The 288,358-nt window shown below is 39.4% G+C and overlaps 11 protein-coding genes and 1 long non-coding RNA gene across 15 annotated transcripts in view; 6 read left to right on the top strand and 6 right to left on the bottom strand.

Moving 5' to 3' along the window:
* The window catches only part of slc5a1 (solute carrier family 5 member 1), a 9,406-nt gene extending 3,707 nt beyond the window's left edge, over positions 1-5,699 (top strand). Inside the window, exons 9-15 of the mRNA XM_067574707.1 lie at positions 516-651; positions 773-880; positions 962-1,112; positions 1,899-2,067; positions 3,267-3,482; positions 3,615-3,720; positions 3,819-5,699. Of these exons, the coding sequence (XP_067430808.1) occupies positions 516-651; positions 773-880; positions 962-1,112; positions 1,899-2,067; positions 3,267-3,482; positions 3,615-3,720; positions 3,819-4,033 (1,101 nt within the window). The 3' untranslated portion in view covers positions 4,034-5,699. The remainder of the gene's footprint in view (positions 1-515; positions 652-772; positions 881-961; positions 1,113-1,898; positions 2,068-3,266; positions 3,483-3,614; positions 3,721-3,818) is intronic.
* A 5,389-nt stretch (positions 5,700-11,088) lies between these two features.
* rnf208 (ring finger protein 208) lies at positions 11,089-22,018 on the top strand. 2 transcript variants are annotated; one of them, XM_067574326.1, is made up of 2 exons: positions 11,089-12,059; positions 18,019-22,018. In XM_067574326.1, the coding sequence occupies exon 2, from the start codon at positions 19,085-19,087 to the stop codon at positions 19,859-19,861; it is 777 nt and encodes a 258-aa protein (XP_067430427.1). In that variant the 5' UTR covers positions 11,089-12,059; positions 18,019-19,084; the 3' UTR covers positions 19,862-22,018. The 2 variants fall into 2 exon arrangements, with proteins under 2 accessions (XP_067430427.1, XP_067430428.1); XM_067574327.1 differs by having other exon boundaries at positions 11,089-12,043.
* On the bottom strand, positions 21,446-25,019 carry si:dkey-106l3.7 (serine-rich adhesin for platelets). The gene is made up of 6 exons (XM_067574325.1): positions 24,350-25,019; positions 22,654-22,806; positions 22,283-22,463; positions 22,071-22,153; positions 21,864-21,961; positions 21,446-21,557 (listed from the first exon to the last, which is right to left on the bottom strand). Exons 1-6 carry the CDS (start codon positions 24,977-24,979, stop codon positions 21,470-21,472), a joined length of 1,233 nt encoding a protein of 410 aa, XP_067430426.1. The 5' UTR covers positions 24,980-25,019; the 3' UTR covers positions 21,446-21,469.
* A 2,390-nt stretch (positions 25,020-27,409) lies between these two features.
* Positions 27,410-30,742, top strand: cimip2b (ciliary microtubule inner protein 2B). Its single transcript, XM_067574738.1, has 6 exons — positions 27,410-27,556; positions 28,144-28,352; positions 29,153-29,307; positions 29,877-30,000; positions 30,301-30,513; positions 30,622-30,742. The coding sequence occupies exons 1-6, from the start codon at positions 27,492-27,494 to the stop codon at positions 30,723-30,725; spliced, it is 870 nt and encodes a 289-aa protein (XP_067430839.1). The 5' UTR covers positions 27,410-27,491; the 3' UTR covers positions 30,726-30,742.
* A 130-nt stretch (positions 30,743-30,872) lies between these two features.
* LOC137171017 (AP-4 complex accessory subunit RUSC2) lies at positions 30,873-44,204 on the bottom strand. The gene is made up of 10 exons (XM_067574737.1): positions 43,905-44,204; positions 38,668-40,066; positions 37,270-37,564; positions 36,095-37,114; positions 34,877-34,953; positions 34,557-34,731; positions 34,264-34,369; positions 34,115-34,161; positions 33,332-34,010; positions 30,873-33,159 (listed from the first exon to the last, which is right to left on the bottom strand). The coding sequence occupies exons 2-10, from the start codon at positions 40,012-40,014 to the stop codon at positions 33,042-33,044; spliced, it is 3,864 nt and encodes a 1,287-aa protein (XP_067430838.1). The 5' UTR covers positions 40,015-40,066; positions 43,905-44,204; the 3' UTR covers positions 30,873-33,041.
* Positions 44,205-46,792: 2,588 nt separating this feature from the next.
* On the bottom strand, positions 46,793-48,254 carry LOC137170690 (liver-expressed antimicrobial peptide 2-like). The gene is made up of 3 exons (XM_067574213.1): positions 47,979-48,254; positions 47,662-47,801; positions 46,793-47,299 (listed from the first exon to the last, which is right to left on the bottom strand). Exons 1-3 carry the CDS (start codon positions 48,042-48,044, stop codon positions 47,266-47,268), a joined length of 240 nt encoding a protein of 79 aa, XP_067430314.1. The 5' UTR covers positions 48,045-48,254; the 3' UTR covers positions 46,793-47,265.
* Positions 48,255-50,638: 2,384 nt separating this feature from the next.
* On the bottom strand, positions 50,639-65,741 carry scarb2c (scavenger receptor class B, member 2c). The gene is made up of 12 exons (XM_067573933.1): positions 65,513-65,741; positions 64,637-64,794; positions 62,764-62,908; positions 61,798-61,986; positions 61,487-61,578; positions 59,621-59,740; positions 58,583-58,761; positions 58,347-58,465; positions 56,474-56,547; positions 55,885-55,936; positions 53,662-53,814; positions 50,639-53,136 (listed from the first exon to the last, which is right to left on the bottom strand). Exons 1-12 carry the CDS (start codon positions 65,633-65,635, stop codon positions 53,098-53,100), a joined length of 1,443 nt encoding a protein of 480 aa, XP_067430034.1. The 5' UTR covers positions 65,636-65,741; the 3' UTR covers positions 50,639-53,097.
* A 4,781-nt stretch (positions 65,742-70,522) lies between these two features.
* Positions 70,523-113,412, top strand: rai14 (retinoic acid induced 14). Of its 2 annotated transcripts, XM_067575297.1 has the most exons (21): positions 70,524-70,846; positions 72,313-72,386; positions 93,092-93,222; positions 95,589-95,677; positions 96,026-96,090; positions 97,459-97,516; positions 98,150-98,220; positions 102,223-102,329; positions 102,442-102,626; positions 102,856-102,881; positions 103,300-103,386; positions 104,124-104,213; positions 105,387-105,509; positions 106,046-106,147; positions 106,309-106,992; positions 107,195-107,676; positions 108,780-108,948; positions 109,040-109,207; positions 109,317-109,475; positions 109,620-109,685; positions 111,414-113,412. In XM_067575297.1, exons 2-21 carry the CDS (start codon positions 72,351-72,353, stop codon positions 111,498-111,500), a joined length of 2,985 nt encoding a protein of 994 aa, XP_067431398.1. In that variant the 5' UTR covers positions 70,524-70,846; positions 72,313-72,350; the 3' UTR covers positions 111,501-113,412. The 2 variants fall into 2 exon arrangements, with proteins under 2 accessions (XP_067431399.1, XP_067431398.1); XM_067575298.1 differs by lacking the exon at positions 103,300-103,386 and having other exon boundaries at positions 70,523-70,846.
* On the bottom strand, positions 105,200-109,102 carry LOC137171339 (uncharacterized). Of its 2 annotated transcripts, XR_010924745.1 has the most exons (4): positions 109,013-109,102; positions 106,302-106,456; positions 106,114-106,213; positions 105,200-105,492 (listed from the first exon to the last, which is right to left on the bottom strand). It is a non-coding gene; the product is annotated as an uncharacterized lncRNA (long non-coding RNA). The 2 variants fall into 2 exon arrangements; XR_010924746.1 differs by lacking the exon at positions 106,114-106,213.
* A 35,332-nt stretch (positions 113,413-148,744) lies between the features above and the next one.
* On the top strand, positions 148,745-168,886 carry fgf10a (fibroblast growth factor 10a). The gene is made up of 3 exons (XM_067575300.1): positions 148,745-149,518; positions 164,689-164,792; positions 168,022-168,886. The coding sequence occupies exons 1-3, from the start codon at positions 149,080-149,082 to the stop codon at positions 168,220-168,222; spliced, it is 744 nt and encodes a 247-aa protein (XP_067431401.1). The 5' UTR covers positions 148,745-149,079; the 3' UTR covers positions 168,223-168,886.
* Positions 168,887-250,060: 81,174 nt separating this feature from the next.
* nnt (nicotinamide nucleotide transhydrogenase) lies at positions 250,061-285,717 on the bottom strand. Its single transcript, XM_067573448.1, has 22 exons — positions 285,594-285,717; positions 282,756-282,975; positions 277,551-277,780; positions 276,149-276,366; positions 275,581-275,668; positions 275,347-275,435; positions 274,686-274,873; positions 274,185-274,318; positions 273,844-274,035; positions 272,357-272,510; positions 271,100-271,261; positions 268,286-268,396; positions 265,744-265,889; positions 264,860-265,055; positions 263,942-264,175; positions 262,877-263,037; positions 261,129-261,308; positions 259,397-259,556; positions 256,108-256,189; positions 254,806-254,924; positions 253,802-253,917; positions 250,061-252,785 (listed from the first exon to the last, which is right to left on the bottom strand). The coding sequence occupies exons 2-22, from the start codon at positions 282,907-282,909 to the stop codon at positions 252,636-252,638; spliced, it is 3,264 nt and encodes a 1,087-aa protein (XP_067429549.1). The 5' UTR covers positions 282,910-282,975; positions 285,594-285,717; the 3' UTR covers positions 250,061-252,635.
* Positions 285,718-287,480: 1,763 nt separating this feature from the next.
* ccdc80l2 (coiled-coil domain containing 80 like 2) overlaps positions 287,481-288,358 on the top strand; it is a 9,095-nt gene continuing 8,217 nt past the window's right edge. The window contains exon 1 of the mRNA XM_067574959.1: positions 287,481-288,358. This exon is cut by the window's right edge and continues 1,206 nt beyond it. The gene's annotated coding sequence lies outside the window, so the exon portion shown is untranslated.

Here is a 288,358-nt window from a genome sequence, read left to right on the forward strand (position 1 = left end):
AAGCAAGATGTAGCTTATTCCACTGTGCCATAGACCTCCATTGTTGACCAAAGACTATTAAAAACACATCAGTGATTCACACCGGTGCCACACCGTACACTGATAGCCTGCAACCTTCCAAATAAATGGGTGGGGAGTTGCCTTTCATGCTCTGGAAACATGCACCGCTTCCTTGGACCAAAGCAAACACCAGCTTACTGGGAACATTGAGTCGTGCACACTTTGGTTATATTAGCTACTTTAGCTAAATTGTGCTAACCGGGCAGGTATTGTAATCAAGTAACATTAAACTTACCAAAATATTGCAACAATAGTCCGACACAGTGTAAGTCCTGGAGCCGGCTTGAGCATTGGTCTCAGCCTCAAGCTGTGATAGTTGATACTTGGTAGGAACAATTGGACCTAGGGCTGCGCAACAGAAAGACTGGGGAAGTTGTAAAGTACTAAGAGACGGACGAACGTACTTACGAATGTACTTTTTTTTCCCTCAACTGTGGCATGTTGTCTTTCTGTAGGTGATTGTCCAGCGCTGCCTCTCAGCCAAGAATTTATCTCATGTTAAGGCTGGCTGCATCTTGTGTGGCTACCTGAAGCTGTTGCCTATGTTCCTCATGGTGTTCCCCGGGATGATCAGCAGGATCCTCTACGCTGGTGAGTGTGTTCTAGTTGCTGAAGCTCATCATGTGACTTGTGTTTGCTGATGCAACTCATCTTACCACAGAGATAATGGTGGATTTAAATCATTCTTAACATCCTGCTGATCTTATTCCAGATGTGGTGGCATGTGTGGACCCTGATGAATGTGTAAAATACTGCGGGGCCAGTGTGGGCTGCACCAACATCGCTTATCCCAAACTGGTGGTGGATCTTATGCCCGATGGTGGGTGGCTGAAGACCTTTGTCTTATGAGCTGATCTGCCTTTTTCGCCCCTCTTTAAATCTGTTATTCTATCTATTTCAGGTCTACGAGGTCTCATGCTGTCTGTGATGCTGGCCTCTCTGATGAGCTCCCTCACCTCCATCTTCAACAGTGCCAGCACTCTCTTCACCATGGACATCTACACTAAGATTCGCCGCACCGCCAGTGAAAAGGAACTCATGATCGCTGGCAGGTAAAACACGTCTGGGGCCAGATGCATAAACGATGTGTACGTACAAAAACAATGCATATGCCATTTCCCGCACATAAACTGGGATTTATAAACAGAATGTGCGCACTTCACGTATTCTTCAGACCAGGCATACACATGTTTTTCTAAAGCGATCTGAGGGTGATGTGATGAGGTAGAGATGAAATATAAGAAGAGTAACAGAATGTTTTAGTAAAACATTGTTTGTTTTGGTTGATAACCAGCAGCACTGATGGTGTGATTTTTTTTTTACACAGAGATTTGTAAAATGCCAGTCACATTTATAAATGCAACATTGATTTATTACTTTATGTGATTAATTTTATCATTCTTTATCATTAACATAGGAGTCAACATTTTATTTATTTTATCTTTAGATGTGTCATACCTCAGTTTAGATAAGAGTGCTACAACCAAATCATTTATTACATTTCTGAGGTGTCACTACTGACGATGGTTTATAGTCCATGTGATAAATTAATGATATGGATGTTATGAGGAGCCGCACTGCCATGCGTAATAGCGGCACGTAATGACAGCTGTTATGCTGTTGGAGAACCTCACCAGTGCAACACAATCAGTGAAATGGCATGCAAATTCGGCATAAAAAAATGAGTATGCATATTTCTGGCTTTGTGCGTACACAAAGTTTTGGTCATGAATCTACACAGAGTGTTGAGTGGTGTTTTGTTTGATATGATTTCCGATGATTGTTAAAATTCCTTTGTGCCTGCTACTATCTCCACATGTGTGTTTGTTTGTGTATAGGGTGTTCATTTTGGTTCTGATTGGTGTGAGTATTGCATGGATCCCTGTGGTACAGTCAGCCCAGAGTGGTCAGCTCTTTGACTACATCCAGTCCATCACCAGCTACCTCACACCACCCGTTGCAGCTGTCTTCATGCTTGCCATCTTCTGCAAACGTGTTAATGAGTCTGTAAGTTCCCACGTCATCTTTTACTCTTGTGTAATGCTGGACATTGCAAATGATAATGCCTGTTACATTTAAAAACATGGAAGTTTTGAGTGAGGTCAGATGCAGTTCATTATAAGGATCTTAAGTAATTACAGGCCAAAGGTCTTTCTTTGGTAACCTTTACTTTTACTGCGTCCTCTGAGTTCTTGTGTAATAGTGTGTCTTCTGACGGTAAAGAAGTTAGAGACAGTTAAAAAGCAACATGGACATATGTTATACGATCTGGAAAAGTGCTGTTAAGGTCAAAGGGCCTTTTTTTTAAAAAAAAAAAAAAAAAGTGTGGTGTGAACATGTACCCTATGTTAATCTGCTTCTCACTCTTATGGTTGTCACATTAACTGAGGAAAAACCCAGAAGTCATGCACGCCATCAGCTGATCAGTTTCAGTTATCAGCAGATTCATACAGTGACAGCTCACATTCAAACAAGTCTGTAAGAAAGTTCTTAAGATTTGAAAAACTCACTCTTACTAATGCTGCTGTCATTATTGCCTCAACTGACCTCTCCCTCCAATGCTCCTGCTGCATCCTGAAACTCTGGTTTATTGTTGTTAATCATCCACTATTTCAGTTTCAGTTTGTCTAATACTTTAATGTATGATAAAATGCCAGTAAAACTAATGGCATTCTCAGTAGCCTCCGGTGTTCTTTGTGTACAGTGCTAATTTGCAAATGTTAGCATGCTGACAAGCTAACTAAGATAGTGAATATGGTGAACATTAAACCTGCTAAACACCAGCATGTTAGCATTTTCATTATGAGCATGTTTTCAGTATGCTAGTGTTAGCATTCAGCTCAAAGCACAGCTGTGCCTATTGCCTCAGAGTACTGCTAGCATGGCTGTAGACTCTTTCACAGTTTTTCAAGTCTGCCCTAAAACAACAGTCAGGTGGCCAAATGAACATTGACACATTTTTCTTGCTATAATCATTCCTCCTATTCATACGGACCATTGAGAGACTCAGATGGCTGAAGCCTCATAATATCTTCATGTAAACGTTTGAGTAAATTTTTGCTCAATATGAGGACTGTGGATTTTGGCCCCCATCACTTACATTGTAAGCATATTTGAAATGGGATCTTCTAATGGTCAGTGTGAACCTTCAAGTCTATGTGTTTATGTCTAAACTGACAGTGTTTCCTACTTCTCTCTTTCCTCAGGGTGCGTTTTATGGCCTCATGATTGGCCTGCTTATAGGCCTGTCCAGGATGATTGCTGAGTTTGCTTATGGGACAGGTAGCTGTGTTAACCCCAGTAACTGTCCCACCATCATATGTGGAGTTCACTATCTCTACTTTTCCATCATCCTGTTTGTCATCTCCTGTATCATCATCCTGGGAGTCTCTCTCGTCACCAAACCAATCGACGACAAGCATGTATGTGGCCTCTGTGAGATAAGGCTGGATAAATCATTCATTTCCCCAAATATGACCACTCAGTGGAAGACAATGCCATAACCATCTTTATAAATAATTTGTTTCCGCCCATGTGTCGTGTTGTTTGTGTAGTTGTATAGGCTGTGCTGGAGCCTGAGGAACCGTACGGAGGAGAGGGTGGACCTTGAAAAAGAAGACTGGGTTGATAATAATGATTCCGACTCTATGGGCATGGAGGGTAAGCACATACACAGTGGAAATATAGATGCATTCACACATGTACTGTACACATGCACAAGCAGACCTTCCTCATTCCCTTTGTCTCTTCCATCACAGAACCAGAGGAGGAGCCAGGCTTGTGCAAGAAGGCCTTGATGTGCTTCTGTGGCCTGGAGGACAAAAAGGCCCCGAAGCTGAGTGCAGAGGAGCAGGCAGAGCTGCAGAAGAAGCTCACAGACACCACAGAGAGGCCTCTATGGAGGAACATTGTCAACGCCAATGCCATCATTCTCCTGGGCGTGGCTGTCTTCTGTCATGGTTTTTATGCTTAAAGAATACTGACTGACTCCAATTGCTCTAGGATAATTTATATTTAAGTGACAGCATTTTAGACGAATGTAATTTATGACCAAAGAACTGTAGCCCACAACCCTCTATAATAAGATAATGCACATGTATATCCTCCTACTCTGTGTCATTAAGTAACGCTTTATTTTACATGTCCCTTTTATTCTAATATCCTGTAAATTAAGTAATTTGCAGGTATTTAACAGAGATTTTTACAGAGAGGGTGTTTTTTCTGGAATATTTGGAAAGAAAAAACAGATGAAAGTGTTGAGTTGGTTTAGTTGGTAAGTTCATTTTATTTGGGTTCATACATAATTATTCATTTGCTTAAAAACCTTAATAAATTAGACTGTTTAACTGACAGAAAATACTGAGTTTTCAGTGTGTAGTTTTGTGTGTCAAACTACATACTAGCAAATTGGGTTGTTTCTTAAAAAAACTCTAAAATGAGCACATTTCCTGTATACTACCAAATACACAACTCTTTCAAAAAATATCCTAAGAATTAACAGTTACACAGCAGCTACTAATATGCTAGTATAGTGTTTGACACACAAAACTACACACTGAAAACTATATATTTTCTGTCAGTTAAAGAAAGAGTCTAATTTATTAAGATTTTTTTTTTGCAAATTAACAACTACACATTAACCCAAATGCAATGAGTGGTTACTCACTTTTTTCTGTGTTTTCTTATAATTTGTAACAAATTGCATAACCCTCTCAGTAAAATGTCCTAAAAGTTAACAGTTAAATACCTGCAAGTTACTCAGAAAATTTCAGGGAAATTTGTATAAAATTTAGCAACCTGTAAAAACTATTATTGTATATATGTTGTGTGTGGCTACTGAACTCCTCCAGGTCATGCTGTAAAATTATATTTTTATAAAGTCTATCTAAAACTATTATTATATTTCATTACTTTACACAAGACTCTTACAAGAGTGTTTGTGGGATGTCATTTTCTATCATTTTCATTTCTGTTCTTTTTCCCTGAAGTAACACAGTAAGCTGTATTGTAATATATTAACACAGTACACATTCATTGCACATAAATATTCACACATCTGTACACATTGTTCTGAACTCTTCACATTTGTAGGTCTTCCAGTGTTAAGCATGAGTTTCTTCCTTGTCTGTATTGTTGCTTTTATGAGTGTAAGTGTAATGAGAAAGGACAAGGTTGGCTATGTGTTTTAGAGCCTAAAAACACGAGAAAAGAGAGATCAAGGGATAAACAAATACCAGTAAATTAACTGTAACACATAATAGATGTGTGAGAAGATAGAAGATAATTACGGTATGTGCTACCTCATTCAACCTAAACCTCATTTTTCACATTGTGTGTGCTAAAAGTCCATGACTGCTATCATATCTTAAATCTGTGCAGCTTACTGTATGTTGTTTTAGGTGTTAATGAATAAAAGCATCTCAGGAAAGAAGGGCTGTGAATTGCATAAAGCACCATCTGACTCTCTTTACTTCCCTCTAGTGGGTCACTGTTGTTCTTTGCTAAAAATATTGGATACTATTTTGATGTTTATTTAATCACACATTAAATTTCTGGTAAAATCAGCTCTTACTGTATATTGTGCTATCTTTTATTGACTTCGTAAATAAACGCTGAATAACAAACAAACATGATCACTTTTTAATATACTGTGTGAGACCTGTGAGTCATTCCCATTATGATGCATTATCTTGCTCTTCTGTGGTTAATGTACGTAAGTGAACAGCACTAATGTAAGCCTTGAATATATGCACTACTGTTGAATGATTTATGATTTCTGCCTTGGACTTCCTTCCTTTGTTCCCTGCAGTTTTATCTCTTTTATCCCTGACTCAGTTATTCTCCACCAGCTGCATATTACCTTATATCTCTTGTCTGGTGCTGATATTGTGCTGGCCTGCGTGGTGAGTAAGGTAACATTCAAAGGTCAACCGTCACGGAGGCTTGTCTCACTCTCAACAGTCAGATGAGACATTTTTGTTTTAGTGCTGCATGCCAAACACCATCTGTCAGCCACCTTACTCATTCTGAGGAATAATGAAACCAGACATGTTTTGAATTCCTTGAAAATTGGTGATTGTGATGTATTCTAGTATGACAGTGAGTCATTGTTGGAAGAAGAGGAGCTTAAATAAAATGAAAGTTTTGATGGCATTTTTAATAATGATAAAGTAATTTTATATGATGAAGAAGTTTTAGGTCCTTTTCACATGTACTTAATGTTCTTTGTAAGCTTGCAGTGTTGGGTTGGCTTTTAACTGTGGAGTCTTTTTGAGGAAGAGGTTGAGCTGTCTCACGCCACAGTGGCCACAGTGGATGTAGTAATTTTCAGCATGTAATGTCTTTCAAAATATTTCGATGAAGAGGTAAAATGCAATAAAGAACCATTAAGACAGACAAACATGTCAACAAAATGTCCTTTTAAAATTGGGGATAAGAGTAAAATGACATACATGTGATAACACTATTTGTTTGTCGTGTTTAATCTACACCTCTTTTTAGATTTTTAGGGTTGCATCTAACCAAAACTATTCAAAAAATGGTTTTGGTGAGATGCAACCCTAAATAACTGAATCTGAAAAATGATGATGATGATGCATGTGTTGACATTGTGGTTGTCCACTACAATGGCGTCTACCAGAGTATACGCATATGCATACTGTCATATATTGACTTTTATTCAGTTTTAAGCCACATTTTTTTGATAAACTTTTTAGATCTTGGTCATTTTTAACTATATCTTTGAACTGGATTAAGGATTTAAGTCATTAGATGTCTGGATCTTAAGTTATCAGAGAAACAAGCAAGTTAGCAGCAGCTCGGCTAGCAACCCTTCCTGGACGTCCTCTTTCCGCAAAACAGCATCGGAGAAACACTGATTTTTAATGTGAAACTGCTTTACTCACTGTTTACAGTTTTTTCCTGTTGTACATTTGTTTTGAAGAGGAAGAGACCTCTGCAGGTAATTCGACTCATGGTAAAAACCTGCTGAACGTCTAGATCTTAAGTTATCAGAGAAACAAGCTGAGCAAACATTAGCAGCAGCTCAGCTCACAGCCCCTACCAGACATACTGTGTCCACTGAACAGCGTCGGAGAAACACTGATTTTTAATGTGAAATTGCTTTATTCAGTGTTTTTACAGGTTTTAATCACCAAATCTGTTTGTTTCGGAGAGGAGGAGACCTCTGCGGATAATTTGGCTCCTGGTAAAAAACATCCTGAATGGTGAACACTGAGGTAATCCTATCCTAGAGAAATTGGTTGTTTAACACTGAAGACAGCAACTCCCATGATCCCACATTACTTCACACCATCATCACACTACACATTTTGTTATTGTTTTGATTGAGAGACCCCTAGTGGCAGAAATTACATATTGTGCGTTTAAATATGCAACATACTAAGTTTACAAAGGCTTGTGGCAGGACTAGATTTCATGAAACTATACATGGGTATGTAAAACTGTGAGAACCCCTATAAGCAGTGATGAAATAATACTGGAAGTGAAATTGTGCATTGTTGTCTGAATAAAACATCACTTTCAAAAAATTCAACACAAGCAACATTTAAATCCTGAAAAAAATGTCATACAATTATTTTTTTTACACAGTATATTAAGACAGATGTGGGGAGAACAGGGAGGGACTCACATCTACTAACATGCACATTCACATGCACTAACACCCACGCGTGGCTGGACTGGTTTCCAAAACAAAGATTAGAAAGGTTCAGATTACAACACACACAAGAGTGTGACTTCATTCACTGCTCAGGACGCCATTACTCCACTATATCTTTACATAGCAAATAGTTGTTTGCTGACATCTAGTGGGGCTGAATGTCGTATATTGCACCTTTACAAAAAAGATGACTTTTTAAAAATAATCTTATACACATAATTTCTATGTGATTATAGTACTTTTCAAATTACTCAGATGATATGCACTTTTTTAAAATGTAGATATCCTTGTGAAAATAACCACACTTAATGTTAGTTTAGCCCATTCATATGTTGCCCCAGGTCAGGTGTGTGGGGGTGGGGAGTATCAGCATGTAGTACTATTGCCATCAGTGATAGTGTCATTTTTGATATTCCTCATACTTTAAAATATTCCACCTGTAGATCTATGCTTTTGTTATGGTCCCCAAAATCAAATTAATACACACACGTTATTGCATGTTTTGGTCTTGGTTTTGCCTTGCAAGAGGGATTTTACACATGTTAAAAAATACCGTGCCAAAATACCAAGTATACCTAAATGTTTTCTTAAACGACAAAATATTTCCCTTCCTCCTCAGTCTGTCCATCGTCTGACAATAGGCTTATGGAAGAATGTAAAGTAGAAATTAGACCTTGTTGAATGAAGTCTGCCTTAGGGCATGTCTGGCACTCTTTTCATGTGACAAGTCTTATTGTCCTAGAAGCTACAATTACATACTGTATGTCTTCAATTTCTCATAGCTACAACTGAACTGCACTTCAACTCTAAAGACAGCAGTGGAAAAATTCTTACAAGAGAAAACAACATGCTCACTCCAAGGACCTTGACTTCGCCTTAAACCTCAGTTTATGGCCAGTTGAGTGCACTTGGTCATAAAGCTCGCCTGCACACATGTATATAATGTTTTGGTCTCTTGACATTTGCAGAAAGTTTATAATAACAGCATTCTAGTTCTTGGTCTATTTTTAAACAGACGCTCTGCCCTGCTGAAAGTGCTTTTTATGTCTCTCACACTGTGAAAAAAGTGCTTTTCCACAGGTTGTACACCAGTATTTTTATGAGTGACTTATACTTGTAGGATTTCTAGGAGCTAGAATTTCACATAGAGAAAATCCAAAGTCTAGTTCAGATCAATGATTCGCAGCAAGACTGGATGCAGCTGGATGCTGAATGCTTCTTCTGTGCTGATATATTGTATTAAGTGGATTAGCTGTTATTTGTCTTTGATAGCCTACAAGCTACATTACTATCTATGAACAGATTAAATGCTACCACCATTTGGCTGGTGACCAGTGTTTCATTTGTTAATGTTAGCTAGCTGAAAAAGAACAAGATGTAACTCACTGGACACACCCAGGACATTTGCAATCGTGCTAAGGGTGTTGTTTTTGTTTATTTTATTGGAGATACATTTTTGAGCTACAATCATCTAGTAAGTTTTATTAAAAAATCAAAACATTGCTATTGAGTACAACTCATTTTTAATTTGTAACAAAGTTGTACATTTAAGACTTGAAGCTAGAGTTAAAAAGCTAATTAAAGGGCCTCTCAGTCAGCCTCTAACTGTAAGTACGAACGAATAACTTTCCATCAAAGTTCAATCAGGTTTGGTTAACTCACATGAAAGATTTCTGTATTTGTGTTTGTGCTCTTCTCGCTGGCAGGACTCAGTTAGAAAAATATGATGTCATGCACCGGTGCACCAATAAGAATTTTTCTACATTTTGCTAACATTGCCAGACCTCTGTCCCTCAAACCATCAGCCATCAGCTCCATCAAAGGTGTCTTTTAACAACTCCAAAACCACACGCAACATCTGTATTTAAAAGATGAGAAACATTGTGGTTTAAGAAGACATTGTGGTTTAAAAGCAGCCAGTCTACAGTTGGGATGTATTTACTAACTGGCAGGTTAACCATTAGCTAATGTTAGCAAGAACACACAGCATTGAAATAAAATGACTTTACTGGCAGGCGTATTTCTCCTCTTGCAAAGACTATTGTTTTCCGCACATGTCCAGCTGCTGTGCAAAGATAACACATCAGGGACCAGTCTGTCCACTGAAGGCACAGAGATTAAACTGACATCAGCCCTCCATCAAGACAGCAAACAAGCTCAACCCATAAACAGAATCATAAATTGTAAGCCCTCACACTACTTTTTCCTGGAAAAAAGTGATCACATTACTGTAATGCCTTCTATATAATTCATTGTTACAAACATTCATGAATATTTAATTCTTTGAAGATAATTTTTAAGATTTGAAGCCACATTTTCAGGGGCTTGACATTGAATGTGACATGTACTTCCAGTTTCACACCAAAGTTGCAAAAGTGCACACGACATAGTCTGAGTTTGAGTAACTTTTATTGCAGCAATGATGTGTTGACCACAGCTCTTTCTCAAACTTCTTACTTCTCAGAAGTCTGAAGGTCTACAGAAGATCAAGTATATGGAACTAATACATGCAATATACTCAGTGCTAAAACTCCTTTTAACAAGAGCTATTTGGTGTTCAGATTTTCTGTTATACTCAGTGACTTATTGCTCTAATGCATCTCATTACATGATGCATTTGATGCTCACATTATGTAAGCGTAACCCTCTTACATTGATTGAAATACAAAATCACTGCTTTTTTTTTTTGCGTGGATCTGAGGATTATTTATATTGGTCAGCATGAAAGCTTGAGCAGATACAAAACTTATTAAAATCCTCGTTATGCAACATCACTGCATGTGCAGATCTGTGGCAGGAGCTTAGGATGCTTCCTTCAAGTTTCTGGGTGAATTTATAAAAACTCAACAGTGTAAAATTTTGCACCTCGCTGCTGTGTTATAAACATTTTCTCCTTGAGGCTTGGTTTGTGAGGAATCCATTTCTGCAAACATGAATGAGATGTGGTCAGTGTTGAATATGAGGGATCTGTTTTCCTGAAGCCTCCAGTCAGCAGCCTGATAGAAAACTAATTTGTGAATTTATGCTTTGTTTTCCCTTCCGAGCTGTGCCGCACTCTGTAGATTAGATCTATTTGCACCAGCTTCCTGTATTTCCTGTGTGCCTGGCTGGTATGTGTGTGTGTGTGTGTTAAGTATTATTCATGGCTCTGGGTGCAAATCTTTTATGTTTCGGAAGGATGTGTGCATATTTGTGTATGCATGTGCATGTGCGTGTGCGTGTGTATGCATATGTGTGTTTAGTCGGGGGTGGGGTGGGGGGTGGGGAGCATTGTTAATGTTTCTCATTGGCTGAAATATTTTCTCTGGCAACTAGAAAACGTGATCCTGCCTGCAGAGGCACTGCAGTGTGTGCTGCAGCGGGAGAGCGCAAACGAGAGAGAAAAGAGCGAGTATGTGAGATAGGGATAAAGAGAGAGAGAGAGAAAGAGGAAGGCCAGAGAGAGAGAAAGAGGAAGGCCGGAGAGAGAGAGAGCGAGAGAGAGAGAGAGAGAGAGAGAGAGAGAAAGAGAGAGGGAGGAGAGGGGGTGAGCAAGCAGGCAAAACAAGCAACATGCATAAGGAGGGAGCCAGAAGCACAGAGACAGAGAGGGAGAGAGAGTGTGTGTGTGTGTATGTGTGCATGTATGTGTGAAAACACTGCGCATGTCTGACTGTGAGGTGCACTGACTGGAGCAGACGGAGGAGGAGAAAGAAGAGTAATGAACGGCGGCTGAGACAAGAGGAGAGATAACAGCAGAGAAGAGGGAAGGAAGAAGAAGAAGAAGAAGAGAGATAAACGTCCACCTGAAGCAGAAGAAAGAGACGAGCAGAAAAAAAACAACAGAAGAAAAAGAGAACGAACAGCACAGAAGCTCAGGTCACTGCACAGAATAAGCTGAATAATTTGACAGGCTCAGCAGGAGGGTGAGACAGAGAGGGATGGAGAAAGAGATACCAAAGGGAGACGCTCAGCCACAGCTCAGAGGAGAAGGAGCAAGGGTGGGAGAGTGAAGGACAAAAGGTACCACAGAGGCGAGGAGGAGGAGGAGAGGAACAAGAGATGAAAGCTGCCCGAGACATGACGCATCCACCTTGCAACAGCTTCCTCCATCTTACATCTCCCCCATCTTTTCCTCCCTTCCCTGCCGCTTGTTGTTCATCCTGCTAGAAATCAAATGGACAGAAGAGAGCATCCTCCCATCTAGTGAGAAAAAGAGACTGAGAGGTTTGGTTTATCTTCAGCATCAACAACGTCGACGGCGACAATATCTCAATAACTGGAACAGGAGCGAGGAGGCGAGGAAGGACTGGAGCGAAACAAGTGCGTAAGCAGACAGGTGAGGATGAGAAAAGGCTTCGCATCTGTTTCGTGTGCTGTATTTTCTGCATGTGCATCTGTATGTTCCAGATCTGCGAGGTGTGGCTCCTGTGTGTGGGTTTCATAACAATATCCCACTCTTTCTAGCTCTCTTTTGTGTGAGAATCAAATAGACAGAGATGCCTGTTTGCCTTTTGCTTCTGTTACGTTAAGCTGGGATTTACATGGTTGTTGCATCATGGCCGTCCATTTTGCAGATACACAAACCCGAAGATGCATGAATGGAGACGCACATGTCTACTCACAGAGACACACCTGCGCAACTACTTATCTGCATCGATCACAAACAAGGCTTAGGAACTGTGAATAGACCCTGATGATGTGTCATTTGAGGTGTAGATGGTATCTTGTGGGTGTCATGTCTCCAGTGGTTATGACATTTGACAGACCTCTGCACAGACAGACAGTGGGGGCAGGAGGAAGGAGGGGAGAGAGTTGGGGTGGGGGTGATAGGGACAGGGAAGGAACGGCCTGTTCTGTAGCTGTCAGCAGCACTAAGGCATCTACATATTGGCCATATATTGGCGCTGCAGTGAGAGTGTTGGGTACGCCATGCTGCGATTGCATAACTGCTGCTCCTGAACACACCCCTCCCACATGCTAAAGCTGCTCCATCTCACACAGTCCAAATATTTTGGCCAGTTCACCTCTATCTCATCACCTCTTAAGCCTCAGCTTGCAGAACGTCAACAATGCCGTCCACCTTAACCCTGTGCTGAGATAGCCTCCTTAAAAAAATAAATAAATCACCTTAATCAATAATTATTGAAGAGCTGGGCATTTGCTGAACCTTTCCCTCATAAATCTTCAATGAGGTCTGTGTCAGGTGGAGCGATGATGGTTATTGCTTTTATTTTCCTGCCCGTGTGCAGCTCTGCCATGTTGCCGTGGGAGCTACACAGACGAGAACAAAGAGCACTTGGCTGTAATGAATTGCGAGGCAAAATGGCCGATGTCTGCCATGAATGACAGCGGGCTGAATTATTAAAAACAACACCTCCTTCTCATACTCAACAAGCACTTTCTGCCCATACAGAAACACAGACATCAGACTGCCATCATACAGAAACCTATGGAATACTTGCATGTGATCACAGCCTGATGGATCGACTGTAAATATAACAGTCAGCCCTTTAGAGTCAAACATCAGCTCTGTAGCTGAATCCTGGGGGAAAAATACATGCATTTAAATCTTGACATTTTAATTGTGTTAGCCTTACATCAACCCACTATACCTGTAAGTTATATATGAATGTACCATGGAATTGTAAGCAAAATCCATGGTAGAAGGCAAAATTTAATAGAAAAATAAAGGCATTTAAAGGTGTAATTTCAGCCTTAATTATCATGACATAAATCTTTATGATAAACAAATATAAAATGCGAGGAACATTGAAAACAAACATCTTCATACCAAAGTTAATACACATTTCAAATAGCAAAACATGCTACTAAAGTAAATCCTCCTGCACTGCATTTTCATACTTCATTGAATCTCTGCAAGCTGCAGCCAGAAAACATACAGTAAATCTGGGGATTTGTCCTCAGATCACGCTAAGGTCGTAACATGTTATGCAATCAAAACACAACATAATATCCCATACAGGTCCGAGAAGAGATGTGCTGATGCTTTTTTCACCAGCCGAGGCATGAATGTGGATACACATCTCAACATAGCTGGCATACCTAACACACTGCTGGTATGTGGTGTAGGGGCACAAAGACCTGCAGCCTCTGTGCTCTCCAGGCCAACAGATGGCTCATATAGATAGATAGATAGATGGATGGACAGCGAGAAGGAGAGATGGATAGAGACAGACAGATTTTCATTGAGAGAAGAAGAGAGAGACAGGCGGATACTGATGCGCATGATCACTACGGTATGACTCATTCAGAACATGGTGCCCTTCTCCTGCTCTCCTATCGGCACAGGTGGAATCTATCCAGTGTGATCATGAGGTAATCGACAGACCTATGTGTGAATGTGTGTGTGTGTGTGTGTGTGTGTGTGTATGAAAGAGACGATATGAGATGAGTTATATGAGATGACAGGAATGTTCTCGGAGTTAGAGCTGTGTGTGTTTTTCTCCCTCTTTTCAGGTGTGTGTATCAGTTTAATCAGTCAGGAATAAACCTACCATGACTGATAGTATACACATCTAAAAATGTACTATCTCATATCAGTCTGCTATGTGTTTGTTTGCGTGTCCACTGGAATGTAAAGGGTGGTGCCGTGTACGTGATGGGGAGTCGTCTGAGGGTGAGAATGTTCTTGGATTTGTGTGTGTGTGTGTGTGTGACTTGATATAGTGTGTATGCAACTCTGTGTGTGTTCAATGGTATGAGGAATTTGATGCTGAGCGAGACTCATCTGACATCTCTGTGGTCAGCTCTCCTCTTCCTCCGCTTAATCGTGATGACGAGGTCAAATGCCTGCCATGATTTCATTAGTGTAATAATTCCTCTGCAGGGAGAGGACCCAGAGCTATGCACACACACACACACACACACACACATAGAGACACACACACATGCAAAAATGTAAAGACTGTTGGAGAGCTGCAGCAGTTTACACTCTGTTAATATGTTTGCTGGGTCGGAGATGAGCTCCTTACATAACCGGAGAGGACTCCGTCGATTATGAGAAGGCTGCACCAAAGCTGGCCCATCAGCAGGCAGCCTGCATCCGTTATCAGCCCTTTTCATAGCACTGTCACCAAATTAGAAGGTAATTTTAGCTACTTCATCTCCCCCAGGCTCAAAGGCTCCTCATGCAGCCTGGATGCTTTATCAGCTCGACCCCTGCTGCTATCACACCGGTGCATTTTCACAAACTGTTATATCCAGAAAATGAGTCTGGACATCTAGTATCTGTGTGAGGCGGATCCCATTATTTGAATTTTGGCCAATATCATTAGCAATATTAGAAAAGAAATCAGATTATGATTTATTGGCTGACTGTTTTTTTAACATAAACGCATAAAATAAATAGACATTTTTTATATGTGTCCCTTAGATTTGTCTGTACCCAGCAGCTGAAAAATAAAATTTAAATCAGTTTCCTCTGGTGTACAAACAGCGACACTATTTCTGATTTTCCTCCAACATATATTTGGCATTTCTGTACTGTGACTTCCTCTTATCTGCCTCTACAGTATATATGCAATATGAATATACACATGTACATCTGCAATAACACCAGCTGATATATCTGGCAGGCTGATTTATTGGTCTAGCTCTAATTCAAAACATCACTTAATATAGTTTGAATTCAGACCTAAAGTCACACTCTTGCACATGTATATAACTGTGTACAGGGCTGTGAAACATCAGTATAATATGGTATAATCTAGGGATATTGCTGATATGATTTCTGATACCAAAATCGATACTTTACTTTGATGAATACAAACTCTTTTTATTTAACTAAATGAAGCCTAAATTCTCAAATGCTAAGTTTTGTCTAAACACAAGCAAAACTTTGCCTCCATAAAATACAGTCTAAAGGTGTCAACATTGTTATTTGAATCATTGAATATCTGATCAAAGAATAAGTAAACAAGACTAAGAACCTGGCAAGATGTTCGTTTTAGATACACAGTGCCATAGACACATTTTACAAACAAACAAACAAACAAACAAAAGAATTTGAGGTTTTTATACCCATCCATGATTATCACAACATGACCATATCATGCTATTGTTTCTTATAGTTTCCAAATTCATGATTCTTAGGAAGTTTTACTTAAAAACTTGTGACAAAATTAGTTGCTGAAGGTTTTCTTTTTCTGTTTGTGAATAGTTTTGACGCATGTTATTCATTGAACATCAATTTCATCCATTTTTTATGTGATTTTGCGAAACATTTGCCATGAGGATACATATCAATATCAAACAATTAATCTTTTTAATATCATGATAATAATTTCAGTCATATGGCTCAGCGTTTGTTTCATGACATAAAACTGGATATTGTCTCAGATTTCATAATATTATCATAATATTATCGGTTATTGTAATACTGTGATACAGTAAAAATGTATTTTCATGATCTTACAGGCAGAGTTACTGTTAACTACTTACTGTTAAGAAGATTCTTCTTCTTGTTTTATGCCCTCCTAAATATCATCACATTATCGCTATAAAGGTATAGATGAATTTTAGATGGATTTTTTTTTTTTTTTAATGTTATCTTGTGGCTAACGCTCAGCCTTATCAAATGTGTATGAATACCTACTGTGTGTGCAGGAGGATGAGAAAGAAACAGAGGCTATTTTGGGAAGTGTTGCAGCGCTGCAGCTGCTGGAGGGACACATTTGGTGAGATTGTGAGTGATTCTTGTTAACAGCTCGGTGTGTTTGAATGTGGAGTGTGCAAATATGTCGAAAGACTCATCAAGAAAGGATAAAGGGGAGAAACAAATGTCTACCTGCTTGCCCAAAATATGGCTCACATGCATCATGTGAAAGCACTTCCGCCTGTTAGGTCCATCTCTCTCATTCAGTGTGAATCTTCAGCAGAGGTTGGGGGCAGGAAACCACTGAGAGGTGCATAGATAAACAAACCATAAATAGAAACAAGGACCAGTGCTGTGCGCCCTCTCCTCTCTTTTCTCTCTCTCTCTCTCTTTTCTTCCTCACCATGTAAGTCACCTCCTCCTTGTTTTTTTCCCTCTTCTAATGAATCATTGCTGTCGACAGCCGTGTGGAGAATGAACGATGTGTCATCCTCCCTCTTCTGCCGTTTGGCAGCTATTGTTTTGGTCGAGCTAAAAATGTTCAACCATACACTTGTTCTTTTTGATAAAACCCACACACAGTATGACACAAACCCTCCATACAGTACAGTACAGATTGTAACCCGTTCCCACACGTTAGAGTCAAATTGACGCAACTCGGAAGATGACTGAGTGTTGACAGGAAGCATGAAATATGACAAACAACATCGCAATAGTATCACAATCATCTGCTCTGACCAGACAGTGTGGCAGTTCCTTGTTTGTTTGTTTGTTTGTTAGTCATGTAACATTAACTATTTCTCTGAATTTTTGGAAATAAATCATCAATTTGTATATTGTTTATTTAGAAAAGTGAAAAGCGACATTGGAGGAAAATTCTGTCAGCTTGAATTATGCATATTTCTTTGTCATTACATATCTATATAAAACTGTGTATTGCATTAGTATATGCACCATAACAAAGGACATCACTAATGTTGTTCATAACATTCAGTGTTTTGCTGTATTTTTACCAAAAAAAAAAAAAGGCAATAGGAGACAGCAGCTCCAGGAACTTGCAATCTCTGTTTGTCCTTATCTGCAATGTCATAGACTAGGTATTAAGTGTTCTGAATGGGTGTGCTCAGACTTGAGAAGAGCAGTGGGTGTGCTGTGTTCTTATGCCTAAATACACCACACATATCACCATAATCTTCAGACTTTGTAGCACGCTGATTGTGTTTAGTCAAAAGAAAGGCGTAGTGTCTGTGCTGTGCTATGCCCCGGAGCAAGTGGCAACATGATAATTATCTACCCCTCAAAGAAACACACCTGGATCGAGGCCAAGACGCAAAAGGAAATAGATTATAAACTCCCCCACCCCACCACCACCACCACTACCCCAGTGAGTCTTGCTGCTTATCAGATAAAGACAAAGACACTTTATACAGCTGGGATTAGTGAATTCTACTGTATGAGGCTGATTCATTTCCATTAAAAAAAAAACCACTGAGGAATTGAAAATACACAGAAATACAACATTAACGAGTATGTGAACAGCAAGTTTTGTCATTACAGAAAACAAAAATCTCACAGCCAATTTGCCTTTTTACTTGTATTCCATTTATTTTCCATATTAAATGTGTCAAAATCTACTTTATCTAGAATATTTATATATCCCTATTTTTTTCTGTTTTCGCAGGTAGATGGACCAAAGGAATCCTGAGGACACTTTATGAGTCTGAGAAACTGAAAAAGGGAGACAAGCACAGAGGCATACTTAAGACTTTTATCACTTCTTCTGCTCAGTTGGGAGGACTGTCTGAAAGTCAAAAAAAAAAAACAACCTTAACTCCCACCTCTGAGGAATTCAGGAGCCTTGGAGCGAAGGAGTCATTCCAACAGCCTTCTGGAGCATTACACGACACCTCCCAAAAAAAGACCTCCTCCCACCTTCTTATCAACAATCCACTGAGAGGGTCAAACAGGGTCACCTGACCAAATTGGACAAAAGAAAGAGAAAGACTGGAGGTTACTCATTCTTTCTCACGCACTCAAGTCGAGGTGTAACTCACACGCAGCCGAAAACAGGAAGTCAAGCGGGCGTTTAAGCGAGAAACACATATAAAAGGCTAGTTTAAGAAGGCAAGAGTTTCCCTTTGCAGTCTACAGGATATAGTTTAAGACAATACCTCCTGGACCTTTCTGAACTACCTGCACTCAATCCCCCCTCTCTGTGAATGCAGATATCCACCAACCTGTAGTGTATGTATATATGTGTGCATCTGTGTGCATATGAGATTATTTATTGGTGTTATCACTGAGTGAGAACATAACTTTGTGCTACAGTTCTGTCTGTCCTTTTGTGTGAATATAAGTTTATGAAAATAGCCATTAAAGACAGCACAGGAATATCAGCGTAAGTGAGTTAAAACAACAAAAAAACTACCTTTTAGTAGTCAACACTGGTCAAATACTTTAAGCTGGACTGTTGAATCATCTGTACATATCAGCTGTGACAGAATAAGGTGCTCTGGCTAAGCTGCTCTATCTGTCATCCCCTCATAAGGACTCAGGTTGACAGTAGCGCCAAACAAGGGGGGGATCTCTGAGGGAAACATGGAGGCAACCATCCGTCCTCATGTTCCCTCAAATGGCTGACTTTAGAGAAAGAGCCCAACCTTGTCCCCAAGTCCAGAACCAGGCAGGGGCGTCCAGCGCTGTTTAGAGCCACAACCCCTCTCTCTTCCGCCTCCAACAACGTGCGAATGTCCTGCCTCAGGCGTCAGCCCGTCACCATCCCCATGGACACCGTCAAGATCATCCAGTCGGAGAAGTTCCCCAGAGAGTGCCCTGTGCCCGTCACCCAGCCGCGCTATGCCCCGCCCCCCAGAGTGGCGTGGGACGGTGGAGGTGAGGGTGAGATTATCGTCAACCAGGCCTGCAGCGACCTGAACCTGGACATAACGGGCTCTCCCCGGCCTATGGTGTCTTCCCCGGCCCCCATGACGCGCAGGGAGCAGAGCTTCCTGGCGCAGCGCAAAACCAGTGCCAACGAGATCTGCTACCACCAGTTCCACTATAAGATGGAAGACGTCATAGTCAACCAGTACGTGCTGCGCTCCTCCTCCACCTCCTCCTCCACATCCTCCTCCTCCTCGTCGGGGCCCGTCATGCCCTGCGAGCCCCTGGACTGCCCTACCTGCGGTCACACCTACAACTTCGCCGGCAAGCGTCCGCGCATCCTCTCCTGCCTACACTCGGTGTGTGAGGAGTGCCTGCAGATCCTCTACGAGTCCTGTCCCAAGTACAAGTTCATCTCCTGCCCCACGTGCCGGCGCGAGACAGTGCTGTTCACTGACTATGGCCTGGCTGCTCTGGCCATCAACACCAGCATCCTGAGCCGCTTGCCCTCGGACCCCAACGGGCCCGTGCAGTGGGGCGGGGACGCAGACCGCAGCTGCTACCAGACTGTGCGCCAATACTGCCAGTCAGCCTGCACCTGCCAGATCGCCAACCCCTTGTCCTCCTGTGGCATCATGTAGACAAGGGGGGACACTGCAGGCGTGACTCGACGCTGCTCCCCCACCACTCTTCTCGTCTATAAGCTCTCCTTTCTCTGCCAGTCCCTCCTTTCTCACACATACAGTAAATAAATCCCTCCACAGATGTTATCTCTATATATTTAATAGCACAGACGGATGCTGTGTGGGACTTATGGATGCTGGTGGTTCAATAAATAGTAAATAAATGTATTTTATGTATGGACTGGAATCCTATTCACCCTCTCTCGTTTGGTTGGACGTGTTTGTCATTGACATCTCTTTACATGGGAATGCCAGGGGAGGTCTATCCCCCCAACCTAGGTGAATAAAGATTAAATAAATGATAAAAGTACCTCTGTGTGGCCTGCACTTGTTATATGTTAATTTACAGTGATTATGGCTGCAGAATCCTTTTGGACTAGTATGAGCCTGAGTTCCTTAATTATTTTACCTTAAAATATCAATTGTAAGGGGAAAGTTAATGGATTAAATATTTAATTAAAATATATTGAGGTATTGTTTAATAGTTTTTCAGCACAGTTTAAGGGTGGTTTTAAAGATTTTGGTTTTAAAAAACCTCTTAAAACCTACCAATTACCATGAGGCCAAACCTTAATATACTTTTTTCTATTCCAGTTAAGATGAAAATTCAATGGCTTCAAAGGTGCAGTTTGTAGAATTTAGTGGCATCCAGTGGAACAGACATGGCAGAAGTGGAATATAATATTTATATGTTTTAATTGTGTTTTCATTGCCTTAGAACGAGCCCCACAGAGGCCGCCATGTTGCATCGCCATGTTTTTACAGCAGCCCAGAATGAACAAACCAAACACTTGCTCTAGAGAGGGCCTTTAACATTTTTCATGAGTTTCGTGGCCACCATAGGTTCTCCTACATCCTTGGAAGGGGGAGGGAAGGGATATTCAGTTGATTGTAATCTGCAACCTCACCACTAGATGCCACTAAATCCTACACACTGTTCCTTTAATGCTTCAAACACCGAGGGTTACTTTCATTTAGGTAGGGTCAATCAACTGAAAATTTTTATAAACAATCAACAGTTTAGGTTATTTATCAAGCAACATTCATTCCAGTTTCTAAAATGTGTAACTGCTTTTGTATGATTATAAATTGAATATCTTTTGGATTTTGTATTGTTGGTTAAACAAAACAAGCAACTTGAAGACTTTCCACACTCAGCTCTGGAAACTTGCAGTGCTATATTTTGACATTTTATTTTATTTGACTTGTAATACTGTCTTCTTTACAAACTTGCAGCTTTGACCAGGAAAAAATACAGATACCAGTTTGAAGTTTTTTAATCAAGCTTTGCACTGCTATTAATTACAAATTACATAGAAACTATACGTTTATTTCATTCCCTGTCAGAGTATTTTAGAAAGTAACATACTTTATCAGTATAAATAAAAGATTGCAAATGCACAGCTGACAATAAATAAACATGGCAGATTTGATACATCACACAGGCTGAATAGGAAGTCAGCGTGAAAGCAGTGAGAGTGCTTCGCCTATTTAAAAGAGAGTTTTCTCCTCTTCAGAACTGAAACCAAAATGTCCAAACATCACAAGAAATACAGTGTGGTCCATTCATGCAGGCAGAGTTTTCCTTCGTCTCCTGAACAGCTTGCTCAACCGTCGCCGGGTGGAGTTTTTCTCAGATGACTGCATCTGTTGGCTGTATAAATAATAAAATCATCAAACAGAGTTGAGGCAAGCCATTGTAGAAAACAGGAAGCTGTATGGAGGCCGAGTTTCATGAAAAAAGGACAGAATGTTCAAGGGGAACGGATGCACAGACTAAAAATGAACTCCCACCAAAACCCCTGCATCTACTGAGAATTACTGTAACTCTAGACCACTGCATCAGTGTGACTGGCTGCCATGTCGGAGCTACACACACGTTTCCTCAGAGCATCATGCATCATATGAGATTAATAATACTGCTCCCCTAGAGGTTACATTTATAAATACAATATCTCACCTCTTTGTATCTTTCAAACCAGAATCATCTCTTCTCAAAGACCCAATTTTTAACCTCCAGTTCTTGTTCGTTTTATTCGTCTCTCCCTTTTTACACTCCTGAAAGAAACATTGAAACATTTGTGGACCAAAATGACGAATATTCTTTGGCTGGTATTTTGATTGTGTTTATTTGGTACAATATGTGTTATATTTGAATGTAGTCTACCTGCTTTTCACCGTCTTCCTCTGCCTTTTTCAGCAGGTCATCTGTACTCAGGTGCTGCCCTTTGCAGTCTGCTTTCAATTTCCCTGCACCAAGCACACACACAATAATATAGCTAAACACAAGAACATCCTGCCAATCCATGCCCATATAAAATAAAATAAATATACAAAAACATAAGCTGAGAATGGAAAGACGGGTGGAAAATGACTCACTTGAATGCAGTGTTTCAATAGACGTGTATGAAGCTGATCTCTGACGAAAATTTCTGTAAGGATAATCTTTCTGTTGATGGGGTTCACAGGAAACTTGCTCGTCACCTTCATTCTCAAGACTTTGACAGGAGGAGATGTTTTCTTCGAGGGCTTTAGAGACACCCTGACAGGTGTCAGGAGCCTTAAAGAGAGTCAAGTGATAAGAATGACATTGTTTTTATAGCTTAATTCATATGAACCCTGAGGCTGCAAGACGACACTTGTCATCACCAGCTTGACGGGGCCGTGTCATAAAAATCAGCACATTGTGGAATCTGTGTCAACCTCTAAATTGTCTTGCAAAGATGTGATGCTTGAATGTCTTGGCTCACCTGCGTGTCTTGATGTTCCTGCAGGGCATCCATCTCCATCTGTAAAGCACGGTTGTGCATCTGTTGCCTGGCAATTTCCTCCAACATTTGGCATACCTGCTCCAAGTAGTTGAGCCCAGGACTCAATGCTGTCCTCGCCTCCTCACCAAGGTCCTGGATAGATCATTAAGCAAGAAAAGTGCTACCATGAAGGGTACAAATAAAAATACAATGGTTATAAGTTTACTCAACTTGAAAGTCCATGTTTGTCTTCACTGCTGCTTTGCATTTCTCTCAAATGTTTGAGAAATGCAAATATACTGTGATATTATTAACAGCGGTGCAACATGGGTCTCCGTAGTTGACAAATTTGGTCAGTAGGTCAGTCCACCACTTTGGTCTAGACTGAATTCAGCTCGAATTTTCATTGCAAGCATGTTCGCATGCTGATGTTATCATTTAGCTCAAAGCATTGTTGTGCCCAAGTGACAGACGAATTTTTAATGAGAAATGGAAAATACCCATCACATTCTCCCAGAAGCAGCAAGGAAGCTAAGTTTCATCAAAAAAGGACAAGGTGCCGCCCTCAAATCAGCAATCAATACTCCAAAGATGTTCAATTAATAATAATGAAAAACAAAGAAAAGTAGCAAATTTGAGAAGCTGAAACCAGCAAATGTCAATTGATTTTATGTTGATTATTGGTATTTGTAATAAAAAAAAAAGATATGGACTAGAGGCTGTATTATTTTTTCTCATATTACTTTCTGAAATTATTAAGTTGTTACAATGAAATCCTCAAGCTGTTTAGTCAGAATATCCACATCAGTCTGACATCAGTGCATGCTTGCACACATCACATGAGTTTTGAACAGAATAAGGAATGTATAATAGATATAATGACATTATATACTGTAATTGGGTAATGCCTACTTGGCATTATATGCTTCTCAGAAATGCATTCCTCAAAGTCTCAGAACTCTGGCTCTTACACAAGAAAAGCTACAGTACAGTATTCTCACATACCCGAGGACTAAAACAACATTGAGAACATAATTAGATACAAGTTGAACAATTAATCTAGTTCTTTCAACACCTCTGTGGTCAGCATGACCTGACTTTCACATTAAACACAGTTAGTTATGACAAATATGAAACAGGTCACCGGTGTTGTTTGAAATCACATTTCAAATCGAGACTAATTGTTTTCCGCTATCTACTTAATGACATGTCTGTCATATTTCTCTAAAACACTGCAGACTGCTCAGCTTCCCCCACATGTCTCTGTCCATTCCTGTCATGCACGTGAGCGTAAAGTCACCTGGGCAGACTGGTTTACGATCCCTTGCACCGCAGACGGACCCATAACAGGTCGTCGCCATAAAAGAGATTTTGTGTGAGTAATGACATGCCTGTCCTACTTTCAATGTGAGAGCAACTCTGTGAGTAAGTGTTGCAACCCATTAATGGTAGTTTCCCTTGTGCGACTTTCTTTCAGGCTTCCCTTTTCCCAGTTACAAGCAAGACTATACATGTTACTGTGAAACTGATGTAACCCTGAAACTGGTTCCAAATAAGCATATCCGTTTTGTATTTTCACAGACAGAGATCAGACATTGTGTAGAAATCTTTGTGTTTCTTCAGCATTTCCCCGCAAAAAATGCTGAATTCTTTGAATTTGAACACAGTTTGGTTTGCAACATAAACAGTATCTCACCTCTGATCTTGTCTGAGCTGCCTGCTTGCCACAACTCAAAGACAGCGGCCGTCTTTGAATTTCTGACATCTGCCTGACTGGCACTGATGGGTTGACTGTCCTCCTTGGGCCTAAACTCTGTGACCTCTGACCTCTCGCCAAGTTCGATGTCTGCCGTTTCGATAGAAAAGATGTTCGAGGCCGTCGCCTGAGCACCTCATCAACTGTAACAGGCTCTGGGTTGTCCTTTAGTCGTTCACAGTCAGCCCTCTGGAGGGTTTGCTCCACTTTTAGGTGCAAGACTGTAGATCCTTCCTGGGCTCTGCTGGGACAGATGTGCGGGGAGGAAGAGGAAGAAAAGGGAGGCACAGAAGAGGAGAGCAAAGGAGACTGGGATGTTGAAGTCTGAGTAAATGTGTCTATTTCTGCGTTATCTGTGGAGATGGAGCAGGATGTAGCAGGAAAAGATGTGTCAGAGCTGGGTGTCTCCACTCCAGAGTCCACCGATTCAGAGCGCAGATTTGTCCCCATGTCAGTTGAAGATGCAGCAGAGTCTTCATCATGATTTCCAAGCCATTCTGGGTCAGAACACAGGTTTCCCTCAGTTACCCAAGCCTCCATAAGGTTCCCGAAGCTCCTGTAGAGATTCATCTCCAAAGGTTTCCCCCTCTGTCTGTCACACGTCTGCGGCTGAATGGCAACTGCAACGGGAAAATGAACAACGGTTAAGACAGCCCACATAGTCATTAGCTGAGGTGAGCTGGTGATTGCTGGAGAATTCAAAACATCCCCCTTGATCCGCCTCTATTCCTTCACCACGCCTCTCCCTGTCATCTGTCCTGTCACAGCACAGAGCTGCATGTCGATACCCGCTCCTTCTTGTCACCAGTACTGGAAAAAGAGTGACTCATCTGCTGTGTTATTTGAAATGTTTGATTTGTCCTCACACCTATAAGAAAAAATCCAAGACATAGCAAGAACAAGCCTCGACACGGTCACATAAATTTAACCCGGGTTATTCTGTGTAATTACAGATGGCACTCTAACAAACAAACTGCAGATAGTTCTTTTGTAAAACAGAGGTGTTGTAAAGGGAGTAACAACATATTAAAGATAAAACAAGTCTTAGAACTGCCCTTGAAATGTTTCCCACAAGTTGAGATGGAAACTAATTTCTGTGACCTACATGCCATAACCCATTTATTCCTGAGAGAGTGTATGAGAAGGGTAACATAATATGGTAAAAATCCTACAGTGGATATACAGTATGATGGTATGTGTGTGAATAGGGACTGTAAGAAGAAGCTGAAACTCTATACTCTGTTTCGTCACTTGAACAAACCAAGACATATCTGAGACTATAGGAATGTGTAGAATGGACATTCCTGTGGGCTGATATGATCTGCATTCTCCAGGTGAATACTGACAGTCATCAGATCAAACACACGAGTCTATTCACAATCATGGAACCACAAAACTAAAGAAATCATTTTGCAGTCTGCTGCAGTCGCAATGATTATTATCTGTGATTTAACAGTTCCTCCACTTTAATGATTTATTTACTGACTTATATTCTTGTTTTTTGTCTTTTTTCTATACACTCATACACATGGCTATACATCCATTCACAAACACACATACCCACAAACCAGCCAATTGAAAATTAAAGTGAAAACAGAAAAAAGTAAAAACTCCACTCCTCATCCCACTCAATCCATGTATATTTGAGGTTTAAAACTTGTGTTTCCAGCACACCACTTGTTATTTGTAAGAAACTACGAATAGTATTTGTTGTTTCTGTTGATCTTTTTCCGCATTTCAGGATAGAGAGCTCATGTCCTGTGTATTGTGGAGATTGATCTGATAGGAGTTATATTCTACAATAAAAAGAATAATAATTTAAAAAGTAGGTTAATATCAGTATTTATAGACTTAATATCTTCAATTTATTTCATTAAAAAAATAATACTTTCAATACAAAAAAATTAATTGAAGTAGTGAATATATCTCACCACCAGAATTGTATTTCTGGCAATGTGGAGAGGCTTTTGACACATCATGTAGGGGGAAAAAATACATTGACATGATTTTATATGATAACGTACAGTATAACTGTTGACTGAATAACAATGAAGAATAAGTCATTAAAACTTTTCAGGGGGTCGTGGTTGGGGGACTCTTCATTTATTTACTTATGGTTATTCTTTTTTTTTTTAATTTCATAAACATTTCTATTTACAAGCCCACCCATATGTACATAAGTCTGTGTTAACATTCCCCCTCTTTATATTATGCCACAAACTGCAGGGGTCGCTAGGGGTCGTCGTTGAGCATTTCTCAAGAATATCTTTCTATCTATCTATTTTTCTATCTATCTATTTATCTATCTATCTATTTAAAAACTCACCCTCTCCATTTTTAACAGTAATCACATCACAATCACAAATAAAAAAAATACATACATAAAATATTCAAAACAAAATCTTAAAAATAACATTTTTAACAGTGAGAACCGGTCAAGGAACGTAGCCCTTTTTGATACCACGTCCATGGGTTGTCATGGTAATATTCACGTTTGAATTGGTTGTTTCCTTCATTCATTTTTTTATACACCTAATTTGAAAAAAAAAAAAAAAAAACACATATATATATTATTAATTATATTTCTATGCAAATTATAATGCAATGTAAAGGTGGCTCATGCGTCTGTCACATAACAGACCCTAACACATAACAGCAAGACCCTCTGATCACTCTGGGAACCTTTCTGAGGAGGAAACGTCGCTCTTATGTTAATGTTAAATATTAGTAGGAAGCAACTGAATCAACAAAACCTTAAATCCCAGTGGTGATATACTACTGTATTCCTGCGACAATGAATTTATAAACATAAATGTGTGACTGAGTGATAGAACAGTTACTTATGTTCTAATAATCAATATATCTAGCTATTAGACTACAGCACAGACTTAATTCCCACACTGTATTATTAAGTACAGCAATAGGAAACAATAGCATTTTTTCCTTGCAGTAAAAGTTTTCTTGCTCTCGTCACTTTCATGACTCTGAGCTTCGATGCATCAGTTTGTTTGTGTTTGACTGTCTGTAGCAACCAGCAAACACCGCAGGACGGCGAGCTGCTGGAGCCTTCAGGGGGATAAATATGGAGAAATACGCCCCTAAATTTAGCAAAGTTCTGCTGACACCCGACCCACATTACATACCAGGGTAAGTCCGAGCCTCCTCACACGAGAATCATTGAGAAATTATGATATTTTAATATTTAAGATTTTACAAAGACATACTATATGTAACGTTGATTGCACAGGATTATAATGTAATTCATGTACTGTATGTGAATTGAAATTTTAATAATGTAGCTAATTGTCCTTCCTTTTTCCCTTTTTTTAAAAAAAAAGTTGTTTCAGAGTTGTGTTTAACCAATGGTTGCTACTTTTTTTTTATTTCAAGGTGTCACCATAAATGGCTGCGTTCTAAAGTGTTTCTGTTTTGTACACACAATTAAAAGACCTACAGAATAGTTCACTGCAATAGATTACAGTAGTACTATAATGCTGAGGTGTTTACCCACAAGGGTCCATTTGTCCCAATAAAACAACACTACAAACTCCATAAATCACAATTCCTTCCTCAAATCCTCTTTATTTTCTCTAAAATTGTCTGGTAAATCAAGTCGACTCATATCTACTGTATATTTAAATAATTTCTTATTGTTTCAAGCTCCAAACCTGCTGAGGCACAAGACCCATGATGACTTTGTTTTTTACACCAGACTCTCTCTCTCTTGCCTTCAGGTACGCAGGCTATTGCCCGCAGCTGAAGTACAATGTGGGGAAGTCCTACGGCCAGCTCACAGCCGAACTGCTCACCAATCCTGAGGTGAACCACTCCAACCGCCTGGTCCTCCACACAGGTCACATCCCCTCCACAGAGTGTGACCCTGGTCTGACACTGAGAAGCAACCCTGAAAGTAACATGAGGAAGGTGATACCAGGATTCACAGGTAGGTATCACACACTAACACAGGGGGTCAACAAAGTAACTGAACACCGCATGGAAAATTATTTTTATTTTCACATCTACAAAGTTTGGTAACATTTTAATTCCCAAGCTGTTGATTATCTCATGTGAAATAACTGAACGCTAAACCACAATATGTGTCAGTTATAACTGAAATCTGTCAATAAGAACTTTGATGTCAGTTTTCACAGCAACACAAGACCAAATAATCAGTGTCCAAACTGTTAAATTATTAAGTAACAGCTGCATAGAAGGACTCAGGGTGAAACTAACTAAACATATACACTATGTACAGTAAGTGGTTGATAAATCCTAATTGGTGTAAAATATACAGTAATACAACCACTTGCTGCAATGTTTCCAGTGGTGATTTACAAGGTAAAGTCCCTTTTTGTGTTTATGTACAGCAGCTTTTTCAAAGGGTCAGTTCCTGGTTTTTAGATATATCTATCGTCAAGATTTCTGATGCCTCGCCAGTACAATTCAGATGAATAGAGTTTCATCTGTGGATTAACAACATATCCCTCTAAACACAATGTCACAGCTATTCTGGATAATACACAGACCTCGCTGTGAACCTTTTTCTTTCGAAATACAATGTGTCAAAGAAAATAGGACGCTGTTTCTGGAAAGATATGTAGCTGTTAAATTTTTTAAATGTTATCTTTCAATGCTGTGTTATCTTTTCAATCGCATCTCAAAACCCTGGCATATCAAACTAAAACCCTCCTCTCTAGAAATTTGGAGAAACTGACCCTTTGATGTTGTTTGTTGCTGTTTTAGGCTTCATCCCAAAAAGGCGGAACTACTTTGCCTGCAGCTACTCTGAAACATGTCATAAAGCGTTGTCTGAGTTTCAACAGGAAAGGCATGAAAGGATCCAACGGAAATCATCAGAACTGCCAGTTATTGTCAACTACACCAACCAACAGTTTGAAGTATCTCCTCTCTCTCTCACACACACACACACACACACACATATGCTCAGCTCTACCACTCTGTCACTGTGTTGCCCACACACACACACATACGCACATGTTGACACGGTACCTCTGAATAGGTTCACTCTTGTTTAATTATCCATGGTGGAGCTCAGTGTCAGTTCACTGTAATGTAGGCTAATCCACCTTTAGAAGAAAGACTAAGAAGCAGGACTGAACAGCTTCCCAGTACAACAAAACACAGATTCACCAATTATGTCTCTGAGATTCACATGAATGACTCTTTTAGATGTTTAAGCAGCATAATCAATCAATCTCAGATTTCCATTCACCTGCACTAAGTTGCTGATATCACTATTACGTAAGTGGGTTTACATTAATTCTGGGGTTTTTCGCATTAATTATGTATTGTTACGTAGAATCTTTGTTGCTTTAATATCCTTTCTATTACGGCTTTTAAACATGTGTCATATGATCATTTTAGCAGAGATCATAGAGATCATATATCAGAGTCATGCATGTTTTAATGGCTCTCAAATGTCATCTTTTCGTCATCTTTGATCCAGAGGCCAAAACCCCCTTTGACAGCGATCTCCAATAAAGTGATCTACAAACCGTTGAAGCCCTTCATCCCCCTTGGAAAACCATATTTCATGGACGATGATAACCCACACAAGTATTTCATCTCAGGTACAACACAGAAGACTTAAACAGTTATAAACTGGTGCTGCAATCTTGTTCACCACGGGGGGTTTGTAGTGGAAATACAGTAAAATCTGTCACATAACCAAAACAATAAGCTTAAAGAGGATAAAATGCTGTGTAGAGCATCAGAGTTGGATGATATTCACCGTGGATTTGTCACCTCTTTATAATCCAAATTTATTTATTTGGGTTAGTATAAAATATTGAGTAATTCAGCTTTTAAACTTGTTTTTTCATGGATAAACATGGCAAAAAATGTGATGTCTAAGTGATGTCTTTTCACAGGATTTACAGGGCACGTGCCGAAATCTCGCTTCCTAATTGGCAAAGGTTACCCCATCACTACCAACCAGGCGCTGATCCAGTTTGGGAAGCAGCAGCAGGCTGAGCCCACCTTCAAACACATCCCAGAGTGGAAGGACAGTACAATACCTCCCATCCCCGCAATCTATCCATCAAACAGGGGTGTGGTGCCATCATTCACAGGACATATACCAGGTCTGTGTCAGTGTCATCATGTGATCAGCTAAATTATGGAAGTAACTGAACAAATTGCCACAGATAAGCTTCATGTTAAAGCATGTCTAACTCTACACCATCCCACAGGATACCAATTCATGTATGGACATACCTTTGGTCAACTTTCCAAGAATGCACTGGAAAAGAGCAGCATCAAGAGAACCCTTCAGGCAAATAAAACACCTCAATAAAATGATTACCAGCATTATGAAGTTGTGACATGAGTCGAATCTGAAGTCCTCACATTTCCATGAAAACAATTTGTGCTGAACTGCAACAATATTTGGCACATGAGTAAACCTTTGTACATGGTTGGTACATTAAAGTAAGGCAGGTAATCAATATGTTAAATCTTTATTGACAGAGGTTGATTGTCACTGGGCATTAGAGGAAGCATTCAGAGACTGAGGATAAAACAACGCTGGGTGGAATAATTTCACAGACTTCACATATTTCAGAACATTAGAAATTCTCCATTACCAAATGCAGAGAACACATTTTCTATTCTTCCCATCCCTCTTATCTTACTAGTGGTCTATCAAAATGTACCTGACACACAGTTAAATACCTGAAACAGCCACAAGGTGGCTTGTATTTGTGCAACTGAACAAAATTCACCGGAAGACGTACTACTGTATATATCAGACAATACCACACAATTCATGTGCCAGAAAATTTCCAAAACCTAACTCTACAGCTATAAAAACATTAATAGGAAGTTAGGAGATCTAGTAAAACTGTAGCACCTACCTGTATTCTTGTTAACTCATGCACCTATGGTAAATCCATGCTGTGAGTTTGCTCAAAAAAGCAAGTTTACTGGAAATAAAATCACTGACAATCCACCACAAAAGGCTGGTGTGTGGCATATTTGGCACTAATAAGAATGTATTGCTTGCGGGGGTGAAATGAAAGGTACAGCTGTGGAAAGACTGACAGCTACATATAAGAAATGGATAATGTGTCCCATAGTCTACAGCAGGTCAATATTCACATATATGATTGATATTCACCTACAGGAAATATAGAGGAGAGTTACAGGTAACAGAAGCACCTACTCAAGGTTATTCTGGTGGGTGTGCAGTTGCAAATAGGTGCACTGGCCCTCATTCATCAAGCAAGTGACAAAAAGGGCGTTTAAGTATGTTGCTCCCTCTGCTTGGAATCAATGGCAAAATTACCTGAATCTTCAGAAGTTGGTCTCACTGGATGCATTTAAAGTAATTCTAGATGACTTAGAGGCAGGCACATCTGGCTGTAGATGTTTTGACTGACTCATATTACCCCTGTTTGATCCCTGATGTTGATGACTTGCAACGAATACTGATGAATATTTTTAATATTTTCTGATTCTGTAATTTATTCTTTATTTTCATTGCAAATTATTATGTTTTTGATGTCTTCAACCCTGTTTATTGTGCTGCTGCCTGTCTTGGCCAGGATGTTCTTGTAAAAGAGATTTTTAATTTCAATGAGACTTTTCCAGGTTAAATTAAAATGAAATCAAAATGGTCCTCAGCCACCTTCCTGATCTCATTCATGAAGCTCATCTCACACCTTATATGAACACAAATGTTCACTGATAAAACAACATCAGAGAGACATTTTAAGATCAGAGGGTCTTGGCACCAGTTGTTCATAAGTTCAAGCTTTGCCTATTTATAAAGTACGTGTCATTCTAGTGCTGAAATCAGTTAAAATGTACACGGACCGTTCAATAAGTAGAGATTTGTATGCTCCACACAAAGTAGTTTCCTACATAGAGATTATTGTTACTAGTGTTCAATATACAACCCAGTAACTGCCACAGTTAACTAGCTACTGAACCAACTGACAAAACGTTAGTTTGCTAATATCTGACCAGTTTTGACTGAAGAGTCAAACACATCTGACCTGACACTTGATCAACATGCTGTTTAATAATGATAAACTGAAAAGATTTTAAATTACATTTCACAAAAATAGCAGAATATACCTCAAACTGAAAAATGTTATTGTATGCTAATAATGTAGCTAAATAGCCTCAGTTAGATTAGTGTAATCTCATATTTTCCACTAATTCTAGACTGCATGAATAGTCTGAAACAAATATTTCTCCATTTATGCATATAAGTAAAACAAAGTGATACCTACATTTACAAAAAATAGCACTTAAGTTAAAAATATAGATTGGCCCCTAAAACTGTCATTTTTGGCAGTTATGTTACAGCTTGTGCTGCTTCAGTTTCCTAGCAACCATTTACACATTTCTAAAGTCTGTACTAAGATGTTGCTCATACAAATTTAGAAATGGATTTATGAATAGCTGGTGCAGCAGTCCACCTTTAAACTCATGAAAGCTTGATGATTAAGGGCCACTGCGAAAGCTGTTAATCTTGTAAAATAAGTGCTTCCTGATCAGTGCAGCAGTGAGATCGAGCACTGTGTTTTGCAGGACTATGTACTATCATGCAGTTATCACAGTAAATAGTTTCCACTCGGTCCTCCACGCACAGAGGGTTTAGTTTTCAACAGTCCTTGTCTTTGTCAGTCTGAGCTCCTCTTAGCTTCATGGACCTGATGGATTGAGCCAAAAGTCCAAGCTGCGATCTGTCCAAATGCAGCCACTGTGATGGTCGCCTGTGCCTATAAAACCAATGACAGAGAGGTACTGGTTATTGTAGAGAGTTACGGTGTCAAGTCCTCCAATCTAGATCCCATTCTCACAAAAAAAAAGAAATCTACTCAAGATTCGGGAAGTATACAAATTAAAGTTTGAGTGTGAAAATCAAACCACAAAGTCTGTACTGTTTCTTACCTTCTGGTTTGTGCTCCACTGTGACTCTGAGAAACTTCCTCTGTCCTGGTGGAAGAATCAGCTCCTCCAAACAGTTTGGCCCAGCGCAGACCACCCTGACAAGGACTCTCAACCTGGACACAAGGTGACACATTTGGGATCCCATTGTCTTTCTCTCCCTTGCTCTCTTCTGGCCTGCTGTCCATACTTATTTGAGACCAAGTATCTGCATAATTGTGGCTACAGTCCTCCCCTTCAACCACACCATCCATGAGGTCAGCCTCTTTTGGCCACCACTCTGGAATAGGGGCTAAAAATGGACTCCTGTTCACATGCATCTCTCCACATCCCTGCTTGTAGCAACTTGAATTCTGGGAACTGGGAGACTCTTGGTGATGCAGACATGTCTGGTGTGAAATCTTAGACTGACTGCTGTGGCTGTTGTCCGCCTTTCTGTCAGCTTGCAGTTGTGGCCAGCTGGTCACTAAGAGGGCAGAGCACGGTGGAGGTGGAGAAACACCCTGCTCCTCAGAACACAGCTGCCTGTTACGTAACAGTCGGGGCTCCAGGAGCAAGTTGAGGTCAAAGGGCAACACAGACAGAGGTTGCAGCAGAAGTAGCAGCTCCTGAAACAAGGGCTGACACCGACCCAGTGACATGGACAGGAACCCCCAAGAATGGTAGTATGTCGTCACAACATCTACAGAGACGGTGAAAGACAGACAATCAATTATTTGTTTACATTCAAGGAAAATTGTAACAGCTATTTAGAAAAAAATAAAATAAAATTGAATGTGCACTAACCTTTTTGACTCTGAAGGTGACTGAGCCAGAATTCCAAAGCTCTCAAGCTAAAAGAAAGCAAGTCATTAGAAGATGATGCTTGTAAGTACAGTAATAGTATTAGCATTCTTTAGCATCATTAGCGTCATCAGAAGTAATTTCGTACATACTTAAGCAGACCCATGATGAAGGCTCTCAGTCTCATGCAGTGGCTGGTGAGCTGGGGACATTGTCTGATTTTAGAGACCAGGCTGTGCAGGACCCTGGTCGACGGACCTGTAGCGGAAATGGACAAAGACATAAAAAAAGAATTAATCAAAGAGATCACAGTGTGCACAATGCTGCTCCACCAGTACGTCAAGCCAAACAACCATCTAGTACTGCGTGGCAAACAGATCCAGAAATATATTCATGACAGCTCCTTTGAATCATGATCACTACATTATACTTTAATTGCATGTACCGATCCTAGTAGAGACTTCCACCACATTCCAGGAGTGGTTGCGGCGTTGCCCGATGATGAGATCCAGTTTATGATCCCTGAGACCGTCCTCTAAAATATTTTGGATCGTTGGACATAAGTGTTCCAGGACCAGACCAGCAATTGTGGGACTCCGAGAGCTGTTACCCAGACGCATCTGTGGCATGAGGAAACATAATATAATACAGTATCTTTCCTGCTGATACAAGTTAATCAAGTCCAATCCCAGACTGTAAGTAATTTTAATGGCACTTTTCATTTGTGATCCATAATTCAAGGTGCTTGACTCTGCCAATTCATACCTTTTCTTCAGGGTCTCTGCTGCTGCCAAAATGAGCCATAATCAAATCCACTGCCCTGCTTACAGACCTCAGCAGACCTAGAGACATTGGACAAGCAAAGGAGCAGAGGTTGGATGAGCTGAAGTTGTAATTAATGCCTTATACATTCTGTTGGCTGATGCAAAAAACAGAAATATTTATATAACAGTACATGTTACATTGCAGAAATACAGATCTTATTACATTTCTATGTATTACTCATTGCTGAAAGTCATATTTTCTAAGTGGAATATATCTGCTAATGTGTGTGTGATAACTTATAATCTGTTTTTAGGATAAATCAACTTAAATCAAGATTTTTCTAGAAATATCATTTTTCTTCATTGTTGTGCTGCTACCTCCTTCATGCTATCCGCTTTGTTTAAAGGTACAGACACTCATTTTGAGAAAAATCTTGAAACATGTTTATTTATATTAGAAACACAATTTTTTTTTAACTTTTAGAACACATTAATAAACAACAGTAACTGTAAGATTTTCACCTCACTAACTGGGTCAAACACATAAAAATATGAGAGACGGCTTTCAGGGTTCATTATCACATTAGAGGAATGCAAATGTGAAAGAGAACTGAAGATGAAAGAGTCCTCCATTTCCATTTCAGCAGTGATCCTCACTGACTTGCTTTTCTCCCTGCCTTTCTGTCTCCATCTCTGGCTAGCCTCTGCAAATGTCACGGTAAATTCTTTATGCATGTTGAAGCTGCCTGCAGTGCTGCACCACACTGACTGTTCACTGCTGCTGCAAATGTCTCTGTCTTTGATCGTCCACCTCAAAAGGTTCACATTTATATAATTAAATTCGCACCAAGAGGCCCATATGGTAGCACTAGAGCAAAATGATTAGCTGTATTATAAATCATTAGCACTGTTTCTACTGCATCATTCTCTTTCTTGTCCTCTCTTGGAGCTTGCAGTCGCACACACATAGGCTACAGAGCAGAAGGCTCAGCCAATCCTGTGCAGGGAGAGTTAAAAATAGGTCATGTTTGAGTGGAAGCCCCTTCAGGGTATTGAAGGCACTGCTGCAGCACAGTGAGTTTTTAATGCTGCTCTCCAGAACAGCTCATCACCAGATAGACAATCAAGGAGGAACTAAATCACTAGTTGGTCATTTTTTCCTCCATTCAGCTTCACATGTTTTATGCACACTGATATCATATCATTAATTGAGTCTCACCTCTCCTCTGAAGATGGCTGATAGACATAGACTCATAAGATGTATCAGGCGAGAGGCAGAACTCTGTGGGCGGCCTGTCACTCAGGATCAGAGATTCGCTGTGTTGACTCTGACTCTGCTTCCCAGCAGAGTCCTGGGTTTGCTGTGGATGCAGCCCAGAAGCAGCCAAGGAGAGCAGAGAACTCAAAGAGGAGAGAGGAGCAACTGAGGAGAGGGCAGCTGTAAAACTACCGTGAAAAAAGCCGGAGTCAGCTGCAGGTGCAGCGCGATACTGAAGGGACTTCTTTTGAGGTTGTGGAGTTTTTGGAGGAGACAGGGACACCTGCAGGTTTGGGTGATGGGCGTCAGTGGTTAGGGGTAAAGTGGGTGGTGTGTGAGAGAATACTAAATGGTAGGAGCTGTGGGTCTGATTTGGACTTTGAGTTTTGGGCTCAGTGTTGGCATGGCTCTGTTCAGGGGTGAGGTTGATAAGGTCCTGGTAGGTAGGAATTTTAACAAGTTTGGACGGATTTGGGGCTGAGGTCAGATCTATAAAAGAGTTAGTCTGAGTGTTGCATGAGTATGGGCTTGTTTTATCTTGCATCTGAACCAGTCTGGGCTTTGGGCTGGTGTGAGTTGGATCTCGGCTGCTCTTTGATGTACATGGACTTGGGCGTCCATGGCCTCTGCTGGACTGGCTCCATGTGTGTCTGCGGCTGAAGCGCTCTGGGCTTGGCGTGCAGGTGGAGCAGCTATCAGAGCTGGAAGGAGCCTCAAGGAAGATGGGGCATTGGCTGCCCATTGGTGATAGCTGAAGATTAGAAAAACACTGACTTCTTTTGCCCTTGAACTTGAAGCTTGGTTGGGAGCTACCAGACTTGCTGCTCTTTTGATTTATGTACTGCTCCAGAAGACAGCCCAAGTGCTGGGTCTGGGCCTGGGGTTTTTCACTGGGAATCAGAACAAAGGGCTGGATGGGCAGAGAGGTTGGCCTCTGGGCTTTACTGTAGCGTACCACTGGATTTTCAACTGCACATGCTCCTGAGAAGAAAGAAGAGGACAAGAAAACATTTTTCCTGTTCCTGTTTCCTGTTCTTTCATTTTTCTGGTGTTGTATCTTTGCTTATTTTACCCTCCCACTCATAAAACCAAGCAACAAAGAAAACATCACACTTCTCTCTTAGACATTGCCTTACCCTTCTCAGTAGCATCAGTGGCACAATGTTCCTGGTCCAAAGTCACAGATGGCTGTGTGGATGCAGCACTTGTACCTTGGCATTTACAGCTATGTGGGCTACAATGTCTAGGGCACAGCAAACCAGGCGTGTGGGAGTGGTTTTGGATGCTGTCAGTATGTTTCTTCCTGCAGAGGGCTTTCTCAGTGGAGGTGGTGGCAACCTGGTAATCATAGGTCTGAAACTGTGAGCTGTCAAACCCGGTGCTGCACTGTGCAGAGGAGAACTTTATTTCCTTTTGTTGATCCTCTTTCTCCTGATGGTGGTGAAAAAAACATGAAACTGTTTAAGTTTACAAAACCAAATCTCATATGCATTTTCCCACAACATGTTGATACCACTTTTTAATAAGGCACCATTTTAAAAGGGTTTACAAGTTGCACAAACAGCTTCATTAAAGGAACGGTTTGACAATTTGGGAAACTTGTTTAACTTAAATAGCTTATTGGCTTTCTTGCTGAGATGAGAAGACTGATCTCACTCTCATATTTGAATGCTAAATATGAATTTAAAGCAAGCAGACAGTTAGCTTAGCATAAAGACTGAGAGCAAAGGGGAAAAGCTAGTCTGGCTCTGTCCAAAGGGGACAAATAGGTACAGGTAGGTCTGGGTTTGTGTGCCATCCATTCAAGTGATGAATTAATTAATTAAATGTATGAATAGTGGCGAGTGGGCAACAACAAGTCTCATCAAATCAAGCTCATAGAAGAAGATTGTCAGGAATCAAGTTTACTTATGACAAGTCACCTCCACAATTGTTCACTATTTTCATTCCATAGAGAATTCACTGTGCGTTATGATGACATTATTGCATTCCCAGACCCAAGCCTTGCCATTTTGCACTGTGAGGCCATCTAATAAGATGATTTAACATTAGGACATAACTGAATTCCCAGGCTTATCTCAGGCTCAGTAACGCATACTTATTTCTGGCAATGCCACTGGTCCAAAGGTAAAAAAAAAATCTGCCTTCAAACTCTAAAACTCATTAATTTACACAAAATGATCTTGTTTGTTTAATCCTTACAAAAACAAAGTGTAAAACTGACAAGTACTGGTTTTACCAGGGGGTTATGTGCTAGAACTAATTCTAGGTCAAACGCAGTAACTTCCTGTTCTACACTTGTAAGAATGATGATCCTCATCCTTAATAAAACAGTGCATACAACGCCTTTGTTAGTGTATTTTATGCAATTGTATTGTTTTCTTTTTCTTCTATTCATAAATGCGAGCCTTATTTTTCAAATACCACTATATGAGACTCATATTATTTCTGTATTTTACATCTAAAGGTCTATGCTAGGTATACCCATCATCTAATTCAGCAGAAGGAGGAGGGCTGTTTCATTCCAAGATTACCTTCTTGACTTCTTTGTGTTGTCCTTCTTTCTTATGATTGACAAGCAGGTGCTCAGAGGGAGCGAAAGGGCTACTTCTGCCCTGACCCTCAGGGCAGCTGGTGAGGCTGGACCAAGCTGGGCTGGGTGACTGGGAGGAAAGGTCACAAGTCACAAGCTTGTAGTACTTCTGGTTGGTCCCTATGGCCAATGTTGCCTGACTTTGTAGACAGGCCGCCAGGTCTGATACCTCCAGAGAAGAGAGCCCCGGGGGTAGTGGCTCCAGGGAATAAAGATTGCAGTTAGAGTCGAGACCCTGAGGAGACCAATGGGAAGACGAGGGCGCCAGGTCAACCTCCTCTTTTGGGGGCGCATAAACTCTCGTGTCATCCTGTTGAATATCTGCAGTCGGAGTCTGGGGAACAGGTTGGAGGTTGAGGAATACAGATCCCTCAGATGACTGAGAGGGGTGAACTGCCGGGCTGCTGAGGTCATGAGGCGTGGCGGGGTTGTTGCTTTTGTTATAGATGGTGCAGAAGTTAACCAAGATGCCATCAGAACTGTTGCAAGAAGAGTCACTGACATACTCTGCTTGAGTGTTGGAGAACAACTCTGGGGAACATTTGTGTTGGCTGTGGATGCAGCAGGACATGTTATCCCCCATTCTGTCTGAGTCCTGCTCTCCACAAGCCAGCATCATGATGCCAGATCTGCTCACATGAAAGCACTGGCATTCAGTTTGCAGGGAGTCCAGCTGGTTAGGCTGGTTAGAGAGCCACTCTTGGTCGCTCTCAGTCGCCAACATAGTCCCCTCATTGCCCCATTCACTGTCCATGTCCTTGTGGGATATTGTATCATCTCTGGTATCATTGTTTAGTGGCCAGTTGGAATTTCCATGCAACACAAAAGATGAGTCCTCATGATATCTGTGTAGATTATCTCCATCACTATCTTCATCTTCCTCCTCCTCATCTAGCTCTGTATTGGGAAGGAATGAGTTATGTGACCGCAGACCACCTCTAGCACTACAGCTTTCCTTCTTCATATGGGAACTCGTCTCCTCTGGCGACGAGATGGAGTCGTACCTCCCGCTGCTGTCACTGGCCCCCTCCTCCTCTGTTCGGTCCTCATTGAGACTACTGTAGCTGCTAGAGAAAGGCCTCCGGCCACCGGTGAAGGTGTGCTCCCGGTTGAGTGAGTCTCGCTCTGGGAGGGACACAGCTCGAGTCAGGCCCACTGAGCACAGACGACTGGGCCTCTTGGCTGAGCTGCACAGGGCCTGGACGGGAAGTTGCCAAGTGGGAAGCTGAACCACAGGGAAGTGGCACGCTATCAGGGTGTCCCCTGAAAGACTGGTGGTTCCAATCATACTAGTGGAGGCTGGATGATGGCAACCGACACCATGATCCTGAAGTTAAATCCTGCAAGGACAGAATAGAATAGATTCACTTTTAAGAGCGATAAAGATGCTTTGAATGTGGTATCAGTGATGAAGAAACATGTTCACAAGTTTTCTAGGTACATGGAACATTAAGTTATTACTACTGCTGTATATTCAGCCTGAATACAGTTTGGTCATCCAGAGTGATGGAAAATGCATTGAACTTGCTCCATGACAATATATTAATGAGAAGTAAAAAGCTCAAGTTCATGAAATAATAAAGTTGAGAGAAGTATTAGACTCAATTGCATAAGGGAAGGGACAGGGGATTGCAGAAAAGGTTAGACTTGTGTACTGTAGAGTGGAGGTGCCATTATGCACCATTTGTACATTTGGATGATGCAGATATGTTTTAACAAGACATATAATATATATAAATCATGTTGATGGTGTATGCATATGAAGTGTTTATATTGATCTCCCTGTGGGCCTTCTCCTTGATTTCTCTCAGTTATTTGGCCACACTGGTCTTTCTAAATGTGGTCTCATCACATACACAGATTAAGGTGTAAACATTGCCTGTGTGGGTGTCAAAATTATACAGTGACCGTTCTAGCTGTAGAAGCTGAGACAGGCTCATTGCCTCAGGGACCCAGTTACAGATTTTTTTTGGTTAGCTGCCTTCAATTTCTGTGTATTAAGGTGCCAGACCTTTTGAATATGCAACACGATTAGTCAGAGAGGTAAGGGGAGTCTTCAGAGAAAAAATTACATGTAATAGAAACCAAAATAGAAAAACATAAAGCACGACTGCAGGCTAGCGCTGTCTGCTCCCTCACTTCACACCACTGGTCCTCCAGTCAAACTCCTACTGTGTTGTCGGCTTCTGGCCCTCAGCGCAGCCTACCCTCCATAATTCAGTCAACCATTAACAAACTCCTCCTCTCTTTGCCTGGTCCAACCACAGGCTATCACAGTTACTCAGCTGCTCTGTAACTAGGGCAGCTGCACTGCAGAGATGCTCCGCTGGCACTGCTAAGAGTAAATACATTTTCACATCAGTTTACTTAATTGAAAGTGTTCTATCACATTTAGGCATTTCTTCTGATTTTACAGACCTCCAGCTTGAAATAAAAAAGGTAAACACAAGTTGCATAATAATGATAGTCATCCTTTCATGAAATATATTAAGTTTTACAAAAGTAATTACAAAGCATCTGCAAACTCTGCACATGAAATATTTAAACATCAGCAAGTGCGGGTAGTTTAATGTTATGACATTCAACCACAGAGAAGAAGAGAGAAAAGTGCATGCAAATTAAACAATTGATTTAAATTACCAGCAATAAAAAAAACATACAGCATCCACTGATATCTCCTTCAATACTGTTACATAGTCTTGATGCTGTGTTGTGTATATAAACTAGATTGAAAAATCGTCTTCATAAAATTAAATATTTCAGATGTCTTTCACTTTTTTGCACACATCAGTCTTATGACAGTGTTGTTGTGCTACTGTCTGGGTATGATGTGTAAACAATATAAACATCTGTTGCAGATGACCATGAAGAGGTAATCCTCTTTATCACTACATTGCTACAGTAAATAACATCCCTGCCATGGGAACAAAGAGTAAACACTTCAATAACACGCTCATAGGCAGTAATACCCCAAGGCAATACAGTAGCTTCTGATCATGAATCCCTAATAAACTGGGTTAATCTATGTTTATGGTGCAATGTTAATACTAAAACAGAACCAGGAGATGATTTAGAATTTCATATTGCAGCCAAATAACACCTCTTTTTTAGATATTTAAGTATATTGTGCACAAAGTCTCTCAACAGCTGAATGTGCCATTACAGAGGACCAGAGCACTCTCCTTGTCTTGCCTTTTAAAGCTGGTAGAATAAAGAATACTGAACTATGATGCTGCTTAAAGACAGGACATCATTTATCCATAAAACTCATAATTTTTGAAAGGTAGCTGTGGTGAACCTTCTTCATAGTACTGATTCAACAACAATTTTTTTAATTTTTATTTTTTAAAAAATGTTGCCAAATGCAGACATAGAGTATAATCCCCTTCTGCAACACCTGAGCCAGGTTTTAATTTTGGCACACCCACACATTGCATACATTTCATACAGTTGGTCTATTTCTAGTCCTCCTGATATGATGCAATTACATGACATTATTTCTTATTTAGATGTGATTAGCCATCAAGCATTTTGGGGTCTGCTATTTCTGAAAAAAAGCTTAATTGCATAAAGGTGGTGTTTAACATGCTCAGGAAGATCTGGAGCTCAAAACACATGTCAGTCAATACCAAAATATGCATCTTTATCTCCAATGTGTAGCAGGTGATGCTGAATGGATCAGAGACACGGAAAACAACAAAACACACAACAAACAGGCTGCAAACATTCATTAACACCTGCCTCAGGAGAATACTAAGCATTTGGTGGAGAGACAAAGTAAGCAATGTGCACCTGTGGAAAAGAACCAGCCAGGATCCCACTGACTTAGAAATGGAATTGGAATTGGAATTGGATTGGACACACCCTCGGAAAACCTGCGACAAACATCACCTGACGAACACCCCCGAGGAACAAGGAAAAGAGGAACAGCTGGAGACGAGGTGTCTAGGCAGAAATGTCTAGGAGTGGGCTCAACTGGGGAGATCTCAAAAGAAGCGTCAACAATTTGTCAATGGCCTATGCTCCCTAGAGGAGCAAAGAGCTTAAGTCAAGTAAGTCAAGTTAATTGCATGACTCTTTCTCACAAGAGGCAGAGTCAGCAGGCTTTTAATCACAGGCCCTGAATTTGGTGCTCAGTGTCTTGCTCAAGGACACTTCCCAGCTTGTCATTGAATCATTTATCAGTTATCATTTGATTATTAAGGCTAATGTCTCTAGTATGTAGTAATGTAATATGAGGGATATGATCCTCGAGGGGGCACTTTGCGTTGAATTTTGATTCATCCTGTCCGCTTAATTTCAACCGTTCAATACCACAAGAAAGTAGGCCAGTGTGACTGACTAACTGTCTGCAGAGGACTAACAGTTTCCCTGCAAAGCGGATACGACTCTCGCGTGTTGTCTCCGAAGGAAGGCCCTGAACTTGCGGCACAAAAATCTATGCCAAACAGCTCTGTCCTCTGAGCACTGGAGCAGACTGAGATGGTTGTGATTAGCTGAACTATTTCACCGGGAAATGTCTGTCACATCAAGTCAGCCATCTCACATGAGGGATGGGACTCGTGGTTCTGTCTGGGAGAGTCTGAGGCCCACCGATGATCTGCTTGGAAACAGACTCAGATCATGATGCTGCTGCTCGTTATCAGTGAGGTCTCTCTGTAATGAGACGACATCTTTACAGCTCATATTGATTTATATTCTTGTGAGGAAAAGTTTCAGTAAGAACTCAGTACTTGTTAAACATGATCAGATCAGATGTGATGTTTGACCTAAATCTAAAAAGTAAAAGAAATATGAGCAGACGGAGAAGAAGACTGTCATCAATGATAGCTGTACCGCCTAGTCAGATTCTTGTGTGTGTGTGTGTGTGTGTTTTGGTTTGCATAACGAAAGTTAAATATTCAAACAGGCTGAAGTAGGACAACTTGCAAAAAATCAAGAGATTTTGGTGTGCACACATGTCAAAGAAGCATCTATGATAGGAGCATCTATATCTCCCTCATACACACACACACACACTCGCTCTCACACACACTAAACACATAGGCAGACTTAAACCCAGACAAAGTGAGTCAAACGATTTCAATCAATAGAATCAACATAGGAGTGAATAACTGACTCCAAAGCACATAAAATCAAGCGCTCATGCTTTTGCGCATCCGCTTTAATCACACCTACTTGAAACCAGCCGCCATGCGATATCCATCCTCTTCTTCTAGGTGACTTTGTTATGTAGGTGTCTCATAAATACGTGGCAAGGTCCAAAATTATACAACCAAACTATTTTAAAAAAAATATGCGAGTGCTCGACGCAGCTTGGACTTCAAAGATGCATTAAAAAAGCTAATTGTTTAGTTATATTACCTGATATCTGGGGTGAAAATGGACGGATTATTCCGGTGATGTATAACTATTATAAAGGGTAATATGAAACCGGTCCGACGCTGATGTCCGGACAGACACAGCAGTCTCCACACCGCCGCTTCAGCAACACTCCAGCTGGCGGAGATATTGCGTCACGGCGGCTTTAACCAATGAGGAGGGAGAAATTCCTGCCACTTAAAGTATCCAAGACATTTGGTAGGAAAAGAGTTCAACATGAACACTTTTTTTTTCTGTTTTTGTTCTGTTTGTTTTTGAGAGAATGATAAAATAAACATCATGAGTAACTTTATAACTTATAGTCTAGTTTTAGCACAGTGCCAAAAATTAGGACTTTGACTCTTGGCTATAATGATGATTCACAAATGTATATGACCTTTGTGTAAACAGGGAGGACCATTGAGCCCAAGCTCTCTTTTACAAGGACAATAAATATCAATGTCAGTCAAAAGAGATTTGAATTAAAAAGGATTAGTTTGTCTAATTTTACAAGCTTCTGCAGATTGTTCCACTTGTGTGGAGCAAAGTATTTAAAAGCCAGTTTCCCAATCTTAGTACTAATATGATGATTTTCGAGGACCAAATAGTCTTGGGACCTAGTGCAGTTTGCCAATGATCTGTAGTTAAAAAGACATGTGAGATACCCCAGAAGTTTTCTAATAAGTGTAAATAAATAAAAAGCAGTGCTTTTCTCTTGTCACTACCAATTACTGCCACTCAGCTTTCTCTAGTATAGTATACATATATATACTATAGGATAGTATACAACAATGTGTTCTAAAGCCATCCCTAGTTATGAACCTTAGGACAGAATGACTGCATCAAGAGATTTAAGAGTAGAGGCAGGACAGTGCATATAAATTACATCACCATAGTCCATAACGGATAAGAAGGTTGACTTAACAATTTTCTTTCTGCAATTCTGGGTAATGGATGCCTTATTTCCATAAAAAGAATGCCAGTTTTGCTTTAAAGGACTTTGTCAGTTCATTAATATGTTTTTGAAGCACAGCTTGTCATCAAGCCAGAAACCAATGTATTTATAAAAAGATACTCTTTCAATGGTTTTCCTATTAAGGGTAGTAATAATCACTTCAGTGGAGCTGTTGCACAAATTTTGTTTTATTAGGGTTTAAAAGTAATTAAAGTTCAATTCAAATTTGCTGTACAGCACAGAAATCAAAATGCAGGTTTTGAAATATGAAACACTAAATCATAATTTTGAAATATTGCCTACTAGGGGGAAAACATGATTGTAATTAATTATACTGAATTAACATTGTATTCATGAGAGCTTTTCTTAATTTCTTATGTTTTCCTCTTTTTATTATCTAAAAAAAGCTTCATTTGTATGTTTGCTATTCAAAAAAAAGGTAGACTGGTGCATATAAATTGTAAACAGTGGTTGAAATAATTAGTTTATACAATACTACAGTTTATTGGTCACACCACTGATATTGTGGTGCTATGTTCGTCTCACTAAACTTGGCTCAGGTCGCCCTCCAGTGGTGAAAATGAGCAGTCAGTGTTCAGCTATTGATGCATCTACTTTTATGTGAATGTCCCCATCATAGGTAAATTTCACATATTAGGCAATAATCCACATAGCGGTAATGTTGTTCTCTGATATGGGCATGAAAGGTAATCCTGACTAACCAAGGGACAGGCTTTATCTCGTTGTTCATAGCAGACGGTGCGAGCTCCTTGAAGTCTTCTTTACCACTGGATGTCTTGCAGATGGATGTCTTGACTAAATGTTAGCCTCCTGAAAGGTTTACTGTGGAAGTGAATGAAGATAACATTTGTGTTTTCTGTGTCATTTAGGAAGTATCATGCTATTTACCAGCTTCTCTACATTTGAGCTCCTCCACAGCTGGAAGCCTGAAGGCCTGTCGGTCTGAGAGCATCCCTACCCAGACCACTTGCTCAATAGCATCACTTTATGTGAACATATATCCCAGCACAGTAAAAAAGAGGAAGCCTCATCAAGTCTACTATGTTAACCTGTTTAAGTACTGGATTGAGCCACATGTAGACATCAGTACTGCAGTGGACGGATATCAGAGCTCAACCACCATTTTACCATACATGATCAGCTCTCCTCATTATCACAACACATAAAAGAGCTGAGAGAGCTCTTACATTTGTTGTCTCCAAACCGCACATTGCTTAGCATTTGACATATTAACATGTCAAAAATATCCTCACAATTCCCAACAACCTTATTGTTCATTTTAGGTTAAAAGTAACCTTTGACGCAATGATATCTGCTGCCTTTGACACAGTAACCAGTCAGTTTGGTGTCATTATTCACATGAATGGGCAACATTTATGTAAATATATTTGAATTTCAAATTTCTTTTGGCATTTTGTTATGTATAACAAGAGCTTTTTATGAAAAACAGTAAAAAAAAATAAAAAAAAAAAGTATAATAATTCAAAACATGTAAAAGCGGTCGGGCTAAGCTTCTCCCTTTCGAGTGAAGACTTATGAGAAGAGCATCACCACTTTATGGATTTGGATAAATAAATACTGAATCATCAAATTTTACCTGATAAATTATTTGCCAACCAAAATCAAAGGTTGTTTCATATTATTCGATCGCAATGAAAGAGTAGCAGGAACTGTGAGGAATATTTTAATTTCTTAAAAACTCGTTTTACAGTTAAAGACAAACAAAATTTGGGCAGCACAACCTCTTGAAAAAATGTAAAGTATATTTGAGTATTTACATTGTTTACAATATGTACAAATAAATATATAATAATAACATGAAACAATAAACTCAGAGCACCTCACAAATAACGTTGAATTAATATTTATATTTTCTTATTAAACCATTTCATATTCATACAGCCTGTCTGATGTCCTGTAAATTTTATAAAGAAATGAATTGCTAGAAATCCATATCAGTGTAGGTGGAGCCATTTGATTGTTCATGTGGGGTTTACAGCTTTGTTTTGCTGCAGTGCAGTGCCAGATCAGATTACTTTGACTGAACATACAGAGTCATAAACTGCCAGCACGTCTTCAGTTCAAGCTGGAGTATCATAGCAGTAATTTTGCAGACGGTTAATTTGGTATCTTTGGTCCATAAAGCAGATGTTTGCTTTCTATACAGCCACCCTGATGGAGTTGTGTTTGTGCATATCTTCTTCAGGGAGATTTCCAGAAGGAACAGGTATTTTTCCTGTAAAGATAAGGAGGAATTTTATTGCAGTGTCATCAATTTCTGACTTTGTCCTTGCAATGCAAAATACACGTGGACATGATTAACAGAGCTGTTAGTGTGCCAGTAAAAACTGACGCACTGTCTTATATTGTATTTTATATTGTGTAATGTCACTCAGAGGAAAATACCTGGTTTTACATTGATGACAAAACATTTAAGAGATGCAGATTTATTCAAGTTAAAAGCCCTTAAAGCAGTAAATGAAATGTGACAAAAACTCTTCTTCTAATTAGGTGATCAAGTAAACTTCTTCTAGTTTCCCAAATGCGTCAAACATGTTTTTGTTTAGGCTTTAACACCTCTGAGGGGTTCTGCTGTACCTGCAGTATTTTGTGCCGCACTCTAAGTGATCTCTGCAGCTGGCACCCACTGGCTTCATGCTGTTCCAGCGCCACAGCAGTGATCGTTTGGTCCGCTGGATCAACCCATTCCAGTCTTCAGGGGCGGGCATTGAATTGACCTATAAAGGTAAATATAAGACCTTTTTAGAGCTGTGATAACCCTCATGATGTATGGTGATAAAATCAAATACAGTAACTCCATCAAAATCAAAGGCTAAGTGTTGTCTAGCAGAACAAAAGAGATAAAGCCAACTCTCCCATGCAGGACATAAACAACATAAAGGTTATTAGTTTACCTGAATGGCACAGATCAGACACAGAAAAACTGTAAGAACGATGATTCTCTGCTGAAGAGTCCCCATGCTGTTTACAGATGAAGTTCAAGAGATAAGCTGTTCTGTGGTTGTACTGGTTTGCTGTCCCATGTCACTTATATTAAAGGCTTTAATTAGGTTGGGAGGAGTTACTCTCTGACAGATGTCAAAGATTAATTCTCCAATTACAGTAGCTGCTTTAATAAGTGACTCTAAGGTTTGGCAGAGAAGCTGGTCTCAAAGCCAACGATGTAAACCTCTTTGCACAGTGGTGCTTATCAGTTTTATCATGACAAAGCAAGGTCAAAGGTTATCTGCAGGAAACCAAAGTACACTTTAACCCGGTAATTGAGGACAATTCCACGTCGGAGGTATCCAAGTGAAACCGTACATGTGTGACCAGACACAAACTGTCGACAAGTGCCCATCCACCATTTATTTTACCCTTGAAATCTATAATTCACCAGAGCTGCCAGGCTTTGGACTACAAGAAGAAACCGTCTGAATACAGGGAAAACATGCAAACTCCATATAGAAAGAACCAGGTCCAAGATCCGACCCCTTCATGCTGAGATGTGACCATGCTTACCACTAAACCACATGCTGTAGATACATGAATGGTCTTCTTGAAACATGAAGCTAGTTTGGATTTGTATGGCTGAGAAAAAAAAGAGAATTAATTTTCCAAAATTACAGTAAAATTAGAGGTGCCAGAATGACTACTGATTTACAGTTTTGCCAGACAGGAACTTCCATCCATTTTGTTCCAATAAGTTTCACTGGCCAACAATGCAAAGCTGTGGTTATACTGCTGTGAATGTGAGGCTGTTTAGGGGTGATAGTTTGACATTTTGAAAAATACACTTATTTACTGTCTTTCTGAGAGTTAGATGAATAGATCAATACCACTTTCATATCTGTCAGTTAAATATAAAGCTAACTTATAGAGCAGACGGTCAGCCTAGCTTAGCACTGAGGGAAATAGCTAGCTTAGCTCTGTCCAAAGGCCCAACTGAAAAAAATCCTCCAACTTGCACTTCTAAACAAATTTACATCAAACCAAGATGCATTCAATTGTCTGGTACTAGTTTAGCTGAAAAGTTAGCCTCCTCTCTTGCCCATTATGTTAACTGTGAACTTGCTAGCATTGACGTTAGCAAGCTAATTGAAAATGTAGAGGGACAATGTGTCTGATGTTGTAGTTTCAGGAGAAGTTATGAGCTATTTCTCAGTCAGGCAAATTGGTTCCTGGAGTTTCAGGGGATTGCCTAGGGTCATGTCTAGATGGTGACCCCAGACCCGCGTAAGATCTCATGAGAATGATCATTTTAACCCAAACCATGATTTTAACCAAGAGTTTTTGTGCCTAAACCTAATCAGACCTTAACCACAGCGTTGTCACATCGTAAAACATAATTATTTTGTACAATGCACACAATGAAGAAACAATGTGTACAAATCTCACAAGAGACCACTGCCTAGCAAGCACACGCACCCACCATGATAGTTGCAGCTCATAATCAACATAAAACTTGTCACTTTTACAAATATGTTGATTAGGGGTCTTTAATGGGGCTGGTAGCCAGGCTAGCTGTTTCCTCCTGCTTCCAGGCTTTATGCTAAACTAAGCTGGTAGCTTTAGCTTCATATTTAGTGTAATTTACAAACGAGTAGTATAGATCTTTTCATCTAACTCAAAACCAAATACAGGAATTTCCCAAAATGCGGAACAATTCCACTGTTTATCAAAACTTTTCCCTACAGACTGCTAAACAAACTAAGACAATTTTGAGCCTTTGTAAACACGGAGCAGCTGGTGATCATAATCTGCACCAATTTCTTTTTTAAGTTACATTTCAACCTCAAAGTTTGTTCCAACCAGCAATGGAAATGGGAATTATCCAGCTGAAAATACTCTATAATGTAAGTATGACTGATCAAAACAGTGAACATTCATTATAATGATCATGTAGTTAAAGAAATGGAAAGAGAAACATTTCCAATATCAAGTCATTTGAAGTTGAGTCATTTTCCCTTCTTTCTTTCTCATTACTTGATGAAGAGACTTTAGTAGAAGGTAGTTGAGTCTCAAGTGTAACCTCTTAAAAATGTTTACAAAACTTCATTATTTATATAGCAGGTTTGTAGGTAATTTGTCAATAGTTTCTTTCAAAATTGCCTTAAGTAGTGTGCAAATATTTGTTTTACTAGATAATGATTCATCTGTTGAAATCAAGAGTGATGTGTGTATGTCTGACTTAACATACTTTCAGGGACACATTTCAGATTAAAGACCAGTTAATTGGAGATAGTCCACATGGGGACAAAAGCTGTGTAAAGGCTGATTTTTGGGTCAGTGGTTAAGATTACGGTAAGTCTTCAGGAAATGAATGTAAGTCTATGTAATGTTCCCAAACTGACCTAAGTAAACTTGTATGTGTGTGTGTGCAGCTATACTGTAATTAGGAACATTTCAACACAAATTTCCAACTTCTGCAAAAAATAAATTAGTCAGATCAACCCCTCAAGTTCGTCATAAGGTGATTCATGCTAGACTGGTGACCTCTATACAAAAAGGAAAAAGTTAGCCAATAATTTTGCAATGTGTGATGGAGGGAACACGGACAAGCCTTCAGAGAATGTGAAGCACACAAAGTTTATTGATATGTTGGCGCAAATGACAAGACAATGTGCAAACTGTTACATATGTGACCTACTGAGAGGGTGTAAACATTGATTTTTACTTTTAGTATTGATTTTACTGTTTAAAAAAAATTTCTCTGTTACATATAAAACAAACATTACAACAAAATGAATACAAGACAACTTGTCAGTGATGTGTGTAAAACAGTCGTCAAATTACAAATGTTCTAGTGACATATTCTGTGTAGTGCCGGACAGAAACTCCATTATATTTAATTTAGCAGTAGTAAATCTGTTTAGTAGTACAGACTTTAGCCATAAAAATTATGGACCGTTCCTAGTGGTTAAAAGGGAAAACACTGTTTTCTATTTGGCAAAATATTTATCAGTAGTGTCACTAGCATTCAGCTGTTTGTACACCAGTGAGAGTATGACTTGACTTCAGTTAAAATTTTTTAAAAATTAAATCACACAGTTGGTAAAGTATTGGAAATAGGAGATAGAAAATATTGCGTGTTTCACACCATCAGGAGACAAGACTTGGTACTTCACACCATGCAAAACCTTTCCCTTTATTCTGCTACTGTTGATGTAATACTATTTGGCTGTTATTCCACATGATATGATTCACACGTACTGTAGATTACTGTGTTTACACTAAAGACTACAACAGAGTATATGGTTTCAAAAGGAAGCTGATCCATTTCACTGCAGATTCAAAGCTCCACTCAACCCAAGACACTGAAGAGATACATCTGAACAAAAACTATCAAAGGTGATATTCAAAAAACATCCAACGTTTTCTGAGAACAACAAATTTCATATGGAATATTATATCATTCAAAAAGGTGTACTTGAAAACAGGGTTTTGTATCTGTAACCGTAGTTTTGTAAAATTGTACATTTATGTTTGCTGCTGATTAAGCTGATCTTACAAAGCTCAATGTACAGAACTGCAACACATGCAACATGCAGTAAACATGTCAAAAGTCTGTATGCATGTACACACACTCACATGCAAGTGTTTTTGCCTCACAGGTCATGTAAAATAAATGTAAAAGTTTACAAAACTATTGTTACAGATATAAAACCTTGTTTTCAAGTACACTTTTTGAATGGTATAATATTCCATAATATTATGGTACAGAAAAAATATTCACCACATTAAAGGTATACTATGCAGGATTTGTTGGCTGGTGTTTGTAAACACAGCATTCAAAGTTGGCCCCTCCTCCCCGGCTCAACGACACCAAAGCGAGCTGAGTGGCAGTGGTGGTTGAGCGAGCTAGAGAGTAAATGAAGAGAGCGAGTGGCGATAACAAGAACAAAGCCGTAAAATCGGATTTTCTGATTGTTTTACGGTGGTTGCGTTCTAAAGCACAAATAAACACGCCCACACCCCTGCATACCTCCGCACAACCCTGCAGGAAGGTGCAGCATTGACAGATCTTGTATTTTGTAGACCCCACACCCCATGTGCTGTTATTGGCTAGGAGCTACACACCCACTGACCAAAGGTTGACACCCAGAAGCGTCCTGAACACAGCAAAATAATAAGAAAATCATAAAATACAGGCAGAGGGCAGGGTCTCTGTAGATACATATACCACTACTCACTTCTAGTGATTCATAATTGAGAGGGATTATTTTTGTATGAGTCTATACATTGTTTGTTTGTTTTTTTTTTTAGGAAAATCCTACATATTATACCTCTAAGAGTAAAATATTTTGGCTGCAGTCTTTTTGCATAGAGGGACTTTGTAGTTTACTTTGCTTATGCATAGACAATATAAAAACACAAAAATGTTGATCTTATAAAATTATTAAAGAAGAAAAACATTTCTCTTGCACTAATGCAGCTTCAACTTTCTTATTATTAATGCCTCAACAATCTCACCAAACCACATTAAAAACTTATTACAGCTCACTTTTAAAAACACACATTCCTTCATCACTATTTTCAGTTCTGTAGCCATTTGTCTTATGGACACACACATACACTTAGTCTCACACACATACTCAGAAAAGCAGCGATTTCAAGAAAAAATATCTGTCGAATTATTCTCTTAAATTCCTGGGGGTTTGACTCCCCAGAAAATTCAACAATCAAAATTAGATTTGGTAGGAGATTTACATGATTCATTTCAAGTTATTTCAATCCAAAATCCCATATTTAGAAGTAAAAACGAATACACTCAAATTGAGAAATAGGGATTTCAAAATCATTACAACTCACTTGAAAGGAAAACATTAAACCCAAACCTATAACAAACATAGTCCTCTTGACTTTGTATCCTAAAAGCATTAGATTAAAAACTGTTTAAAAGATGGAAATGTGGTCACGAAAGGAAACTTGTACTTGAGTAGCTTAAAACTGCAGATCCATTGAACTTGTGAAATGTTGGTTTATACTAAAGCAAATATGGCAATCCTCCTTCTTTCACATCCTTTTTTGGTGCTACGATGAGAGCAGGGGCTGTCGTTCAGCAGCAGTGCTCTGAAAAATGAAATAGCACACAAAACAAATATTACCATAAAATATTATGTCTATTAATAGTACATAATAGACATTAGTCATATCTATTCACATGAATGTTTGAGCTTCAATGTACAGAATGATGTATGTGCAGTTTTCACATTCATCTGCTGAAGGGGGAAAGTTTCTTGCCTTAAGACGTATATCTACAAGCAGGATTTTGTGACATCACAAAAAAAAATAAAATTGGGAGGCCAATCATGGTCCAATCTGCAACTTATAGAAATGTGATGTGGAAACTTGAAGCCTCCAGTGCACATGCACTTTTCAGTGAAGTTGGAGACATCTTTTGTCTAACAGTTAAACTTTTGCAAAGATAAACATTTGCATATTTATTGATTTAGGGTTTTTCAATGAGGGAAAAGGAATAGACGTAATTTTAAGAATGTTTAACAAGGTTATTAAACTAACTCAGAACAAACTCAAATGAAAGTGACTTTTCTACATGACCACACAAACTCATCAGTGTTTATCTCAAACACTCACCTCTGGGATCTTTTGTCGACACATCAGGAACATGAAGATTCCTCCCAGGAGGATGCCTAGACCTATCAGCATGAAAGGAATGTTCACCACCACATTCTCCTCGAGAACAATCACCTTCAGCTTTCTGACTGAGACGTCGTCGATGATGACGCTCTACGAAGATGGTGGGAGAAAAGACTGGGGGTGAGTTACAGTTCAACTCAACACATAAAACTGTCTGAAATCACTCCCTCGTTCACTCATTCACTACTCCCTATATAATAGACACTCAATAGTTTACTCAATAGCGAGGAGTAAAGTGAGATTTCGGACATTTACTAATCTTTATCAGTTTGTGTCATCACCGTCAGCTGTAGAGTTGCACAACAGTAATTTTTATCTATAAAATGCACTGCATTGCATTTTGGGATTGTCAACAGAAGGAGTGTACATGCCAGAATACAACTTTTTTTCATGTCAGTGTGGAATTTTTGAGAGCTCTATATAGAGATCAATTCCAATTCAATTTCAATTCAATTTAATTCAATTTTATTTATATAGCGCCAAATCAAAACAGAAGTTATCTCGGGGCACTTTTCACATAGAGCAGGCCTAGACCATACTCTTTAATTTACCGAGACCCAACATTCCCCAATGAGCAAGCAAAATTTGCACACTCTAAATTCTTAAACAATAAAATGACAGAGGGCAAATATAGTGCACTATCTAGTAAACAAGGAGTGATTTCAGACACAAGAGTCTACAGCCATGCTAGCACTACTGTGTGGCTGTACTTAGGCACAGTGGTGCCTAAGTGGTGCCTAAGTACAGTGGTGCCTAAGTACAGTGCGTGTTCATCATCTTAGTTTAGCATGGTAGCATGCTGACATTTGCTAATTAGCACTAAACAAAAGTACAGCTGAGGCTGATGGGAACGTCATCAGTTTTGCAAGTATTTGGTCATAAACCAAAGTATGGGAAAAGTCTAATTTAGACCTGATTATGGTGCTGGATGAAAAGTAAAGAAGAAGTCAGGTGATCACCAAAGTCATTAGGATTCATCCTCTGTGCACCATGGATATTTGTACAAAATATTATGGCATTCCATCTAATATTTGATGAGATATAGACTGATCAGCTGACATTGTCGTCCCAAGAGTCACACTGCTAGTGAGGCAACAGTGAACAAAGAAAACACTACCTGAGGTCAATTATCTATTACAGTAAACATTTAACTTCATTATTCTGTCATTTCGTGTCTGTTATTTATTGCACCCAAGTTGAGTGCTTTCATAAAAGTAGGTGCTTTTCAAAATGTCAATCATCTAAATTTAGAACAAACAGGCCTTTTTCACAGCAGAAAATCACAGGTGTTACTAATAACATTAATGATGGCTCTGCTCTACTCAAGTAACTACAGTCCCAGTAAATCACGACTGTAAAACTGAAGCAGCTAAATTAAATTCAGCCATCATTAATTTCATTATTTACATCTGTGCTTTTCCCACTCCCACATGTCAGAATACCTTCCATGGAAAAGGCCTAGTAAGGTCCCTGCCAAAACCTGTCACCTTAAAAGTTTTATTGCCACATCTGTGTCTTCTTGTTTGTGCTCTCATTATAAGACTCAACTCATAGAGACTTAAAGTCTCTTAAAAACTTGGAACTAAGTCTTATAGACTTAGACGATGGCTCTGCTCTACTCAAGTAACTACAGTCCCAGTAAAACACAACTGTAAAACTGAAGCAGCTAAATTAAATTCAGCCATCATTAATTTTATCTCTAACTAAGTCTTATAGACTTAGTTCCAGGCAAGATTAAACAAAGGTTTTAATTTTAAAAAGACAAAAACAGGGAAGGCACATATTGATCTCAGCCTATTAATCTTAACTGTGGGTACATAGGCTAAATGACACTGGTATCCCATCTTAAAAAGAGGAATCCACTTTACAAACAAACCACTGTCTGAGCCAATCAGCAACAAATACTGAATATTACCTTGTTGATAACATAAATGCAAACATTTTAATGTGTAGTTTGAATGCTAGAGTCCAGCAATGAGATGCATCACTGAGATTCTGTGACTGACAGATGGACGTAATGGGTAAGAACAATAAACTCTTTGTGTCTCTGAGTATGGCATACATTTAATTTGGATTTGGATTGTTGATGATCTGCCTGCAAATCAGTGTTTTAGTATGACTGAGACAACTATGACAAAAAAGGTTTGTGTGTGTTTGTACCTCATTTAGGTAAACCACAGGTAAGACCACTGTCCTCACGTTTCCCGTTTGACTGAAAGAAAAATGAAATTATTTACAATGTTTTTCCCACCATCAGTATTATTTTGTGGTTCTTATTAGTATTCCGAACATTCACTCATAAATGAATACATAAGTGGCAAAGATACATTCAGAAAACTTCATTTGATGTTGTCTTACAACTAAATCTTTATGAAAATGCTATTCAGTGTGTAAATACATAGTTGCAGTGTTAAAACTGTTTCTGTTACAAGGTTAGTTTGTCTGTCTAGACATCGTTTGACAACATGTTTATCTGATAGGTCTAGACTCAACATTATCGTGCTGTTTTGTTTCTTCAGACCGTGAAGTGGATGCGTAACAAGTGAGGCAGGACTGTCCAAAAGTCCATTCATCATGATGATGGTGGCATAACTGCTTTATAGTTATCTTACTAGCAACCCTTCCTAGACTATGGTAGTCATGCGGCTATTACAGCTTAATATGAAGCCAGTATGGTTAATAAAACAAGAGGCAGTGTCACCACAGCTAGGCAGTAACTAGACACCGATGAGGTCAATGAGTTGATTACCTGAAGGTGGGAATTTTCTCTACATAGACGTTGATCTGGATACGCTTGGCTGCTTGCAGGACGAATCCTGTCAGCTGCAAAACAGAATAAACTTTGTTAGGAACACATAGTTTTAATTTGTAAATTAAAGGTGAATAACGACATTTAACAGTGCTGATGTGTATGCAGAGCTATACACATATCTGTCAGAGCTAATGTAAGAATATTTATGCCGTATTACAGCCTCTAATAATTATTTAGCATATTCAGCAGCAATACCACATGTTATCAAGCCACCACGTATTATGTTCAAGATCTTTATGCTGAAAATATTTTTCAGTCAATGCTTTTTGTATTTCGCTTTGGACAAAAGCATCTGCCAAATGAATAAATGTAAATCTGGTTCGGCAGAATTGATCTGAGAGCTAACAAACCAACCATCCCATGTACACACTAATGAATGCTGTAAACAGATTATCTGCATACATCTTTATCGTAGGTGATCAAAGTGAAATTCACAGCTCTGAAGCTGGAAATGTACATGGTTTGGTCTTCCTCTTGAGTTGCACAGGGCGCTGCCACCCACAGTATTTATGACAGGATTCAGTCTAAATGATGTCATATGGTGACACAGTGAAGATTATAGTATATTAGGGAGAGTAAATAGACGAGACAGTAGCTTGTTTACTGGGTTCAAAGACGTGTAACTTTATGATGTCACCACCTTACATGTTGATCTTCATAAAGTGTAAGTGAATTAGTATAAAATGAAGTGTTCTGTACGTGTCACAATTATTTGGGCAACTTTTTTTTCCACATTTTACTTCCTTGTTTAAGACTAGGCTTTAATTTAATAGATAACATTTAAAATTATATCAATGCAGTCTTCTAAAATGTACTGCAAAAAGAAAAAAGAAGTTAAATAATGTCTAAATTCAACTTTTTCTTTTTAAATGGGGATGGTTAAAGCATGTTTTCAGATATATATTACTGAACTTCAAATGCAAAGCAAGTACTACATGTCCTCCAATCTGTAGAGAGACTCAAACTACACTCTGTCTTAAAACTGATTAATTATTGCACAAATATTTTATGCCTTACTTATCTTTCCTTGCTTTGATCTTGAGGTGTATCAGCCAAATAACTTTGTTAACAATATCTTGGACTCCTCTAATGGATTGTAATGTTTTAAATTTTTAAATCATGTACACTTTTGCCAGCAGGCAATACAAAATGGCACCACGAAGACAAAACAAAACTTCATATAAATTTTGCTTTAAAGTAGAAGATGCACTGAAGAAAATGACTGTATCTCTGAGTCAGGAATTATCTGAGGGGGCGGCAAATAGTAACCCCAAACCCAAGTACATACAGAATTACATGAAACTACTCTTAATATCTATCTTTTTATTTTATATTTATTTATTATATCTTTTTTAAATTCTTTCTGATAAACAAACATTCAGCCACACAATGTGCATCTGAAGACATAGTACTTTTTCTGGTCTGCTTCATATAATCACTGATTTGCCACAGGCTCAGTTATCACTACATATGATAAGAGCTGTTAGAGCTTATCTCTGGTGACAGCTCTGTACCAAGTACCTCTGCTTTAATTTTTAACCACTGTTTAAAAAAAGAAACTCTGCCTTAAAGGACCAGTGTGTAGGATTTAGTGGCATCTAGTGGTGAAGTTGCAGATTGCAACCTAATGAATACACCTCCCCCAAGGTACAGAAGTTAAGAAGCTGAGATAGTTCACCATCTAGTGGTAAGCAAAATGTCTTAGTGCCAAGTTTTATGCCAGTTTTCGAATCAGTTTATTACATTTTCAACATGAACTAACAACTTGCAGACAAATGACATCTTCGAGTATTAAAGTTAGAATTCCTACCGGATTGATATCGATGGTAGTCTCGTGATGCTCCTTCTTAGGCATCATGCCAAATACATCCTGAACAAATTTCTCATCTGCCTGGTAGAAGTGTGGTGAAGACATTATGATGGGAGCTCCTAAACACACAAAATAATCAGTTACAACAACATTATGGAAGATGTTGAGCAGAGCAGATACAGAAAAACAACATTTCGGGTGAAGATAATACACCAGCTGCTTAATGCACTTCCCACCTTGTTTACATGCACTGACATTAAGCACACCAGAGCCCAGGCAGTTTCCAGCAGGGACACAGAAGCCTGCGTTGGCTGGGTTCACAGTCAGATTGGCGAACACCTCACTGGGGGGACTGAAGCGGTACCCAGGGATCCCCTTCACTATCACATCCTCCTCATATAAAGCATACAGAGACCTTTGAAATAGAGTCAGATGCTGGTTAATCTTTGCAGGCTCGAATAAATTCTGTAAAGCTGAAAGAGCAACAAAAGAGGAAAGGTTTGCGCAGATTTTGCTCTATGGTAAGCTGGTTTACAGTAAACCTACTCAGCACGATGTTTTGGTATGCCACTGCCTCATAAACCTTGACTGTTGAGTCTCTTCACAATCTCAGCCAGCAGTTAGTTAACCTGTATACGTTGTACTCTCTGTTCTGATGTATGAGCAATCACAAATAATTAATATTAGTTGTTTTTAAGCAGCACTAAATCAGTAGTAAGCTAGCAGTGACCTCATTCAAGAGGCTAACACTGACCAGCTATGCAAGCAACCAGGTTAAATAGGCATCCATAATCCAGACCTGAATAATGCTGAGGGAAAGGCTTAGGAAGACATTCTTAGCATGATTGAGGGGAGAGCTGTTTCCCTAACTGACTCAAGCCAGGCAGATAAGACCAGACAAGGAATGTCCAACAAAAAAAGCAACAGAGAGCCATAGCTAATTGAGATTGCTTTTATAGTACCTAAAGCTGTTGGTGTGTTCAGAAATGTTAAGCAAATTTTCCACTGAGTGGAATACCTACCTAGTGTGTTTTCAACATCTATTCACTATAGATTCTCAATGAAAAAATAATTGTACACAAAACCCAAATGAGTTTAGTGGTCAAATGTAAAGGCTCTGACTCCACTTTTTATTCTATCAGCCCAAGAGATGCCAGGAGCTTCATCTGAACATACACATAAAATACATAAATATGATGATTTGGTATTTGCTCAGAAACATTTGTAGATACACTTTGTCTTGCAGTATGGTCCTTGGAAAACTTGGAACTCACCTGCACAGGTCAGAGGAGAACATGTAGAGCGTCTCATTCTTGGTGATGACTGGATGGAAAGACGCTCCGTTGGTTCCATTTATCATATTGCACTCATCAGAGGTCCACCAATTCAGTGAGCTGCACGCATACACAAAAAAGTGAAGTATTAATGTGTTTGTTTGCGTCAGTTTATCATTTATGCATTTCAAAATCAAGCACTTTCATGCATTGAGAATACCCAGCATCTAACAACACCTCTCCTTTGTCAGCTGATTGACAGCTAAACAATTTGTTAGCTAAAAAATATGTTTTTTTAATGTTTTAAAGGGTGTGATCTTGCAGTAGATCAAGATTGCAAAACGTATGTAGGTCAGAATAAGGCTAAAGCTGCTGCTGCTCTAACCGAATACAAATCCTTTGTGTGATAAAGGAAAAATCCAATGCTTTAAGGCCCTATTTTAACCATGCAAGTGCAACAACAAGCACAAGGTTGTAGGTCTTGTGCATGGACAGCGTGGGCATCTCCATGCGCACCTACTATTTTGTTTCATGTACGTGCAGCAGCCCAAAGTGCAAAAGTGATCAGTGGGTGTGATGATTATTGAACACTCTCTCAGCCAGTCACATCACAGGTCTCATAGCTCTGAAACGGCTGTGCCAATCACAGTTAAGCGTAATGACAGCTCAACAAACAAATGTCTGGATGGTTCAGAGCGCCACAACATGAACACACATCACCACAAATGTGCAGCCAAAGACAGATGGACACAGATGGAGCAGATTTAACTGTCCTGCTGCCTTCAGACGCTGCAGGGATTTAATGAACTGAAGGAGGAGCTTTTCATACAGTATAAAACAGCTGTGGGCAAAAGATACTCTAAGAATCACCCACATTCATTCATAGTTCAATGCAGACTAATTTACTGACATTCCTACTTCAACCACAATTTTGGTTGTAGAGTGTTTAATTTAAATAACTTATTCATATTTCAAGAATTAATCCATTATTGCAGCACGTTTGCAGTAAGTATATAGTTTGCTCTTGTTGATAAAATCACCAAAGCAGCAGCAGATTGACGCTGCGCCAGAAAGAGACGTGGTTGTGAGACGTCTCTTTTCAGCACAATGTCTAGGACCAAATTTCAACCAAAATACAACAACTCGCTTTGTGCTGCTTCATTTGAATGATCCTCCCACCTTTGTGCCTCTCCTCCCACCTTTTGCTCTGCACGGGTCACCAAAATACCACACAGACAGGCAAAGCAAGTTTCAAGGTCAGGAAAATACCAAATAGTCGGAGTGCTGGTTGTTGCGCCTCCACAAAAAAAGGGCCTTTAGTCTGTGTGCTAGCCTAAGCTAACTGCCTGCAGGCTGCAGCTTCATATTTAACTTACAGATTTAAGAGTTGTATTGATCTTCTCATCTAAGTGCAGTGTTACCTGGCTAACAAGTCAAGTATGGAAGATCATCGTTATATCTTACTGGCAGACTCGACAGAAGAGTCAGAAATTAGTTTTTAAAAGAGAAAAAGAGATGAAAGAAAGCATTAAAAAGAGGATTAACATTGGAGTGGCTTTTTGAGATGGAAAGCTCTTTAGACAGACACAGTGAGTAGCTTTCCCTGCTTTCTGTTAGATATGACCATGATAGACTATTTGAGTTAGTTGCTTTAACTAACCAATTAACCTAAATAATCATCTCATTAATCATTACATGGACAGCCCCAGAAATAGTGTTATATCAACTGTGATATGACAATGATTTTATATATAATTATATTACTTGTTGTCCCAACCTCATCCAATGAATTTACATGTGATCAATGATTCTCACTGATTGGATTTACAGAGTGACTTTATGCTGCAGGTCAGCAGAGACAATTACCTTTCACCATTCCATGTATCCACTCGAGCAAAGTCCCTGTAGTCTTGCTGGCCAGTGAAGAACATGTATTCTCCATCATTGGAAGCATTGGACTGTAAGCAAAAACAAACAAACAAACAGCTCTCACACAACGAAGCCAAAAACAAAAAACAAAAGAAGTGTGTCTATAGAGTAGAATTAATCTAAAACTTTTTTGTGATTTCTATAGGGTTTCTGTGCAATTATCTTGATGATTTTGTACCATTACATGAATATAATCACTTCAGTCTGTAGAATGTATACAATAATGTATTAATATGCTGAAATGAGACCTTGTAGAAGAGTCCGAAAACGTCATCCAGCTCGGGTCTGATCACTTTGAGGGCTTTGAGCAGTTCATCTTCATATCCCCACAGCAGCTCTCCCACTGTACGGGTGGTGAATAGGCCCTCCCCTGTGGACTTCATGTAGGATGAGATAAAGCTGGCCACCCAAGAGTTCTTGAATTTCTCCATCACCGTCTACAAGGAGGGAGGAAGGAAAGGGGTCAAGTTAAAGACAACCTCTTATGTAAGGAGCTAAATTTAATAAGTTCTATGACAAAATTAATCATTTACTTGTGTAACATTTTTAAAAAATATATAGGGATGTTCACATTACAGTAGCACATTCCTACAGAACATATAATCACTGATTCACTGCTATATTTTTTAACAGTGAAAGGAAATCACTTCCAATAAAGAAAAATAAAACACTTGAGAGACCAGAACAAGATTATTAGATAAAAACTAGACAGCATGTACCAAACTGTAACCTGCAAGAGTAAACTATTGCATTTCTCTGTCAAGTTAGTTTAATAATTATCAATAGTAGCTGTAAAAAATTAAATCTGCATCATATGAATGCTAAATGATAAACATTATATAAGTATAAAAAATTGTGAATTTCTTTAGAAATCCTTTTCTTTTTTTGTGGCTGCTGAAAATCATCCCATAACCTTTTAGGAAGGCATAACACCTGATTTACTCTGCATTATTTCATAGCTGTAACCTTTTTGTTCCAAAGAGTGAAGCACTTAATATTTAAAATAAATAAATTAAATAAATAAAACTGGGGATCATTTTTGTAACTGAGGAAAACCATATTTTTTTGCTTTTTATTCCACAGGTATAAATGTGAAAGCTAGCATTGAAATCCAATGCTTTCACTGTGAAAAGAAAACAATACTACTGTGACTCAATAATGTATTATCAAACCACACTGGGGATCTAGTGATTTGATGGATTTCTTCAGCTCACCACGGCGGGGATGTTGACTGTCCTGATGAGGTCACTCTCTGGACCTCGGGACATGTTGGGCTGGAATATGTAGGTTTTAGTGTTGACAGCTGTTACTTTGGTGCCATTTTCATGGAAGCTCACTTCCTCCATAGGCCGGTACTCCCTGTATAAAAAAAAACAAAACACAACTGGGTTAATTGTTACAGAGCGGCAGCCAAACATGTAGAGAGAGAAACAAACCTTAAATAAGTTTGTTCAGGATGACGATATGGCTCTATCTTCCTACATTCAGTCTTAAATCCCTAAGTCCCATGTTGAGTATTAGACACAACATTAACATTAACACCATACACAAGGATGGCCAAGAATTTGGCACCTCAAACTGCAGAAAAAAATGGTACTTCTGTAACGAAAGTCATATTTGGCTCAAATACAGCATGGCACACAGAAGTAGAGGTTTTCTCTGTGGTTTTTTTTCCCTTCCTGGCTCAATTTCATGCCACCGTCAAACAAAACACATCCTTGCGGTTGTTGGGCAACACAAACAGCTGTTGTGATGCAATTATTGACGACTGAAATTCCTCTGCAACTTCTCTGTTCATAAAGGTGAATCTCAGCTGTTCTACACTACACTGATTATCTTCTTGTAACTTGAAACTTGTAATTGTGAAAGTGCAGGTCAGGAGATTGAATTAGAATCACTTTTTCTCAACAACTTCAGAGAGGAACATTTGTGACTATTTGGCTCAACTTAATGTACAACTATAAAGTTTTTGTAGTGCCAAAAAAGATGTGTATGGTGTAAAAAAATAGGGGTTTACAGGATAATATGAACTTAAAGTATGGACTGGGTGAGTTATGGGTCAAAGGGTTATTTCAAGTAACACCCCATTTATACAGATAGTGAAAGCTTTCATAATCCTTGTCACCTCAAGTATTAACCCTACTCATCACTGGGTTGGCAGTTAAACCTGTCATGCTGTTAAAGAGCTGCTATTTGGTACAATGAAATGTTTTTGGCAGTGGAAAAGAAGGAAGGGAAAACAAAATTAATTCAGAGGTGCAGTCCTAATATCAAAGCGAGACAAACTGGCAGCTGTACAAAGCTACTGTGTCAGTGTTGACGGTGGAGAGTCAAATAAGCTGCTTATTTATCAAGCCAGCCAGAGGCAGAACGAAACTAATTTTTCTCTGCGTCTAACCCTGCTAAATGTCACTGTCATTTATGTAAAGACAATAATTCCAGAAAAGCAGAACATGTGGTTTTTAAAATGAATTGAAGAGCTATTGTATTTTTTTTTCCCACTGTATTTTTTAACTGATGCAAATTCAACATGCTTGAAACATCTGAGTGACCACATAAGCATAAATATTTTCTAAATAAATACACAACCAAACATATTTTGGAGAGCTCTCCATTTTGTGTCTGGTAGCTTTTTTTGATTTTATTGTGCACTGTAGATGCCCTGTGGTCACATTTTTTATGTAAACCTAACCTACTTAAATGCTGGGAATTCTTGACAGACAAATGATTGCTCTGTGGACTTATTTTCTTTGTCAATCAAAATACTTTTATAGTAGTGGATGTTCTGCTTTCATGTGCACCTCTGCCCTAAAGTAAGTAGTAAGTAGTGAGTATCTTCTTTTTTTTCTCCTTTGTGTTTCGGTTAATCTAATCATCATCTTGGCGCCTTTCCACTTTGAGGAATGATGAGATTTCCATTGTCTTTAAGACAGCCAAATGCTTTAAACTCACTCCAAGAGTACTAGTTTTACCCCACCCCCCTTTAAATCTACATGGCTTGTCTTCTGACTGTGACATCTGCATTGTTTTGTTTAACCAGACAAATGGAGAAACAAAAGTTAAGCCTTTTTCCATTTCCTCTCTCACCTGTATGTATACGGCCCAATCTCCACCACAGCAGGCTTGTCCCCATCCAGCACTTCCAGGGGATTGGTCAGATTGAAGAAGTAAAACTGCATGTAGATAGGTGCTGGTGGATTCTCCCAGGCATCAAACGCCAATGTGCCATTCTTCAAAACGATTTCCTATGGGGGGACAGAGGGCAGTGGGTTACAAGTCCTGCACAGCTGAGAAAAATGTGTGACTTCAGACGGATCATTTCCTGCTGACTAAGCTTGTCCTCCCATCATATGACAAATAACCTTTCTGTCTGAAAGTGGTGAAATCACCATGTGATTTATGAGTTTATGTTGTGTTACTTATTTCACATTAAAGTAGGCCAATGAGGGGAGGATATCACAGAGCTGGTATATATAGAGGCAAAATAACATTGAAAGCAACTATGTCACTCAAGTGGTACTCATTTAAATTATGTATAACAAAATTTTAATATTACTTTTTATGATAGGAATGGACATTTTTAAGATAAATAACATAACAGTTATTAAAATAGTTCATAAAAATGACTAAATACAAGTTGTCTGTGACAGTATTAGCAGTAACTAGAACAACAACATGTCTAATTTTGCTAGTCGTCTGAAAATAGCGTTCCTAAATGTGAGTCATTTGTAAAACATTCAGCTCAATTAGTCAGCTGAAGAGCAACAAAGCTATCCAGCTAACATTTACATATTGAAACTTAGTGGCGAAATGGAAACACGACAGACTGTCTTTGTTGTTTGGTCAGTTCAAGCTGTAATGTATAACATTAGTCGTCACCAAAATGTTAGCTTACTAAGCGATTGTCTAACGTTAACGGTTGATTTTAAAAACGACGTTAGCCTGAATAAACTGCTTGCTTACCTTTTCAACCGCCGACTGTAGAAAATGTGGAAACACGTTAGACAAGACCATAGAAATGCCCGCAATCAGAAGTAACATAGAAAACACTCCAGTGCTGTAAATGCAACATAGTTTCAGTAGCATGATGGGCGGACAGGTTGATATCTCGCAGCGACAGCCTCAACTGACATTAGCTACAGTGTGTGTTGTGTTTGTTGTGAGAACTTGCTCGATGGAGCAAAGACTCCAACGAACAGAACAAAACAACTCCCTGTTACCACTTCCGCTTTCCTTCGACAGTCGACGGCTTCCTGAAGCACGCAGCCGTGACGTACACAAATTACAGTAATGTATTTAAAATAGCTGACGTAATGCAAGGTATAATTTATAATTCTGGGATATATCGGCCTCAAACATTCATTTAGTGGCTGATAAAATAACGTTTTTTAAGACATTAGCTAGTTGTGAAAGCCCAACTGTAAGGAGAGTATCTATCTTGCAGATGAACACTCTTTGTTTTTAATCACATGACAGTAACACCCCATCTTTCAGTCTATTGTCAGAACCTTTTCACTACCTGTTAGTGTCAAACAAAGGCCAAAACATAATATAATCAGTGGTGGAAAGTAACTAAGTATATTTACACAAGTACTCTATTTAAGTACAATTTTGAGGTACTTGTACTGTACTCGAGTATTTTCATTTTATGCTACTTAATACTTCCACTCTACTACATTTCAGAAATATTGTACTTTCTACTCCACTACATTTATTTGACAGCTTTAGTTACTTTTCAGATGAAGATTTGACACAATGGATAATATAACAAGCTTTTAAAATACAACACATTGTTAAAGATGAAACCAGCGGTTTCCAACCTTTTTGGCTTTTGACATCTTACAAAAAGTAATGTGTAGTCATATTTCAGATGTCTATGAGTTGTTAACAGCTCCACCAAATAGAGATTTTTCCCTCTAAACTTCTCACACGGTTTCATTTCAAAAAATGTTCAAATGATCCAATATTTCACCAAAAATCAAAGGTTAGAGAAAAAGCCCAAAAACTGAAAGCAGATTTGTGTATCAGAACTTTTTTTTTCTTCTTTTCTCCCTCATTAATCATCTCACAACCCCTCAGATTTATCTGGTGACCCCTTGGAGGGCCTGATCCCTAAGTTGGGAACCACTGGATTAAACTAGGTAACTGTATATATAGTAGTTCAAACTAGCTCCACCTCCGGCAGCTACAACAGTAACATGCTGCTTACACACTGATGATGTCATGATGTTATATATAATAATATATCAGTCAGAGGGACCAAACCACCACCACCAAGTACATTTTGCTGCTAATAGTTATGTACTTTTAGGATTTTTCATGCAGGACTTTTACTTGTAATGGAGTATTTTTACATTGATGTATCGGTACTTTTACTTAAGTAAAGGATTTGAATACTTCCTGCACAACTGGATATAATATTGTGTTGTTTATTTCTATGAGATAAACATTTTAACTGCATGGGCTTATTTCTTGATACACTAAAGACAAGCAAAAATAGAGCAAAAATGTGGCAAAACATGTAAAATATATCCAGGTTTTTCTATTAAGGACAATGTTTCACTGTTATCAGGACTTGTTGTGGTGTTGCTTAATGTAAGACAGAAAACAGACATAAGACTTGGGGGAAAGATTTCAATAAAATTGCAGCAACTTTGAGATGTTATACGTGATAATTTGATACAAGCCAGCAGTTTGAATATTAGTATAATTATGTCAAAACTCAGGTTACACTTTGTAAGTGTAAACCTGTCACCATGCACCATTCTGCCACTGATTCTGATGTTGCAGTAGGTCCAAGGTTGGATCACCAACCGGATCCTCCAAAGGCCCCTTATTCATTTTGTTGTTTCATCATGTTTGTTTGTGGTAATTTTATTAACTGCTTGTGAATATGCACCTCTACAGCAGTATATCAACTGAAAGTCCTGCATTATTACCTGTATTTTCTATATTTCTTGTATAGGTGTCCACAACGCTCAAAACTGACAGGGTGCATATTCCCAAATAAATAAGAGTTGTGTTTTATTTTTAATACAAATGCACCTTTAATTTCCTCTCCCCATATTTTTCATCCTCTCCACACTGACACTAAATCTGTAAATGTTAAGTGCTGAAGTACCCTTATGGAAAGCACTTAACGGCCTTGAACAATTTCTTGGTTAAATAACAATTTCCTGTTACCTATGATTCAGGTCAATTCAGTGTAAGATGCAGGAGCTAGAAGAAAAAACAGAACCACCAGTTTGCTAATGGTTCTCACTTACACAGAAACCCTGCAAAAATATGACATAGTCTCATATATTTAGATAGCTTACATGTTTTAATGATTTGTATTTTTTATTGTCTAGGTCACTTTCAATTGCTCTTTGTGCAAAGATGCCTTTTAGCTACTTTTAGATTTAAAAAAAACCCTACTATTTATTACTAAAGTACCTCTCCAATCGAATGTGTGTTTTGCTTATTTTTGCTTCACATGGATGTTTAAGTTTCACTGTGCAGAATGATATAAGTGCAGCATTTGAGACTAGAAGGCTTTTTTCACATTCACCAGCTGAAAGTGGAAAAAATCTCTGTGCCCATAGAAAATCAGAGTTTATGGCGTGTACCTATGAGCATGATTTGTGATATCACAACTAGTTTGAAAGATAACATGGTCCAGTATGTAACTTATACAAGAGTGATGTGGAAAGTTGAAGCCTCCAGTGTAGAAACACTGAGAAGGGACTTAGTAGGAGGAGTAAGTAGGAGACATTTTGTGTCCAGCAGTTACATTTTTCAAATTTACTGTATTTGCATATTTATTGATTCTGATTTTTTCAATGAGGGAGAAGGAGGAGGAGAGAAAAAAGATATCAGACACATATTATTATTCCAAGCAGTTTTTTATACAGTGTATCTGACATCATGTCTGGAGAGGCTCCTTAATTATAACACACAAAAAAAACCCCAGCTGTAGTAAATATTTTTTCCACTAGATATCACTGTTGCGATAGTTACTGAGACTTCACACCACTACCTACATTCTTTGCTGCCCCATAAACTGAAGTCATAGTTTTTGTTGAGTCAAACCGTCGTGTTAAAAGGGCCACACCTTGACAAAGCGGATGAGCAGGCATCTGTGTGTCTCTATATTTCTGTCTCTCATTTTTCTGTCCATAATAGTTGACAGAGATATTCAAGAAACATTTCATTCTAAAGACACAGATCAAACTGATTTTAAAAATCTTTTTATACCTGCCAGGACAATATTCTGAATAGAGCACCATATAGTGTATAAAAAAGATACTGAATTGAGTAAAAAGTGCTATATTTATTCAGACAGGCTGAATAAATCCAAGAAAGGCTATAAATCCATATGGAAATATTTGCTTTGAATGACTGGTTTCGGTTTATGACAGACAGTGAGAGAGTCTACGTTATAATTATCTCATCTTAACAAATTGCATCAACATTACAACCTTAGGGCTCAGACATGTTCTTACCTGCATTAATAAGTTTCATTGCAGTGCTGTTGCGACACAGACCTATAGCATCAACATGAGTTGTCTGACTGACGCATTTACACACTGATTTTTCACACGGCCAGTTAACACGTTATTGAGAGTACTGCACAGCCTGTGTGAAAACAGTTGAATAATGACATGTGTGGATCTGGGGGAGCTCTGTCAAGTCTGGGATGTATTATGGGAAATGTAAGATCCAGCTTTTCGCAGCTTGACCCATACTTTGAAGTAAAAGATATTTTGCCTCCTGCTACACCAATTTTACCCACTCTCTAAAGTCTGTGTCTTGACATATAGCCTAGCAAATATATATAGCCTAGGGCATTGACTGATTTATTAGCTTTAATTAAAAAATACATGAAATAGTGTTAAATATTAATCTACATTAAGGAAAGGTATGTCACATGAAACTGTGATAGGAAGCTACTTCTTGGGGTCATGGGAGTTCAGGGGTCTAGTAAAGAATGCTGAGAAACATTATACACTTTGATGAATTATGTAATATAATGTCTGTAAAAAAAAAAAAAAAAGCCAGAAGATAGCCTTTTTTTTCCAGATCCTTTACTCAGGTGAAAGTACAGCGATGTAAAAATACTCCATTACAAGTAAAAGTCCTGCATGAAAAATCCTAAATAAGTAAAAGTATTAAAATAAAAGTACTCATTTGGTCCCTCTGACTGATATATCATTATATATGACATGATTAGATTATTAATTACTGAGGCATCAGTGTGTAAGCAGCATGTTACTGTTGTAGCTGCTGGAGGTGGAGCTAGTTTGAGCTACTTTAGATACAGTTAGCTAGTTTAGCCCAGTGGCTGCCAACCTAGGGATTGGGCCCCTCCAAAGGGTCACCAGATAAATCTGAGGGGTCGTGAGATGATTAATGGGAGAGGAAAGAAGAAAAAGACAAAGTTTGGAATTTTTGTCTCATCTTTAATTTTTGGTGAAATATTGGATCATTTGGACGTTTATTGAAATGAAACCATGTGAAAAGTTTAGAGGGAAAAATAACTATTTGGTGGAGCTGTTAACTCTCTAAACATCTGAAATGTGACCCCAACTACACACTGCTTTTTGTAAGACATCAAAAGCCAAAAAGATTGGAAACCACTGGTTTAATCTTTAACACTGTTTTGTATTTTAAAAGCTTGTTATATTATCCATTGTTTCAAATCTTCATCTGAAAAGTAACTAAAACTGTCAAATAAATGTGGTGGAGTAGAAAGCACAATATTTCCCTCTGAAATGTAGTAGAGTGGAAGTATATTCTCAAGTAAAGTACAAGTACCTCAAAATTGTGCTTAAGTAGAGTACTTGAGTAAATGCACTTACTCTATCTGTTTGAGTGTGGTTTTGTGGGAAATATCCCTTTACCCGCAGAGCATGAATGGGGCACAATAGAAAAGAGGAGAAGAGGGCTCGCTCGCTCGCTCGCTCGCGGTCACGGGAGCACTGGGAGAGTGACGTCACTTTCCTAAACCGGGCAACAGCCGTTGAGTTGAGTCCCGAGCGAAAGAGAGAGAGGGAGAGAGACAGTCCATGAACACAGCTCAACTTTTAATGTATGCGGGCCAAGTCGGGCCAGTGTGTAGGGTTACACACACACACACACACATACACACACACAAACACACTGTTTTCTTCTCCTTTATGCATCGACTTAGCTGAAGAACGGCTCGCTGTTTTCACACCGGCTCGTTAGCTAATCTGTTTTTGGCACAAAAAGCGGTTGTGTGTCAGTTTCTTTTATGTGTCCAGCCCTGCTACGACTCCTCCAACACATTAAAAGGTAAGTTTATCCAGTCATTTCATATCATGTAAGTTGTTGTTGTTGGTCGAAATGATGGTTAATGTTGTTTTTTCCCCTACAAAAGCCTCACAACTGTTAAATGAAACAAGTACAGTTTCGGTGTAGTCTCACGGCGCAGTCACAAAGCCTTCAATCTCATATTCAAGTGTTTTGTGTACAATGATGCACGTCGCGCGCATTTGATACTTTTTGTGCTAAACGACTTGCAGCTTCACGAAGGTTTGTTCATGAAAATCGCCCATAACTTTCACTGGGTTTTTTGAGCAGTATGCGAACATGCACACTTGATAAACAGTGTACTGAAATGTTTGCTGGCATCTGCAAGTGGCTATTGTGTGCTGCTTGAGTGTGTGCTTTAATTAAAAGCTTGTCAGTGGATTTTGGAGTAAAGTTTGCTGTCCTATAGTGTCTTTTGAGACAGTATTTGTACAATGTTTTTGTTCATTTTGCAAATTCACCTCTAATACTTCCACTTTTTCATTGTGGTTTTGATCACATACAACATTTTCCCCTAATGGGCTACTGATATTTTACAGTAAATCTCATCAGCGGTGCTCAGAAAGTTAATACTTTCTTTATGAATGTGGCAGCTGCCTATAAATATTAATTTGAATGGCTTGAATGTCGTCAGAAGAGCCCAGACATGGCTGTCCTTGTCCTGCACCCACCTACAATAAACCTCTTATCACATCAGTGTCTGCCCACATAAAACTAAAGAGTCTTTGAAATATGAATAACTCCTTCTAACTTATGCTTTATGACTGCAATTGTATGATTATAAACATTTTAAAACTACCAGTAATCATTGCAATGAGGCTCAAATTGCTTAAGGGCTCCTGGTTAAAATATAAGCAGAAGCAGAGGACCTGGAAATAATAATAATGAAGTAAGTAGCCTAATTTTGCCTGGAATGCTCACAAGGATATTTTGGGGGTAAATCATTGACAAGGTCATTTCAGCCATGAAAAATTGGAATTTGCTAGAGGGGATTAAGGCGCAGAAATACAGTTACCAGACATCCCCTAGGGTTCTGTGGTGATTTAAAACATCCTTATAGGAAACAATACAACGCCGGATACCATTTTCAGCAACAGGTTTAAATTAGACTTGCATGTGTTATGCTAAGACTGTTCTAAAACTGCTCGTTATTTCGAGAGGAGTAGGTAAATGTAAAGTTGCTTCAGCTTGAGATTAAACACATGAAAACATTTATTTTTGTCACATAGGAGTAGAAGTTTTGCTTGTGATGAAGCTCCAATAAACAGCTGCACATTTACACCTCATATTGATGGTAATTGCAGCTTGTGTGTAACTGATGGAGACGGTGTACGTCATAAGTCATGTAGCTGAGTCTTATTAGAAACATCAAACTCCATTTAATGGGAGCAAACATCACTGAGGCTGAGTTTAAACATCTGTGTGTTTTTCCTTTTTTTTTCTCCCAGCCTCGACTGAGTGATAGACTGCATGGACCGGACTGAACATGAAGAGCCTCAAAGCCAAGTTTAGAAAAACTGATGTAAGTACTCTAACATGTGTTCGTGTCTATGTAAAGTGTGTGTACATGTGTACTGCATGGCTGAGTCAGTGTCTGTGTATGTATGGCATGAGCAGTTACGGATGTTTTATAGCAGAATTTCCCAACCTTGGGGTCAGCACCCTGTGGCTTGTTGATATTTTGCTACTTGTTTGTGAAGAAAATAAATAGGTTTGAAAACTAAAATAAATAGATTTGAATCATAATATCTGTGTTATCAATTTTAGAGCTGCCTCCATGCTCTTGTAAACAGAAAAAATATGCCATGCTCACTTTCACATGACAGCTTGTCAGCTCTAATTGTGGGCGTCATGAGAATTTTAGGACCTAATAAAACAGGGTCGCGGGCCACTGAAAGTTGAGAAACTATGATTTATGGTGTTAGCAATATGACACAGACTTTAATACAGACAGACAAGACAGAAACCATACACTTTTCATGTTTCTTCACTCCAGAAGGTGAATTTTCTGATTATTCCAAAAAAGGACACAAATATCTTTATAGACTCTGACACTGCAGGGCCTCTGATGTGGATTTTATCCCGCTGACTATGATTCACTCTTTAGGGAGGAATTTCTTCATCTTGGTTCAATCATTCATTCGGTCACAGTCTAAAATATTGTACACACACAGGAAGTGAGGCGTCTCCACAGCGTCTGAGTCATCTGTTGTCACGGTGACCGTAATGACACAGGGCCAAACTCCAGACAGGAAAAGTCTGGAGGGCTGCTGGATGAATGGGATAAGTTTAAGGGGATGGAGGGAGTGGCAGAAGTAGAGAAGTTGGCGAACGGAGCGAAGAATGCTGAGTAAATGAGACGCTCGGTTCATGTAGGCAGTTTCTAAGAGATTAAGAGAGTGTGGTGGGGCAGGACTGTCCCACAGAGGAAGAATTAGGTGGAGTACTTCGCTGCTTTTACTCAGTTATAGCCACAATATACTGAAAAGCATAAGTAGTGAATCAATGTGTAAAGAGCTAGACTGCTTCTAGAACTGTAGAACATCTTGAAGAATATTCAAATGTATGGTTAAAATGATAAATAAGGGATGCAGATGCAAGAGAAAATTGGAAAAACAACCGTTTATTCCAAACAGCCTGACATTTTACATGGGCCTACAGTCTAATATTAGTAAATTATTGCAAATTTAGTCAGCTATGTGGGGGGAGTACAATGGTGTCCATTGTTCTAGAAAATGTTGAGTTCAGGATCGGGCTGCAAGGTCACAATAGTTCCCCCTCAGTGCGTAACATGGATGGTGTCTGTCTCACCTGTTTTCCAGCCAAAAACTTGTTGTTGCGGTGAGAGTTGTAAATAGTTTGAGATGGAAGCTTTTGGAGTGAAATGCACAGCCTCACTTGAAATAGCCAGTCGTAGGCGGCTTGAGAGAAGAATGGGAAGAGCAGTGGATGTGAACGTTGCTTAGAAACACGACTGAAGCCATTTGCAGTCATGCAGGGCTTTGCAGACTTCACACCCACATACAATGTCGCACTTACAGTAGATCACCATGATATCTGTTAATGTTTTGGTTAATGAATCCCAGTTTGTTTCTGTGCTTTGATATGATACTGTTTGGAAAAGGATATGACTTGTGCTGTACATTCAAGGTAATGAAAAGGTAGTTTTTGGTTATGATGTATCTTCACATGTGTTTGTACTATGAATTCTAAAGTAGGGATTGCAGTTGTTTTCAAATCTAGTCATACCTCTAAAACTGCTGACAGTGCAGTTTTTGTATCAATTCTTTTGCACTGAGTCAGTTAGTATAATGACAATAATAAGGCATCATTGTTTTGTTGTACAGTATTACATAATATAATAACTGATGTGACTGCAAAAGCATGTTTGTTTCTGTGTATGTCATGTTTCATGCAAAGCTCTGCCCATCATCCAAGTCAATATTACCCCCTCAGTGTATGTATGTCATGCTGTATGTATTGATTACTTACTAAAATCAGAAAATAGTTCTGTCCTGCTGCATTGTGGAAAAGCATGTCTTTTTCTCTAAACTCCTTCTGAGATTAGAGATTTCATTATTATCTCTTGAGCAATTTTCTGAAATACAGTACAATAATATATTATTTTAATACAAAAAGATCTAACAAGTAACTTACAGAGGAGTACCGCATTCATTTTTTACACAAAGGAAACTTCTAACTAAAAAAAAAGCCTGTATTGGTGATTAAAATTAATGGTCATGATTAAGAAATGCAGAAAAGAATGTTTCACAGGCTAGCTTGTTTATCCTCTGAGCAAGTAGCCATTCCATTGCTTTTTATAGAAACCATGAACAACGGTAATAGAAAGAAAATATCTCCTTGGTTCTATTTTAGGCCGTGTGTGTCATTGATAGATTACCCTGGAATGTTCCCCCCAAAACCAGCCCTTCATTTTCTTTTTTTAACAAAATAACTGAAACTTAATGTCTTTGTAAATTGCTTTTTTATGAAGTGAAGTCATTTCAGGAAAATGTTGTAATGGAATCTGTGTTTTAGTGTCAAATCTTTACTAAATGCTTCACTCTGAGGATCCTCCTCCAGCCTAGTGAGTTTAATGCATCAGGCAGCCAAGCCTTTACTCAAAACACCTCTGCAACATGAGGCCTAAATAAGGTAGAAACTTAAAAAATTGTACTGGAAGAGAGAATAGGATGTGTTATTTCTGTAATGTGATACAGGCAGTTTAAGGGCTAAATGTAGAGATGGATGATATGGCCTGACAATAAAACCTTGATTGTACATTTTTCAAATTTATGGATGGTTCACGATTTTGTTTGATCTTTCTTTGTATCTCTACACAAGCTAGAATGTCTACAACATAATTCAAACTTCTATCAGCAGTAGACTTTGTACTCTTTATCTACTCAATCCACCATGTATTAACAGTTATACAAGAATAAGAAAACAACCAAAATCATTGCATTTGTCCACGTTGTACTCAAGCTTGTAAACTAGCTCACAGGAGGGAGGCATTGTTTGTTTTAAAATGCATAAAAAGATAATTCAATAGGGCTTTTTTTCACAGCATACATTTTGACATGTCATGGTAGAAAAAGCACAGGTGTGACTAATAACACCAACAATGACTCCCGGTATCCCAGTGAGCCATGACAGTGAGTCGTCACGCACAACAATAGAATACAGCTATTGTGAATGTTGTTAATTACGTGTTTGCTTTTCCTGCAATGACATGTCGACGTGTCTTTTGTTAACAAGACCTTTTGCTATCAGTGTAGGCTAAACTGTCAGATGTATGATTCAGTTACACACTTTACACACTACACAAACACATGATTACTCTGCTGAACAGCTGGAATTGCAGAAGATATGTTTCCATTTGACGCAATGGTGTCGCCATAAGGGATATCTTGGATTGTGAATATTAAACTCAATGTGCAGTGAGGATGTTGGTTACTAAGAGGGAGATTTTATTTATTGCTTTTTTGGTGCTTTGTCATCTTGTTTAATACTGCAAATCAGTTTCCATTATGACACAGCTTAAAGTTTATATGTGATGTCATGGTACAGTGTGTGGAAAGGGTTTTTATCAAAGTTTATTGGTACTTAAGTAATTAGGGTTAGAGAACATTTCATATGTTGTGAGGTGCTGTATTATTGATTAGGTTGCTGTACCAGATTGTGTCATCTACAGAACTAAAGGTGATTATAGCTGATAGGAGAGATGTGACAAAGGTCAAGATGTGTGAAGATTATCAGTGTGGTTCTCTGAGACTACACATAAACAAATACACACACAAACACACACACACACACAGAAAATGTATTGATTGCACCCATTTTGCCTTGTACTGTGCATGCTCTAGTAATTGTAGTACTACAAGGGATGCAGGGTGCACACATTGTCATCAATACATTGAAATAAGATAAAATCTGGCAATGCTGACACTTAACGCTGTGTTTGATTGACCTGATCATTTCCAATATTTGCCGTCCTCCACCATGATTTTACTAACTTAATGCTGAGCTTTCTTTTAAATATGACAAAAACGCAGGCCTGTCTTCCCACATTACATTTGGGGTATGTTTCTAATTATTATTTTTTGATCTACCAGTTTGTTTTATATTCGGAAAATATGTTGGCTGTAGAAATTCCACACAAACTAGCTAAAACTGCACAGCCAGGCAGACTCAGCAGAATGTGTCACCAGGTTAAGTAGATCGGCTTTCTCAAATGCTTCACTGTGAATGCACTGTAAGGCTAAGTAGTGTGAAAATAACACCTACGCTAAAGGTGCTCATGCATTCCCAACCTCAATATTAAACGGCGTTAATGCTGCACATAACATTAACTGAGAACACAACTGAATGTGTGATTTTCTCAGACACCATACAGCAGTGGTAATAACAGTATTTTTCTGCACTGGGATCATCATGACTGTGTTGACGTCTGACTTTTTCCACATTAAATTTGTCCACTAAAATTCTGTGCATGCCAGTTCCTAAAAAAGGGAGTAACACCAGTTTTGTTTTATCAGACGCTGTGAGTAGGTGTGTAGTTATGCAAGGTCAAAGTGAATCAGAGGAATTCTTTTAAGTGTTTGTGTGTTCTGAACGTTTGCATGTGTGTGCTAGACTTTGTGTCTGCATTTGAGTGTTGTTTCTGTTTGTCTGTGTCTGCCTGAATATGTCTTTGGAATACATCACTGACATTTTGGGATTCATATGTGGATCATTTAGGCTAAGCCTATTTAGCCAAACAGTCAGTATAATGAGGGAGGTTCTGTGTGTTTGTGTGTGTGTGTGTGTGAGCAGTGTTTAAGACAAGCAGACGGTGTAATCTGGTTTCTGGGAATGGGTTTGGCGAACAGCCACAGGGAGACTTACAGGCATTCTGCTTCAGCTATGGTCTGAACAGTCAGCTGTCAGAAATGGTTTAGCCATGATCTGCTCTAATATCAATAAGAATGGTTCTCTTTGTTGTGTTCGAACTAGACCTTCTTAATTTAATTTAAAAGCAAGTCTGCCAGTTCCATCATTGCACTCAATTTTGTTGCATAAGGAAATAAGGTGGATACACAACCTCTGTAAAGTAAGATGATGTAAGAATTTAAATGACATTGTATTATGTCTGTTGATCAATCACCAGTTCTGCCCCAGAAATTACTCTTACATAATTTTTATTATCTTAAGTCTGAGTTCAATTTTAGAGGACTGATTGGTATTTAAATGTATCATGTAGGCCAAACAGTATAATCTGTATTTATGTGACCATTTTTATTAGATTTAGTTGGAATATTTTATGATATTATTGCAAATATGGTAACAAAATGGTAGTTTTTTCAATACTTTTGATAAATATAAACATGTTTCCTATAAAAGTTTTCAAGTAAATATGAGCAGTTTTACCAGAGCTTTGCCCAAATAAAACAGTAGTAAGAAGAAGTGAGAAACTGTGATCAAAGAATAAGTTAACAAGACGACGAATCTGAGCAGACATCCAGTTTCAGTGCCTCCATTCTATAATGTAGAAAGCAAACAAATTGTTTTTCTTGAGGGTTTCTTCAAACAACCTTAATCTCTGAAAAAAAACTGTCATGTGTAATTAGTCTGAGGAATCTTAATTAATCTTGTAGTGTGCACCGACCCTTCGAGACCACATTAACAACTCTGTCCCTGCTGTTTAGCAGAGCCATTCTAAATTAGTTAATTTGCTTAGACTATTATCTTACTCTCAGCCCCTTACTACCATCCCCCCAAGCACATTACTTAGTGGCTGTGCTGTTCTGCACACACATACACAACATATCTTTGTTTGTTATTATCTGTGTATTCTATTGTTGACAGTGGTCCCAGTAATAAACCCTCAGCCAGCCCTTCATACTGTCACACTACTTAAATGTGTTCCCCCAGCTACTGGACTAAGCAGGATTACTCGAGGCTTTCACAAACACACATACACACACACACTTTCACATTCATGTGCACAGACCAGTATCCACAACATATGCACAGGCACACACACCCACCCTCCCTTTATCATCCAGTCTCTCTGTGTCTAATTGATGTGTGGATTATGCTGTCTCCTCTCACTCCACACAGCTGTTTCATGGCTTCAATTCATCTCTGCTACATGATACTGGAGACTGAAATCTACATTTACTGTTTGCTGTAGTTTTGGCCACTTCAGAATTTATAGAATCTAATTTTAGCTATGTAAATATTGCAGGTATTCAGTCCTCCTTATCAGGAGTTATGACATTTGTCCACTGCTGTTAACTGGAGCTACACTGCAAAGAAAATCACATGCTGATCATATGAAAACATTTCCTTTTGTACTGTGTGGTTGAAGACATTGAGCCATAATATTTCCCCGATTTCATGGTACAGTGCATCAAGGAAAAGATAGCCATTAGAAAGAAATGTTAAACATTACTTTTTGAAACATACTGCAGTCACAAAATTAAAATCATTATGTAGTAACATGATAATGCAGAAGTCCTTCATTTATAGATGGTTTCTTTTTAACTGAAGCATAGTCTGAAGTATCTCCACTTGGCTGTATTTGATTTGGCCCAGTCTGACTTGGTTTGGCATGGAATGGTTTGTTCTGGCTGGGAGCAGTGAAAGGGTATTAGTACTGGGAATGACAGTAAAACCTCAGGGACAGCCCACCATTAATCTGGGAGAGGAGGTGGAGGAAGGGTCTGTCTGTGTGTGTGTGTGTGTGTGTGTGTGTGTGTGTGTGTGTGTGTGTGTGTGTGTGTGTCTGTGTGTCTGTGTGTCTGTGTGTCTGTGTCTGTGTGTGTCTGTGTTGTCAATTGTCATCAGGAGATAACAGAGAAGTCCAAGGGATAGCTGTGGCCCTGTTCACTCTAAAGTAAGAGTGAACAGGGCCACAAATTGTATCAAGATCCAGCCAAGATAAATGGCGACTCAGTGTCAACTTTGATGTGAAAATACATGGGGGACAAGGTGATATGGGTTTGTAATACTTATCAGTTTGATTTTATCATGCAGGAGAATGAGCAACCCATCAGCCAATCACAACTAAATATAAGCCGTGGCTTGTAGGTTTCCTATGACTTAGTCACCCCACGGCATGAGCAGAAATATAACTGAAACATTTACGTAGTCAGTTAATCGATTAGTTGATCAAATGAATTGGCAACTATTTTGATAATCAGTTAATCATTTGAAAAAATGACAGACATTCTCTGTTTCCAGCTTCTCAAATGTGAAGATTTGCTGCTTATCTCAGTTTCTTAAACATTGTAAACTGAATATATTTTGGTTTTGGACTGTTTAAAGGTATACTATGCAGGATTTTCCTTAAAACTAATTTATAGACTCATACAAAAATAATGCCTCTCAATCATCACTTATGACCCACTAGAAGTGTATGGTTGTGTGTTTGTCTACAGAGACTCTGCCCTCTGCCTCTATTTTATTATTTTCTTATTACTTTGCTCTGTTCGGGACGTTTCTCAGCATCAGCCTTTGGGCAGTGGGTGTGTAGCCCCCAGCCAATAACGGCATGCAGGGTGTGAGGTCAGGACTTGTAGTGTAGCAACCAGGTTACATTGCTGTCTCCGTCTCTCTCCTCTGCTCCGCTCTGCTCTCTGTCTCTGTGTAATGGATGTATAAAGAGCTGCAGGTCTGTGTCTGTTTGACCGAGGGGCGGCTGAGCTACACACACGCAGAGCAGAGAGGGCACAGCGGACAGGATGAAGCTCTGCATTCACACAAAAACTGACATTGCTGCACCTTCCCGCAGGGTTGTGCGGAGGTATGGACGTGTGTATTTGTGCGTTAGAATGTAACTGCTGTGAAACAAACATGAAATCTCTCTCTCTCGCTCTGGTTGAGCCGGGGAGGAAGGGCCAACTTTGCATGCTGTGTTTACAAACACCAACCAACAAATCCTGCATAGTAGGCCTATACCTTTTAACTATTTCATAGACCAATTTGGTCTATGAAATAGTCAAGACCATTTGTCAATTAAAAACCTACATGGTCGAAAATAGACTAAAGAATAAACAATGCAAAATTTGTTCACTTCTAACTAATAAAAGAAATAATATAGAGAATATAATTAAATTCTCACATTTTATATTGTGGATTTCTTTTAAATGGAAAACTAGTGTTACGCAGACTGATTTCGGTGTGTGTTTACATTACAAGATTACTGATTGAAAATACTCTCTTGATTCCTTAAAACAAACTGTTCAACTGCTTCATGTGGCACATTCAAAAGTATTCGAGCACTCCTTGTAATGAGTGCAGTACTGTATGTCACTCTTGACATAAGGCATATCAGTGAAGCAGGAAGTAAATGTCATGTAGCTAAATGTTATTTTTATGTCTCATCTTTGTGGCCCTTTGGTATTGGTCTTGCTTACAGTAGCTTATTTAGTGTTCAGATGTCCAGTCCACCTCTTCTGCTACTTTAGTCGTCACGGTTAGTTAGCTATTGATTGCACTAGCCACCGTGCTCCTAATCCTAAAGTTTCACCCTTGATTTTGACCACATGGGCTTCTACAAGAATGTTAAAAACAGACTTGAACCAGTTCAAATCAATCCAAGGAAAGGCAAAGGAAAATGGCTTACGGCCTGTTTAAACATGGATCCAATTAAAGCAGGAAGTACTCATGGGATCTCTTTATTCCTTATCGGCTGTGTACATGAACCACAGACATACAGCCAGGAAACCTGCTTGTCAGCAAATACATGAGGCACTGAGCATGGCAGAAGGAAGCGGGTATGATCCTTGTGTTTGTGCATGTGTTTGCATGCTCATTTATGTGCGGGTGTGTGTTTGTTCATAGGCTTGTTTGTCATCTTGTGTGGGTGTGAGGGTATCGGTGATGATGCAAAGTGCTCGTCTGCTGGTTTGTGTGCATGTTTGTGTATTTGTGTGTATGAGAATCTATTTGTTTGTGGAGGCATCTTTATTATTGTTAGTTTAATGTTCTTTAGGAAACTGTATGGCAATCAGGTCTGTTAACATGATTCAGAACTACGTGAGTATCATCATGTAGATGAAGTAATGGTGTAAGACACAACTAATCACTGATAAAGGTGGCGGCACCAGCGAGATAGACAGAAGCAGATAAGGTGGATGAGGGGAGTTAAGTTGAAAGGTTGTGGAAAAGAGGGAGGAGTTGTAAAGAATAATGAGAGAGGCGAGACAAAGATGAAGGAATAATGAGGAACAAGACCTGAAGAAAGGAGAGAAGATGAAAAGACAAGGATAAAAGAGGAGAGAGATTGTGGATGATGAGGAAGAAAGTGAGCTGGAGAGAAGGGCAGTCAGGCTCCCCGCCCCCAGCTTGGTTCAGACGGGGTGTTTAGTTTGGCCTGCTCTGAACAACTGGAACAATATTCATGCAAGGAGATGGATGGAGGGAGGGTTAGACTCAGTTCACCTGAAAAAAAAACTATGAGAACTTTCCTTTTGGCATTGCGCTGCTTGATTTTCTGTTTACTTTCGAGAACTGTTTTTGCTCGCAAACGTTTGTGAGATGTGTTTTCAGTTCTATCTAATGGTTTAAGTGATGAAATGACAGACAGCTTTATGGATATAACTTTAAAGTAGAGCACCCAGACGAGCACTGTTTCCTGTTTCAAGTTTGTGCCCAAAATGTTGTCTTAGGAGCTCAACAGAACCATATGTGTAACTTTTTTGACTCTACTGTGACTCTTTATACACTGACTGATGTCTGTGTCTGTGCGTGTATGAAGTGCCTTTCCTATCCCATGACTGAACTGAGGGATACAGTATATTTTTGCCCTACTCCACTGACTTTATGAGCAGCCCTCAAACGTAATGAGGCCGTTTGCTTTCCAAGTCCAGCAGTGTTTATTTATAGGGCAGGAAAGGCTATTTGTGTCAGGAGGAAGTGTTGCACAAGTGCTATTTTTTACTGGAGGTCTTCTTGTACCCATAAATGTCCTATGCCGGATTTCTGCATGAATCCTTCAGTTTTAAAATGGACAATAGGTACTTCTCAGTGAAAAGCGTGACCTGTATTCAAAGTTGAAACTCCATTTGTGACTCCAGCTGCAAATCATTTAAAGACTTCCAGCAGTAAGATAATGTACATGTAGTCAGCTAATTTTGTTATGCTTTTTTTAAGGAGGTGGTAGGCCATATTGCACCAAACAAATATTATATGATCTGTCACAATGTCCAAAATCACATTTGGACTTTGCTTTGATTTTAGGCGAACAGCTGATGCTTGTATCTGAATGAGCACATGGGTACAATGGGCTTGAGTCATGGTGGCCTCATAGTATTTCCGTAACTACAAAAGCTGTTTATAAGAGGGTTACTAGCAAAGCTGTAAAATAAGAGGTAATTAGAAAGGTCAAAGGGAAATGTTTTGAGTAGGGGTCGACTTATGTGCTGAATGAGTTTTTTAAGGGCCGATAGTGAAGTGAAGAGAGGGCAGGGTGCGCTGATGGATGACGTGATGACAATTTAGTTTTTTTTAGTTTTCCTCTCCGTAAAGTCTTCTCTTCAGTGGAAATGTTGAGAAGGAGAGGTTACATGCCATCATATCTTTAATTTGTTGAAAAAGTACAATGATATAATGTAGTGATGTAGTGTTAAAAGCAAATTTAAACTCATCTTCCAGTGCTTTACATTTAAAATATATTAAATGTAAACATGACTCTCAGTGTTAATAAACACAAATGAGAGACTAAAAACAACTTAAATAAGAACTTTAAGGCACTCTGCCAAATGTTGCTTTATTTCCTTTTTTGCATATTATTGGCCAACATATTCATGCCTTACAAACTATAACATCACAATGTGGTAGACCTACGATCTAAGATGAATTTACATCGGAACTACATCTTGATTCCTTTGAAAATTATTTATCATCAGTTCATCTCAGGCTAAATGATTCTACTTGGCAGTCTCGGGTGTTGGCAAAGTTGGTGCATAGAAGCCTCCTTGGCAAACATTAGGTGTTAATATGGCTGCCTTTTTAACTTGCCTTCTAACTGGCATCTGCAACCACACCATTGGCTGATGTTCATATATGGACATACAGTGTGTGTTATATTACAGTACCACCATTCACTAGTTTAGAGAGTAAAGGAAATTTAGAGAGGAGAGGGCAGTGTAAGTAAAATTTTTTCATTATCTAAATGTGCAGTCCAGATTGTGAAATACATTGCAGCATCTTTCATTATGAGAGCAACCATCTGGTCTTTGTTTAACAGTTCTTTCTACTAACTCTCTTATTCTGGGTTTGAGTTTCAGAGTCCAGTAAACTATTGTGGTGTGTGTGTGTATGAGTGCTCATGTGTGTTTGTACCACACTAAGCTGTTTCAGCTGCGGCCCAGGAGAAAGGACGTATTGTTTGAGGACATTTGAGCATCTGCTTTGTTGTAGATAAGGGGTTTGAAGTTAACGTCCACTGCTGATCAAAGGGCACAGATATTGTAGATGTGTCAATCTCTTGTCTTTCTTTCACTGTTTCTTTCCTTTTTTATCCTGTACATTGTTCTCTCTCCTTTCCTCTCCTCTACTTCCTGCCTGTACTGCCCTCCTCTGTCTCTCAAACATCAACAAAAGAATATAGAGGTTATTCCCCTCTGGAGTTAAGTCTCTTGTTTATGTGTCTTAACTTGCATCTAACCTACTTTTCTTCCTGCATTTATTTACTCTTTTTTTTTTTTACACAAAAAAAACATGGTTGCAATCTGATTTAGTGTGTGATTTGGAACAGTGGATGTTGTGTGTTATGTTCATGTTATGTTCAATCATGTCACTTCCTCTTCTTTGTATTTTCATCTTGATAATCTCTCTTTTCTCCTTTCTTACGTGACATAACCTGACTTGGTCTGTTTTATTTCCTTGCCACCTTTTAGCCTTTTAGTGAGCCATATATTTAGAAATAATACCTCCTAACTCAGTCTGCTCTCTTTTCTAATCTATTTCCCTTCTGTACTGTCTTTATGTCTTCATGTGTTTTTGTTTTTCTTGCCCAACTACTGTAACAACAAGGCCTATTTTTTTGGCAGTTGATCTGTACTTCACCTCAGTCGAGATCAAGATGTCTTCACAATTACTGGCCAGATTACTATGAAATTTGTTGGGGGTATTTTTGATCCCCAGAGTATGACTACCAGTGATTTGATGCCACTGTCAAATTTCCCTGAAACAACACTTTAGTCCGTGACAAGACATCTGGAATGTAATTCCTGGATTTCCATGAAATTTGCTGTGGATATGCACAGTCCTGATTTGGCCTCTCTCTGATTTTTCTAATCTTTAGATTTCCTGAGAAAGGATTTGCTTAACATGCATTTTGTTTTTCGGTGTCACCCGAGTTCACGAAGCAGTTCTTTAGCTCTTTGTTTTATATTAGTTTACATTAGTTTTATCAGCTTTAATTTTGATACTACTCTGTTAACCTTGTTTCTTTATATATGGACCTAATTCAGTTGCATTGAAATATACAGTAGAGTCTCCCCCTTAAGTCCTTTTTAAAAGTGATTTTGAGCGTAACGAAGGCAAACAGGACCCAGAACATCAAAGAAGAGCAAACCCCTTTCTATCTGTAGATCAACAAAAATGTTATTTTGTCTGTTGAGGACGAGAATATCGAGGATTTTCCAAAGTAAATGTTTTTCTGTTAAGCTCTGTCTGCTGTAAGTGGCTGGACTCTATAAACATACAAAATGTGATGTAGGAATTACTGTTTCCTGATCTTTGTTTGTTTTTCCTTGATAGACAGAGGAAGTTCAGAGAAAGTGAAAAAAGCACTCTTAGCAGACATGTTTATGCAAAAACCATTAAGTTAACAAATATCAAATGCACTCGATGAACTGTTTTGATCTGTTTTCTTTGCAATTTAGTCTAAACATTAAGTAATTACTGGGTGTTAGAAGTTGCAGTTCCACATATTGTTTTCAAGACTTCATAGATTGACTTATTGACACCTGTAAAACACATAAAGGAAGGAGTGAGGTAAGAAATAATGAGTCATTAAAATATAACTTTAAAGCAACACAGAACATAAATATATAGTAAAAATTCTGATTTATCAGTTCTATACATCTCTATTTCTCTTTATCTCTCCGCATTTTTCTCCCAATTCATAGTTACTCTTTTCCATACCTTTTTACCTCTTTTGCTCTCTTGTTCTTTCCTTTGCAGCCAGCCCCTGGTCTGGACAAACAGGAAACACTTAGTGTTATCAGTGGACTCTTTGTGTGTCTTAATGAGTGTCAGGCTAAAGACAGAGAGGGAACAAACACTACCGTCCACACCCTGATCCCCGATGTAAACACACTTATCACTGCAGAATAAAGAGAGGGAGAACCTGTGAGAGAGAGGGAAACGGAGCTGGAGAGGAGGTGGGCAGTCAGGGAAACAGAACTGAAAGTAAGAAAGGAAATAAGATTCATTTCACTTCCTGGCGGTCCACACAGAAGGACAGTGGTCTTACTGCTTCACTGTATAATCTCAGGATTAGTGACCCATGATTTATTGCTGGCGCAACCAATGTGGGCTAAACCCATACTGTCCAGTGCAGGCCATTGTAGGCTAAGCCTACAGTATTCAATACAAGCACATGTTGTCCAAAGTCATTTAGAGTTCATGTGTTGTGCTGTTTTTGACATTTGTATTTATCATGTTCTTTCCTCTGTTGTGTCGAGATTTTAGATCATGAGGAGTTTAGGGTAAATCAGATGACAGGAACTAGGGCTATAATTTCGAGCTGCAACTAATGATTATTTTCATTATTGATTAACCCCTGGTTATTCTCTTAAATAATCATTCAGTCAGCAAAATGTAAAAAATGGTGAAAAGGTGGAATTCACAATTTCTCGTATGCTAGAATGATGTCTTTGATTTGCTTGTTTTGTCTGACTAACAGTCCCAAACAGAAAGATATTCAATTTAGTGTCATATGATAAAGAAAAACAGCAAATGCTCACAAGTAAGAGAAATGACTGAAATGATTAATCGATTATCAAAATAGTTGCCAGTTAATTTTCTTTCAATGGACTAATTGTTGCAGCTCTACTGTTATTGATCAATTGGCACTGATATTAGGATATTAAAAATTAATCAAATGCATCTCCTTCTCAGTTCAGAACTGGTTCTCAAAACTCAACCCTATCAGCTAGTTGTCTCCACACCGGTTTTCCCTGCACATAAAAAGACCTCTTTTCCTCAGGAAACATTTAGTTTCCTACCAGCTTTCAGTGACTGGCATAGCATACCTCCCTACTAGCCTCTAGCTACTATATACACAGCTACTTTGCAGGGACTTGGGAATGCTTTAAAAAATTACCAAGATACTAATGACAATCCATAAAACACAACAATGTACTTCTCCAGTGTGTACCTGATTGGATCTCTTATTGTTTAGTAAATAATTATTTACTTTAAAGACACAAAGATATTTTCTGGTACACTGTTTGTTATCTCTGTCTTGGAACAGGCGACACTTTTGGTTCAGAAGACTCTTAAACACAGTTTGTTCTATCACTTTTTGTTGGATCTGAGGCCTGTGCTGATTTTGCACCGTCTCTGCCAGCACATTATTTTTTCATCAGCCTCCCTGCGATGACACTAGTTGTGTATGAGGCTGGAACTGGAGCAGTGCATTCCGCTCCACTTAAACCTGTCCATTGCAATGCAGTCTAATGCTATCGGTGTCATGCTGCTCTATCGTGACGGCCCTTCATTTTTGTTCAGCCTATTAACATCACAGAGGCCATTAGGCAGGATCATACTATACAGTGCATCAGTGTTTCCCCTGTAATTCTTTGCCGGTAGGTGGTATTTGTGTTGGTAGAGGTTCAAAGTCCATTCCAGCTTTTCTCTCACATGCAGTTCCTGTTAATGAGATCACAATATGAGCATTCACAACTGTCAGCTGTATACTCTATCAGGTTTTTGAACAGAGCTGTTTCTTTACACTAATAGTACACAAGAATCACACCAAGCACATTTTTCTACCAGTGTGATGCTTCAGCGTACAAAGGGGAGGTCCTGCATGACACGAGACGAGTGAAATCAATCATGAACATTTGAGAACATGCACTTCTGAGACACAGATGTGTGAAAAGTTTAATGTACACAAAGCTGTTCTGGTCTTGTAAGGCTGGTTTCTCCTGTCATACAAACCCCTTTGAGTAATAATAAATGTCATGGTAATAAACAGTAACAGTGCATATTTCTATTTGATAGAGAAGGGGAGTGTAGACCCTGTAGACACAGTGGAGGTCAAACTTTGGGCAAGAGCTTTTGAAGAGACGTGCACATTCAGAGTGAAACTGTTGTTAACTTCTCACCATTTTCTTTGCCCTAAATGTTCTGTGGTTTTTTGATGCAAAGTAACTGACAGCTGAAGACAGCATGAACAAATCTTTACTGAAGTGAGTATATAGAGAACTGGATGTCTGGTGTTTCTGGTAGTACTTTTAATGACAGTGCAAAGCTCTGAACCAAGAAAATATTCCTAGATCCTTGAGCCTGAGTTTTAAGACGCTGCACAATTTCATACCTTGTTTGTGGTTTCCCTACTCTGTAAAACTACTCTAACACTTCTAACTGACTACTCCTCTTACTGCCCTCTTAGGCTGAACAGGTTTGTGTGGTTGACCACCTTTCATGTAAACTCTGCTGTTCTCTTGGTTTCTCTGTAAATGTTAGGTAGGTACATCTTAAGAATGAACTTGAGCCTTTATCTTCTCTCTGTGAGGCATTTTCCTAACTAACTACTACTACTACTACTACTACTTCTGCATACTGTAGCTGAAAAGAATACACATCCTTCTCTGCATTGTGCCAGTTTGTTTCCTTTTCCTTATCTGTCTTTGTCATTTGTAACATGCTCAGCCAATCAAGCATCTCTGAAATTCATATCATACCAGCAGCTAAATATTTGCTGCTTGAGTGGAAATCAGGAATCAAGATAGCCAATACCATGCAGTGTGCTAGCCTGTGGGGAAACTTCTCTGAGAAAACCATATTCAATCCTTGCAACAGGCATTAAAAATATATATAAATTAATAATATTTTTTCAACCTGGAATAGGCAAGGAGACAGGATTCAGTTTTTGTAAATGGTGCCAAGTCTGGATTGATTGTATTGGTCACATTGGACACAAGAAAACCACAAATTTGCAGAAATTAATCAGATGCATCACCAAGAGAGTTTTACTTCTTTTAGAGATCTCATATATTGCTGAATTATACAGGCACACACTATACAAGTTAGGCTTAAATTCAACCGTAGTAGCCTGAACTAATTGCAAGATGTGACTGCTTGTATTAGTCAATCTGTCATGTTTAGGGGTGTGTTTATTTTGCTGCTGTTTCCGGATCACAAAACACTCAATTAGAGCAGTAAGATCCACCCTTCCTGGTGTCCTCCAAACAGGATAAGGAGAGTACTGGGTACAGCTGAACAAGTACTGCCTCTGTTTCAATGAAATGTATTGAATAATGTAAAAAATACTGAAAAGTAGCAGCGTGCACAGCTCCAATACTTAAGCAAAGTATCGGGTGCACGGTTGTGGTGAGGATCAAAACAAAGGCGTGACGCTGATGATAACAATAAATACAGACAATAAATACAGACAATAAATAAGAAAACTATAGTTATGTGAGTGTTGGAGTTTTGTTTAGTTAGTAGTTTAATTTACGTTTGTTTACATTATGTAGTTCTGTTTACGTTTTCTTTGATAATTTTTGTAAAACTCTAGCAACAGAGGCACTGCGGACGTTCATATACGTACATATTTCTTTCCATTTCCTACAGTTACACTACATGTCTGCTCATCTTTGCCTTTTTAGTTCTACCATCTCTTTAAGTGTAACTATTTTTAGTACTTCAATGCCTCAGTGCCCTGTGAGCTGATTGAAAAACACATGACCGTCTGTATGAATATCATGAGACTTTTCATACAAACATACTGGGAGGCAAATCCAGCCCACCTCTGTGAAAACAAGGACTCTTAGCCACTACACCATATGGGATATGTCCTGTATAACTTCATCTACCTCCTACTGTGTCATGTTTCACTGCACACCAATCATACTGACAAACAGTTGCACGTTCGCTGACTTCACTGTTCCACTTTCACTTACACCCCCCCCCCCAATCCCTCAGCACCTTTGTGAATGTGTTGCTCGAGACCACACGGTTTGAGGAAACTGTTTAACAGAGGTGGTCGGCCACCCAGGTCCTGATGCATCCCGACTAATAATAAATTCAGTTAATTGATGACAGCCTAATAGTCACACTCATTAAAGTATGCTGTGAAATAGCACCTCTTTTGTTATCTTACAGTTAATATTATATTTCATAAACATGTTTTAATGTTTTGTGAATGGTCAACATTTCAGGCGAGGTGGCCCACCTCAGCTATGAAATGTAAAACGTTCCTCTCTGATTGATGGAAAATCTCTGCAAAGTTACCCATATATGTGTGTTTCCAGAAATTCCTGCATATGCAGGAAAGAAGCACTGCAACTAGAGCTACAATGATTAATGGATTAGTCTGTAAATGTAAATATTTTCTGTTTTATTTAGTCTGTTGTGATAGTTAACTAAATATCTTTGGGTTATGGACTGTTGGTGTGGACAAAACAAGACATTTGAGTACTTCATCTTGGGCTTTAGGAAACAGTGATCATCACTTTTCAACATTTTGTGACGTTTTATAGACCACATGACTAATTGATTAATGGAGAAAATAATCAACACATTAAACAATAATGAAAATAATTGTTAGTTGCAGCCCTAAGCCACAAGGCCAAAGGTTGTACAGGGACACAGCACAGCGGCAGTTTCCGGGAGATGCTAATGAACACACTAGTAATTAGGCTAATGCTAGGTGTGCTATATAGCCAATATCTCCTATAATATTGGAATTGTTTAATCAGAATTTTAAAACTCAAATAAACTCATATTAGCTGATTTTTTTAGCCTCACTGACAAGTGGTTGACTTCAGAAAAGCTCACATTTGTGTGTGTTCTTCAATTTTTTATTTGTACATGATGAATATGCTGAAATTCCTACTACTGCACATGTGCTATACAGCAGGGGTTGTCAACTGTTTGTAATTTAATGCCCACTTCTGATTGTTAAAAAATTTCCGAGGACCACCTTCCCAAATAAATGAGAAAAAACATAACATGACAAAAAAGGAGAAAAAATGAACTGGTCTGTAAAAATGTGCTATGCCACTGTCATCTGCAATGACCAAAATAAATATTCTGCTTACCAGCAGTGAGACACTTGGGACTGCTTCTGGGAAATAATGAAATCAAGTCATGGTGGAGGGGGGGGGGGGATGCTGACACGCGGAGTAGCATTAAATGTTGCTTTCAGTTTGTTCCTTCCCTTTGATTTTGTGAGTCTCAGTGGAAAACCCCTGACTCACATAAATAGGTGGTGGTGCAAGGCAACAGAAATTTGATTACCCGTTTTGACAGAGAGGGATATTGACTGACAGCCAGTATCCAGAACGAAGCAAGGTCAACTTGTGTGAGCTGAAGCTTCAGGTTGCTGTCTGCTGATAGTTCCATCAGTTCATTTTCCAACACAAAAATACCTGGTCATTGAAATCATTCATTTTTGTTTAACGTTTTTTATTCATGTGAATTCTTGAGCACATTTAGATATAAAAATAGCTAGCTTTGGCAGTACTGCTGCCTCCACGGTGCTCATAATGGTGCTCTGAGGCCTACCTGTGGACTCTGACCCACTCGTTGAGAATGGCTGCTATGGAGCAATACATTCCATGATCCAGTCATTACCTTATTTATTAACACTGTACTGGTCTTTGATATTTTGAGATATACTTGGTCGGACACCTGGTAGATTCATCTATCTTTTCCACATGACATTTGTCTGTGCTCAGACAAGTGCCTTAATATCCAATCTGTTATTTCCAGTCTGTCAGAGAACATTCTCGTCACCACCTCTTAAATTGTATCTCACTTCTTGCTTTAGTTCTTTGAAGCCTGATCAAGGAGACATGGATATGGTGTGTGCATTTGTTTACGTTTGGATAAGGATCAATTTGCCAGAGCTCCACAGAAGAAAAGCAACAATCTCTCAGTCATTTTGGCATTACTTATGTTTAATTTTCAAGACACCAACAATTTAAGAGTTTTTCACTTCCTTAGTGGTCCACATTAATGATCCTGTGGCTTGGGCTGCAGAGCTCAGTGGTCATCCAAGCTGTTTAAGTGACAGAAGGGATTTTTATAGCCCTGCGTTTTTCCACCAGCTGTGCAAAACGTATTGCAGTGATTGCATTTGGGTGTTTGCCGCAGAGGCTATTTACACCATGTATTGCTATGCTGGCTTATTGCTCTCCAAAAATAGGGTACAGTTTGCTACCACCAGTATTTATGGAGTCAGAGAGTTCAAACCCCTTATCACGTGTAGGTCAGTAGGCTATCAGGTCAAGTCTAATGCTGTACTGCATCCTAATATGCAGGTGGAACGTAGGGGGAGTATGATTCAGCTGACTAATGAACTCGAGCTGCCAACGTGGTTGGGCTGCATGGATTCAGTCCTCTCCTCTTACTCTTGTATCAGATTAAGGAAAGAATTTTATTTACAACCTGCTCCTCTAACAACCATTTCTTTAATCTTATTTTCTAATCTGTTTTTAATGTGATGTTTGATATACAAATACAACCGTTGAGAGGTTGAGTAGCTCCTCCAAATGACTTGATTATATGATTCGGATACGGCTAGGCTGCTTCTCTCCTGATTTGATATTCCAGATTTTTATTTGTTACAGTTTGTGTGTCCAAGATAATTCTCTCTGTATGTTTATAACATTCTTCTTCTTTTTTTTTTTTTTTGGAGTTAACATTTGTTTATGGCCAGAGGTAAAATGCTGTGGTGGGCAGCTCTTAAAGCTTGCTCTGCTGTATTCTGTGCCATGAGACTGCAGTGTAGCAAGATTGTCTCTGTATGAGATCATGCTTGAAGCTTTCCAATAGCTGATTTCTCTCTATCTGAACAGCCTGTCAGCAATACAAATGTGGGGCCATTTGGTTTGTGTTTGTGTGTCAGTGTGCGTGTGTACATTGGATGTTGCACATGAGTGTGTGTGTGTGTGTGTGTGTGTGTGTGTGCGTGTGTGTGCATGCATATTCACATATGGACACAAATGTTTTGTGTGGGCTTTAGCAGAGCCAAAGAAACATTCTCTCTCTATGAAAAACATTACTCACATTAAGTACATCTCAGCCATTTTGGCTGCAGTGGAAGATTTTCTTATGTGTCTGTAAATGTCTGACGACAGCATGTCATTGTTGGGAGTGTATACATTTTTGTTAGAGAAAAGGTTGATGCAACATACTTTCCTAGAATTAAATATTTTTGTTTGGATACATAAATCACAATGATAATGAAATAAATATGTTAAACTCTGTAAGAGTTTACAGACTGAGGAATTGCTTTGTTGTGATGGTTTTGTTAAGTGATCCTTATTTTGAAATACCTAAACGGCACATTATTTGCAGAGTATTATTGTTCATCTCCTGCTTCCCCATTTGCCTCTGCTTACTTTTGATGTAATTTTTTTTTGTCTCACCCAATCTCTTCTACTCTCTTCTCTCTGTCCTTCATTTTCCCTGTCTCTCTCTCTCTCTCTCTCTCTCTCTCTCTCTCTCTCTCTCTCTGTCCTATTCTCCTCTTTTCCAAATCATATCCTGTAGGTCAATGAGTGGAACAAAAATGACGAGCGCCTGCTTGCTGCGGTGGAGCATGGCGAGGTGGAGAAGGTGGCATCGCTTCTTGCCAAGAAAGGTGCCAGCGCTGTAAAGCTGGACAGCGAAGGCAAATCAGCGTAAGCATCCTTACTTTTAATCTAAAAAAGAACAAAGACTTTAATACAGATTTAGCAGGCAAAGAAATGTACTTTCTTGCACACCTTTGTGCTGTATATTGATTTATAAGTCTTTTTGTAATTAGGGTTGATCTACAGTAAAGCCCATAAAGCCTAGGATAAGTTTCCACATGGGGACAATAAAGGACACAATAATCAGAACATGCCTTCTGCCAAAAAATATTCCTGCAGAGTGATTAACTGAAAGAGACAATAGTCTGCCGTGGCTTCTTTAGGATGAGTGTGGGATGTGAGAAGCAGCTTCAATCAAACCAAAAAGACACATGGTTTTAGATCTGGTACACTGACAAGGCTGCAAATGACAAATCAAAAACCAGAATAGAGCAAAATGTGCAGATCTCCAGTTTGCTGCCTAGTTTAATAACATCCGACAAGTACTATTGCAGTTATTTAGGTGTTATCTGGGGCTTAACTCACATTTTTAACAATAAAGGTCTGATGAGAAATGGATTCTGGTAAAATAAAAGTAGATGTATTTGATTTCATGGAAACATCATCTTATCGCGTTTTCCTTTCGATTTAAGGATTATATGTGCTTCTACAGTATATGTTCAAATTCTCAAGTCTTGTGCTTATGAAACGACTTTCATGCTCCACAGCGAAATGTTAAAAATGTATGGCCGATCTAAAAATACAACCACTTTTCTTAAGTTCTGGGAGGTTGACATTTTGCAATCCAATGAAGCCATTCATGCAGCCTCCCTGAGAACCAGTGTTTTAAAAGCTGGCTCATTTCTGCAGAGGCGGTGGAACTCGTTGCCTCACCAGTTGAGATTGTTGATAAGACAGAGGCTCAGTGTTAATATTTGACCTCTTTCTTTTTCTGAAATACAACACTCACTGACCTCAATGTGTTCAGCAGCTCATGCAGAGCCAGGAACATCAAAACACAGGAACAAATGTACGGGGGAAAAAAACGAAAGCGGGTATTCTCACATGCTGAAACAAACACACACAGTCTTATTATTCCACCGGTAGTTCACATCCTTGACCTTTTCTCTGTTTGTGACTAGAACACAAAAACACACATACAGATGCATACTCAGCCTTTGTAAATCATGAATGTGGTAGTTTGGGATCTCAAAGCTCCAATCTTTTCAGGACGCACAAAGGAGGAGTCCACAGTATCTCTATGGTGATAAAACCTGATTGAAAGGCATGTGGGCATAGTTGTGTGCGTGTGTGTGTGTCTGTGTTTGTATCCCACACACACACCAAGAGGCAGGACATGTGTAGTTTTTTTCATTCTGCTCGTTGAGCTGGAAAGAGGTTGTATTGATTTCCTTCTGAACACATATGCACAATGCAGGCAAAGGGTGTTTTTTGCATACAGAGTGATATTGACTTATTACATTTTTTCCTACAAGGCAGTGCTTTACCTTATATACACTCAAAATAACACTGATTACTGGACAAGTTTAAATTCTGAAAACTGTAAGTATTCTATAAGATCGGCCGGTTATAACCTTAAAAGTAAAATGAAATTGTATCCTTGAATTCCTTCCATATAGAAATTGTCAGGAGACATTTAGGTTAGCTTAGCATAAAGACTGGAAACAGGGGGAAACAGCTAGCCTGGTTCTGTCCAAGTATTTAAAAAATCTAATATCAACTCTATTAATATGTTATATTTTGTTTGTCTGTATGAAACGAAAGTAAAAATTACAATTTGTGGTTCTACAGGGAGTTATATGCTCGGTGCAGTGACTTCCTGAGGTCTCAGCTGATGGCCTGGACAGGAAGTCACGGCTCCTGGCCAAGAAATAGTGTAACACATAACATCCTGTAAAACCACAAATTGCTGATTATTACATTTTTTTACATCAAAAAAACAAATATGTGTTAATTAAATGGGTTGGTAGTCGGAGTTTGTTACCCTTGAACAGAGCCTAGCTATTTCCTCTGTTTCCAGTATTTATGTTAAGTTAAGCTAACATGCTGTTGGCTGTAGCTTCATATTATAGGGAGGTAGGTCAGTGTAAACCAAAGTGCAATTAGAGATGGACAGAAAGGCAGCTTCCCTTGATAGGACAGGCAGAGAGGTGGACTTGCTGACTTTATTGGTTGTACTTTTTAATTACATCCATTGATGCAGCATGAGGTCACCACTGGAGATTCACTATTTTTTAATGTAGTAGTTTTTCAGGAAGTTCACCACTAAAACTGAGATCTAGCAAAGATAGTAGTTGTAAAATAGGACTCTTACAAACATCTCTATCACCATGAGTGTATATCTACTAACAATTACTGCAAGTCTAATTTGTTCTTGCTTTGTTTTTTGTTCTTTGCTTTGGGTTTGTGTACAGTCTTCATGTAGCAGCTACACGTGGTCAGACTGACTGCCTGTCTGTCCTCTTGTCCCATGGAGCTGACTTGTCAGTCACTGATGCTGCAGGTATGTAATGTGGGTATAAACTGTACAGTGGTGCTAAAATGTGTGTACGTTCTTTAGGATCCTATATATTTCTACATAAATGTGATCATTTAAAATGAATAGATAAAGTATATATATATTTTTTTGTGTTATGTTATTGTTATCCAGTTTTGAGACTTAGTGATCGTGTTGTAACATTTTAGGTCAAATTTGAACAGAAAATTCAAAATGATTCAGATTCTTCCTAGTGTCATTTCACTTTTTAAATTGCTTTCTTCTGGTCATCCTTTTTCCATCTCATTCATATTGTCACTAAAATCTTTTGCGTTATGAAGATCCTAACAAATATCTATCTTTATTTGTGTTCAGGGTTTAATCCGTTACATCTGGCTGCCAAAAACAATCATGTTGAGTGCTGTAAAAAGCTCATTCAGGTAAGGTGGATAAAGTGAAGGAGGCTTTCAAAAGTAACAAACTGTGACTTGTGTCTATAAAAGAAGCTGCCAGTAAAACGCAGTATGTTCCTACAGTGTTGTAATGGTGATTAGATACTACATGATGTTTGTTTTTATGCAATGGCTGTGCAGTATTTCAGGTTCAGTGAAATGTTTTCAAGATGTGTAACACAACAAGAATCACAAGAAATATGGAATAAAGAATGTTTTAATGGCAGAAGTTGTAGTCGCCCAGCAGGACATCTTCTTGGATGCATTAGTTGGTGTAGCAGAAGAGGAATGTGTGAAAGCAGGAGCATGAACTGTATGAAACCCACAGTCTGAATAGTCTCACTATTCTGTGAAGATGCCTGAAAATAGACAGTTTCACTGCTTCATTTCCTCACTCTGCCAATTGTGTGTATGCACGCAGATCAGCAGATCTCAATACACACACACACACACACACACACACACACACAAACACACACACACAGCCTTCTCCGATCTGCTGACCAAACTATCCCATGACAGTCTGCAGCATCTCAGCAACACACACCTGCCTGGTCAAACATACATGCAAGTCTACTGGTGGACATAGAAAAATATGCTTTAAATACCTTTTTGCCTCAGTCCCCCAAACTGCTGTGTGAAGTTCTGACAAACCTACTGTATGTAATAACTCTTTACAAGACATCAAGTTGTACCAAAGTATTCCACTTTGTTGCCTGAATTTTGTTAGTGACTAACTATTAGCTTATTGTTTTCCATTAGCAACAATTGTTGCAAAAATTGTAGCAGTTCACCAATACTTGCAAACTATGGGGAGCAAAGTATAAAAAACATGTAAATGCAAAAATATATTATTTGCTGCAAATCATGTGTACACTTCCGGTGTTATCTAATATCAGATAAACATGTTATCTATGTAAAGCACCAGTGATTAACAGATTTTGGTGTCAGTTCCTCAGAAAATAATCTACTTTCTGTATATTTTTCAGTGGAAATAGAAATGGCGTAAGCAGCAGACAAACTAGATAATTAGATACTCTGCACCAGAATTTTATCTTATTTTTATATTTTACGAGACAGTTAGAGTTTTATATAGAATTATTTGCCATTTTGGGACACCGTTAGACACCTTCTCTGGGAAGTTTTAAAAGTCATGCAGGGAAACTGCAGGTTGATGCAGAGTGGGGACTAAATGCAATGTCTGCAGATCATCACAAAACAATCATTGAAAAGTACTGCATGTCACAGAATGCTGAAACGAAAGTGCAGGAGTATTTAGAAGCTTCACTTTCATAATCATTTATAATTTGTGTAACATTGATTTGCACATCTGATATTTTTCTGTTTCCCCTCCAGGGTAAATGTCCTGTCGATGCTGTAGACAGCTCAGGAAAGACTGCTCTGCATCACGCTGGTGAGTGTTTTCAGTATCCTGAGAGCTAATTTTACAAAAGTGCTTTTATTGAAGATTAGCCTGCTTAGACGAGACATGGGAAAATATGTTGTGAGATCGAGTTTAAGCTGTAATATTATTTGGATGAAATCATCTACCATATTTGGAATTAAGTGATTAAATGTGATTTCAGTGCAGTTCATTTCAACTAAAAGTTCCCATAGTTCTCTTGCAGGTTTTCATTTAAATCAAATACTACAGTACACAGTGCTGTACATCTAACTTCCTCTCAGTGTCGAGAAGATCGCTGCTACTTTGTTGAAAAGTTTTATTTTTAGAGACAGTATCTGCCTACATTAGGCAAGACAGATCTCTTCTTAGCGTTTCAGTTTGTTCTACTACGCTGATATTATTTGACAGGGCTGTTTAGGTAAAAAAAAAAAAAAAAAAAAGAAGGAAAGTATTTTAAATCTTGCACAAGTGGTGACGATGGTTTTCCAATGTCTTGTTTGCCTGCCTGTGTTATAGTTTTGTCAATGAAAAGGAGAAGAAAGTCCAACACAAAGCCTCATTTCAAATAATTGTGCTTCAATCTCTGGACACCTGACTGCTTTGTTTTTATTCATTCTGACTTTTGTTTTATTTTCTCCTCAGCTGCCAGTGGGAAGATCCAGACCATCCAACTGCTATGTGAACTCAAAAGTCCTGTCAACCTGAAAGATGCAGTATGTACTTTCTCATAACTTCCACTGTTTCTTCCCCAGACGTATTTTTCCTGGCAGGATAGAAGGGTTTCTGAAACAGAATATACACCACAAAAATGCACTTTCATTCATTCAATTTAGTCTCAATCATATCACTGTTCCACTGTGAGGAATTTGTTCAGGGAACATTAATCATTACTCATACGCTTTGGATTTTCTTTAGGATTTACCTGTCTATTGACCCAATGTTTACAACCCGTATGCTGTCAAATATTATTTACCTAATTTTAGATTTGTCTGCATCCCTTTATGTGATATTTAATTTTGTGAAGACAGCAGAAAACTAATTAACTGCTGATGCAGATGTCTCTCACAGCTGTAGAGCAACTATATGAAGGATCCCATTAACTGACATTTCCTCTCATTTGTCCTACTCCGTTTTAAGATTGATTAATATTGTTCAGTGTGTGTGTGTGTATGTATGTGTGTGTGGGTCAGCGTACTGTGGGAACTCCGCTCTGAAGCCGCAGACATGTGGTCTCCATTGCAGTGATGCTCCATGCCTGTGGTTTTTTTACCCAACTGGGGTGTGTTAGCATGATATTTCGTGTGTGTGTAATAGAGAAGAGAATGTGGTGCCTGTTTATTTCCCTTTTTATTATCACACCGTGGTCTCTCAGCCCTACATGTAAAGACATTTTGTTATTTCTAATTAAAATTTACTGCAGCCTCATACTTATTTAAGCTTGGGACAAGTTGTATGTTGTGGCTTTTGAAACTGGTGCGTGCTACCACTTTGCACCACTAGCTGTAAGGATTGTAAAGCTAAAGTATAGGGTTTCACATTTCACACTCACTTATACATCTCAAGTTTGACACGTGAGACGACAAACTCATCCCATACCGGAGTCTGTCATCTCGTCACAGATGAAAGACAACAGTGTAGTACTGTAGTCTGTTGACTTGAAGACGGTATGTGTGACGTCACTTCCATTGAACAGCATTCATGTTTCCAGCTGCAATCATCTGCAAATGTGTATGAGTGAGACGTTAGCAGCTCTGTCTGCTGTTAGTGAATGCATAGACAGCGAACCACAAAATCATCTGGAACATATTGCTGTTTTTGCCGTGTTTTCTACGCTGAGCAGAACATGCCAGCTTGTTAGCTTCAGGCATATATCATGGCTATGACATATATCTGTACCTGATCTATATTTGACTTAAGTAAACACACAGCAAGATACTGAAGGAAAGAGAGGAACACCTGCCAGCTTACATATGTCGGACAAAGAATGTTTATAGAAAATCAAGTAAATGTAAACTTAAGTTCTTCTCAGAGACAGGGGTTATATAGAGTATAAAAGCTTCCTTTGTTTTCAGTTGGAAATAAACATTTCTCAACAAGCTCAGTCTTGACACAACTCACAGACGGGGCATGGTAATTCTTTGGCGTCCATGCGTTTGGTTTGAGTGGGTCGAAAAGTCTTTGAATACATCAAAAGGCTAAATCTGGAATAAAGATGATCCTACTTTCTTCAACCTAGAACAGGGAGTCATGCATACTATAGTCACAGTATTTCAGTATATTTCAACAGAATGAAAAAAGCCTAAAAAATACAATCTAAATGGCTGAAACGAAGATATTATGTGAACCTGTAGGATACAGTGAAAAAGTCCTCCGAGCTCAGAAGTTCACATCATATAGCACTTAATGAACATCTCAATAAATGTTCGGCTCTTTAATTGTTGGTTTCATTGGTTTATTTATATTAAATGTAGTTTGCTATAAGTAATGCAATGTGCTGTGCTTTGAGGAATAGATGTAGTTTAATTAAGCAGTATGGTAATAGTTTAACAAGCATGAGTCAGGTTGAGGGTTGTCAGTGGACGTTAACATAGCAGGAAGTAGCTTGGTGAATTCTAGCTTCCCAACCTAAATGAATGGGGTTGCGAGAGAGAATAAAAGACAAGAAAAAAAATATACACAAAATTGAATGTTTTACAGACTATGCTTTTTCCAGTCTTTTTACCTCTTCAGGCCTCTAAATGAAACAATCTGATCACTCTTTGTTTCAATAGTTCATGTACATATCCAACATGAGATGACGAGTTCACAAGTAGACATTGCCTATTTTTAGGGGGTTGCTTGGTAAAAATGTTGGGTTTAAAGTATCCCTCACCCTCCTCCTCCATCACCATCACATACTGTACTGTGATGAAGAACCACTACACTTGTTTGAGCACAATGTTAAATCATTTCTCCTGTAAGAGGTGGGATGAAAAAATGCCCTTTCTAAAGTGGTCTGTCACATGTCCTGTTATCCACGTGCACAGACCTGCATGTGTATCTAACATCAAGTAGCAACCACCACAGCTGACAGTTACCGAGAAATGTTTGTCAGATCACTCTTCTTGACATAGAGCTTCAAAGATTAGTCGATTAATTGATCAGTCGATTGACTTTCTATGTCAGAAAGCTGACTATCTTTGGGTTTTGGACTATTGGTCAGGACAAAACACTATTTCCCAAAACCCAAGATGCAACCTAAGATGTGTTTATTGAATTTTTTCACCATTTTCTAACACTTTATAGATCAAACAACTAATAAAATAATGGTTAGTTGCAGCCCTAACCTGACAGTTTCATTGTCATCCAACTTCAACATGTAAAAACAACAGTAGGTTATATATTCACTTTCAGTATATGTGGTAGTTTGACAACGAAGACATACAGAATTTAGTTTTAAGATTCAGTGTATCTAATAGATACTGGATCCAAAAGACAACCTTAAAATACAAATTATAAATACAAAGTTTCTCTTAAATGTTAGGGTTTGAAGACAGTTTCAGCTCAGTGTGTTCAGGATGCAGTTTTGATCATTATTGCTCCATAAAGAGTGTATTAAGCTTTAAACAGGAGCATGTTTGTAAGTGTGTTTGTCTCGATTGGGAGTTGCTGCTTGCTTGCCCCACTTCACTTTAGCTCTGCCCAGACTTTACCCTGTTGCCCAAATTTGGGAAATCTAGCTTTAGACTATCGACAGGATAGTAAACTTCAAGGAACATGTGTAAACAGCCAAGTATTAATACACACCTGTGTACATCTACACACACACACTGAATCTATTACTCTGAGAAGAACAAAATGATTTCTGCTTTTTAGATTCCAGAGAAGAAAGTGTTCAGTAGAAACAGACGGAGCAGAGCAGACGCAGGGCTGTTAAAGTCTTTAGCAGAGCTCAGAGGAACCCACAAACATAGTTTTGTACTCTGCGGTGTGTGGAAGCAGCAGCCTTGTAATATAAAACACAAAGCTGTGCTGACACACTTTACTGTTTCTTGACATTCTTTTGCTTTTTCCATTTGGATGTGACTTCTGATTTCCTCTTGTTTCACTTTTAACAATACACATGACCCACTGTGTGGAAATGTTTAGTTTAATACTGATTTCTGTATCTATTGTTTCTGTTTCATGCTTAATCACAAGTTACTTAGAAACATATTTCCTAATATTGTCTTGGTGAATATGACGTTTTTGTCCTGAACTCCAGCTCCTCCCAGACTCTACACCGCCCTCAACAATCTCGACCAATCAAATGTTTAGGTTGGATTTAGGTCATAGATGGTTAAGGTTAAGTTAAGGGTCATGCTTGGGGGTTAGGATCTGCCAATCCTGGTGAAAAATATGTATACACTGTGTTGCAGTTGACCAACGCAGGGCAGTAAACTCCAGAGAGCCCATTCATTTAGAACTGGAATATATCATTTCAGGGATTTTCCCTTCTCATCCTGAAACACATGCCGCTTTTGAAAGCGGAACAACTTTGGCTTTCCCATTTGTCTGCTCAGAAATTCATTTCGGAGACATTCAGTCTCTTTTTCACGTGGATCTGAGATTTCTCTCACCACACAGAGACTGACCATGCTCCGTGTCTAGACCCACGTCCTGATGTCACAAGAGATAAGTTATGTACTATGTATATATGTATGTAATGTTAATAACTGTCTTTGTTTGTCCCAAAGGACGGACTCACCCCCTTGCTGTTGTCAGCCAAACACGGTCATGCTGAAGTGTGCAGCACTTTGCTGGACTGCGGTGCTGAAATCAACACCTCTGACAACAGTGGCAGGTACAGAAAACATAGATTTTTGTGACAGAAATGATGTTCATGGATGATGGATAAATGTTGGATTGATGATCAGTATTCATACTATTTGTATTTGGTTGCTTGTGTGTTGCAGGACAGCCTTGATGCTCGCCACTGAGTCCAACGCCGCTTCTGTGGTTGAAGTCTTGGCTCAGCGTGGAGCAGATCTGTCAGCTGTAGATTCACAAGGCCACGATGTCCTACATTACGCCAAACTGTCCGGCAACTCTGAGGTCAAAACTGCTCTCATTGCTGCTCTGAACAGACAGCAGGTCCCAGGTGAGAGTTATGCGACAAGACACACACAATATGGCAAGTGGTGAGAGGTGAGAGTTGGTGTGTACAGTTGTCAACTTTTTAACACACACAGAAATGCCACTTTTGTGTGAAAGGGATTCATGCTGCTCTAGTTTCAACACAGTCAATACTGCCATCTGTTGGCGTTTTCCTGTAATTTGTGTTAGCATTTGTTTTTAAAAAGATGTTTTTTTTTGGTCTCATTTTACAGATGCCAAGTCTCCTAGAAGTCCTTTGGTAAGAAATGAGTCATTTCCTCTTCTACTTTTCTGTCTGTCTCAGACTGTTGATCAAAGTTACTAAAACAGCTGAAATCATGACAGAATCAATTATTAATAACAGAGAAAGAGTCTAAATGTGTTTTCAGTACTGTGATTCATAGTGAATAGCAGCTAAAATTATGAACAAAAGACATTTGTCTAAGTTCTCTTGTGTAGCTGCACCTCATGTAGAGTAGTTCAGTATCAGCTTCTGTAATGTATCAGTATATTTCTCAGCTTGGAAAAAAAAATCTTTTAGTTGCTTTCTGTTTTGGAAAACAAAACTCAAGTCCAAGCACTCATTGATTGACTCTCCTTTTACTAACCAGCACTGAATCCCACTTTTCGTTTTTCTTTCTTTTCTTCTCTGTTTCTTTTGCTGACCCTCCCCTCAGCATGATCAAGTAGCTAAACTAAGTGATGAACGGATCACAACTCCCAAAAAACGAAAAGCACCTCCACCTCCTATTAGCCCACTGCAGGTAAATGCATGTCTCTCTGTGTATCTGTCTGCCACTCTTTGTATTAATGCATGTCTGTTATATTCATAAAATTAGTCTGACAGTCTGAGTATTTGTCTGTTACACATTATGTATTAAACAAACAGTTTTTTGATTACTACATAATTCCATATGTTTCATTTCATAGTTGTGTTGTCTTCAGTATTGTTTTACAATGTAGAAAATAGTAGAAATAAAGAAAAACCTTTGAATGAGTTGGTGAGTCCCAAATGTTTGACTGGTACTGTCACAGTACATCTCTGACTAAAAGTGTTTCATTCATGTAGTATGTTCATTTAATACACGTACTAATCTGTATTTTATTTTCCAGTTTATGATTTTAAAAATGTACTTTATACAATTATCTAGAGCAGTAATATCTTGACAGGACACATTTTGAAACAGGGGTTTTTTTTTTGCTCTTCCTCTTTAAACCGTGCTTCTGTACAAACTGAATATAAACATAATGAACTCATTGTTCTCACCATGGCTAACAAACTATTTTACTATTAAAGCAGCTGAATAACTGTGGGCCCTGTTTCATCAAGCATCTTAAGGCTAAGATGATCTTTGACTCATTGTCTTAAAATGGAACTAAGATCATTTTAGCCATAGGATGTGTTTGGGAAATGGGGCCCTGTGATTTTTTTTTTCCCAACCAGATCACAGCAAGGCTTTATGAGAAAAACTAATACAACTTTAACTTTGTCCTTCTTCAGAGCTCCGGACCCTCCTCTCCTTCATTCGTTACCTCCACTGGGACCCCTGTGTCCAACAAAAATGACACTCCCAAGAGATTCAACTACAAGGTAATATACCAATATAACAGACAACATGATATATATTGGAAGAAAAAGCAGGAGTACTTTGGGACGACTGATATGCAGCACAGACTTTAGTTCATATCCTGATGTTTCTGCAACAATGAGCCTTCAAAGAGTTTTAGTTATTACTCCTGAGACACACAGATGTACAAAACTATCGCAGCAAAATCCACAAGTTAAATAAATATAAAATTATTTACATGTACATGCACCAAATCTTCAATAAGAACCAAACTTCAACCATGTCTTAGTGTTAAAACCGTACATGCTGGTATTTATTTACCTGATGGTGTGATTTCACCTTCTATATAAAAAGAGGTTTAAAAGAGTAATGAAAAGGTAAAAATAAAATATTAAGTATCATACATTTATAAGTAGTTCACATAGGGCTGGGCAATGTGGATTTTTTTTTTTTTTATCACAATAACTTTTTTCATATCAAACGATATCAATATATATCACAATATGAATCAATTTAATATTTATGAACCTCAAAGTTCCCTTAAACTTAAAATTCCTTTAAGATTTCCCTTCAGCAGATTCAGAATGTGAAAAATAACCAAGAACTGTGTGGGCTGCAGGCAGAAAATTAATTTTAATAAATAGATCTTGCCAATGTAAACTCTTTGTTGTACAACAGCCTTCAAGCATTACAGGGGACTAAAAAGTACACTTACACAAACTAGGTTTCCAAAAGTGCAAAGTCAGAAAACACCCTCAGCTTTTCTTTCAGCTTTCAAGTTTTACAGATCTACAAAATAAATAAAAATCTACATAGACTGTGTCATCTGCGCAAAAAGAGTACTATGTATAATAAACTGACCAAACGGACAACTAACATCTGAAATATTATCAGTCCAGCAGCCGTCCCACACTCACATGTTCAAGTCAACACAACATGATGGTTATTTTATTCATAGTTAAACAAGTTGACTTGCCAGGCAGCATCATAAGCATGGGTGAAAACAGTACATGAATGACACTGCTGGATAACAGTTTTGTATATAATCATCCTTATCATACAGTAGCACGTCTTTACCAGTCAGCAAAATTCTTGCCTTTCCCGTTTTTCTTTATCTTCCTTGTCTTATCCATCTTTTGCTCCACTTTCCCACCATCCCCCACTCCTCTCTCTCCTCCCCCTTTCTTATTTCGAAGGAGGATGAAGTTAGAGAGGAGGTCGAGAAGCTACACGAGGAAAGAAACATGTTGCTGGAGACAATTGAAGACTTGAAGCAGACAGTGGAGCAGACGGTGACGGGTCCTGAAATGGATACAAAGGTGATTAACAGCTGAGCAAAGCTATAGTGAAGTATTTACATTTTAAAACAGATATGACAAGATCAGATGACTTGGTCTAAGAAAATGACGTCAGACTAGTTTGAAAAGTAGAGCACATGCATTGACTATACTGATGTATAAATATATTGTAACATTTTGTAAATGAATCATCTACCCAAGTAACTAAGTGTTTCCTAATTGGCTGAAATGTATTTTAAAAACTTTTGAGTTAGATATTACTGAACTTTTTTACATGATGGCTATTTTTATTCACTTTAACCTTTTTTTCTGTGTTCACTAAAAATCTTTCTGGTCATTAAAATCTTTTCTAAGCTGTGTGCAATATTCTGACACCAGACATCTGTGTGCTGCTGAACTTTTTCACCTTCAGCATTCTTGAAGGAGGTCTAACCTCAGCTTAAGACATGTCACAGCTCGTTTTGTTTTTCAGTAGGTAGCTAGTGGTCCCTAACGTTGCTTTCATGTCTCTCTGTGTGCCTCTGCATGTGAATGTATGTGTATGTATGTGTTGACAGGTCGAGCACAGTTTAACTGCATCTGCGGCTCTTGTCTCTGCTCTGCAAGCCAAGATCACTGCACTTACTTTGGAAAACCAGCAACTTGTGGGCAAACTCAAGGTAAGTAACTCTTCATTCATTCATTGTTGCTCCAGTTAAACTATAAACAAGAGACAAAAACTCCACCTACAGCAAAAAAAGACCTGAATCTTCAAAATTTCACTGATAAAAGTGACATCAGCAGTACTTTGTTACTGAGGATTGTAATTTTCACCTCACAGAAACAGCCGTCCCTCCAAGGAAGCGAGGACCTAAAGGATACCAGTCGTCCGAACAGCATGACCTCCAACTCCTCCTTCCACTCCACCCAGGACGAGTTTGATTCATCGCCACCACCTCCCTCCTCCACTACCGGTTCAGGAGGTGTTTCTATCAGACAGGAAGACACAGTTGAGGAGGAAGAGAGTGAAGGAGGAAGCAAGGAGGAGATCAGATTGTTGAGACAAGCCCTCGAGAGCGTTCAGATGAAACTGCTAGAAACCAGAAAAGAAAACCGCTCGCTTCAGGCTCAGCTGAAACCTGAGAGAGGCAGAGAAAGAGAGGAGGATGAGAGCGTGAGGGAGAAAGGAAGAGAGGAAGAGCTGATGGAGAGTCTAGCAGAGCTTCAGGCAAAGCTGACAGACACCCAGGAGAGATACCACCAAGCTGTGGAGGAGGTGGAGGAGCTGAGAGTGCAGATGGGAAGGGGAGGCGGTGACCTGATGGAACATGAAGTAAAACAGCTGAAGGCCCAGCTCGTCCAATCGGGATGTGAGCAGGAGAAAGCGGCTCAACGAATCAGACAGCTGGAGGAGGCGCTGAGGAGGGCGGAGGAGGAACGACAGAGCGTAAAGGAGAAAGAACAGAAGACGGCGCAGATTGAGGAGCTGTACAAGGAGGCGCAGGAGGAGATTAGGATGCTGCAGGTAAACATTGGCTTCTTCTTCTCTCTGAGTTTCCGTATAACTGAATGTGTTGAAAAGCACAGATAAGATAGATTTAACATTTTCTCCATATTCATCAAATATCTTGTCAATTTTTCTATGCATTTAGTTCGCTTTGTCTTTCATCCAATGACATATTTCCTACTTTTTCACTGTCATTCATTCATGTTTCCTTTCTGTTTAGGAGGCTCTGAGGGGCACTGTGCCTGTGGAAGCTGCAGCCAAAGACTTTGAAGAAATGAAGGCTGGGCTCAATGAGGAAATTGCGGGGCTGCACCGCCGCTTGCGAGAACTCTCACACTCCTATAGTGAAACCAAGAGTCAGCTAAGTGCCGCACAGAAACAGCTGGCGGAAGCCCGAGCTGAGAGCAGCGCAGCATCATCTCCCTCCTCAGAACAACAACAAGCCCAGGTGCTAAAAGGCCAGGTGGAAGAGCTGCAGACGTTGCTAGCTGACACGGAGAAGAAGTACTCGGCCGCTCAGGAGGAGATTTCACAGCTGAGGCAGGAGGCTGAAGCTCAGGCACAGAGCTCTGTGGCCCTCGCAGACCACACACAGGTGATGTCGTCTTTAGGAAATGCCATCAAAGAGTTGGAAAGCCAGTCAGAAGCCCTGAAAGAGCAGCTACAACAGAAGACCTTGCAAGTGGATGCTCTGCAAAAAAGGTGAGGAAGGAAACCCGACAACAGAAACCTGCCAAATATGATGTCATATGTGGTTGATGAAAAAGCCTCTTTTTCTGCCTTTACAGGTGGATGCTGGGGTGGAGATGGGGCTTATAAAATGGTTTTAGGAGCAATGAGAAATCCAGTGAATGGATGTAACTAATTCATTTTATGTTACTGTACTTGATTCTCCTACATTACTGAGCCAAATATTGTTCTTTGTACTCTTACAGATTAAGATTTTACTCACAAAATGTAAATTAATCTTGTAAAATATGATACATTGCTATAGGTTAAGGAAAGGGGTTCACAAATTTTCAAGCCTCTGTCTGGATAATGAGCACTTTTAGCTTTAAATAAGCTTTGAACGCAGTATTTTTACTATTAATGGAGTATTTTTTCATCGCTAATTTTCTACTTTACTTGATTAAAGGAGCTGAATCTTCTTCCACCTTCTTCTGCCACCAGTATGTGGGAAAGGTCGTGTGTGACAAAAAATCATTTTCATTTTTCAGTCTTAAGCTGATGTTATTCTCTCTGAGTACACAAGGCTCCACTAGGGTCCACATGATGTAAATTTCATCATCAGTGGGTGTACACATAGGCCCTCTGCAGACATCTTCGTACCTCCAGTTTGTTGTGACCTACTGTGCATGTGTGGAACGCGTCCTCCAAGTGGACTCTTGAAAGTAGTATAAACAGAACTACTACGTGTCCGCAGCTGTCCGTGTATGCGTCTGCTTGGGACTATATTCAGGGCTTTAGTCAGATCCTCTCTTTTTAAGGACATGAATGTGTAGGTCTACTGTGTGATTGTGCCTCTGAAAAACTAGATTCTATGCAAGAAGGTTTTTGGTTATTTTAAAAAATATATGTTAGTGAGCAGAAACTATAGGCTACGCAGTAAAGATGTATAATCACCTTGTTACAATCCGGTGTGTGTGTGTGTGTGTTTCTGCTACTGTAGTGATGGGCTGATCAAGTTGACCATGTATCAGAACTTACAGGTCAAGAGTCAAACTACTTTGCCAGTTTTAATAGATCTCTTATCTGCCAGAATGTACTAGTTGTTAATGTGTCACCATGTGGTTCTTCACCAAAAGGCTGACAGCGGAGAAAGACGTCACCCCAGATGATTCGGTCCCCCTTCTGGAGCATAAGACCATGCGAGAGCAACTGGAGGGCGAGGTGAACCACCTGACACAGCTCCTCCAGGGGGCCCTCAGGAAGCAAGACGAGATGGCTCTGGAGGCTGCTGATGCTTGGCAGAAGGTGAGAAGAAAGAGGAGGAGGAAAAACAACTTTCCAATCTTGACTATTAATTCTCAATACTTACATAACCACGATCTTATTCAACCATCAGGCTCGTGAAAATCGGGCAGAGCGGGAAGCCCTGCAGGAACTGGTGATGTCAAGGGAGAAGGAGAACCAGACGCTGACCTCCAGGCTGGCTGAGTCCCAGGATGCCGTCTGTCAGCTCAAACAGCTGGTGGAGAATCACGTTGCCTCGGAGAGAGAAAAGAACAAGAGGGTTGGTCACTTTTGTCTCTCAGACTGTTGTTTCCACTATTAAACTTGGAAAAAATCTCTTTAAAGTTCATTGTTTCATTCACCAGATGTTTTATGTTTTTCCTTCTCAGATAGATGATTTGTCACGGGAGGTCGGGAAGCTGAAGGACGCCTTAAACAGCCTATCACAGCTCTCCTACACCGCCGGCTCCCCCTCCAAGAGGCAGCAGCAAAACCAGCAGCTGGAGACGCTGCAGCAACAAATCAAACAGCTGCAGTACCAACTAGCTGTAAGATTTATTTAATCGATTTTTAAATACTGACTGAAACACAAGTGTCAGTCGAATTCTTAAAAATACATTTTTGATGCACAGACACTTCTTTTGATATACTGTGGTTTCTAAAGTTTGCATTTACCTGATGCTTTTTTCTAGGAGTCAAAGAAGCAGCACCATGAGATTGTGTCAGTCTACAGGATGCACCTCCTCTATGCTGTCCAGGTACATGCATCCACTATTTTTTTCACCTTAAATTTTACAGGAATGGTTCACCCAAATTATGAAAAAACATATTTTAACAGTAGTTAGATAGTTTTGGTTTTATTTGCTTACGTTTGGAAATGTCCATCTCAAATTTCTACCTCCACCCCACTGCAACAGATGTGAAGGGAGTTGCATTTGAGGCGTTCACAGGACTGAAAAATGACATTTAAAAAAATTCTACAGCATATGAGATCATTTCTTTGGTAGAAAGTAGTTCCACTGAAACCTGTTTACAATGAGGTCTGTTAATTGTTGAGTTATGGGGGCACTGTTGTGTCTGTAAACATATGTCACTGTCCAATTTTGTGTAAAAGTGTAATTTAGAAACAAAAAACAATTCTGTTCTCTATTGTATTGGGGTGGTGTCAGAAGTGAGAAGGGTCCAATGCAGACCTCAAGTCAAGGGTCTCCAGGTCTGCGAGCCAATGGGAAGAGAGTAGGGTCCCCTTACGTGAGGTGTGTCGCTTACTTTTCTGTCACAAAAGTATATGAGCAAATAGACTATTTATTTTATGGTTAATTTAAGTCCTTTTCGCTCAAAATGAGGAGTTAAAAAAAACAACAAAAAAAAACATGAAACTTTGAAATAAAAACCAAAGAAAGTCACACAGACTGAAGATTTCTGGTATTACTGAGCAGATATAAATGTGTTTTCAGTCTTTTTATAAAAATGTTTGTAGCCAACATTAGCATTAGCAAGGTGCGGAAAAATATAGAGTAGATCTAACTTTATGCTAACATTAAACAGTCTAATATACTGTTAAAATGTGCTTGTAGTAGATGGTGATTTTGTGTTAATGTACTAACATCACCATTGCATTTTTATACTGAGTGAGAAGGACACAACAACATAATGAATATTTAGCTTCTTTTTTTAAAAAATTTATGACAAAAACATTACGATAACTGTCTTGAGCACTAATTTCTATAAACAGATATCTGCATATGAATGCAGAATCTGTAGGCAATGGGACAAGATTTTGGTACCGGAAGCGTTCTGGTTTCTGTTTGTAGTCAGAGTAGTATTGACCAATCCCGTTTGAGCAGTCTTTCATTGCATACAGGTGAACAGTATGTGTGTAGAGCAAAAGAGGCGCAACGCATTGGCCGAAATGCAATCTTGGAACCCATCGACTATCGTCTGACAACGATTTAGCTTTTTAAAAAAAATTATCTACATTCATATGAATATAACTGTTTATAGAGATTAGCCGAAATGTCATCTGGACCATCTCAAGTTGCAAATCGGACTGTAAATAAAGACCGGCGCACAGAAGAGGAAGTCTTGGCCTGGATATCCCATATCCAGATATCCACGGGCTACACTGGAAGCCCCGAAATGTTGCTGCCAGAGGCCAAATCGTCACCAGACAGATAGCCGATGGGTTTTTAGATTGCTTGAGCACAGAAATGTGACCATTTGCAAATCTAGCAATATAAAACTTAATAAAAAGAAACCCTACTGGAAGTGATGCACCTCAGGTTTGCGAGCCCCCTTACATAAGATGGACATGTCCAAACCTGGTCAAATCAACCCAAAAGTATAAGTGTGGGAAGATATGGCAAAGATATTTGAGTGATCTGACCCTTTAAATCACAGGGTAATGTAAGTTCTGTGTACAGTAGTAGGATATATGTGTTTAATATTTTTATTTAAATTTACTGAACCTGTGCTGTGTGCTTCAGGGTCAGATGGACGAGGATGTTCAGAAAGCCTTGAAGCAGATCTTGATGATGTGTAAGATGCCAAGTCAAGCCAAGGAGGCCTGCTGAGACTCGCCGGGCCTGGTTTCCCAAAATGAAATGAACTGCTGGCATCACATCACTTCCTCTCGTCTGAATTCACACATTCTTGTGCCGATTACAAGCAGGGCCGACACTTGGTGCCTCTGGATAAACCTTGAGTCTTTGTAAACAAGGTTTACATTCATGTTCTTTGCCTTTGCTAAAGTCATTTTGACCCATTAAGATCTAAAAAGGTCATCGATGTTTTTGGGAAACCTCAGCCCAGCACACAGATACTGTCCATCAGCCAGTCAGTTGAATGGTCATCTTCTGCCAAACGTATAATCTCAGTATGTGCACGTTAACACTACACTGTAAATGTGCAGTAACCTTAAATCACATGCTGTTGCACATGTGTGATAATGCAAACTTGATGTGTGTATGCACTAATCAGTCCAATGAAAACAGTGAGTTTGACGTGGTTTGTTTCTGTTACAACGTGTGTTTAGAGACATGAAAGCCTCAGTGGGCGCTGCTGTTAATAGTATCTATTTTCATGATACAACAGTGTTAGTTTTATTTTACTTGGTGTCTAAATGTTTAACGCTTGTCCACATTTTCCTGATACAATCTAAATTATTTGTGCCCTCATAGTGATGCATGTGACTTTGTTCAACGTCAGCCCAAAAAATCACATAGAAAAGTTTTTTGGCCGCACTTCTATGAAGAAAAAGCATGATACTGTTTGTATTGCTATTTTTCTATTAGTACAAAAAAAATCTACAATTTTACTGAATTGTATTATAGTACAATGTCATGTTTTCTAAGTTACTGTACTTTAATGAAGAGGTTTGATAGCTGTATTTTTGATGGCCTTGTTTTGTGTCTGTGTGAGTTTTTTTTTATTGAATGAGATGCTTTTTCCTCGTGTATAACAACACACTATTTGTTCTAGTGACACCTTAAATTGTTTAGTTTATTTTCCTGTTATTATCCATATTTACTTTTGTCTATAAGGGGTTGAATAGCATTGATTTACTGTAACAAAAAGACAAAATATTTCATTTGTAACAAGTGCCCAGCAGTATGGGCTTAATGTTTTAGTCTTTTTGAGTCAGAGGATAGTTAGGAGGTAAGCTTTTTGGTTCTTACATTTCCTCTCCTCTTGTCTACTCGTATACTTTGGTCTTTTGTTCAGCAATTTCTTACTTGAAAAGCAAACAAAACCTGTTGGTAAAATGTTATGAATTTTGCATAAAACTTGTGTTTTCTGTCATGTGCCTGCATTTGTTAATCAGACTGTTTTTCATGCTCTGTAGTACTTATAACTGGGAATTACAGTCAATATCAGCACTTCTTAGTTGCTAACTTCTTTGTACCATCTTAATATATTTGCCAATTATCAGGAGTGGGTTTTCTGTCTTTTATGTTTGTGATACTCTCAGCTCCTTTCAATCTTCCTTTGCAGGTACGGTTATACACTGTACAGTGTTTGAGAATTAATTTCAAATGCATGTCTTTCAGACTTGTGAACTGTTTTAACATCACACCCCTTTGCCTTAGTACTGTGCTTAGAGCCACATGCCCTTAGATGAAACCTTTTTCTGATTATTCAGAATAAACACAACACTAATACAGTTTATATGGAGATTAATATGACTGGCTGAACCCCACACCCTTGTTTCTCACTCAGGAACTTTTTTTACTGAACATGATTTACACCTGACTGAGATTTGTTGGACCCTGAGTAGAGCCTTTGCATGTCTTCATTTTATAGGTTGCAGGATATCATAAACTTCTCTCTAGGCCTTGACTGAAATGTTTTGTACCAAGAAAGGGACGAGAAAGAAACTACTTTTCTGTTGTTTGTTTCTTTACCAACAGTTTTGTAGTGATATGTAAAATTGCTTGTTTGCCAATTGCTTTTTTGCCCACATTAATAAATTTTTAAAATACTGTATTCTCTGGTATCTGTGATTTGTGTTTCCCATTTATTGTAAATCAGAATGTGTACAAATGACCTGATTATTGCTAAATGATAATGTTACTTCAAGCTTATGACCAAATTAAACAGATCAAAAGTGAACAACCATTCCCATTTCTGATCATCTGCACACCAGAATACTTCAGGGTTTTGCCAAACCATTTCATCAAGAACTGACAAATCATCAAAGTACAAAAAAATGGGACTCATTTTCCACTCCTCCAAAATTACACAGCTCACATTGAATATGATTTAATCTGCCAACCTCAATAGCAAGAGGAAAAATACCAATTTTCAATGGTGCAACGAAAGATTTTTGGCTACTAGATAAAGGAAATAGAAAATACAAGTCATATGTCAGATGGAAATGGTAATAGATCAGTTAAATGTCCCATTTCATTAAACATTTGCTAATAAAGACAGGAGCTGTTCATTTGTTATTCAAGAGTCAATATTACATTTACTTAAAACATACTTGGGTCAAGTATTATGTGAAATGCTATAATAGGTTAAGCCTGAATAGGCAATAAATGACCACTAGATGGCAACCTTTGTCAAACTTGGACCTCATGTCTCTCCCATACAGTCCTCTCTGCTCATAAAAAGTACAAACTGGTGACAACTTAATGGAAAAAGTTGAACTATTGACTTGAGAAACATGATCTGAATCACTCACTGTGGCCTTCACGGTCACCAAATCTCAACCAAACTGAGCACACATGGGTGATTTTGAAGTGGTGTGTCAGAGACAGCGCTCTCTACCAGCATCCTCAAAACACCAAACTGAGGGAATATCTTTTGTAAGACTCCAATAGAGTTACAGACACTTGTATCTATGCCGTGGAGGATTGATGCTGTTCTGGCGGCTTGTGGTGGCCCAACACCTGTCTGAGACACTTTTGTTCCCATCTACACATACAAACACATGATATTTGTTTCTCTTCTCATTTAGCTTCCAGAATTAGAGTAAAAAATACACACTTCAGGCTTCAGTGTTTGAAATACTGAGCGTAAAAACTAAAAAAAAAAAATCATGCATTGTTTGTTTTCCTGTTAGACACACCGTCCTCCATGTCAACACTCTGTCCCCCCTCAATGTCCACTCAGCTTTGGCTCTCAGAAGTCCTGCCAGCCCAACTCTGGGTAATTTATCTGCCGTTCTGTTTCCTCTAACCGGTGGCACAACCACTTCGTTTCCTGCTCTGGCCCTGTGTTCTGCCTGCTGGGCAAACACACACATACACATATGCACGCAAGAAAGCACACACACAAGCATAAACACACACACACACACCTCTGCTTTTACACAACAACTTCCTGTCAATCTTGCTTTCCCACACGTTCTGCCCTCAGGCCTCGGGGGTTAGTGAAGAGAGATCTAGTGCTGTGATCCTAATCCAGCTAGGGCCCGCATTTGTCAAGCATCCCAGGCTGCAGTAAAATCTCAACGTCTGGAGTCTTTTGAGTGGCAGGAGGAATTCTGCTCAGCTACACTGAAACGTACAGTTTCGAGATAACTGGTGAGGATGTTCAAATATGAAACTTTTCTTTGTCGTTTCTGTGTTTGTGTTTGTTCATCTGACAAAAATCACATTCAACTTTCTGTGTTTTCCTTCGATATCCAATTTCTCTCAGTAGATCTAAAGATAGATACTGTACAACTGTTCCACACGCCACATAATCATTCTTTATCTGCTTTTTCCAAGGGTTTTTTTTGAAGTAGAACTGAAACAATTTGCAAATGAATCAATTAGACAATCAACTGAAGATTTATCAACAAACTTTTTGATGATTAATTTATTGTTTATATCATTTTGAAAGCAAAATTTCCCAAAACTCCCAGACTGGATCTACTAAAATGTTAACATTTGCTGCTTTTCTTTGTGTTATATAATAGTAAATATATTTTAAATATAATACATATAGTTTTCTGAACTATTGATGACCTTTTTGCCATTTTATGACATTTTTTTTTTAAACAAAACGAATAAGGTTTTATCTAGAAAATAATGTGCATATGTATCTATGATGAAAATAATTGTTAGTTGCTGCCCTACTTTGAAGCAATACTGGGGGTTAATGGATTTAAAATGCTAAAATATTAAATGATGAGGGGACTGAGAATTGAACCCTGAGGAGCCCCAGAGGACAGATGAGGTCAAAATGACAAAGAAAGACAGCTTATAGCGGATAATTCTGCGTAGAGAAAAAAAAGGGCTCAGAAATGAAGAGTAGAGACAGAGTTTTAGATGATGCGAAGAAGTCATAACCGAAGGTCAAAGCCCAGGAGAGGAAGACTGCAGCTGAAGGAGCCCTTTCGGGGAGGAAATGAGAAGAGTCTGTGGCCAAGAGAAAAAGCGTGGAGAAGCAAGAGTAGCAGATCAGGAGAGAGGGACAAGTGTGCATGTTGAATCACTGGAAGGATGACTAATCTGCGACTCAGAGACTCTTCTGAAGTAGCGTACAAACGTGTATCAGCTGCCAGAAGCATGAGGGGAACATGCTGAAGAGGGGAAGAGGAGGGAGGAGAGGAAGCTGCTGATGAAGAGGTCACTTTCCTGGTTAGTTTTCTTGACAACCGTAGCTCACTGGTGATTAAACATGGCGGCAATAAAAGTTGTGCAGTTTCCGCTGCCAACTCACCACTTTTAGAGCACTTTAAGTTTTACGTCCATGTCTTTGCTAACTATTTGTTTACACCGTGTATTTCCAACTAATCAGGGTCATTGTCTCTAGTAAATATTGTTGTATGACTTCTCACCAATGTGCGTCATAAGGCTGTGTGCGTGCTCTCAAGCGAGCGGGCCGGCGTTATCTGCCAGCAGCGTGTACGTATTCTCGCTGTTTCTTGCTGTTGTTTTAATGAAGTGTTTCCTTCATATTTGGGGTCGGTATGAAAAACATCTGGCCTGCGACACTTTTTTGATAACTGTGGCACAATTACAGAAATATTTATTATTACCATTTATTGTTGTGTCTGTCTTACAAGCTTGTATGACAGAGCTGACTTGTAACCAGCTGTCGTAATGTAAATCTAAAAACCTTCAAAGCTCAGGGGTTCCTCTGCCTGGTGACAACAATCGAGATATCTGGGCTGCAGCTGAACTCTGCCCTGTGACTGATCAAACTGTGGTCAGTCGTACCAACAACAAAATGTGGTATCAAAAAAGACTGAAAGAACATCACTCCACTGTGGTTCACATTTTCCACCCACCATAGGAAATACACAGATTGTCATTTGTGCATAAAAAGACGTGCACACACACACCGACACATGTGTCACAAGGCTGAATGTCTGTTGATTTTGCAGGGTTTGAAACTTTTTCTCTGGTGAAAAGGTGGATTAATCTCACATTGTGTCTGAATTTGCACACTTCCACATTTGCTACACCATGAATAATATCAACAGACGGATATTTTGGATGCCTGAGTGCGTAATATACTCAGAATCCAATACATCTGCATCCTAAGGCATTTAATAATACTCTGTGTATCTGGTCCTCTGAAAATCTTGACTGGTCTGCACAGGGACAGACCTCGACCTCATCATAGACCTTTGGGGTGAAATGGACCGCCAAATGCGAGCAAGCCACCCATCATCCGTGGCCGATGACCTCACTGATGTTCTTGTGGTCTGAACATGAACAAATCCCAGATACAAAAATGTTTGTAGAGCCTTCCCAGATGGGTGGAGGCTGTTAGAGCAGCATGTGTTTAAGAATGAGATATTCAACAATCACACATGGGTGCAATGTTTGGGTGTCCACATACGTTAGATCAATGATTCCCAACAAGGGCGTACTTCTCCAGTTACCTGGGGGGTAACATGGACAGCTCAGCTAACTACCTCACTAAACTCAGTTGTAACACATTGCTGCAGTAGAGAGTTTGGGAAAACTTAGTAGAACTAGCTAAAAATAAAGGATAAATAGTTGAAATAGCAGTAAAAAGTAGCCTGATGACAAAATGGTTAAAAAAAGGTGAAATATTGAACTAAAAGTAATTAGCTGAAAGTTATGAATCAACAGTTTCAGCAATGGATAAATCCTACGTAGCCTATATGAAAATATATTGTAATAATATCCACTTTTAGGTGATTAATAGTGCTAAATAACAGCACATTAAATGGTGTTGATGAAGGAAGGAAGTAGGAGGCCACTGGTATAGATCACTGTGCATCTATAACCATTGAGGTGATTTAAGACCAAACCTCATTTTATTCAAGAATTTCAAATATAAAATGTTGAATATCCATATTTTCTGGCACTGGCAGTGTATCACACACTCTCTCTTGCACCATCTAGGCCTAGTGGCAGCGTACAGCTATCTACATACTAGTTTTCACTACACAGCCAAACAGAGCCGGCCAAGACCTTGTCAGTACACTCACTGTCTCCATAATCAATACTTATGTGAGTTGTCATCTACAAGAGATCGTTTATCTGATTTTTTTGTTGATTATCTGCTGACATACAGTTAAAAAAAAAAAAATTTGATTGTGACATCTAAGCTGTGCTAAGTGCCTCTCAGAAATGCTAGGGACAATTGGCTTTTGGCATCCGGACTCACATAAACAGAGGAAGGTTTCGGTATGTCAGAAATCTGCTAGCATGGTTTCAGTCATGTTGTCATCAGGGAACTCGATGGCAGCAAACTGAGAAAGCTCACTGATCCGCGGCTCTCTCCTTGGCAGAACATTGAGACCACAGGGGTGTTTACATGTGTATTGTGATGGGAGGTCTGACGGTAATGAGCATTGTGGAAGTGAAGGAATGCAACAGAGGAATAAAACATGTTTGACAGATTTACGAATTAGAAATCTTTGCTGAGACTAACTTGTTTTCCTTAAATGTAAAAATGTGAATGTACAGTATCAATCTAAAGCCTGCAAATCCCATCGTTTTGTTTCTAATCCCTATTTTTCCAGCAGCTGTCATCACATTATGGCCTTCACTTATCTCTCACTCTTCCCCATCTCTTTATTCCCTTTTACTCTCTTTTGCCTTTCCTTTCACTTCCTCGTCTCCTCCTCTCGCTCTCGATTGTCAACATGGTTAACACGCTTTCGTTCCATCTGATAGAACCGCATTTTACTGTAAAGTAATTAACTGATGTGTGCAACATGTTGTTGCTATGTTCATCCATCTAAGCTCGAGCCACCAAGCCGTCAAATGTTCTCAGTTTGTCTAATGCAGGCTGCCCTTGAAACAAGACCCCGCAGTAGACGAATGGAGGGGCGTAAGAGACGCATGCAGCTTAATTGCTGCAAGATGTAACCTCGCCTGCAGCCTACTGTGGCCCACAAACACACTCACACACATTCATTCACGCACATGAAAGCATGCGCACACACACACACATTAAAAAGCACACAAACACACAATCAAACATGTGTACCCATAGAATACGCAGTAAAGAAAACACAAACAGCTCTAAGTGTGTTACTAGAATACAACATGGCTGCATTTCTACTGCGCATAACGCAACTGGCCAAAACTTCATAGACACATTTTTTGTTTGTTTGCCGGTGAAAAACAAGGTTTTAATTCTAGTGCGAGGCTGTCCTTTGATGGAGAACAATCAAAGATCCTTCTCTCTGAAGCAAACCAAATGGAATCAAACCAAATCGAAATGGTTCAAAATCTTTGGGTTGTGTTTCCTTGAGGCATTTAATGATAGTCTTTGAACCAAAGTTTAATGGATAAAAGATGATATTAATGCAAGGATGCTTTTGAGTAATCTACATTTGGCCCTTAGTAAAAGCTCATGAAGCATTGCTGAGAAGAAATGATGAGAGGGATCAGAGGAGAGAGACTCTGGGCGGATTTGATCGTAGATAATATGAGGAGCGTTCATGAAGCCTTCTAAATTACACCATCACAGTATATTTCTAGGATTACTGAATCCATACACTGTATGTGAACACTTAATGTCTTTTCTCACAGTCAGAAACAATAAAGAATCTGTGACCGTTGCTCAGGTCCATAGAGAATCAATTGGAAAAGTTGGAAAAGACCGTAACAGTACGCTGGAACATTTCCTACGGGAAAGTGTACATTTTATGACTCAAATCTAACATCGTCGAAAGATCACCTAAAATTTCACAAAATTCAGTCTCATCTTGATTGTCGCTCCGGGCGGCACACCAGAATGACATCACAGATTACTGCCTCGGTTCTCTGGTTTCTCAGTTTGGAAGAAAAGTGATTCGGGTCCCTAAAAAAGTGATTTGACGGTTCTGATAGCAGATGTGATTTCTTAAATTGAATGGTATTCCCCTGCAACCACTACACCATCTCTGGGCACGGCGATGCGGTCCCTGACATCATAGCGCGCTGCACTGCAGCTCTGCTGGCGGCAGTAACCCGGGTCACTGAGATACAGTTACACTCGCGACTCTGGAAGACCACAACACAGCAGACCACAGGGAGGCTCACCAGCAAAGTCCTGCACAGAAACACCGCAAGTGATGTGCTGTGAATGTAAAAGCCATGATTGTGATGATAAAATTTCAAATAGTTAGATCAGTAATGCGTCTACCTGTCTGTGTTGATTTAGGAGAACAGATGCTGCAGTCAAAATGAAGAGTGTTTGGGATATTTTACCTCTTAAGGAAGTGATTTCAGGTTACATTATTCCTGTTGTTCCTAAACATAACTCAGTGCAACTTCAGCATTATAGAAAACATAAGAAAGCCTGAAGTTTAACAACCCACCGTCTTCTTTCTTTAGTGTTTACAAATCTCCAATTTTTGCATGCATATTGGTGATATTCAATCTGTAATCAGTAACACATTGTCAGATCAGCAGATCTGAAGTTGCTCTTTTCCTTCCGAAACCTCTTTTTAAAGATGTGGGATAGTTGGATGAGATCCCTGATGTGAGAGAGAGTTTTGGCTATAGATCCGAACCCCAGAGATGTTTATTTCTGCATCTGATTTAGCGCAGAATGATTGCAGCAACACTGTCTGGAGGTGGGGTAACAGCAGTGGGCAGGACAAGGCCTTTGATCAGGCTACTTTCTTGTTTGTGTTTTACATTATGGCATCTTACAAATATGTTAATAGTGATGTCCGCTTACTTGAGTCCCAGGGCACCTTCTTTGTAAAACAATCATATAAGACAATATAATTATATGATCACTTGTGTATTGTTTAAAATGTGTGCATGTAAACATTTGGCAGGGAGCCATAAAACTAGAGAAAGGGGGGGCGGGGAGAAATCTGTGCACGCTGAACTTTTTGCAGCTTATACTATCTTTCCCACGAGCTATCGGAATCCCTCTTATTCCAAACAGACTTTGTGCATTTTCATATATCACCGAATTGTATACCTGTGCACTGAAATAGTGGAGACCCTGTGATTTAATTACCTTGCCCATTTCGAGGCCAGGCTTCCCGGGTTTTCAGTCCCTCTCGTTCACTCCGGCCTCCCCACATCAGGTTCTGATGAGCCTAACTGGAAACACGTGCTCCACGCTGGCTCCCCCGACAGATGGGACACTATCATATTATTATTAATGACAGAAAGAGAGGGAGACTGAAGGAGAGAGAGGGAGAGAGAGAGAGAGAGAGAGAGAGAGAGAGAGAAGTGGGGAAGGAAAATCCTCCCTCCTCAAAGGCTTGCTGGTCTTAAATAGCTCAACACTGAGCTGCCGTCGCTTCTGAGGAAGTTATTGTAGGAAGGCAGCCTGTCTGTGTTTGCATATGGAATATCCTCTCAATCTAACTCAGTACTCAGCAGGATTAGCACCGTGTCACTTCTCCTAAAGCTGCTGAAGTCTGGACCCTGATGCACACTTTTGACTGATGAAAAGATGTATACTACATGTCCAAAAGTATGTGGACACCCCTTTTGTGTGCTTTTTGGTCTGAGGCTGTTAGATTAGTTTAGCTGTAATTAAGGGAAACCTAAATATTAAAGCTTCCAATGATATTTTAGATACTTCCAACTCTGAAGCTTAAGTATGGGGAAGACCCTTTCCTGTTTCAACATGCCCCCGTGCACAAACTGAAAGCCCAACACCTTTAAGATGAACTGGAACAAGACCTCCACCAGGCTTTCACTCCCAACATCAGTCCTGACCTCATCAACGCTCTTGTGGCTGAATGGGAACAAAGGTTTTGACTTTGATGCGGTTTTGAGCCTTAGAGGCAACCATTTTGGTTTTAGACTCATCACCAATTACAACAAAAACTAATTAAAGCGGAGAAGCAATTTCATTATTACTTAAATCATGTCTACTGCTATTAAGGGACATTCATCAGTGCCTTGTTCCCGGATTACGAAGAAAACATCCTTGTGCAACAGGCTGAGTCACAAAGACCAGATTCACCTGCACCGAATTACTCCGTGAGCCCGAGGCCATGTATCCCGCCAGCGCCAGAAACACTGAGCATGTATAGATCGCAGAGGTATGGGGTGCAAATCGCAGGAGAACGGACGTGACCTTTTTCCTTTTAAGATGCCAAGTTGAGCTCTTGTGGTTGGACAGGAGCAAATATTTGCAGCCAGGTTCCAAAATCTCCAAAACCAGAGGAGTGGAGGTTGTTAAAGCAGCGTATTAAGACCATGGTTTTGGAATAAAACTGGACAGATACTGTGAGCGGTGCACAAAACAGTACATGCTGAGCGACAATTAGGTGGTCTACTGCCCTAATGGCTTCTTTCACCCGCCAGTCAGCACTGATTCACTTTGTATCAAAGTACCGGAAGCTACTTTCACACTGAGTCAAACCACCAGAAAACCTTCTGTCTCCCTGTTTCATTTGTCCTCTGTCTCACAAACACACACACACACACACACACGTGTACAGTACCACAGCTTATACACAGGAAGGGGTCTCTGAGTTTGCGGCCAAGTGACAAAGAATTTACAGGCATGTTGTAAGGACCTGTAGATCTAAGTGTGCATGTGTGTGTGTGTGTGTGTGACAGAGTGTGTGTAAGAGGTAGAGAAAGGAAAAAAAAAAGGTCTGACACTTGTCTATGAGTGCCTTATTAAAAAGGTGAGAAGTGAGTGCAGTGTCTGGAGGAGGGGGTTAATTGTGCTCTTAAAACAGGACTTCAAAGGGAGGCTGGTGTCAGGGCTGAGGGGCATGGGAGTGAGAAAGGATGAAGAGGAGGAGGAGGAGGAGGAGGAAGAAAAGATACAGTAACTGATGTTGGAGGAGGAGAAGGGGAAGAGCTGGGAAAGGGCAGGGCTCAGGAAAGAAGAAAGCTAGTGTTGGGGTCATACTGTATCAATCATTTTGAGATGGAAAATGAGATTGAGAGAGAGAAGATGTTTTCATGGAGGCACTAAGACAAAAAAAAAAAAAAGTAACGCTGTGAAGTGAGACATGGCAGCAGAGGAGGAGCAGAAATGTTCTGAGGCAAAAGAGGTTGTGTGAATCTTGAAAAATGGTCTTGCTTTTTGTTACCATTTCTCAAACTCCCTCCAAGAAGCTCATTATTATTACTGTCAAATACTATCTAACCACTTGTGTGATACGAGGAAATAACAACCAGATGCTGGACTCAAATATGGCACCCATTCACTTGATTAAAAATTGCTCACAGAGGGTATATAAGTTTACAAAAATGTTTTCAAGCTCCCGCATTGTGCAGATCACCGCACATACAGTTCGCATAAGTGTTTTTCCCCAATCGCCCTTCCAGCACGTTCCTGTTCAGCCCATAGAGTTTACATTGGGCTGACTTCACACACTTTAGAATAGCTTTCCCAGGCTCTGGAGAAGTTTGATATAAGAGCTTCATGATTTAACTATGCAAAGGGAAACTAACCTTGTTCTCAGTTTTATAGAAGTCTCTTATATAATAGTGGTCTATGGGGAAAATGCTCTTTGGGCTGCAGGGGATTTTTTTGTTGCAGTACCGTGAGTGGCCACTGGGAGAAACTGCTATATCCAGTTTAATACATCCATGGTACAGACTAGCATGACAGTGGACTTTTAATCTTGTTTGTGGCTAAATTGGTTTAAAAAATTGGTTTGATATGCACTATATATTGAAATCAGTGGATACATGCTTAGTGTGGCTGTAGAGTCTTAGTTAGAGCTTCAACTAACGATTATTTTCATCATCCATTCATGCAGATTATTTTCTTGATTAATCGATTAATCGCGTAGTCTATAAAAAGTCTAAATATGCCCAGTTTACCAGGGTTCAAGTTGACATCTTCAAATTCCTTGTTTTTTTTCGACCAACAGTCCAAAACCCAACAATATCTGTATTACTATTCAATGTTCAATATGATAAAGAAAAGAAGCAAATTCTCACATGTAAAGAGCTGCAACCAAAGTATGTTTGGTATTTTTGCTTGAAAAGTAACAAACTTTTAATTGATTAATCGATTATCAAAATAGTTGCCGATTAATTTTCTCCCGATCGACTAATCGATTAATCAACTAATCACTGCAACTCTATTCTTAGTCTTGTTGCTTCATAAATGACAAACAATTATCCAATCACTGTTCATTAACTGTCTGTCAATCAACAAACAACTAATCATCTCAGTGCTAGTTTAACTTTATTTGACTTATTAATACTTGAACAGCCTCAGAAATGTCGAGTCTGCACATTACACACTAAACAAAGTGAATAAAGTCTTTTCTGGTCATCAGCTCAATATTTATTACAAATACTGCTCTCTATAATTAGCTGGAGTAACCAAAATGTTTAAAATCTTTATCAACCACTCATTTAGCTCTTTGACAGTAAAAGCTCGTCTCAAGAGCTTTGTTCCCTTGTGCTCCCTGACCTCCTGATTGGTCGAGTTAGATGTTAGCTTAATGTAGCATAGATGATTGGACATTATCATTGTTCTAATTAGACCCTCTTACAGGCAGCTGTAACGCAGATGGTGGAGTGGAGCTCTTAGACTAAACACTCCAGAGCCAGAGGAGACTTAAAACTCTCCGATATTGCTGCTGCGGAGGGAAAACCTTCCATCTCCAGCACTTCGACTTTTCGGTTACCAAGAAAAAACAGTGTTTTGGGCCTGATGACTGTGTTCTGTATATTTTTGTATATTTCAACATGTTTCTTACAGAACCCATGAAAGATTATATATATTTCAGTCAAACAGGGAAGTAATCAAATTGGAGATACAAGGTTTTTTTGTTCAGCAGTGTTGATAAAATGTACAGCAGTAATTTATCAGGCTGCAGTAAGTCCTTGATATTAGATTCACTGGTTTGCTCTTTGCAAGTATGCATCTGTTTGTTTTTCCAGAAGTTCTTGGCAAAACTTCTAACATATTACAACTTGTAAAAAGTGATGTTTGAAAAATGTCACTCCGCCTCTTAGAAAATTGTAATAAAATATGTCTTGTAATAAAATAATTGGCAGAGAAAAGCAGATGCACACTTACAGCCTAAACACAACAAGCTCTTGTGAAGGAGACTTTCTCCTGACTGCTCAGTGACATGCATTCAAGTTTTGAAGTTTTATAATAATAAAATAATCCCATTAATAAATGCAAAGTCAAGAGATAATATTAGTAAAAGGTATGGTAATACTTCCGAAATTCAAACAACAGTGAAGTGGTTCAAGTATCATTGGTGCAATGTAACTGGTTTGTACATTTAAGTACTAAACTTAAGTACAACTTGTGGTTCTTGTACTTGATAATTTTATTGTATGTTAGTTTACACTACTCCGCCACATTTCAGAGGGAAATATTGTACTTTTTATTCCAAACAATTTTTCTGACAACTAACACTCATCACTAGTTACTTTGCAGGTTAAAGTCTCCTTCCACCCAAAAATGTGTTTTTCTTTTTGTTCCTTCAGTTGGATGTTTGAAATTCACTGTGCAGAATGATATTTGTGCAGAGTTTGACACTTGAAGGTTGTTTTCACATTCATCTGCTAAAGAAGGAAAGTTTCTCTGTGCTCACCTTAAATCTGAATTAAAGACGTGTACCAAAGAGCAGGATTTGTGACATCACAGCTAGTTTGGAGCCAATCGAAGGCCAATATGCAACTTACACATATGTGATGTGGAAACCTGAAGCCTGCAGAGCACATACAATAAGAACAGACTTTTCAGTGAAGTAGGAGACATCTTGTGTCCAGCAGTTAAACTTAAAATGAAACATATATTTGCCTATTTAGAGATTCTGGATTTTTAATCAGGCAGGAGGAGAAGATGCCAATGAAAGGATTTCTAACAAGGTGACTGAATATTTTTTGTGAGGAAAAACAAACCAAACAAAAGACATGTCAAACAGAATTTATTGTTCCAAGCAGATGATTTGTGTGTCCTAAAACATGTCTGGAGGGAATCTTTAAGATCCTGCAAAAAAAAAAAAGTTTGATAAACCTATAAAATATTGTTGTTGATTAGAACCCAAAAAGTAAAAAAAACTGTTGAAATTAATGCCACCATAAATAGTTATGCTAATAATAATTTACTGTATATAATAACACTGAGTATTTTTGATTTTTATACTTAAAGCACATTTCACAGATGAGACTATTTTTACTCAAGTAAATTTTTGAATTGAAGGACTTTTACTTGTAAGTGAGTATTTTTACATTGTTTTTTCGACTTTTTTTTCTACTTAGGCAGCTATCTATATAAAAAAGAAAAATGCAAGAAGAAAGTATGTGAAACATTATTACGCCACATACATTAGCAGCACACCAGCACACACTATTAAGTAAAATCACCTGTTGTTGTGTTTAGGTCTGTTGAGGTCTCAATTCATCATAAGTTTAGACTGATTTCTTTAAAGTGTAATGACTGTCTGGTCAAAAGACTCAACACTGTCACAAAAGATGTCTTTATGTAGATTGGTGAGGAGGTTTGCTTCAGTCGGGTCTCACAGCAGATTTCTAATTAATTTAAACTCTATAGTGAATAAATTGTGTTGCTACAAATCCTTTAAATAAAAACTATTTGAGCCACACAAGTATAACATAGGCTAAATAAGAAGATTGTACAATTTATGGTGGAAAAATACCAAGTGTGATTTATGTCCATGAAGAAAATGTGAAACACTTGTCAACTTCTGCGAACCACCTTGTGCATGACATAAATTGGAAACCCTGTGAGAAAGCAAACATTAGCTCAAATAACTCCAGGTGTTACACCTTCAAACTGTCATGCTCTGTAGGAAACAGCACACAGTGGCAGGTGCAAATTCCAAAATATCAAAAACTGCGGCGAAATCCTGACAAAAAAAGAAAACTTTTCTAGACTTGCATCAGTCATCCAAAGTATTGCTAAAGATTTCCAATACAGATTTTTAATCAACATTTAAATTTTTCCGTTGATTCATGGTCCATCCGTGTTATTTCACCTGACACTGATTACTCTCCTCTCAGACAGATGGTTTTGCAGCAGTTGCGTTAAGGGATTTTACCCAACCGCAGCACCGAAAAATGAAAATATAATTTGTAGCTGAATCAACTTGGCCTGCAGCACTTAGGAGCCTTTTTCCATCTTTCAAAAAGTTTTTCAACGCTGGTTAAACCATTTGTCTCATGTAATGACATGTCAGCAGGTACGTCATAAAATATTCAGAGACTTTCTTGGAGCACGGAGCATATTATCAGGATAATTACTATTCAGATGAGTTCATAATATTCTGTTTGCCATTTGCTAGACACCTGCATCTAGAGAACTTTAACTTCTTTTATATACTGTCTGCCAACATACACACACACACACACACTTTAAAAACTACAGCTATGCCCATGCTAACATGACACTATAATGTTGGTCTCTGAGGTATTCTCTCCCAGCACCCGTCTGAGAATAATTACAATGATTCATTTAGTTTTATTATAGAACAGACATCTCTCTGTGTGTGTCTTGGCCCGGGAAGCCCTTAGTGTCTCTAAGTGACAGGTCTTTAATTACAAGCACAAACAAACGACACCACGTACATGTGTTCTGGTTTACTGTAATGAGGGAGACACCAACATGAAAATAATGTTGTCATCACACAAAGGATTACTGCAAAAGAGATATCAAATTCGCTTTTTTTTATCTTCTCTCCATCTCTGTGCCTCCCTCTCTCAGTCTTGCTGTAAAAAGCAATCATCATTACTGTAAGTTTAGTAACCCAATCTGCTGATATTGCTTTGATCCATTGACGTTGCTGAGGCAATGAATCTACATGTACTTAGAAGTAATGAATTAGATCTACAGTATCTGGCCCTTAGAGTCGGTTCTCATCAGGGCCTTGCAACAGTTTAAGCATGTGTTTCTGATCAGTTAACTTAATCACCGTTTATCTGGCTAAGGTTAATTTCTCGCTGGGAGAGAAAAAACAAAAAAAACCCACTTCAAATCAGCTTTTCATCCACTTTGTGCTCTCCGTCTCTGTCACCTGCTGGAGCTTTGCTTGTCAAATGTTCAGAGGAGAGAGGGGTTGAATTACAAACCAAACTGTGTCTGTGAGCTACAGTCAGGTAACAGGCCAAAGGAGCCTGAGAGCGGTATGCACACATGTATCTAAGTCCTCTAAGTACTGTTTTTGTGCATGAAGGCATGCATGTTTCTCTGTATATGTGTTCAAGAGTGTGTTCTTTCCGCATGTGTGTGTGTGTGCGTCAGTGTGTGACCAGAAACACCAGGCGGTGTGAGTAATGCCTTAGCCTTTGGATGTCTCTCATATGAAGCAACGTCAGAGCCTGTTAGTAAATGATTAATCAACAACGTTATTTGGGCTAATGCTGTCTGATAGCGTTTTTCCTGGAAGCTCTGGAATTCGTCTTCACAGCTGGACTTTTACAAGATCTCTCTGCTCTGCAAGGGAGTGACAAAGGAAGAAGTGGAAGAGGGCTGCAGTGTTGCAACACTGTCTAGAATCTTCTTGGACAGTAAAAATAAGCAAATACATAATATATAAAAGCCTGAAGACATTGTTTAATCTCAGCTCCCAAACTCTGAATACAATTGGATGACTAACTTTGATCATACTAAAATAAACTTTTTCCACAACACAAAAATTCAAGCTGTATTTATGCTGCATTACAAGAACAAGCATTTCCTGTCTCAACTGAAATCAAACAATTGCAAATGATGACTTGAGGTTATCTTATAATGTATCTAAGTGATGATATATGTTGTTGCATTTAACCTCCCTATCTTTCTCTCTCCATCTCTCTTAGATAACACTTGTCTTTATCTCCAAGAAAAATTGGTCTCATGACATCATTCCTTGTTACATATATCACAGCCCACCCACTCTTCTCGATACTCCCCCTTCCTAACACATCACCCTAAAAGCTTTAGCTCATTGCTCAGTTTATCACTAGCCATCATCGTTCTTACTGTTTTTCAGGGGAATTGCTATCTTTTAAGACATACAGCATATAAACAATGGAAAGTGTTTTAAAAAAAAACTTTAATCTGAGTCAATTGGAAGTGAGTTCACAGACGAATGAAAGTTGGGAGCATTTTTTGAAAGTGTTTGTGCAGTAAAGCAATGTATTCCAGTTTTTGGTTTTTAAATTATCCCCAACTTTCCCTCCATCACGAGCTGAGTATTTTGTGTCCCCAGCACCCTTTTTCCACCTCCCAACATCAAGAAGACTCCTCTTGATTTCACGCTAGTGGCTGGATATGCTAGATGTGTGGGGCAGACGTATATAACGTCAGACATACTGACAGATTTACCACTGCAAGGATCACTACATCTGCTGGGTTAACAGTGGAACAGATGAGCATGCTGGGACCTTGAGTTTTGGATTGAATTAGGTTTTTAATTTGACAGTGCCAAACAAATTTAGGAAATGCAGATTTCTGTAACTATTCAGGCACAAAAATATTTCTTTATGAATTATTTAGTTGTGTGTATGCATGTGTGTTTGTGTGAAAGAGAGAAAGAAAGAAAAATACTTGGGAGAGGGCTGACAGATATACTGTACGCAAAAAACAGACATGCAGGCAATGAGAAAGACAGACAGAATTTGGGTCACCTTTTCCTACCGAGCTAACTGGGTTGGTATGACCTACTGCTGGAGGTCCCCACATGCTGAACTGTCCATTAGATGGCTTTAATTGGCTCTGCTCGGACCTTATAAAACGGTTTTGTTATATGAATTCAAATTAAAAAAATAATGGCAATATTTTTATATTGGAACTGGCTTCATACAAAAACATTTTCGTATTCTTCTTCTAAATCTGAAAAGTTCCAAGTCAGATTTAACAAACTCTCTTAACCGGACAAACTTGTTGGAAATGGTCGTTTCAGTCTGATGATTACCTCCTTTTCAGGAGGAAGTGCGAGTTGTGTCAATGACTCTAACATTGCCATATAAGGTGACCTGCTCCGCTCCGTCTCTTGTTACTAAAGAGTCCTGAGGTCAGAAATTAGCAGACAAATGACGAGGATCCAGAACAATTAGAAAATGTTAATGCAGCATCATCAGACAAGCGCTGTACTGTGACAGAAATAAAAGAGGGAATTTACAGTCTGACATGAAATCAAATGCCAAGAAAAACGTCTCTCTAAGGCAAAGCGCTCCATGACTAATGTGAGAGGTAATGTGACAGTCACAGAGATCACTTAAATCTAAAAATCTCTCTAAACTGGCAAGGCATGATGAAGATGATATGGCAATCAGACTATGAATTTTGTATTAAGTTTGTGTTAGGTGTACATTTTTATTTTAGTCATTTCAGTATATTTAAACTAAATTTATGAATTTCATTAGTACCTGAGAAAAATTTCTAAGTAGGAGAAAATTGGTGAATATCACAAATTCTATTAAATCACTTGTACGTGCCACTTTACAATCTTCACAATTTCATTTGGCAGGCACTTTTATCCAAAGTGACGTTCATCTGAGAGTTGATACAACACAAGCAAGGATCTAGTCAGGAGAGAACAACGTGAGCGAGTGCCATTAAGCTAAGTTCAAGCCACTTACAGTAATAACAAATCAGTTTGTTCAAGTGGTACTTGCCTATCCCACGCAGGTTGTGTGGATGTGCAACAACTACAGACTTTTTTTTTTCCTTACAGCACATTTTTACAGTGTTTTAAGGGTTCTGTGAGACATCAGGTAGTGTGCATCGAGACTTAGATTACGCAATATGCCTCAATCAATTCTTTGTGTAATTTTGTTGTTAGGGGCACAAAAATGTTAGATTACTGCATATTTTGTGTGCATATGCAACTTTCCGTGCACTAGAGGAGAGGTCTAGTATAATTTCTACCCAGCCAGCCTGTTCCATTGCTTCTGCCTTTCTGCTTGAACCTTCTTCCATGAATGCCCAATTTATCAATGTTACACTTGGGTTCACTACAAACCGTCTAGACATCCGTCTTTGGGGTGAATTTGTAAACAGCTATATCGTATTTGTTCTAAATGTGCAAAACAATATGATGATATTAAAGAATTTGAAGTGCTCTTTTCAAAAATATATCATGCTAATTAATTGAATCAGTAGCATGTAGGTCTATCATCTTGACAGGTGAAAGACTTCTGAATTCGAGAACTCGGTTTAAGACGTAGCTTAAGTGGGCCATGATCCAGGTCCCTCCTGTTGAGTCGGCGGATGTCTTGTCTCGGTCCAGTGGACCAGTCAATGTCAGGTTCAGGATTAAATCTGTGATCAGAGACGATATAATGAGGTTTCAAACCAGCAACCCAGTGGGACAAAGTACTGTACTCCCCACCAGTGAAAGGTTGAGTAGTTATTGAATCACATGTGTTTGTTTTAGTCTTAGCAGGAAATGGACAAAGGTTCCAATAATGTTATTTCCAAGCGGATAGTTCCAGGTTTGAAAAGTGAAGCCAATGCAGAAGTGCCTTAAACCTGCATTCTCTCTAATGGCCATCAGGGGGCGACTCCACTGGCTCCAACAAGAAGTCTGTTTGTATACAAGTCTATGGGAAAATGACCCTACTTCTCACTTGATTTATTACCTCAGTAAACAGTTTCCTAATGAGTTTATAGTCAAATTTGCTAGTTTCAAGTCTCCTTCGATACCCAATGATGTTCATTTTGTAAGTTATGGCCCCATTTAGAGTAAAATAGATGATAAAGTAGCGTATGCTTTATGATGCAACCATGGGGGTGCGTGAGGTGCTGTACTTGGACCTTGGGGTACTCCTCCCCAGTTCCACATTCTCGTCCAAAATATGGTCACTTCTCATCATTTCTGGCTCCAAAAAACCAAGATGATGACTGTCAAAATGCCAAACTCAAGGCTTCAAAACGGGAGTCCACAAACCAACGGGTGACGTCACGGTGGCCACGTCCATTATTTTTATAATTATGTCTAGGTCTATAATTATATCATTATGTCTATGGTTATTTCTCAGATTATTTTTTTGCCTTTCAACAAATGCAAATATTATCCATCAAGGTTCGTTATGAATCTGTAAATTTCCAAAAGGCTAGCAGTTAATAAAATCAGTTAATATGGTAATCATATCGTTCATGTGTGTGTTGAGAAACCAAATCCTCAGATGTCTTGTTCAAAGCATCCATGGGGTACAAGTGTGTTTTGTGTGGTCTCTTTAGACAAGGAGATGAAGCTGATTTATCAGTGAGGGGGATTTAGGTCACGGACCTAGAAGCTGAGGAGGTCAGACAGAAAAATGAAAAGAAAGAGGGAGGTGGGAGTGAGGGAAGTTATAGATACATTTTTTTTATGTTTGCATGTGTCAGTTACAATGACTTGAGAGAGAAGAATTAGTTGGAGGTGTTGAAAGGAAAACAGAATTTAGATGCAAATGAAGTAAAAAATTTCAACAGAAAGCATAGTTGACCAACATGTAGGGAGGTAGAATGAGAAATAATGTATAGATATAATACAAGAAAGTCCATGTCTAATCTTTGCCAGTGCCAGACATGGACCATCTATAAGAGTCTGTCCACACAAAGACAATCTTTCTGATTTGCCTGATGAATTGGTGGTGGGGGTTTTTGGAGTCATTTCATTTTTAATATATGTTTGGTTCCAGCATTAAACATTTCCACTGAATATAAACAGACAACACAAACCTGTTGTGTGAGGACCTGGCTGTCAGAAATGAATGCTTGCAAAGACTAAAACTAATCTAAAGTTAGGATGATCGTAAGCCAGGTTCCAATTGTCTTTATGTACATTATTTTTTTCTTTTTTCTATTAAGAAGCACCACTAAGTAAAGCCCAATTATCATGAGTGTTTTCTCATTAGTTATCTTCTGCACCCACTATGTTCACATGCAAAACAACCTGAGGGAAAGAAATCTATCCAGTAAATTTTCTATCAAACTATTTTTGGGGAAATTTGTGCCTTTATTTTATAGTGGATGGTGCGAGAAGTGACAGGAAACAAGAAAAGAGAGAGAGGGGAGGACATTCAACAAAGGCTCCCAGGCAGAACTGAATCAGGGACGTTTTTTTATCACAGTATGTGGTGACCATCTTAACTACTAGGACACCAAGATGCCCCAACTTCTTTTCCATTTTCTGACAGATCATTTTAGCCTAAGTAAAATTTTGAATTCATGAAATACAAATTAAACCAAGCATGTTTACGTAAACATTCATACATGAATAAAACAATAAGTGGTACACTTCCCACCCATCCATTCCTCACTTCACTTTCTCAGAAAACATTCACTGGAGGCCTACTATAGGTGCAAAAATGAGTATTACAAGCGTTCCTGTTGAGTCAGCTGAGCTGCTGAAAAGAAAAAGTAAAAGTAATATAACCAAAAGTTATGAAGAGAGAGAAACTTCTGCAGAGTTTGTTGTTGAAAAAGGACCTGTCCACGACAGCAGCAGGTGGTTAATGTGTCTCTGATGACATAGTTTAATTTTGTAGCCTGCTCAGCTGTCTCCGTCTGTCAGTCCACATGGCTAACAAAACACTATGCTGACATGTTAGTCTACCCATGATATGCCTTACTTACACCACATGCTTGACAGATCACATCAAAGATACACTTCTCAATGCATCCAATCTCTGTTGTTTTATTGTTATCCTGCCACATCTAAACAGAATGTGTTGAGCTGATGTAAGACACTGAGGCAATAATATTGCATTTGGAATTTAACTGTCTCAAAGGCTGCTTTTGTGTGGTCCAGAAGATTCTGTGTGTGTGTCTGCCTTCTTCTCAGCCAAAGTCTATTCTAGTTATTGTTATCAAAATCGAATATCAGATCCAGTTATCAGATTGGTTGTTGATGCAAACATGTGAACAAAACTAGCCTGGATACAAAATGTCAGAAACTTATGTTATTTCAGAAGGTGATTCTACTTAATTGCTGCATGTCACTGGTAGCAGAAACTGCTACCAGTGACATGATATGACATGAAATCTGCACAGATCATAACACTTAACAAACACCTCCAAATTAGACTTAAATGGAGAAGAAAGAAGCAGCCAACAGTTATACGATACAGAACAAAAGCTTTGAGGGCGATATATTGTATTTAAAAATGAAATGTGTATAAAATTCAGGTACCCATTATTGCCTGTAACTGCACTACTGTTTGAGAACAAAGAACAAAGAAACAGAAAATTAACCTGAACCTGTTAAGATGAAAATGGATTGCAAGGATATAAATGGAAAGTTATATAATAATTAATGGAGCCCGTTAAGTATTTCTCTATGTGATATTGTTGCCTTTAAAATTTGTTACAGGTGGAAGGTAATGAATTAGCTTTTTGAGTAAGTAGGACATAGTCCCTTGTTAAGATTCCAGCTGTGATGTGAGTTACCTAACTTTGATTATGTAACACCCCCACACACACACACACACACACACGCGAGCTCCACCAACACCATATTTTTTCTCTCTAGAAGTTCCCATGTTGCCTCATCACTCATCATCTCATACAAGATCAACAATCAAAACCACTAGACAAACAAATGTGACTTGACCTGTTTGTTTGTTGTGTATGAAGGTCATGACCTGAATTGCTGTGATTCTCCTTAATCGGTTTCTGTGCTATTAGACATTAATCATCTCTTTAAGAAACATGTGGATTCAGTTGGCTCTGCATCCAACACATCAAAGATCTTTTGTGTGTTGCTGCCTCCATATGAGAGAGTTGGCCTCAGCAGCCATTTTTTTTTTTTTTTTACACACTGTGAGAGTATTGCAGACTCAGTGTGTGTGTGTGTGTGTGTGTGTGTGTGTGTGTGTGTGGGATAGAGTGAGGACAATGTCGTTTATGTTTTGTTGCCTCCATATGAGGGACTTGGCTAAAGTTGATGTGACACATGTTGATAGTGATGACAGAAGTCAACATGCCAGTTGTACTGGCTGCCATATGAAAAAAACCTTTTAAAATTCACACAGATATGTCAGAGCTCCAAACACTGAGTGTCTTTGTCATATCTGTAAGAGAATGTGCCTTTTATACAGTTTACTATCTTCACATTGCTCAGATACGATTAGCTTTATATATATTAGTAAAGGAATACTCTTTTTGTTTCATTCATGGTTGTGAATCCAAGTGGACTCCAGCTGCTGCCCTCTGAAGCTACAGACTTTTCATAGCCACCTCTCAAGCCTGCAGGGGGTGAGTATTTGATACGTGTACTCAAATGAAAAAATATCCTTTAAAGTGTTACTTTAAAGGATAAGACTGGTGATACTCTAACCCATGAAGCTGCAACTCTTTAGAAACTGGTCATAAATATAGAATTAAACAAAAAAAGTATTTGTACTAGGCATTATACTTCATAGTGACCTTTACTTTATTTCTTTATTTTCATCATATTTGTTCTTTTCAGCTGTGGATTTGGTCAGTTAGTGGGGACATATGCCAGCAGGATGGTATATGTAGGGCTGATTCAATATAAAGTACTGAGGCAGTGCAGCAGTGTGGCTTACTAATGTGTTTTTAATCATTTTTGTACAACTATGGAGATCTATAGCACAGAGGCATAAGATATATCAGGCTTTGGCGACACAGACAATCCTTGTATTATTATTTATAGCGAAGTTTAAATTACCTTGACTACTGCATGCTCCAATAACTATATCTGGAGAGCAGAAGTTCCCAACATATTTGGCTCATATGACACACTAAATTGTAATGTCTACACATCTGGCTGCATATGTCTTCCAGTTGTTACCAGTTCAACCAAAGAGTCATATACATGCAATATATACAGATGGGTGACAAATTACAGGAAAAACCGGTACAAGCCTGAATGCTTGACCCCTACAGCGAGGGGATCCGGTGGCTCTGTTATGCTGTGGGGGCATTTTGCTGGCATGGTTTGGATCCACTTAGAGGGAAGGGTCACTGCAAATCAATACAAAATTGTTCTGAGTGAGCACCTTTATCCTATGATGAAACATTTCTATCCTGACAGGAGTGGTCTTTTCCAAGATGAGCCACAAGGCACGAGGGGTCACTGAATGGTTTGATGAGTAGGGATGCACGATATTGGATTTTTTGCTGATATCCGATATGCCGATATTTCCAACTCACTGTGGCCGATTGCCGATGCCCATATATGCACATATTTTTTTCCAGATGGCTGAGGAGACTATTATGCATGCAAGCATAGATTGTACTAAGTATGATCAAGAAAAACAATATATGAAGGAAGAACTTAGGAAGACTGGAGTTCAGGAGCTCAGTATTAAAACTTTAATGAACCTGCCAAGTGAGTGGAGCAGTAGAGTTTTCTTTGAGTTCATTAGACAGATGGGATTAAATGTGTAGGATTTAATCTCTGGTCCACACTCCAGAGCAGAAGGTGGTGGTAATGCGCCAGTTGCCAACTGCCGTAAAAAGATTTTTTTCATTTTTTTTTCCAAACAGAGTGGTACATCCTGTCAGCCGAGGTGTTTCCTATCTGTGCAGCCGAACTTAGCAGCTCCTCGACGGCCCTGGTGCTTCCTCCGAAGGCTCCACTTCACTCAAGGAGGTTGGATCTACATGGAGAGCCAGCTGAGAGGCTAGCGGAGCGTTAGCCGCAGCATGGCCGGAGTGAAGCACAGCCAGCTAGCCTCTGCTAGCCTCCCAGCTAACGTTGGCCCCGGTTCTGCATGTGGATCCAACCAGAGCACTGAGCCCCAGTTTGTTATTCAAGTGAAAGTGGGAAGAAGCAGCGAGTCTGACAGGCAGCTTGAGTGAAGTGGAGCCTGCGGAGGAAGCACCAGGATCATCAGGGTGAAACAGTTCGTGGAGGGAAGCACAGTCAGGCGGCGGAGGAGAAGGCAACAAATCGGCCTCTCATAATCGGCAGCAATGGCCGATGCCGATATTTCATTTTAGAGCTTTTATTGGCTGATACCAATGACATGTCGATAATATTGTGCATCCCTATTGATGAGTATGAAAATGATGTGAATCATATGTTATTGATTGAACAATTGAACACCTATGAGAGATTTTGGACCGACGTGTTAGACAATGCTCTCCACCACCATCATCAAAACACCAAATGAAGGAATATCTTTTGGAAGAATGGTGTTCATCCCTCCAGAAGAATTGTTGAATCAATGCCAGGGTGCATTGAAGCTGTTCTGGCAGCACATGGTGGCCCAACACCTTACTAAGACACTTTATGTTGGTTTTTCTTTTAATTTGTCACACATCTCTATGTATTCTTTTAGATGCCTGAAAACATAAAACTATCCAATGAATCTTGACCGAGAAGCAAAAATTAGAAGCAACTCTGGAAAATCCCAGTCCCAGTCCCCAGGTTGAGACATACTGAGATAGCATAAAGCAGGATTCACCTTTAGTCACGACATGTGAGGGGCTACCGCTGTGGGTATCCATGAGTCAAGACATCAGCAGCTCAACAAGGGGAAGCCCAGCCTCACTGTCCTCATTACCAGCAACAGACCGTTGTGATGATGAAGCGGGATGACTCTTTTTATATGAGACCCAAGTCTCATGTCTAATGGCCCTATCATTACTGGAGAGTGTAAACAGGAGAAAACAGTACATACAGACATGAGATTAGTCCTGAGGTAAGTGTTTGTTGTGGTTTTGAAAACCGCAGGTTCATGTGTGTGTTTTATGTGCGTCTCTGCCATCTCTGGTAGCAGCGCTTCTTCTTCTTCTCATGGTGTGATTGTTGTTGTGCGCCCCAGCGTGGAATCAAAGCAAGTTACAGCGCACAATCGCAGGTGTTCACACTAGCCTTGTAAAAACGTGAAACACAGTTATTACAGACAAATGACAACTTGTATCATCAATCAACCATCACAAACACATTGAAGCGTGAAGGGAGACTGCAGTGTTCATGTGAATGTGAGAATACATCGTTTTTCTACAATGGAAAGAGACACAATATTTTGACTGTATAGATTATTGTAGATGTAGTCACAGTTTGCACATTGTGCTACATCAGCAGAGTGGGACTTTTCATGGACTCTTTCTGGGGTTTGAGTGCACAAAGTTCTGTGAAGGCAAAGTTTATAATAGTTATGCAGTGGAATTTGAGAAAGTAAGCGTAGGATTTCGGGATGATTTACAGTGCAATAAAGAAATATTCCACTGACTATATTTTAAGATCATCAGTGGACTACTTGTCACTTTTGAAAAGTTTGTAGCTTGCTCTTTCAAGGAGGAGGGCAGCTGTAGTCAGTTTCAAATGACAACAATTACAATGGATTCCAATCACAGGAAAAAAGAAAACTGTAAAACTGTCATCCATTCCTGCAGCATAATCTGCTTTTCTTCAGTGTTTCAATATGTACTTCATTGAAAAGTAATATGTTTTTACTGGTTGTCCAATTTGGATAAGTAATTTGCATTCCCCATTTGTCAATCTACCTGCATAAGACAGTAATGTAAGTGGTGGATAACACAGATGAACATGTCAAGAAAAAAACAACTTAAGGCTTTGAGTTGTCTCTGTATCTAATCTGCTCTAAGCATAAAGAAATCTGTAAAACAATCTTTCTTGACTGATCTTTTAAGTGGAGTGCCATTACTGAGACAAGTGCTCGACAAGTTAATTAAAGTGCTTCAAAAGTACTTTCAAAGCATTTTCAGCTCAACTTTTTTTTTTATTTTTTATTGTGTCTTCATCTTCTCTGTATGAACTCTTTTTGCTTTGGTTTGTTCGCGTGTCTAGACAGAATGCATTTCGCAGTGCTTTGAGTTTGCCGTCTATTGTCTACCTGTGTACCTGGGGACGGTTGGATGGCTTCACCACATCACAGCCCTTTGTGTGCCTCAGTTTGTTCTCTCATCAGAGACTAGACGTAATTGCCTTTCAACTCCTGTCGCCCTCTCTTCTCCTCACTAATGTGTCGGGCAGGGGGAGGTAGTGGGGGAAGGTCCCTTACTGCCGTGCGTATACATGTATGTAGAGGATACATGATGCTAAATGAGCGTGTGCAGAGAGGTTGGGGAAAGGGGAGGGAGGGGGGTTATTGGCACATTTAAACCTGACACCTGAAATCCAACCTCAGTACATGGAACAGTACAGGTGTCTGGTTCCAACTATGGCCAAAGTAATGGACCGGGGTGGTGGTGGTGGTGGGGGGTGGGCTGGTGCGTCTTTATCTATGTGTGTGTTTGTGTGTATTGTGAGCTTACAAAATCCTCTGTAACATTAGGAAGGAGCTGAACTTCCCATGTCTCACTCTTTCCTCTGACCTCTCACCCTCATCTGACCCTTTTGCAAACGCGTGTGTACATGACTGCACCTGTATGTTTGTGTTTATGCGTCAGTAAGGTGCATTTGTGTCAGCGTCAAGGTCAAAAGAGCTCCGAAAGCTATCTTTAAAGTCAAATAAGGTGCTGCACTGTGTTGTCTAAAGCAGGACATTCTTCGTCCCTGAAAGGTCTGGGAGCATTTTGGCCAAATAACCCTCGAGTTTCTGCTCACAAATGCACACCTGGCCTCCATTTTACCTCCTGCCTGACGCAATGCTGCACGTCATGGCAGTCGCTCCATAGACGTGTCCCCTACAGAGGATTTCTCAAGTAGACTTTTGTTACTGTGAAGCATGGTGGCACAGATAAAACCTGAAGAAACAAACAAATATTGTAGCACTGAATGTGTTTCCTTCCCCTAAACTGCTGTTCAACAAGGATGTATCATTCACATTTCCGGGTCTATATTTTTATTCTAGGGCTCTACTGATGTATCTTTGCATGATTTACAGTTCAAAAAAGTCCTTATTTGTCTTATACTGGCCCTTTATGTAGCCCCTCAGTTCAGCCTCTGTGTGAAACAGGCTGTTTTAGCTCCTGTCTCTTTAAGACTCCCTCCCCATGAGCCCAATCTGCTCTGATTGGTTAGCGAACATTAGCACTTAGATTTAGCTTCTTTTCTCGTTCTTTACTCAGAATATAAACTTTTCAAATATATCCGTACATGTTCAAGCCCAAACCTGACCCGAAATATGCAAGTACACAATGTGAACAACACATGGAACAACTGTACCAAACACCTCAGCAACAACGGCGACAGAACAGACAGCCATTTTTGGGCATGCACGAATAATGTTACGACAATTCGATGGGGGAACTTTGGTATCTTAGGTAACTTTGCAAACAGAGTGTTCAGAGCAGGCTGACATCTGGGATTTTGACAGGGAGCATTTTTACACACATTCACCTCAAGTTTTGAAACTTTGACCATGTTTAACATAGACATCCAACAACATAGAAGTATAAAAATAACGGAAAATCACAAGAAGCATGATATGTCCCCTTTAAATGTGAAAGAAGGTGTAAGACAGCTTCTGTTTCTGATATCAAACACAGTCAGGACATATGTATGGAGTTTGACTTGAAAACAAAAGGGCCTTCTAAGAAAATACTGTCTAGGAATTTGTTTTAGTGATGAAAGTGAATCAATCCAGTAAGAAAGTTGCAAGTATCACAATGAATATTTACATCATTGAAAGTGTAGAAAGAAACTTAAAAGCGTTAACTACCTGTTTTTACAACAGGCTTATAAAACTATTGCATTTGACAAATGCGGGTTTGGTTTAATGTCACATGTCTGTTTGCCTGCCTGACAGCAAGTCTGCCTCGCTCTTGTTCTGCCTCCTAATGAACCAGCCGATGATTGGTTCTGGCACTCATCCTGCCTTTTAATGATGACCACTGATTGGTCACAGACCTACTTTGCTTTCAACCTCCCGCCTGTTGAAATAAACAAGAACACCATGAGAATCATCAATCATCAAAGACAATTATCTCTTTCCGTCCTTTTCTGTTTTTCTCTCCGTCTCCTCCCAAAACCTCCCCCTTCTCACCCGTCTTGTATACCTCTTTCTTTTTGTCTCTCTTTAACTACATACATGTCTGGACTGTGACAGATGGACCAGTGTATGCAGAATGTCAAACTTCATTATGGTCACATTAAAGGTGCTCGCTTAAGTCAGTTAAATGTGATGTTGCAAATCATCGCTGGGCTTTCAAAGCAGTCGACTACAATAGATTTAAGAATACAATACTTCCATGATATTTAAGGTCTTCACAACACTTAAGTCATGGAAACTGAGGCACACAAAGGGCTGTTAGTTACATTACATATATTACATACACTACCAGTCAAAAATTTGGACACACTTTCTCATTCAAACAAAGGGGAAGGTGTGTCCAAACTTTTGACTTGTACTATACAGAAAGGCTCCAGGTCCAAAATTTGACAGAAGACAGATCTTGAAGGTTTTATTTTGGTTAGATTTCACTTTTGAAAAGTTACTTTTTATATTCTGTGTGTTAAATTGTAAATTCGTGTGATCACCCTTTTCTTTCTTTTCCTTTTCCCCCCCCTTTAATCTTCTTAGAGAGATGGATGGAAGGAGCTATGATCATTAATTTATTCATCTGCTCGCTCTCTCTGAAACCAGAACTAATCCACCTGTTGCATTATTCACCCGGAACCAACACTCCCAGTCCCCACATCAATATTTCAGTGAAGACCATGCACCTCCACTGAGCTCTGCCCACACAGTATTATGAGATAGATGTGGATGTTGGTAAGGTGTGTGGTGGACAGAATCTAGGGATTTTGTTCAAAATGAACATAGTAGAGTTGCAGTATGAAAGTTTTATTTTGTCTTATTTTTACAAAGTCCAAAGTCTAACAGAAGAGATTCACAGAATAATAAGATGATGTGGATGATAACAAACTAAAGATATGCACCATATTGTAAGTTATAAATAGATGTTAACATAATTCATTAATCCCTTCAAAGGGTAACTTAATTTGTCTTGCCTGTGTGACAACATTTTTACATTTTTAAACAAAAACCTTACACAAACGATGGGATGAGATCTACTGTAACTACTCTATTCAGCTAAACAAGTCTAAATCTAAATATCTAAATCTTTTTTTCAAGTTTGTCTTAGGTAAAGAAGACACATCCAGCAGCACACAGCAAAAGGAGGCTGGGAGTGGATAATGTAAGCATCATTTATGGATCTGAAAGCAGCTCTCCAGGTCAGCGAGTTCATTTCATCGACACTAAGATGGCTGCCAGTAAGTTAACATCCAGCCAAGTGATGGAAATGAACATCACTTTACTGCACAAGCGGCTGAAAATTAATTTGTAACCAAGGCAAATGTATCATCAGAATTAGCATTCCAGTGGCTATAGTGTTTAACATTCCAGCTCCTGCAGTCTCCTGCATGGGCCAAGCAGTAATTAAACATTTTCAAAATGTAAACTTAAAAGCAGGACAGGCACCATCTGATTTGGGGAATAGCAGTTTGAAATTTAAGCCAGTAGTTGACAAATTAAGTATGAAACTGACTGCAGACGGATCCTATTTTGTGATGTCAGATTTAAGAGTTGAGTCTGGTCCAATCTTGAGTGCACTCACCGCTTAAACATAACTGCTTCTGCATTTGGACCATGAAGGTTTTGCCATAAAAACCAGGTGAGGCCGGTTGCATCCATTTAAATTCGATGATTGAATCCTGCCTTGTTGGCACTGTGTTTCCATTGACAGCGATTCTAAACCACATCAAGCACTAACGATGATGTTAGTTTATACTGACCGAACCGAGCCATCACACAAAAGAAGCAACAAATACTTCCGATCGAGGAGGTCATTAATAAAATCAACACCTGCCGTGCACACTTCCTATGTGCTCTGTGAAGTTTATGTTTCTGAGTGTTGTTTGTTTGACTGCATAGCTCATTATGGAATCAGTGCAGTTGGTGTATAGATATATCTGTAGGGCAGATGTCAGCGGGTTATGTCTGCTTCACAGATGCTAGGTTTGGTGTCTGAAAACCAAAATATGGCAGCACTTTCCTTCAAATGTATAATTAGGTCCGTTATGACTTCATATTGAGTCATAATTTTCGGCGAGGCCCTCAGAAATAAACTATTCCTTCTCTCTGTCGATTTCAGAGGACAGTTGCGGATGAAGAAGAACAGCAGCCCAGCGCCAGACTGCTCTGTGTCGCTTGTTTCCATTGGAAATGACCCTTTAGCCCTTCGACCTTCATTTGCTCTGAGTGATCACAGTCAATTTCGACAAATTCCCTTATGAAAAACTGGATGTGATATCTTCATTCAATAATCATCTGGATCAGCCCTGACAGCCACACGTACTCACCCCACAAAAATACTCATGTGTGATTCACATGATGTTGCATAATTTAATTTCCAAACAACAACACATTCCAGTCACTGACAGAAACCAGATCGTCAGGAGTCTAATATGTGATGATAGTGACATTAACTGTAAAACAGTGCAGAAGACAGTGCTGCCTTTATGTGTTGTGTGTAGCTTTTGTTCGTGATAATAAACCAGCTTTTTTGGAAAATCAGCATACTGAGACCATCGGAAATACTGCGGTGTGTGAATCATAAAACATCCTGAAACCAAAGCATCAGTCTTATTGTTCTATGTGACAGTCTCTGAAGATCTTTGTTTATGCGATCTGAAGGTCGTTTCTCTTCGCACAGGAGTCTGGCGTACCTTCTGAGGCTTCCTGAGAAAGAGGCGTTTACTCATATTTCTCTTATTGCTGCAGTTAACACACTGGTCCGTGTTTGTTTCCATTTCGAGTGCGTGTAGTACATTCCAATGGAATGACAAAAATAATGTGCTCAGCGTGGAGAGGAGTAAAACAGTGCTTTAAAAAGCACTCAGTACTGATTAATTTAAAATCGAGACTAGATCTTTCATGCTTCGAAATGAAAAGCTTCTTCAGAACAGACTGTAATCAAAGCGCTTTGGATTATTAAGATTGTCACTGATGCTCTGCATTCACCGAGAATTATCCATTCAGCAGCTTGACCGTAACTGTAGTGTATCTGTAAGTTAGCTTAGAGTAAGACCTCCTTTTTGTCCATAAGTGCTTTAATGTGTCTGTAATTTAACTTAACTGCCAGGGCCATTTCTGGAGAGCCGGTTTGAAGACTGTAATGTGTTCAAAGCCACCAGCTCAACCGCAATGAAACAATTAGAATCACTGAGCCGAACTGCTGGTCCCTAATGGTGTTTCTCCTTCTAGGCATGAGCAATCAAGACTTATCCAAGGCATGACCAACGGAGCTAGAGGAGACCCATGTCAGCTCATCTAGCCTGGAATCTGCAGAGCCCCCTCACATATACTGACCTCAAAATCTGTGTCGCTCTGTGGGAATAAATAAGATCATTTGCTTTGGGTGCTGACCCCAGATCAGCACTTCCACTCTGCGGGACTTTGAAGTCGGGCCTCAGATTGCAACAGCAGGTTAAGCCAAAACCACGAGACAATGAGACTGACTCATTTCTTTCCTACGAGGGGAAAAAAAAAGATTTAGAGAAACGTGCCCACATCTAAAAAAAAATGATATATTCATCATTAGACAGGCATTATTTTTGCATTACGACCTAAATGTACAAGACTTACAACTGTAATGATGTATTACTGGCCACATGAGTCACGTTTTTTTTGTATTTTTTAAAATTTTTAAATCATGTCATGCTGTGTAATATTGTTAAAATATTTTTTCAGTTGCTGCATCATCAATTTTGAATTGTGTGTTACTTATTTTAAAGCAAACAACATTTCAATGACAATCCTTTCCAGAGAGGGAAGCCCCTACAGCCTTCCTAAGTAGTTCAGAGAAAAAAAAAAGCTGAATATGTGGTGCTTCACTGCATCCAACAAATTGTTTTCTGGTGTGACCAAACATTTTTTTCCCCTCATGGACGACCGACTTCCAACATCTGAGTCTTGTTAGGACTGTTATACAGAATAACAAGACTGCAGGGCGAGGCAATGAAGAGATCAGTCAGTAATTGATCAGTAACTGATAATTAGCTCAACAGCCATTCGTGCTTACTTGTACAACACAATGATTAAACAGTCTGATAATTCAAGTCTGTTAAGAAGAGGGTCAGGGACATACTGTGAGTGTTTGTTTGTGTGTGTGTGTGTGTGTGTGTGTGTGTGTGTTGTCATTCTACACCCAAAATTCAAGCCACTGACCAGATGTTTTTTGTCTTTCTCCTCCTCTCTCTATCTCTTGATATTTTCTTGTCTCTTCTTCTCACTCCTGTTATTTCCCAAAGAGTTTTATTGCTTCACAGAGGCCAATTTTTAAATTTATTTAGTCATTGTTTTGTCTTTAAACAAAGCTGCCATATTATGCTCAGTGAACTTCTGTGATAAACACTATCCTGTAGAAAACTACTTATATTCAGGATTTACATACAGACTTTCAATGAATGAAAAGATGATATTTTTCCATTTCATTGCAGTAGTTATATAATTCGGCATGCATTAGCATGTACATGAAGGAGAAATGAATGTGAACGAAAATCTACACACTGCCGGGGTTTTTCCTTCTACCTTGATGTATTCACGTGTCGCACTGAATCAACATTGTGCTAGCTGCTTCTTCAGAAAGGATCATGTCCGTACATGTACTGCACATGCTGCCACAGAGGAGCTCCTCACACCAGACTCAATACAAAAAAAGTCAAACATCTTGACACAAAGGAAAGTTAACGACGTCTAAGGTGAGGGTCTTCAATTACATGCAGCATGTTGAGGAACCGCATCGTAAAGTGCTGTCCGTGGTGCTGAATTTGATCAGCAGGTGTTGACATGTAAATGTTCCACTGACACTTGGACATATGATCATACTGTGAATAATCGGCAGCTATTTGGAGCCATTTCTCTCTAGTTGCCTTTTAATTGTAAGGCTTTCCTTTGTCTGGTGTGATAGTGATTTTAATATCTTTGTTGGTTGGACAAAAGAAGAAATTTGAAGACAACATATTGGGCTTTAGGAAACATTTTTCATAATTTTTTGAGAAAAATTGAGAATTGAGACTAACTAATAAACATTACTTGCAGTTCTATTTGTAAATCTTAGATATTTAGAGCAGAGAAATTAAAAACACTCACTTGTACACACGCAGTATTTTTACTTCTTGATCCCAGTGCCATTTACCAAACTAAGAACTAAAATTACCAATTTAGTATCATCAGTTCATCAAGAAAAGGATGTCATGAATCACTGATGACCATTACACATCCTGTTAAATTCAGCACAGTAGTTGGTCTTTCACCAATACATCATCAAATCAATCTCTGCCATCTGCAAAGTCAGGCTCTCAGCGGGAAATAGAAAGCTGTAAAGTTGACATGACTGACAGATTGTTGGCAGCACTCAACATCTGTATAATCTCAGTTAGATTTAACCGCCTTAGAGGGACATGCTGGCTGACTGAGTGTACAGGTCTTTCTTTTTTGCAGGGCTATTGCTATGCTGGTGCATCCCAAAAAGGAATTGTTTAAAAAAAAACACACACAGAGGTGCTAATGCATGATGGATCGACAATGGTGGACAAAATGAAGGAAGAAACGCAGAAGACTAAGATATCTAAAATCCGTAAGTGCATACCTTGGATGAGAGTCTGTAGTTCCAGTAATAACAGAGAAAGTGAGACGAGAAGAGAAGAGAAGAGAAGAGAAGAGAAGAGAAGAGAAGAGAAGAGAAGAGAAGAGAAGAGAAGAGAAGAGAAGAGGAGTGTATAAGAGGAGGCAGAGGCGGAGATATGGCTGTTGTCTGACAATGTGAAAAGGAAATTAAACAATGCTGAAACCAGACAGTAGACCTAGATTCTTGAAAGGTGAAATGCAGTAACACACGTAAGGTACAACTTATTTCATCCAAACACACAGAGATGTTTATCTAAAGGGTAAGCTCTAAATGATACAGGTAAAGAAATTACTAGATCGTATCTCTCAAAACAGCTGAGGGGAACTGGACTCAGCTAAAAACGATCTTCAAAAAAGAAAAAGGAAAAACTCTCGGGATAGGCAATCATGTATCTTCGATGGAGTTAATAGGGGTTTTTTTTACACAGGAGGTAATTTCACAGATGAACGCCTCTTCAATCGAAGAAGAACACCTACAGTAATCAGGAAAACTACTGTATTTCCATATTATACATTTTTACAACTGTTTTAAAAAGACAGGAGTGTTGTTTGACTGTCATTCACTCAGAGACACTTTCATCAATGAACTGACCATTTAAATGGCATATTATTTTAGATTTAGTGGGAAGGAATCCAAGCAGCAACACATATACACATCAAGTCTTAATTAAATCAACATTACCAAAAAAATTAGCACAAAAGAAGGAGATTTACATGAATATGATTGAACATGATGAGTCTGCTGGCAGCCAAACAGCTGATGAGTGAGCCAGTGATTGTGAAGCATGATGCTAATCAGCTAATGCAAGCATGACTTCGTTGCCATCTTTTATTTTTTAGGTGAACTTATTAATGTCTTGATGTCATTTATTTCAGAAATGGCCCAAGGGATTAATAATGACTGAAAAGCTAGTAGAAATGATGAAAAACACCTTAAAAAGAGAGCTGGATATTGAATTTCAATGTTGCTTTTGGTAATGACCAAAATCTGTCTGTAGCTCAGATTTCTACTCTTGTTTACGTGCTCTCTTCTTTAGATAGTTCATGATTTAAAATACATTTTTACATTTAATTTTGAATTTTTAAATTGAACATTTGAGAATTTTGGTTTCTTTTGCTGAATGAAAAAAAGTGTTTTGTAGAAAAACATTTCTCAAAATAAGCTATCAGAAAAAAGTATAATATGGTATCTGTATTCTTTAATCATATCGGCACTTGTATTGGAAGATTTAAAACGATAACAATAACCTCGATCAACAGGACAAGAATATAAGAGAAATGGTCCAACAGCTCTGAAAAAGGAGGGAGAGATATGAAGGAAAGGTTTTCTTTCCTTCTTTCGGACCTGCTCTGCTCAACTGGTGGGGTTTGGTCTGGGAAGGGGAGGAGACAGAGAAACGGGGGAGAGGGAGAGGGAGGGAAAGAGAAAACGGGGTGGGACAGACCCCCCCCCCCCCCCGGCACACACACACACACACACAAACACACACACACACACACGTACATGTGCAGTCACACATGCACGCACACATAAATGCACACAGTTCTTCAAAGCCAAGTGGTTTTCATAGACATCCAATTACACTAAGAGATGACATCTGGGGAGCTGCAGCAGATAAATAAGGTGAAAGGAAAGACAAGATTCAGTCACCTCAGAGAAACTCCAGATAACCAGAGAGAGCACTGCTGATAGAGATAGGGGAGAGGGAGAGGCAAAGGAAAGAGGGAGGGGGCCAAAGGAGAGGGAGCCACACACAGGAGGAAAGAAGAGAGGCAACGCACCGCTCCAGCGCTCAGACTCCGAGAGGCAAGGACGGAGGCGAGATAGGGAGCTCAGCTCACTGACAGACGCACAACAAGAGAGGGGAGAAAGACGAGAGCTCCCGGGCTCAGTTACACACTCAAGTAACTTCAAACCAGCTCCGACAAAACAAGAGAAACAAAGAGAGAGAAAAGAAGAGAAGAAAAGAAGAAAGTCTGGATTCTTTGACTCTTTATTTTTGTGGCCTGCCTTGCGTGGATTTCTCTGGACATTTTTCGAGAAGCAGCGTTAATCCTTCTTTTTTTTTTTTTTTTTACTTCCTGTTTTTATTTATTTATTTTGTCCTGAGCAGTTCAGCATCTTTTATCTCGACCTCCGCCGCCTCCTTGATATCCACCTCCCTGGACTGGAGAGGATAAATGGTTTGGGACATGTGTGTGGAGTAGATTTTAGCAGTGTATATGAATGAACTGATATTGTGTGTTTTTTGTCTTTGGATGCGAGAGTTTCGGTGTGTATTCAAACTTTAAAAAAGGGATTTTGAGCGTGTGTTGGTGTGTGTGTGTGTGTGTGTGTGTGTGTGTGTGGCAACCAGAAGTAAAGAGTGGCTGTCCTTGGGAGGAGAGGGAGGAGGAGGCGAGAGGTCTTTGAGGCGAGCCCCCAGTTGTTCCCATTGCGACGTGATCTGAGTTATGGATGTTGACGCATTCCTGCGGCGCTGCTGAGGAATAAACAGCACCGGGGACTACAGCAGAGACAGCCACAAAACTGCAGGCTTCACCACCACCAACAGCTGCATCTCCATCACCACGAATATTACCGATAAGTGTACATCTGCTACCACGAATCCTGCTCCGATCACATCTACTGCAGTCAGCTCAACCACCGCTACCAGCCATTCTACAGGTTTTAACGCCTACAGTCCCGGAGAGGTTGTGGGTCCCCAAACAGAGGAGGTTTGGTCGGTCAGTCAGGGGGGGTTTCTCCCACTCTCGTTCCCTCTCCCTGCACCCAGCTCAGCATGCCCCAGCCCCTGAGCACCTCCACAGCTCTGCCAGCTCCACTACCATGTGTAGATGGACAGTGACACAAGGTGCACCGGTCGCCTGGTTCTCCTCCTGCCCCTGCCGCAGACCTCCTTCACTTCTCCTCTCCCTCACCTTCCTCCTCCTGCTCGGAGCGTCCTCATCCTCGCCGCTCTCCGCTTTGTCGTCGGACTCTGACAAGAACCACAATGCACAAGGAGGGACCCCTCCTCACTTCTTCATCTCACGCCCACCACCTCCTTCCTCACCCGCACCGCTGCATGCATCCTCTGCGAGGTTGCCACGGGCGACCAATGTGTCATCGTCCTCCGCGACGGTCGTCGGGCGTCACGTGCGGAGCAGCTACAACCACCTACAAGGAGACGTGCGCCAGAGGAAACTGTTCTCCTACCAGAAATTCTTCCTTCGCATTGACAAGAAAGGAAAAGTTAATGGCACCAAAAGTGAGGACGATCCATACAGTAAGTCAACTAACTTTATATATTTTTATGTGTTTCATTAGTTCCTTACATTGTAAACAGCATCTAACCATGACGATGGCAACTTATGAGGATTTGAAAGCAATCTTGGATTTTTTTAGGCTTTTACTGGATACTGAAGATCATGTATTATTTATCAGGGCTTGACAGTATCCAATAAATCAAGCGTACCATTAGCTATTTTGTCGCCTCCTAGACTTCTTAGTTGCACTAGAAAAGGATGCAAAAAAAGCCGAACACAAAGGGTAATCCACTTTACTAAAAACGCACATATCCGTCAACGAGAAGACATCGGTAAAAGACGCACTGGTTGTCCCCTTCTCCGTCTCGTGTGTTTATCTGTGAAGAGAAATGTTTCTGTTTTCCCTCCCTGGGCAACAGTGCACAATAAGACAGGTGACTAGGCAAAGGAACAAATAACAGAGCTGCGTGCTTTTCAGCCTTTTCACCATGTGCAGAGGCAGGCATATTTGCCAGATTACAGAGAGTTTGGGAAAGGAGAGCATGACAGTAGGAGAGAGGGAGAGGAGGAGGAAAAATAAAATGAGTAAGCCAGGCAGATAGAAAGAGAGATGATCCACTGGAACCAATTAGAAATTGCCCAGAGAAAGTTCTTCCTCTTTGAGGAAATATCTAAAACACAGCTATTACCAAACCCCTGGGGAGAATTACAAGTACACTTACTCCTTGTTGCTATTGTGCCACAGCTATAATAGTGGCGGGCATATGCTAAGTATGAGGTTATACTTAGATGTAAAGTAATGATCATGGCATTCCTGCCCCTTTTTTCTAGTCGTGCTTTTTGCGGGCTGCGTGATTTTAACCTTTATTTATCCTAAGAAGGGTCACTGAGCACACATGCTCTTTTGTCAGCACCACTGAGCCTCACATTCACACAGTTACACTCTGTCACACATAGTATATCTCGTATATCGTCTTCCATTGCTGGGCACTGAGTAAGTCCACTGATAGGAGGCAGCTGGATGTACCTGAACTAGTTTTTGAGAGAATGCCTGAGTGAATGTGTAAGTGTAGAAAGAAAATAAATGTGCAGTGGATTAAACTGTTGATAATCTATAAATGCAACAATGCTTTAACGTTGTGGAATCTCTTCTAAAGATAATTCGAGTGAAGATGTGTATTAAGTTCATTAAAATAAAATAATGGTGAAACTTTGTTTTCAGTTACTTAAAAACCAAACTGTACCACAACAGCAGGGATAGTGTTAAAATATAAATACTTTTAATGACTTATAAGGGTTATCATAATTATTTATGACTGATCCAGAACAGAAAATCAGCTGTTATCATTCTGTAGCCCACATCTTTATCTTCTAGTTAAACACATCTGGAAGTTCTCCAGGGCGACCGGTCTTCGGGCCTCAGAGGAGCTGCGCCGCCTGAGGGCACATTGACAGTAGTTGTTGAGGGAGAACAGAACATTACTCCCACATTTACCTGCCCAGAGTTTCCCTGCCAGTTCACGGAATTAGATGGGAGACGTCCAAAACACGAGCTAATTTCTTAAAGATTATAAAACAGGCTCTCGCTGCTTTACGTCTACTGTATGTGTCGCAGCATGTCAAGCGTGTGTGTCTGGGAATGTAATCTTCATAAATGGATCTTTATCATTCGCACACCTTCATACACATGTCATAGGTTTGTATGCATCTGTCTGTGGGTCTGTGGTGCTGTACAAGCCTCTCCTGCTGAGAGCACACACACACACACACACACACACACGCACACACACACACACATGCACGCACACACAAGCTGGAGCACAGAGAGGCCAGTCTTGCACATGGCCTCCATATGGCAAAGCCCACTTTTATTAGGGCCGGGGCCAGTGTGAATATGTGTGTGCATGTGTGTGTGTGTGCATGCTTGCATGTGTGTGTATGTGTGTGTGCCACTCAGACACCAAGGCTCTGCCAGACATGGCTGAAGGAATTTCAATTAGCGTCTCTTCCTCCCTCCCCTTGCCTGCAGTCCTCTCTGACACACACATGCGCACACACACACACACACACAAACACCCACACACACACACACACACGCTTTTACACACATGCACGTAAAGAGCTCAACCATTAGGGTGCAACGTGTCACTAACTATAATGGCATCAGGTCATGGCATTAGAGGCACAATCCATCAATTTCAACAGTTCCTGCAACTTGATTGTAAGTAAGAACTTTCTGGAAGAAGAAAATCTAAAATATCAGGACTTGGCTGTGGAGGCCAAACTTTTAGGCCGTATTTTTGTCTTGGCAGCATATTAAGTAGGTATTTCATCAAGCCGTATCTACCTGACAGCAAGTGCAGATGTTTAACATGTTTCAGACAGTAAAAAACAGTGGGTGGAAACCGGAGAAATTTGACTGTGATGAAATAATCATTAAACTATGTGTGTGTCTGCTCACTATCATACTACATACATACTCTATTGTTACAGTATATGCATCCGTGCACAAGCTTGCATGTACAGCAGTTTGTATGCTAATGCACCACCCCCTGCTATTTATGCATGCGCTCTAAAATCAGCAGAGAACAAATTGTACCCTTTCTAACTAAACCAAACAGAACGTATTCACATTCCCCTCACTGAGAACATGGATGCGGTATTTGACATGTTAGACGTCATGTTTTTCACATGATCATTCGTGCTCTCAAGTTTGTTTGTCTGCGCACATCTGCAATAAGTTTCCAATAAGCTTATTTTTTAAATGCTACAGATTACAGCATTGTTATATAGCATTGTTAATTTATACTGTATAGGTGTAGAGCTGCACACAAACTTTTTGGCAAATAAGTTCTTTGATGCAAATTTCTGGCCTTTATATGCTTATTAAAAACACCTGGCTCCTTTGAGCAAAGCCACATAGCTTTCGTTATCTACTAAATATAACATACCAATATAATGTAATATTCCTACAAGGGCTTATTAGTCATAAAAACATACCGTTGCTTTAGGGAAGCATCAAATTGAAAACTAGTGATGCAGTAGATGATAGTGTGGCTATCATGGTCTAGTAGTCTGGTAATGTTCAGGAGGTCAGATTGCAAATGAGTGTCATTAGATGGTGTCAGAGGTGATGAAGAAGTTGTAGGTCCAGCTCCGGGGTCGAGCTTCTCCTCCACAGCCGAGCCTTTCTAATCATGTTGTCAGAGTTAGGGGCAGCGCATCACTCAAGGTTTAGGGTTTGTATTGTTAACATGCGCTCAGTAGTGCGTGACCATGTTTGTCCATTTGTATTCATGTGATCAGTGCCCATCTATCCATCTCACCTCATAAGGCCTTTCAAATAAGGCGTGCTAACAGTCTGAATATGGAAACCCTGCCGGGCTGCCATGCGATTAGCATTGATCCTTCCACTGACCATGAGCAACAAGACTCTCCTTGTTTTCTTCCCTCGCTGTTGTCCACGGACTGTCACATCTTGTTTACAAACAAACGAATAAAGCAATGAAACAAATGGACATGTGTTTGCAGTTGGACCGCAGACTTGCGGTAACGCGTCGCTCAATTAGTATTGAATGGTGCCAACTTGACTATAGCTGGAGCTTTGAATCTCGCTGCGGCCACCCGGATTGTAAAAGCTGCCACACATCCTTATTGTTAACATTTATCACAGCAGACACATTACCCACGAACATGAATGAATCCAACGCACAGCAATTTATGGATAGTCTAATACACTGGACATAATTCTGATTTAGTGAAGGTTTTCCATGTCCAGGCTAATTACACAGGTCTGCCCCCTCTGGTTTGACCCTTACCTATTGACCCGAGTCAGGAAGCTTTGGTAATGGAAAGGTCACCGCTACACATAGTGCATCACTTTGGGCTCTTCTGTGACTCTTTTAGCAATAGCAGTGTGGCTGGGGATGAAAAGTTCTTGTAGTTTGACTAATTTTGAGATGATTTTGGTGTGCAAGACTACAAAAAAATATAAATTTTTGATGGTCAAATGATATCTAAATTCTGCAGAAGAAAATGATTTTTCATACATAGCAAAAATCTCCATCTTACTAAAAACTTTTTTGGTTGATTACTGAGTATTAAATGCGGTGTTTTCTTACAATATATGTGTAAGAATCTGCCAATACATATCAACTTTTTTCAAGATTCAGTACCTTCAAACAAATATATGTTCAACGATACAAAAAAGATAACATTAAGCATCGCCATCATCAGATTTCTTTTTCATTAGCAGAATGTAGAACAAAGTTGTGTTCAAGAAACGTCTGAATAAGGTCGACCCAACAGTACTCTTTCTACTCTGCATTCATGAACTTCTAATAACCCAGCAGGGTTACAACGCTAAGCAACAATGTGACAAGTGTTTGCCCTTCTTGAATTTTTCAACATCTTCATGAAATTAGTCCCAGTCTTTTCACTTGCTGTTTCTGGATCTTTTTTTTGTTTTTTTCTTCCGTCTGCCTTACTCTTCATCCTCCTCTCTGCTCTTGTGGTTGATGAGTGTGTTTAGGTTTCTCATGGGAAAAGGTAACAGTGTGGCCCATAAAAATGAGTTATGAGGAGATATGGGATGTACCAGAGGTTAGTGTCAGAGTTGCTTTTCATTCAAAGTTACTTTGACATCTTCATGGACTCTTCTCTCCAGCAGTCGTAAATAAAAGCGGTGTGCAAATGCCACGAGCTACAAGCTTGTTCAGGAAATACTGAACCTATCATCCACTTCTCCAAAAGCTGCCACAGCCAAGTACAATTACATTCAGCTGTGCTCTGAAAACATACAATAAACCTATACTACCTGTGCACTCCCTCCTATGTTTGCTCCCTCTGATCTTTCTTCCTACTACACCAACGTAAATTTTGCTTATGGGTGTAACAAACAGGTGCTTTTTACTTCTTACGAGACCTCCTGATTGGGGCTGTGACGATATGAATTTTTTATTACCATGATGAAAAAGCAACAAATCCCTGCGGTTTACCGCTAATGCCAACCCCCCCCACACAGTCTTTTTTTATTGGTCTTTACAGTCCAAAAATAATTTTAATAAATAAAAAAGTCTGCATTTGACTGCTAAAACCTCCTCTAATGCTGAGCAGTGCACAGAGATGATCGCCGTGTTCATACACCAGCCTTTGTTAATATAAACACACAGGCCATTGCCTCGAGTCTTACCGGACAACGAAGCAATCCTGTCTGACCAGACGGTGGTTAGCCCGGCTAGCTCATGCAGCCACGTCTCGGCAAAGATGAGGACACAGCAGTTTGTCTTCTCTCTCTGGGAGGTCAGAAGTAGTCTTAGGTAGTCTAGTTTATTGTTGATGGAGCAGACATTGGTGAGGAAGATTGACAGGAGAGCTGGTCGACTGGGGTTAGCCATAGCGCTAATGCGACTTTTGTCACAGCCCTACTTCTGATTGGCTGGAAACAAAAATCATGGACGATCATTCGATCTAATCTAATCTACAGCCACAATTCAATGTATGGAGGAGCATGTTTTTCATTGAACATGGCACTCTTCATGGTGATGTTTTGTTAATAATCAGCAGGAGTCTGGATCAAATCATGTCAGTTCTGATTCATGACTCGTTTTACTGGAATCCACAGAGCAAATGCTGTCAATTTCCTGCAGAAATCTTACATAATATTGATTATAATCTTACCTAAGAGCGATGGTATTTTACTGTAGCTGACATATACTGTATCTTCGCCTCGTAGATTTAGAAATTACTTTATGGTTAATGGATCCAAGCCAAAGCACCAATAATGTCTTAACCTTTTGAGAAAGACGGATTAATGAGCCATTTACATGTATTTTACTGAATATTTAATGGCACTTTGCAGAAGTTATTACACAATCTTTGATGCCTGGAGCCTCAGCTGTTTAGTTTGGGACAATATTTAATCTGAGCCACAGAAATCATGCCCTTAAGGTCTAGAAAGAAAAGACTCTGAAACGTTCCCGCACTGAGAAAACCAGCATGTTCTGATGTGCAAATTACACTGTATTTTTGTTGTTGTTGAAGACTTACAGTTATTAAATGCAACAACGACAAGTTAATTTCTTTTAGTGAATCTAAAATAAGTTGTAAATGAAAAAAAGTCAAGTTGTTGCATTATCAGATATAATAAAAACAATATGATTTACGCAGCTTCTCTCTTCTCCCTGCCTTCGTCAGCACTATTCTCTTCTCATCTCACACACAGGGGTGAATCCAGAGGTCCAGATGTATGAGTACCCTTTGACCCCATTACTGCATGTACAGGGTCATTAAAGGAGCATGTGTGTGTTCAGGCTTTGGGTGTGTCAGGAATGTTGACGAGCATTGAAAATGATCACAAAAAAACCCTCCGGAGTTAACATTTCCCATCAAGATATTAAGATATTTCTTCATTGTTAAAGCGCAGTTTTTATACTTTTCAAAGCTGGGTGTTTTTGCCAAGAGTCGCCAAGGACAATGACAGGATTCGTCTCATTTTTCCATCACTGTTTACATTTTTCCTGTCATCACTGCTTGATATTTTCCCATCAATTTGCTCCCCTGTCCATTAATGTGTCAGCTACAACAGGACTGAAATAAGAGCCAGATTTCTGTAGGCAAACTGAGGCAGCCCTGCCACAAACCCCAAACGCTCAGGCACCACCTTAAACAAAAGTCTTTCAGCAGCAAATCATGTTTTTGAAACATCTTGCGCTGCTTTGGAGCAAATCGTCTCTCCGAAGAGAAAATAGCTCCAAACATCAAGAGTCGATTACTATTCACAAAGAATCTGAAGTTGGATGGGGGTTTTTTTGTTTTTTTTGTTTTGATGAACAGCCTTTTTCATTGTTTATGTTATGTGGAGGATTCTTGCAGAGTACGATCAGAAGAGAGGGAGGTAAAGAGATAGAGACAGGAGGAGATATTCTGATGTATTACTAATTCTGAGGTATTAACCAGATTTCCAAACTATCAAGCTTTAGCGTGAATCATCATTTTCATGTAACTGGTATGTAGTATACAAATCTTTTGAATTGATATAGTGTTTCTACTGACTGGCTCACTTTTCTCCCACTCCCTCTCTCACACTTGCTACGCACACACATTACACACTACCCTGTTCCTTAATGGAGCTACATTACCAAAAGTAACCCTATTGATTTCTGAATGACGTTGGCGTTAGTTTTGGCATTAAAAAAAATATTTTTTTTTGGCCTGGCAGGGGTTCTGGTGTACTTTAAAGAAACACTTTAGATGAATTTCTGAACACATGTAGGAGCATTGATTCATATTCTTGTTGTTTCATACGCTCATAGTGTCCATTTTTTACAATATGAGAAGCATTTACGCAGTTCTTGGCTCATCTCAGTGCTCTCTTGACAACAATCCAACTGTTTGGTGTTGTCTAAATAACAAATCATTACATTCGACAACAAACTGCTAAACAGAATCACAGAAATGGATTCACTTTGAAGTAAACAGTGATTTGATGGTTGTTTGCATAGTTTACAGTTAAGTCATAGAGAAAAACTGTGGTGTTGCTGACATAGCAAATGCTGCGTTTTCCAGTTCCTAATGATTTAATGTGTGATGTCAGTGACATAATGGAGTTCATTGGCAAAGTCGGAGGCAGTGTTACTTTGTTCTAGAGGTAATTCTATTTGGAAAAAAAAGATGAAAATCACATGAAAAAATAAAATAAAATCAATGTAAAATGTGAGACTCAGCTTATAAAAATGCAAGTGAAAATATTCTGTAGTTTCTCTTCTCTACTCTGAGCAGCCCATGACAGGACCTTTACTGTCAGTAAAGTGATTGTGCTATTTCTTTAGAAATTCAGTTTTTAAAGCTGAAGGATTTGGTCAATCAACAGAAAATTAATCTGTAAATATTTTGATGATCGATTAATAATTTAATTAATTAGAATACATTTTTCAATCTGAAGTACTGAACATTCACTGCTTCCAGCTTCACCAATGTGAGCATTTTCTGCTTTTGTATGTTTTATATCACTGAAAATTAAATATCTTTGGGATGTGGACTGTTGCTCAGACAAAACAACAACCTTTAAAGATGTGTATTTTTCACTATTTTCTGATGTTTAAGATACCAACTGATTAATCAAGGAAACAAACATCAAAATATTCTACAAATCGATAGTCTCAGCCCAACTCAATTCCTTAACAAACCTTTTAGAAAACGAAAAAAAAAAACAACTTTAACTGTATTGTAGCATAATTTTATCAGACTTTCTCTACTAGCAACAATACTGAAAAATGCACTGGAAGCCTAATACTGAAAGTGTCATTTTGGTGTTAACCTGGTGCATGTGAACAGGCAGATTTCATGACCTTTGAAGCAGTGGGAGGTGAAGAATCTGTGACAGATAACAGGGTTGCTTCCATGTAGACACCATGTGCTATAGGAACCCCCCCACCACCGAATACACACACACACACCTCATGTTCCTGCTCTCTGCTCTCACTCACCCCTAACCCTGCCCTACACACACACACACACACACACACACACGTTTGCAGAGCTATCCTTGCTAGGACATTGCCTTGACTTCGATTCACTGTGGACAGACTAACCCAAATCCTAAACCTAAACCTTAGCCAGGACCTCAGAAATGACGTTTTGCCTCATTAGGACCAGGCTTTGGTCCCCATGAGGACTACTGGTCCCGACAAGGTCGGTGTTTATACCAAAAAAGGTCCCCAAGAGGTAACTAAAAATACACACACATGTGTACACACACACACCATGAAAGTGAGGCTCTTAATGGAGTCATCAAAGGTAGAGCTGAGAGCTGAGAGTTGAGCCCAGAGAGGCATCTGGACAGCCTGGTCGTTTGAACAGAGCAGCCAGCAATGCCAGCTAATTACCCCGTGTGTGTATGTGTGTGTGTATGTGTGTGTGTGTGTGTGTGCGCGCACTATGAGTACGAACATAAATGCACGTTTAAGGCGAAACAAATAAAGTAATACAGAGAGAGAAAGATGCATGTGACAAACAAAATAATATTTGTACATGCCTGTGCATAATATTTGTGGTGTAAAATAACACGATTTCTAAAGCTTAAAGTCCAGCGCCAACAACTCAAACCACAACAGTTGGGCAACATCACACTGGCAGCTGAACTGTAAATGAAAAATGTGTGAAATGCAGACGACCGTCACAGCACATTGCCTGAAAACATAACTCCTGCCGTGTCAGGCCTGTGAAATGTTTTGACAGAAACTGGCAGCTTTGGCACTTTATCATGTTACAAAGTCAACTGTGTTAAAGGAATCACAATAACTCAGGTGGTAATGGTTTTTTTTTTCTCCTCTCCATCAAAATCACCATTAACATTACTGTGAATTTCTTTTGGTTTCCTCCCAGCTGCTCTTAAATGTGTGTGACATAACTTGCTGTGGTCTTGCTGTGCTCGGTAAACTGATCTCAAATTATGCGGATTGGAATGACCCGCGCAGACGAAACTTAACGCTATCTGTTGGCTAGGCGGAGAGACCTCTGGTATTATAAACAGAGGGATTTCACTCAGGTGATCCGTTTTGTTTGATTTTTGAATAATCTGGGTTTGTTTTTCTTTTCCTACCTTTGCCAGTTTTGAAATCACACACAGCTTGAACAGTGTGGTTTCGGCTATTTCAGTCCTACAAGAAAGAAAGTGATGTGAGTGTTCCTGTCAGGGAAGGAAATAAAACCATTATGGGGGCGAGAAAAAGTTAAATAATACAGTGAGTGCAGGTCAAATTGAACAATCCTACTAATGAAAAAAGTACTTGAGAAGAAACTAATTCAATGTAGTATGCAAAGGGCACATCGTATCTGTTTAATATGATTTATAACCCAGAAATTTAATATGTGCAAAACACATTTTGAAAACAAATCCGTTTACCAAAATTTCTATTTGTTTAAAAAAATAAAAAAAAATAAAAAAATTGGCCATACTGAAAATCAGAAACAGGCCTCTGTTTTTTCCATCTTTGGTCAAAAACCGTCAGCCCGGCGGGCTTTGATGTGGCCACTTAACACAGGATGATACTGTTGTCAACCACATCAGTCTAAACCAATACCTCAGTGCTCCTCAAAACACATAATATAGCCTACAGCAGTTTCTACTCCAACCCAATATCTTCGCCAGCACTCGCCAGCAAACTGCACAACCAAGACATGTTTGTTCTCTCTCAGGCTTCATAAAGAGCCGGAAATCTTCGACCAAACTCCAAAGAAAAATAATGCAAAGGAAATAGTTTAATCCTGTCAAAACCACGGGTGGCTTGAAAGCAGCCAAGAAGAGTCTTTCTGCATAAAAACCTTTGTGTGAATGCATTTTATTCATTGTTATTGTATTTGAATGACCAAATACAGGGAACATAGTTTTATGTATTCAATTCATATCTAATTTAAGTATATTCGTGGTCCATTTTTCCTTTCTGAATTCCTCTTTTTTTTTTTTTTCTTCTCTTTTGAGTCTCATGCGGTTGCATGGATGTACACTCATGTCACCATGAATATCAGACATCATCAGTCACTCTGTTGCCATAGTTTCAAAGAGAAAAATGATCTTGGTGTTTAGACCTTAACTGATGCAAATCAGATATTAAATCTTTTTTATTTTTAAAAAAAATATACAACAGGGGCATTTTTGTTTCATAAAAAAAAAAATAAAAAAAAAAAATCGCATCTCCAATGTCACATTTAAATTTAGAGTGAGAGAATTAGTTGTTGCAGAGAAACACAGGAACAGTCAGGGGGTTCATCCAAATATCTGAGCGCTGGACCTAGAATAAAAGAACCGAACCGTTCCCATTCATCTCACTGAGGGGAGTTCATGACACAAGCTAGTGACAATATTTCACAATAAAGAACGAGACCTCTCCGGGCTGCAGGCACGCAGTCGACCCACTCACAGCTGGTCACCGTGTCGAGGTCACAATGTGAACAACCGCAGTATAATCTTCAAAAAAGCCCCTGGATAAACAGTGGAAACATTTTCACAACCTCCCTTAACCTTTAGGTTCAGCTGGAGTCTCACTAACAGTGTTTCCAAAGAGGCCGGCTGGGGGTCGAGGGGAGGTCTGCATATGTGTGTGTTCCTCTGTGTGTGTGTGTGCGTGTTCCTGTTTGTATCTGTGAGCATTTTTGTATATGAGTGAGATTGTGCAAGTCTGCGTACGTTAGTTGTTACTCATGCGATCGTCTTCCTCAGTCTGCTGTTCAGAGCTGTAATTATTAAATATCTCAAAACTTACGATGAGTATTTTGTCCTAACTTGTGAGTGATGGTTACACTTTGAAGGAGGTACAAAGGCAAGTTATTACCCCAACTTTTATATTTATTAAAACTAATGGCTGTATTTTCTATGGTATAAGATCAAAAGTACATTCAAATCTGGTGGTGATGTTTTTCAAAAAAGTGAAACCAACCAACCAAATAACTCTACAGCAGGCCTCTCTGTATTCTTTCCAAATTGAGACCAATACTTAATCAAAAAACTGGACTTTCTGTGCCACTGAGCCTATTGTTACTGAATGCCAGTGTGTGTGTTATGAAGCTACAGCCTCACAAGATCTCAGTGACGACATGTCCCAAATTTCAGCCATGTTTAAAGACTGAAGTCTACCGTGTGGAGAGGGAGGAAAGTTGAAATTTTGACCAAGAGGGAAAACTTGAGAGGATTAGAGTACAAAGAGATTGATTTAAAGAGAATAATGGTGAGGACAAAAGGAGCATTGAGGGGAGGAGGGAAGAGAAAATAAAAGAGACTAGAGATGAAGCACAAAAAGATAAATCAGAGACAATAAGTGCAAAATGGAAACGCTGGGAATTTTAAAACAAGTCGAACGATCGCATCTCACTGCGCCCTCTTCTTCTGCGACTCTAATATCCACAGAACAGTACGGGATCGAAACGCGCTTGAATTTGCATTTTCTTTCGCCAGTATTCTCGAAATTCTGTCAAAATTAGTGGTAAATCTGGATGGAAACTTGGCTTGTGAGGTTGAGAAATTATACCACATACTAAGCAGAGGTTAGAAAGTTTAAGGGAACCAGACAACAAAGCAACAACAAACATCCACAGAATGTGGTGAGCATAACAGTCTCAAGACACCAGCACTCCTGACCTGCCAATACCACAAATAACCACTACTATTACTGAAGCTATAGATCAAAAAATGGTTTAAGTTTCCAAAAGCTGCTGTTGAGTTGCTGTATTCTGTATATCTGATTTGTATTGCACTTTTTAACAGGCAGATTTCTGGTCATGTTGTGGATTTGACAGTCACAGTGGAGTTGGGATTTGGCTATAAACTCATTAAATATGGTAGTGGTCTTTATGAAGTGGTTAATGAACAGTTTCTTACTGTTAGAGGGCCAGGTTGTGTTTATTTGTACTTGTGGCTCTGTCAGTGTTACAGTTTGGGTTTGACTGGCAAAGACCCATTTGGCTTGTTTTTATGAAAGTTGTAGTGTTGCCCTGTTACACACAGGTGTTTGCCCTTGGTAGTTTCTTCAAAAATGTTGATAGCGGAAAATGTCCATGCCTTTTATATTAAGTGAATCCTGTGTGCTATTTGTGCTTTGGGTCCTATTTTTTCCCCTTTACACTTAAAACATAAATTCATAATGAAGTTGTTGGGCTGTGATCCAGGGAAAACAGGGAGGAAGAAAACAGAGTTTTTCCTCTTCAGAAAAGGGAGAAAAATACACGAACAGGCTCAAGACATCAATATGACAAGGTGTTGAATGAGGAAAATTAGAGTAAAACAACAACAACAAAAAGCTTTAAGGGTAACGTAGATCTAGCACAAGCACTTTGAATCATTTGCTCAAGTGTGTATTTGCACATGCCTGTATCTGTGTGTGTGTTTTTATCACAAAAACCTGACCTGTGTTTTAGGCTCTGGTCCTGTTTTTCTCGGTCTTCTTGCCATAAACTCTGTTGCTGCAATCTAAGCCTTTTGTTGCAGCCTGGCCTTTTAACTCACAAGCAGACGGGCTGCTTCTGGTAACTGGTAAAGGGGGCCATAAAAGAACCCTGTGCTTTGGTTTCTGACAAACCACATCAAACAGGATGAGGGGAAAAGGGTTTGAACAGGTGGACCGGCCTCTAGCACAGCACAGACAGATCTTATTTTGACAGATCACAGCTTAGAAATGTCAGCTGTGGTGCAGCGAGATGGAACATTTTGAAGCTGATAGATCAGTGTTGTGTTGCGGTACAAGCGACTGCTTTTATGCGCATCTGTGTGAGTAATGGACTTAACAAAGCAAGCCAACATGATGCACTTGTGAGCTACAAAAATCTTCTTGAAGTTTAGACTTTTAACAACCTTTTAGTGACCAAATAAGGGAATTGAGAGGATGGATTAATGCCAGTACACCTCAGCCAAGGACTACATTTAACAGAAAAGAAAACCAAAACAGAAACAAAACATGAGGCCAAAAACAGTTAAAAATAAACCAACTGCAGACATACAGTACACACGGGAACACTGTCACTGCAAAAAAACATCACAGCTCATTTTTATACCCTTTTTTTTTATACATTTCCAAATACAAAAGTGTCTCTCATTTCTTTGAAATAACACTGAGAGACAGACTGGGAGACAACAGTAAAGTTCAACTTTCAGGGCAGTTAGTGGGTCGATACTCTCAGTCGTCTCCATCTGAAGTTACAACAAGGCTCCCTGAGTCTCGTCCACTCATCACACCAGGTTGTTGGGATGTTGCAAATCTTTATCTGAGTGAGGGCAGCAAATGGCATCAGGTGGACAGACAGGTAGACGTCATATGAGATTTAAAGTTTAAAGAACAAAAATGGGAGTCATTTGCTTGATCTCTCACACTATTTATTGTTTCCTTGCTTTTCCTGGTCTTCAGGATTTATTTGACTTCCTCCTTAACAACCTTGGGGAAAATATGACCATGTGTGACTCTAGAAAGAAAAAATAATTAACAATAATTAACTGTTCTGGATATTTGCCTCAAGTCATGTTTGGTAACCTGACCACTATGACTAATTCACTTTCTATGGAGGAAACAGGCTGATTAAATGGATTTTCAGCAATGCTGCTTGGCATAAGGTTGTCCGTTCATTATTTGAACAAGAATCTGACACTTTGAAAGCTCAAGAATGACAATGATACCCCTTTAGAGAGATCTGGGTAGACTTTTCCTGTTTCTCCCTCCATCCTCCCTACTATTCCTGCAACCAGGCTCCACTTCCTACTGGCCCCTGTTAGCTAATCCTCTCAAACCCCTGATAGTTTTATGGCTTGGTGTAACTGACTTTAGGATGAGAGAAGAAAGGGCCGGAGACCACAGCTTAAACCAGTAATTGGTTCAGGCTTGAAAACTGATACGGACGCCTTGACCTCTTGCCAAACTGGCAGCCAGAAAGCCTCTCTCCGTCCTGTCCGTGTGCCTGCCTGCCTGCCTGCCTGCGCTCCCCTGGTCAGAAAAACAAACATAGAGCGGAGAAATGTTTTTTCCTGGCTTACACCTCGGTCCCAGGGCATGCAGCCCACAAGCTAACCAGCAAATGAACAGGGGGCAAGAGGCCGGTCTGAGGTCTGACTGTCACATAGTGAGGCAGAGAGAGAGAGAGAGAGAGAGAGAGAGAGAGAGAGAGAGGGGAGGGAGACGAGACTGGGGCTCACTTGTGAGGAAGAAACTGAGATGATTCAGGTTTCTCCTACAGCATTTTAAGGTTTATAAGCTATTTTGAAAAATTACAGAACCCGAGATGCACCTTTTTTTTACATTTTAAACTAATATTTTTACAGTCAAATACCTGCTTTTGTGGTGTTTTAGATCCCACAATCTCTCAACTTTGTTAAGAAAATATGACTTACACTCACAAGAAACAATTAAGTCTATAAACTTCAGAGCAAACGCAGAAAGAATCTGTCAATTAATCGATTAGTCAACGGACAAAAAAATGATCAATGTTCAAGTATGAGGATTTTTTTCCTTTTCTCTTTTTTTTCACTTGTCTTTGGGTTTTGTACTGACGCTCGAATAAAACAAGCTATTTGAAGACTGGAAAAATTGTGATATAGCTTAATAATGACAACAAACATTAGTTGTAGCCCTATTTATGTTATGATCATCAAACCCAGCAAATGTGAGCAGCTTAAAGTTTTGACATCTGTCTCTCTCTGTCCCTGCTGCACCAGGTATTTTGGAGATCAAGTCAGTGGATGTGGGAGTTGTGGCCATCAGGGGCCTCAGCAGTAACTACTACCTGGCAATCAGCAAGAGGGGAGACCTATACGGAGCGGTGAGTAGTTGTTTCAGAACCTTTTAGAACCGTTATGTGCTCATCCATTCATCAATCCTAATGAACCAAAGATACACTTTTCTCTCTAAACCTGTGACTCTGCAGTTTTGAATTTTCTTGAATGCTTTTTTTTTTTTTAAAAAAAAAAAACAACAGACAAGGCAGCAAAGACTCTTTTCCAGAAATACATAGGAACCACAGTTAGTCGACGTGAGCTCTCCTCTCTGCTACCTATCTCTCCTCTCCATTCAGGAACAGGAAACACAATCCTTCAGTTTCTCTATTCTGCTTCAGTCCCTCTGGGGGAGAGCAGCCCTTGTTTCATCTGTTTTCTCTCTTTCTCTCTCTCTCTCTCCTTTTCTTCATCTCATTCTCTCCCTTCCTTTTTTCTCTTTTTTCCTTTACTTTGAAAGACCTAACTTTCAGCGTGTCTCTCTGGGAGCCACACCACAGATGAAATGACACACGGTAGAAAGAAAGAGGCATTCTGTTGCATGGCCTGAAACTGAATTCCCATGACGTCTTCTGCTCGGTGCAACACAAGCCACAGTAACACGGCGCTGAAGGGCTGGCATTCGATTACACTTGATGGGTTTACACAGTGACTTCTTTATCCAGTGATAATCAAATGAAATCATTGTTTCATTATATTGCCAGATCAATACATGTAAGTGACAAAGAGGATTATGATCGCCTTAAGGCTTTACTGGGATTCAATTTATATAGAATTATCAAGGAAAACAAATTCGCAGTGCGGTCTGTGATGTAAGATTTTATTTTTAATAGTTTCTTCTGTATTAAATGTGTAGATTTTCTTGCTTTTAACATCAGCCCACTAAGCCAGTTTGTAAAACGATACTGACATTATTATTTCTCATGATTCATTACCATAATTTGATGTCACTTATGATTACAGTTTCTTTTTTTTTTTAATCCCCTTCTCTAATCATTTAATTGAAAGGCAGCCAGCACACACACACACATACACACACACACACACACATACACACACACACACGCACACAGTTTGGTTGTACCCAGAGACCAGCATTAGTTAAAAAACTGCACAGTGTCTGTAAAATATTCTCATTTTGCTTTGGGAACATTCAGTTTTACTTCTGGAACCAATTTGAACAGCTGTGGCTAGATACAGAGAGAGAGAGAGAGAGTTATACTGTGCATGTGTGTGTGTGTGTGTGTGTGTGTGTGTGTGTGTGTGTGTGTGTGTGTGTGTGTGTTGTGCGTTCGGGGCAAGTACATTTTTGCTTGTGAATATCAACTGCATCCAGTTAACTGACTGTTTAAGTGACATTCGCCTGAAGCACAAGGGCAGCTTCCAGTAAACTGACAAATGTTACTCTCTCAGATCATTTTCTCTTCATTTACCAGTGGGTGGTCACTGCGGTAATGTAAGCCACAAACATGGTGTCACGATGCTCTTTGCTGGCAACAAACCTGAATCTTTAAGAAATCAGATCTCATGCTAACCTCTCTGCCCCCCCCCACCACCACCACCACCTCCACCACCCCACCCCCCACATCCCTCCAGCGCCCCCTCAGTCATCCAGTCCACTGACAAACAAACATCTACAATAATTTCATGTCCAGCCTTTTACAATTGGCCTTGATTACACTGGGGATTACTCTTAAGCAATAGTCGACCATTTGTTGATCTATGTTGTTACAAGAATATCGACATGTTGCTGTGCTCAGACAAGGTCCAGAAAAAGAAAGAACATTAATAAAAATGAAAATAACAAAAAGCAACAGCAGTGACAAAGTCTGAGATGTGACTGTAATTTTCCAGTAATACAAATCACTTACAGCTACTAATGATGGTAAAAAAGAAACTGATGGTAATGAAACTGAAAGATTATGAAGATGAACTGAGGACAAGATGACAAGACCAGGCTCCATTAAAAGAGTGACTCATTCCAATATGAAACCATCTATTGACATGATTTATGCACTTACAAGAGCAGTAAGTCAACCAGGTTAATAAAACATACAGCGATTAAGCAAACACAGCTGTACAGCCTCATGACTTGTTAATTAGTTATTCAAAAAGGGAAAAATACAAACCCTGAGATATCCACAGATCTCATGCAGCATCATCCAAGTCCTGATATTGTTCCATATTTATATCTGTCTTCATAAACCTGCTTTCAAAAGCATTAAAACTCTAACTTTACATTATTTTCGTTATTGATTTTGACATTTAATGATTCATCTGACAAATTTCTTCTTCAAAAACTTCAAAAACACAAATCATTTAGTCTATGAAATGTCAGAAAATAGTGACAAATGCTTGCTCATGGGGGAATTGTTAAGTCTCTCTAAATTAAAGAGTAAAGTCTAGACCTGCTCTAAGTGAAAAGTGCCTTGAGATAACTTTTGTTATGATTTGGTGCTATATTAATATAATTAATAAAAATGTCCTTAAGCTCAAGGTGATGCCATCAGATTTCTTGCTTTGTTCAATCAACAACCTGAAACCTGAAAGATATTCCGTTTACAATCAAAAAATCCTATATGCTTCGAATATAAATTGTGCCTGACATGTTTTTTCCACAAAAAATGTTCAGTTGTTAAAAATCATCTTAAAATGACATCTCCTTCTTCTCCCTCATTGAAAAATATTTACATATTTTTCGTTTGAAACGTCTATGCTCAGTGTTGTGTGCGCTGGAGGCTTCAAGTTTCCACATCACACGTGTAAAGTTGCATACTGGACTACAATTGGCTTCTAGCTAGTTGTGATGTCACAAATCACAGCGTTGGTACCCTTCAACTCAGATTTAAGGTGAGCACAGAGAAACTTTCCCCCTTCAGCAGATGAATGTGAAAACAGCCTTCTAGTGTCAAACTCTGCAAATATATCTGAAGAAACAAGAATAAAAACACAATTTTGACTGGAGGGTGACTTTGAACAATTCATTTATTATCAAAATAGTGACAGATGAATGTTCCGTCTGACAGATTGACTAACTGATTAAATCAACTATGGTCCCATAGCATGTATCTCTGTTCAAGCTGAACCTCAGTCACACAGTCAGCATCACATGATAGCAGAGTGGAAAGTTTCAAATCACTGTCTATTTAGAGTTGGCTCTCTTATAAGCAGGAAATGCATCAAAAAAATTGAAGATCTTCTGAAATCTTTGTCTCTTTGTTCTGATTTATTTTTGCATATCTCTCATTTACACGTCTTCTTCCTCTCTCTCTGCAGAGGGACTTTGGTCCGGACTGTCGTCTAATTGAACGCATCGAGGAGAACAAGTACAACACCTACGCTTCAGCGGAGTGGCGCAACAAGAAGAAGCACATGTTTGTGGGACTCAATGCCAATGGCAAGCCAATGAAGGGGAAGAAAACACGGAGGAAAAACACAGCCACTCACTTCCTGCCCATTGTGGTACAACCGCGATGATTGGACATATCAGCCATGGGAGATCTCTGCAGACAGCAGGGCATCAGACATTATTGAAGTGACAGTGATGGCTACATTGGACAGATCTGAATCAGATCTGAATGATGCACTGAGGAGGAAAAGAATGGAAACCTATAGACATTTTACTCTGTTGGATAAAGACATTTCTATTTTTAAAGAAAGAAATAAGATATATTGGTATACAATGTATATATTATTTTCTGTTTTAAATTATAAAGTACATTGGCACAGTAGAAAATATGAAAAGAAATGACTTCTGTGCCAAAATGTGATTAGTAACTCACATTTCTAGATTTGTGTCCAAGTGAAACGCTTGACTGGGAAGTAAATGTAATAAATAAATGGCAAAATGTGTAAGAGGAAAATGAAGAGGAAGGAGGAGGAAGTATTGACAGAAAGCCGACTGACAGGAAAGGAGAAGAAAAGACGAGAAGAGCGGAAAATGAAAATGATGAGGGAGAGTCAAGAAAGTACCAACACAACAGCAAGTCTAACACTATCATGTTTTTTTTCTTTAAATTTATTTATTTTGTGTAATATTTAACAAAAAAGAACAAAAACACAAAAAGGACAAATTCTTGTCTTTTTACCATTTATGCTTCTCTTTTTTGAATACTAATCATTTAAACCTGAATAAATATAAAAAATATATTTGTCTTTAACTTGTTTGACTGACTTTGAATTCTTTTTAGATATTTTTATGGTTCAGTTATTGGTTGCTTTATTGTAAATATACCACAAATAGATAGAAATAAATGGATAAATAAAACATTCAAGGGAACTCTTCAGTTGACACAGATAATTTATTTACTGTATTTTTTTTTACCACCATGCAAAGTGCTGGGAATCACAGTAATAAACATCATGTGACAATGTTACACTGCAGTAAACTGTACAAAACTGATTACATGAGTACAATACATGCAGTAGTTAGATTCCACTTTAAATGTATTTAATTGTAATTACACAAATTTTATTTGATATTGATTATTTGACTAAATAATCTTAACTAAAGGTGTATTCACTGGCTTTTTCCAGAGCTTTCAACAACTTCTTGCAGTCTGCTCAGCGTTCCTTGATGGAACATACGGCATCTGCTGACGAAAACTGTTAGATGTAGTTAAAAGCTCTGGAAAAGCCAGTAAGTGAACCTTGAGTTAAAGGACCACTTTGTCCATTTTCAACATTTTTTTTCTATCCGAATTAATATAGTAGTGTGAAAAACAACAACAGTTGTGTTTAATGTTTTCTGTGTCTCTGCAAAATCTGGTAGTTGGGGGCAAGGAGGAACTTCAGACTTCAGGTAGTGGTGCCTTCTAGGACGGTCAAACGTGGGTCTCTCAAAACACTCCGCCTACCATGTTACACTAGCGATAGGGAAACACAGACACTAAAATATCATACTATTAAATACTTTAAAATATCACCACATCTGGTAGAAAACTAGTTTCATGATACGAGGCTGAATATCGTGCTGTTGAATCAGATACGACACAGGAAGAACCAACCGCCAGACTGGAGCTATGTTACAAAGAGGCGCCTGCAGCCAGACAGGCGGCTGCACCATCGACCGGTGCAGAGAGAACCGAGACAGAACAGAAAACTCTGCACTGCAACAAACTTTGTGGTGCTTTGGTAAACCTGACTTTGTTTTCTGACAGAATATTATATCGGACTTTAACTCTGAATACAGAACAACAGTGACTGTGTTGCATGTAACGAGGCTGCATCCAAGCCTTGACCACGATCTGGTCCGGCTCCTTGTCCAAAACGATAAAAGAAACAGTATTTGGTTACAGTTTTTCACCCCATCATCAAAAAGTTGAAATGGAGACGGCCGAATCGGAGGCTTTTGACTGTCCACCGGCAACTCTGGCAGCATTCAGGCTTGTGTAACGTTACAGCTTTTGGTAAGTTTGCATTGATCAACATAACTAACTCCAGTGTGACGTTTCATTTTATGATCTTTGCATACCAGTAAGATATATCCAGACTCGATGAAGAAAAAAAATGTGTAAATGAAAATAAGCCTCAGTAAAGAGAGATGCTGGCTGTAAACACACCGTCAGTAGAGTCAGTCGGTCTGAATGGACAGGAAGCACGCATGCATTCTGGTTAGTGTGGGATTCTACAGCCTTTTTCTCAGTTTTCTCCTGTCAAAGGGCACCAATTTCAAAAATAATTGCACATTTCTATTACATAGGTGACCTAGTTTTAAGAAATCATTTTATTCACAGCGGTGAATTTACCCTTTAAGATAATTTTTCTAACTGCTATTTCAAAAGGTCAAAAATGGACTTTCATGCTCAAAATTTCAAACTATTTGGCAACTCTACAGCATTAGAATCCTTTCTTCTAAGTAAACCTTTATCTAAGTAAACAAGGTCTATAACAAACTGTGAATAAGTGTTTGGATTAGTTTTAAAACCAAGACGTGAATCACAAATCTGCAAGAGATTAAACTTTTGAAAGAAGCCCAGCAGACAACCTGGTTAATGAGTTCAGGGGTTTTCATTTCTCTGTGCAAAAAACAGCTCCCCTTACAAGTACACATGGCAAACATGGCTTCCTGGAGGATAAACACTGTCTTTTATGTGATAACAACAAAGACAAAACAGGCTTTTAGAAATGGCCGACACACACGCACACACTCACGCACACACACAGACACTTGGGCGGCTGGGTAAAGAGGTGTGTGCATCAGTGTGGTCTAGCAGCTGGGGAAAAGCCTCCGCCTTGACCTTACTTGTCTGAAAACCTGTTGCTGTGCCCCTCGAGACAGAAAGACACATGGAGCGGGGCATATGGTATAACGTAAATATCACTCCCTTGTTTATCACCTGATTCTAATTAACTATGATGTCATGTTTTCTTTATTCATCTCTCACTTTCCCTCTCTTTTTCTTTAACTCGTTCTCTTGTGTTTTTGCCGTCCGGGTCCTGCGATTTCTCTCTGTGCCGCATTTACGTTCGCACTTTTTTTTCCCCCCTCTTTCTCCAAACTTTTGTCATGTCTTGGTAAAGTTCAGACAGATTCCATCAATTAGCGGGATCAGACCCGGAGCAAGGTTATCACACAAACACACACACAGCCTTCGCTCTGCCCAGGGCTGCAGCAGTTGTAATTTGTTCATTGCATCCATCACTTTCAACTCTCTGCCATCTGTTCCCCTGTGTGTCTCTCTGTGTGTGTAAGTTAATTTCCGAGTATGATGAAATCCACCAGACTCGGTTCATCCCCGCTGTGTTTATTGCAATACAGTCCTAGATTCTCTTTTTGTGCTCAGGAATCCTCAGTGTCTAACACTCATGTCAAAACGTGAGTAAGCATCAGTGGGAGATTCAAATTTCCTTTCATCCTCCCAGGGCATCTAGTCCTTTGTTTATATGATTACTTGGGTGTTCTGTAAACGACATATCAAGTACAATTACTCTGAAATGTGTTCAAGACACTGATCCCCTCCTCCTCCTCTCACCCCCCCCCCTTCTCCCTCCCTCATAAAGTTCAAGGGCTGGCATTCCTGAGCCAAGATGTCCTTATTATTTGGTGGTACAACTTCATAGATCTACATATGTAAAACTTCCCGTTTAAGTCCGCATTAGAACACGGAAATTTGGACGATATTTGAGACGACTAAGTCCACTTGTTCATTCAACGGACTTGGAATCGAGTCTGCAAATATATCAAGTGTACTGTAGACCTCTTGGAATAGTTCGATGTAGTTTTATTGCAACTTTAACATGACTTAATGTGGTCTTGCCTTTAACCGTAATGCATTACAAGGCCAGACTTAAAAAGCAGGGCATTTATTCAAGACAGATGTTTCACACTGATTATCAACCCGAGTGACATCTGAGTTAGTCTGTTCAGCGGCACCGAGCCACGCATCATTTCTCCCATTTCTACAGTGTGCCTAACATGTTTCTAAAAACTGTTTGCCAATGTCATTTTTTCATGTTGTGCTTGGGTATGTTTGGTTAGTGTTTGGTTTGTTGAGGCATGTGGCGAGGCTCAGTATGCGGTTTCTGTTTTGACTACATCAGGATCTATCGGACCTGTGTCGGACCTCAAATGAAACGTACACCATCGGCTTCACACGTTCACAGCTCCTCTGTTTGCTCAGAGAGTCTTGTGGCCGTGCGACGTGACCGCAGCAGCAGCTGTGAATATTTTACATCCTGGGGAGAAGAGAGAGAGAGAGAGAGAGAGACAGAGAAGGGGATAGAGAGAGAGAGAGAGAGAGAGAGAGAGGGTTGTAAGCTTTGAATCAGAGAAAGACGTGTGGGTTTGGAGGAGAGGTGAATAACTGAAAAGAACCACAGTCCTGGGGGCATTTACGGCAGTCGGGGGTGGGAGGGGGGGGTTGGGTGAGGTGGGGGGTGTTTGCTGAGAGGGCAGCAGCGTGGATGGGATGCCAAAGGGTGAGGAGGGGGGGGGGGTGAGTGGTTGAGAGGAAGAAGGGGTGATGGGGGCGATTAAAGAACTTGCCAGAAAATTTGGGGTTGGAGGGTGGGGGTGGTTTGAGGGTTATTTGCAGATGTAAAGAGGGTTGGAGGGGTGGGGGTGGGGGGGGGGGGGGGGGGGGTGGGGTGGGGGGGGGCAAAGGGGCTTGGGGGCAATCATTGGAAGCAGACCAAGGGAGTTCCTGGAACCCAGGAGGTGAACCAGGAGCTCTCCTCCTCCTCCTCCTACACTAATGTGCAGCTCCTTTTTACTTAACTTCTTTTTCACCGTTTAGTCTTCTATATTTCACCTGCTTGTCATTGTCTTTATTGTCGTTACTGATACAGCACACCTTTACCTCAAGTGTATTAAATCTGAATTAATCAATATTTTGCATATTAACAATAAAAACAATAAAGCAAATGATTATGTGTAAAGTAAAAGTGGTTGCTTGTACCAAGAAACTCAGTCTCAGCGCTGCCACCAAAAAGTCAATGTAAAGATGAGATTAGACAGAAATTCGCCCAGGGTGGCGCAAATTGTCAGGAAAACATGTCTGTGCGAGTTGAAAATGTTTCAACGGAAATTTGATGTGTATAGCTTATTAAATGTACAGAGTCGAGAGTAAAAAGGAGACTGGAGGGAAATTACACAAGAATTTCTGGTGAATTCGGAGTTCAGTCAGAAGCTGAGCTCAACACAAACACGAAGGTGGTGATTAAAACGGAGCTAAAATGAGTCATTCACACATAGAAAAACTTTTCTTTTGAGTGGTTTACTAGAATGAAACAATAGTAATCATTGTGTCAGCTGTTGAGCACATACATTATGTGCTAGTGGAAGCACTTATCTCAAAAAATCTGGCTCGGTGTGCCACCCAATAGAGGAAATGAGGAGAAGATGTTCATTTTGAGATGCTTGTGTCCATAAAAACAATTGTACTTTTTATTGTCATTAGATAATATATATATAAATTATATGTTTATATGCTTAGTACTGTTTAGTCATGGTTTTTAATTTCTTACAAATGACAGTGTTATTTTACATTATAACATGTCTTTGTTTAAAAGCAGGTCAAAATCTCTAAAACGATGAGTTACAGGCTTCTCAGTCTAAACTGAAGATCTGTTCTTTTCTCTTTAGCAAGGTGTCAGCAGACTTAAACGGCTTGAAGTTTAAATATAGAAATAAGAATCATGGCATCTCATTTGTAAACGTGCTTACACACACACACAGACACACACACACTGTCACATCAGGTAGTTCATCCCCTGCCTGTTTTCCGTCTCCCTCTCTGTTCTGGTTCAGAGGCGACCTGTACCTGGAGCGCAGCCGTAGCTCCAGCTCCGTCTTCACATCTCCTGAGGGCTTCAAGTTTCCTGCAACAGGTGGCTCAAACATTTGCCTTGGCCTGCACTGAGGTGAGGCCTCTGTTTATCGATTCGGAAAGAGTGAGGAGAGAGTTAGGAGAGGGAGGGAGAGACAGAGAGAGAAAAAAAAAAACGATAAAGTGAAAGCACGTCGGCAGCAGAGAGAAATACTCAGGGAAAGTCACCCTGACACAAAGGTCCTAAAATATGAGTCACTCAAGTAGAGTGTGTTTCATCTTAATGCATTTGCTACATGGAGATAAAAACAAGAATGTAAACATGTATTTTGTACTAATATTTTAGTCAAGGCTTTGATAAACCTATGAAACATTTTCCAGAGCCTGAGCCAGAGCAGAGCCAAACCCCCAAAATTAGTCTCCTCTCTCCTCCTCTCCAACAGCATTTTCTCTCATCTCTCATATCTGCCTCACTTAATTCATTTTGTTTCTCCTTTCTCCCCTCTTGCTCTGCTTTACCTCTCCTCTCCTTTCCTCACCTTTACTCCTCCACCCTCCTTCACCCCCCTCCCTACTCTCTAGAGAAATATGCTTGCAGTCTAAATGAAAATATATTTGTTGTTTTTGTTGGCCTCCTTTCCTCTAACTCCACTGGCGTGATTTAGCCTTAGACCCAGGGTCGCTGGAAGCGGCTATGGCAGCAGAAAGCCTCTATTAGTCCTTGATCACTGGCTGCCTGACAGCAGAGTCAACATGCAGAGTATTAGAGCCTGACATGGGATCAAATAAAGACTAATTTATTGGGTGCCTGTATATAGTAAAACCACATTAACCATTCCCTTTCCTGGTTTTGTTTTTTAATAATTAAATTAGCTAAAATGAATAAATGGAACAACTAAATGAGCAAAAGGGGCAAATACTTTTACTGTAACAAAAGACAACCAAGGAAGAAAAATGTTTTTATTATACTAATGTTAAACATAGATATGGAGACGAGAGTGGACACAGTGAAATATATCGTACATATCGTCTACCAGAGATGAGGATTATTGCGTTGTTGTGATTCATAACTAGTATGAGCATTAACAACAGAGGATTTGACACCCAACAGATTTTAAATCCTTTTTTGTGAATATCATACTGGTTTAATTTAAGGGCAACATGACTGCCAACCAGATCCCCCCCGAAGGCATTAGCTGATTTAAAAGAGGATTTGGTTGAATGTCATGTTTACATCAAAGGGTAAAGATTTTGATACAAAGCACTAGACACTGTTATGATACAGAATGCCTTTAACATCTGTTATTGATTCATGAGGATTTTCATGTAGGAAAGTGTCATCAAACTAAAAATCTCACTCTCCTTGAGGGCTTTTTTTTTTTTCTAATTGCACAGACCTCCAAACTTGATGTAAAGCTCTTTGTAGGATGAAAACATCACCGCTGTGAAAAAAATGTACCTCATACTCACAAAGTGATGATGACAAGGTTATACAAGGTCATTGTATTGGCGGTAATGCCTTTGTTTCATCAGTACAACAGTATCTAGACTCACAAGTCAGTCTCTAAACACTTCGCTCAACTAGACACTGAGGACGATCTCCCAGCTTTTGTTGTTAAAACTGGGTGGAAACAATTAGAGTTTTAAAAAAACACGCATTGCAGAACCAATCCAAAGTCTTTAGGGCGGCCCTTCATATTGGGGCGGTGACATGCAGTTCACTATGGAGGAGAAGAGGGGGGAAAGCATAAATTCATGGTAAGGCGTGTCCTTGACAAAATGTAAGAGGCGTAGGTTTGTTAATGGCCACCGTTTGAGCAGCTACCGTGCATTTAGAAATCCCAAGACGATCAGGAGGCGGCGAAATCTCTGATTGTCTGGTATCGCAAGACTACACCGTATCAAACAAAGAGAACTCGAGTGCATCTTCACGTTCCAAACAATTTTCTTCCCTCCACCGAAGTTTATCATTTCAAGGCTGTATGTTTGGTAGCTGCAGGGTATCTCAGAAGTTGGTTAAATATTAGACTATGAGCCAAGGAAAAGCTGATTCATTTAGGGCAGAAATAGCGCTACCACATAGTCACTTATGACGCATTATGTTTTCATTCATAACAAGTGAACAGTGAGACACAGAAGCAAAATTTTGCTTTTCTTAGATTCCACGGTTCAACATATCTATTCATGTAGGCCACGCCCATTTCCACCACCAAAGATTTTCTGGTACTTTTTTTTTTTTTTTTTTTTTTTTAAAAAAAAAAAAAAACACACATTTTATTTTCTACAAATATTTTGCCATCTTTTTCAAATTTGCTACATCACATATTTGGACGACCGTGAAAATTGTTTTTATATACTGTACAATTCCCTATAATTTCTCGTAGGTGCGGATTAAATAAGATAAAACAACATAACCTTTACTGATCCTTGGGGGGAAAATTGAGGTGTTACAGCAGCAGCTTATGGGTACGAACATGAGCAGAGCAGAACAATACAGCTATACAATCTGAATTTTAGTGCAAGTGTAATTGAAGTGCAAAGCCAATGAACTAATGGAACACTATGTTACTCTGGGCTGAACAGGTGAACCCACGTGCAGACTCAGACAGACTGGTAACAGTTAACAAAAGCGCAGGGGATAGGTGGGAGGAAGAGCTGGCTGGAGGTTCGGGCTGACTGAAGGCTGGCAGGTGTGCAGAGCTGAGGGATCCAAGACGGGGGCGGACAGGCAGGCAGGGCAGACAAACCGAACACGGAATTACTGGCAGGTCAGGCAACAAGGCAGGCAAGGCAAACAGGCCGAATGCACAAGACAAAAATGGCTAGAAGCGTGCCAACAGGACAAACAGAGGCTAGGAACTTGTTTGGCAACAATCCAGCACTGACTGGTAGACTGAGCAGGGTATTTGTAGCAGGTAGTGATGACTAGATTCATGGCAGCTGTGCAGGTCCAGGATGAGCAGCAGGTGTGGAGGGAGAGAGACGCCGAGCACAGACACGCCCACGCCACACACACACACACATACAGAGACAGACAGACTGGGAGGCAGAGAGAAAACATCAGGAAGATACAAGGGCTTGGCTGGGATTGTGACACACTAGTTAGTTGGCATAAATTGCCATAATTCTTGAGCAAATCCATGCAATTGCAACCACGTTTCAATGACACATGTACACATTAACTCAGATTTATTCTGCAAAATTTCATGCTGTTTTTTTCCATAGAAGTGCATTTTCAGAAACATGGCGACTTTAAATGGGCATAAATTCGCCATGATTATGATTTGCTTAATTATGGACAATTAGTCATGGAACAAGGCGCTAATATCCAAAAGTTTTCTCTGATAATAAAAATGATCTATCACTGAATATTTTGATGCAGATCGAAATAAATAACTTCTAAACATTTTGTATAATACGACTACAATTATGTATTAACTAGACTTGCTGGAAATATGCATTCTCTGAGTCCTTTGTAGTTCTTTGCTTGTTTGTTTTCTTGACATTTTGCCTTAGCACATGCGGTGAAATATACACTTCTTCTAGTCAAAGGGTTGGTAATATGAGGGGTTGTGGCTAGGGTCTGTGTGTTATATGTGTGGTGAGGGTGTGTGTAAAGTAAGAACAGACTGAATGTGCTCTACATGATGTAAGGTGGCAAAAGGAGTGAGTGGGTTTTGTGGTAGTGTGGGGGGATTTCTGTGGTACAGGCCTACAGCTGGTGCTGTGGCTGGAGAGTGCTATTTTAAGGGGCTCAGTGAGTGACTATATATGTGCTGGAGATGGTTTACTCAACATTTACATGAGGTTGGTCTTACAACATTTTTAAAACTATGAAATGCAAATAGATATATGAATTGTGCATGAAAAGAGAGAGAAATATGTTCTATTTTAAAAACGCTGCACCCTCTAAAATGCCTACATGCATTATATCCGTTTTCATTTCAGAATTTGCATGCACAGCCTTAAACACTGAAGGACAGATTTACTAAGAAAATGGCACAGCACAAAATGTGTGCAGCAGTTTTCACTAGTTTGCGTCCACAATCTGTATGTATTCAGCGTGTTATTTACTAAGATCTTTACGCAGTCAATCCCTGGACTGGGTGGAGATGGTGTTGATATCAATGTTAATACTGAGGTAAAATGCAAATAGAACACTAAACAGACACTTAAATGTCTTAATAAAAGAAAAAAAAGATATAGGTGCAGCTTGCAGTGATTTTATAGTTCATTGACAGTCAAGGTTGATGAACACAAACCAAAACTACTATTCTTTTGCTTTACAGCAATCAGATATTATGCTCATAACATCCTAGTTGATATAAATAATTGAGTTTTAGTGATATACAAGCCTATATTCAATGCATGTTTCTTTTCGTACTACAACCTTCCATTCTCATTCACACCATGTTTAGCATAATCAATTTCTGTTAAAATGATTCCTCCTTTTATTTATGTAATCCTCCCTTAAACGCATATGCAATGAAGAGAGCGAGGATGGAGTTCGATAGAAATTATCAAATTCAAATCCAGTAATGAATCCAATTATTGAACCTGAGTCCTTTCTAATTCCTTATTAAATCTTATTAGGTTTACATTTCAACATTTGTAATAATAACTAAATGATAACATAACTAATTCAAATATGTCTTATCACCTTTGGCTGGCTGAGAAGGCAGCAACACTGCAGTTTATAGTGACACCCTAATTAATGTTAACATGTATCTACAACCTGGAAATGAGGTGAGCAGCATAATATATGAAAAGTTAATGTGAATGTATCTGATCCATTGTAAACACTCGAACAAATCTGGCCTAGTACACTTGTTTGATAAATACAGCCCATGTGTTTAGTTCAGAATGGATCAAACCTGTGCTTAAAAAAAAGGAAAAACTAAAAGACTAGAAAGATCACCTTTCTTCAGCATCCTGAATAACTGCTTCTGTTGTTCTGGCATCTAAAACAACATCTTCCCTCTTGTTTTTGTACAGAGCATGGTCATTAATTAGTCAATGAATTGCAACTATTGAACATGGTGCAATTTCCAGGTAAGGATTCTCAGGAAAGGCTATGTTTGTATTCTGATAAACATGGAAGAGTTGTTAATGTTATTTCTTAACAGGAATTATAAACACACAATAAAGACACTGCAGGAACTCCCTGTAGGTCTTGTCCGCTTAATTTTTTTGGTGTCTCACCAAATATGGAACGTAATACATTAAGAGCCCCGTTACATATTTTGTTAATAATTACATCATGTACTTGGGAATCTCAACCACTCACTAATGTCTGTGAGTTGGAATTATTAGAAGATTTTTTTCAGGTTTGTTCTCCCCCTTGAGCTAAACTCTCACTGGCTGTTGCTAAAATTGAGCTCATTCTTGGAGAGTCTTGGACTACTTCAAGACACACAAACCAAGAAAATCTACACATTAGAAAAAAGCGACTCATGTATCGAGTCTTGAAATCTGTCATACATGATCATTTACACAGACTGTTGGGCCCAAGTGTCTCTCGATCCCAGATTCAGCCCGATGGTTGGAATGTCTCAGTCGGGTTTCGAATCAGTGTAAAAATAGTCTGCTATGACACAGAGTTAGTGTGGTAATAAAGCAACATGAGGTTTTGCACCGAGAGAGGTCTGCGTGGGTGCACCACATCAGGGTTTCAGATGGCATAGTGGAGCCTGGAAACATTAACTTCAGGATGTATGGATGTATCACTTTTGAAGGCTGTGTTGAATCACTGAATATCCACAAAGCTACAGACACCAGAAGGATGTCTCACGAGCCAAGTTCAACATAGTTTCTTAACAATAATTGACAACGAGACACAACGACGATCCCCGCAAACTGTTGTTTTAGAAAGATTATCAGGAACTTGTTCTGTCAACTCAGGATTGCTGCTGAGAAACAGGTGACTTAGTATTTTTCAGCCTCATTTTAACACTAATACATACTGAACACACAACCCTCTGTTTTCAGGTAAAAGTAGAATAGGAGCAGTACTAGAAGTAGTAGTAATAGCAGTAGTAGTAGAGTTACTACTTTGAATCATAATCCCATAGCTTCTTGTCCTTACAAATCCCAATTTAACTCTTGACAGCTGACTTTTTAAAATAAAAAAATAGTGTGTAACCTTTTACTATATCAAAACACAAGGAAAGTTAAACTTCATTAGGAAAATCACTTTTCAAACTACCTCAAGCTGATCTTCAGCTGTGCTTCAGCTCTAGGGATGGCAGTGTTGCTCTGACAGCTGATCTTTCATCCAGACTGATACATCTTGACATTCATGGTCCCCAGAGGATGATCACTCTGTAACTTTTCCTCTAGCACCACCATGAGGTTGACATTTGTGATTCAGAGTGAAATGCCTTGACAACTATTGGATGGATTGTCATTAAATTATCTACTGATATTTATGTTCCCCAGAGGATACATTTTATTGACTTTGGTGATCCTCTGACTTATCCTCTTGCACCATCATTAAGTTGACATTTTTGTTTTTCATTGAAATACTTGATTGGACTAAACTACTGGATGGATTACCATGAAATTTGGTACAGATATTCATGGTCTCCAGAGGAGGAATTGTAAAAACTTTGAAATGATCCCTTGATATATCATCTAGTGTGATCATCAGGTCAAAATTTCTGTTGGCCCAATACTTTGGTTTATGACCAAATACCTACACCAGCCTCAGCTGCTGTCAGCTTTGTGTTCAATGCTCATTACCAAATGGTAGCATGCTAACATGCTAAACTAAGAAACATTACATGGCAAACATTACACCTCCATGAGCCTCACAGAGCTGCTGGCATGGTTGTTGACTCTTAGTCTTGTTTCATAATGGTATCTGCAAGTGATGTCCTAAATCCTTTGAAAATAATGTTGAATGAAAGTCTTTAAAATTATTTAAAGTTGACAGGATCCTCTTGGAAAGGTGATGCCATGTTTTCAGCCGAGGCTTTTTATAAATCTGCATTTTGGCAAACTGTTAAAACATTACCTGCTTGAGAGCAGATTAGTTGCACAGTGACCATGATTAAATGATCATGAGCTGCATTAAGCACTAAAAGGCTACGTTAAGCTTTAAGTTCACTAGCTAACACACTAATATCACTTGGTGAGACAGGACATGGCCCCGACAAATTAATTGTTTCAAATTACGCCCCATGGCAATGATGGAGAGGATAAATGCTGTGATGGTTAGGTTGTGGTGTACAGTATGTGAGTACACACACACAAACACATGCCTGCACGTGGTCCTAACAGCACAGAGCCCACAGGAACATTGATGAGGTTTTCAGTGATTCACTTTGCCTTTCAGCACAGTAAAAGACATCCCATTGATGTCATATTCTGCAAGTGCTTCATGACAGTGAATCATCACTGTACTACAGAAACTATCTTCAACTGATCTCCATTAAAATTCTTGAGGAACAGGAGCACTTCAGAGTCAAATGCATGAGAAAATAATGTTTTGGTTACTTTGGATTTCTGAAATGGATTTGTTTATACTGAAATGATAGTCGAATCACAATCTACAAATCAAAAGCAGCCAAATAAATTTACTTGATAAATTATAAACAAACCACAGCCGTACTCATGCAGGTGAGGCAGACAGTGTAATTTAAGACTTTAATTTTGTTACAGTTTAGATTTTACTTTGTATGTATCACAGTCTGTTCTGCATCAATTCATTACAAAAGAAAACTATGTAATCCATTTACAGTGTAGAAACACAAGAAGGACTAAAATAAAATAGTGCGGTTTTCATGTCTTTTTTTCATGGCTGGTTGAAGTATTAGTTTAACTAACAAATGATAACAGTGTAATAGAGGCAGTGTCATGATGTCTCAATAGTAAGAGCATCATGAGTGTACATACTACAGTAAAAAAAAAAAAAAAAAAATCTCCTGGCAAATGTGAAACACATGTTGGCTCCATATGAAAGCAATAAACAGCTTCTGGCCCCATGTCCCCAATTCCAGCCGTCATACAGGGTGAGCGTAGATAATAGCAACGATGACTGCCTAAAACACATGTATTGCATTTAATTATTTAGTATGGTACTTTCAAGCCCCCAAGGTTATATGAGACACAATTGTTTGCCATTAATCACACAGTTTGAAATTGTAATCAAAGTCATGTGTGAAAGCTTTGTGTAATCTTAGTAATAAGTTGATTTTGCTATTATATGATTGTCAGAAGTTGTTGACGTTCATACTGCTATACTGGCTTAGGATGAGAAACTGAAATGCAATAATGTAATTTCATTTTTTGATATTGGATGTTTATAGTTTAGAGTTCAATAATGCAATGTTCCCCACAAACAGTGACTATATTTGATCTTAATAGTTTTCTGTTTTTTTAATAGCAGTCAGATATTGACTTGTACATATGAATAGCAATTATTGTACATATTTTGCACACAGGTGACTTCACTGTAACCTGTGTCCTTGCTGATACAGTAGCTACAGTATAGTGTCCTTAGGCGACACCGGCTGGCTGGTGCCCTGTGGGCGTCCCCACAGTCTGGCACCCTGATTCACACATGGACACACAAATCAACACTGCTACAGCTTTAACAAATAAAACTCAAGACAAAACTGTTCCACAGTACATTCTTGCTCATATTTTTCTAGACACTGTGGACAATAGCACCAGACATTAACTTCAGAACTTGAGCGTAAAACAAGAGAAAACAAAAGGAAAAGCCCTTCCTGAAAAGATTTGGCTTTATTAGACTGTCAAAAATGATGGCCGGCTAATAGGAACCGCAGCTCGCTTGAGACTTTGTGGCCTGGATCTAATGCAGTCAGCCTCACAGACTTTTTACTGTGGGGAGAACGGTGGTTATGGCAGAACATGACTAGGACGGGCAACCACACTGTCACTCGTAGTGCTGTGCCCAGACTCTCTGTGGGTATGTCTGAGTGTGTACAAAAAAAAAAGGCTTTATACGTGTTCTAAAAGTGCTGCATGAACATCTGTGAGCATCTACAGTATGTTTGCATCCATGTGTTTTGTCTCTTATCCGTCATGCCAAGTTGCAGCAGGACAACTAACAACCCCACCGTTTGATCACTATAGCATAAAGACCAAGCGAGGACAGTGGTGGTTTAGACTGGCATTCTTTGTCTATCGCCTCAGGTCACCTACAGATCCAGATGTGCGATAGCTCGTAACCTACTGTGACTCTGGTCGCGTCTGGTGGGGACCTCCAGCAGATCAAAGTGTTTCGAGCTCGCAGCTGCTAAATTTGGCGGGAAGTGTTATTTTGCTGGAATTAGTTAACCTCTGTTGTGCTTGTGTGTCAAAGTCGAGCTTTTTTAAAAACTTGTGTGTGTCCCATAAAGGATGTCAGACTATTTCATAAAGGGCTCCTAAACGCTGTGCTGCTGCCGGCTGTTTGTTTAGAGAGAAAACAAGCCGAATGAGACAGAGGAAAGAGACTCTTCAATTTCCTTATCTCTGATTCTCCCTGGTAACTGTCCAATATCCTCAGAGTGTGTGTGTGTGTGTGTGTGTGTGTGTCTGCACTCTGTCTTCTCCTGCAGAGTCCAGTCTGTGCGACCTGCATTCACAAGCAGCCTCTTTTGCTTTGCTTTCCATAGTAACAATCTCCATATGGTGGGTGTTATGATGTGCTTTTTCTTGCATGAAATGGATCGGATAGAATTGATGACGGCCTGAGTTTTTTCCAGAGTTTTTACGGTACTTTACGTCACATACACACACCCAGTTACTGATATGGTTATATCTATACAAACATTGGCAAATGTACAGTAAACTTCAAGGAGATACAGACACACATAATTAACATCCATATGCAATCACATACACATATATGTTCAAAGATTTACACATACACACAAGAACACAAACCAGTGCTTACTACAGGTTTGGCCCAATCATGCTCACTTCCATGTGTCTTTGATAAGGTAGACCAACCCCTTACTGTGTCTGATTCCTGGTCTATCTGCCTATTTCAGTTGCAGTGTGTGCGTGTGTGTGTGTGTGTGCGTGTGTAGCCTCATGTTTATCACCTAATGAATCTCTTCTGTACCACACCACACTGAGCTCATTAGGGCTGGGCAATATATCAATCATCATGATATGAGACTAAATATCATCTTAGATTTTGAATGTACGTATGTGTGTGTATATATAATATCATTATATGTGATATGTGATAAGTGTTGTCTTTTCCTGGTTGTAAAGGCTGCATTAATGATGTAATTTTCTGAACTTACCAGACTGTCCTAGCTGTTCTATTATTTGCCTTTACCAGCTTAATCATTATATCCACATTACTGATGATTATTTATCAAAAATCTCATTGTGTAAATATTTTGTGAAAGCACCAATATATCATCCCTACAATATTGTCGCAATATTGATAGAGGTATTTGAGCTGTCAACATTGGCCAAAAATGACGTTTGATTATTCCCTCTAAAAAAACTCATAGGTTCAAACCATTTGAATATCTATTTTTGCGCATTATGTCCATAAGAGGGCAAACCAATACAACAAGAGACATAACTACCTGTATAGGTATAATTATTTCAACATAAACATGTCTTTTAAAAGAGCTACATACCTACACATTACAAAATAGATCAAATGAATGATTTGTAATTGATATGTTATTCGACAGCCAAACTTTTAGCCTAACTAGGTAATAATATTCATACTGGTTACCAAAATCCAAAGTATTTCCAAACGGGGCTTTTTAGGGTGCTTTCATTGCTCTTCAGTTCAGTGCTATTTGCTCTGAGTGCAAATCACTGTCTGCAGCCGAATATCTAGAATATTTGTTGCAGCCCTAATCTCTCTTAAAGTAAATATAATGATGATAGACTTTTTTAAAAAACAACCTTTGTCATGCATTCTGATATCTCATCACATTCATTTTTTAAATTTCACCTATATTTAACCAGCAAAGACCCACTAAGGGGGGAGACCTATTTGGCAAAGACTTGACTAAGATAACTGCATAAAATGATGCACATAGAGATGGTGACTGAAAGATTAACTGTGGGATAAATTTACAAAAGATAATGAGGATTATTTCACATGAAAATATACCACAGCCAAGCTTTCAGAAGCTATGGGGTGTACAATTATAAAATCTTAGCTCACATTTTCAGCTCCTCTTCTCCAAACCATTGCCTCGCTGTCTTGCTCTGCCTGCAGCTGCCCTTACCCTGACATCTCTCCTCCTTTCTCTCTCCTGTTGTTTTACCAGCAGAGCTATCCCAGCCAGATGTACTCTGTAGCCTGAGTTTATCTTACCTTGGCTTTAAAACTCAGGTCCTCCACATGATTAAAAAGAGTCAGGGTCTGAGAATAGACTTCAAAAGAAAGGGATGATGGACCACAGGGAGAGAAGGAGAGAGGGAAAAAAGGACGGACTGGGTATCTAATGATGATGATACATTTATTTTTGTGTGTGCATTCATTTAGCACACTAATGCTACATGCTATCAAATGTCAAGAAAAAATGCTAAATTCCTCTTTGGAAATACAGCATAGATGCAAGGAGGACTGTTTTGCCTCAGTGTGTTAGGACAACTTTTTAATGATTTGCTAGGATGCAGGTTTCTAAATATGTGCATGTGTGTCTAATAAAAGCAATACTTCTCATGTCATGTGACCACTAAACAAATGACAGCCTGCAATTCTTTTTGTGTCCTCATATAAAGAACCTGTTACAAATTCACGATCCACATGAATATTAGTAGTGCTGCTGCTGCAGTGTCTTCAACAGCAAGGGAACTATAAAAATAGGCTAACAGCTGTCTGGCCACAAGTCCTCCACTCTGATCTCTGCATCTTACATTTAGAGGATGCCCTCAACCATCAGAGGATAGCTCCATGAACTACTGCTGTGCACTATTATGTTATGACACTATCTGACCTGTTCAAGGGTCAGATAAACTGCTGCTGCTGCTGCTCCTGTGGTTAAGTGGATAAGACACTGATCCAGCCCAGTCTCCGATGGATGCAGTATTGCCTTCAGATGCTATGAAGACCACAGCATAACGTCTGAATGTTGCAGTCTTTTATATCATTACACCACAAACTGTACAGAATATTGTCCATTAAATCAGTTCATAAATGTGTTTCCCTCCCCCAGAGCTGGTTGACTGCTTTATAAAACATCCCACAAAACAATTTATGGATCACTGCAGTGATCCATAAATCCATGCACAAGGACCGCCAGAGAAAAATGGCAGAATCCTTTTATTTACAGTGCGGGAGGTACCCTCGGGGGAGTTTCCCCCTTTGAATTGTTACATGTATGTGGTCACAAACCTTGAGGTGTCTTTGACCTATAATTATACAAAGCTGGGTGAATGAATGGTCCAAGCACCGCCGCCAAACTGAAACTCCCCACAGGGTTGTGATGTGGTCTTGCTCCTAATTCCTGTTTGAACACAAGCTTAAAGTTGTTCAGGCAAAATGGAAGCAAAACTGAAACTGGGGTAATGGATAAATCCCACACTGACTGCTGCAGCTTTGTTTATGTACTCCGTCATGATTGCTCCATATGCTGCTGTGTGGACTGTTATCCTGATCCTATGCTCAAGGTTGATGCCACAGAGTTTGGGTTATCTTTTGGGTTGTAGGCGAGATTGCAGCTTGCTCTGCGGGCCCAGATTTAAAAAGCATATGAGGCAGTGGGTGGGCCTGGCAGACTGATTCAGGTCTTTCATTTACACCTTCTCTGAGTTGACCAACCTGTTCACACAGAGTTGTGCCTCAGATTTGGTCGAGCAGTTTCAGAAAGGAAAGTCTGCTAAGTTTTCTCATCCTTTTGTCATTCGGAGAGAAATAGAGCAGATGATTGTGGGGTTTTTTTGCCCTAAATGGAGGGAGGGAGAGTCTTCCCAGTGCTGTACATTAGGCTCAGCAGTTACTAATCACAGGAGAGTAGAGAGGGAATCAAGTGGAAGATTTCAACCCTCAACTATTATGTTCTGGGATGCCAGTTCATCTTCCATTCCGATAATGTCCTGCTGTAGGGTGCCAATGCACACATCACCTGCCTTGGCTCACATGATTTTCCATTTAGACGAGGTGCACACAGTGAGTTGTTAGTCGACCTGATGAAGACCTGGTGGATAATTTTGATTAATGACTTTAACATATAATTCCATACATAATATATATTGTAAAGGCTTATAAACTAATTGAATTTAACTTAATCCCTTAAACTCAATCTCAAACATATTAATCTAACCAAAAGAAACACTTAGATGCAAGTATTTGACAAACCATTTGTACAACATACAACTAAACATTACCAGACACTCGTTGAATCTTGTCTTCTTGTATCCACAAATATTCAATATGCAGCTCCATGTTAAGTATAAGATTATTAAAGGTTTTATAACACATCCATTCCCATGTGAATAATGTGGGCCAGAGGCCTGATTGCGAATCCCCTTTAGTCTCTGAAACCCAAATCCTCTCTGATACACCAAGTCACACACACATGCTAACTGTAATAAGTAAACGAAGATGTTTGTTGGCTGAATATGACAGTGGTAATATGCAAATGTAGAGAACCTTCTGGCTTAATATTTCTTTTTGTAATGATGATTCGACTCACGCATCTGTTTGTGTGTGTCAAAGTAACCATATACCTGATATCAAGTAATGGCTCACTGGTCTGTACATGTGAGAAGGCTGGAATTAAGGAGAGGGCTTGGCAACAAGACAAGACATTGGAGTTATCAAAATGAAGAAAGGAGTGGGTGAAAATGTTGTGTAATTCTGGCAATGCTGTTGCTGTGTTAAAGTTACACAAATAATGTCAGTTACTCCAAAAGAAAATCAAGTATAGACAAAGTGTAAACTGACCTGCTCCCAAATCATGACAAGTAATGTGAATGATATGCAGCTGCATATTCAAAGGCCGCTTTCACTCAGGTAGCATCCAAACAGCTTGGAAAAATAAAAGAAAATATTGAGTTTTTGACTCAAGTTTAAGAGCTAAAGCTTTACTTTATAGGTGTTAAGAGAGACCTGAAGAACTAAAGTGGGTCTCAGGTGAACCTGACCCTTTTAAATATTATACAATGAAGATAAAGAGTAAATAGAAAAAATGTTAATGACAGGTGACAAATCTTATGAGCATCTCACACTAGGACTGTGCGATATGACAATATATATCATGTGCCATCTATCATTCCATATAATGTTTTAGCGTTTATTTAGTTGTATCACAAATCACACTCTTTACGCCAATATTTTTCACATTTGGAGTCTGTCCATCCTCTGCACAGATTATATTAATGTATTACTCTTCTTGGCTTTTTATTCATGAAGCTTTTATTGCACTGACAGTAACATAACGAGTGTAGTTGTCAACTCAAGTACTTCACCTGTTTCACTGTTTCTCCTCTGCTGCGCTGTGTGCAACACACATGGAGGGCTCAGCCCAGCCTGCAGTGAACCACAGAGAGCAGAGGAGAGCAGCGCGAGCATAAATGACAGCAAAATGCAGTAGAAACTATGTTTATTTATGTTATTTATATGCACTTGTTTAATTTCACATATCGGGATATGTACTGTTATCGGGATATGAAATTACCTATATCACATCATCAGCCCTATCTCACACCACAGTAGGGCTGGGTGATATCTCAAATAAATTTGATTAAATAGTTTTTATTTTTGCACGATATGTAATATGTCTAAATCATGAAAGTTATTAGTTATTACAATACACACAAAAAGGTTATTTTCAGGCAGCGCGGATGGAAGACATTTGCCGTTTTGAGTCACAACAGTACCATAAACTGTGAAGTGATTAGTTACACTACATGCGCACCTGCTGCAGTTTATGGACTGTTGCGAATCCAGGTAGCAAGCTGTCTCTGGCTCTCTGAATTTAATGTTAACATCTACAAGAAGAACAACTGAAAATGACCCCAGACACGGGTCTGCGCTCTTGGTTTGTGTTAGTTGACAAGGTCTCTGGTTATGAGAGTTGAATCACTGGGAGTCGACTTAACGGTTTCCAGATTCTACATTGTACAGTTGTCCCTTCCTGCTGGGTAGCTAATGCTGGCTAGCAGCAGTCTGAAGATTTCAGGCTGATGTCTTGTAAAGAAACACAAAAAGAGCAGATCAGTTTCTGAGCGGACCTTCCTGCTCTGTCTGTGCTGAAACTCATTATTAAACTGGATGTGCTCTACTTAGTTGAAGGACTTGGTACTGACAGTCAATAGCTGTGTGAGATAACCTGTATTTTATGTATAATGATGACCTTGCAGGTGTTGCAGGTCTTTTATTCTTGCTCAACTGTCTTAAAATATACAATGTTTCATTCCTGCATTTTGCAGGAAAACAAAAATGGATTAAAATTGTGTGATTGAAACCCCAAGAGGAAGAGGAAGATGCAGAGTTTAGGATGGGATGGAAATGGATGATCCACTGTGGCAACCTCTAACGGGAGCAGCCAAAAGAAGAAGAAGAAAAAGAAGTAGTAACTGGTCAGACAGTGTCAAGGACATTGCATGAAGCCAACCTCTACAGACGATCCAAGAGCTAAACCGTTGCTTACAAAACGGCACAAAACTGCAAGATTAAACTTGCCAAAGAACATGAAAAGAAGCCTGATGAATATTGGCAGCACATTCTTTGGTCAGATGAAACCAAATAATAATAAATTTGTTTGGATCAGATGGGGTCCAGCATGTTTGCCGTGGACCTGGCCAGGACTACCACAGTGACTGCATAGTGCCGACCATGAAACACAGAGGTGGGAGTGTGCTGATATGGGGTTGCATTGAGTGCAAAAGGTGTAGGAGAGATGACATTTATAGATCGCAATATGAACACAAGTTTGTCTACCCAAATAGTGAACAAAAAGATGGCTACCAGTCTCAAGAAGGTTGGTAGGAGAGGAATTTTCAAACATGACAATGATCCCAAACACACCGCAAAAATCAAATAAGAGTTTTTGACTCCAACAGAACCCCTTTAGAGTATTTTAAAGATGGACGTAGAGCAACAAAACCCCTCCAGCAAAGAGCAGCTGAGAAGAATTATCTGTGAAGAATAACAGAACATCTGTTCACAGATTTGGTATCATCTATAACCAGGAGGATCAAATCTGTCATCAAAAATAAAGGCAGGCATACAAAAATATTGAAAAATAAAAGAACTGAGTCTCACTGATGAAGGGTATGCTGACTTTTGTTGCAGTTCATCTTTTTCAGAATTGGCTTAATTCTTCTTGGGTTTTGTCTAAAAACAAATGAAATTGTATTAAATTGACAGGATTTGTAATTACATTTTAATGATACTGACCAGGGGTGTACTCAGTTTTGTTATATATTGTATGCCCCCAGCCTCCTAATTCCTCAAATTCTGTTTTCACAATGCCAAGGGGACTGGTAGATGAAAAAGATCCACTGCATATTTTTTACCAGCCAAAATAATAAATTGCCTTTTTGTCACATATACTGCGGCAAGCGACAGTTTAGCAGAGAGCTGCAATGTAGAGTAGCTGATGACCTGTATAGTAAACAGCACTGCAAAACTAGGAGCACTCCAAACGGTCTATGGCTGGCGCTCCTTCACTTCAGACGGTCTCGAGCACTCTTACAGTTCCGCGGCACTGTTTACACGCATGTAAAAAACACATATGGTGTGCGTGTCTACACTGTATAGGAACAAAAATGAGTAATTTCCTCTGAGCCATCATGATAGATATTTTATTACATGACTATTTTGGTACAAACATTTAAACGCCAGTGTGGTGGATAGCCTTCCCAGATTTACTTAAATCTACCTGCATTTGGTGCTTGGCAGGTGTTAATTTCAGACCCTGGACATGAGAGACAGAAGCAATGCGTGGAAAACTACAAACACCAGAGTATCATCCAAGTGTGAAGCATCTTACAGAATACAGCCTGGGTCCTTGGACCAACCTGCTCATCAAAGACAGAGCGGGAATTACCCCGGACTGGTGGTGAACACATAACACACATATACAAACACACACACGGACACACACACACACACACACACACACACACATTCAAACAAACACAGACACAGGTCTAATGAGTCCCAGCTGTGAATGGTTGCGTGATACAGCAAGACAACAATTAATGTGGAGAGGAGGCAGGACATGTTGACCTACTAAACAGCGAGAGAGAAAGTGGGGATGAGAGGGAGATGGAGGGAAGGTGAGAGTGATGAGGAGGAGGTAGAGTATGGAAAAAGAGTAAGACAGTCCAACAAACACAAAGACGTACACAGATGAAGAGTCTTCCAAATTAAACAACATAATATGTTGTTGGTCGATGCCTTACTGAGTGACACATAAGCATCTTCTGATCTGACTGCGCTATCAACAGGACAACATTGCAGTTTCAAAAATACAACAATTTTCTTACGCTGCTATGGTTAAGGTTTGGTTAGGTTTAAGTACAAAAACAACTTCATTAGGGAGAGATCATGGTTTAGGTTAAATAGCTACTTCACTGAGGTTATTTGTCATCCACCTCAACCTCCTCCACCTGTAGACTTTGTGGCTCTATAACAAAATTACAATACATCCTCCTTTGCTCCTGACAGACAAGGGTAATTAACTGGAACATAAACTTTTTTGTTTTGGAGCAGCTCCTGAAATGACGGATGCTCTCGTTCTTCTTAGGACAGTCTCAAAGTGACACACTAACGACAACAACTGTATGTACTGCGACGATTACAATAAAATACTTCACCGTACGCTATGCCCTCTCAAATATTTGATGATTAAATATCAAACAAATGAAATGAATTACTCCATATAGTCTAATCCCTCAGCAGCTGTTGGAAGCATGTAAGTCGATGTCAGCTTAATCACTCCTGACAAGCGCCATATTGAAGAGAAAAGCCACTCTAAACAGAATTACCATGTGTTATTCTGAAGATCTTACACAGCTCAGATAATCACTGTGAACAGAATACATCTCTCACAAAGCTTGAAACCAGAGAAATTAAAAAAGAACTGAAGGCTCAATGTTTGTGTGTTTGAACTTTACTGTGCATCCTTTATTTCACAGTGGTGTTGACATCTTTGAGCCAGGGAATGTGCCCATATCCCCATAAAATTTCCCGTGGTACTGTCAGTGCCTGTACAGTCAGTTTTTCATTATCTGTCAAAGGAGCAACTGTTTGCATTGTTAAAGTTTGCACATCTTGACTTAACATTACACATGGGCATGGCAGGTTTGTGGGAATTTGATTTTAGTGCGTTTAACCTCTGTCTGGAAAATACAAGTGAAGAAAAGCTAAACAGCTCACAAGTCAGGGTGACCAATTTCGAAGCAATATCAATATAGTTCTGGTCTATTACTTGTTCGTATTCCACTTATACATGAAATACAAGTCAATCAGCCTGTTAGTATAAAAATGTAATTCATGTCTTACAAGTATTTAATTTTCCTAAAAAGACAAAGTGAATTGAAATGATCTCCCCAAGAACACAGATGATCTGTATTTTTCTGAACCATTCATGCTAGAGTGTATGAAGCAATGAAGTTCAGCCTAATTTATATATTTAAACACGCTTTTTATCTTTCATTATGCATATGTTGTGGATTTTTGGTATGATTGAAATGAATCAGCCCCAGGCAAATATTGAGATGAGACATGGAACATCCTAAGCAACAAAGGCAGACGGACGTTTGTGGGCATTGCAAACAGAGCGTTCAGAGCAGACTGAAGCCCTGGCTTTTGACTTTCAGGCAGCATTTTTACATATGTTCACCCTAAAGTTTTGGAACTTTGACCATGTTTGACATAGACATCCGACATTATAACAGTATAAAAATAACAGAAAGTCACAAAAAGCATGTTATGCCCCCTTTAAAATTTGGCAAAATTTAAAACAGCCACTGGTCTCCAGTTTGTGACAATTCTTTAAAATTGGACAGTGCTTCAGAAAACTTTTTCTTTTTTTTTGTAACTTATCTAGTCCTGTTTGATTGGAAATAAGAGTCAAGAAAGAAGAAAAACTGTTGGTGAGGCCAATGATAAGAGCACATGTTGTGCAACCTCCCAATCTCTTCATCTACCATCCATCCATCCTTGTTCTCTCTTTCACTCAGGCTTCTCCGTGCTGCACCAATGGCCATCGTGGGACCTCTCTCTCTCTCCCTTGGCTGTTGGAACCTTATTCCAGATGTCTTGGAACTGGATCTTCGTCCTCCAGGAGATTCAGACTCACCTCTTGTCTCTCTCTCTGTTTGTGTGCATGGTTTCCTTGTCTCCTCTCTCTTGTGTGTGAATAGTGTGCCTGAGTTTTGCCTCTTGTATGTATGTATTGTCTGTCCTCTTTCCAGGTCTCCATGGTGATAGGAGGTCATGTGACTCAGGTTCTATCTGTTTGGCAGCACTAGAACGTTTCTGTACATCCTCCCTTTCATACATGTTTACAATTTATCTATCTATTTATCAATTTGTCACTCTGATTTTCCATATTGTCAATTTGCTATTTTGGTCTCAAAAGAGACAAGACACAAAGATCAAGCTCCTCCACTTTCTGTCTTCCTCTCTCATGTAAGTGTGCTCGTGAAATATATTTTTTGCAACATTTGCACAATTCTGTTTAAAACACCAAAAACAACAAAAAAGTGCACAGCTACACCTGCGTTTCACCCGTCAGCAGGTGAAAACATAGCTGGTTGAGATCAACACTTGCCAAGTTTACATTTGCAGACTCTGTAAAACAAACAACAAATAATGCAATAATCACCTCCCCACCAACATTTTAAGAGGTGAAGTCAACCACACCACAGCCACAGCAGCTGGTCCAAGCTGGTCCGAACACACACTCACACATATGATTCACACAAGAAGGCTACCACATAATATATAAACTCTAATCTATTCACATAAAAATCACAGTTCTTATCTCCTACAATTCTGAATTGATTCACAAATGTCAAAAAATTGATTTTCTAAATGTTAGTTAATGAAAAAGGTGGAACTCAACTGTGAAGGCAGTGCAGCACCCAGACAGTCTACAGCACGCACATGCTAGAGTTCATCTTCAAGAAAGGCAAGTGTTTAATGACTAAATAATTACCTTTGTGAGACGAACATGAAGTATATTGTGAACTTTCTATGACATCACCCGGAGACTTACGTTAGCGGAGCGGAGCAGTCGAACTCCAGCAGTAACAAATGAGACCAGTTGACCGACACACACTGCAGCATTAAACAACGTAAACTAACTCCGAGGTCACGAAAATAGCTTGGTGCTCAGTCTGTGCCCGCTCAGATTCACACCCCTGCCGTGCACACACACACGCTCGGCACACACAATCACGCTTTCAGATTTGGCCACCCAACACTCATCTTGCTAATAAAGATTTGGACCACAGCCCAGAGAGGGGCTGGTTTGAGGGGCTGTGCAGAGTAAACAGAGCTTTAAAAACAATAACAAGTCATTTGCAAAAGATTCTGAGTTTGCAGCGGCTCTGTGGACTAATCAACTTTGTATTAGCAGGTGATTTTAATGAGACTTTGGGGGAAATAATGTGGAGGTGTTTGCTTGTGGAAACAAGAGGGATCAGACAGCCTGGTGTCACCAACTGCAGGATGAAGGAAAACACACATGCTTTAATAAATGTATACACAGACACATAATCACTAAGACAAAAATGCATAATCATGGCTCATCATTTTCATTTTTACAGTTTTTCACCATAAAATACACACAAACCCATTTTTTTAGGTGTGTAGATCAGCTTAAAATAAATTTAATGTCCTGATACTAAAATGTTGCTGTAAGAATGTTGAAGTTTATTGTAAACAAGGTCTTTTGGCAGTTAGTGCTGCTAGTGAATTTTGAATCTAGTGAATCTAGAAAATAATGAGAAAAGTGGTTGTCTGGCAAAAAAGTTGAACATGACTCAACTTTTGCTTCAAGGCAATGTGATGTTGTCAAGCAACGCACAGCATTGGCCAGTCAAGCAGGCGCACATTGCTGTAGACAACTTTGTAACATGAACAGTGTGTTTCTGCTGTTTACCAAGCGGTCCTCACAGTGGATGGTAAAATGACTGTTGCCATGATAACTTTCCAGAGTAGTAAAATCCTTTCTCACAGTATTAAAAACCACTATGCAGTGTGTTGACATCTGATAAGCCTTAAAACTCTTGGATGCATCAGTCACCACATTTTTCTGGAATGTACATCATCAACTCAACAACTTGTGCTTTTCAAAATAAGGGTTAAAAAAGATGAAACAGTGCTTATATGGTTCATTATTTTTTTTTTAAAATAAAATTTGGATTTTGTTTAACTGAAATTTTAAAATCGGATTTACACATGATTTTTAATGTTCAAAATAAACTTTTAAGACTGCCCAACAATACATCCATTGAATCTTTGTTCTCCTTCGATCCCTCAGCTAAAGCAGCGATATCCTTTGTATTTTTGAATATTTATCTAGTTTGCATAACACTTCCCTAGTTATTCTGAAATCTGCTTGGGAGAATGATTTAGGATTGGATATAACAGAGGACCAGTTGGAAGACGCCTTGGAGAATGTACATACAGCATCAATACGCATTAGGCATGGGCTAATACAGTTTGAGGTACATTGTCTTCATTATTCCAAAGTAAAACTTGTGAAAATATATCCTAATGTAGACTCTATTTGTGACTGATGTAGGCATGTTCTGGCTCTGTCCTAAATTATCTAACTACTGGAAATCTGTTTTCCAAACTCTATCAGATGTTTTTGGGCAAGTGACAGAACCCAATCCTTTAATTGCCAAATTCGGCAACCTTTATAATGTTATCAGCATGCAGGCTAATTCTCCTAAACTGGAGAAACCCACAGCCTCCCAGTTATATTTTATGGTTAAGAGATGTCATATAGCACTTAAAACTAGAGAAACTCAGGTTTATATTTTGGTTTATATATTTTATGCTGAATATAAGCTTTAAATCTCCTCATATGTAACTTGCAGACCAACAGTCATTGTCATTATTTATGGACACATCGCATCAATGAATCTTTTCATATTGAATTCTTAAGCAACTTGAACTCCCACTTTTGTGTGTTTTTGTTTGTTTTTAAAACTGACAATTTTTATTAATTTTTTGTCCTTTTCGCTTTTTTGTTTTGCATTGAATCTATCTGTTAAACTGATAAATAATAAACACAATTTAAAAAAAAACAATTTTAAATAAGCTCCTCTCCTGCTGTATGCATACATAGAGGGGTTACCAAAAAATTAAATTCAAACAAATTATAACTAGGACATCATGTGTTTGGATTATTTTGAACGCAACCCACGTAGCTTAATCAGAAGCTACTTGCAGACTCAATTGTTCGTCCATTCCTGGTGACACATGAACAGGTGACTTCAGATTTTCTGCGGTGATGTGACTGTAAGGCAGTTGCTTTCTTAAAATGCAGCAAACAGCCTTACATTTGTCCATGATATTTTCCATCACTGGTGTTGACTTGTCGAATTAAAAACTTCAACTTCATTACTTGGTGGATGATGGTTTGGAGTCATGATAATCCATTCAACACTGGTCACTCTTTCCTCTATTTTGCGGTAACAAAGAGGTCAATAATAGTTCAGTCTGATCATTATAGATCAAATACTTAATTTTTCCCACATTCAAGAGGTAGTTTTTGTTTTTTTTAAAGAAAAAGCCCTACTACACACACACACACACACACACGCAGCCATGTTTTGTTCCATTGAAGCTCAGGTCATCCCACCTCACCGCAGTCTCCCTAGACTGGGGTAAAGATGAAATAATGTTCACACTGACAAAGAAAAAACACACTGTCCATCCAAAGAATGAGCAGGGAAAACAGGCGAGCGGCGCAGCTAGTGAGGTGGAAAAGTATTCCTCACACAGAGAATCGGCACAAAAGGCCAGGCACGCTGGAGACTGGAAGATGTAGCCGCAAAACCCTGGCTCTGACAACCACACAAAAAACAATAACTGTAGATCTTTGGAAGCTTGGAGAAAAAAAAAAAAAATCTTCCCCCAATGCGTTTTAATGCAAAGTAGTAAAATTAGAATGTCTGTCTAGAAATATCTGCTGTCTTTTTCCTAATCCGAGAGAGCGGAGCCAATACTAATACACCTCTTAGAACACGAAGTCAATGTTATTTCATCTGGATATTGAGTATCTGTGTGTGTGTGTGTGTGTGTTTGCATGTGCGAAATTACATCTAGGAATAGCTGAAATGACCTCGAAAAGCCAAGTTTAAAAACCGCACACACACAATGGAATCTGTACTATGTTTGTTTTGTTTTGTTTAATTCCAGACCCCCAGTATGAGAGCTGACAGAACAGTGAAACAGGAGCTGAACAAGGGCCAGACACAGGCAGGAATGAGACCAAAAAGTACTCACTCACACCTTCCTAAGCCTCCGCCGAGGTGCACTTCCATCTGTCATATTTACAGCAATCTTGAAACCATCTCTCAGCAGAACTTTCTTCAACAGATCATTGAACTGAGGGTGGATCGACACTAAGGAAGGTCGTTTTAAGGTCTCCTCGTGGTACCTTGCACTAAAGAACTGAGAGCATTTACACAAGAGACAATATTTGAAGTGATTAACTAGCAACCATTACAAAAATAGACTAACTACTATATAATGATGTGATCTGTTTCTCAAATGGTTTTGCCATTTCACAAGAATGGCCCAAACATTTTGGATGAGATTAAATGACAAATATATACCGTCTCAAAAAACCTTTTTTGAGAAGATCATCAGAGAAGAATATCAAATACGGATAAAAGAAAGGTCACCACACTTATAGTAGGTCCATGCAAAAAAATAAAAAAATACAAAAATTCCTTTTTCATCTTTCTGTAAAACAATTTTTGATTACTCATCCTGCATTCAGGAGTATAAACATACATTTATTGAATCAAATGTGATTTGGAGCAACCAGCTAACCCCTCTCATCATATACAAGTTCACTTGACTGTTAGCTTGTGGGTCTTAGTAGCGATATCTGGGAATGTGTGTTTAGATATCATTTGGTCAAAACTTTGCTTACATTTTCAAAAGAATGTGATTGTCATCCATTTATTAATTTCTCTTTTGACCACTGTCTCCTAATCTAAAAACACAGGTGAGGGAGGTTTGGGTGAAGGCCAAAAGAGATACACATTGTCTGAGCCACAGACATTTTTGAGCCATCCAATCGAAACAAAAGCTACAGACTAGGGATGTCAACGTTAAGCGGTTAACCACTGAGAATATTTTTGACCGGTTACGCATGTCGGTCTATAGGTTAATTTGCCGACACATTCCGCTAACGGCTTCACTGCTAGCTAGCAGTCTGATGTAGAAAATGAAGTGCGCTAAGTAAAGCTTGGTGTGAGACCATTTCCTCCAGAAAGGCAACAAAGTGAAACTCTTCAGTTTAATAGTAGTACCAGCACTATGCTGTGCCACATTAAGAACAAGCACCTGGCTGCCATGTGTGAGGATGGCGCTCAGTCACAGCCAAAGATCACGTCACTGCTAGCCGGGAGGAGAAAGTGTGATGTGCTGAGGCCATCACCCAGTTGGTGTACCAAATGATCGAAACCAATATGTTGCCAATCAGTGTGGTAGAGGGCGAGGGATTGAAAGAGCTAGTTCGGTACCTCGAGCCCGAGTATGTTATGCCATCGAGAGCTACTGTGACAAAATGCATTGAAAACACTTTGAGGAGAAGAAGGATGAGCTAAATGTCAAGCTGGCTCTGACCACTGACTGCTGGAAAGCTTTCACAAACAAAAGCTACGTCACAACTTTTCTTAAAAATTAACCGGTTAATTACCAGTTAATGGGTGGTGGCCTATTGAAAGCAAAATTAACCGAAACTGACATCACAGACACTATCTGTAATTTGACTGGCCATGTGTTACTCCATGCCGAGGTTGGTGGCAGCTGCAGGGGCAAGGAGAGAGCGGGCGGCTATCTGCCGCTGCCATTTGACTTGATGATGGTTTAACATTTTCAACTTGCCCCTGCAACTGCAGAAACCACAGCAAGGGAAATGAAACAGGAGGTAATTTTACTGGTGGCCGAGTTCCCTGAATTATACACCTCTTCACCAGCAATGAAGATGAAATGGTTTTGGAACAACAACAGTTTCAAAGTTTGATTATTCAATCTGGGTCAATAAACAGTGTCCATTTAGCGACGTGAAAAGATTGAGTAGGTGGATATCAGCAGCTTGGTGTGTATGGTAAAAGTTGTTAGTAGGATTGGACGTAGCTGGTTGTGCAGCGGCAGAGTTGCCAGGCAGCAGACAAAACCATTCACCATCTGAGAGCACCTTAATGACCATTATTAAAATACAATAAATTATAATAAATTCCACCTGTATTTATGACAAATGCTGCCAATATCATGCCAAATCCACATGCAAAACTTTTAAAATGAACTCTCTATTGATTTTATGAAGTATTAAATGACCCTTCCAGTACAGATATCTTTGGATTTTATCAAGCTCAACCTCCGAGGAGACAGAATTTTACTAAAAATCTATAATTCAATGTTCCTTGCTTTTTGGCATCTATGTAGTCTGTTTTTGTAGTTCTTATGCTAACAACTGGGGCTCCATTTTGGACTTCAGGGGTAACAAGCTAATGCAAACAACTTTGATATCATTTCAGGAAGTAACCCCATCAGTTCTCAGGCTTTCTTCAGGGAAAGACCTTGTGTAAATAGCTATACAAACAATGCTGATTTTGATTTTATTTGAACGACATGAGCCGTGGTCACTGATGGGAGAGCAGAAATCATCCTGCTGCTCCACATCCAAACAGACAGGCAGGTAATTTTAGACCCTGGGGGAACAAATTGGCCTGTTTCACCCACTCAAGTCAATCAAGAGATTGAGGGGGAAGGGAGAAAGAGACATACAGACAGAGGGTGGAACAGTGAACATAGGAGACGAGGACAACATGAGATAAAAGATGAGTGTGTTAAAGAGAAAATTATAGAAAATAGGTTGTCTTAGAAAACTATGAAAGATAACAAACAAAAAGGAGGGGATAAAAAAAAACGTGAGGAGAATCTGTTTCTCCATCCTCCCACTGGTGGTCCATGATCCCACTGTTCCCTCTCTTGATTTAATTGCCTGGGTAGGAGTGAGATCAGAGCAGCAGTTCAGCACTAGGCTTCTATCAGACGAGAGAAACAATAACAAATAAGAAATTAAGGGGATGAGAGAGGAAAAAAAAAACAAGGGACGAGAGAAGAAAGAACTGGAAATGGGTGAAGCCTGAGGAAAAAGTACATAAAAGCACGAAAAAGTGAGACAAAGAAAAGGAGGGACAGAGGAAAAGCAGAAACAAGGACAGCTGGTGGTCCATTTCCTTGTTTTCTGCTATATTTAATTACCCAAGTAGGAGTAAGTTCAGTAGATCAGTAGATCAGCAGTAGGAGTAGCAGGCCTTCATCAAAGCAGCAGTCACTGCTTATTAGAATATTATTACAGAACAGCAGCAGTCAGCCAGTGGGCTGATTACTGACTGGGTCCGATGGGAGGGCTCATTTGACTGGAATGTATGGAGGCTGAAATGGAGAACAGGGATAAACACAGAAATACCATTTATAGACCAGACGTTTTGATATGCTTTTATAAAAACTTTGTGTCCGCAGGAGAGAGACTTAAAGACCGGCCGTTCTTTTTCATTATACTGTGGCTTTCTCAATGGCTTTCATTGATCTCTGAAACATGGTTTTTTTCTCCCACTCTCGCTTTCACAAGATCCCGCAAATTTAATCACCAACAATCTGTAATTTATTCTTCCAGTTGTTAAATGTATTGAATATACAGCATTCCTACAGAAAATTACGCAGATAATCAAAGAAATATTGTGTTGTTCATGGCATAGCTGATGGATGATTTCATATAGGTTTGAATAACTTAATTTGAAGAAACTTATGCAAGCGTGACAGGGAAATATTACAAAATATAAAATAAATCAGATCCAGAAATGCATGAAAGCAAAGGTGCAAAACAAGTGCAGTAAATCATAGTTTGTATGTGGACACATTTTTTGTAATTCATATTATAATGTAATGGAAGGTTAAATGCAGCAACAGGGTAAATATACCAGTATGAGCAATGCTGTAAATACTGAAAAACATAATTTAATTTACTTTCATCCAATGCTTTGGAGCACACACTGTGCCAAAAGAAAAGCAGGCTTAGATGATGGGATGGGAAGAAAGTTACAGAGTGAATATTTGAACATGTCTGTGTTAGGATTTTATTGATACTACTACTCTCATCGACACTGCTTATCAGTCCGGTTCTTTATCAATACTTATCGGTTCTTTTTCTTTTTTTTAAATTTTTTTATTATCATTTAAAAAAAAGAATAAATTCAGAACACGATTAGAATATATTTATATTTTAAATATAACTAAATATTGTTTCTAAAGCAGCAACAGTAATGTTTACCACAGAAAGTAACTATATAAACTCTTTAATATCTCACTGGAAACAAATCTTACATGTCTGACATCAAAATACTGAGTGAAGTTTATAAAGAATGAAAAACACAGACATGAGTCACTATAAGTCCTTCATCTTGTCCTCTGTCCTCCTCCCTCTGCTGCTGATTCTGCCTGCAGGTACTGCTGGTAGGTAGGGGGGACTGGTTTGTCTCAGCCTGTAGCTAAGTTTAAAAGGATTTGCAAAATTTGAATAAACGTTACAAACTAAGCTAAACAGACTACATACAGACAGCTTATGTTTTAGCTAGCTTGTAAAACTTCGCTATTAGCATAACAAGTGTGCTGTCGTTGTGTAAAACATGCTGGCATCTCCGGATGGAGACTGCAAAGCAGATGAAAATATCACTTTTCTACATGTTTATGCTTGTTGAACAGGTGGTTTGATAAATTACTCATATTGACCTTTTACTCGCAAAGCTTTTATTGCACTTACAGTAACAAACATAGTTGTCGTCAATTCGAGTAAAATGTTATCTTTCACTTCACCTGGTTCACTGTCTCCACCGCAGCCTCTCTGCTCTGCTGTCCGCTCTGTGCGTGTGTGTGTGTGTGTATGTGTGTCCGTGTGTGGAGGAATTTAGCCCCACCCTTGGTCAAACAGAGAGCGGACAGAGAGGAGAGGCTGCAGCGCAACCATAAATGTCACCAAAACATATAAAAGTACCCTAGGTTCTTAAAATTTTAGAACCGGTTCCAATTCAGAATTGGGTTTTGGAGGGCATCCCTATTTAAGATGGACTGTTTTTATTCAAACCATCCTTTCTCTGTTGAAGTCAACCATATATGCACTAAGAGCTAACAAAAACCTGCCAGAGAAATGGAGAAGTTACAATGAGTGATCAAAATGCAGACCTGATCTAGTAATACCAATTCTATGATGAAACACAAGTAGAACTGCATGCTGGGTAATTAGCATTACCTACAGGAATTCAGATCACATCTCCTCCACCAATCAGGACAGAGACTGAACTTGGGTTGATTGGTTGGTTGACTGGGTGAAATTAGGCAAAGCAATGCCTATTATTTATCCTCAGATTTGATATGGCTGGTTGATATGTATTCTACTACACAACACACACACACACACACACACACACACACAGACGTGCACACAAATACAAGCAGACACGCAAGCTGTACGCCTCTACAACACACACACCAATACAGTATATCTCTCTCTAACTCACACACACACACACACACACACACAGAAACATACACACACCTAGTGTGGTCCGACCGACGACCACCGTGACTGAATGAGACACAAACACACAAACCACAAGCATTCAGTCATTCCTGACTGAGAAAATATTCATGTAAAAGTTTGATTTGGTAGAATGCGTAACGTGTGTGAGCACAAATTTATCACGGGGGCAGTAAGCAAGTAAATTCACTTCTGCATACTGTAGTAAAACTGTGCAACCCAAATACTTTAAAGTTACATCAAATGCACGGATATCCATGTGAAAAAACAGCAACCTTTTCATTTTCTAAAGGGGTTTTTTTTTTGTTCCAGACTTTTTGGAAATACAAGGTCTCTTTAGGCAGTTGAGTCAAACAACTGCCTTGCCAAGTTGGATATCCCACTATTTGGCATGTTTGCACTAATATGACTTGGATCACAAGTTTAAGTCCCATCGCAGCCAAAAACCACAATGGTGTCAGCCGAGGTGGTGTGGAGGATTTTTTGGAGAATTATGTCTGGGATTTCAGTTTGGGCAATATCACCTCCAAAGTCCTCTGTTTAATCTCTGTCAAATAACACAATGAAGCACAGATTAAAACCTGAATTAAATGTAGTGCTTCCAGTGAAATGCATCAGATGTGTCACACAGACACAACCTGCATCGACATGAATACATAACCATTATGATGTGGCAAACTGTATGTGTGTGCGTGTGCATGTATGTGTGTTAAGTGCAGGCGTAGAGCGAGTCAAGGTTGGCCTAATTGGAGGTTGTTTGTATGTCTGGGAGAACGTGTAAATGATGGAGGTAAGAAGAAAATGAAGGAAAAGGAGGGAGCAGGTGGCCTCCTTCATCTGGACCACAGCTGTACACAGCATGACTCACACACTCCTACCTTGACCAAAAGACACACACACACGCATGTACAACACACAAATGAATATGCACACATGCACATTCAAACACACATTTGTGACTGCACAATGTTAAAAACCCTTGAGACATCTCAGATCAGACTACAAGGACCTCTGTGTCACCCACTGTTTTCATGCTTTGATGTTGCAAACAACACATTAAATGAAAAACTTATTTTCTAAAAATAAATACACATTTTCATTCATTAGCATCCTTCAAAATAGCCTACAGTGCAATCATTTCACTGTTTACACGAGCAAAAATTAGTGTGTGAATGTGAAAAATTATTGAGGTGCAACGATGTGAATGATAAACATTGACAGTCTCTAATTACCATTAAAGGCTAAAATAAAATCTGTTTGAAGATAAAATTGTGTGCAAGCCAGTGTCCATACTTGCAAGAAACTTCACTCTGTAAGGCGGCGTTCACACTAGGGATACTAACAGTTAACCCTTAATCGGATGGTTGGGCACTGAACTAGTTACTTGACATTATTCATGTTTGCTCAATTGGTGCCAAATTTCAGTCCCTTGCGAGACTGAGATTTAGCACAGCCCTGAAATAAGTTTTAAAAACACAAATTTGCCGACTGAAATGTCTAACACAGAGGTTCCAACAGTGACAGGAGCACTAACCCACAGATACAAAGAGATGCCATGGATCCATTTTACCAACCTGCATTGGGGCTAGCAGCTAGTTAGCATGGCTAGCATTGTTAGCATAGCCATGCTGTGCTGTGTGTAGCCCGTAAACTGTATAAAAATTAGGTGTAGCTGCGGTGTCTCCGGTTTGACAGCACCGTGCTGGGCAGGTGACAAGTGTGTTTATGGTGTTTGTGTGCTCCGTAAGACTTCACAGTGCAGATATAAATGTCACACAGCTGTTAGCCCAGCTTGCTAATCCTACAGTCTATCTGTAATAAGCCTGAGTATGTTATGCCATTGAGAGCTACTGTGACTAAATGCGCTGAAAGACACTTTGAGGAGGAGGATGAGCTAAAAGTCAGGCTAACCAGGGCAGACAAGCTAGCGCTGACCACCAATTGTTGGACGGCTCTCACAAACGAAAGCTACATTACAACTTTTCTTCAAAATTAACCAGGTAGTTACCAGTTAATGGGTGTCAGTCTATCGAAAGCAAAATTAATCGAAACTGACATTCCTGTGCGAGCGCACATTCCCGGGCGATTATTCTGTAACATACACCGTATTCAACTGTTACCTCACAATCGTCACAACAAAAGATAAAACAGTTTTGACACCGTGATAACTTTCTAGAGTTGTAAAGTCCTGTCTGTGAGTATTATAAATGGCCGTGCAGTGTTTTTGGCATCTAATAAGCCTTGATATGCATAAATCTATAGCTTCATCTCATTGTCTCATTGATACCTTAAACAACAAGCCCTCACCAACACAGCATGGCATTGTTTTAACGCAGGGCTGATACTACTACTACATTTTTTCACACGTGTCATCTTGTTTAAAGTCACTTTTTCAGTCAGGCTTTACGGGCAGCTGGTTGCTCTGTTCTCTCCTTCTTCTGGAGTTTCTGAGGTTCACCTATGGGCTACAGGTTATTTTGCTGTGTGTGTGTGCGTGTGTGTGTGTGCGTGTGTGTACATGTGGAGGGGTGCTTGCCCTGCAAGGCATAGTTAAGGTCCTTTGGAGCTCCAGCTTTTTTCCCTCTCATTTCACTTTGATTCCTGGAACACTTAACGCTGCACATGCATGAGCACACACACACACTAACACACACACACACACACACACACACACACACACACACACACACCCACGAGCACACACAAACACGAACACACACACACACTTAACTAGACATAGACGCTTTACTGACAACAAGTTGGGCAATGGCTCAAACACTGTATTCAATTAGTGACACACTCACCCCCCGTCTCCCCCTGAATCACTGGGAACTACGTGAATGCTGCTTTGATTTTAATGAATTTTGATCATCAAGAAGGCATATAAAATTTTTAATTTCATGGTGAAATAAATTATGCGCCAAAGTTATCTTTGACAGGAACTTGAGCTGATGATTTGTAAGTCATGCCAAAAGTCTTTGTTGATTTGAAACTGTGAAGAAAGTGAGCATATTTTTTCACATTTGAAATGAATCATTGGTTGGTTGGACCTGGAGCATCATGTAGCATTTGGGTGTTTCCAGGTTCACTTTTTTATAGAATAAAAATTGATCTAATCATTCAAAAGAATGTTTTTCGTTACAAAAGTCTTGCTTTTCATTTAGGACAATTAAAAAATGGTGGTTTGGGGTATTGTTATGGTTACAGGATAATTCCCATGTCCCAAATCGAGGCAATGTCCTCAAAAGTTTGCTAAACCAACATGTGTGTTGAATCTTTAGTATAAAATAGGGCAGAGTGCCCTCCAGACCCCCTCTGAAGATTCCTTCCTTCTCCCTCTAGACTTTTTGTCTACTTTTTTTACAGTCTCACTTTCTTACATTTTTCATGGCTTGTTGAGATTCCATGTCTTGGATTGTGGTTTTCCTTTGCCATGACGGTTATTTGACTGAACCTTGGCATTGCTCATAGTCAGAATTCTTAACATGCTCTTTTCATGGTTGGAGCATTGGAGAATGATTGTATTTTCCATTGTTACAGAAAGGCAATGAGTGCTTGTTTTGAACTTAGTTTGGCACAAAATCTAATCACAAAAAATGTTTTGTGTTTTCCTCTTTTTTTTTAGGTAAGGGCAGGATTTTAATCTAAATTTATTTAATTTTAATTTGCCATAATTAAGGCCGCCTCACAGCTAGCTTTCTCTCCTTGATGATGTTGTACATTAGCTTATTGAAAGATGTGAAAAAACAGACCGAGATAGAGAGACAGCTTGAGAAAATGGGAATATCATTAGTTTTGCAGGTATAGTATGTGGCGGTAAACCCAAGTATAGGACAAATACAATTTTGACCTGACGATGGCCCTGGATGAAATATTAAGGAATCACCAAAGTTGTTACAATTCATCCTGAGGAAGACCCATATATCTGTTCCAAATTTCGTCCAATCTAACAGTTGTTGAGATAAGTCAGTCACTAGCGTGGGTGAAAATGGTCGTACACGTGCGGACCACTGGTCTGATTTTCATGAAACTCAAGCGATGTTGCATCTTGTTACTGATTGGCCCAAGGATGTAAAGAACGAGATGTTTACTTGTTTAACCAGAGAAATTGCAAAACAAACAGAACAGATATAAAACAGACACATAAAAAGGAGCGTAAATGTAAGGTGCAAGACAAAACTATAAGGCAACATAAAGATATGAACAAAAAAGCATATGTACAACATTATACTTATTATACTGCAGAAAAACAGTCTGTCTGGGCCTGGATACAGTCAAAGCTATATACAGTGACACTGAGGAACACAAACAGGCCAGAACAGAAACAGCAGCATAAAGAATGCAAATATGCAGAACAGAGAGCCACCATCCTCCAAATGTCACGCATATTAGTCTTGGATACAAGGAAACAGTGCTTTGCATAGACCAAAAGTATGTTTTCCTCCTTTTAAGGGCAAAATTCTGACTCTTCTTTTGCTGCTTTCTGTGCCTGCTCGCGACTACATAATTACTCTGCTTTGCTGTTTGGTCTTGCAGAAGCCATCCTAAATCTCATGAGCTCAGTTTTTGTTATGAGATATCAATCTGGAGAACATCCACATAAAATCTATTGAGCTAGAAGCTGCATGAATCAGCAAACTCCAGGGAAATGGTTTTATTGATGAGGTGATCCAGCAACTCCCTAGCTTTTCATTCCTTCACAATGTTTTTCCAGTTTGAAAACAGGAAGCAGGGACAGCTCGATGAGTCCCTTGCTTATATGCAGGTGGGGCTTATGTTGATTACAGCATTGAAATTGAGTTGCATAGTGGGAGGAGCTGTTTCAGGCGCCCCTGGTGCTGGAGGTAAAAATCCCATTCATTTTTCCCATAGACAACATCACATGACTCACAGTTTGAGCTCTTCCACAGCTTGAAACTCTCCCGGTTAAATCATCAGTACAAAAGATAAACAACTGCGTCAGAAAATATCTAGTTTTTTGATAAAAAGTCAAAGTGTCAACTGTGTACATGAAAAGTTTGTTTTAAAAGTTAACTATGACTCCCAAAGTGCATTTTGGCAAGAAACAGCCAATGACTAAGCCAACAGACAAAACATGATTTCTCTGAAAACTAAGTTTAAATAATTTAAACTGGTGGTATATAAACCAATAGGATTGTTACATTATACAGGAGAGTCCTGAGTTTCTATGTTAACTAATATTGAGGATGTCATTTAAAGAAAAAATGTAAATGGGTATTAAGAATGGGGAAAACACCTCTGGTACCAGCGGCCACTCTCACTTCACATCCACAGTTGAGGAAGAGTCAGTGTAAGGGCAGAGGGATTTTACCATCCACTAGGCTGAGTTTTAAAGCCTCTCTGAAGGAAATGCTAATAACTGTAGCTGAAGAACAACAGAGCTGTACTCACTGAACAAACAACACTGAGAAATTGTTTAATTGATTTCACAGCACCAGAGGCTTGTTTGCTTTCAGCGGAGTATTATCCTATATAAACTGTTGCCTAGACTATGACAGCATGTACGGGGTCTAACATGGAGCATGTGAATGTGTGTGCATGCAGCAGCAGAAATAGATAATCATGTTGTCATCTCTGTGCTTTCTAAGAATTAATTCTGAACCCTGACACCAGGCTGAATCCCTGACTAAACATTTCACAAACACAGATTCCAAAAAATATTGCTGAAACCAACATTGTGCAAAGAAAAAACAACAGACTTACTTGAAGTGAAGTGAGTGACGAAAGGATTTGTTTATGTTTAACTTAATCTCAAGGACAAATTGTGCTGACCTTTCTTTTGTTAATAGAAGTCATTGTAATCATTAACATGTAAAGTATAAATCCCCACATCTCCAACACTCTGTATTGTTGTCCTTGAAACACAGACTCTACTCAGGCCTGGTATTAGGTTGTGTATTAGATAGCAGCAGTCACCTCCTTTCTGTGGTTATTCAGTCCTCAGAAGGTAATCTGCCTGAAATCAGTGTTACAGACAGTTTTATCAATATTGATATAATCTCAAACTAAACATCAGTGCAGGAATGGAACATTTTCCCCTTCCAGTCTCCCTTTATCCCTTCGCTTCTTCCTTTCCACTCATCAAAATGAAACTGTGGCGCACATGTAAAAGGGCAAGGTTTTAGAAAGAAGTGAGACAGAAAAGACTGAACAAATTCTGTTTTTTATGTTAATTTAACAAAATTTTATTGGAAGAACTAAAAAGGTTCAATGTCAGATCATTGGGCAGACTACAGTATTCATTTCTGTTTTGTTCCAGTTTTTGGATTTACAATTAGGCACCACTGAGTGCCAAATTATACTCTTCAGTGTATCAGTTTCCATCTTTGTTTCTCCCACCTGCCTTTTCCCTGTCACCTCTTTTTTCATCACATGTTTTTCCCAAATTTCCCTCATTATGTCACTCTTCTCCCCTCCACATGTCCCACTCCCCTTTCTCTTGTATTTCTCCACTCTTTGTCTTTTAGCACATTTTCATCGTTCTCTCTTCTCTCTCCATCTCCCTTCCAATATCTCTTCCACCCATCCCTTTCCCCATCACTCCCACAGACCCATCAGTGCTTTTCTGAGTCCAGGCTTGTATATCCATTAGTCAGTGCTTTCTTCATGTCAACAGTTCCTCTCAAATATTTACAATAGTCCCTGGTGGGGAGACATCCAGCCAGGGGTGGGATGATTCACCCTTTGTTAACACAATCACCCCAAAGTAACTCTGTACCACTCAGAAACACATGCACTTGAGTAACGAGCCCAAAGTGTCCCAAACATGTTTGGTACACTGAAGGACTTGACCTTTGAGAACAAGTTTTATAATGTAAATCAAAAATGAAAGAGATCTAGCTGGAAAGTCGCAGAAAAAGGATGTACACCTGTGCACATGTGTACAGTACGTGCATTGATCACTGAACCTAGATGTACTTTTTAGCATGAGTGGAGCACAGTCTGACAGTTCCCTCAATCATTATTGTTACACAATCCATATAACACTGACAAGCAAAAACTGTTGAACTATAGTTGATTCTACTTGACTTTTTAGCAGGGTTTTCCCTAGATTTTTTTTGAGACAAAGGTGGCAAAGGCTGGAGAACATGTGTGGTGCAGCGTACAAAGTTTGTCTGTACACCTGTCATGCACTTAAGTGAAAAAAAAATCATGATTTGACAGACAAAAGTGTCCACAGGGATTTAAATTGTATACCAAGATGGAACAAAAAGATGAAAAATAAAGATTGACAAATGACAATGTTGATTTTGTAATATGCTTATCTCCCGATTAGATACTATCACAATACTTAGGTGCTGATTCGATTCAGAACCAATTCTCGATTCGATCCTCGATTGAATGAATAGAAAAAGGGGCACTATTTTCAGTCTCTTGCTCCAGTGAACTATGTGCCAAACCGTTCACTGGTGTCCTTAGTCCACTGAAATACAATATGAAACATAACTAGCAGATAAGGTAAATGGTCCACAGCCTTGTTATTTTAAAAAAGTTAACTGCATTAATTAATGAATTAATTAATTTGAAAGCATCTTACAGTCTCCTGCCTGTATGAGAATAACAAAATGAGAGAGAGTTGGAGTGCTCCACTGCGTTATTACTAACATCATGTCTCCAGCAGTGCAGAGCAGCCTCTCTGCTGCACCAGTAGCTGCAGGGAAAGCCATTGTTGTCCAAGACGCTGAGCGGGCGCAGAGTTTTTGAGGTGAAACAGACTGAGCACAGAGTTATTTTCTTCACACCAGAGTTGGTTTAAGTTGTTTAATGATGCAGTGTGTGTTGGTCAGCCAGTCTTGTTTGTTACTGCTGATCGCTGCTCCACTCTGCTAACATTAGTCTCCGAGTGATGGTGTAGAAAGTTCACAATATACTTCATGTTTGTCTCGCAAAGGTAATTATTTACTCATTAAATCAAAAAAGGCTTGCAATCACTGCGTTTTTTGAAGATGAACTGCAATATAACTACATCGCATGCTGGAATTCTCAACAAAGGCGGCAGCCAGTAATACAAAGTGACTTAGATAGGCAGGGAAAACACTGTTTAGACATTTTAAGACATTTTAAGTATGACAGACAATATAGTTCATACATTTGGGATGACCAGACCAGGTTTCAATAACTAGAATTGGATCAATTATGTTACAGTATTTGTATTGACTAATAGTGGCAACATAACATTCAAATCCCACAGTAATCCATACTCAATTTCGTCCTCCTAACTGTCATATCTACTGTACGTTGTGTCCAAATCGTTAAAGCACACCTTTGCTTTTTTCCTTGTTAATTATTGGATAATTTTACAAGGTATTCAAACAATACAAAGGGGGGAAAACATCACTCTTTGGTTGTATAAAGAGAGAAGCAAGAAGACGTTGCTTCATTTTAAGGGATTACAAACCAACAGTGATTGAAAACCACTGTTAAACGCTATTCTTCATGCTGTAAAAATCTCATATTTCCTTTCATAGTAAGGTTTTAGAGATTTTTTTTTCAGTCAGTTGATCAAAGTGGTGTTCATGGTATGCAACTGCCTAATAATGAAAAGAATATGTCAATATATTATTATTATTAGATTTGGACTCACATTCCGCCACTTTTCAACATTAAACAGAAAATCCAATAAGCTTGTATTTAATGACAATATCCAGGCAGATTTTACAGGTCTTTGTGACATCGCTTTTCTCCTTAGGACAAGACTGGTGACTGTATTTACCCACAATGCATCAGCAACACATTCTTTTGTGACCTCAAGTCAACCAGCAGCAGTAGCTGAAGCAAGAAAACAAAACTAAACATACACTTTGAAATATATACCAGCACTGGCAGATAGGCCACCCCAGGTTAACCACAGATATGTTGCACGTGTACACAGCGTAACACTTCCATTTGAGGACACCCACTGGCAACATAGACAAAAAGGCATGAAAATAACCATATACTTCAAATGTACATACAAAATGTACACGTGTCACACAAGCAATCGTGAGGTTGTGCTTACATACAGATGCAAACACATACACATGCAAGCAACAAAAATATATTCACAGTGAGTCACCAGTAAACTCTGATAGATAAACAAGATGTTGGAGGCAGAGAGTTTATTTGACATTTTCTCTCTCTCTCCTTCTCCTTGTGGTGTCTCTCTTGGCCCATCTTTAACCGTGACCTCCGGCTGTATTTGTTTTAGAGTTGGGACTCTGTAGGACTGTTCAGGGAAACACACACACACACACACACACAAACATACTGTACATGCACACAGACATTGCTTAATGGAAGGAGGAAATGTAGTAACACAGTCTGACGTTAGTAAAATACTCAAGCGTTTCCTTGTGCAGTTTTTTTTGTGGCATTTCTGTCTCTTCATCGTCAGATCTCAGATATTAAATCAGGGGTCAGATGGTGCTTGAACTTGGAGGACTTGTTTTCTCTCTCTTAGTTCATTCTGTCAGTCTTGTAAAGCTTTTTTGGATCCAACAGGCAAGCATGTGATCAGAAGCTTGGAAATACAATTAAAGGATAATGCTGTTTTTCAACTAGAATCATTCTTTATTACCGTATTTCCTCAAATAAGAGACGGTAGTCAGTTAAAAGCCGGGTCTCCGATAATGGCCGGGGGTGTGGGCGACACGTACAAATAAAGGCTGGCCCCAAAAAACAGGCCGGGCAAAAAACAAGGGTGGATAAACTCCTGGTGCCTGTTATACAATGTGCGTGCCAGTTAAGCATAAATAGTAGTTACCTTAATGTAACTTCAGTTCTACAGTAGGAGTAGATGCGTAACCCTCTAGCTGACCATCACAGAGAGTGGAGTGGGATGGAGGAGACAATATCGTTTAAATACGGGGATAATGGCATATATTTAAATAATGACAGCAGTGACACTACATAAGCATGGGTAACCAGGGTAACTTGGCTAAGCAGGCAAGCATACATCCAAGACATTAATACCTGCATGCTACAGCTAAGTGGTACACTACCAAAACGTTCCAGGTGGAACTCAAGCGCTACAATTATTGTTCTGCACATTGGAGTAAGTGGATTACTGGTAATGTTTTAACAAAAATTTAACAGAGCAAATGGAAGCAGACTAGAAAACAAGGAGGCTGGTACTAAAATATGAGCAAACATACTTATCAAATAGAAGGCATTAGTAACAAAGGCCTCTCTCTAATATAAGCCTGCTTTCAACTAAGGCCTCATACCCTCTGCAGTTGAGGTAAATAAAGGCCCAGCCACTATTTGAGGAAATACAGTAAATCATCTTCGTAGTTTTAGCTATCAGTCCTCACAGTAATAATAACATTGTATTCACCAAGAGATCTGAGAATGTGGTTAGAGCTGCAAATAATTATTTTCATTATCGATTAATCTCCTTATTAATTCCTTGATTAACTGGTTTATTCCTTGTTCTACAAAACATCTGAAAAAAAGTGAAAAATGTCCGTGATAGTTCTCTAAAAACCAAGCTGACATCTTCAAATTGCCTGGCTTGTTAGACCAAAAGTCCAAAACCTAAAGATATTCAATTCTCTTTCACATAAAGACTAAGAAAAGAAGCAAATCCACAAAAATGACTGACTGAAACTGCAGAATGTTTGATATTTTTGCTTTGAAAGTGACTTAAACGATTAATCGATTATCAAAATAGTTAACCATTATTAGACTGTCGATTGAATAAATCGATTAATTAACTAGTTATTGCAGCTCTAATTGTGGTGACAAAAAAAGACAAGGAGAGAGACACACAAGTGCTCAGATGATCATACAGGTTTTAAACAAACCCCAAGGTTAGCTGAACGTATTTGGAGGGGAAAGCAAATGCGATTGCCCAAACTGTCCATTTAAACTTGCTGTAGTTAGGGGTATGCACAGTTTGTCAGTGCATGAGGGATTATTATCAACTTAACTTTTGGCTTATTTACAACCTGTCAAGTGTATGACTCCTCATATTTCTTGCCTCATCAGACTTTGTTGTTACAATTTTTGTCACATTCCCATATAGTATCTCAGAAATTACTTTGATGAAGTACAATGTTTAAAAAATATGTATTGATGATTGGTTAGTGGAAAGATTAATCAACTGCTCCGTAAAAAAGAAGTTTTTGTTTCAGTACATCCAGTAAAAGCAAGTTGTGGAGAACAGAAACAGATGAACACGGATGAAAGCAAAAAAGTCAGCATTTCATATTACTGTCATCATGAAGTCATCAGCTCAGTTTTGATGATGATGCACCCTCCTGGGTAGTCTTTCAGCCAATGCTGCACTGGTAGTTAACCTTATACCTCCATAGACTACAGTGTAATCAAGGAACACCCACACATCAGCGTACAGCGTCCTTGTGATGAGCTGGCATGTGGAGCAATCCACGTGCAGACCAGGGTGTGAGGGATACCTTTTCAAAACACGCCGCCAACTCTGCTCAAAAACAAAGATGAAGTACCCTTACCGGGACACACACACACACACACACGCACATGCACACGCACACATCTGCACTAAAAAAGCCAAAAAAAACCCAACTCATTAAGTTCCAGGTGTGTGGGAAATTTTGGAATAAACATCCTGAACTAATGTGAGTAGATGATGGAAAAATGATTTGGCAGCAAATAATAAACATCAGTCCTGTATATTAGTTATTAGACTTTACTGATGTTCCTAATAGTTACAAATAAATGAATGCATTTTGTACACCAAAGCCCTAGTTTGGACATTTCAAAGCATTCATGTGAGCCAATTTACAGTGCGACAGAACTTTTCTTTTACTTCACTTTTAATTTAGATGAAAAATTATGATTTTCAAAGGCTTGGAGTTTGTACAATCTTCATCATATTTTGGCTCTGTCAGTCTTAATACTGCATATCAATTTTGTGATCACATACAGTGTAATATCATATTCCTGTTTGTTACGCAAGTCCTGAACCTGTCTCCTAAAAAAAACTATAAACAGTCATGCTTATTTTGTTTCTAGCTTTTGCTCATTTTGACATATCTAAAATCAGAGCAATAACACATGTTTTGGGGTGAATTTTCCTGTTTAAAGACTCAAACTCTACTACTCCAGTCATCACCAGGGTTGTGACTTTTGGGCAGCGTTTCCCATACATAGGCCCTACTTGGACGGCCCGCCCAGGTAGATGAAATCCAAATTCGAAACAACACAGATTTGTGCTGTTGTCTTTGTATTTACTGCTGCATTAGTTGGATGTAATGAATGAACGAAAAGGAGGAATGCAGAGGAGGAAAAGGAAACTAATAACGTCTGTTTCAACAGTAAATCATCTGTTGAGTGTTTGATGGTTATTTATTTGTACTTTAGAATGTAACCACCGTGAAACAATCAGAAAATAATGTTTTATTTCTCTCATTCACCAGCTTTGTTCTCACTACCGCCACTCCCTCTTCTCTCTCTCTCTCGCCAGTCTCTCTTTTCTCTCATCTTATTTAAAACGAGTCAGGAAGCCGGAGAAGCCGCAAAGTCTAACATTACTTTAAACGTCATCAAACAAAGAGAAATGTCCTCCCTTTGTCCTAAATTGATACTAGAGCACTTCCTTGTAGAGATGCATCGATTGCAATTTTCTTAATCAATTTCAATTTCCATTTTTTTTAAAGTCTGACCTGTCAATTACTATAATTCACAGCATACACAAACATTTTTGTAATTTTTCTTTAATGGAAAATTCAATTGCATGTTCATAATAAAACATTGTTCATATAAAACATAAAACATGAACACAGTATTTGGTTTTCTAACTACATGATGAACTTTCATTGAAGTCAACTCAAAGCAAAATACTGATAAAATATTTGTCAGTGGTGTAGATAAACCAGGATTTATCTACACCACTGACAAATATTTTATGGGAAAATACTTTTCCCACCCTATTTTTCACCTATTATGTTTTGTAATTTCCTAAATATTATATTTTTCTGGTGTAATCAAAAGGCACTTTACTTATGCAGCAAATATCAACTCATGTCATTTTAATAGTACAGTTTTTTCACTTTCATATCTAGATTAATAATATTTATCAGCTGTATTAATTCAAATGTACTATTTTATATTTGTTCCTGCAGATTGAAATACACAGCAGGATTGATGTCAGTGTGTCAGATAACGAGAAAGAGTTTAAATATATCAAGAAAAACAGCAGCAGTATTAACAGCAGAGCCAAACCTCAGTTGATTTTCAATAACAAGTTAAAAACTGCAGACATGCTGTTACCAGTCAATGGCGAGTCTGTGCGGCAGTTCATATCATTTAGTTTTAGCATGTGTGTGTGTGGCTATGAAGTTAATGTCTGTGCACGATGTGCATGTTGTGTGTGTGGCTGTAATGTCTGTGCTGTTGTGTGCGCAACATGAACCATCGTGTGCCTATGTGCGGCACATGTGCGTAAATCTGACTAGTACACAAGCAGTACACAAGTTGAACCGGTTGTGCTGTGTGTGTTTGACCAATCAGCGACTGTCATTACCGGAAACCCCACCCCTAAAGTTCCTGCACTACCCCCCCAGCGGGGACTTTTCGGGGGGTAAAACAATCCTGGAACTTCCTGGAACTTAATTTAGACCCTGGTCCCTCTGGTGAAACCGTAAGTCGAGGAACTGAGATCCTCAGCAGGTTCTTAGTCTACGGGGAAAGTTCCTGCAGTCAAAACACAGCTACATTTGGACTCTCTTACATGGCTGAACTGTGAAAGCATCCAACCAGAGTCTTCAAGTCTCAAGGAGTCTGCACTTTACCACAAATCATTCAACACCTTAACATCTCTGCTGGTACTCCAAAGACAGAACCTTCCTGAGAGAAAGACTGGAGTGGGGAATGACATCATCATGACATCACAGTGAGGAACACTACATCAGTGGGAAACACTGTTTGGGATATGATACTTGAAAGGTTTTAGATGAATTTGAGGGCCCTTTCACAACTAAAAGTCTGAGCCAAGGTACAAACCAATGTTCATGACTTTGTTAGATTGTACACATTTGATCTGCTTAGTCTTATGTTTCACATTTCAACTATGCAAGTGCACTAAAGAACTTCACATGACATACTTGCGTCCTGTCGTCGTCACCTACATGGGCTGTGTCTGCCTATACTTGACATTGATTGGTTTGTAAACAGGTGTGTGTCAGATGTCAATGTTGTCAATTTGGTGGGTAGCCTTCTATCAGTGTTTGAATTAATGGAAAAAAATGAATGAACCAAATTCATTTCGTTGCCACTATAATAATATTATTATGGCATTACTTTACGTTCAGGTGGCATTGCTCTCCCATCCTCTCATATCCTCTCTCTCTCATCCTCTCTGAAAATACCTGGAAAGTATCAGTATTTTCCAGTTTTTTCCAATTGACTTTTTATAACATCGTCAAACCATATTTCAATTAAGAGTGTGGCCTCCTCCCCTCCCCATGTGCTATCACAGCTCATTTTTCCGTTTTCCAGTTCTGTCGATAGCCTGCCAGATCTTCCTGCAATTGTTCTGAAAGTCCAAACTATCCAAAAACATGTTTTCACACTAGAGACAAACCAAACCATGGTCCAGTTTGATCTGGACTGAGGCCACCTCTTTTTCGTCGGACCAAAGTTCAGCTATTTGGTCCAGACCGTGGTCCGGGGGAGGTCTCACACCTGTAATTTTGGTTTGAATCAAACTGAAAAGTCCAAATGTCTGGACCAAACGAGGTAGGTGTGAAAGGGCCCTACATCCATACTTTGTTTCAAAATGACTACAATGCCATTCCTGTGACAAAATGTATCTAACTGTGTCTGTAGACATTTTTTTACACACTCTTGATGTTGTCTGTATTGTTTGCTGTGTGCATTGTGGGTGGTTTGCATGCAGACTGTTGAATGCAAGACTGACCACTTCCGCATCTGGTTTTGCAGATTCAATGGTTATTTGTACTGAATCTGATTTCCCTGCCTCTTAAAAAGTAACACTGAAAAGACAAGTGTAACTGTAGCTTTGGTCTCAAGAATGATCTCCAGACCAAAAAGAACTGATTGCGGTCTCTGGGTTCAGTCTATCACCAGAAAAGACACTGGAGAGAATTCCATGATTCAGTGCATATTTTATCAGGCACCGAGACAAACCGCACTCAAAATCAAACTCAAATGCACACATATTGAGCTAGAACAATATTCCCCCTCTCAGGAACAACTCCAAAAGCCTGGAAAAGATTGAGAAGACTTTTTAGGCATCTGGGTATGGTAAGGTGTGGATTCACATGCTTCACTGTCTGGTTCTCCCAGCATATCAAGACACAAATGTTAAGGTTGTATTTTATAAGGCTTAAGTGCATCTGTTTTAAAGCTGGACCATCTGTGCGTCTTTCTGGATCCAAAGCAAAATTCATTTCAACACCTGACACACAAGTCGCCTCCTTCTACTGTTAAGATTGGGTACAGTAACCACTGTAAAAGCACTATCTTATCGTGAACAGAGATGAATGTCGAGAGCTGTCCATCGACCGGAAAAATACTTTGATCATCAGTTTACAGCCATGCTAGTTGCTGTGAGTCTGTAGAGCAGTATTTTGAGCTACATGCTAAACTCAGCATGCAGAGAATGTTTACCATGTTCACCATATTAGTGTAGCATGTTTGCCAACTAACATTTGCCAATTAGCACCAAACACTGAGTGCAGCTGAGGCTGTTGGGAATGTTTTTAGTTTTGCAGGTATTTGGTAATAAACATAAAAAAATTAAATTTTGACCTGATGAAGGTACTGGAGGAAAAGTTATAGGATGAACCAAATTTCAAATTAGGACCATATACATAGTGAGGTGTGATGTCACCCATTGCTTTGCATTGGAGCTGGTTTGAAGCCCAGAGTTGCTGCTTTTGGTTGATGCCATCTTTTCCATTTGGAGCCAGGACTTTCCAAATAAGAGGGGCGATGCCTTTCATGCTCTGGAAAGATGCTCTGGAAACACACCCAGTGCTAACATGGCAGGTAACCTTGAAGTTACCAAAATATTGTGACAATAGTCCGACTCGAGTGCAAGTCCCAGAGCTGGGGAACAGCCAGTCAATCAACTGTCAAACACAGCTGTCAATCAACACCCACACGGCAGACATCAAAGCTACTATAAGTCTTTAAATCTTATTAAAAGAGCAATAATTTCACCAGCACACTTGTAAGAGGTGCTCAAATTTAGCAATTGAGACCATAATGACTTGTTGGAAAAAAATTACTGACTTAGTATTTCTAGAGAGGAGTTGACGCTTTTTGAATGTGAGTCAGTTGGAGCCAGGGATTTTTTGGAGTAAGCAATTGGCTTCAGCCTCAAGCTATGGTAGTTGCTGCTTGATTAGTACACATCATCTGAGAACCATGAAAGTTTCTCAAAATTTTCTGCCAATCCAACTGGAAGATGTAGCGATATCTGATGGAATAGTTTTAGGAAACTTAACATCAATCCATCCAATAATGGTTGAGATATTTGAATCTGTACCAAAGCAGACTGACCCACTGGCTATTCCTGGAGCCAGACCTGAATTTGTAAATTGACAAACCAAATACAAGCAAGATCTGAAGGAATCTTAGTTGAACCCTTTTTTTGTGTGTGTGTGTGTGGGTGTGGGTGTGGTAGGGCACTTTTTATTCAAAATTCGAACTTTCATTCGAACATGGTGGAAAATTAAAAATTTGACCTCTAATGACCTATTCAAACAGACCATTTGAAGTAGTTCACTTTGTGTTCCATGCTGATCATGATACCGAAGCATCTGAGAAGCAGTTTGTGGAAGTATTTTGGATTCTACACTATAGAAGGCAAAGTTACCAAAGAAGATAAGGCTGTTTGCCAACTTTGTAAAAAGCAGCAGCCACAATCTACAATGATAACAAATCAGAGGACTCACCAGCTAGCTTACCACATAAGTGAGGCAGCGGAGGCATCAAACGAACAGTGGGATGTCAACTCCACAACTTTGTCTGATACAGTGCAATCTGAAGACACATAGTGCAATTGTGTGACACATCATGGGAAAATATAAAGACTATACTGAACGGCACAACTCTCACTCTGACCGCTGACAGATGGACATTGCTGGCAATATATGCTTACAGTGTAACAGTAATTGTATCTCTGACACATTACAACATATTTGGGTTGTGTCTGAATTATTTCAAACACATTACTTGTTAGTTTGAAATCGTTCAAACTTGACTTTTTTAAAAATTGACAGCATTAGTGTGTGGTATGGTATACATGGTATTCTCTGTCCACAATCCCACTAACCACCTTCTAAACCTTCCCACTAGTGCACTTGAAATTTGACACATATCAGTTTGTTCTTTGAACCTGTTGGATTGAATCAAGTTGTACTTGTGATTAAAATAGACCTGTGCCAGAAAAAGGAGGGAGAAAAATAGGCAAGAAATACAGGATAAGTGTAATTAAGTATAATAAAATAAACTATCTCTGTCTTTTACGTCTTTGTACAACGCAACTCTCCACAGCTCTTCATTATGACCTTTATACTTCCACTGCAACAGCTGAGGAAGATCTCATACTGATGCTGTAACATACAAACACACACATTCACACAATTATAAACCCACACTTTCAAACATACTCACATGCATGGACACACACAGGCAGGTCATGGCCTCTTATTAATATTTCCTATTCTGGAGTGTTCTCTTGGCAGACAGAGCTGTGCTGCTGCAGTGTGTGGCCTCGCTGCACAAACATATCAGAGTTTCACAAAAAACTTTGTAAATTAAGTCTTATTACCGTTCCAAGGAGTGACTCATTGGACTGTCACACTGATGAGGGGTTCCCTTACTTCAATCTCATTTTCTTCTTCTGTGTTTATTTCTGTATGTTGGTGTGTCTGTGAGTTTCTTTCTCTTGGTCGTCATCATCTTCACCATCATGCCTTCCATCAGTACCACTCAGTGTCAACAATGTAATAATTTGGATGCCCTGGTGGCCTTATGGTTAAGGTGCTTACCACATAACCGCAACATTCACAGTTCGAACCCCCGCCAGGGGACCTGTGTTGCATGTCATACTCCTCTCTCCCTCCCCATCCTTCTTGTCTTTACACTGTCTGTCAATTAAAGGCAAAAAGCCCAAAAAAATAATCTTAAAAAAAAACAATGTAATAATTTGTTATTTCAAAAGCATAATGTAATTGTGCAATGGCAAAGCCAGAGCTAGCCTCATTGCTGAGACAGGCACTGGAGAAAACTTCCAATAATGGCGGGGCTTCTTCATTGACCAACAACTTTTCCTTGTCATTTTACGAACACCAAATGCAACTTCAATTCCCACTCCTGGTCTTATGTGTTATGATATACAAATAGCTGCACGTCTGCATGTCCCAATGGTGCTGAGGTGTGGTTGAGCATAGTAAACCATTGTCTGGGAGACTAGGGTTAACCTTCTGTTGTTGCAATAGTTTGTTGAAGAACATCTATGTTAACATTTTATTATCCTATAATTAGTGTAATGAAAATTGGATTGTTACGCCTATTTCCACTTTTATTTGAATACAAATACAAGTAATTTTCCTGCCTCAACAAATTGACAGATAAATTCTGTCCAACGACAGCGGAGCTGTCCGCTGCTTTCTCGCGTCAGACCAATACGGAAATGCAGTGGAGTTGTTAACACTCACTAGTGACGGTGATGTTAGAACACTTTCATCAAGTTGAAGCCATTGCCTTATGACCCTGCTCACTCAACTTGCTCAGTTTTCTCCGCTTTCATTGCAGTCAGCTCCCTCTGCCGTCCATAAGGTGCCTCTACACCCCAGCTGTTTCAAATCCTCCCTCCAGCCCTTGGGCCATGTCTCCTCATTTACACATTTACATACAGTAGGGGTGTAATGGTACACGGTTCGGTATATACCTTGGTTTTGGGACCACGGTTCAGTGCGATTTCAGCACAGCAGACAAAAAAAAGAAAGTTAGAGAATAACATTTTTGGTCTTTCATTTTGAAGAATGTAAGCATCCAACAATGGCTCATTGGCCAAAACTATTACTGAACAATTTAGCTGTGCTGCAGTGGAAAAGGAAAACAACCTTTTCTTGCAAGGAGTCAGGACACCTGACATTAATCTCTGACACGTGACCTGAGAGCAAGATGGCTGCATAGCTCTGTCGCTCTTGCTCCGTCTTCCCCACACTACCTGATTATTCTTATTAAACTTCTTTCAATGTTTCAAACAGGAAGACTCAACAATGCAGTCACAGAGAACCAAGCATTTGCGTTCAACCAAGCAAGCCGACTTTAACTCGAGTGATACTTTGAGTGATATCAACAGTGATATCGAGGATAAAGTAGCTAGCATGATCAAGCTAGCCATGGCTGAACAATGCCAATTCATGGATTCACAGCACTGAAAGACACACTTGACAAAATGCGCTGACATCTCCACCTGTACAAAGGATGTATCTAAACTACGAGCAGATACCTCAATTCTTCATGAGCATATGAACACCACAGAGAAGACCAGTAATGATAACAGGTGTAAGATAACGGAGCTGGAAGCAAAACTTGCTGACTTGGAGGACCGGAGTCGCCCTAATAACATCCAAATCCAAGGGATTTCCAAGGGCGTTGAGGGCTCTAACGCCTGCCAGTAAATAACCGCATCCCTTCCCAAATGGTTTCCTTCTTTGGGTGAGCAGAGTATTGAAATCACCGGAGCTCATCGTTATGGACTTTAGCGTGACAACTCTACCTCTTCACCCAGGACGCTCATCTGTAACATTCTTCTGTTTGGCGACTGGATTCTTCAGACCGCCCGACGCTCTCCCCTGAAACTTGGTGGCAAAGACATTCTTTTCTCAGCGGACTACAGCAACTACAGTATCACTTGTCATTGCGAATTCTCCACATCCATTGAGGCAGCGAGGAAGCAGGGATTTCAAACGTTCCTGCTGTATCCTGCCAGACTGAAACTGATTCGGGGATCCACTCAACGTGTACTCAACACTCCACAAGAAGCAGATGACTTTATTAGTAGGAGATACTGATGACTGATAACAGTCTGCGGACTCCACCACACTAAACCTGAGCCACTAGGTCCATACTGTTTTTTCTTTTTCTCCTGCTTGTGGCTCAGGCTGATGAGTGTGCAGTGACAGCAAGTGTGTGGTCATAATTTACCGAGTGTTTTTCATTTTCATCTTAAGATCTTAAGTTAATACTATATTTCAAATACAATTGTTATGTGACTGAGAACTTATTGTGGCGATATCCACGTCTGAACTATAATTTATTTACTATGTGAGTATTTTTCTTCTTATTATTAAACTTATGTCTTAATCCACAATGGTGCCTTAGTTAAATCAAATAGGTAATTTCACAGTAATTTCTTTCTGAAGCAATGGACTGTATTTCTGTTATCAGGTTTGATAGCTTATCTCTTACTAGGGGAATGGGCATTGTTGACTGGGCTTAGCCAGCTTTTTCAGTGCCAGATGTCTGATAATAAGGGGTTGTTACTTGGTTTAATTGATATACCACCAGGGGTGGTCATGGTTTTGTTTCTGGTGTTACTACTTATTGTAACACAGAGGGCATTGTTGTTCACAAGTATGTTTGGCAGTAGGGGATTGGGACTGTTCATTTTATGGCCTCAAATTGATCTTGGAAAAGTATTTATTTTTTATTTTTATTTTTACTCCCCTTTCTCTTGTGTTGTATTCTTTAATGTATATATTTACAGGCGGAATTTTACTTAGGGGAGTATGTTATTTGCTGTCTACTTGGATCTTGGAACCTAATTGAATGACTCAGCCATTTCTTTGCTGAGAACTGGTGCTTTTCACACTGTCTTGCAACCAACAGTGTTATTTCCATCATAACTACACTACAGTTTGCTAGCTTCAATACAGATGGGCTCAATAATCCAGTCAAATGCACTGCTTGTTTAGAACTTCTACATATACATGAAGTGGATGTAGCGTTTATACAGGAATCCCATTTCAAAAGCAATGATGTCTCCTGTTTTAGTAACAGAAAGTATTACGTGCTTCTTGCTCTTTCACATCCAAAACCAGAGGTTCTCTAGTGGTGTTGAGGCGTACCTTGCCACTAACCATCTTGGAACACCATGGAAATGGGGATGGCCATGTCTCCGACATTAAAACAATCCTTGCTGGAAGAAAGGTGGCATTCGTATTCGTTTACGCTCCAAATGCCTTTGACCCCGACTGTTTTACTTACCTAACAGACCTCTTTATCAGTATGCAGGAGTGTTCCTTAATATTAGGCGTGTTAACCACTTTTAATCCTGCTCTTGACTGTTCAAGTTATCTAAGTCTCTCCTCTCAGAATGCTTCTTCAACCACTCTGAATAAACTTATCACAGACCTCAGCCTTACAGATACATTTCGTGTCATAAACCCTTCAGTGACTCTTCACACACACACACACACACACACATATATATTTTCACATCTGCCTCACTTATATCCGAAACTCATAGTGCACCAATTTTACCCACCTTTACCCACATTAGAGCATAAACAACAAATTTTTTACTCACAATGTTAAACTATTGACGCATTGCACTCTAAACTGAACTCATTGTTGAAACAGAAAGCATAATTCTTAATATTAAAGACTAGAAACTACGATTTCAATGGCCCAAGGCCCAGCCACCTGCTTGCTTTGAGGTTAAGACAAAATGAAACATTTTCAGATATCACATCGATCAGTTCTGTACGCAGTCTATTAACAGACCCCAAGGAAATCAACACAGAATTTAGAAATTTCTTCTCTGACCTCTATTCCTCAGAAATAACTCTGGACATTGAGAAGAGTAAAGACTTTATAGGAAACTTACATCTCCCAACTTTATCTCAGGAGGAAGCAGACCATTTAGGGACCCCTATAATATTAACTGAACTCAAGGAGGACATCTTTGCTATGAAAAGTCCCCAGGATGGGATGGTATTCTACCTGAGTTTTACTCAACGTTCTGGGATGAACTTGGAAAATACATGTTAGATATGATTCTAGCTGCTGTTGAAAAGGGCTCCTTTCTTGGCAGTGTCAACATGGCTTTACTTGCAGTCCTACCTAAACCAAATAAGAACCCCACTTTATATAGCATACTATAGACCTTTAGGCATTTTACGTGCCGAAGTAAGGAGTAAGCCAAAATCTTGGCCTCCAGGATTGAGACACATATGACCAAACTTGTGCATTGTGACCAAACCAGTTTCATAAAGTCTGCAGATTACTTCATGTGTTACATTTTAAAAAACTGATATTAAAATACCCTGTGCTCTATTATCACTCGATGCAGAAAAAGCCTTTGATCATCTTGCGTGGCATTACCTATGGGAGGTGCTTGTGAAGTTTGGCTTTGGTCAGGGTTTTATTAATCTGGTTAAGGTACTTTATACAAATCCTTCAGCCATGGTGTCTGCCAACATCTTATTTACCCCAGTTTTCATCTCTAGAGAGTCCCGCCAGGGCTGCCCTCTTTCTCCTCTTTTATTTTCTCTTTCTCTAGAACCTCAAGCCCAAAGTATAAGACAACATCCCTTTATTGAACCTATCACTTTTTACAACACACACCATTTTCTGTCCTTATTTGCAGATGATATATTACCGTATATCACACCCCCTCCTCAATTCCTCACATTTTGGGAGTCTTTGCCCAATTTAGTTCACTCTCTGGATACAAGATAAATTGGTCCAAAACCCAAATAATGCCCATCAATCCATCTTTACACTCATCTACACTCCCACCTCATATTCCAGTGGTTTAATTTTTCAAGTATCTAGGCATTGATATCCATCCCTCTTTACAACCTACTTCCATGAAGAACTTCCAAAACATCCTAAAATGAATTGAGGAAGACTTGGATAGATGGACAAAATGACCTAACTCTTTGTCAGCTTGAATTTCCATAATCAAAATGGATTATCTCCCCAGAATTATTTTTTTTCCAATATGCTTCCTCCCCCAAATGGCTATTGGGACAAATTAAACAAAGTAATTTCTAAGTTTGTGTGAGGTGGTAAACAACCACAGATCAAGTGGTCAACATTGCAAAGAAGGAAAAACGATGGCGGCTTAGCTGTCCCAAATTTTAAGTTGTATTTTTGGTCATGTGTTGCCTCTTGTGTCAATATGGCTTGACCTCAATGCTCAGGTCTTGCGGAGACAAATAGCAGAGAATCTCACCCACCCTCATCAATTACAGGACCTTGTTTACTCTGCTCTGCCTTCTAAACTTGCAAAATGTCAGCTTGGTCCAATCATGTCCCTTTTACTATCAACGTGGCAGCTAGTAAAAAAACCACACTCAGACCTCCTTAAAATGGCACACTCATAGTCCCATATTTAATAACTTCAATTGTATTACAAGAGAGGCACCATTTCATAATGGTCTACAAAAGGTGTTGATATCTTGTCAGATGTATGGGATGATAAAGGAATGAGATCATTTAATGATTTGTGCTCTGTGTATAATGTCCCTAAAAACTCATTTTTCTTCTACCTTTGGCTTAGACTTGCAATGCGAACCTATGGGGTCCTGTGAGGTGTAGCTATAACAACTCATTCACTCCATCCTCTGATAAACGTGAGAGGTCAAACTAGAGGCTTAGTATCTAGAATATATTTACTCTTAAATTCTGTTTGCAAACTGCTGGTAGTCCATCAAATCTGGAGTAGGGATCTTGGTTGTTCTGTAGATGACATTTGCTGGTCATCAGTCTGGAACAATCTAGATAATACTTCCAAAAATCCCAACCACAAACTGATACATTTCAAATTTCCACATAGGATGTATCTCACTCCTAGGAGGCTACATTCGATGAAGCTCATATCCTCTCCTGACTGCAAGCTCTACCCTAATGGGGACACTGGATCTTTTTTACATATGTATTGGGCTTGTCCAGGGGTGGTGTATTTCTGGAAAATGGTAGCTACAACTTTATCCTAACTATTTAATATTAAATTGTCATATTGTTCAAAGCTGCTACTATTGAACGATTCTTCCTCTTTATATCTCTCATTTCATCAGAAGCTTGCACTTTTTGTTGGTCTGACAGTGGCAACCCTTCGCTGGCAACCTCCTCATTCTCTCTCCCAGATTCATTGGCTACAATCGTCAGTGGAAATAGCATATATGGAAATGTCGGTAGCGAGAGTGCATTTTGCCAAACATGGCAAACGTGGTATTGTTCCACTACAGAGACAATGGAGCATATTTTAATTATTGTGTTGCACTCAGTGTTATGGGTCTGTCGTTTGTCGTTCTGACGGCAAGGTGACCCAGGCGACCTTGGCTAAGCTGGCTACCATACCCTTGAGCATGCTAGTGGTGCACTGCCAAAATGTTCCGGGTGAAACTTGCGCTCTAGAATTATTGTTCCACATGTCAGACTAAGTGGATTATTAAACTATTTTGACAGTAATTGTTTGGGTCATGGAGTGTATTCTTCATATGACTGCATGCACCAAACCGTAACGTCCGCACAGTGACGGTTCGGGATGAATACATGTACCGTTACACCCCTAACATACAGCTTGAAAAGCCAAATGGCAAAAGCCTAATGGAAAATGGAAAAAGGGGAATTTAAAATGCCAAATGGTAAAGAAAAATTTAGTTTTTTTTTATTCAAGCTTTTAATCTAAGTATATCCATTTAAACTTTTCCATTTCACAATTAGAATGTCATATTTGATGTTTCCCTTTTATTTCCATTACCATTGTCAATTTCACCTTTTTAATTTAAGCTTTCAGTTTGAGCATTTCCATTTAAGCTTTTGCAATATAAATTTCACTTTTCATTGTCACTTTACATTTTAAAATTTTCATTTTACATTTTAAATTTGCTTTTTCAATTTCCTTTTTAAGTTTAATTAGAGCCTGATTATTCCTAGCAGTGTAGTAAAATAATCTTTTTAGTGTTATCTCTTCCAATTTTCTATTTGGACTTTTAATTTTAATTATGACCAAAAATATCGACCATAATGGGACATCAGCTACTCTTACTCACAGCGTCACTTGCCATCAGTCTGCTGCTAACTACCATTCATTAAATAGATATTATGTGGCAACATTTACAAGGAGTAAGCCAACCTTTAAAACAAAAAACCATCAATGAAAAAGAGGACTAAGTACATAAAAAAAGAAAGTTTTGTGAGAAATGGAGGTTGGGGATAAATGAGTTTCAAGAGGCTGGCTACAGTATGATGCTGAGGCTATAGTGATGAAGTGTTCTGCGTGTTTATATTCAACATATTACCTGATAATCTAAATTAAATGTACTGAAATGAATGTATATGTGACCCAAAAAAGCAATTTATTATTTTGGCCGGTAAAAAACATGCTAGGCTGGTGGATTTTTTCATCTACCCGTCCCCTTGGCAGGTGAGTCAAAATGTTAATTTCGGACACTGGCTTTAGGTAACTATTAATCAGTCCAACAGTCTGTGAAGTTACTTGCCTGGAAGGAGATATGGTCTGGTGTTAATTAGTCTACATACTAAAAAATACAAACTATGGTTATTACGAACACATTTACAATAAATGTATTCTTTATTCTAAGGATGATGGAGGCTCTGTAAACATTGGTGTTGTATCACAAAAATAAACTTGTCCAAAAAAAAAAAAGTAGGCTTAATTGTCCTCTTAACATTTTTGCACTTGTAATAATAATTTTAATGTCAGATACACCTCTGTTAAAATGGTATCTTTCACAAAAAACAGGTAACTATCAGCCCTGAAATTCCATATCAGTGCATCTCTAGTTATCATAACTCATCATGTTTTTTTTTTTTCTTCTGTCTGTAGTGTGTTCAATGCAATGACGCAGCAGGGATTCTGAGACAAAGGGGTCCAGAGGAAAAAAACAAACTGGGTCGTTTGGCTCAACTTTTGCTGTAATTTGACTGTTTACCTCGCAATCATTGACGCACAGGATAAAATGATGTAACACACCCCCACAAACGCAGTGCTGTCTCAACACCCGTAAGGGTGCAGCATTGACAAATGACTGAAGTAATGAGGCAACTATACTGAGTATAAGTGAAAACATTACAACAAAACAAGTTCAAGATATTCTCTTTGCCATGGAAACTTGATAGCTTGTGATGTGGAGAAACAAACAATTGTAAAAATGAACAATAGAAGCTTTTTTTTGTAAAGTTTGGGACACATCAACCAACAACAACAACAACAATCCAAGAGACAGACTGACTGGTACTTGCTGGTCTTTTAAAAAACAATTCTGAAAACATCTGCAAAACACAGCATCTCCTATCTGAGTGATTGATTCAAAATTAGTTTCTCGTCTGGCACCATGTAACCGCTGTTATTTTTCTGTGCTTGTAATCTATTCATTGTGTCAAAGTCTGTCATATATTATTCATGTCTGTTTAGTTGGCAGTGCATTGATTGCTCTCTGTTATTAGTGTCTGTTTGCAATCAGTCTAAACTGTCAAAGGAAAATGTATGCACTGACTAAAAGTCCTTTTCTGTTACCATGTAGTGTTATAATTAATGGGGGGCAATGTCACATCAAATGAAGTGTGCAAACCTAGTTCATCACTGTGCTATGGATCAGCTGATGTGCCAACTGAGCTTGTGTATTGCATTCACCCATGTAAATAAGTGCAGCTGTCAAAGCCGCATCTCAGTCTTTGTTGCTTCTGCTGTCTGTGTGCCTCTCGCGCCAATGCAGCACCCAGCTGGCTGTTCTTTGACTTCATGGTTTCCAAAATGAGGTTGCAGTCAACCTTCCTTTTTCATTTTCTTTTGGCTGGCTGTAAATAAAACTTTACATGGAGAGATGCTGTACAAAACAGAGCCATGATGCAAAAAGAAAATCTCCACAACCTTTACGGAGCTGAGCTTGTAATAATAAATTTGCTTTCACCAATTCCTAATATTATCACTTTATGCAATAAAACCCAGATGGTAATTATGTTTTTGCTGATTAAGACATGGGTAGAATAGAAATAGAAGAGACTTAGATAAATTGAAGCACTTAGAGACGTATTGACTCATGTTTTTTTTTTTTGTTTGTTTTGGTTTTTTTTGCCTTTATTGGATAGTGAGCAGTGAAGAAACACAGACATTATGGTTATGTGGCATGCACAGTAATCATTCAGCTATCAGGGTGCTCTTGTATTGACCAATGTTAGGTTAAAACTATTATCTTCTCCATGTGATTTCTTTACTTATGAACAAACAAATCTGTACAGTATATGTATGTATGTGTGAGCATGAATCTCTTCTGTATGAATGGAGGTGCTCTTTGTTTTGTGTTCCAGAAATTCAAGCAGGGCAAAACAACCTTGTACCGTCTTCCTCTTGTTCCCTCTCTCCTCCTCCTCCTCTAATGGCACGGAATATCTATTGTCCATCCCTTACACATGGACATGAAACACACACAACCACAACAAGTGCTTTTCTTTGCTTTAAATACACCTGACTGATATGACTAGAGTGTTGATGTGGGTATCACGAGAGTTTCAAGGTTCCACCTGTGCCACCACCACCATCATCATCAGCAACCCACACTGTAATACTGTTGAAGTCACTAAAGCCCCTTTCACACAGCCTGTTCAAGGCGGGAATGCTGCACCTTTTTCCAACTTACTGTTCTGTATAAAAGGTATGGACACAGAGTGGGGGGAGGGGGGACAGCCAGCACAGTGGGACAGGAAGCTGACACTGTTGTGTTAACACGTCATGCCTCTGAATCCAAAATGCTAGCATGCTATGTAAAAGCACACACGAGGGCGGCATTATGCTGGCTTTGTTTGGTTCAGCATAAAAAAAAAAAAAGCAAAGGCGGCTTAATGACAGATCTTCTTTACGGTTATAATGGGCAATCTCTGTATAAAAGAGCCATAAGTCCCTGTGTCAGTCTCATCTTACTGTCATTCCTTTGTTGATATAGTGCTGCCCAAATTCATATTTTCATAACTCCTGTACCATTTATTATCATTTTACCATTCATATTCTCTAAGGCTGCAACTAACTAATTATTTTTTCGATTAGTCGGTTATTTTCTTATCAGTTGATTAATCCTTTGGTTAACTTACAAATAAATAATAAACAAAACTTCTACCATTAATCTTTCAACCTTTTATTCAAGCACTTTCTCATAAAAATACTTTTACAACATAAAAAATAAAGTGCCAAGAATTAAAAAGGTCTCTATCAGTAATATAAATATCCATAAGTCCAACATAAATTAAGTCCAACATAAAAAGATTTTAGGGCTCGTATTAGTAATGTCCTAAAAATGAATTGAAATGTTGATCAGATGGGCGTGCTGTTTTAGGGACAGACAAGTATGACTTTGCCAGGATGGCCAAGGTGGGAAACCTTGCTTCATTTTCCTTCCACCATTTAAGTGGGTTCTCATTCTTTGGGATAGGCAAAGTATCCCAAAGTACCTCATTCCTCACCATTTCACTGCCAGTATCATCATCTTGAACATGTCCATTGTCTTCCTCGCTGTTGCTGTGCTCATCTGAATCTGAGCCAAGCAAAGTGTCCAGCGGAGACACTGGCCTCCTCCCTGAAACTGGTGGTTTGGCACTTGCTGAGTCATCCTGTTTCACAGTGGTGTTGTGTTTCCTCTCTTTCCCTTCTTTTTGTTTGCAATGCAATAGCTTGAATTTTGACTTGCATTTTTAGGCTCTTCTCTGCTGGCAGGAACTTTAGTTTAGCAAAATCTTGGGTCAAGGGCAGCTGCAATAATGCATACATTTTGTGCATCTTCTCTAAATGTTGTCTCCAGCTCCCATCTTGAAGTCATCTCCTGTGCTGCAGCAGCCTGGAAAGCCTTGACAGGCATGGTCTCAAATGAGGTGCTCTGTATGAACTTTTGGAGGCCCTTCACTAGCGGAGGTAGAGCAGAAACAATGACATAAGCCTCTCCACTCAGGAAGACAGTGGCACATTCAAAAGGGCTTTAAGTCTTGTTCCAGTTCTTCAACTAGGCTCCACTGATCACTTTTCAGATCCAGGAAGCACTTCCCTCGCTGTGTGACTTCAGGGTCTGAAAGGGATGCTGTCACGGACCTGTTCCATCTTACTGATATATCTTGTATTAGTTTATGCTCAGTAATGTTCAACAAGACATCTTGTAGCACTGAGTGCTTGGCTGATCTGAGCATCCTTCAGAAAATGGTTGACAACCAACTATGTATGGCCAGCGCACCTGAGAGAAGTAACCCCATGCCTCTCTTCCAACATCCTTAGAGCAGCAAAATTAGCAGGTCATGTACAACAACCATTACTTTAGTCATGGATATACAAATTTCTCAGCTGCTTTTTCCACCCAAGCAGCAATATTTTCAGCTGTATGTTGCTCTTCAAGTGGCACTGTGGTCAGGCTATGTGAAGTCTGCTCCCAGTCTTCATTAACAAAGTGGCAAGAGACGCCTAAGTATGCCTCAGTGGCAATACTTGTCCATGCATCTGTGGTGAGACTGATTTTTGTTTTGATCTCTTTGAGTGAAGCTTTCACTCTCTCAAGAGTCTCCTCATGTTTCCTCTCCATCAGCTTCGTGAAGTGGGCCCTGGAGGGAAGTGTGAACCCTGGGTAAAATGTGTTGACCACCACACGGAAGCCCTGACCCTCCACAATGGAAAGGGATCTCATATCCTTAACAATCATGTTGAGAATGCTATCAGAGAGTCTAGCGGAGCATGCATACAGTGACATCCTTTTTATGGAAAAAGTCTTGCACACAGCTTTGCCTCCTCCTGAGACACAAAAAGACATGCAAAATAAAATCTGTGAGATATCTTAACATGAAACATTTATGCAGTGTAGGCCTAATTAGGAAAAGGTGTTGTTAACTATATTCTGCCATTAATTACCATAGCTGGTGTTGGGTATGATTTACTTCAATGGCTAGTGCTGATTGTAATCTGGAAAGCACTTGTATTATATATCTGCAAAAGGTTACTTACACCGACTTACATCGTAACGTTAATGGAAATCTACGATTTAGTTGTATAGGTCTACAAAACAAACTGCTTATAACTTGCAAATGCGCTGGAAAGCCGCATTGCTATACTAGCCATTAGCATCTGCTCTAGGGAGTCTTTGTTGAGTTCTTGTCTAAAACACAACAGATAAAGACACAATGACGACTCCCAGGCACTGGTTACCAACCAACAATCAGACAAAACCCACTGTAATAGTCCAAATACTTATGCTGCTGTCTCATCGTTTTGAGGTTGGAGAGCCCCAGGATGTTTTCTTTTGAGATGCACGTGCATAGCAGTTGTGCCGCTGTGGTAGGCAAAGCACCATTTTATTAGATCTCTGTTTAAAGAATTCCCACACTTTTAACGATCGGGATCGGGTTTTTTGGGATAAAGTCTTATTTTCACCATGCCCAAGAGTTGGAACTGCCATAATTTAGGATGAACGCAAACAGTGCGACGCATCAACGCATTCCATGCAAATCGATGCATTTATGTAAATGATTACGTCGATTTTAACCCTGTACCAAGTTGCAGGGGCACTCTGGTTGACTTGTGGTTGATGATGTAGCAACACCAAAAGGAAAAGACATTTGTTCTGTTCTGCTTGATTTTGCATTACACTGGATGTCTATGTCAGTGTTTGTGTGTTGTGGTGTTATGTTTTCATCACATTTCATGAGTCTTTTTCCTTTCACCCTCAGCCAAGTTTACTCTGGAGCTTTCCTAACAAATTATCATTATGCTGCCTTCAGTGCCGTGATGAAAATACCAATATTACAACCTGTGCATGCATAAACAATATAAAAAAGGGGGTAAATATGGAAACAGCTAAAATTCAACTTGCCAAGATGTTCTGCTTATGTTCAGTAAGTATGATCTCAAGTTTTTATATGTTAATCAAATTTTGAAAGGGTGGAATTATTAAATCACAACTTTACTAATACCTTACATTACTAACAAAGCTGCTAAAAAGTTAAGTCCAAGTTTAGTCAGCTATAGCTAATTAACGTTAATTCTGTGAGTTGGCCAAACTATAAAATGAGACTCTTTGTTTTCTGGTTATAATATGCTCTTGTGTCTGTACCATTATGCTCAGCCATAGATGTTTTCCTCCTCAAAGAAACACCACAATTTTTTTTATGATTGGAAAGATAAAAAGAGGTGGTGTGGTCTGTTGTACCTATGACCACACCCAGCTGTGAAACAGAGTGGTACAATAGTGTCTGGGTACATCATTGCTTCACAGGTTGTGGAAAAAGCATGTTGTCAGCACTGGTTGGCAGGGAAGCCAAAGTTTTAGACTGGGTCAAGTTACTCTTTAAATTGCATTTGCAATATTGTTGAGCTGCAACCAGTGAATATGAATATTGATCATTTTTTGATTAATCAGTCAAAATCTGACATTTTATATTAGTCTGTAAAATGTCAGAAAAATCATGAAAAGTGCTCCCTAAAACTTCCTTCATCCCAAAGTGAAAAGTGGTTCATTTTCACATATCAGTCAAATAAAAGCACTTATTTGTAAATTACTAAGTGTGTTTTCAATACTTAGTCGGACAATGAATGCTACAATTATAAAATGAAAGTGTCTGCTCTGTGACTGTCCACAGCAGCAGCAGAGTCACAGCACAGAGCAGCAGAGTGAGATGTCTGTCCTCTCTCCTGCTCTCTGCTGTAAACACACAGAGCTGCTCTCAGGTCTCCGCGGGTCTTGGTGCTTGTTTTCAGCAGAAGCTCAGCCTGCTCTCAGTGTGTCTCTCTCCAGATGGCAGGGGGGTTGCTCCCGTTCTGGTTCTAAGCAGCGGTCATCCTCTGGCTCATCTCCACGTCTGTGTGCACCGCAGCCCAGCTGTACACGGATGAGAACCCACTGGCAGCAGCCTGAAGCTCACCATCACTAACTCTTAACTAAGTCTAATAGATGAATATCTTATCTTGTAAAATGTCCAGTGTAACTGGTAACACCAGTGTTGTAACAAGTTTATTAATTGGTGGGAAAATTTCCTCACCGTGGCATCCCTACTGGGTGGCAAGCAAGACACGAGAACTTGGCTTGAGTCTTGAGGAGTTGTAGCATTTATTCACCAACAAATATTGTTCACAGCTATACTGCTAACTCCATGCTCTCTGCTCTGGTCCACAGCCTGACAGTCACACACACAAACACACACACTCTCTCGACCATACGCTTTCTATGCACTAAGCTATTCCTTAGAGGAGCTACGCTACTTGTATAACACAGTTAAGAAAACATCTTAAAATATTTTTTTTAAAATTCCCTGATGCTTAGGACCAGCAGGGGGTCAACTCAGGCCGGCCAGGCTGCCGGGCTTGCAATGCACTGGTGGAAACCCTGCAGTGGTAAAATGATTATACAATAAGTATGTAGTCCAACAAAGTGAGAGACTTCTTGTTTTATGTCAGTGGCTTCACTGTATCCGATTTTAAGACAAACATCAATATCAGTCGAAAATATCAGTAAGCCAACACATTGGTCTCCTCCGGCTAACATACAGGTTTCATCAGATACCCACTCAGACTGTGTGATCAAACACTTCATGCAAGCCACTGATCACTGAATGGGCCACCATACAGCTGGGGAGCGTTCAAAGACTTTCAGGTAGGTAGGCAAGTGAGGTATGCAGGTTGCTGCTGTTTCTCCCTCATCTAAACACCCAAATAGACACACACATACACCTGCGCATGCACACACACACATAACTTCACACAAGTGGCACATTCCTTCTATGACATAGCGCTGCCCAAATAAGGGGCTCAGGTGTTTCTGCCTTTGTAGTTTTACAAACACTAAGAACGAGACAGAAAGTGAGTGAGACAGAAAGAGAAAGGGAGGGGAGACATATGATGTTTTCCTTTTTCTGCCTCGGCTGTGAAACCCCATCCCTCTTTCATTCCTTCTTTCATTGTGTCAGTCGCTCTTTTGTGTGCGTCGCTGATGAGGCCCCCTTGACACTGAGGAGGTTATCCACTGATACCCGACTCCCATTGAAGACATTTTTCTCCCAAACACACATTACATGCACACATCCACTACCCTCTTTTCTTTCGTTTTCTTACACACAAGTCTCTGTCTCTCAATTTCTTCTTTGTTCCTGAGCCTTTTAGTCACCTCTCTGCCACCCTAACACAGACACAAAGGTCACACCACAAAAAGCTACCACAGAAGAAGTGTTGGAAAACCCTTCACCGTTGAGAGCGGGAAAGGGAGGGAAAGAAGAGTGGGAGTACATGGAGGGAGAGAACGCATTTCTCCTCTCCTCTCCCATCTGCTACCATCTGTCCTTTTCCCTCGTTCCTGCCCCTGGTGTGCATCATTTCTTCCCTTCACCCTTGAATGATTTTGTGGTAATGAAAGATAGCTCTGCTTTCTTCAGTTCTTTTTTTTTACTAGACCATTTTTCTATCATTAACAGAAATGAGTAAAGTTTCATCACCTTGAAAAGGAGAAGTAAACCTGTTAACAACCCCCTACCAACCAGATACAGGATACCACATGAGGTCAGATCCTGAGGGATTCAAGCTCCACTTCAGACCTTCTTTTAGGTTGTTTCTCTGGCGGCTCTCACGGAAAGCTCTAAAGTTCCCTCTCAGATAAAAGACACCTCAGATGACGGACCAAAGTGGCCACCCTGTCACAAGATAAGGCTGGGAGTATTTTACGGTGCTGGGTATGATAAGACAGGGAGAGGGAATGTGTGTGTACTCTGTGTGTGAGTGAGTGAGTCAGTGTGTTTGAATAAAAGCCTGATGACAACTTGAAACACTGAACAGCTGGTCCACATACTGTCTACCCTTCTCTCCCTCACCAACCACTGGCAAACCATTTAATCATTTGTTTTATCTTTTAAATTAGATTTTGTTTTTATTTATGGATAACACAAGTTATAATTGTTCGCTAATGATTATAAATATCAAAGCCTAAATGTGTGGTGAGTTATATTTGATTTGTTATTGATTTGCTCAGAGAGATTTTATAAAAAGCATCCAAACTATTAACTATTAGGATTATGTAACCAAATCTAAAAGAAAATGAAAAAAGAAAAGAAAGTGCAACAAAACTACTAATACTGAATGGGAACAACCATGTAGATGGGTTTCACATTATGCAGAGTATGATGTATGATGTTTAATGTGCAAAATATTGTTCATAGTACAACATGCCCAAAGGGCCTACAGAATTTCTTGAGCAAGTATTTACAGCATACTTGTTGAGATTTTGGTCATATCACCCAACCCTATCTCACACTGAGCTGAATTAAAAGAGTGCACAAAAATTTGGTAAATAACACAAATAAAGACAGCCTCTACTGCATTTTGCTGTAATTTATGGTCGCCATCTCGCTGCTTCTCTGCTCTTTCTCAGTGCAGCGGGGCTGAGCCCTCTGTGTGTGTGCAGCGTAGCAGAGACAGACAGCGGTGAAAAGTTGACATCAACTAAACTCATTATGTTACTGTAAGTGCAATAAAAGCTTTGTGAGTAAAAGGCCAAGAAGAGTTATTTATCAATGTAATCCACGCAAAAGATGGACAGACTTCAAATGACAAAAAATATTGCTGCAAAGAGTGTGATGTGCATCACAACAATATAAACGATAGAGCAAAATATGAAACGGCAGGGGTCGTTCATGCTCGTGCACAGGACAGGGGCGAAGTCATCAGAGCAGCTGTCTGTGTGAGGACATGACAGTCTCCTGCCTCCAGCCCCCGTTGAATTGTGGGGGAGGGCTGATGAACTGGAGAGAGAGAAGCTATGGCCAATTCACATAGAAAGTGTTTTCTCATGGTACAGATACGCTTCCATTTTATTAAATGTATCAATCCACACTGAATCCAAGACAGTCTCACAAAGACCCCCGCATTTTTTTACGCTCCAAGTCTGCTAAGTGTACTGTCCTAGAAGAAAATGGAGTTTTTGTAGTGAAATATCATCATGTAATGCACCCTTACTGGTGGAAATGTATAAGTCTAGCCTACATCTAAGACTTGTATTTGAGTACTCCTGCTTTACAGTATAAAGAGGATTGTTAACCCACAATTTATTGTTCAAAAAATGCCTCAACCATGAGATACTCCTCCATTGTTTTCACTACCTAGGTTTTGCAATGATAATCTTAAGGGTGTTGTCCTTAATTGGAGTTGTGCATAGAAAAATGTTTTGACAAAACTGGGGAGGAGTAATAATACTGTAGTAACGGTCGTAGCAGCAGCACTAGAAGTAGCAATAATGGTAGCAGTAGCAGTAAAGTGGTAGCTGTAGTAGTGCTGGTGGTTATAATAGTATAAAAATTAAGGTTTGTCTTAATAAATTTGCTTGTCCTTGTTTTCCGGAGGAGTTCCAAAAGGTTAAACCAGTGTTTCATTTGAATAAACCCTTAAAGGAGCCTCCAGGAACCTTTTCATTCTTCCTTCACTGTCCTGGACTGCCCTGCTGCACATGTAAAAGCATTCTGTTGCCAAGTTTATATACTAAACCTGTAGGATTAGACTTAATCCACAGCCAGCAAAAAAAGGCCATAAAAGGCTTGAAAGTAAACACTAAGTGAACCTTCTCTAAGTGTCAAGTGATTGAGGTCATTTCTGGACAAGTCCATAAGACACACACACACACATCTGTACTGACAAAAGAGAGAATAGCTTACTGTGCAATATACAGTCTGCTGTTGCTATAAAAAAGACATATGGCCTGCTGGAGAAGTTCTGAGTACATACTGTATGTATGCCTGTAAGCATGTATGAATCTTGTAACTATTATACATTACTGTATGCGGTCATACTGTGCCTTCGCATCAGATCATCTAGAAGGATCAAAACATCCAAACAGACCCATCAGACGGGTCATTTCAAAAGTGAACAAAGGGAATGGCTGGACCACAGCAGCATTTACTTTCAACCTCCCTTTATCATTCTCTCTCTTCAGACACACATAAACACACCCAGAGCCGTTCTAGGTCACAAACTGCCAGCCTATAGATGATACATTTTACAACCAGGCTGGCCCAGGTTCAGACAGAAGTAAAGGTTTAAACCCAACCTCAGACTGAGCTGTGTTTGTCTGTGTAAGACTGTGTTTTGTCTTGTGGGTAATTTAAATACCTTTACACAATAAATATAAAAAAGAAAACATTTTTTCTCATGTGAAACAGAAAATAAAAAGCTAGTAGTTTGACAAATACTGGTATGAGCATGGAATCCTGCCTTGACAAACCACAAATGCCCTTGCTGTTGTTTTACTTCTTGGTTAAATAATAAAATAAATAAAATCTCTGGAACAGTTTAGCTATTTATATGAGAACTGCTGAGATCCTTGAAACTTTTAAGTTGCTGCTGAAGACCCGCCACTTCTCAATGGCATTCAGTTCAAGTTGAACTTGACACCTTGACTTCATCTTCTATTGTGCCGCAATTCTTTAATTATTATTTGTATGTTTATTGTTTTCTTTCATTCTTATTTGTTTTTTTTAATTTTGGTATTTTAAGCCTGTTCAGCGCTTTGGTCAATTGTGGTTGTTTTAAATGTACTACACAAATAAATTTTGACTTGACTTGGCTTAAAATTATTTATCTTTAGTCATCATGCTGTGAAGATGTACATAAGCAAACAGCGGATTATCTGGTCTTCCAATTGTTCCAAATGTGTCATACAGGAAGTGTGTGAATCAAGGCTTTCATCTAAAGATCCTTATGAGTCCTCTCTGACTAGACACAGCGAAATTTGATAGGATATGTATCATTTATCTCCAAAGGATAGGACATTTTTTAAAATGTGGCCCCCTAAACGTTATTAAATCCATCACCAAAAAAAAAGACTCAAACCACTGATGAGTCTGTGCAACCACATGTAAAGCTGTGTGGTTGGACAGTTGGATAGTGCAATAAAATGTCTCTCAAGCATTTATTCACCACAGTTATTTTAGTTCAACCAGCACTAAATGGGACCCTCTATACAAGATCCAGTATAAAGCTACACAAGCCAGTTTAGTTAGGCTATTTATTGTTCTTGCATTTGTGTAAATCTTCTTATCAGTGGAGGTGAAAGAGAGCAGAACAGAATGGAAAATAATAACACAACTTGAATGAAAAAAGATAATAAAAAAGGAACTAAATTACCCTACCAGCACCTTTAATTCTCATTGACTGTACCTAAATAGTAGCTAAAGAGAATAATAAATGTCAAACTTTTGCTTTAGGTATTGTGGGAAGTAAGAAGCTTCAAAAAAGAATTCAAATTTATGCTTTTCTCAAGACAGACAATCATACTGACAACTTACAAGCAAAACAAATAAATATCATACTGAATCCACCACAGTTACATAGCAAACATATTTTCAAGGATTTCCATCCCAGTGTTTGTGTCTGACAGCCACAAGGAGACTACACCAGCTTCAAAGCCTTGCGGTGTGATTCCCTCCTTCATTTGCATAGGTTGGGTTTCCTGACCATTCAGTGTAAATACAATTTGTTTCTTTTTGCATTTCTTTTTTGCCCCTACAACTCTAGCCTGGCCACAAGACAATAACAAACTGATGCTAAGCGGTCTGGAAAGATGTTTCAATAAACATTTTGTTTCTCTGAACTTTGTGATGCCTCTGCTTTAATGACACATATGCCCCTAGCACACAGATGCACAGATACACACAGAGAGGAACCACTCTAAATGATTCATGCCTTACTTCAGAGAAAATCCCATCCCTTCACTTCTTACCAATACATTAACCAGCCCCTCACCTCTTTTCATCCCTGCCTTATTTCCCCTCTCCTCTCATCCCACCATCCCAGCCTCTCAACAATTTACATCCAGAGGTTGAGAAGCAGCTGGACAATAAAAGCAGCTTAAAAGGACACACTCCCACAATGTTTATGTTAGCCAGCCATGAGCAGCTATGAAATTGAACAGTAAAGAGGCCAGTTGTGTTGCATGCTGGCCAGGTTAGTGTGTCTACATTTATCTCTGGCTGTCACAGTCAGAACGACTTTAGGACAGTCTGGGGCAGACATTGTGTATGTTTGTGTGTATCTGTGGGACGATGTATCCAAGAGGCCTGGGTCTGGAGGCTTTTAAGACACCGCTCAATAACACGGTTTTTCCAAACAAGCTGTTAGGACGATCAGATTAAACATTAAGGAAGGGAACATGCTCAAGATCAAAGATGAAAGAGATTCCTCTCGTTGAGAGGTCTACCATTCTTACCACAGACCTATGACTCATAATCAGTCTACATGACTTGTGCCGCAGTGGCGGCTTATGATGATGCATCTCCTGTTTGATACAGTTTCACCTTAACTAGATACATAGTGGTTCGGTAGCGTCATCGCTACTCACAGAATTATCGTTAATTAGTGACAGCCGATATAACCTGCCGCCGGCAACATTTGTCATTTTAACTGGCAAAAGCGTCTGTCAGTGCTGGCTAAAAATGAAAAGCCACTACTTGAATGTTTTGTACATTGCTCTTTGCTAGTGAAGAAAGAGATGACACATAAGATAAGACATGACAGATTTAGCATCTTAGGTATGGCTCAGGACAAGCTTTTGGCTTGTTTTTTCTTAACCAGATAAGCGCTCCTTTGTAAGGGAGATCTGGTAAAAACAGCAACATAACAGACAGAAGTCAAGTTTCTTACCCCACACATACTACATTAATGCACATAGAGTACATTTATGTACACTGACCTAGGTAAACAATGTAAACACTTTTTTCTGTTTACACTGTACAGTGTTACTGTATCTTAATATAGTTACAGGAAAAAAAACTATTCTAAAACAGATCAACAAAGTAAGAACAAATCTACTTGTAATATAGATTTCAGTTTTAAACATCTTAAGCAAGACCAGACTGAACAAAGATTAGAGGGCAACAAAAATCAGAGATAAAAAAGTTCCACTATGGAGTTTCACAGTCCTTATACAAGACCCCATACAGTATTCAACCTGAAGAAAAATACAAGACTGGTATATAAAAACTCCAGGGATCATTTATGTTTTATGCAAATCATTTAAATTTACACTGTACTTGACTTTGATCTTCCATTAAAATCTAGTTTCTAGAAAAAGAAGATGGCGGTAATATTCCAAAAACCAGCACTTTTGAGTCCTAATGTTGCCATATTTAATTACGATGACATAATGTGCTTGACTTTATTTTACAGAAGTTTAAGTTTTACAAATATAGCCAGTTTCAGTATTAAAGTTGGAGCATACTGGACATAATGCCCTTTTAAAACATGGTCAAAATCAGTTATGGCCATATTTTTCTTTGAGTATAACGAGCAATAATATGTTTTAATGAGCCTGTGCACTGGAGTTAAAAATGTTTATTAATGCCTCCTGTGGTGAGTTCAGGCTATATACGTCCATATTGCATGTCAGTAGAGCAGCAGATACAGTACGTAGTTCATGTTTAGACTGTAATTGGTTGGAAGGCATGTTTAACAGATGTTGATCCTGGTACAAAGGCTTATTGGAGAGGTTTCATCTCATAGTACAGCCACATCCTCTGGCCTGACACACTCAGAAACACACACACAAACACACACACCACAGATCTACTTCATCTGTGGAGGGGGGAACCCCAACAACAAATCTCTACAATCACACATAGTTTCATCTGCACGCCTTTCAACAAGGATTTCATGTACACAAGGCTATGTGTTCTCTCTCGCTCTCAAACACATACACACACACATATAAAGAGGTAAATAGGGTCTGCGGGTTTGGAGAAGAAGATAGTTTTGAGGGCTGCAGGGTCTGAGGTTGGCGTTCATCGCACAATCAACCACGTTGCAGGGACTCGAGCCTGTCTCTGTAGCATTGATTTAAAATGTGCTTCTGGACCTAACAGTGCTGGAAACAGCGTGGTTCCTACAGTGGTGAGTGAGGGAAAAGATGAGACGTCGCTGTAGCATTAAAACACTATTTGCCCAGGATTTTGGGGGATTTAAGAGCAGGTTTTATAAGCCAACTCACGTGGAACAAATTTTTCAATGTGAATTCAGAATATAGAGTTGAAAGCGATTGGCGGGGTGCAAATGATAAACTTTCCCTCAGCACTTGGCACATTCCCAAACAAAGCACCTCCTGCAATCACAGGAAATATACTTTCGAGTGAATTGAGACATTTTAAACCCAACAATCCATCTGTTATACGGCATCAGGCAAAGACAAATCAGCTAGACAGTAAATAACTATCAATATAATCCCATAACATCATGAAATAATGGCTTGGAGCAGACGATTTCATTGACAAGCAGCGAGATGACCAGCAGTAGTTGTTTCAGTTTAGGAATAGGTTTAAGATAAGATATACTTTATTTGTCCTCATGGGGAAATTCATTTTAGACTCTACACTGCAGTTCCACAATAAGTTAACAAACAGCACTGAGTAACAACAGAGGTAATAAGAACACATATGGCATAAAACCAGAAGCACACATTGTACCTAACCCAAAGATTAAAGCAGCACAGAAGCACACAGCAGCATAGAAACATAAAATATAACGACCAGCAGCTTAAAAAGTGCAATATGGGGGCAATAGCGGCTCAAATGGTAACACTTAATTTACAGAAGATGTGTAAATTCTTAATCTTTTCCAAATATTTTTTTAGGGAGGTTTCCTGGAAATAGCCATGTAATGTGGTACCAATTATAGGAGAATAGAGAAATAAGTCAGTACAGTTACATCGTATGTATCGTCGTATGCTAAGCTACCTTGAGCTACTGTAACCTTAGGAAAAAATGCAAAAAACACATTTCAAAAGAATTAAGCTTCTGATAACAGAAGAATAATTCATTCATATTTACTAACATTTAATTTGAGCAGTTTGCCAATAAACTGGACACAATTTATCAACTAATTATCTAAGATAATGGTCGCAGAACTACAGTATGTCTCTACTTTGATTATTTTCCTTGTAATTAGTGTCAAAATAATAATAATATATAATAATTCTTTCCAGGAAACTTCCAAAAGACAATTAGGAAATAACAGACCCGTAAAATGAAGCTTTGACAGATTTCACCAAAGTTTAGCTGAATATGAACTGTGTGGAGAAAATATGAACGTGACTATCTAGACATTGTGTGAGAGAAAGCCTTGTTTTTTCCATTTAAGTCAATATTATGAGGAAATAATTATGCGAATGAGCTACGTGAAAGACATGTTTACATCTCCAAAGCCAACATACAGCATTACTCTCTACTAACCGCCCAAAACAGCAGCAATAACCTCCAGATCAAAACCAATTCACTCCGTAAACCCTCAAGACTCAAACACGGGGGTTCATCAACTCAAAAGACCAACAAAACAAAAAAAATGATGAGAGCAACATTATGAGCAGGTAGAAGGAAAGTGTTCAAAGCTAACACACTGTTAGCATGACTTACGAGTAGCAATACTTAAGCGGGATCCTCAGCCTCTCTATTAACACAGAAATCCTTCCTGAAGAGTCGCGGCGGTCCCAAGCTTCCCTGGAAACACAATATTCCTCCGTCGTCATAAAGCAACAAAAAACAGACTCTTTATGAAATGCTATATGAGCTAGTTTAAGCGGTGGAAACGTCTGCATAGTTTTACAGCTGCGTGGAGTAATTAGCAAACGTAATGTGCAATTTAGCAGCACCGGCAGCGCCAAGCGGTGGGCGGAGCATCGATGGTTTAAATTTAAAGGACCAGTGTGTAGGATTTAGTGGCATCTAGCGGTGAGGTTGCAGATTGCAATCAAATGAATACACCTCTCCCTTTTCAAATTTGCGAAACACGCGAAAGGCACTCTCTGGAGCCAGTGTTTGGCCGTCATAAGATATCCATGGTTCTGGGCTACTGTAGAAACATGGCGGTGCAACATGGCGGTCTCCGTAGAAGGGGACCCACCATGGATGTATTATAAGAGCTGGATACCGGACTAAAAATGGCGCCCATTCAGTCCTATAGCTTGCCTGGCGCATACGCATGGATGTGTTACATCCATGGGACCTGCTCCCTTTGTAGATATAAAGGGCTCATTCTAAGGGAATGAAAACACAATTCTTATTTTCATGGGATTACATACTAATTAAAACATACTTATGAATATTATATTCCATTTCTGCCAAGTCTGTTCCGCTAGATGCTCCTTTTCACAACAGAGTGTTTGATATCACTCACTGAGCACATTATTACGAAACACCAGTGCAATTAAATGTAATCCAATACAACAGCTCTGCCTTACAATTCTACTTTTACAAAGTTTATACATTTTCAGGACAAAATATTAGGAATATTTTTCAATATAATTCACTCCAGATAGGTCCAGCCCTGACTATGTTGGTGCCCTAGGTGAGATTTTAGATTGGAGCACCACCCCCACCCTCCAAAAAATGCAACAATAGTACCTCCAGTACAAGAATTTCAAATATGAACTCACACTAAAATGAAGTTCAACGATGGTATCTCCAGCCCAGACAAAGCCCTCCCAGTCCTTCAGACAAAAAGTCAAGCGGGGATCAAGGTGCCATCAGTGAGTGTTTGGTGGTATGGCCTGAGGTAGCACATGAGGTTTGGTGGCTGTTGGGCAAAAACTGACCGACCAGTAAGGCTTTGAAAAACAAACCAGATCAAAATCCATGCAAGTCAAGTGATAAAAAAGAGAGCAAAAATGCAAAGAAGGGAAAACAAGTGCATATTTCCAAAAGTTGTCTACAAGCACACCTGTCAGTAAATAAAAAAAGACCCACCAATTTGGTGCCCCCTGCCTGATTTGGTGCCCTAGGCACCACCACAAACTAATGACCTCAATAATAAACATATAGTAGAATTATCACCTGTCTGACAATGTCAACAAAAATGTATAAACTTTGTATTTATGGCAGAGCTGTTGTATTGGATTGCATTAGATTACACAGGTGTTCCTAATAAAGTGAGTGTAATTCTGGTACAATATGTTTTACATTATCAAAGGTTTCCTTTTAGTAACATGACTTTTCTAATCATTTGGTAGAACATTACATCACCTTAACAAAGAGGAAAAAAATCACTAAACTGTGTTTCATATATGAGAAACATATTTAACAAAACCAGAAGCATTATGTATAGTCCATGACAAAAATGTAGCCTGCCAGATGCACATATTCTCTGTACTTTCAGTGCTGGAAGTTTAGGCTATTTAGTCAAGTACTGTATGTAAGAATATTTATAACTCCAGAACATTCAGACTGTGTGTTAAGATTGTTCATACAAAACTTGATCTACCTATAATATATGAAACATTATTTTAGATAAAACTACCTAGAAAAAAGGATGGGGGTATCAAATGCAAAAAAGTGAGGGACTTGGATATGCTCAATATATGCACATATATAGTCACTAAATGGCATATTAAATTCTCTCACTTTTTTGCATTTTACACCTCCCTTCCTTTTTTTTGTATTTTCACTCACCCTTTTGGGAAACCTTTTTCCACTGCTTTCCCATGGCTTCCTAGATAAAACTGCCTAGCAGTAAAGTAGTTTGAATTAGCTCCACTGACTAGATACAACTACAGCATTCAATTGTTAATGCATTATAAAGCACTTTAAAGTAGAGCTGGGTTACCAACAGGCAAAACCTCAGGGTGAAATGATATGGGCCTTCAGGTGGGTCCTGCATTATTACCTGTCTTGTCTACCTTTCTTGTAGAGGGGTCCTGTGCATGGCTGGAACCTCTCAGGGGGCCTTGGGGCAAAAATCTGCTGTTGGGACCTTGTTACCTACAGATTCCCATCAAGTACAGCGCACAGAGCACACTATGGCAGCATCATTATGTTTTGCAGAGAAAGAGAAAATACAAAAGAGATCAAAATGTACATGTTAAATGATTAATAATTATATGACAAGTGGGTCAGTTTGGGTTCACAGATCATTTTTGGCCCAGGGGCCCCCAGCTGGTTAATCCTGCCAGCCTAAAAGGGGCCCGTCTGCATTAATGAATACTTTTACATTGGATATTTAAATACATAATACTGATAATACTTTTATTTAATGGCCTGGCACACTCACACATGTGTTTTAACTTGTTGATTAGACCTCTGCTTTGGTTACAAGTGTGCAGAGCTACAGTATGCTGGGAATTACATGAGGTCACCAAACTCCATGTGCAAAGAAGACTGATAAAGGCATAGTGTGTCCTGCCTGCCCTAATAGATGCAACAACAGGAGAGTCAGGGAGATGTTAATCAAGCACAGATTGTACAAGCCCACACAGTCCTGAGAAAAGGTCTGATTAGGCAAAATAATTCAAATAACCTGTATGGGTTTACCACAGGGCATTTTACTAGAGTTTTAAATGCAAACCTTTTTTTAATTGTCATTGTCAGGATCTTAATACTTCATCCACCACTGCATGTTTTCTTCTCACACACGCGCATGCACGCTCACTGATCTTATCAAACATGGAATCCACATAGTACATCTCATCATCAAACAGATTCAAACACACTCACCCACCAAAATACACTCTCTCTATAAATAATTAAATACCCTCCTTGTCAAATTGCATGCAAGGCCAGGCAAAACAAACTGTGTTTTTTCAGGGAAGGATAGACTATCCCCAAATGACGGGAGGATGGAGGCTTATTGTAGCTGGAACATGCTGGTTATCCTTCAGTGCTCTGGAAAATACTGGCGGCATGACAATAGACCAGCTTGGGCTGAGGAGGCTGTCACCTCAGCACTTATCAGACCATGGATCTTGCCGCTGTCTCTCCCACTTATAGCTCTCTCTCTCTTTCACAAACACATACCATGAAGACACACATGACCTCTGAAACCCTTCAGATGTACATCTCACTCGCAGTACACACAAAGTCCTTGATAGTAATTTCTCAACCCTTTTTTTTTTTTTTTTAAATCACTATCACTACATCTCGCCTCTGCTTTGGGAGTGACAGTTCTCTTCAGATCTCCTCCAGCCTGAGAGCAGATAACAACCCGTCTGAGTGCTACTTGTTACAGGATGAAGCCACCCTCATCGCTCACACATGCAATCCCCATTCTCATAAATGTATCTACGGTCTAATCTACTCTATCTCTGTAGGCACCACTCCCCTTCTAAGTACCTCCAGTTCATTCTCCGTTGATGAATAGCAATCAAGTGCTGCTTGTAGGTGAAAATGTCACACAAACTGATATTTACATTTCAGTCATTATCACAGCCCTCATGACTGACTCATGCGATCCTATTCTGTTGCATCGGGACACTTGGGGGTTACAGAGGTGGCTTTCCTAACCAGCTTGTGCATCATCTCCTCACTGTCCCCCATCAAAGCTGAGCCATTGTATTCGCCCTCCTCATACCTTCATTTTTTGAATAGGAGGGAAGCTCATTACATGACACTGTTTGCAGGATGACAACAATAAATCTCCTCCCAGCTGTCTTGCAGTGCCTTATTTGCATGACTTTCTTTTAAGGGGACTTTATATCTCCTTAAAAACATCTGTTATGGTTAAAGTATTATCTTGAACTCTTCAGCTGCAGTTGTTTAAATTTCAGTGTGATAACAATTTGGAAACTGCCACATGGTACTCTACTCCATAGATGAGTTCTCACTGACCTCTGCCAATTTCATCCCATTTGTTATGACCCGGCTCAAGAGGCTACAACAAAAGGGAGACACACCATGTCAAAGTTTAACAAAAGATATTTTATTTAACCAAATTTAAACCAAACTGAACCAAATTAAAGAATTAGCTGAATATGTGAAGTATGGGGTGTGGAGTTCAGTAAAGTCAGTAGTGTGTGATGTGCATGAGTGGAAGACATATGTGTGAGTGTTGTCAAGGTGCATAATATCAAAGTAAATAACTAAAGCAACATAACCAAACCAAATGTGAGCAGTGAGAGCAGCAGCAGAGAGGCAGAGAGTGTATAAGCTGCAGCAGTGGTTTAAGTGACCTACAAACACCGGGCCCAGGTGTTCTGGGTTACTCCAATCAATCATCTGCAGGGCAAGGAGAGATACAGGTTAGTAACAGATTGAACCCCAGATGCGGGGGGTGGGGAGACAGTGGGGATTCCCCCACCCCTCCCGCATCTGGTCTACATACCCCTGCCTTGGCTGCTGAGTTATTTTTATCCCCAGTAGGGACAAAAATGTATCCCCCTCATAGTGAGGGAAAAAAACTGCAATGGGGCTGGGCAAGGGCTGCAATGTGAGAGCAGTCATTAGTGCAAACAGCAATAAAATCAGAAATGGACTTTCACTGTCAGTGCTTGAGTGACAATAGAGATGACACGGTGTCTAGGCTCCGTGATGACGCAGGACCAGGGGTTGCCTCCTTCCCTGCTCGGACATTTGCAGAGATGTGGGTCACACGCCACGGATGACCCTTCCACAGGAAAGCATAAAAGGAAGACAGAAGTCCATCATCAAAGCAGACTGTTTTCTTAGACTTACAATAGGCATATGCTGTAGCCTGTTTATTTTTATGACAGTACGTTCTGTTATTGCATGTTATTATTTTCTATTCAATATAGAAGTTTGCTGCACATAGAGCTGAATTAAACAGTGACTTGTATTAAGTGTATTGGCGCGTCTGGCTGAGTGGCGCTATCCACAGTACTGAAAGGAGCTTTGGGGGAATTTATTTCTGGCATGTTAAATTAGCATTTAACCTTTTGTTTTGTTGTATTTGATCACATCTCCTATGTGTCCGGATGAGGAAAAGAGAAGGCATGAACTTGACATCACATCGCTGAGTGAAAAAATTGCACTATTTGATGAATTAAATTAAAAAAAAAATTTAATTAAAATATTCCTGTAGATGCAGTGGTCAAGCTCAAATTTCATAATTGTTTTATAAAAGTTCACAATTATTTTAAAAATTTTACTGTAACAGCTGCAAGTAATAGCCTCATAGGCTTCATAGTCTATATAGGCCCACTGTGGTTCGGATTTATTTTCATGAATAAAAATGTTTCAAAAACATCTCTCCCCTCTGATATTTTTTCACAAATTGCACCCTGCTGTTATAGCTGAAATCCTCCACAGTGAAGTGTTTTCATTAATTTGTCTACCCTCTGTAAAACAGAACTGAGCAGATGAAGTGTGTGTGCGAGTGTGCAGAAATCTTTTCCCCCTTATATTCCTTCACCTAAGTAATTGCTGCAAATATTTGAGTTTTCAACCCCCGCTGTACAAAATTGGGCCGGTAAACTTACCATCAAAGCCGAGGTAGACCTCAGGGAAAAGCTTGCAGATCAACTTGTTTACTATTGGGGAATTCAATTGCACCTTTAAAAGTTTGTCAGGGAAGAAATGACACCTTCGGGCAACGTCTAGAGTAAATACAGGTTTATTAGGGATGAAAATGTTCCATGATAAACAAAACAGGGGAAGAAAAAAAAAACATTCACAGTACATTTCATCGTTTCGTCTCCCTAACATGGTGCACTGAAACATTGTACAACTTCATAACCCCATCTGCACAGATATGATGCCTCTTTACAAAAATACTCTCCTTAAGAAGAAAAAAAAGGAGGGTGGGGGTTTTACACTGTATATTGGCCTTAGTAAAATTAACAAGATTTTCCATCTCCTCTAATTTGATCATACCTCAAAAATGGCAATAAGTTACAAATAGTAAGCTGACATCTCTCTCTAACAGTCTTGGCATGCAATGCTTCATGTGAGAACAATAACTCCTCATGAGTACTAATGACATCTGCGGCTTTACACTTGCACAGCATACAGTAAACTGAGGTTTGATGGTTAAAGATGCAATGTGAACACAAAAAACTTAAGGTAATTGGTCAGGTTTAGGATATATGAGAGCTGACTAGTTGAAATAAGGATGAAAAATGACTGGTCCTGTGGCAGATTCAGACAAGCGTGATTGGTCAGATGATATGGAAAGCTATTGGTCGTTTTATGGAGAGGTAGGACAGTTGTCATGGTCAACGTATCAGGTCCCAGGATGAAAACTATAATGCAGATCAGCAGGTCTACTTCTCAAATCTGCATCCTGACTTCTTTACAGTACTTGTGTACATTCTAAAAGACTGAAGTAGAGTGAAGAAAACTGTCATTGTTCCTTAAACCATATATCAAGAAAATATCTTACTCACAAATTCATCTATTGTATCATGACCATTAAATTTTGGGAGAGTGAAGTAATGAAAGGGTGGCAGCAAAACTAAAGCATTAAAACTCAATGCACTTAAGTTCCTAGTGTTTTTAGTTTGGTTGGCTCTGCTGTGTAAAGGCAGGTGTATAGTGGGGACTACTGTCAGTTTGTCGGTGATCTTTTGTCATCTTTCAAGGACATAACAAATGCATTTGTGCTGTATAATCCATCGAGAGTGAGCATAAATATGGGAAGTTTTGGCACAAGTTTATGGTTATGGCAAATGTTGGGCTTTAACAAAAGAAAGAACTATTTAAGTTCATAACTGCTAACTTAATATTTAACAATCAATGTGCTCTGAAATGTGGCAACAACTCACATTAAATAACTGCATTGTTGCTTTAGACTCTTTACATAACAGTCAGGTTAACATCTGGCCTTCCTTTACAAACTGTGATCCTTCATTTCCCTGTAGAGCAATAATGAGGACACAAATATTGGAGTGGATGAGGGCGAGATCGAGCCACATTCACTTAAAAAACAAACCCTTCTTTTACCGTAAAGGCCAAAGGCAAACACCACATGTACTGTAATATCTGAACCACACACGGTGATGGGACACACCTGGTCCAAAAACACCATAAAATCCACTCAACTATCAGAGCTACAAGAGTGTTTGTTTGTAGGAGTGGTACAACCTTTACTAACATTACAAGCTCACACTCAAAAGGTCACATCCATTTGGTTAATTGCAGTAAATGCTTGATAGACGAGGTTTGAATGGATTTTTAACTGTTTTTGGATCCATGTGTGATTGCTGCATTAGAGGTTTAGGTGAAGGTCACAAGACACTGAAGTGAAAAGAAAAAAAGCAAATAGCATGACTAGATTTCAAATACTGGCTATGGCTTCTAAAACGTGATCACGGACATTTTTTCGAGGTTTATGATCATTATCAGGCCGCGTACAAAAATCTCTCGATGTAGTATAAAACTTGAACTGAAAGAGCCTTACAAAAATGTTGCACTATTCTGCTTTTTTTCTTTTGACTTGTACATAAAAAAGAAGGCATTGAGAGGAAAACACACCACGTGTGACATAAGCATTTGAGATCTATCAAAGGGAACACAAATTACTTTACTTTAATCAAAGACTACTCTGGAGAAAAATAGGGGGAGAAAACTCTTGACAGTGTGGAAAAAACTGTTAATGCTTAAGTCTCTCATACCTTTTTCCTCTGGCGGTTCCCCTTCATATCTATCTATGCTTTTGTTCCTTATTCATTCCAAATCATCTAAAATATTTCTATTTTTCCTAAAAAATGTCTTAACAGTGAAATTTTACATATCTAACATCTTAATGCACCTACATTTCTGATTGTTGTTTTACATTAATATAGGTGTCCAAAACTACAATGTCACTGTCAGAATATACAGAGCACTTGGGATATAGTTGACATACCCTTCCTTTAATATCTAGAAATACAAGAAGTGCTGAAAAAAAACTGTATTTACGTGCATTATTACAGTGGGAGCACTAACCAGAAATATCTGCATTGCTTGGCTCCTTCTGCGTAAGCATATTGTTTACAATAAATGGTGAAATTTCTTTTATTTATAGATCATAGGAAGGGTTTGCCAAAAATCTTTTTTCTTAATGATCCTGAGTCACAGATGATCTAAATGCTGAGATACTACAGGGAAAACTTGGTCTTATTGTCTTCTACCTTCCTCGCTCCATGTGTGCTTGGAGTGGAGTTTCCTTTTTTGGGGGGGAGGGAGAGCCGTCTTACTGGCTCTGGGTTTCGCGAACCTTAGCTTGAAGGGCATCGCAAGTCTTCTTGGCGTCGCCTAGCAACATGGCAGTGTTGGGCTTGTAGAAGATGGGGTTGTCAACGGCTGCGTATCCCACACCCAGGGAACGTTTCATCACAACCACCTAAATGGGAGGAGACGCAGTCACACACACAAACACATGCCTGTTAGCTTCTAACTGGACGATCAGAGATGACAGAACTGAGGAAGCAGCTTTTGAAAAGAATTTGGGTGTGCTGTAAACTCTCATGACTATCCAACCTTTTCAAAAGTAAAACCAGGAAATCCCCCCCCCCCCCACCCCCCCCCCCCCCCCCCCCCCCATCCCTCATCCCTCACATTCTCTCTTCCTCGACAACATCTGTCCACTGACCTTGGATTAGAAATAAAGTGAAACTATTGATTTTTTTCCTAAAATCTCTGTGCAGCTGGAAGTTCAAAAATTCAAATTTTTAATTGAATAAGCACATTAACAAACTCTGTTTTCATTTGAACTACTGTGAGTTGATAATTTAAAAAATGACCACAGATTTTTAGGTTAGCATGAATTTAATTAAGATGTAATTTACTTGAGCAAAAGTCTAAAAGTATTGCATGCACAAGAAGTTTGTGTTCTCGCATGACTCATAAATGCATCATCGGGCAATTATGAAAGGCTATTTAAAAGCATGTATATCCAAAAAGGAGTGTCTTCTTGTGTTTTGATCTGTGCACCTGTGTGTGCGTCTGCATGAGAGTGTGCGTGGTTAAGTTGAATGTCCTCTTTGATTTCCCCGGGGGAAAGTGTGTGGAAACTAGCGGGAGCGCTGTATGAATCCCAGATCTCGGAGTGGTGCCAGTGGGATGCTCTGAATGTCGTCATTCCACAGCGACACAGTCACCACTAATGGGATCAGGATGGGACTGCACCTGGAGCTGCAGCAATCTGTGTCTATGCGTGTGGATGAATGTGAGTATGCATTTTATTTACAGTTTGTGTGTGTTGTCTTCAAATGGAGGCCCCCCTCTACGTGTGTGGACTCCAACATTCGGTTGTGGGGATAAAAAGCTCCAGTTGTTGTAAAATCTTCCATTCCTTTTTATCTTTTTGGGCTTCAGGACAAATCTTATAATCGCACATGCATATGCCAGATGTCTCACCTGCTTAGACTTCCAGACCTCCAGCACAGGCATACCAGCGATGATAGAGTTGGGATCTTCCTGGGCTGCTGAGTTCACCGTGTCATTGGCACCAATCACCAGAACCAGGTCCGTCTCTGATTGGACACACAACAAATTCATTTCACTTCATGTTTATCTGGTTTGATTTCTTCCAGCATTTGGCTCGTTTTTTATTTTTTAAGTGCAACATCTGTCTCAAACAGATCACATTTTTTAAATTAGGTAATCAGTAGGGTAGTGGGTATATCCTTTCCCCCACATCCAATATTTTGCTTATCAACTCAAATTACTAAGTCGGAATGCAGTTGTAACTTTTGGGAGTCGATGCCACTTTATTGACTTTATCTTCAAATCTTGTTACAGTGTTTCAAAGTTTCGGGAAGAATGTCGCAGCTTGTTTTGTCATGCCCTAAAATTAGTCTCAACAATATTTGAGTACATTTAGTCATTGAATTCCAGAGACAACAAACATCAAATCAACAATATCTGATTATGTGTATCCAGTTTTTGAGCCCTGGAGATCTGGCTTCCGAGGTATGCCTAATTGAGTGGGAGATGGGGCATGAAACATTTGGAGATGATGGGATCAATATTGTGTGGGAAGTTTTCAAAAACAGGTTCTTTGAAAATTGAAATGGATGGAAATTATTGTAACCATATGCAACAGATTTGGCTTTTGCCACGGAACCTCAGGAACAATTAATTACTGTACGTTTCTGCAACAAGTGCTTTCTCACGATACTGGCAAAAACAGGAAAGTCGTCGTTTTCGTGTCGCTCCGATAGCGAGTTGAAGAACCTCGATGGTGTATCTTAACTTGCAACCTCTCACAACAATCCATATTTATAAATTATTTCTGCCATAGTTGCAAACTCTCTGGAAAGCTGCAGCAAAATCAAACGTATTAAGTCACAATAATTCTGGATAAACCAGTTCATAACTTCATGGCAAGTATGTAGGCATATGGAAGAAATGGATCTTACCGGCGAAGTCCTCATTAATCTCTTCCATTTCCAGAACAATATCATATGGGACACCGGCTTCAGCCAACAGCACGTTGAGCTGACCAGGCATGCGGCCAGCGACAGGGTGAATACCAAACCTGTGGGGGGGGGAAATGCAGATTTTTAACACGTCAACACAGAACACTACAATAACTATTAATTTCTGTTTCTGTGTCTATTTTCCCCAGAGGTGGCTAGGAGGGATCAAAATAAATGGAGACGGGAAAAGGAGGAGACAATAAGATGGATATTTTGGAGTTGAAAATCTGGTTATAAACACACATTCCCACTGAACTCCTCGCCCATATATTATTTGAGTGTGCGTGCATGTGTGTATGTGAGTGTACATAACTCTCAAACTCAATTAGCCATGTCATGTAATCAGGGTAGGAAATTAACACCAGCCACTGAATTCTGGTGGCTGGCTCCCTCTATACTTCCAGCCACTTGGCCATGTGACCGACCACCATTTGGAGATTTATTTTCTATTTGTTTGGTGATTTTTAGGCGGATACAGAGTGCAGATGGCCTGTCAGATCTGGGATCTATTAGCGACGGCGGCTGCCGATTGAAAAAGTCAGTTTCTGCCCTCCATGTAATTCCACACAGTCTACATGCACGGGACGACAGCGGGTAGAGAAGATTCGGTTTTGAAGAGGGAAGTGAAAGTGTGTCATTTTCCAAACGACACTGTACCGCAGATTCCAAGGAAGGAAGAATGTATTGGGATGTAGCGCGTTAAGATCAAGGAAGAGGAGAAGAGGGATTACACAGGCAGGTATGAAGAGGAAGATGTAGAATACAGAACAGAGAAAAGAGGAGGGAATGAGCTTTTCTCTTTTTTCTCCTTCTCTGACCACCCACTTTCCTCTAATCAAGTACAAATGCTCTAAGTAGCAGCAGCTGCCACAGCCAGGATCAAACGACTGAGGCTGGACAATTACACAAGCTTCCGCTGTACCTAGTCCTTCCTCTCCTCTCTTTTGCATTTCCTTTTTTCTCATTCCCTCCTCACAAACAGGTCTCTTCCTATATGTCACATCCCATCTTCTGATCATCCAGGACAACACATCCCTTTTCTCTTCTCTGCCTTTGCTTCATTTCATTTACTCATCTAAGTGCATGTACATTAATCTATACCGTTGATATTTTTCTACATCTAAACCTCTATTCATCTCTTTAGCCACCTGTATGACTCTCTTTACCTGAGACACACTAGTTACTCTAGTTTCTTTCAATTAATAACATTAACGTATGTTTAATGTCAATAAGTTAGTTTACCTGACTTTCTTGCCAGCTTCATGCAGCATTTTCACCAGCTCAGCGATGGGGTACTGAGCCTTCGCAGCACAGAGTCCATAACCTGAAAGAGATGCAAGAATAAAGCCCAGTGAAGACTCCACAATGTTTTCCATAATTTACCTGTTTTAGACAATTTTTTGCATTCTGAGACCGAAAACCCACATTGATACAGATGTCAATCTGTGCAGTTTTTGTTCAACAATGTCTGAGATAAGTCTTAACCTCACTGTGAACTGTCCCAGATGCTTTTATTGTAGCCAAAAACATGATGTGCTTGAAACTGAATCTTAAGAGATGAGAGGAAACTGGGGACGGGGAGGGAGGGAGACACACACACATACACACACAGTGTCTTCTTGTGCGTTTTTGTTGAATATCACCATCATTCATTGCAGTTGTTTAAATAAATTCTTGTAATGTGAGCAGTACAGCAAGACGTAGTAGTCTGCACTAGCTTTAACCGACCCAGAAATGGAAAGATGCTAAACAGCATCAACAAAGTGATGTGTTTCCTCTTGTATTTATGTATGTATATTATTTCGGTAGCAGTATTCATTCATCCCATCCAAGCTTTTTCCTCTCCTTGCACATTAATGTTTTTCTTGTTGCCTGTGTGTATTTGTTTGATTTTATAAACTCAATAAACTCAAGACAGCAGTGTAACCCACACAAGGGATGTGATGTGGGTAGAAGTCATTCTTAAACTGGACAGCCAAGTTTCAAACAGTTGCTTCAGCAAGGATTCACCTTACTGAGTAAAACTCCATATAAGCTGCGGGAGCGCTGTCCTGCAGCTGACCCTGCGCTGTGACCCCGCTCCCCAGCTGCCCCACAACTGCCTGCTGTGACTTTGATATGGTTTTATGATTCTCATGAATGTGGTTGTGAGAGTGGAGCAAAGCAGCACACGTGTGTGTGTGTCTGAACAGGTATACTACTTAAATATTAAACACATGACCCAGGCAGGCTTCAAAAGGATTCCATTATGAAATAACCAATAAATGTCCTTGATGTTGGCTCTGTGCTGAGGTCTGTTCTGAAAACTAATCAGGATTCAGCACCCTTCGAGCATAAGGTCAGCGATCCTAGCCTGTCGACTGGTTGTAAATGACTCATGAGTCTTAAAATATAAAAAGGTATAGATGATGGATAGCATGATAGATAACAGACTGAAAATACTTAAATATATATCCATTTCAATTTTCTGCAGCTTTTATTTTTTTGACCTTGCTCATCCTCATGACTCTGAATAGCTAGACTTAATAATTCACTTTAATTTTAACATTTAGAATAAATAAATATTAAATTATGTTACTAGTAGGCACTAAATTCTTCATAACAGTTTCTTTCTCTGAGTCTTTGGATTTATTTCATGTTTAATAATGCTGGTGTGTGGTACTTGATTTTTATCACTCCATCGCACACACAAACACATGCCAAACGGTCCAGTGGTGTTTACTAGCCTTGTCACAACAACCAGTCAGAAACTGAAACACCAATCAAAATGACACGGTTTGAAATGGAGCACAAAAAAAGAAAAAACACACAAAAAAAAAAACTACGAGAAACATGGTCGACTGTCTGCAGTTCAGTTCAACAAGTTAATGGTTTTCACCCCTTTTTTTTTCCTCCCCCCCCATCACAATTCTTTCATTCCTTGTGCTTCCAATATTCTCTCTGGAGTTTCTCCTATAAGAAAAACAAGTGGACCCAGACCATGCAGAGATGGGCCAGACGAAGCCAGGAAAAAACTGATGTTTATCAGACTGAGTCTTAACCGTTTCCACAGATGTCAATCAGGCAAAGTGACTGTGACGGCTCCAATTAGGGAGAATGGTCAAAATGGAAACAAGGGGACTGACTGAAATCCAGCGCTTGGTAACAATACTACTCTACTACTGATGACTACAGCAAAGAAATGAATTACGCATTTGGATGCTATGTGTTCTGACACTGATGACATCTGGGTTAGCAAAGCTTTTTTATTTTACATTGTAAATGCTTTAAATGCTCAAGACCAAGTGTGATTTGGACTTCCATGTCCAAGTTTGAAGGGATCTCTGGCACTCTGACCGACCATTAAAAGCCTGAAAATCTATTTCTAATTCCTTCAAATCACTCAAATCATAAACTGACTGACAGTTTCTATTCAGATTTGTTTCTGCTTACTCATTCCTCATATTTGCACTGGTTTATGGTCATGTTTTAAAATTGTTCAAATAAATGTCTGGCATTTTATTAGTTGTTCTGTTCCTGGTGTGGTACTGTTTGTAGACCATTTTGTGAAAAGACTTTTTCATTTCCGCTCCATTTCTCCCACTCCTTTCAACTCTAAATTTATTTGGCCTGTTTTTGGTTTAAGCTGTCAGACATGTTCCTCTTTGTCTTCCATTAGTCTAACAAAAGTTAGAAAAGATGGTAAATCTACATATGTAGTTTCATGGATCACTTCTTTCTCACTTGTATTCACTCTTTAACCGTGTGACCACTTTAATCTTGCAATTCTTGGAAATTGCAGCAGTTTTCTCTGAAGAGTTAGTTTTTGAATGTAGGCACTCAGCACTCTTGACTGGAATTACCAATTTGCAGGCTGAATGCCTTTAGTCTGTGTTTACATGTACCCACGTGAGTAAAACAACTTCTTGGAAGCGTGACTTCTTCACAACAGTCTGGTGAGAGGACTGAAATGTCATTAGACCAGAAGATGATGGTTTTAGGACAGCTCCAAGGACCTGTGTAATGGTCCAACGGGGAGGTTCAGATACATATTTAGAGTCAAATATTGAAAACACGTGAAAATAAGAAAAACCATGTAGCTGGAACAAAGGTTGGACCCCACGCCCTAACCCCCGAAAAGGTAACTAGAAGCCAATTTTGAACGTAGTATTTGAATTGTCAACAAAAACCCAGCATACCCTCATTCCATCTAATTTTCCCTTGACCTTGCATATATACGCTGCACTGTAGAATGTCTATTTACCGGGGGACTGACGACCACACAGAGACCCGAGCGTGTGTTTGTATGTGTGTGTGTGTGTGTGTGGCCACTCTACCATGACTTGTCAATTAGCCTAGCAAAATGGTGATGTAACATGGGTCAAGAAGAGGTTAAATAAACAGAACACACACTTTGCTAATGCTGAAGAAAAAAAAAAAGTGACTGGAAAAGTCAAAGTACCATGTTTTTCCACTCATGCACAAGACCTCTGAAGTGTATGTAGGGGTGTGTGTGCGTGTGTGTGTGTGCACACGCTTGTTTTTGTCTTACCTGGAGTGATGATTATTGTTTGCGCCTCTTTAATCATGTCGACAGTCTGATCCACGTTGACCTCTGTGTGTGTCCCTACGATCTCCATAGGCTTTCCTGTACCAGTGGAAGACGTGCCGTAGCCTCCCAGGATCACATTAGCCAGTGAACGATTCATGGCCTGAGAGAGGAGTAAAGTATTTTGGATTTACATTTTTATGATTACCTTATTTTTTTGCTTTCAGTTCATTGCCTGTGTACAACAAGATATAGCAGATGGGTTATTGCCTAAAAAAAACCACACACATTTGTGATTTACATGGCGGGATCTACACACAGGCCCAGACAGAGCGGTAGGGAACACCAACTGTCTAGATTAAATAGGCTAATGTTTAACATGTATTTTAAAAATATAAAAATCCAATCTAAAACTTTATTTCAATGTTCATTATTTATTTATTCATTTCTTTTTTCTTTTTTTTTTAAACATACACACCGTTAGTGCCAATGTGAGGGAAAAAGTATTTCCGGTTCAAGTCATGCTCGTGTGTTAGCAGTAGCGAGATATATGCTAGCAGCTTTTCAGTGTGCGTTCAAGTGCAGCAAAGCGCAAAAAAAAAAAAAAGAACAATAAAGAGGAAGAAAGAAAACGACAGAGCTTTACACATGTTTCTCTCGGGCTTTGCAATTTCAAAGCCCACAAGCCAGCCTCAGTTACCGGCTGTTGCAAGACCCTCCGCATCCAAAGACTCAGCGGCAGAGGCAGGTGATTTTAGCCCCAACGTTACATTAGCAGTAGAGCGGCAGCAAGTTGAAACTTTGACAGATACCGAGGATGTTTCCTCTACAATGACACAAGAACACCGGCACAAGCAACATGGATTGACAACGGATGAAGACAACACATCAACAACAACATTGACATCACAAGACAAGACTACGGAAATAGAACAGACTTGAAAATGTGAGACCCAGACAGGGTGACAGCAAGCTAACATTATTCATCTGACCCTGCAAAGTGGAACAAAATTGACAACATAATGCGTGACTACTTTGCATAAAACCAACCCTGTCAAAACATTGGGGATTTTTCTGCACCACTGAGAAAATATGGAAACACTGAAAAAACTGAACATCTTTGCCCCGGTGGCAACTGAGAATAGATTTACAACCTCCCTGGATTTCGATGACATCATTGAGGACTGAACCTCATCAAAAATCAGGAGAAAGCATCTGTAAATGTAAGCTTTCTATTTAAAAATCTGAATCTCAAGAAATAAAGATACATATTAAAATCAAATGTCAAATGCATATAAATGAAATGTGTAATATAGGGCTTTACTTTCCACTATAGATAAATGACTAATGAATTGTGTATGAATACTGAAATATAAATAGAGAAGCTAAAATATAGGCTATACCTTACTAAATTAATGAGCATAATAATCATGTGGCAGTTCAAAGTCATTTTGTTTGTTTACCAAACATCAAAATGTGCATGTAGGGGCCCCTAAAAATACAGTCTGTCTGGCGTAATTTATCCATTTAATCCAGCTCTGGTGACCTGAGATTTAATTCTGAACTGGGACTCTATTATCTGGCCATTATGGTAAAGTTAGAGTCCCTCCTGGTGGACAGGAGAGGAACAACCACATGACAGAGTGTTTGCTGATATACAAAACACATCAAATGCAGTACTTCACTTTATTATTTATAACAGCTCTTCCTGAAACTGAGAATGTGCACAACTCACCACACACATAATGTATGACAGAATGGCTCCGGACGACCCGATGAGAGCTCCGACAATGGTCAGCAGGTTGTTGTTGAGCAGGAAGCCCTCAGCGCACAGGGCCCAGCCTGAGTAGCTGTTCAGTACGGTGATCACCACGGGCATGTCAGCACCTCCAATAGCTGCTGTTAAAGTTACACCCTAAAGGAAAGAAGAGGGAAAAACAGGAGGAGGAATATACTTGCCTGCTGTAATCAGAATAGAAAGATACAGATCTAAGTTTGCTCAGCTCTCACTGGTTCTTCTTCAAAAACAATGATGTAAGCTAGCTCACTAAGATGCCTTAAAAAAAAAAAAAAAAAAGCCCCAACCATTTCTCCTCCACAAGAGGAAAAGAAACATACATTTTTTACAATCAAATTCACTTGTTCTCTATCCGTTCAATATCTGTGCAGTTTTTGTTCAACAAGTTCCAACTGTAGTTACCAAAGCAGCAGTATGATCCAGCGCAAGTGTGAGTTTAACTTTCTGGATTTGCACAGGTGCACATCAGAGATTGTACTTTCTGATTTACTGCAGGTTTATTCTTTGGAACTTATGCAGTTGAAAGGCTGACAGACACACAAACCAAGACGGTACAGTAGATGATGCATTATAGTGTACTTTAAAGACTGATTAGTGATCAGAAACAGCAATTTAAAACATGTTCACATAAAACTGAAATTATATCCATCTAACGTCTCAAGGGATGGCCTGTTTCATTTTTCTGGGGCTGAGTCCAGCTGCTGATTTTCTAAATATGCAAGGCGGTGAAACACAAAAACTCAACATCAGTAGAGTCTATCAAGGCCTATCAAGAGAATCTGTAAAGGCAGTTTTATACTTTTTGTGGATTCATATCTAACCAGTAAGTTTATCTGTTTTTTCTTCTGAAAAAAAACAAACAAACAAACTGATTGGTGAATAACTGATTATCAGTAGTCAGTTGATTACTAAATGCAATGTTAGGAAATTTTGTTGAATTGTTCTTTGTGAATGTCCTTGAAATGTGTTGCTTCATACAAATATTGCTCTATAGATGCAACTCAATACATCTTAAAACGTGTGGAGGGGATCTTTAACAACTACGCAGTGAATAAACTGCCTCTAGAGGTCAACAGTAACTGGAGCTGCTGTTTGTTTCCCAATATTTTGCCACTCATCCAACAGGTTAATTTGCCATTGACTTGGTACTTAGTCCTTGTATGGTGAAAATATCTACCGCTGACCGTGGATATCTTTCTCTCTGACAAACTCTGTGGCATGTTTTCAAAAGTTAAGCATGACTTAATCATGGTGGAGTCCAACATAATGAGTCAAATACGAGCAGGAAGCTGGCAGTTTTACTGAGTCAAGTCTGTTTGCCACTTTGGTTGCCAGAATATTAACAGGTTTCTCCTCAACGCTGACTGAAAATCATTTCTGGGCACCTACTGTTTCCTGTGCAATGAACCTCTTTCTTTGCTTTTTTTTTTTTTTTTAGTAAATCCCTGTTGCTGCCTCTCTTCTCACATATAACATTATAGTGTGTCTCCGGCATATATCTTTTGTGACTCTTTTATGTCTTTATTGAAGTCTTTCAACTATATTCTTGCATGTTCAGCCTGTCAGCGTGTAAGAAAATTCAAATCTGCAATATTTAACTGCGGATTTTTCTCTAAAATGGCTTCACTGTGTGAAAACCAGAACCTAGAAATACACAGACACACACACACAAACACAAGCCGTACCATGACAGCAGAGAGAGCAGAGACAGATCCGAGACATGTGATGCCTGTGGTGTAACTGGGGTCCATCATGTATGGAACCATCCCACCAACACAGGCTGCCATAAGACTGGCGTTCAGAGCGTGACGAGCAGGGAGCATCAAGGGAGCACTGTTCAGAATACCTGCGGGGAGAGAAGAAGGAGTGAGAGAAGACGAGGGAAGAGAGAAAATAATGTTGGTTAGGAATAAAATATTACAGCTAGTAACTGCAAATACACATCTACATTTATTTATCATTCAGCTGTGAACTTGTCACAAAAAAGGCATAAATCAAGACAGGAGATTTCAAGATTTTACAAGCTCTTACAGCTTATATGTGGAGCATTCATCGTATTTCTCCTTCAGCAGCAGCCACTTGAGACTTGTCATTAACTGAATGTCATGTTCATGCATAATTTGTCCTTATGAAACACTTGCAGCCAGCATGGCATTACAGTGTGGCTGTCAGGAATGGTGCCAGCACATGAACCTGATGAACTTTTTTTTCTCCCCTTCTTCACAGCAGGCAGCACTGAGTATGAAGCATTAGACCTCTACTTGTTGACAACTACAGAATGGCCAAGCTGACACATCATCTGTCCGCAGCAAAATTTAAAAAAAAAAACAACAAAACTATTAATCTTGTTTTGAGGGAAATTCACTCACGTCAATAAGTAAGACAATATCTTCCTTATATAACCAAATGCGCATGTAAATGCAATGAGACGTACAGCTTACTTAGCTGGTGGTTATGGACTAGACGAGATTCTATCAATTTTACCTAAATGTTAACAGTTAAAATTGACCGTGTTAACTAAATGGTCATTTTGAAAATCACAGCCTCAATCATCAGCCTTAGCTTCCAAAAACACAACTAAAACGAGGAGAAGAAGAGAGACGTCTATTGCCATCAAAGGAATAGTTTGTCATTTTGGGAAATACGCTTTTTGGTTGTTTCCTTTCAAACGGTGAGATTAAAAGACAAAACAAAGCCCCCCCCTCAAAAAGTGATGCCACTCTCTAGTCAGTGCCTTGTGCTTTTCTCACCTTGCAGTTTGCCGTACGCCACCAAAGAACCACTGAAAGTGATTCCGCCGATGTAGGTGCCGAGGTACGCCACTATCTTGGTGAGGTTGGCTGCGGGGTCTGTGGCAAAGTGAGGGTACTCGATCATGTATTCGGCCACACAGGTGAGCACTGCAGCCAGTCCCACCAAGCTGTGGAAGGCAGCCACCAGCTGGGGCAAGTCGGTGATCTGGATCCTCTTGGCAATGGTCAGGCCTAAAGAAAGAATGAGAGATCATAAATAAATAAATAAATAAATAAATAAATAAATAAATAGATAATTAAGTGCACTGGCCCTGACAGACCCACACACAAAAAAACATGCAAATCACAAGCATGTGCGCACACACACACTCAGACCACTGCTGGGAAGTGGGTCCATCTGAGGAACCAGGTGTTGCTGATGAGGTCTGTTTGGGGAAATTCCACATTTGTGAGTGGGACTACACTTTGTGTACGTGTGTTTTGTGTGTACGTGTCCTGCATGAAGTCTTGCAACGTTACTGTATCGGAGAAAGGGCATTATTGTCTGTGTGGATGGTTTAGTCTAGGATTCAGCTTTGTTACTGGAACAATTAACATTTAAATGATCAAACTGTCCTGAATGAGCAAGAGAAAGTGAGTAATACATGATGCTGACCATTTCGACAGACCTCCTGCGTCTGGCAGGGAGTTAGTCATGTTGTGTTTGATATAAACATCACAGAGAGGCTCTGTGCTCAGCACACCTGCTGCTTAATCTATCCAAGCTTGGAATACATGTACACACACAAAGCAAAACCCCATAATAATTTACACAGTTAAGAAACCTTCCATCTGTTACAATATAATTCTGCAATTTTTAGCTGGCCTGTAAGTCTGGCTTCTCCTTCTTTTGACATAAATCCACCACAGACTCACCAGCAGTGCCGCCTACAGCCATGGCTGCGCTCATCTGTGCCAGGAGCTCAGGACTTGGTTTGAGGGCACCCAGAGTGGCAACGATCCCCCCTGCAACTCCCATCATACCCAAAGCATTACCCAGGCGGGCTGTGGACTGGTTGGAAAGGCCTGCCAGGGCACCGACACAGCACATGCCTGAACCCAAGTACATCATCTGGTGAGAGAAAAGACAGAGAATGGAAAAAGGGGTTATAGACAAGGATTGAGGAACCGCAGAATGAGAAAAAGGCCTAAGTGATTTACTTGGAAGGTCCTGTACAACATCTGGGTAAACAAAGAATACACATGGAGGATGATTAGCTAACCTTTATATGCTCATGAGGCTATTTTGCTATAATTCTGAGCAACTAAGAAAATGGTGTCGGTAGTTGAGCTGAAATGATTAGTTGAGTAAATGATTGGTTGATCGACAGAAAATTTAGCACCAACTATTTTGATAATTGATTTATCAATATGTGTCTTTTTTTAAAGAAAAAAAACAAAACTTCTTTGGTTTCAGCTTCTTAAATGTGAATATTTTCTGTTTTTTTAGTCTTCTATGATAGTAAGCTGAATATCTTTGGGGTGTGTACTTGTTTGGTCTATAAAATGTCAGAAAATGGTGAATGGTGGGCTTAGGGACCTTAACCCCAACCCTAAACATTGCCCTAAGCCCAAGATTCAACCTAAGATGTCTTGTTTTTTCCCAATCAACTAATCAATTAATAGAGAAAATAATCTACAGATTATTCAATAAGGGAAAAAAAGGAAACAGGTTGATAAGAAACCACAAACATACTCTTGACTTAATTCATCTATGAGGAGGGAGCTCAATCATGTATGGACACATGGACATGACACACCTGTTCAATGTTGTATCCAGCCTGCAGAGCAGCAGCGTATCCCCCGACGAAGACACCACTAGGGAGCAGATAGAGGTAGTTGTACTCTGGAGGATCAGTGGGACGCTTGAACATGTCCAACATCTTCTGAGTCACCAGGAAACCACCTGGGTGAGAGACAGAGAAAGTGTGCGCACAGTGGAACAAAATCAGTGCTGCACAGATCAAAAGGTGCAGCAATACAGAAAAAAACTAATCAGAAAGCAAAAAAGCAAGATGGCAAAAAAAAAAAAAAGAGTTTGAGGGTTGAGGCAGGGATGTAGAGGCACTTGAAGTTCATGAAAAATATCTATTTTAGACAACAGGTGTTTTCAAGCCATTGGCTGATAAATGTTGCCAAGCCTAATAACAAATGTTAGGAATTTAACAAGTCTACTTTATGTCAGTGTAAATATTTCAAGTAGGAAACCTCAAAAGTGTCAAACCGGGACCAGACAGTGTCTCATTGCTTTACAGGGAGAGATCACATTACCGTGTGCATGTCTCCCTTTTTCCCTCTGGCATGATTGTAGCCACGTGCACATACATGCACCCATACACTCAAGGGTGAACGAGAGGCTAGCACCTGTTTCTTTCCAGTTCATGTAATTTTAGTCTTCGACTGTCCGAGTTAAAACATGTAATAATAATCTGTCTACTATTATTGCAGACCAATCTGAGTCAATATATTAATATGGAGGAATGTTCATGTATTTAAACATCGCAAAGCCAGTATCCACTCATTTCTTTTTATCCCAAAAATGAGTTTGCTGGCAGTAGATTCAGAAAGCTTGCGAGCGAATTGGCAACAGTGTCCGGAAAAATCTGAAATCGCAACTAGTCATCCATTTTTGCAGTCAAAAATAATGTCATTTTGAAATATGTTGTTAATATATTTGTTTTTTCAATTGAAAGGAAGAAAAAAAGTAGTTTCTGTCAAACCTGAGGCTGAGGCAAGCTGGGCTCTGGCAGAGAAACAAAATAAACACACTTGCACTACTAACTTGCTGTAAGTCTGTATATTATATTCATATTAATTTATTATTTATTACTTTTTTTACTCATCGGTAGGGGTGGTGGGGTAAGTAGGAGGGTATGGAACAGGTAAGAGAAACAATTTGCACTTGTGGTTACAGCATGATGTAATACAATGTGTGGTCTATTCCTTTCAACTGTCATACATCCACCTGTGTGTGCAAAAATTCAACAAAAAAAATAAAAAAAACTTATAACCAAGGAAAGTCAATGTTAATCAGTGATAGTGAACCATAAGAACCACACTATAATAAACTAACTGATGCTGACATTTGGTAAGTTTTTAAGCTGTTCAATGTGCTACAGCTGACTGGCTATTTAGCTATCAAGCCTGCAAACTGGCATCAGCAGAGCACCCAGTGGCTGTTTCGTTAATAGCTTATTCAGTAAGCTACGGTACAGATAAGGGGGAGAATTTCACTATTACAATAAAGTGGATCCTCAAAGCTTGAGGAAATGAGGGGCCTGTCGACATGACAGGAAAACGGGAATCTAATGAGACCTGGTAGCACAGATTGACTTTCAGATTATGAGAAACTGAATATATTCAGCTCAAGATATTCAGCAGTCCCAGGTGTTTCCCATGCATTGCCCACATCTGACGACTGAGGAGACGCGGAGGGAACAAAAAGCTACATCCAGGGACCTGTTCCTTAAAACAGACACAGAAGCCGAAAAAATTTCAGGGTCTGTTTTATTGGAGCTAAATTTCACTATTGTGCTTCGTTTCTTTCCATGGAATGTTTTTTTTTCTGTTCCCAGAGGTTTATGGGTAATGTGGTAAGCCTTTTAGAAATGTGCGTGTGGAACCGAACCCACGGAGAACATCAAAAATAAAACGAAGCAAAGGGCAAGGAACTAGGTATTTCTATAAAGGCTGTGGTATTTTAGCATGCTTTTGTTAAGGGATCTAAAACACTAAAAAGTGATTCGAACAGTAAAGCCACAGAACCTAGAGGGCCCAAGACTTGTAATAGGATTCACAGCCTTGCCTTGACCTTTAACCCTAATGGTATCCTGCAGATCTCACACACAATACTCAAAGAAGCTTGGCCGCATCTTTAACAAACAGGCAGAACTGATCTATTATACAAGCTAACTATTCATTTGCTTGCATAAAAGCTAGTGTCTCGCTGTGAGCTAGAGATATTCAAACTAATTCATAGCTAATCCGTGGAGGAACACACTGTTTTCCAGGACTATTAGAGAGTGATGAGTATTATAATGACTCCAGGAACACTTCGTCATTATAATGGGAATTATTAAGAGTAATAGCAGAAATGAATGTGTGTGTGGTCCAAGCCAGAGCCACCTACTCTGGTCAGAGCAGGTGGGTAGAGAGGGCAGCTGCAAAACTTGGGTTGGAGACATGTTATTGTACAATCAATATAAAACACTTCAATCTTCAGCCTTCGTTGATATTTTATTGGCTACAGGTTGCTGTAACTGGCAGGGATGACTGTGAGGTGTCTGTGTGCGGGTGACTCACCAGCGATGTTGACTGAGGAGATGAAGGCAGCGAGCACAGCCAGTGTCTCAGCAGTAGTTGTCGGGGCGTAGCCGCCTCCCATCAGGGACAGACCACCCACAGCCGTCAGACCTGCAGAAAACGGCGATTTTAGTATTCATCAATCTACAATTTCGTAATACAAGACGTCTCAAGCTTTGGTGAAGATGTCCCAAAAAAAAAAAAAAAAAAAAAAAAAAAAATCACAACAGAGCATTATGTCAGTCATTTGAAAAGTTCATTTTTACAGTGATTGGAAGCTCAATCAGCACATCTATAGACATTTTATAATTCTATTCTTAACCACAGAATGCTTTGCCTCCGGGATTGGTAAGAGAAAGAAAGAAGATTTAGAGATAGAGAGAAATAGAGAGAGAAAAAGAGGGTTTGTGCATGTTTACCAAAAGAGACTCAGGAAACCTTGATAACATCAGTCCTGTAATGACTTACAGGCAGTAAGATGGAATACACAGCACCCTGGGAGCCTTCCTTCACACGGACATGTGTTTTTGTACAATTTAGGCTGACTAGCAGGTATGGAGTTTGTGTGTATGCGTGTGTGTGCGTGTTTGTGCTTGAAGTCAATAGTCTCAGATTGGATTTTCAAATAAGGCACACGTGAAGTATGACCTTCTCTCACTAATCTCCTTTTCTTTGTCAACTTTATAATCATGTGTGTATATCAGCTCCTAAACAAAGCATGTTTCAAAGGTTGCCAAACAATGTTTTAGAGAGAAAGTCCCTGTAATCAATTCACAACTTATACTACACACGAGCTGATTTAAATTTGCCATGGTAACAAAATAGACCACTAGAGCAGGAAACGTGCAGCGTTACTGTGATGACTATATAAAAAGACAGAACTCACAGAGAAAACAAACTTTCCAAACATGTAGTTTGGTTTCTGGCACTAAAAACACGTGACTCGTGTCTGACTCCATTAAAGGTAAATAAATCTATTTTCTCCATATGCTAATGATTATTACCAAGTTAGCACAGATGCTAGCCAACGTCCATAGTGGAAACTCATACTGTATGTGCATATCTATTCACACCCTAACACTGGGTTTATCCGAGGAAAGCATTAAATAAGTAAAGGATAATGCCCAATGAAGTGTCCATTATCAGGAATTAATGGACGAAGGAGGTCATTTTACCAATGGTATAACTGATAAATACTTAATATTCTATATATTCCAACTCAGCAAAATCTGGTTTTACTTCATTGTGTTAGGATCCACCACACTCCTAATACAGAGACCTTATTGTGTACTGATAAGTAGACATGGTAAAACCAAGTTAGTATCAAAAATTTTGTGTTTTTAAAAAGGAAAAAACAGAGCTATACCATTTAGGTGGAGATCAAAGACATGCCTGGCCACAATTTATAGCTTAGCCAGAGAGAAAGCCAATAGGCATCAGCGGACACACACACACACACACACACAAACACACACATATATATATATGTATACACAATGGGTGGGCCTGTAGGTGCGTCTCTGTGACAAACAGCGGCCACCAGGCTACAGACAGAGTGTGACAGTGATTCAGTGCTCTCAAGTAGATTAAAGGATTTCTATCAGACACCAGATATTAAGAAATGCCTCAATGAGCCACTGGATACGAAACCAGTTTCTGAAGAATTTAAGATGACCCCCTAGTCACAGTTACTACTGGTTGTAACACTAATCTCCCCATGAAGAATATAACTGTCAAACCCTAAATTCCAACATGATTCCCTAATGTCTGTGAGTGATTGTGTGTGAGTGTGTGTGTCTTTATGATGCCCGGTCTCACTGTTTCCATAACCGCAGTTAGTCAGTGACAAAAAAAAAAAAAAGAAATATGGCCATGCCAAATATAAAGGGAAAAATACCTGGGAGGAAAGGAAGATGGAGGGCAGAAAGAGGGGGAGCAGACAACAACGAAAACCTCCAAATGAACTTTAATGTGGTGCCTATTAATATAACAGTTTAATTTGTGGGAACATGTGCCTTTTAGAGTATAAAAAATGTTCAGAATTTACAAAAAACACATTTAATGATGGGATTTTATTATCTTGACGAAGCTGCAAATTGTGAATTTCTAAAAGACACAAAATTAGGTAGAATAAAATGAAAGGGTGCAGACTCAGAGGAACAAGTAAGACGTGTGAGGATGGGAATGTAAAAAAAAAAAAAAAAAAAAAAGGGTAGAGCTGTCACTAATAAAGTTTTAAAGGAAGTGAAAACTGTCTATCTTTGTTCCCATCTGGGCTCCACAATTCTGATGTCTGGCTGTGTGCACGACTAAATGAGCAAAAGACCATCCTGACCCCAAAGATCACCGACGGTGTGTTACTTCCTACCAGAGTGTGACTCGTAAGAGTGATCAAAGCCGTGAGAACACACATATACACTCACCTCTCTAACCTCTTAACCCCCTTGTGTTAGGCGGCAGCCAACAATAAGGACACAATCTTTAAAGTTTTTATTTGGACTCAATGGCAGAGACCTGCCGGAAAGTCGTGTGACATACCTGATCTTCTTGCTAGGTCTTTATGTTATGTTTTAACTACTATACTTGGATTTATACTTCCAATGGTGTTTTGTTCCCATAAATGTTTCATTTGTGTGTGATTTTAGATCGTAACCCTGCCCTGAGGTTATATAAGTGCTAACAGTGAATTGGATTGGATTATACTAACATTTTGCCCACTCCTCTTTTACTTAAGTAGTTCTCATAATCATTTATGTGCAATCATATAGAAAAATGACTTCACTAATTGGAAGACACTACACTACAAACACTAACCTGAGATGGCGTTGGTGACAGACATGAGTGGAGAGTGCAGAGCAGGAGTGACGCCCCACACAGTGTGGTATCCCACGATGCCCGCCAGACCAAAGGTGGTGACCATCTGGCTGAAGGCGGCATTAGGAGCTGCCAGACCCAGACCCAACAGGGTGGCGAGACCTGGCACAAAGAGAGACAAAGTTAAAGAAAGAAAAAAAAAAAAAAGGAGCTACTGTAACAACTACAGAATGATATTTACAGTATATCTAATTGAGATGATTAACGTTTAGTATACAGTGTATTTGCTACCAGACACTGTTATTACAGTAAAGTGGTTTCCAACCCTCTTTGGCTTATGACTCCATAATACAAAGACCACATCCACGTGCAACCTACTTTTCCAAGGTTGAATATGTTCGTGAGTTATGAGCATGGAAAGTGATTTTACCTTCTCAGACTGTTTCATTTGAAACATTTTTAGAGGCTTGATAACTATCCAGTATTTCACAAACGACTGGATAAAAGTCAGTTATAATAAATGCAATTATGTGTAGCAGATTTCATTTCCTTAATAAACCATGACCGTCCATGTTGTCTTTATTTCCTGCTACTTTAACAGACATGCATCGTTATCAATCAGAGAGCAATTTGTCTGGTTACGTTTGCGAGACTGGTGTCTAACTGTTGTAGCAAAATAAGTTGTCCATGCCCATGACTGCCAATATAAAATCATCAAAATGACTACATTACACGCCAAGCTAATAAGCACATAATCAGCACTAAGCAAGTTTTCACTTTTCAAATAAAGAGCAACTACCGACAGTAGCTACGCGGTAGTGTTAAGTAGGAAACTACTCCTGCACCTCAACAATGTGTGATCCACATTAACTGCATGTGGCGCACTTACACAGAGCGCTATGTGGCACCATGGGAACCAATCACTACAGCGCTACTTCAAACAAACACTCAGCGTGACACTGTTTTTACAATGCACACTTCCTGACACTAACAGGGTGTCAGTGTGTGTGTGTGTACGCGCTTGTAATCTGCCTCTGTCACTTCTCGCCTCCTGTGCACATTCCAGCAGTGACCTAAAGAGCTGATTATTAACCTATCCTTCACCTTAAGGCGGACCTCAGCCTCCCTAAAGACCCGATGAGGACAATTAACAGGATAGACTTTGTAAATGAGCACTTTTGTCAGATATGACACATTCCTGATATCTCTACTTAACTATAACTCAATTTAAGGGCACATTCATCCGCAACAACTAACCTCCGGTGTACGCGCCAGCAGTGGTGAGTGTAGCCTTGAATGGAGAGGTTTGTTTAGCCTTCTCTGCCTCCAGTTCTTTGACAGACTTGGGTTTAGGGGGAGCAGCGGTGGGCAAGTTGTTAGGCTGAGGAGCGGGGAACAGGTTCTTTCCATTCTGGAGATGACAATAAATAGCAAATAATACAATGTAAAAGGAGACACTGGAAATACAGAAGTGGACAATCAATATTTCCTAATAACCAGCATATTATTTGCTCTGCTTGGAGATATCTACACATTATAGAGAGACGAGGAATGGTCTCAAAAAGTGGTGGCAATGAGGGTAATTGTTATGACATTTATTAAGAGCTGACTTGATCTTTGCTTTTATTACCTGATAGTCTGCAGTGACCTTTGCTGCACTCGTAAATCTGTGTAACATTAGACTACGCTGTCAAGATCAAAGGAAGTAAACTAATGATCAGCAGGTAGAGTAAGTAATATCTGCATTTCAGCATCAAGCAACCTTCATTGTGAGCAGATATGGGTAAAATACATCTGCAATCTATTTGTTCAGTTAAAAAATGAATACAGATTGCCTGAGATTGATTACAGCAAACATAATAATTACACAAAATAGAATAATGATCTCTGACTGATAGTGGAGTTTTGAGGCTGATTGTGATAAATTTGAGAGATATTTTGCATTAACACATAATATAACAACCATTTTTGATGATGATCCCTAAAATTTGATTATTGCAGAACTGTGACCAAAACCTATTCAGAGCGTGACATTTTACGGTTGAAAAATAAACTCAGTTTCTAAATGTGTGCACAAAAGCAAGTACTAAAAAAAGGCACAAAAAGGCATGAGCTTGCAGCTTGAGATGTAATCTTAAATCTGAGCACTTTCAGCTGTGATTATATGAAAATGAACACTAATTCAAGAAAACAAAATGACAATAAATCCTCGGTTAGAGACATTTTTGTTTTTGGATAACATGACCTTAACCATTAATTTAAAATTCATTCATTAAACAAATCAAATCTTTATCAAAAGTGATTATAAAATGATGTTAATGTTACTAATGAATAGATTAGATCATTGAGGAGTAACATCTTCCAGTATTATACTCAGTCACACTATTTATGAAAATTAATGACATTTCATATATTATAGTTATCAGAGGTCTTTTTAATCTGTCTGCTTCAGTCTGCATGCTTTTTAAAATTATTTTACTTTTATTATGCAAAGCCATTTATCACTGTTACTAATCAAATGAAGTGAAAGTGTATTTAGGGGACATTGCTCCACAAGCAACAGAGAGACTAAGAAGACAAGATTGTTTGTCCTTAGGGTGACATCTAGTGATTGTGAAAGGGACCTGCAGGCCATTTTGAATGATTGTCTATACTTCTGTGCAACCTGTTTATCAGCTGAGAAGTTTGCATGAAATCTCCGCTGTGCACATACATGCGTGTTTGTTTTGTTGCTGGCCTCGTACCTGCATGACAACAGATCCTCTGACGACATGATCCATGGTTCCATAGTCAAACACGTCCTTGACATCCAGGTAAAAGTTCTCCTTGTCGGGGCTGACTGCCCGCATCAACTTAGTGATGTTGTTGGAGTACAGGGTGCTGGACTGTGTGGGCAAACGACTTGGCAGGTCTGTGTAGCCAATATGGGTCACTCCCTACGGAAAAGAAAAAAAAAGGTTTGTAATATTACACTAAACATGAAAAGAAGACCTGCTACGCTTAAAGAGATGATCTATGATCCTCTAAAACACTGGAATTTTTATACCAAACTGTTTTTGGTGTGGATGTGAGTGTGTGCACGGACCTTGTATACTGACAACTCTCCGGGTTGCGTGGTCTCAATGTTTCCTCCAGCCTCAGCAGCCAGGTCCACCACCACTGACCCGTCTTTCATGCTCTCTACCATTGGTTTGGTGATAAGGATGGGTGCTCGCCTGCCTACAATGTTTAAATGGAGAGACATCATTAACCGAGAAGTGACTGATATTCACTAAAGCTGAGCTTACAGTGGATTTGTGGCCACATTATGTAAAAAACCATTTTAAATCCACAGAATAACGGAACAAATGAGAAGTGGTTGTAAAATATGTTCTGGTACATTCTGGTAAAGTCATTTTTAATGTTCAATATTCCGTGACTTGCCCTTTTTTATTTCGAAATTCTCTGACTACCTGCCCAGAATACATGTCTCAAATTCTGTGATGTTCCAGATATTCAACAAACAGAGGAAAGCTGTTTACATGGCCTTGAAGACATGCCTTCTTTGCCTTTTACACTGTGCATGAGTCTGTGCTTCTGTGCATACCTGGGATAAGAGCAGTGCTGATGACAATGTCCACCTCCTGACACTGTTTGGCAAACAGCTTCATCTCTGCTTCTATGAACTCCTTTGACATTTCCTTGGCGTAGCCTCCCTGGCCCTCTCCTGACTCCTTAATGTCCACCTCCAGGGGCTCTGCGCCCAAAGATTTAAACTGCTCCAAAGCTGCAGCTCTGGAAGAAGGGGGAGTGGGGGGCGTCAGAGGTTATTTCTTATTTGGGTAGATGGAAAATGTTTGATAGAACATGAGAACACATGCTGCATCTCCCATTCTTAGATTGGTAATGTAAGACATATGTCTATACTCAGTGTGAAACTCTGATCTTTTCTTTTCAGTGGCATAGTCCATGTTCAAATTAGAAAAATATTGTTTTTCACTCCTACATTACCAACTCATTGTCCCAAAACACTTCACTTCATTTACTGATCTTTAACTGAAAATAGTACATTTCACTGACTAGACAGGTTTGAATTAGCTATGGGTACAGCACACATCAGACACTGGCATTGCAGTTGTCAGACCTCAAATTTAAGAGAACTGACTATATTATCTAGTGATCACATTCTGCATTTCTATCTAAATACAATATTTTAAAGCCAGTATTCTTTTCATTTGGAATTCACACATATGATATTAGAAACAAACCTGGTATCAAATCCTCTGACAATAGCTCCCATGGCTCTGGCAGTACCAGCTGCTGCCAGACCAGCCACACCTCCTCCAATAATCAGCACCTATTCACAAACACATACATGAAATAGTTTAATATAGCCGATGCAATGCTTTAGCATTTTAAAAGTAAAGCTAGCGTAGGCAAATTCACACTTACGATAGTAAAATAAAACAAATGCCAACTACAGAAACACTCATACTACACACCTTTGCAGGTGGCACTTTCCCAGCTGCTGTGATTTGTCCAGTGAAAAAGCGACCAAAGCTGTTAGCTGCTAGCACAACGGACTTGTACCTAAAACAACGGAGAGGAAAATAGCACAGGAATGATGAAGAAACTGAGAATCAAACTGTACTTTCACATGTTTAACATGTCCCCTTAATACAATGGGAAATATTGGAACAAACATTGTAATTGTTACTATTTTAACACACACATGCACATGTAGGTGTGTTATCTCTGTTTTTTCTGGTCATTACCAAAATATCTAAATATAAGTTGTGTTTACATTGTCCATGACAAATAAACTACCTGCCTGTTAAAGATAGACAGCAAAGATTGAAGCTGAAAGATATTGTTTCCAACACAAATACTTAGGAGGCAGTATTTGTTACATGGGAAGTTGAGTACAACATATACAGTACCGCAGTTAACTGGTTTAAGATGTGAGAAGAAAAGGGCGCGCAACAAAAGAAATCTACAGAAAAACAAAAAGTTTCCATGGACTTCTTGTAAACACAGTAGCAACCCCCCTTGAAGGCACCATGTACATACCCTGCGATGTTAGCCATGGAGCTCAGGGCATCATAACCCTGGGCGATGGTGACTCTGGGAACCTGGTCCATAGCGAGGACAGTAGCTTTCTTCTGGGACAGCATGTCCATCAGCTCAGGGTTCTGAGCTGGGTAGATGAAGCTGATTAAAGTGGCCGCTTCCTTCATCAACTCTGCCTCATGCATGCCCAAAGCAGGGTTGAAAATGGGAGCACGGACCTGGAAACACAGAAACGGGTTGGAGAAGATGTGTGGACAGGAGGGAACATGAGAAGGAAACCGACATATTGGAGTAAAAGCTAGAATGTTACATTAAATCTTTTCAACTTTAGAGGGTGAGTGTAAGTGACAGAGAATGTGAAAGGACATCCAGTTTAGGTTAAAAAGTCCAATTATGCGTGAATCAATCTGTAAAACGTTACTTATTTACATAAAACGTTACTTATTTACTTAAAAGTCTTTAAGCTGTAAAGTACCTAAAGGTTGAACTTGCAGTTTCTCCTCTCTACAATAAAAATACTATCCAACATCAACAGCTTTGACATCTTTACATGGATGTAATGGGCGTGCTCTTCTTGTTCCAAACCCTCCTGTCAGCCTGATTCAGTGCGTCTCATTCCAGGATGTCTGTCAAAGCTACTGTACTAGAATAGGATAATTGTTTCCGCACTCCATTTCTCCATTTCTACTTTTCCTCTGAGCTGTCAAATTACATTATAAAATACATTTTTTAATCATTGTTCCAGCCAATATGCTCCGTTCCATCTCACACCATTAGATTTTGTTTCCACATCTTTCCCCTTCCGCCTGTCAACTCAGTTTCCCCTCTTCTTTCCCCACCTTGGCATATACGCACATCAAGGACACCGATGGCATCTTAAATATTTCCTTTGGCTTGAAACCTTTTCTCAGATCTACACCTCTTCTTTTATTCATTTAGAAACCAGGAGATGTTTGATAAGCAGGAAAATCCCTAGAATCATCACCCTGCTTTTCATTTGCCTATGCTCTCCTTCCTCTGTTTCTCTACCTCGACCACCATGCCTGAGGTGAAGACATACTTGACAGTTAATTGTCGTTTTGGCCTGGGAAAACTGGTTATTTTCCACGTTCCCACTCTCTGTCATTCTCCCTCTTTCTCCTGTACCTAACACCACCAAATGCCAAAGGCGCCAAAGCTGCTGTCATATTCAAACACTAACTGGCCCACCCTGTTCCTTCCTTCCTTTTCCCCCCTCATTACCTCTACCCCTACTTATACCTTAATCAGCCCTTCAGATAAGAAGACATTTCTGACGTTTTCAACTGCTCATAAGGTAGTTTGATTCATCCACCAACCTTATTTACTTTCTCCTCCCTCTCTCTGGAACTATTAAATAATCCACTCCTCACTTAAAGCTTACCTTAACCAAAACATCCGATGCCAAGACATCTTTAATGTCTTTGATTGTTGCTCCAGCCTGGACATACTGTTCATCTGGGAACTTGGAAGGCTCTCCGGCTCCAGATTCCACGATGACATTGAAACCCTGTTTGATGAGCGCCTGGACCCCAGCGGGAGACAGCGCCACACGGCGTTCATTCTGGAAAATTTCTTTAGGGACACCGACTGTGAGCTGTTTGTATGGAATTCCTGGAGATTCAAAGAGAAACAATAGAGGAGCGTGTGAGGTAACAGACAGTTATATTAAATTATTGATTTCACAACAGACTAATAGGCAGATGTTTGTGGCCTTGCTTAAACTATTTTATGGCAGTGAGTGTTCATACCAACAGACTATAAATCCAAAGGATTGTTGACACAGTCTGATTGTTCCAAAAGGCTTTTCACAAAGTATTTGATCATGTTTCATATCATATTTTCACATAAAACAGAAAACACCACAGTTCTTAGGGAGAGAAAAGTGCAGTGTGTATACGGGTTTGTATGCATGTGTGTATTTTGCCCTGGTCCAAAACAACAGAAAGATACACAAACAATACACAGCGTACTTCAGATATTTTGCTGATTGAATGGATCATTGCAACTAGTGTATGAATGAACAGCTTTTCTCTTTTTCACAAGTTGGAGCTCATGATTTAAGAAGTAGAGTATAATTTAAGAAAACAAAGATCCCAACAGCAAAGAGAAAAATACTCTTTTATGCAGATACTTCTGCAGCTTCAAGGAGAATCTAAGAAAATGACCATGAGTTTAGGCAAAACTGTGTTTACTATAAATACTGTATGTGCAATGGCCTTTGACGGACAAGGTCAATGTCTTGTAACAACACAGCAGCTAGCGGTTCTGTGAAGCTGTTCCTAGGCAAAGCTTCAGATAAATGCTAACACGCTCACACTGACAATGTTAACATGCTGATATTAAGCAGGTTCACTTTACCATGTTAGCTTTCTAACATCTGCAAATTAGCATTAAACACAAAAAGCTGAGGATGATGGGAATGTTATTAGTTTTGCAGGCATTTTTTCATAAATCAAAGTATTGGATAAAGTAACATTTTGGCCTGACGGTGATGCTGGATGTAAAGTTAAGTGGTCGCCAGAGTAATTACAATTCCTCCTGTGGTGATATGAATGTCTGTACCGGATGGCAAGGTTATCCAGCCAATAACTGTAGAGACATTTCACTCTGGTCCAAACGTTTCAACTTGCCAGTGGCACCAGATGAAAGCTCAGGGAACCACCAAAATTCATCAGAATAAATACATACTTTGAATTATTACAGAGGAACACGACAGCCAACTAGGAAATACTTTAATTCACTGCCTAATCTGTCTTCACTTCACAGCTCATATTCACTTCACAGTGAGGCTTAATATGATAATGAAATTGATAACATAAACCAACAATTGAGTAGCAAAAGAGTAATGTAATGAGGCTACAGACATAATAATCTAGCCAAAAATAACAACATGTCTGTGTCTTTCTCAGTACTCTTATTCTGGCCTAGTATGCAAGCAATAGGCAGGTCACATGCTGTATTGGTTACTATGGAAAATTCCACTGCAGCCGTTTTCCACTGTCTGCTCGTCTATACATAAACACAAGAGGACAAGCTGCCCTTCCTCTCACCCTGCTGTGGTGACCTGTCCTCTAGTTTCTTTTGTTTTACGAAAAGCTCCACAACACAAGAAAACCAAAAAGCTGATTGTAAGCTGTCCATGTGATGTTCAGATGTCTGTAAACCAAGCAACTGGGCAACAAAGCAGTTGCCACAGGCATCACTAGCAAATTCAGCCCTCAGGTAGCAATCAGCTTAAGGCTAAGAGATTACACTGAGAGGGCTGGGTAGCCTATCCCATGGCTATCATATTACTGAGCAAAAATACAGTTTGAATTAATGTTCAAACACCACTAAAACCCTAAAAACTACTATGTAGTGCAGCAGCGACTGATCCAGTATTGTCTTGTGTTTATACAAACTGTACTTTAATCTCACAGTAGAGGTAATATGATAACCTACAGATAAACATCAACATCTTCATTATTAAAGATAGAAATGTGTGAACATAAGTTTCCATGGCAACAAAGTTTCTAGTGGAAGGCATATTTAAGAAGATGAGCCAGCTGTTGGCTAAACCTAATTTCAACACAGGCCTTTACCCATACCAGAGCCACGAGTAAAGCCCCGGCCTACTGGTGGCCAGACAGAGACGTCATCAAAAGTCAAACTCTGCCCCCAGGAGCTCATGATTACTGAGCTGGTGTAAACACATTTAAACTGTTTGGTCCTGTTGAAGGTTTAATGCTATTCCACTGCTCAACAGTTGGTAACATTAATGCTCCAAAAAAACAGAAGAAGACACTGCTAGCTAGAAAACATGGATGTAAACAATGTAGGGTTTAAAATCTTTATACCTGAATTAAGGTTTTTTTTTGTCCACTTGGGGGCAGCAGAAACAAGTTGTGATAAACAACACTGACATATCATCAGGTTTTAAAGTTGATATGGAACTTGTTAGCAAACAGATGCTTATTTACACATCTAATGGTAAGGGAACAACATTATCATTCATATGGAGTCCTGTTTCTGTCCATCTGGTGAATGTAAGTCCAGTACTCACTCTCCAGTCCAGTACTGCTGTTTGGCACTGAGCAGGTAATTACAGTGGGGTTTTTTATAGCCGTTTCTCTAAAAACAGCTGCTTGCTGCAGCCAAAAACAACACTACGACAGTTATGTAGGGAAGCTGCAGAGACGGATGGTAGCTTTATTCTTTGTAGATACATCACTACGAGCGATGCCTCTCACATCACATTGTTACAATACATTGTTATTCTAAAAAATAACAACTAGCCTATAGCTGCTTTAAAATTCAGCTCTGTAAATATTTCATGAAGGAAATGCATTCAGCATTACTAAGCCTCAAGGATACAGTCAATCTGACTGAATACAAACATAACTTTGTAAGATTCAAACACCCTGTAAGTGTGCTGCCTACTAAGAATCACAGCCCTGCAGTAAGTACTCTGTCAGCCTTTTGACTACAGACAAGGAGCACAGTTAGTGTATTACATCTAATAATGTACATCCACTAATGCTTGGAAGTTTGACAATGCCAACAATAGTCTGTTCATACAGCACAATGCCATCTTGTCCTCTCAAAGTTCACCAGTCTCACACGAGATCAACATAAACCTGCCAGAGTCTATACTGTATGTCTATAAGCTCCCTAGAGGTCAAAGCATAAGCACATCTATATGAAGTACGTGTGGTTCGTGTCTCCCCCCCTCCACTTGAGAGTCAAGAATAGCTGCTGCCAGCTGTTACTGGAGCTGGCAGAGCTGCAGGAATGTCAACCTGTTCCTGCGAACCAGCTCGCCTGAACCCCTTTAAACACCCACCTACATGCAGACACACATCAGCACAACCATGAACCCAGTGCACACAGAAGCACCTGCAACCAGCTGGTACTGGCTTTCACAGTACACACACACACACCTTCTGTCTGCTTATTGGATACAGACTGAGGGCATGGAAAAGGGAGAATAATGCCTGAGGCCAGCGGTAACTTTAATGTGACCTTGGTACTGAGTAAATGCAGGTAGCAGCACTGACCCCTAAAATAAACTTCTGACAGGAGATAAAGGAAAAGCTATCAGGTTAAGAGATATCTTTCATTTATCCTTATTTTGCCAAAACAGTGGATTAACTTCCTCATTACAATTACATGTATTATCCCTAAAAGGAATAAGTATGCGAAGAAAAACAATTAATGAATTATATTTATATCACAATGACAAATTTCTAATGTTTCACCACTTAACTAAAAACCAAACCTCTGTCAGTGTTATGAGTATAATGAACACACTGACACCTGCTACAACGTACATGAGAACGTACACAGAAGCTACAGGTGGTGTTTCACGTTGTTATCAGTAGTTAAATGTGTATCTACAAACCTCACCAGCTGGGTTAAAAGTGTGTTAAGTTCAGGTAGGAGTAAAATCCACATGGTGATCATGACTTAAACCATCCTTTTGTGATACCATTCATTCATCCAAGATAAATACCTCTACTATAAATGTACTATGAAGTCTAAATGTATGTATTTGCCACATAATTATTCAATACATAGCATTACTCTTACATAGAAACATTTACATCTAGGTCAGAAATGCTCAAGGCTGAATAATAGTTTGCAGACATAGAACTGGGTCATCCTGCCCTCTTCATATCTGACCAAAACAGTCACACATTATCTAAGAGTCTCGGGTGTGTTAATATTTTCTGAGTCAGTTCCAACATACTTTTCTTAGTTAGCAGTGACTCTGCTAACTATGGTCTGTGGCTGGTGTGTCATGCACCTAAAAAAAAGGTGCTATGTCAGGGGGCAAAAGGGTCAAACTGCACACAAGTAAATCGTTTTCTAGAGACAATCACTCCTCTACAGTCACTATGGAGAACTGCATTAGCCATCAAGCCACCACTAAACCAAAGAGGCGATTATAGCTGCAACTAACTTTTTTTTGTATTGATTAATATGATTATTTTCTTGATTAATCGATTGGTTTGTAAAATGTGAGAAAATGGTGAAAATGACTTTCACTATTTCTTAGAGCCCAAAGTGAAGTGATCAAATTGCTTTTTTGTCCAATCAACACAGACAAAACTGACAATTATATAAAACAGAGAAAAACAGCAAATCCTCCAAATTAAACGAGTTAGTTAACAGAATACAACCCTTCAAATATGAATATTGGAGCTATTTTATTTGCTCAAAGATGGTCAGAAAAGATTGAAACATTCCAGGATGTGACACTGTCACAACCCCTATGCTTTCAAAAGTATATTGCACAAACAAGACCCATGTTGTTACCGGACTTTAGTCAAAGTGTAGTTATCAAGATCATGTGACCTCATTTGAGATCCTTCATTAGTACTTATATTCAAGCCTCTTAGCCACACTTCATTTGCATCAGAAGTTTCACTTTCTACTGAAAGTTTGTTTCAAAATCAGAAAATCTTTTCTGCAGGTTCTTGCTAAAAGTGTTGCATGCATCGTCTTAATAGTAATATGTTAATTTACTACATTTGAAAATGAAATATTAAATTATCATTTGCACTTTTCCGTAACTTTTCCTGTGTGTGTGTGTATAGTATCTTACCTGGACTTGCACATCTTCCAAGAGCTTGATGGGTCCTGAAAAAGCGTAGGCACGGTGTTTTGATAGCATGGCTGTTCTGCAGCTTCATGCAGGAAATCCCGCTGAACACAGGGGCCGAGCAGCTGGCTGCCACGACACGTAGGAGGCTCGCCATGGTGCACACACACACCCGACACACACACACACCAGGAGGAGCTCAACAGGATAGACAGCACTCCTCCTGGGGAAGAGAGATGACAGGTGAGAGGACAGAACAGAGCGGGGAGGGGAGGGGGGGGGTTTGTGGGTAAAGAAGAATGACAGGATGAAAGTGTGTGAGAGTTAGTGACAGTCAATATTTCTACCCAGCATTATCAGCTAATTTCACACACACAGATGCACATTTGAAAAAGGTATGCAAGTTGTGGCTTCAAGTTCCACAGAAATATGCCCTACCCTGTTCCCCTGTAGGACAAGCACACACTTATGACCTATGTTTATGCAATAGGTCACATACATTCAGACAGCTCTGTCCTTCATGCATTTGTATCAAAATCCAACACATATTCTGGCTGTTAGACCCAGACTACAAAGACTTGTTTTTTTTTTTTGTCCCATTTTCATGCAAACAAAGATAATTTTGTGTAGTAAGTGTGTGATTTCAACAGTTGTACATTAAACAAATCATTAAACCACAGTCATGTTTTCAAATTGCAGCCGACTGAATGACTCTGAGGCAGTGAACAGCATGTGAGACGGCGTGTTTACTTTAAGCGGAGATAATGGAACAGGGATAGACTGGGATAGCCTGGCTGACAGAATGGGCTTTAAACTGGAATTGACTGGCAATAGAGACTGACGCAGAGTGTTTTTGTTTAAAAGGTGAAAAGCATACGTCACTTTAAGAGCCAAAAACCGAATAGAACAACAAAAATAAACACCTCTACTCATTAGTGCTGAAACTAGAGCTGAAATGATGGATCAATTATTCAATTAGTCAATTTATCATCAATAATATTCATAAAAGATTCATCATTCAAGTCATTTATCAAGTAAAAAGGCAAACCATTTGCTCTCTAATGTGGGGCTTTGCTGCTTTTCTCTGTTTTATGTCATTTTTGATTGAATATGTTTGACTTCTGCACTGTTTGACTGATTGATTGGCATTTTGACACCATTTTCTGATATATGAAAGACTAAAACTGGACTAAAAACACTAAAATTGAATTGACTAATTGTAAAAATGACCATCTAATTAATTGATGATGCAGCCTTAGAGGGCATTCCCCACAACAAAGAGTAGCACAAAAGGACGATAAATTACAACATTACATATTAGGGTCATTGTAAAAACTATACAAATCAACTGTGTCCCAGTTAGGCCACTAATGGAGCACTGTAAATTAGTCATGTAGCAGAACTGACCTATTTGGTCAACTTTACTGTAGTGGAGTCAAAGGATCAATATATCATTAAATCTAATCAAAGCACAAAGTGTAAGGATAGCACAGGTCTGGTTGTAACCATTTCTGGAAAGTTTGAAACTAGGTTGATGATTATGTTGTTTCATCATTTTTTTTTTGATTAATCTATAGAAAATAGTGAAAAAAGTCCAAGGTAACATCTTCAAATTGATTTTTTTGTCCAACCAAGGGTCAAAAAACTCATAGACTTTATATTTACATTAATATGTAAAAGAGAAAAGAAGCTGTAACCAGAGTAGGGTTGCAACTAACGACTATTTTCATTATCGGTTATTTTCTCAATTAAATCGATTAATTGTTTGGCCTGTAAATTGCCAGAGAATGGTGAAAAATGTTGATCACTGTTTCCCAAAGCCCAAGACGACATCCTCAAATGTCTTCTTTTGTCCCAACCAGCAGTCCAGAACTCAGATATTCAGTTTATTATCATAGAAATGATAAAGTATTCACATTTGAGAGGCTGGAATCAGAGAATTTGGACTTCTCAATGACACCAAATAATTAATTGATTACCAAAACAGTTGGCAATTAATCAATTAATCGGGTTTAGAGCTACTTGCAGCTCTAAACCTGAGAGTGTTTTCACTTTTACTTGATAAATGCTGAAAGCAACTATAAAAGTTGTTGTTGGTTTATTTATAAATGGGTCAACAGATGAATCAGCTAGTGTTTTAGCCCAGTTTAAAATAAAAACACTGAGAAAGTGTTACAGGCTGTGCAGAGAGAGAGAGAGAGAGAGAGAGAGTCAGGGTCACTGTTACTTTCACTGCTGATCTCTCTCAAACCTGCTTTTAAAAAACTGAAGCAACCAAAAAAGTGCAGCTGCCCGAAAATACAAACGACACACATTCAGATAACATTTTGCATACAATACAGCTCATCAAAAACCGTGATAAGAATGAATCACGGCGTCTTTCTGCCTGTTTGTTTGTCTTCCTGTGACAGAGCAGATTAAATCAAGACATTTATGACCCAATAAGTCACCAATCAAACATTATTTTCAGTTCAGTCAATGTCATACTGTCATTCAGACAACCTGGAGCCTTACAGCTGGTGCACTGCATGTGTTTTTGTGCAAGCCGTTTCACTATGAGTCATAGATCACCGTTGTTAATATCCCTCCACTTCTCTCTTTTTGTCTCCACTCGCTGCAAAATCTAGCTTCGGGGAAGAAGAAGAGGAGGAGGAGGAGGGGGGGGGGGAGCTAACATAAGCTAGCATGCTATCTACCAACAAAACTCACAACTGCTTAGTGCATGAAGGCGACGTATGACTCAAAAGGCGACCCAAACACGTACTCACACACTCAAAGCGAAACACAAGCATGGTGGGAAAAGTGACAGGAGAGAGGTTAGCGGCGGATAAGTCGACTGACCTTTGCAGACAGTCCTGGCTTTGTGCAGCACAGGCGGACTTTCTGTCGACCCGGAAGAGAAGTCTTGGGTGAAGCGGCCGATAGGAATATTATTGGATCCAATGAAACGCATCAGAGGATATCCGATGATTTTTGATGTGCTGTCACTGACGGGACAAGCGAAAACCATAAATACGGTTTATATCTATACCTATTGGTGGAAGTTAGCTCACTCTTATCAATTGACATGAACATTATCATATTTTACAGCCAATTATCATCCAATTTATCAGATACAAGGCTTTGCAGGCTTAGTTGGAAAAAAATAATATGCATAAGTAGATTTCTGGCTAGACAAACAGCTACATTACAGTTACACATGCATTAATTAAAAAAATCATTAATGAGCACATTTATATCTTTTACAACATCAGAAATGGCGTCTCATAGCTGAATCATATTGAAACTGTAGCTCTCTATACTTCCACTAAGGGGCTCTCTTTCACCATTTTATATTATAACGCACCAATGGATAGAAATATAATCTATCAATCCATACACAGTACCAGTTAAACGTTTGGACACACTTTGTCATTCAAGTGAAGTGACTGGTACTATAGTCAAAGATGTTACTCCTAGTTTAACTTTGGTTACCCTCTCCAGCCCCCTTTATTTGGTGTAAGACTCACAAGCCTCCACCAAGGGGTGCTTTTTTACTCTTCAACAATGTGCCACTAATTCATTTTCACTTTCATTGCTCCTGAGAATGAGAAACTGATGATTGATGACTCGTTATTAATGTAGAATTGAGGTTTTAGGTGTTAAGCAGAGTGTTTCTGGATGCTGGATAACCTCCATGAGTCGTACAAATGAAATATGGTATAAAAATGATGATGGTGATAAGTCTTTTCTCTCCTTTCAAGTCCAATAACATGTCTGTTACAGCACATGCATGTTGCCTTGTTCCTCCAGTGCTGATGTGCTACAAATTTTATGGGATGTGAGGGGCTTATAGCATCTGCAGATGAGCTGTTGTTCCTTTTAACGGTAAATCTTTGTTAATGAAAACTAGCATCGAGCCACAATTTATGTGGACACTCATAAGAGAAAACAGGAGCAATAACTTCTTTGTCTGTTTTTGTTTATTCTATCTTCAGCATATCTATTCATTCTGCACCAGCACATCCATTCACTTACAGTACAGCATATATTTTATAGAGTATAGTGTATATATAGTGTGTATACATATATATATATACTCTCTCTTATATCTGCTCTTTCTGTCTTTCACAATCATCTGGTTCTCCTTATCAGGCTCAAAGCAATGCAGTGGAATGCATTGTTGCTACGCCTGTTTCTCATTTTAGCATTTCACCCTAAAGACAACTCTAATTGCTACACTATAAACTTCTTTGATGTTCTTTTTCCATTATTATTTTTCCATTTCTTCTTCTTCCTCAGTGACATTCAGACTCTTCACAACACATTTAATTTTGAGGTCAGGAAGCAGGTGGTGGAGTGTAACGGCCTGTTAAAAGTCGTTCTTTTCAGTCATTTCAAACACTACCTGTTGTTATACTCCATTGTTTTGTAGGTTAATACCTAATTTATCTCTCTTTTTTGTCTCTTTTTTGTCTCTTATCATGTTTAATTATCAACCAGTGTTTGCAAGAAACTATAATCTGCTACTTATAATGCAAAAAAGCAAACTTGAATACATTCTGGGTACATAATATAATATATAAAAGTACTAAATTGAGCATCCATGAGCATCATAGAAATGCATATGGTACCTTCTGTTATGTTATACACATGATCATATTTTCCTTTAATCCAAGTCTTATTTAGACACTTTATGACTGAAAAACTGACAATGTGAGTTGTACATCAAAGGTCACAGAAGTCTAGACTTGTGGAATCTGATCTAGGTCAACATTAAAAAAAAAAGCTTAAACAATAGGATTATGGTTCGTACCGCAGTCACATATGAATTGTATTAGGGCAGACTTAGTAATTTGATTCTCAATGAATGCTGCTGCCAAGGCAATATTCATAGTCTTTTGCTTTGTGCTATTTTGCAGATGTTTAAGTCGTTCATTTGCTCCTAAAATCTTATTCAAGTCAACTTAATTATATACAATTTATACAATTTAAATACAGACATTTTATGAATGTTTAGTCTTTTATGGACCATCAAGCACGGAGACTGAAACTGACATCTGAGACTATGTTCATTACTACTGTTACTAAAATTAATTTCACTCTTAACATAGATGATTTCCGTGAGAATCAGGCTGTCCATAACATTGTCACATAACATGCACATTGTCACACTGTCACATTTATAGTAACATTTGGCCAAGTTTGTGGTGCTTTGTCTCGTCATAATGCTAGCTTTTTAGGGTGACAATTTTAAGCTTGATTCATTTGAGGAAGAGCTAGCTGATATGGTTATACATTGACTTAGATTTGTCTGGTGTTAGGCTTTGGTTTAGTATGGTTGAGACACGTGAGGTTCTGATATGTTGTTAGCAAGATTTGTTCAGATTTTACTTGGTAGAGCATGTTTGCGGCGTTGATGAGGGATAACTACTTTCCTGCCAGAAATTCACAACTACACTTGTGGTCACATATGTGTGACCTTTTCTAAACAGCAGCATTTGTTAGCCTACAGGATAATTTATGGTTGCTGTTATTTCTTCTCACTTAAATGCTTTAACCTCTGTTTAACAAATGGCACTGGGCTGAACTGCTGAATACGGAAATAAAAGTGGGTGGTATGAAGG

The sequence above is a fragment of the Thunnus thynnus genome, chromosome 19, assembly GCF_963924715.1.
Source record: "Thunnus thynnus chromosome 19, fThuThy2.1, whole genome shotgun sequence".
Lineage (NCBI taxonomy): Eukaryota > Metazoa > Chordata > Actinopteri > Scombriformes > Scombridae > Thunnus > Thunnus thynnus.

Bases quoted from the DNA above. Each gene is read 5' to 3' on its own strand.
- rnf208 (XM_067574326.1), top strand. From the start codon at position 19,085: ATGTCCTGCCTCAGGCGTCAGCCCGTCACCATCCCCATGGACACCGTC.
- si:dkey-106l3.7 (XM_067574325.1), bottom strand. From the start codon at position 24,979: ATGAATCTCTACAGGAGCTTCGGGAACCTTATGGAGGCTTGGGTAACT. The intron at 21,962-22,070 runs GTAGACTACATT...TGTTTCTTTCAG, and splicing joins AGGAAGACGGTGAAAAGCAG to GAGTGTAAAAAGGGAGAGAC. The intron at 21,558-21,863 runs GTGAGATATTGT...TTATTTATACAG, and splicing joins GGTTTGAAAGATACAAAGAG to CCAACAGATGCAGTCATCTG.
- scarb2c (XM_067573933.1), bottom strand. From the start codon at position 65,635: ATGCTACTGAAACTATGTTGCATTTACAGCACTGGAGTGTTTTCTATG. The intron at 62,909-64,636 runs GTGAGAGAGGAA...TTTTTTATACAG, and splicing joins ATTGGGCCGTATACATACAG to GGAGTACCGGCCTATGGAGG. The intron at 58,762-59,620 runs GTGAGTTCCAAG...TCTATTTCAAAG, and splicing joins TTCTCCTCTGACCTGTGCAG to GTCTCTGTATGCTTTATATG.
- cimip2b (XM_067574738.1), top strand. From the start codon at position 27,492: ATGGAGAAATACGCCCCTAAATTTAGCAAAGTTCTGCTGACACCCGAC. The intron at 30,001-30,300 runs GTACAACACAGA...GTCTTTTCACAG, and splicing joins ACACAAGTATTTCATCTCAG to GATTTACAGGGCACGTGCCG. The intron at 30,514-30,621 runs GTCTGTGTCAGT...ACCATCCCACAG, and splicing joins ATTCACAGGACATATACCAG to GATACCAATTCATGTATGGA.
- fgf10a (XM_067575300.1), top strand. From the start codon at position 149,080: ATGTGTAGATGGACAGTGACACAAGGTGCACCGGTCGCCTGGTTCTCC. The intron at 149,519-164,688 runs GTAAGTCAACTA...CTGCTGCACCAG, and splicing joins AAGTGAGGACGATCCATACA to GTATTTTGGAGATCAAGTCA. The intron at 164,793-168,021 runs GTGAGTAGTTGT...CTCTCTCTGCAG, and splicing joins GGGGAGACCTATACGGAGCG to AGGGACTTTGGTCCGGACTG.
- nnt (XM_067573448.1), bottom strand. From the start codon at position 282,909: ATGGCGAGCCTCCTACGTGTCGTGGCAGCCAGCTGCTCGGCCCCTGTG. The intron at 277,781-282,755 runs GTAAGATACTAT...TTGAATCTCCAG, and splicing joins TGGAAGATGTGCAAGTCCAG to GAATTCCATACAAACAGCTC. The intron at 264,176-264,859 runs GTGAGTCTGTGG...TTCTTTCTTTAG, and splicing joins GGCTGTAGGCGGCACTGCTG to GCCTGACCATTGCCAAGAGG.
- rai14 (XM_067575297.1), top strand. From the start codon at position 72,351: ATGAAGAGCCTCAAAGCCAAGTTTAGAAAAACTGAT. The intron at 108,949-109,039 runs GTGAGAAGAAAG...TTCAACCATCAG, and splicing joins CTGCTGATGCTTGGCAGAAG to GCTCGTGAAAATCGGGCAGA. The intron at 109,208-109,316 runs GTTGGTCACTTT...TTTCCTTCTCAG, and splicing joins AGAGAGAAAAGAACAAGAGG to ATAGATGATTTGTCACGGGA.
- LOC137171017 (XM_067574737.1), bottom strand. From the start codon at position 40,014: ATGATTGGAACCACCAGTCTTTCAGGGGACACCCTGATAGCGTGCCAC. The intron at 34,370-34,556 runs GTACATGCAATT...TTTCCGCTACAG, and splicing joins GGAAGTCTCTACTAGGATCG to GTCCGTCGACCAGGGTCCTG. The intron at 34,011-34,114 runs GTTAGTGCACAT...CCGTCTCTGTAG, and splicing joins TCACCTTCAGAGTCAAAAAG to ATGTTGTGACGACATACTAC.
- LOC137170690 (XM_067574213.1), bottom strand. From the start codon at position 48,044: ATGGGGACTCTTCAGCAGAGAATCATCGTTCTTACAGTTTTTCTGTGT. The intron at 47,802-47,978 runs GTAAACTAATAA...TTACCTTTATAG, and splicing joins GTCTGATCTGTGCCATTCAG to GTCAATTCAATGCCCGCCCC. The intron at 47,300-47,661 runs GTACAGCAGAAC...TTATCTTTACAG, and splicing joins TGCGGCACAAAATACTGCAG to GAAAAATACCTGTTCCTTCT.